The following is a 288,358-nucleotide window of genomic DNA, read 5'->3' on the forward strand; positions in this document are numbered from 1 at the left end:
AATCAGATAGACAGCTGGATCTAGGAAACCAAAGCTGCCCGTATAAGTAGTGGGAGAGGGGTGAAGGAAGAGTGGGAAAAGAGAATACAATTCCCGCGGAGCTGCTACAGTTGACATCAAAAAAATTCTGCTACCATGGCTAGGAAAGGAAAAATGATATGGAGCAAGGAGGAAGAGTCATGATGTAGACAAGGGCTGCCATTCATACCGAAGTAGATGCATAAGCCAGTCAAATGGGTCATTTTGGTTATGGTGAACTTATCAAAAAGTAAAGAAAGTCAATAGTAGAAAAGATGATTAAATTATGAATTTGAATCCTTAGGGACCAATAAGTAACCAAAACATATGATCGTGTCTTAAGTTGCACATATAATTATGATTTTAGTAAAAATATGTATTTATGAAAATTCATGGGGAAATCACTTTGTATTAAGATAAAGTAAATGATTGTGTCTTAAGTGAAATATAATTCAGCTGAGTTTCAAGCTGCTTAATAGAATTCAGAGTAAAAGTAATGTCACCAAAACAGATATTTTAAAGCATTTTATTTTTTTAAATATTTTATTTATTCATTTATCTGTTTATTTAAGAGAAAGCACACACAAGGGGAGCGGCGGAGGCAGAGGGAGAAGCAGGTTCCCTGCTGAGCAGGGAGCCCCATGCAGGGCTCCATCCCAGGACCCTGGGATCATGACCTGAATCAAAGGCAGACATTTAACTGACTGAGCCACCCAGGTGCCCCTTTAAAGCATTTTATAATTATGATATAAAAATATACAGTTTTGGTGAAATTATAGGTATAATATTTCCATGTTGATATCTTGGCTTTGGGACAACTATGGATAATGTAAACAAGGGGAAGTCTTTACCCAATATGGTCAATACATTTGAATTAATATCCAGTGATTTTTTTTCTTGGTTATCTTGTGCACTTATTCAAAGAATATTTATTGAGCATATTCTTATGTGACTTGGCTTTGAGAAAAGGATTTCCAGGAACTCTTAATTTTGCAACAAACTCACTGTCTAATGTCTCTTTACATTCACCACTCCAAATGCTCTCCCCAAATAGAGAGATTCTTGTGCTTGTATTTTTTTATTCAGTATTATTAATGTAACTAAAACTATATTACCACACTAATCCAGTCTACCTGCATTTAAAGCTCAAGAAGGCTACCTTACAGGTAGTATGAAATATGCCATTGGAGCTTAACTCTTTTTTTTTTTAAGATTTTATTTATTTATTTGACAGAGAGAGACAGGGAGAGAGGGAACACAAGCAGGGGGAGTGGGAGAGGGAGAAGCAGACTTCCACTGAGCAGGGAGCCCGATGCGGGGACTCCATCCCAGGACCCTGGGATCATGACCTGAGCCGAAGGCAGACACTTAAAGACTGAGCCACCAGGCCCCTGGAGCTTAACTCTTGATCTAATGCCCTGTGAATTAGTTTTTAAAAATGGAAGGGTTGTCCATTTTTATCATGAACCAACAAATCATTTAAAAGTTATTTTATGGCACTGATAGTTCAGATATTTTTCAGAAAAGTTTAAAACACCTTTCCATTTAAAATAATTTTGCATTTTAAGTAATTATTATCACAAGAAATAATCATTTTTTCAAATTTATTTCAAATTTAGCATCACCTCTGATATCAAAATAATCAAATTTATTTTCTAATGACACCTTTTTTACTAGGTGCCTAGCTTAATTTGTTTACAAACTATTGATAACTTTAGTCTCCTAATCTAAGAGGAAAATAGTGAGTCCAAATAGCTAAACATCTACACAGGAGTTTCTGGTTATGAACAGAAAACTAACCAAGACATAAACTGAGAAATTATGGATAGTGAATCTATCTGCAGGGTGTTATTACTGCATCCCTAAAGGTCTCATCTGTATGAATGCAAACATCTTCCTGAACCATAATGAGACTCAGCATAAATCTCTTCAGGGTCATGTTTAACAGTCTATGCCTATGGAAATCATAAGATTATCTGCAACACTGCTCAGTTTCTTTCTGTTTCTAGCTGAATTAATTCTGCTCTATTGCACAGTCGAGCATCTGAGTGATTTCTAAAACAATAAATAACAGGCTTTGAGAGGCTGACTTTAACTTTCCTGAAACTTCGAAAAATAGTGTGTATTAATCATAAGGGTAAAAATTCACTAGATATTTACTGAAATAAAAAAAGTAATGTATGGTGATTAACATAACATAGTAAAAAAAATAAAACAAAGAAAAACAAAAACAAAAAACCAGAAAAAAAAATACAGCTTAACATCTTTACAAATCCTACTATCTAGCCTGCTGACTCAGGGCCTGGGCTAGCAACATTCAATAAATATGAGGACAAAAAACTACCCATCTACAAAGCTTTACTGAGCCTTTGCTCTTGGGTATTATAATGCTAGTAAATGAGAATGTGGAAACTATGTTTATACTAATAACGAGGTAGTGAAAGTAAGTAAATAAAAGAGGAAACAGTTATACTTCCTTCTGGATATAAAATACAAAGAGTTGTGAAGATAGAGAAATATTGAAACAAGAAAGTTCTAAGTCTACTTTTACTTACTATAAGAAACATATTCAGGCAGCCATAGTGGATAGCATGTAGAGGGAACCAAACATTTTTTATTAAAAGTGATTAAGTGAGGGGCACCTGGGTGGCTCAGTCAGTTAAGCATCTGCCTTTGGCTCAGGTCATGATCTTGGGATCCTGGGATCCAGCCCTGCATCGGGCTTCCTGTTCAGCGGGGAGTCTGCTTGAGAGTCTCTCCCTCTTCCTCGGCCTCTGCCCTTCCTCCCGCCTTGTGCACGTGTGTGCGTGCATGCTCTCTCTCTCTCTCTCTCAAACAAATAAAATCTTTTTAGAAAAGTGCTTTAAGTGATAGAACATGCATCAGGAAAAATATATACACATACATATGCATACATATGTGTGGGTGTGTGTGTGTATTCCTTTTTTTCACACAGAGAGACTACATCAGTTTTAATAGATAAATGTAATTCCATGCTGTGCTAGTTTTTGAATGAGTAAAACTATCAATGGGACTACCATAGAAAAAGAAATATAATTCAAGTAGAGTGTCCCCCCCCCAAAAAAAGCACTTGGGGTCCCACTTTGGAGTCTAGCTGGCGGCTCCGAGTCCTGCCAGTGGCCCCGACTGGGCCTGACTTGGTGTCCTCTTTGAGAGGCCTGAATTCTGCACACAGCTTCATTACCACTGGGCTGGAAACAACCTTGGATTGAGTGTTTTGTTTGGCAGTTATTTTGCCAGGGCCTTTTGAACAGTAATGTCCCAATGAAGTACTAGATATTATTTATGATGAGCTTTCTTGTTTTTAAACAACAATATCCTTTCAGAAATTTCTAACTACTTTGTAACTGCATGGTTAACCTGGTGATAAAAGCAGTTATTAAAAGTCTACCTTTTCCAAAACAAACAAACAAACAAACAAAAAAAAAAAGAAAAGAAAAATATAGTTAGAATTAGTTTTACAGTCACTGATAAATTACTTAAATGAAAAATTACAAATAACAAAAATAACTTTCATGACAAGTGAGAAGAATTTTATTTGTATTTCATGTCATCTAATTAGATATATTATTCATGAAAGACTCCAGATGGATAGAAGTGAAGACTGAAGTAATTTACACAGAAACAAGGTGCAGTTCATGAGGTAGCACATTCTCATGGCTGTGACTCAGGTTAAAATCCTGCTTCTTCATGCAATGTATACTTCACTAATATATGTTTCCTCATGATGAGATTCAAAATAATACTGTCAACCTTATCCCAGCAGATGATCTAAGGTTAAACAGATGAACTAAATAACTAAATAACATTAACAGGTTAAATCTACAGTAATGTAATTGTCCTGTATAAACTCACAGCTACAGTCAAATTAGTAAAAACTAGTAGTTTTATTTATGGATTTATTGTTCACTTTTAACATAAGGTCTAAGTTCTTGCAGAGAACTATTTCAAAATATTTTAAGTTTCCATTGCTTACTTACCCAATTTTTTCTTCCAACCTAATAATATTTCTGGGCATGCTGAGTTTACAGAGAAAATGGTAGTGGTTAAAGACTTTGATTTGAAAGGTCAGAGCAATACAGAGGAGGAGGTCTGGACTTGGAGCCCACATTTCATATTCATACTCTGACATCATTTGTATTATTATAAGCAAGTTTTAAATCTGTCAGAATTCGTCTTTTTGTCTGCAAAATAGGAGTGACAATAGCTAGTTCATAGAGTTGCTGTGAAGGAACTTGTCCAGGTACTTAAAAAGCCCTTGGCTACATCAGAGAGAGTCATTGAATTTGAAGATAAGTCAACATAGTTCAGGTATTAGCCATTGTCAGTGAATTCAGCCAGGGGTTTGAATTTTCTGTCCTAAGGAGTAATGTGTTAATAGTATGTGGGCAACTTGGAAAACATCCCTCCTGGTCCTGTCCCTCTTCTCCATTGAATCTGTGATAAATGTTTAATTTTAAAAGTTTATGATAAATATAGTAAATAAAAATCAAAACGTAGATCCATGTCAACTCTTGTTTCAGAGAGTGCTTCACATTTATATTAAATGCTAATCTGGCAAAGAATCTAGTTTAGATAGCTATAACTCTCCAGTAACCAGGGGGAAATGAAGCATGAAAAGTGTGGTCCAGTAGCTTTTATGTTTTGAATCACTTTTCCTCAGCAGGAACTCTGGTCATTACTAGTCTCGAGTTAATTTGCAAACATTTTAATTCGTATTCAAATGTTGTCACTATGATAATTGAAATTATTAATTTCATGTGCAAAGTGTGAAAATCCTGGCACAGATTTTATCTGTGACTGTGTGTGTGTAAGAGTATGCATATTTTACCCCCACTCCTTTTCCATGAAAAAAAAACAAGTAGGAAGATATAGGTCAATTTATTTTTTATTTTGGAAAAAAAATGATCAATAGTGGAGAGTGACAGATAATGTCTTTAAAAGAGATCCTCTGCTCCAAGTCCAAATTCTCTCTTTTTTTTTTTAAAGATTTTATTTATTTATTTGAGAGAGAGAATGAGATAGAGAGAGAGCGCATGAGACGGGGGAGTGTCAGAGGGAGAAGCAGACTCCCCGCTGAGCAAGGGAGTCCGACGCGGGACTCGATCCGGGGACTCCAGGATCATGACCTGAGCCGAAGGCAGTCACTTAACCAACTGAGCCACCCAGGCGCCCATCCAAGTCCAAATTCTCTTAGCTGGACCATAACAGCCTCTTAAGCGATGTGTTTACTTACTATCTCCATGTGAGTATCCATTCCCCCAGGATCCACCACCCCAGGATCCACCACAGTATCCACACACATTGACTACAGGAAAACATACAAACTTGTACACAGAATAAATGCCCTTTGCAGCCACCACTTGGGCTGTGAGCCCTGCCAAGGCAAAAGCAAGGGTTTTTTTAGTCATTCTTTGTCTTATTCTAATGCTGACTGAAGGTTGAATTGAAGCGTCCCTAAATGTGTCATGTGTTCACATGCTTCTTGCTGTTCCCTCAGCCTGAAATAGCTTCAGTTTCTTTCCCAACTGGCAAACTCTTTGATGTCTCTTAAGGCCGACTTCTATACCCCCTCTTCCATGAAACTTACTCAAAACTCTTGCACACTTGTGGCAGACCTGATCCCTACTGACTTCTCTGTGCACACATTGTACTTTCTACTTATCCCCATTACTGTTTCTCTTTGTGTATGTAAATAATTATAAATTATTTCAGCACTTCTCATGAGCCAGTCTCTATGCTATGTACAATTGGTGAGATATGTAAAAGAAACACCCAATCAGAGTGTAAGTGGGCTATACGGGAAACTTTGTATAGCAGAGTCCTGAAATCAGAGTGAAAACAAAATCCACCTTAGGCTATACATTTCTTTCTCTATCTCTTCTCGATCTCTCTATCTGTGTATAAATATAAATATAGGTATGTTTATACACACACTTTTTTTGGTCTACTTGAACAGTGCAGGGCCTGAACAGTGCCTTCTAGAAACCGAAACCCCTTCTTTTGTGATTTGAGTTGTGTTAAATTATTTTAGCAAGCATAGCTCACCTTTCCTACATAGGAGTCTAATTTATTGATGTTAAACATTAGGGAGGATACATGGCTCCAGCAAATGTCCTTGATGCCAAGATAGGAGATGCGATTGAAGACTCTCCCAGTGGGAATGGGTAAGTTCTCTGTGATATACCAAAATACATCAAGAGTCCATACAAAGGCAAGATCACCAGATTAGGCCTTCAAACTGGATGCAATTTTTTCTACTTATAAGCTCATTTCTATTTCCAACCATAACATTCTAGTTTTTATGATGGAGTGTAGGTTGCCATGGCAGTAGAAGATTGATATGGAAATGGATTTTGGAAAATAGGTCATTGGAGAAGAAGTGTTTTAACCTATAAAATTCTTTGTCACAATTACTCATTTGGACTTTGCCTAAGACATCCTATTGCTTAACTCCATGCTGCTGGCAAACATTCTACAGACTCTAAAACATTCTAAGATTATCTACACCACGGACAACTCCAGGGGACAGAGTTCTAAAGGGTACTCATCTCCACAATCATTCCATTTAGTCTGTATCATATTATCTCCATTTTATAGATGGAAAAACCTGAGATAATAAGGGATTAGTACAGATTACTCAATTCATTGAGTTAGTAATAAAACAAAAATTTCAATAGTGTCTGTTCAGTTCAAAGCCTTCTTCTTTTTCAATTTTTGGTTATTCATTCAACAAATGTATATGTTGTTCTGCCATGTGTAAAACATGGGTAGACTCTGAGGATGCAATGGAGAACCTGAATTCACAGTTCCTACCCTTATGGAAAGTTTGTAATTTAGTGTGAGGTCTATATAATAAACAGGTAAAAAATGTAAATTAAAAATTGTGCTGTGAAGGGAAAACTTAAAACCAAATGCTAAGGTAGGAAATAACAGTGCAGATCCTAATTTACATGGACTATACAGGGAAGGCCTCTATAAGGTGTTATTTAAACTGAGACTTCAGAGGATAAAAAAGAGCTGGGCATGTGAAGGGGAGAGGGAGGATATGGCAGGCAGGGGAAACACTATATATATGATTACTCATATATATATATGTTTATATGTATATATATATGTTTATATATATTTCAGTCATGTATATTTAATGACAGAAAAGCAAGCAGACTGAATCTAATCTTTTCATTAAATTGCCTATATATATATATATATATATATATTGTCCTTGAGCAAGGAAAGAACTTGAAAGAACTTGACAGGTTGTAGGACCAGAGAAAGACCAGTTAGGCTGGGGCACAGTTACTACATGAGAAGCCATAAGAAAGGAGCCTGGAAAAGGGAGGAGGCAGATCACAGGTGGCTTTGTAGGCTGCAAATATCAGACACATTTAGAATCCCAGCTCACATCCTTGGGATCAGTGCTTCTCACATTTTTATATGCATTTTAAATCCCCTGGAGATCTTGTTAAAAAGTAAATTCTGGTTCACTATTTCTGGGGCAGGGCTAAGATTCTGCATTCTAACAAGTTCCTGAGTGACACAAATGCTGCAGGACTGTGGACCATCCATGGAGTAGCAAGGTTCTAGGGCCTGCCTACTTTTTTTACTCTACCATTGGAAATCATGGACCCATTCAGCCATTCTGATGCATGACTGAACCGGAAGTGTGAGGGCATGGACACTCCTTAAGACAACCCTTAACTGATGGGAACAAAAGCCAATGTATTAAATTCTCTCCTCTGCGAACTCTCAAGTGTGTTCTCTACCTGACTCCTCAGAGTATCCCAATGGGATGGAGCTTCACTTGGCCACAGTGGTGACCAGCTCAGTGGCATACCCTTATTTCACCCATCCCTACTTTGAATTATCTTGTTAGTTAGAAGTTTCAACATGGACTAATTCATTAGCTTGTAAATTGTTTAGTTAGTTTTGACCAGTCTACATTGTCTTATGTTAAACTGTGTTTATATAGTAAGTGAGGATAAGGGAGTGTTGGGGACCTGTGTAAATTCAGGTTTGAGATTGGAGATGCCCTTTACACTCAACCAGCTCTAGGAGTCAGGGGTAAAGTAGCTGCCTAACTCAGGATCAACAGAAGGATGACTAGATTAACCAACATTTATTACATGGGAGGTGAGCTCCTAGGAATTTGCTTTTTTTATTTCTGAGTTCTTTGTTAATTTTCATAATCAGATTCCCACTCTCAGAAGTACCATGATTGTCCTGTCCGAGTTGTGTGCATTTGTCAGCTCCTGAATATGTCACTCTTTAACTTAAATCATTAAAAATTCACACACCAGGGTATTAAATTCACATTATGCATAAAAATTAACATTTACACCATAAGGCACCTGGAGATTAATAGATAGAATTAAGATGTGAGAATAACATTCTGCTCAGAACTTTAAAATACTAATTGTTTTCAAGTGAAAAATTTACAGTAAATGAAAGAAATATGCCTTGATTATGACTTGTTTTTAAACTTTGTCTGCAGGTGAGTTTTCAGCTTGAAAATATAAAAGCATTTTACCTGTTTTACAAGGACACAGTGATATCAAGAACCTTGATAAGAATATCAGGTCTTCCTACTGGCCAGGCACATTCATGCCCTCTTATCAAGTGCAAGAATGATTTTATGTCTGGCATTTTAAACACCTTGTGGGCAGCGACAGAAAAAGAAGCAAGTAGTCATTCATCCCCTCAAAAAAAAAAAAGTCTTAGGAGGAGGCTCACTAAAATTTAATGACTGAAAAAAGCAAGCAGACTGAGTCTAATCTTTTCATTAAATTGCCTAGCTTCAATTACTCTAACTGGGTTCCAAGGGCCCTAAATATATTTGAATAGTGACTGCCAGTTTCTCACAATCCTCTTCTTTCAAGATGGCAGAGGTATTTCCAAGCCTCATCACTATGTGAGGGCTCTATCCTGGCTGAGCAGATGCGCAGGCAGGAGAACCGTGAAGAGGCTGCGCCCAGTTTTTCTGAACTAGCTGAAACCTTATTCTGAAGAAAGAGAAACAGTATTGAAAACAACGGCAACAGAGATGTGCCTAAAAAGAATTAATAAAAGAGTATGCTGGATGATGAAATTCACAAGTGCTCTGAAGGAACTGCACACAATTGTTTAGAGCTTGATATTCCTTATGAGATTTTCCTACTTTTTACAAAGCAATTGTTCTGTATCTACCTCGAAGTTGTAGTACGTGATCAGTTGATGGAATAAAGCACTCTGCTCTTCTTTGTGAAGAAGATTGTTTTTATCTATTAAAAAAATGGCTCTTGTATTTCTATGTAAAATAAGGCCATGCTCCGTCACCATAAACTTGAGTCACATGAGCTTTTCTATAGGTCTAAGTGTTCATAGTCAAGGAGCAAAACCTATTTGGTGGGAGGCACTGACATTTTGATTGTAGGAAGAAGAAAATGGCAATAATTTCTCAGAAGCTGGGCAGATTATAAAAGAGATACAGAAAATGTGACCCAGGCTGATACTGTAACACCTCTAAAACACAGATGGTTGGCAGCACTCTGATAAGATGTCCCCCCACTGAATAAAAGTACAAAGATTGAATAAATCAAATGCCCACCATTGTGAACCAGCAAGCACATGGAACCATTTTCCCCACATTCTATCCCTTGTTCTATATGGACGCAGATTACATAACCTCAGGCAAGATGAGGAAGCTGTGTGTGATAACCCCCCAAAACTTCCTAACCTTTTCAAATTCAGTAAGGTATTTTTTGATAACAGCTCTCCAGTTAGATATATACAAATTGCCTGCAGCACCGAATAATTGTTCTGACTAGCTGCACACTTGCTGTATCCTCACAACTGACTTTTGAAAAATGTAGGATCCTAGATAATAAGCACAACTACTAAATGTCCCCAAAGTCGTCATTGAAGGTGTCATCAAAGAAAGTCTACAGCATAGGCATAAAAATGATGGACATATTTATTCTTTCTTTAAAATAAGAGACCAGGATGCCTGGGTGGCTCAGTCAGTTAAGCATCTGACTCTTGGTTTTGGCTCAGGTCATGATCTCAGGGTCCTGGGATTGAGCCCTGAATGGAGCTCCATGCTCAGCAGGGAGTCTGCTTGGGGATTTCTCTCCCTCTTCCTCTGCCCCCATCATCTGCTTGTGCATGCTCTCCCTCTCTCTCAAATAAATAAATAAATCTTTAAAATAAATAAATAAATAAAATAAGACACCAAATAAATAATTATATGCTGAGGTTGTTTCAAGATAGTGATAGAATGGTGCCATCCATTGAAATATTCTGAAAAAAATCTGATTATATATTCTTCTAAATGTCTTCAGAATGCATTATTATTATCCTCACTTTGCCAAATACCAAAGAAAAAAGCAGCCAACATATCATAAAATACATTTTAAGAATATCATTAGCTGGTTGAAGTATATATAAACTATATCCCTTTTGTTACAAGTTACGTATGTTAAAATACCAGAAAATTTTCCCTACTAAAGTCAGAAGTGTGCAGTTAATTTTCAAAACCTAGTCTTAGTGAGGAAAAGAGGGAGCCTTTCTTTCAAGTAGGCCTGGTCTCTAGCCTACAGAAGCCACTAGAAAAATTTTAAAAGAATAATAAGGTAAAAATATTAGGCAATAAGCCTCTTACTCTATATTCCTTACTGCAGATAAATTATACTACAGTAGAATACACAATTCTATGGGTACAATGCGACCAGAACTCCTTACAGTACAAAATCAGGCAGCACTCCTGTTTCCAGGTACATGCTACCTCCTGCTTACCACACCCACGCCTCATGGCAAATGAGGTGGTATAATAAATAATTTGTCTGGTCTTTGTCATGAATCCTGGTAGGGAGCATCAGAAGCCCTTGAAATTCCTTAAATGGTGAGTGTCCATGTTATGCTAATGAGGTGTCTCACTGTAAACCGGGGGAGCATCAGCCAGGGGGCTGGTTACCAGAAAGACCAACAACCTGCTTAGAGGATCCAGACATTAAGCTGCCTGATCTCTGGGAAGTTGAGGGGAGCTGGAGATTGATTCAATCATCCTTACATAATAAAATCCCAAAAACTCTGGATGAGAAGGCTCAGTGGAGTTTCCTGGTTGGTGAACACATCAATGTGCAATAAGGGTGGGGAGAGTTGAGACATGCCCTGATTCCACAAGAAGAGGGCACAGAAACTCTGTGATGCTTTCCAGGCCTCACATTATGTTCATCCTTTATAACTAAACTGCAATCATAAATATAGCAATTTCCTGAGTTCTGTGAGCCACTCTGGCACATTATATAACCTGAAGAGGTCATGAGAATCCCCAAATTTGCAGCCAGTCATTCAGACGTCTGGGTAACACAGGGATACCCTGAGGGTTGTGGCTGGTGTCTGAAGCAAAAAAAAAAGGGTGGCGGACTTTGTCCTTAACCTATGGAGTCTGTGCTAACTCCAGGTAGTTAGTGCTAGAATTGAATTGCAGTATATGTAGTTGGTGTTAGACCAGTTGGGGGTGAAACAGAGTAAGTGGGAATATTTTAATAAGATTAAATTTCTAGAAAGTTCTAAAGAAAGATCATTTGAATAAAGAAAACTATGAAAATTTCTAAGTAATTGTGAAAGGAAAAAAAGAAGTTAGAAGTTCACATCACACTTATCCTTTCTGAAAACAAAAATTTGAACTTGAACTTGACACTGTTATCATGTGTGCCACATAGGATTTGTGCCATGTGAGATTAATAAAATAAGAATATGTTTCCTGTTCTAGGGTATAATCAAACACACATTTGGTATGCTATTTAGTAATATTTGTATAATCATAATATGATATGATAAATGCTGTTTATTGGTTTTCAGTCTCTAGACTAATCAATATATATACAGTACTTCATGTTGGCAGCACATTAAAATTGCTTAACTATCTTATGAAAAATAGTAATTCATAGGCTCAACACCAGAGATCCCTATTTAATTGGTCTGGGGTGAGGCTTGGCATCAATAATTTTTTTAACACCCACAGATGATTAACATGCAGCCAGCGTTAAGAACCATTGCAATAATAGCATGGGACACTTAATTATACAGAATAAAATGTAAAGGTTACAAACCTTGATGAGGTAAAAGAAAAGAATGGAGTAACTGACAGAGGTGTGGGAGCAGGGCAGAGAAAAATGATGGACAGAGGATAAGTTTAGCAGTGTACTCAAAAGGGCAAGAGCCGGTGATGTCTATTTAATATAAAGAAATAGAAGTTGAAGTATATTATTTACAGTTATGAAGATAACCACCAGAAGCATTTAAAAAACAGCAATGGGCTAATTAAGGAAGTCTCTGAGTGATAGGTTAGTAAAGGAGGTAGAAGATAGACAAAGAATCTAAAATTGATTAAGCAAGAAATAGAGGCGAGATATCTGTACCTCCATGTTTATTGCAGCATTATTTACAGTAGCCAAGACATGGAAACAAGTTAAGTGTCCATTAATGGCTGAACAGACAAAGAAAATGTGATGCACACACATATGCACATGCGCGCGCCACCCCCCCCACCACAATGTGGTATTATTCAGCCATGACAAAGAAGGAAATCTTGCCATTTTTAACAACATGAAAGGAACTTAGGGCATTATGCTAAGTGAAATAAGTCACACAGAGAAAGACAAATACTGTATGAGTTCACTTATATGTGGAAACTAAACAAACAAAAACAATGATCTCATAGATACAGAGAGTAAATTGGTGGTTTCCAGAGGCAGGGTTGGGGGATGGGTGAAATGTGTGAATGTGGTCAAAAGGCACAAACTTCCAGTTATAAGATAAATATGTTCTGGGGATATAATATACAGCATGGTGACTATAACTAACAATAATATGTTGTATATTGAAAGTTGTTAAGTGAGTAAATCTTAAAAGTTCTCATCACAAGAAAAAAAAATGTGTAACTCTGTGAGGTGATAGATGTGAACTAAACTTATTGTGGAAACTATTTCCCAATATATGCATATATCAAATCATTACATTGTACTGTACAAAACTAATATAATGATATATGTTAATTATATATCAATTAAAAAAAGAAATAGAGGCATAAACACTTTGGAAGAGCCAAATACATAATAAAAACATGGCCACCCCTGGAAAATGATCTTGGGAAGGGATGGAATGGAGGTAAATTTTTGCTTTTAATTTTGCACATTTGGTAAGGTGCAATTATTTTTAAACTAGGATCATGTGCTGCATTTAAAATTTTTTTTATTAAAATAGTATTTGTCAAAGCTGCTATCTAACTTTACAATTAAAGGTCACAAGGAACTTCTGTAATATAAAGTAGGGGAAAGGATGTGAAGTCAGGCACAATTTATATCAATCTTTTCTTTTGAAAGCAAAGGTCAGCGTTTAACCATCACACCCTTCTCTTTGTTAACTCACCAAGTCAATATGATTCTGTTATTCAACTTGAACCAAGAAATATATACTACAATTATTTTATAGTACTCGTTCCAACTTTTTCTAGATAAGCTTTTTAAATACTTTGTATATTCAGTAAATGAGACAGAAACACATTTTATCAAAGCCATCAGATTTTCATAAAGGATTTTAAAGAAATTAAAATTACTATTGCCTATTCATTGATACACAATTTCTATAACTCAAGTACAAATAAATTAACATTTTTTTCTAGATGAAAATATTGTCCATTGTTCATTCTTCCTCTTTCAGTCATTATGGTCTAAAAATATTACTTGTCTGTAGGGGAAAAATAACATTTTTTTGTGTGTTTGTGTGGCTGAGTTGGCAAGTACTTCAGAGTCTAAGGACATAGTAAATAGATGCTCAATTAATATAGATTGAAGTCCTTTCAAAATAACAATTCCTAAGGTTATACAGCTCACATTGAAATGACATAATTCCTAGTCTGATTTTTTTTAATGTATTTTACCCTTCCTGGTCATTATTTTTATTATTAATAATAGCAACCTATGGTTGCATAGTGTATTATAAAATGTTCACAAAGACTTTGAAATATATTATCTTGGCAATCCCACAAATACTACATAGAATTGATACTATATCCTCATTTTAAAAAATGATGAAGTTGAGACTTAGTGTAATAATTTTCTAGAAATCTACAGATTTTACTGACAAACAGGATTTTAAACAAGTTCTTCTGCCCCTCTTCCCCAGCTTATACTTCTTTTCTCACCTCATTGGGTTGAAAGAAATAACTTGTTTTGCAACTCTCGTGCTCTTATGAATAGACCATTGGGTAGTTTAACCAAAAGAAGTTTAAGACCATGTTATCTGTACTCATTAAACAATTACATTCTAGTAGAGAGTTATATCCTTGCAAATTTTCCATCTCAGAATGATGTGGAGAAGCAAAATGACAATCTAACTTCTTATTTTTGTAGGAATATTCAATTTTCTTAGATTAAATGTGAAGTAATTTGCCTTGCAGAATTTAGAAATATATTTAAATGCAACAAATATTAATTGTTAAGTACTGACAGTAAACAAAGCATTCAGCTAAAAATGTGTTTTATGGAAAATTGGTTAAGTTTTGCCCAGATGCTTCATAGGCCTCCACCCACTGAGGTTGAAGCATTTAGTGGCTGAATGACTACAATTTCAAACTTGAATTGCAAAATGAGCATTAAAAATTATTTCAGTTTCAATGGTTGTGAAAGCCAAAGCTTTTATTTCCATGAGCCAAATTTAAGAGAGATAAATTCCAGAAACTTCCCTTTAAATATCAAGAACCACAGGATGGCATCTCAATAGAACAATGATTTTCTAATATTATAAATTAAAGAAGTAAATTAAAGAAGGTGCTAGATACAAAGTACTTACAGATTCATCTGTCCCTTAAGAAGGTAAAATATCCTTTCTGGGATGGATTGGGAGCAAAACAAGTAAAAGAAGGTGGGTGGGGTGGAGAAAAAGAAGGTGATGGGAGAAAGAAGGAAGCAAGAGGGCTGCGATTCATGATGTGAATGTACGGCCTCATCCTATTCCTCCTTCTGGGATTTGAAACCCCAGGATGGTGGTGGGATGGAGAATGAAACATAAATCCCAGGAAAGAGGTGGCTTCTTTTCAACTGCTCCTCAACAAGAGCCAACGTGGAGGCCTGGTCAGCCTGCGGAGATAAACGGAGCTCCTTGGAGGAGGTAAGTGGCCACAAGTTAAACCAGTAGTGGTGACAACAGCACTGGATATGGGGAGGGCAGAGACAGCAGGTTAGCCTCATCTGCCCTTCGGGAAAAAGAAGAGAGGAAAGAAGGCTGGATTCAAATATTTAAACAAAAAGATTGAAGGCTGAAGTTTACGGTATTTTTAAAAATTTTATCATTTGGGCGCCTGGGTGGCTCAGTTGGTTAAGCGACTGCCTTCAGCTCAGGTCATGATCCTGGCGTCCCGGGATCGAGTCCCGCATTGGGCTCCCTGCTCGGCGGGGAGTCTACTTCTCCCTCTGACCCTCTGACCCTCTTCCCTCTCATGTGCTCTCTCTCTCTCTCTCTCTCTCTCAAATAAATAAATAAAATCTTTAAAAAAGTTTTATCTTTTGGCAGCTATCAAGAAAATAACAATAAATATAGAGTTATATTGAGTTATAGAAAAAAAGTTGCATTTCTACACATCTAAGAATGAAATACAACTACCCTACTTTGTAAATGGAAGTACAGTAAAATGGGGTGTGGCAAATAGTTAAGTTAAAAGACTATCTAGAGAGAATAATCAATATTACATTTTTGTTTTGATATGGTAGGAAATTGAATGTCAAATCCGGAATTTAATATGAAGAAGTCAAAAGTATCTATGTGTATAAACTAATGAAAGGCAATGTAATAAGTTTGGGGTTTCATCTCTTAACTCAACTTTTTGTTGGAATCTTAAAAAGGTTATATATTCTCATACCATTCCAAAATAAGCTTTATCATAACATTAGCTTGGTAATTCTGATTCTTAAAAAATGGTGCTCTAGTTTAACAGTGAAACTTTTAATTTTAAAACTGTTAATTCTCAGAATGTTCCTCTCTCCTTGAGAATTCAATAGCTATAAGATTGATGTGAGTCAAAACTTCGGAGAAAGTTTTGTATCACTAATCCTGTATCACTACGACTATCTCCCCATTCTTTCTCTTTAGCTTATTTGGCAACAGCCACACTTATCTTGAGATTCTTTAAAGAGACTCCTGCCTTAAAGCCTTTGTGCTATCTGTTCCTTTTGCCTGGAATGCTCTTCCCAAAGATACTGATGTAACTAACCTCCTGCACCTCCTGCAAGTCTTTGCTCAGATAGCACCTTGTTCATGAAGTGTACTCTCACCCCCTTTGAACAGAGCAAATGGGCCCACCACCTCCTACTGATGATCCCTCTCACCATGCTCTACTTTTCTGTTTTCAATACCAGCCATTACCTTCTAAATACTATGCAATTTACCTATCCATTACTTTATGCTCCCCACACTCAAACATGAGCTCCAGGTGGGCAGAGATCTTTGTCTTCTTTATTCATTGATAAATCCCAAGCACCTAGAACAGCACTCAGAGAAGGTGCTCAATAAATACACAATGAATGAAAGAATGTTAACATTTCACATCCAACCTCAAATACTTCTTATATATCCTTTATCTTCAGAATAAATCCTTTCATGTAAGAAGCAAGAGCTGTTCTCTCAAGTTCTGAAGATCAAAGGGGCCTGAAGGGTTCAGTGACTATCTTAATCTCTAGACTGTTTCTTTCACACACGCGCTGAGCCCTTATTTTGGAGCATTCATTCTAAGAGTCTGTACTTTCAATCTAATCCACCTTGTATTCTTCCTTAAGAAAGTGCTTTCCTTAAGAAAGCCTCGGTGGTGCTGTAGGTTAAGCATCGGATTCTTGGTTTCGGCTCAGATCACGATCTCAGGTTCATGGGATTGAGCCCCGTGATGGTTTCCACTCTCAGCACAGAATCTGCTTGAGTTTCTCTCTCCCTTTCTCTCTGTCCCTCCCCCTCTTATAAATAAATAAATCTTAAAAAAAAAGTGCTTTTGTGCCTAAGACCCCATCCTTCTAATGTATCATTTGCAGAGACTCTGAGCACCGATCAGAAATTAATGTAATGCCCCAAGATTCCTAAAACTCTTAGACTTTCTGCCTATTTTCATTTCACATCTTTTAAAACTCTTACGACCCTCACTTCTACCTTGGTCTCCTGATGGTCCAGCCTTCCCCAGTAATCTATCCCTTTTGATCTACACCTAGATGACAGGTTTGCCCCCTTCACCCAAGCATTTACCCTCCTCTGAGAGGCCCCTTCATCCTTTCTTTCATAAGGGAGTAGTTTGCAACATATATCTCTTTATTTCCAGGCCAATAAGGGTCATCTACAACCCCTCTTTGTCCTCAGGAACTCTAAAATCAATCAGCTTTCATGATCCCTACCACTGACGGCAAAAGAAAAAAAAAAGATACTTTCATGACTAAAGGAATTAATTTTGTTCATCTTACAACCATGAGGCAAGTTTCTAAAATAATTTAAACAAGGAAATTTTCTTCAAAATGTCATTAATTACATTTAAAATTTCAACGCTTTAAATCTTGACCTAGAGCAAAAATTTTATATCAGTCTAAGAACTCCATGCCCATTTTCCTTGTCTATAGCCAGTGAAGACTGTGAAATTTAAAAAACTCTGAATTCTAACTTTTCAGACACTCAAATATTGTCTCCATTCCAACTTCTCTTCTGTGCCCTCAATAATCTCACTTCTGGGACCTTTCCCCTTCAGTCTGGTTTTTCAGCTGTTTAATAATCCTTCTAACTTCCCTTGACCCTGCTCTACAGAGTTTCATCATGATCATTTCAATTTTGCAGCTACTCTTCAGCCACTTCTGCTGGCAGAAAAGTAATTTTTTTTTTTTACAAGAATGCAATATATCAGATATCTACATTAAGGTGTAGCACATATAAAAAGTTTTTTTTGTCTTTTTCTTTTTTTAAAAAGAAAGTGTCTAGGATGGCCTTGATGATAAGAACAGAAATGATATCAGGGCATCTCACTTTATAGAATCTTAAATATGAAGAGCATTAAATAAAATGAATCGAATCATACTCATATTACATATGTACTACATATACACACAAACACATACACATTCATGCACATACATTAAGAGGGAAGAAGGAAAGAAAAAAGAAGGGGAGCTAGATTACATTCCTCACTAAAACATAATATCCTCATGCTACCTATGGTGACTATTTTTTTTTTTTTTTAATGAACAAGTAGGATGAAGAAGAGCAGGGCTTTGGAGCTGTAATTTATTTCTGAGACAGAAGGATAATTGTGCTCTCTAACTCAGTAAATCTCAGTCTTAGTTGCGTTACAGGCAAGTACTGACAGGACAAACTGAATAGTTGAATTCAGGCAGTATAAATGATAAGAAAGACATTTGAATAAGAAACTATTAAGTTCAAAGATTTGAGAAAACTAACATGGCAGTGTGCTGGCTTAAACATACAATCAAACCCATGAGCTTCCACAAAACACAATTTCTTGGTTGTTACTTGACTATTTTTCATACTGATAGATGTTTTGCCCTTGGGGTGCACTGCTTTGCGCATAAAGAATGATTCTGCTTTGTTCCCATTAGTCTGAAAGACAAGACAGTGACACAGTGCAGAACAGAGTCCAGTATGAACACTGTATTCAGAACAAACCCACTTTCAAAAGCCCTATTCCAGTGATAAAGAAACAGATGATATTTTTTCGTGTCTGAATTTGTGATCCCTGCAGTATGAGGGAAAAGACATCGAATGTGTTCCCTGAATAGCAATGAAGTATTGGAAAGCAATGACATTCTAATCACTGCTTCAAATGTCAGTGCAAGGATGCTGTGGGTAGTAGCCCCAGTACATAAGTTAACGGCTTTACTGTAAAACCACGAGGGAGCAATTAATGGGAAGCTGTTACTAACCTTCATGCATTCCATTGCTCAAGTGTCTAGAGAAAAGGTCTAATTATAGTTCTAACCTTTCCCAATGGGCCATGAATGACTCTCCAAATATAGGATGTTGTGTGAGAAAAACTATGATGAAGACATACAATTGACATATAATTGAATTCCCTAACACAATGTACCAATAGTAGAACAACAAATCATGTTGGTAACTTGATTTTCACCAGTTTCTCATTAGAACAAAAATATTAAACTCTGTGAAAAGATATATGATTAAGAAAAATGGAGTAGTCAAACATATAAAACTGCATATAAAAGATATAGTAGACATAGGAGCAGAAATATCTAAAGCATAACTATTTAAAAGGCAAGTGTTTTATTTGCAGGAAGAACTAAGGCCAATATGGAATGTGAGACTTAGCAACCCATTAAGTAATGTGATTAAAAGGAGACTGGTTGGCAAAATATTTTTATCCCCCCCACCAAATTTCAATAATTAGAAACAACATGAAAAACATTTGCTTATAACAAAAAAAATTAAAAGTGCAGAAACACTTTTTGGTGGGCACATATTTCAAGATGATAGAACATTTGTTGTTGTAGGTAAGATACCTCTTAGAGTGTGGAAATTGACATTTCCATAAAATCAAGAGAACCTATTCACTTACAAAACATTCAGTGAGTTCTTCCTGCAAGGCAGCTACACTGAGAAGGATAACAAACGCACTACTTTCAAGAAATATACAATGTACGTAGAGATTGAAGAAAATACTGGATAAATATATAAAGCAAGGATGTAGTGGGAATGCTGTGAATGCCTGGCAAACCCAGTGGTACCTGATACCCAGAGGAAATACTGAGTCCAGAGGATTGGGGTGGTCAGAGAGGCTTCCTAAGGAAGTTGGGGCAGATGACCTTGCTGGGCATTCTCCAATCGGGGAGAGGCCATTCCCCAGGTTATCCTTACTTATTCCTCTCCTTGAATATAAGAGGGAAGATGAAATCTCCTTATATTTCATCAAAGAGAAAGCTACAGATCATCAACAGCCTGAAAAGTCCTACATGATCAACTCCTCCCTTCCTCCTTTCTCTTCCCACTCCTCCTCCCTTCCCCCCTACCCCCACTTCATTTTTTTACTATTTTCCCCTTTGCTGCAGCCAGACTGGCCTCACCCACAAACACTCCAGAAACTCAGGCATATACTGCCTCAGCCATATGCACAGCTCTTTGCCCTACCTGGACCATTTCACTCTGAACCGCGCACTCTTACACCAGACATAGGCATGGCCACTTCCTGCACCTTTTCAATACAATGTCCCATGACCTGCACTCCCAGCACTCCTCTATACACGTGTCACTTACCCTGTTCCAATTTCTTTCACAGCATTTATTATCTTCTAATACATATATGTGTGTGTATACATATACACACACACACACATATATATATATATACTTAGCTACACACACACACACACACACACACACTTTAATTATTGTTAATTTTCTCTCTTTCCTGCTAGAATATAAGCTTCCAATGGATAGGAATCTTTGTTTCCTTCACTGATGTATCTCAAATCCCTGGAACAATTCCAGGTACAAGATAGATGTCCCTCAATATTTGTTGAATTGAATCAAAAATTCCAAAATTTCCAGTAAGTAAATTTTTAATTATAGATCCATTTTGTGATAAACTGACAAATACTATTTTCCCAATTTATAAAACAGTATCTTTTTTTCTTCATGTGTATAATCTGGAGTCATAGTCATCTAATTTTAAATTGGTTTTCAAACACATTTAATTTCAATCTCTGCCTTTTTTTCTTGTAAAACATGTTAATATAATTGTGGTTATTTTAAAATTCATTATTTGGATAAAATCAACAGGAAATGGAAGATGGGTAAATACTTACAAATGCTTCCTTTGTTTTACTTTAAATTCCTCAAGTCACTTTTACAAATGTAAACTATGTCTAATAATTTGGAAATAAAAAGGTTTTAAGAATAATTTGAAAAATATGATAACATAGGTCTTTTCCAAATTCTCTTTAACAATGAAATTACATTTTAAAAGCAGTATTATATTGGTATCATTGATATAGCTTTAGCAAATTTTATTTACATTTTATTTATTTATTTATTATTTTTTTAAATATTTTATTTATTTATTTGACAGAGAGAGACATAGCGAGAGCAGAAACACAAGCAGGGGGAGTGGGAGAGGGAGAAGCAGGCTTCCCACGGAGCAGGGAGCCTGATGCGGGGCTCCATCCCAGGACCCTGGGATCATGACCTGAGCCTAAGGCAGACGCTTAAGGACTGAGCCACCCAGGTGCCCCTTTATTTACATTTTAATCACAGGTCTACAGTAACTTTAGTTTGTAAAATGTTTAGGCAGAAATAAACTTTTTAATTCTTTTTTTTCTCTTCTAAATTATACGTACATGCATATATGTACCTATACATACACTTATTTGTTTGTTGACTTCATGGATGTTTGTTCTGCTTAACCCCAGAGGGAACTCACATGATGAGTAATATAATAATCATGGGCATATATCTATTACGCCAAGTGGCATAATGTTTAAACACTAAGGAAACAAAATTTTTAATGTAAAATCAGTGATTGGACTGTTTCATCAATGTAAGACAACAATAAGAAGTATTGCAATGCTTTTTGCTCCAACTATTCAAACATAGTTGCTCAATAAATTCTTGTTAGATAAGAATGCCATTTAGTTTATATAGCTTTTTTAAAGAATATGGCTAGTTCATAGTGCCTTTTATATAAGAAAGTGGAAATAAACTATGCCAAAAAATTAGACTCAACTTTTATTATTCGTTTATTAATTTTACAAATATTTATTGATCACCTATTATGTTTTAGATGCTATGCTATTAACAAGATAAAAAGATAGAGATAAAATAGACAGCAAATATTAGAATACTGGAAAAGAGCTTGAACTTTATGGGACAAAATTTTTAATGGTGAAGCATGACATTGTGTGTAAATATAAAAACATAAAATAATATCCTATATCCTTCATGTTAGCACAACCCACTTAAGGACATAAAATTTATACACAAATAAATTGTGTATTTGTGCCTTGCACTATAGAGTGAGCTTTAATAGTTTGTGTCTTTCAATAATTTTGTCCATTATATATAAGGTGTCAAGTGTCTGGGCATAAGTTTTGTCATAATATTAATTTATTATCAGTTTTTAATATTTGTAGGATCTATAGTGATGACATTTCATCACTTTTGGGGGGGGTATTTATTTATTTGAGAGAGAGAGAGAGTGCAAGTGGGAGGAGGGAGAGGGACAAGCCAACTCCAAACTGAACATGGAGCCTGACAAGGGGCTCAATCTCAGGACCCTGAGATCATCAAAATCAAGAGTCAGATGATTAACCAACTGAGCCACCCAGGCACCCCTTTAATCATTCTTAATGTTAGTCATTTGTGTCTTCTTTAATTTATCCTAGTCTCCCTTCAAATAATATTATATCACTGTAAATAAGAACTCTACAACAATATCTTCCATTTTGATCCTTTCATCCTTTGTGCTCATACATTTCATTTAATTTAAATTCCACTATTTTTATTTTAGTTAGCCTTTTTAGTCTTTTAAATAGTTTTAAAAGAATTTAAAAACTTTCATTTTTCCATGTACTTTTACCATTTCAGATGCTCCTTATTTTTTTTATAGATCTACATTTTTTCTCTATCATTTTTTTCTACCTGAAGAAGTTCCTTTAACATATCTTGTAGTACATGTCTGCTGATAATGAATTCTCTCAACTTATTATTTTTTTTTAAATGTTTACTTTCATGTTTGAAACATTTTTGCTGAATACAGAATTCTGGAAAGATAGGGTTTTGTTTATTTGTTTAGTACTTTACAGATGTTGCACCATCATTTTCTGTCATGCAAAGATCTGGTGAGAAATCCACTTCATTCTTTTCTTCATTTCTTTTATGGGATGTATCTTGTTTCCACCAGCTGCCTTCAAGATTGTCTCTATTTTAGTTGCCAGCATTGTATTAGTTTGTTAGGGCTGCCACAGCAAAGAATCACAGAATGGGTGGCTTAAACAGCAGAAATTTATTGTCTCACAGTCCTGGAGACTTGAAGTACAAGATCAAAGTGTCAGCAGGGTTGGTTCCTTCTGAGGGCCTTGAGAGAAGGATCTTTTTCAGACTTTTCTTCTTGGCTTGTAGATGGCTATCTTCCTCCTGCGTCTTCACATTGATTTCCCTCTGTACATTCCTATCTCCAAATTTCCTCTTCTTAAAAAGACATGAGTCATATTGGATTACGGTCTACTCTAATATCTCATTTTAACCTAACTACCTCGGTAAAGACCCTATCTCCAAATAGGGTCACATTCCATGGTACTGAAGATTAGGACTTCAGGGCGCCTGGGTGGCTCAGTCGTTAAGCGTCTGTCTTCGGCTTGGGTCATGATCCCGGGGTCCTGGGTTAGAGCCCCACATCGGACTCCCTGCTCAGTGGGAGGCCTGCTTCTCCCTCTCTCACTCTCCCAGCTTGTGTTCCCTCTCTCGCTGTGTCTCTCTGTGACAAATAAATAAAATCTTTAAAAAAAAAAAAAGATTAGGACTTCAACATATAAATTTTTTTGTGGGGGTACATATTTAGCTCATGACAAGTATTTTGACTAGGATTTGCCTAGGAATGTCTTTTCTTTAAGTTTTTAGGATCTGTGATTTTTTTATTTATTTGACAGAGAGAGACACATCGAGAGAAGGAACACAAGCAGGGGGAGTGGGAGAGGGAGAAGCAGGCCCCCTGCTGAGCAGGGAACCCAATGCAGGGCTCCTTTCCAGGACCCTGGGATCATGACCTGAGCCGAAGGCAGATGCTTAACGACTGAGCCACCCAGGCACCCAGGATCTGTTATTCTTTGCTTTTATTAATTTGGGTGAATTTTTGGCTATTGTCTCTTTCTGATATTTCTTCGGTCTTGATTTCTCTCTTTTCTCCTTCTGTGACTCCAATTTCCTTTTTACTATATGATTTTGTGTTTTCCCACAGCTTTTGGAAGCTCTTTTCTTACTCTTTTTTTATCTTAAAATTTACTGATTATTCCCTTTCTTATATTCAGTCAGCTAAACCCTTGGAAAAAATTCTTCACCTCTGAGACTGCATTTTTCATTTCTAGCATTTCTACTTGACACTTAGAGTTTGCATCTATCTGCAAAATTTTCCCATCTCTTCATGCATGTAGTTTCCACTAATACTTTAAAATATTAATTATAACTATTTTAAAGTCCCTGTCTGAATATTATAATATCTGAGCTATCTTTGAGTCTGGTTCTATTGATTGCTTTATTTCTTGACAATGGCTTGATAATTCTTTTTTTTCCTTTTTCCTTTTCTATAATGCCACAAAATGTTTGATTGAATGCTGTGTAAAAGAACACTATAGACCACATTAAGTAATGTTTACATCCAGAAATGTGCATGCCTTTCTTCTGTCAGGTTGTAAATCTGGGGGTAGGGAGGTAGGGAGTGGGAAGGGGTAAGCTGTTGAATCAAACCAGTAAATAGTGGCATTAAGCTTGGATTTTGTTGTTGCCATAGTTACATTATTGCAACTCAGATGTCAAATTCCTCCATACATGGACGGTTGTGGCCTTGGAGTTAGACTAAGACAGAGAATCTCTTAGTGTTTCTCTACTTGCTGCAGTCTCTGCACCCCTGCACAACGAAGAAGGTGTCTCTTCATGTTCTCTCCTCTCTTCTAGCCATAGACTGCTTTTCCTCTTTTTTCAGTTCAAATGCCATGATGTGGGCAGAGGATGTTTTTCTGTGGGCAGAGGATGTTTTTCAATTCTACTGCTTCAGCTTCAGTCATAAGTATGTCCGGTACACCTGAGCTTCTGGGATAGACCTTTCTCAGAATTCTTGCCCCTCCTTTATGGCAAAATGCTTTTAGTAGATGAGGATCTTTGGCACGAGTAACTTTCCTTCTCCTCTCCCACAGGCAGTGGAACTATAATTTCTGTCTGTGTAAGACCCTGGGCATGAGTGGGTCTCCTTCCCCACCTTCAGTGGCAGATGCTTTTACTTTTATCTTTCCTGTGGCAGCACCCAGTCTTTTCTGTGTTACTGTGGACATAGAAGAGTTTCCTACCCTGCCCCCAGCAGCAGACAACTTTTGCCTCATAAAGGGAGAAAGGGCCAGGATACAGGTGGATTTCACACCTGTGCACCAGTGCTAGACAACCAGTAGGTAGTATGACCACATGCACCACCACAGGGTCCTCTCTGATGTCCTCTACTCTGCTCCCAACTTTTCTCATGGGTATCCAGTGAAGGCCCATGGAAAAGAATGGTAAAGAAGTACAGATTCTCCTATGTCTGGGGCTTCCACAGATTCAAGCTCTTATGCTACCACACACCCAAACTTTAAAAACTCATTTAAATTTCAGTTGTTTCCTCTGACCTTCACACTTGGATGGCTACCACTTCTTCCTCCTGTGGTCTGCCAAAGGCTAAAGTTTGAGTGTCCTACTTTCCTCCAAGGGTTTTTGTGGTTCTATACAAATTTTAGAATTGTTTGTTCTATTTCTGTGAAAAATGCTATTGGTATTTTGAAAGGGATTACATTAATTGTGTAGATTGCTTTGGTTAGTATAGACATTTTAACAATGGTTGTTCTTCCAATTCATGAGCTTGGCAGCATGTTTTTTCCACTTCTTTGTATCATCTTTAATTTCTTTTATGGTTCTAGGAGTACAGGTCTTTCACCACTTCCGTCAGTTTATTCCTAGGTATCTTACTATTTTTGGTGCAATTGTAAATGGGATTATTTTCTTATTTTCTCTTTCTGCTGTCTTCATTATTGGTGTAGAGAAATGCAACACATATCTGTACATAGATTTTATATCCTGCGACTTTAGTGAATCCATTTATAAGTTATAGCAGTTTTTTGGTGGAGTGTTTTGCATTTTATTTATACAGTATCATGTCATCTGCAAGTAGTGAAAGCTGTACTTCTTCCCTCCTAATTTGGGTGCCTTTTATTTCTTTTTGTTGTCTGATTGCTATGGCAAGGGCTTCCAATACTATGTTGAATGAAAGTATTGAGAGTGGGACATTCTTGTCTTGTTCCTGACCTGAGGGGAGAAGTTCTCAGTTTTTCCCCATTAAGGATGATGTGGGTTTTTCATATAGGCCCTTATTATGTTGTTATGTTCTCTCTAAACCTACTTTGTTGAGGGTTTTATCATGAATGGATGTTGTACTTTGTCAAATGCTTTTTCCGCATCCTATTGAAGTAATCAAACACAACTGATTTGATGTATCATGCTGATTGATTTCCTCCTCCAGGGGCTTTATGAAATTCCAGTTACCTGGTGGTCTTGCAACCTCAACTCTATGATGAGTTCAAAATGATAATTTTGCACATTATACAGCTTTTTCTCATTGTTGGAGAGAAAGTGGGATTCTCTGTGGCCTTCTACATCCTTAATAAAAGTCAAACTTGTACTCAGATTTTGGAGGAATACTAACAAAATGTAACTCATCCAGGTGAGGTGAAGGTAAAACAATAAACTTTCTTCTACTTCTCTGCAGTTCCACTGCAATCCTCAAGTCAAGCCATGAAAATGGCCCCCATATTGGTCTGCAATTCCCACTCTTACTCCTTAATCTAGTCTGCAAACAGGAGTCAGAATAATCTTTTCTAAAACATACATCAGATCATGCCCTTTCACTGCTTTAAATTCCTCAGTGGGGGCACCTGGGTGGCTCAGTCAGTTAAGCGTCTGCCTTCAGCTCAGGTCATGATCCCAGAGTTCTGGGATCGAGCCCCATGTTGGGCTCCCTGTTCAGTGGGGAGTCTGCTTACCCCTCTCTCACTGCCCCTCCCCCCTTCTTGTGTGTGCTCTCTCTCTCTCTCAAATAAATAAATAAAATCTTTAAATAAGTAAATAAAAATAAATCCCTTGGTGGTTTCCTATTAAACATTAGATAAAATGTGAAGTCCTTATGATGGTCTCTATAACCTTGCCTCATCTTTTCATGACCCACATCTTAAACTCCCCTCTTGTTACTTTTCTTCTACCATTTCCTTCTGTGTTTGAGTTCCTTTCCTATCTTAGACTCTCCACTGATGCTTTGCTTTTTCTCTGAAAAACTACAACCAACTACCTAAACATTAACCCTCAGTATACACACACACACATACACATACACACACCCACATGGGTTTCATATGTCTGGTTCCTTCTTATCTTGTTCTTCACTCTCAACTGAAAACCAGAGATTTTCTCTTTCTAATTTTCTCTTCACCAACATTATTCTCCATCTCTGTGTATTCTTTGTGACACTTACCAAAATGTACTTGTGTGGGACTTTGCTTATTTGCCTTTTCATTCATTTATGGTCTTTCCTTTCCACTGCAGTCTTCATGAGGACCATTTATGTCTTGTTGACCAGAGCCTATGCTGCACTTAAGACAATACTCAGCATACCACTCATTCAATAAATATTTTTAAGTGCATTTAGAAAGTAGGATACCTGATCATTATATATTATTATAGATTAAGTTTTATTGTATACCAAGTACATACAAATAAACTATTTTATTTTATATTAAATACTATAAGATAATTAGACTAATTTAACAATGTATATATGAGTGGAGAGAGGAATTCTAGACAAATGATGGAATTCAACCAAATGATGGAATAGAATCTAACAGTTAATCTCTTAGAATCTAGGTGGATTGGCACTCAAATTACCCTGAGTGAGTTTCCAGCCATTTCTTAAAAGCAGAAAATATTTATGTAAATAAATATGCAGGCGAATGTAATTTTCTTGGAAAACTATCCAAGGATATAAATGAAAGTCAGTTTGCAACCTCCTATTTCATAAGAGTCTGTTCTTCAGGGATTTTGCAACTTCACTTTGCAGAATCAAGTAGCTCAGTTATTTTGAGTAAGCATATGTACTTTTAAGTGGCTATTGAAACTGAATTGCCTGCGTCTTTTAGGGTTTAGTCTCCCTAAATGTTATATAGAACCAGGAAGAAATGGATAGTAAAATTGCAGGGACTCACCAAATTATTAACATTTTATTCTACTGTGAGCAAGGAAATAGCATCAAGTATATCTATATAAGGTAGAATGGTGTCTTATAATATATAAGTCATCCACATGCCTGACGTATGCTTAGGGATATATTGAAAACTTGGTTTAGTTTCTGTTGACATATCATAAAATAGAAGATTAAAATAATGTTTACTAATTCATCTAAACAAGGCTGTTCATTAAAAGTGACCCAGTGTTTTGATAGGTATTGCATTAAATGTGTAGATTGTTCTAGGTAGCATTGACATGTGCTATGGCGAGCACTGTGAATTGTGTAAGACTGATGAATCACAGACCTGTACCTCTGAAAAAATAATACATTATATGTTAAAAAAAAAAGATAGTAGGAAGGGAAAAATGAAGGGGGGAAAATCGGAGGGGGAGATGAACCATGAGAGACTATGGACCCTGAGAAACAAACTGAGGGCTCTGGGGGCGGGGGATGGGTTAGCCTGCTGATGGGTATTGAAGAGGGCATGTATTGAACGGAGCACTGGGTGTTATATGCAAACAATGAATCATGGAACACTACATCAAAAACTAATGATGTAATGTACGGTGATTAACATAACATAATAAAATAAAATTAAGGGGCACCTGGGTGGCTAAGTCGTTAAGCGTCTGTCTTCAGCTCAGTTCATGATCTCAGGGTCCTGGGACCGAGCCCCACATCGGGCTCCCTGCTCGGCGGGAAGCCTGCTTCTCCCTCTCCCACTCCCCCTGCTTGTGTTCCCTCTCTCGCTGTGTCTCTTTCTGTCAAATAAACAAATAAAATCTTTAAAATAAATAAATAAAGTTTAAAAAAAATAGTGACCCAGTGTCCTGAAGGATCTTGTGTCTGCAATTTATTCCTTGACATCATTTTAAAATCTTCCAAATAAATAGCAAAACAAAACAAAACAAAACAAACCTTTAAATCCACCCTCAAAACATTTCAGAACTTTATTTTTCATTAATACAATGAGTAAGCATGTGAAATTTTATCTCCAGAGGATTTATTTCTTTACAAAAAGCTGAGAGAGTGAAAATGGAACGGTTCAGAAGGCCTCTTTCTGAAAAGTCCTAACTTCTGGGACCAGATAATGTAATATGAGGCAAATCTCACTGATGGCCTAATTTTGACTTAGCTATTGAAAGCATATAAAAAATAAAATATATTTTAAAATTAGGTGGTATTGATCTGGAATATAACATTTTTGTAATCATTAGAACTTTTGAGACAACAGCATATAAAAGGCACTTTCATAATGAACTAATAATCATATACTGTCCTTTTAGCCTTAAAAATATATCAATAGCACAGTTCAACAACAACAACAAAATCCCAGCCCTATTTAAAAAATAGGCAGAGGACTTGAATACATATTTTCCTAAAGAAGATGTACAAATGGTCAATAAGCAGATGAAAAGATATTCAACATCACTAATTATGAAGCAAGTACAAACCCAAACCGCAATCAGATATCCTCTCACACTTATTAGTGTGGCTACTATTAAAAAAATAAGAAAACAAACAAAATAAAATAAAAAATGTTAGCACGGATATGGAGAAATTGGAATCCTTGTGCAAGGTTGGAAGGAATGTCAAATAGTGCTGCAGCTTATGTAAAAGAGTTTGTCAGTTTTTTAAAAATTAAAAGTAGAATAAGCATATGATTCATCATTCCTACTTCTAGGTATATACCCCAAAGTACTGAAAGCAGGGTGTGTAGGAGATATTTGCACATTAATGTTACTAGAAGAATAATGGACAACAGCTAAAAGGTGGCAGTGGAATATTATTCAACTTTAAGAAGTAAAGAAATTGTGGGGCGCCTGGGTGGCTCAGTTGTTAAGTGTCTGCCTTTGGCTCAGGTCATGAAACCAGGGTCCTGGGATCGAGCCCTGCATCGGGCTCCCTGCTCTGCGGGAAGCCTGCTTCTCCCTCTTCCACTTCCCCTGCTTGTGTTCCCTCTCTCGCTGTGTCTCTCTCTGTCAAATAAATGGATAAAATCTTAAAAAAAAAAAAAAAGTAAAGAAACTGTGACACATGCTACAACATGGATGAACCTTGAAGACATCTTGCTAAGCAAAATAAGCAAGTCACCAAAGGATAAATATTATGATTGCACTTATGTGACGTACCTAGAGTAGTCAAATTCATACAGACAAGAAGTAAAACAGTGGTTGCCAGTGGCTGGGGGGGGGGGGTGAGGGTGGTGGGGATTTATTGTTTAATGGGTACAGAGTTTGAATTTTGCAAGACGGAAAAGAATTCTGGGGATGGATGGTGGTGATGGTTGTACAACAATGTAAATGTATTTATTGTCACTCAACTGTACACTGAAAAATGGTTACAATGATAAATGTTATGTGTATTTTACAATTAAAAATAATCTTTCAATTAAAATTTTTAGAAGCACAAAAACATTTATATCAACATTATTTCTTGGTATAAACTCTTTAGGCTTCTCTAAACTTTAAGATTGTGTCCATTTTACTCATCACCTTTTCTCTGAGTTTCAGCACACATTAGGCAGTCAATAAATACTCATGATTTAATTTGATAACTGAATGGGTCTCCATATGACCCTCCTGAGACTTATATCATGTGCTATCATTGGTACTATCATCAAGTCCTTTCAGAAACACAGTAGTAGAAACTTCTGGTTCTTTATTGATGCTTCTCTATTTCAGGCAATTATGCACAAATAAAGAGAGGCAAGCAAAGACTAGAGTGATTCTGTGGTAACCCACATTTAGAACTATGACAGTGTCCATCATGTGAACTATTCCCAAGTGAACAATCAATAGATGGAACAGCTCTTTACGGTGTCACACATAAACCTGCCAGTTTAAGTTTGTCAGGACCTTCAGAAATCAAGCTACACATTAAAATGCTGTTGGTTGGAGTGGGGAGGGGTTGGGCAGTGAGAACAAAGGAGAGATGACAAAGGGAAGAGTAAGATAATTATAATGAGGAAGGAGAATATCAGCAAAGCAGAAAGGTATAAAACTCACATACAGAGAGCATCTAAATCCTGGGATTATGCTAGGTGTTTTTGTATATGTCACCTCTTTTAATTCTCACAAGAACCCTGCCAATTATAACCACCATTTTTACAGATGAGAAAAATCAAGATTTAGAGAAGAGAAAGGGCTATCCTTTAGGTGACAGATCCAGGAAATGAACACAAGTCTTAATTATGTAAACTAGTATTATTCCACAGCCATACGAGTAGCCCAAGTTCACAGACGGTGGTCAGAGAGGTGACAGGGCTTTGAAGACTTCAAGATCCTGTGGAAGAGGCATTTTAAATTATGCATTCAGTATTTCAGGGGCAGTAAGTGCCTTCCACATGAACCTGTGCCCAGTGATCATGATGATAAAAAATAATTGTACCAAATAAAAATGTCCACACATGTATATACATGAGGAAGAGCACCACGCGGACAGGAAGCTGTATTTTCTGTCTGTGTAAAATAGAAATTGTAGCACAGCCTTTATTGCAGAAACTGGGTTGTTATGGGGTAACTCAATTATTAAACATTGTATAGTGTTGTCCCCCAAATCTACAAGATTACACGATGACTCCTTTTGTGGTTAAGATTTCAGTTCTTGTCCCATCTTGCACTCATTCCAAGTTTACTTTTTCTCTCCTCTTTCTACTTTCCTTCCTACTCCATTCTCTGTACTTTTCTTTTACAGAAGAAACAATTTCTTCACCTTTACAGAACTCTAGCACTTTTCCCTCTGCAGAGATAGCAGCAGGCAACTTTACCACCAAGTGAGGTGGAAATTTTATATGTCAAACAGGCTGGTAGGAGAGGCCCCTGGAGCCAAAAGAAGATGAACGATGCCTCTCTGTGTGCATTGCCTTGCTTCACAGCAGCTCACGGAGTAAGCATTCATTTTCTTCAGGGGCGTTGCTACAAAGCACGCTTCTGGAACATTCTTAAGTGTTAAGTCAAACCTCAGTCTTCCAGCAAGTCTGTCTCAGGAGTGGAGAGATGAGTTTAGGCCATGACAAGCAGAAAACTGACTTTGAAGTATTTCTCACTTATGTTTGCTCCATGTCCTTGTTTGTCTTTTTTGAAGTGGAAAGTAAAAGGGAAGGGACAACAGTCTGATTGTTACACGAGAGCTTGGAGAAAGAACACATTTCACAGGGGAAACACTGCAGTTAGGCAAAGCAGAAAATGCGAGTCTCAGAGCCTGCAGACACCCGTTCCCCTTGCATCCTATCCAGCCCTCCGCAATGACCTGCAGCGAGATATACGGTCCTGACCCTGCCTCTCTTGCCCTTTCGGTGGAGAAGGATACGTGACTTTTCCAAAATACTTGGCAGAGTTGTCAGAATGATTAGTGAAATGATGTAATCTCAAAAAACACTATCTTCCTACCTCAGAAGACAGGAGGACATATGAGTCGGTATTCTGGGCTTCCATGAAAGCTTGTAGTTTAAAAATTTTTAAATTTTAATAATTTAGACTATAGGTGTGGTAGACTCAAACAGTAAATGGCTTTTAAAAGTAAATTGATATTTTTTTTTCCTCCACATCCAAAAAACATGAACATCATTTGTCCTGGTCAAAAAAGGTTGTCATTTTTCAGTTGTCATAGCATCTGAAACAAAATTCTTCGCAAACAATTATGTAATGGCAGCGCCCTACACTTTCATACATTTGCTTTGAAATCTTTTAAATTTTCTATCATATCTCAATATGTTATGTTAATTTCATGAAGACCTGATCTATGAAGCATATAATTTTGGAAGAAATTTATTAAATAAAATACCGGCATAGCACTTAATAAGACATTAACATGGAACATATTTTTTAAAGTTATTACCATGTAATAAGTTGTTTAGGCTACTTAGCGATAAATTACTATAGCAATTTAGATACATAGTATATATATTGCTTTTCCATAGTTCCTATAACAAATGGTCACAAATTTAGTGGCTTCAACAATGCAAATATTTTATTTTACAGTTCTGTACATTAGAAGTCCAAGACAGATCTCACCGGGCTAGGATCAAGGTGCTGGCAGAATTGTGTTCCTTTCTGGAGGCTCTAGGAAAGAATCTATTTTATTGCTTTTTCCAGCTTCGAGAATCCCTCTGTGTTCTTGGGCTCATGAAAGGTCATTTTGAAAGTCAACAAAGCAGGCCTAGTCCCTCTCACACGACCCTTTCTCTGGTTCTCTCTTTTCCACTTTTATTTTATTTTATTTTTCCTCTCTTTCCACTTTTAAGGGGTCATGGGATCAGATTGGGCCCACCCAGCTAACCCAAGATAATCTCCCCATATTAAGGTCAGCCGACTAGCACTTCAATTGAATCGGCAACCTAGTTCTCTTTTGCCATATAAAGTGACATTCACAGGTTCCAGAGATTAGGATGTGGACATGTTTGGGGGATCATTATTCTGCTGACCATGGTATGGAATTATTTCTAGCAGACTATGATACCTTATTATTATTATCCTTGGTCTATTATACTGTTTATGTATCTAAAATATGGGTTAAATAACACATAATGTATAGGATTATGTATTCCATGCTTTATGATATAATCTATATTAATTTGAATAATACAACATTGTATGTGAATTTCTTCTAGGAATCACAGCCAAAATAATTTTTCCCCATGCTATACTTAACAGTGGAATATAAACAAGGATAAGAGATAAACAAAAAAGGAGGAGCAGCAAATTATCAATTTCAAAGGGCCGAATGCTCCCTGACTAAAATCACTGCCGGGGATGGAACCAGCTGTCATGCAGTTTGGGATAAATCACATCTTTATAATACCAGCCAAATCTGAGCTCCATGACAATCTCACCAAAACCAACTGAGATCAAAGACTGGAATTGTCCCTAGAATTTTGCAGGAACCCAGACCCAAAATTTGTGTTTCGTGAGTCTGAGAGTCCCAGATCAGATTTGGCCTCCAGAATGTGGTGATGCTTCAGTGTCACTCTTTTACACTGAGCACTAAGGAGAGTGATAACCTTTGCCAAACAGCTACCATGGGTCAGGTACTTCACACAGGAGTAACATAGTCTATCACCATTTGTACAAATATTACTTTGTTTGTGTATTTTTGCTTGCATCAATTGTGTCCTCTTCACAGCACTCAAGATAGACATCTTTGTCCCCATTGTAGAAATGAGGAAACAGATTCACTGAGTTATGAAGTTGGGATTGGAATACTGGCCTTTTTGATCCCAAAGGTCATATTCCTATCTCTTATATCACAGCGTGTCTCCAATCCAAAATTATGACATCATTAAAAACAGGAAACTAAAGCAGAAATTACTTATAAATTTATATTGTACTGAAGATAAATTTTGAATAACAGTTAACCTTATGGGGCGCCTGGGCGGCTCAGTCAGTTAAGCGGCCGACTTTTGATTTCGGCTCAGGCCATGATCTCAGGATCCTGAAATGGAGCCACGCCTCAGGCTCCACGCTCAGTGGGGAGTCTGCTTTTCTCTCTCTAGCTCCTTCTGCCCCTCTCCTGCTCATTCTCTCTCTCTAAAATAAATAAATAAATCTTAAAAACAAAAACAAAAACAGTTAACTTCCAATAGTTCTCAGGTTCATGTAATTGGAAATTTCCAGAGTAATCTCAAGAGTTAATCTCATCTCTCTTCAGGCCTCTAAGAGGGTGGGTGTGGTAGGCTGAACAATGGCCTTCCCAAATATACATATATTAACCTCTGGAATCTGTAAATATGTTATGCTAGATGGCAAAGAAAAATTAAGATTGCAGATGGAATTATGTGTGCTAATCAGCGGGCCAGATAGCTATTTACTGAATTATCTGAGAGTGCACAATGTAATCACAAGTGGCCTTAGCCAGGAAGACCGAGGCAGAAATGTCAGAACCAGATAAAGACTAGACTGACCCTTGCTGGCTTTGAAAATGAAAGGGGTTCATGAAGCAAGGAATGTGAACAGTTAGAAGTTTAAAAAAAAGCAACAGAACAGATTCTCCCCTAGAGCCTCCAAAAATGAATGCAACCCTGTTGACACTTGGATTCCAGCCCAGGGAGACCCATGCTGGACTTTAAACCTCCAGATCTGTAAGGTAATAAATTCATGTTGTTTTAAGCCTTTAAAGGTTTGTGGTAATTTGTTACAGCAGCAATAGAACACCAATACAGTGAGTATTAATTAAAACCACTCAGGGACAAAAGAACCAGGCATTGTAAAGGGGCTATGAGACTTATTCACTATTTCCATGACCTAGAAGTTCATGTGAGAGAGTAGCATACAGTTGGTGGTTCTAGGCCTAACAGAAAAGAAGACAGGGGAAGTAGAAAGACATTAATTGGGCTTCTTAGGAGTTAAAAAGTACAGATTTTTCTTTTGGATATTATAATTCAATCATTTGCTTAGCCTTTTCTTATTCATATCATAATCTCAATATAAAGAAAATATCACTTTCTTTGCACTCTGCATAATCAAATAAGAGAGAAATATTTGAAAATTCCTAAAATAAAGCAATTTTTCAAGCTGGTTGTTTTGCACATAGCATCTCTAGTTCATCAGAAATAACTTGGACTAAAAAATAAATAACTTGGACTAGATATTAATAGTACAATGCCAGACTGTATTGCCCCAAAAAACATAAAAGCAAAAATCCCCCTCAGGGTCTTTCTCTGTATACTTCTCTATAAAGGTATATTTCCTCTCCTCAGGAATATCTTGAATGATTTTCCAAAAATTATCTTAAAGGGACATTGTTTCAGGAAAAAATAGTTCTTCCTCTAAATAGAAAAATAATAACTGAGCAATGCCTACATCAAAAATATTAGAAAAGTCAGAGACACTTGGGCTTTTATCTTAATACTACCATTAGTGGAATTAAGTAATTATAAGGCATCAAAGCCCAAATACTAAGGTTCAACAATTAAGATGGGGTTTGCTTTCTGGGAAATAATTGGTGAAAATAATTGAAGATGGAAAAGGGTGGGCAGTTTTGAAACAAAAGAAGAGTTAATAAAAATGGGGGTGGTTGTGGGGAAATAACCTCTCTGTGGAGATGTATCTGGCAGGGCTAACAAATACCTCCACAGGCCTAATTTCCCCTGTGGTGATCTCTGAGTGCTAGGGCTGGGCAGCAGACCTGAAATGGATGGCAATAATTAGATTCTGATGAGTGAAGGACCCACATGAGGGCCAATGTTTCTGGAGGAGTTAATGAAAGGAGAGGAAATCACCAGATTTCACAAAGATGTAAAATGGATGCAGAGCCTCCAAAATTTTTTTTAAATGACTGGCTTCTTCCCACTCACCTAACAGCACATTTAGAGGGGGAAATATCTTGCACACTGAAAACTGATCACAACTGGAGAATTTTAATATGTACACTCTTCCAGTTGTAAGATTCAGGGTCACCCAAGAGCTATTATTCAAAGTCAGAATCAGACCATTTAATTTTCTGCTTCAGTTCCTTTCTGCTTCTCCCCCTCCAACTCCAGCCTAATGGTCATACCTCATCTTCTCTTTTTGCTGTCCTTCTGCTATTTTTAAGCACTGTTTGTACTCTGAATGGAGTTTTATGACTGACGTCTCCAGGTACTGTATCTATTTTCCTTAATGAAACCCTAGTTGTAGCAGGTGCTAATAGCTCAACAAGCGTTTTATGGTCCTTATAAAGAAAATGTGTAGAGTGGACATGGATGTACTTAGCACGCAGCTTGGTAAATAGAAAATGGGACATAGGCAGTACAGTTATGGCCATGAATGATTTGTGATGACTTTCATGTCAGCTGGTTTTGTTTTGTTTTTTTTTTTTTCTCTTTTGTCCCTTACTGGAAGCCCCAGAATCCATTTTAAGTTAATTCCAAAAGCTAGCTCTGAAACAAATTGTCTAGTGACAGGTGAAAAATGTAAGGGGGAGAAACACTGCCAGGGGCTATAGTATGCTAATGTGTGAATCCACTTGGACAAAAGGCAGCGTAAGATGTCTGACAATACACCCATTTGCTTTTAACTGTCTGGCACTTTTCTGTTTGCTTCTCTTGATAATCATATCCTGATTCATTTGATATCACAATTGCTTTCTAAACTTCACCATTTCCTCTTACCCACATCCATTTCCAAGTTGAGAGACTTTATTTTTCCTTTAGTTTCTTTTGCTTTTCCACTGGTTCCGTTTCTGATTTAGCATTTGTGGCTAAGGATCAAACTTGTTGGGGTGTAGGTGAACAGACACAGGTATCTGCAGTACCTGAAGAAATAATACAACCAGCTGTTCCTGCCACTAGCCCAGCAGCTGTCTCCTGCTCAGTTCATCCTGGTGGGAAAATTAATAAACCTTACAAGTTATATTAAAAAAAAAAAAGTGGGGGGAAGAGGAGACTGAACATGCTTTTAGAGCTACTGTTCTGGGAAAAGACTGAATAGAGAATGGTTGAGTATCACAGAATCATGCGTTTATACTGTGAAATCTGGTAGCACTCCATTTCAAGGACAACGTGACACCTGAAGAGGAGCTGATTGTGTGCCCCTCAGATGCATAGACACTTTCAGAAATCTAAACTTTTGGGGAACTTTTCGGTCCTGTAAGCAGTTCATTAGCTTTTCAACTGCAAACAACTGAGTCATTTCAACACCTAAATCACGAAAGAATATGACTTTGAAGTAAGGAGCTAATCCCATGATATAGCTATCATTTCGTATCAAATAAAACTCCGCTAAGGACAGCATTCAAGTACAGGTGTCAATTAATAAAGGATGCATTGAGATTGTGAGTCCCATAGTCAAGATTACATTGAAACAATGACATTAATGGTAATTAAATTAAGACAGCTTAGGTTACCTGGATTTTTTTTCTTTTTGAGGAGATATTAAGATCATTCCTTAACTCTATAATATTTCCATAGCAACAGTAGAGTATTGTACACTTGGATCATAACAATTCTTTGTTGTGAGATGTATCATAATTATTTGAGTAATAATTACCTGAGTAATACCTACCAAGTGCTTAATAAGTACCTAATATTTTATTTAACCCTTATAAAAACCTAATAAAGCTGTTGTCCCTACCCTGATTTTACAAAAGAAGAAACTGTGGTTTAGAGAGCTGAAATACCTGGGATTCAGTAACAAAGAGAGTGAGTGGTAGGGCTGGGATTCCAACCTAATTCCATGAGATCCAAGAGCCCATGCTCCCTCCCTTCTGCTATTGCCTCTCCTAGTATAATACTGTTAGGGGTTGAATTGTGTCTCCCCAAAAAACATACATTGGAATACTAACTCTTGGTGCCTTCGAATGCAATCTTTTCTGAAGATGGAGTCTTTACAGAGGTAATAAAGTTAGGATGAAATCATTAGCATATGTCCTAATCCAGTATGATTGGTGTCCTCATAAAATGGAGAAATTTGAACATAGAGACATGCACACAAGGAGAACACCAGGTGAAGATGAAAGCAGAGATTGGAGTGATGTGTCTGTAAGCCAAAGAATCCCAAAGATTGCCAGGAAACCCCTGCAAGCAGAGAGAAATGGAAGAGATTTTCTCCATGGCTCTCAGAGGGAACCAACCCTACCAACACCATAATCTCAGACTTCTAGCCTCCGAAATGATAAGATAATAAAACTGCTATTTAAACCATCCAGTTTGTAGCACATTATTATGTCAACCCTAGGAAACTAATACATAAACAGACAAATAAATATGTAAAATATAAATACATATAATATATGAAATAATAAAATATAATGTCCTATGTTCTTTGTATTAGGTGTTTTTATTTATAAACACTTTTACAACATTTTCAACTATTTATTCTTTCAAGAAATTTTTGAGATAGTTTTAGAAATTAATTTGTAAGAAATCTAAAGAAAAGAATGAAAAAATCAGCAAATAAAACATGGAAACACATCAATTAGTTAGCTCTTCCCTATCTAGCTGCTCTAGGACATGAACCTCACTACCCTCTGTTGTCTGCCCCCCACAAAATGTATAATGTCACAAGCACAGCAGAAGTTGATTTTTTGCTCATGTAACAATATTGGTTAAGGGAACAGGTCAGTGGTGCAAGCCCACCCTCCATTTGGGGTTCCAGGCTGACAGAAGTTTTGCTCTCTTCGATTTGTGGCCTTCTAAGGTCATTCTGGGCCTTATCTCCATTCTGCTAGCTAGGGGAAAAGGCAACGGAGTGCTCATGGGAGGCCTGTTGAAGCTGGGCCTGCAAGTGGAACACATCACTTCCACTCACATTCCAGCCATCAGGTCACACTGAATTTTAAAGGAGTTTGGGAAATGTCATTTGTGTGACCTGGAAGAAGAGAACATGGATTTTGGTAAATAGATAGCTATTACTGATGCAAATTAGCAGGCCCTCAACGCTGCCTAGAAATCCTAAATCATTTCCCTAGCCCATTCCACCTCACTTCCTCCTAGATGACAAAAGTTCACTTCCTTCCTCAAACTCCAACACTTCCCTCTCAGGTCTTACTTTGTGCAGATAACCTTATTTCCAATCTCATAACCTCCCCTGTCATATCTGCCAACCAACCAGCCTTCGTACTCACACACTCAGTCTTCTCTCTTGTTATTGTGGGTGGTCTCCTCACAGCCCTGTCAAAGGCAAATGCTCTGGTTCCTCCTTCATGGTACAGCCTTCTTGCCTACTCAGAGTACATTTACTCCAACAATTCTCTTTTCACTCCAGATTCATCAATGTTCCTCTCTCTATGGGATCATTCTCATCATCAATCAAACATATAATAATCTCTCCCACTAAAAATATCCATTTCCTGTCTCATTTTTCTGTTTCACTTTATAGGAGCTTGCTCAAAAGAGTTGCTTATATTCTCCATCTCTAACAAAAGTAGCTCTTGTCAAGGTCAAAAATGAATTACCACTGCTATAACCAATAATCAATATTCCATTCTTATCTTATGCAACAGCACTTGACACACTTGATTACCATTGCCTTTTTGAAACACTTTCTTCACTTGGCTGCCAGCATGTTATGCTCCCTAGCTGCTCCTCCTTGTCTGCCCCCTAAATATTGGAAAGCCATGTTGAAATTTTCATTCTTTTATCTCTCCTTGATCAACTGGTCACTCAATAATCTGTTCTAGCCTCATGATTTTAAGTCCATCTATATGCTGGTATCTCAAATGTGTATGTCCAGCTCAGACCTCTCCTCTAGATTCCAAATCCATATATTTAATTGCTTACTTGACATTTCTAGCTGGAAATCTAACTGGAATCTCAAGCTAAACATATCCAAAAATGAATGCTTGATTCTTATCACCCACCCCCCAAACAAGTGTTTCCTCTTCCCTAATCTTCTCAGTAAATGGCAAGCCTCTTCTTCCAATTTCTCAGGCCAAGGAGGAGTGTGACATTCCTCATCTTTTGTTTATCAAATCTTACTGATCCTACTTTCAAAATGTATGCAGAGTATTTCTTACCAGTGCTACTTCCACCACCTTGATCTGAGCCATCATCATCTCTCACTCAGCAGGATTATTGAAATAGCTTCTTAATTGCTTTCCCTATTTCCATCCTTGCTCCCCAGCAATCCATTCTGAAGGAAGCAGGCAGAGCAACTCATTTAAAATATGAGTCAGATGGTGGCACTTCTCTGCTCATACTCACGGACCATGACAAAACATTAGTCATTACATAAGCCAACCAGACCATGCATGTTCTGGACATATGGCTCACCTTTTCTAACCTCATCCTCCACTCTTCCACTCAGTCCATTCCAGCTGTACACCCTGATTCCAAATCTGTGAACAAGAACACTCCAAATATGCACCTGCATCAAGGCATTTGCTCTTGTTAATCCCTGTGTTTAACTCTTTTCTCCGGATGCCTACATGGCTTGCCCCTTAATTTCTTTCAAGTTTCTGCTCAAACGTCACCTTGTCAGTGAGGCTTTTTTGACCTCCCTATACAAATACCAATCCTCAACCACACCAGCAAGCCCCATACCTTTTATTCTGCTTTCAATTTCACTGCAGCACTTATTTTTACCACCTGACATACCATGCCTGCTTTTATTTTTCCCTCAAGAAGCAAAGACCATGTCTTTTTTCCTTAATTTCTAGTTTTCATGTCAACTGTGTGACACAATGACAATAGCTATATTCTTAAAAAAAAATTGATGGAAGCTCTATGTATGAAATTCATAATTTATACCTTTTCATTTTAGACCACAGTTCTGAAAAGAGTGGATATTGGTAAGAGGAACCAAGAAATTGCAATAGTGGGTAGTAGCAGGCAGAGAACTTACCAGAAGACAGAATTAACAGATCAAAAATTAACCACAATATTGAAAATTCAGCTTCTAGAAATTGTGTTGACTATGTAAGAAATGTTCTCTCTTTTTTCATAATGAATTATATCAGCCAAATAAAATAATTTCAAATAGAATCTAATTTTCCCACACTTAGAGCTTCCTTCTGGACTAAATTACAATCAACAAAAACCTAAATTTGCTTTACAGATAAGTAAAAGTGTTCACTATTAATATTACAAAATACTTCATAAGTTTTCTTTCCTAGAATTAAAGAGTGTTCTCACTCACATTAAAATGATTTTATTTGTAAAAATATTTTAACACAGAAATATACCCGTTTATCATCAAAGAATATAATTCACGTTAATAAGATATGCACAGAAATTCAAGATGAAATCGTTCTTAAACAGATAAAATACTCTAAATCTGAATATCATATCTAACCTAAACCTGAAAACATAATTAAATAGAAATCTATCTGTTAATTAATGATTGCGAGATTCACTCTAGATTCTTCTATGTACTGTATTGTCTTCTAATATTCAGTCAACTATCAAGTCTTCCAGATTCTACTTGCTAAATGCCTCTTAAAGCAAAACAAAAAGCCTCGCAATTTTCTTATGACAAAATAGAATCTCTTCATTGTTAAAAAACTGAGTATACAGACTGACACTTTCTGTAGACAAACAACAACAAAACTAGAAAAGTCCAACCACCCAAAGAGAATTTTCTTTTTTTATTTTACTTTTTTAGGCATGTAAAAGCAGTGATTTTTGACTGGTTGTACCGCTTCTGATGATGCTCTTCTAAAACCTAAGTTGCACCCAGCCCATTCACCCCCATACACTTTTTTGGGCACCCACTGATAGACGCAAGGGCAAAAATTGCTAAAGGAAGAAGGTAGGCATATGGGGTAATTAGTGAAATTGTCTTTGCATTTTTAAGAGAAACAAAAAAGATAAAAACAAAAGAATTTTTTGCTCTTTTAGGAAGCACGCAGATCTAGTATGAGACATTTTACATTTAATTCTATTTAAATGAAGCATAGTCACAAGAAACTGATTTTGAGTTATTTAACAATCAGATGATATGCTCACTCACTCCACAGTCATTTATTGAGTGTTTCCTGTTTGTCAGGCACTTAGTGAGGATATGTGTGTACAACAATGGAGGACATTCAGGAACCCCTCGATTAGTGGATGCACTGGAGAACCAGCAAGGAGGTTCAATGCCATCTGATAAACATTATGACAGAGGTATTTGCAGACAGCTAGGGATGCAAATTGGATAATAGTTATCTCTAAGGTCTGTCATAGGTTCCTGTGATCTCTAAGTTCTGTAGGAGAGAGAAAGCAAAAGTGAGTAAAGGTTTCAGAGAGTAGAGAGAAATAGAGAAGACAATATCCAAATTTGGGATGTGCTTGGAAGAAGGAGGTAGAGTTTCAACAGGTAGCAATAGGATAGGATAGTTCTTGAAGAGGAGGAGTCGGAGTAAAGATTCAACGGCTTGGAGCAGCGGAGCCCAGCATTGGAGCAGTATGCGGTCTTCTCTGCAAGCAAATAGAACATGTTCCTAGGAACTGTGACACAGACTGTGTGAAAGGCCATTATGGATCCATATTCCAGATGGTCTTCAATCAGGCTGCCACTCAATTTCACGAGCAGTGGAGATTTATTAAAGAGAAGTAAATATTTAAAGATTTTCGTTAGAAAACAGAGTTTTAAACATGTGTCCAAGACACATATTTTTACTTTTATTTTCCCCGTAGAAATAATTAGTGAGTTTGCTTGCAAACCAAGCACTTACTATAAGAGAATAGTAGGAGAAATCCCTGACCTTGAGTAGCTTATAATTTAGTTATGGAACAATCTACAAATACATGATTGATTAAAGAACATGAGTTAAAAATACAAAGCATTTTTATATGGATACAGACCACTATATAACTGATTTGACAATCAATTGTTAAGAACATTAAATGTCCCTAAATATTTCTTTTTGGAGAAACATTCTAGAAGTCCTTTAAATAGTGAATAATCCCAATAATCTGTATATCTTAAATTATTCCAGGAATTTATTCATAATGAGAAATATAAGAAGATCACTTTAGAAAATTTAACTTCCATATTAATTTACCTTCCTGGGTAAATTGATCACAAACAAAGAAAAACTAATGTTTTTTATTTTCACATTTCTGCTGTCGGGAGTTTCATTTACGTTATTTAACTTAATCATCCTGACAACAAGGTTGTTGTACTCTACCCATTTTTCATTTCAGTTAAGGTTCAGAGAGGTTAAGTGATGTGTCACTGATGATACAGCTGGAAAGTATAAGGGAAAGGGTTCAAAACCAGGCCCAACTCCCAAGCCCTTCTGCTGATGTTACACTGGTCTCTGCAGTGGCAGATAAATGGAGATTTTATTTCTGCTGATACAACATAACCCTTCTAGAAACCTCAGCAACTTGGCTGTAAAGTCTCCTCTTTCATAGTAAATAATATTTACATGTGTACAATGCTAACTACATTTTCCAACCCTTAGGAAAAGCAAATATTGTAGTATTAAACAACTCACATTAGAAATAATTTAATTTATGGTGTATTAAAAATATAGTAAGGCCCACATTTGTTCTTCATATGTTGTAATTGCCACTTCTGGGGTTTAGATATCTGCCAAAGGATTTATTTTGAATTCCCAAATGTAATTTTACTGCAGTATTTCAACATTTGTGAGTTTCATATCTTTTAAAGTTGCTTAGTTTGATGCTATCTGTGGAATAGCCTCCCATTTTAAAACGTAACAATCTGTCTTCAGTTTATCATGTGGCTACTTATCAATGCTATTTTAAGAATGTTATTATTTAACTCCTTCTATGCATTTTATTCTAAACAGTGTCTCCCCACCCCAAGTTTTTCTTCGACTTGCCAATTTCCTCCTATTTAGGAAAAAAAATTCAAAATTTAATGAAAGTCAATATCCTTTTAGTAGGCTATATTCTTGCATATAAAAACTAAAGCGGGTGGGAATGGGGGACTGAGATTTAATTTTTTCACTTGTCATACATTTAAGATAAGTGAAATATAAATATCAGAATTTAATACGGAGGGGAAAATAAACTAGATTTTCTTTGAAGTTTGTTTCATATCCACAAAGCAACTCAGGTAGCTTGCTCTCTGACTTTCAGATAATTATAATAATGGCATTATGCTTCCAGAAGCAAAGGTAAAAACAATAAACATCCATTAAAATTGCTACTTTTCCAAAGTTTCCCTTTTTGGTAAAATCAATCGCACTATAAAAACAACAGTTCCACGAGGCCGAAAGAGACTAGAAACACCATTCTGAGGCTCTCTGGTTTCTTCGGCCTAAAAATCCTACTTTCTTCACCTAGAGATAAGAGCACTTAGGTTTCCAGGTTCCAGTGAGGATGAGAGATAATACCTGGAAAGCATCTGGCATGAAAGCTAGCGCATGGCAGCTGTTCATGTAACAGATGCTGTTACTCGTTCTTCTCATACTCTGTATAGTATTATGGAATGATAGGTCCTGCTGCACCCACTTGGGTCCACAATGAAGAGCCATTTTTTTTACTGATCAATTTTCTGATTCCTTGACTCGCCTATCCAGATCAGGGGGAAGGCCACTTTCCTGATGTCTTCACCCTCTGCAAGCACAAATGCAGGTGCACATACCACCACCATTACCCAGAAGCCCCCAGGGTTAGATAACTCGTCCAAATACTTGGCCCTGGATTATTCATCATCCAGAGGATGCTAGTTAGTCCTGCTAGTTTACGAGTAGGTGCATTTTCCCCCACGGCTGCTACTGCCAGCACATAGCGGTACCATGTTCCAGAATGACTAAACACCTGCATCAGCTGCCCTGGGGTGAAGGATGAGGGCGAGGCCAGGATGAGCCTTTCATCTGCATTTACTTTGGCCAAGGGGAATGCTAAGGTGAAAACAGTTGTTTGGGGTCTCAAAGGGCACATGCCATGAGATAAGTAGTGAAAGAGGGGCAATGTGGTCCCATCTCAAACACTGCCAAACCAAGGATAACCACATATTTGAGAAAATAAAAGCCAGTCACTTTATCTCCTTGTACTGCAGCTTATTAAAATAATAATGCTCAGAAAACAATATAGACTTGTTTATTAGTGTAGGTGGTGTAATGAGCAAGGACTCTGGAGTCAGCCCCAGTTGGAACCTAGCACAGGGCTTGGGCAAATAGCCTGACCTCTTTAAACCACATTCTGCTCATGTGCAAAATTGGCATAGTACATATTTTTATATATAATACATATAATGCCTGGCATATAGTAAATAGGCCATAAATAGTAACTCTTCTGATGTATAGTTACTCTTTTTAAGCAGCAACTTTTTCCTCTGAAAAATCAGTATAAAATCTGTATGAAGCTTATTATGACAATTAGAAATAACATTTATAAAGTATCCTGGTAAATAGGTGACGCTCAAAAAAAAATGGTAAAAAAAGAATCATACTTTGGAGATGGAGGAAGGAAGATTCTAAATAGTGCTTAAAAGAAATTGAATGCTCGGGCGCCTGGGTGGCTCAGTTGGTTAAGCGACTGCCTTCGGCTCAGGTCATGATCCTGGAGTCCCGGGATCGAGTCCCGCATCGGGCTCCCCGCTCAGCGGGGGGTCTGCTTCTCCCTCCGACCCTCTTCCCTCTCGTGCTCTCTCTCTCTGATTCTCTCTCTCTCAAATAAATAAATAAAAAATCTTAAAAAAAAAAAAAAAAGAAATTGAATGCTCCATCTGATTTCCTGTGGCTTCAGTCCTCTAAAATACAGAGCAGTGCTACCCAGCAGACATATAATGCAAGGCATGCATGTAATTTTAAGTTTTCTAGTGGCCACATCAAAAAAGAAACAGGTAAAATGTATTTACTTAACCCAATAAATCTAAAATACACATTTCAACATATAATTAATATAAAATATTATTAATGAGATACTTTGCATTTTTGTTCCCAAGATCACCAAATCTGGTGTGTATTTTGCATACCTCAAGCATACAGCACACCACAAATCAAACTAACTACGTTTCCCTCCATAATCCTCAAAGACACTGTGAAGGATATTAGGTTTCTCAAGATGGGCAAGCTGTGGGCTTGAATGTATTCTATTTAAATATTAAATACCCAGGTTCCTTGAGCAGATTGGAGACTCAGGCAAATGATCCCTTGGACATATGCAAACTGGTTGACTAACCATACTCCGGTTGACCATTAGCCATAGAAACTTAATAACTATTTGCAGAATAAATGGATCATGATCTGGACTAGCAATTGACTCCTAAACTTGGCTGCTCATCAGAATTACCTATAAAACTTATGAAAAATAGATTCACTGGCCTCAACCATGGAGATTCTGACAATTTAGTTGTGGATTGAAGTGCCAACATTTGTTCTTTTAACAAGAGTTCCAAAGTATTTCTGATTCGGTGGTTCCACTTGGGAACAGGTACAATTCAAGAATCTTCCATTCCTGAAATCTGTATCTCTGACCATAAATTAGATCACTGCAGGAAACACTGAGAGTCCTTAACGTAACCTCCAGTGCTCCAAAGACAGACTGGGAGAATCGGCCCGAGTCCATTCTCAGAGATCACTAAAGTATCTTCACTCAGTTGTTGGTATATCTAATCAGGAGAACCCAAGACTTTTCTCTAGCTGGCTCCTGGAGTAGAAGTCTAATGACATCCAAAGTCAACCTCCTATACAATGAGTAAAAAATACATTCTTATTTAATAAAATATTTCCATTGTCAATGTTGACTGATTGATAACAGAACAGCCCATTTTTATATATGTCTACATATTATAGAGCAAAAATATTAGGCGTTTCACACCCTCTTATGTTTTACTTTTCCCTGCTTCTTGAGAACAGTAAAAGCCAAATACAATAGGAAAAAAAAATTCTCAACTATTTTTACAACTTTGTGGAATGAGAGATGGAAAAATACATTTTTATTTATGTCTATTTATCCCTCTGAGCTTAAACTAATCCTGAAGGGTTTGAGCAAAGAGCCAGCAATGCTAATACACTGGACCAACAGGTGATTTTAATTTACTTGCTATAAATTGTTGAGGGGGACCTATGCTAAGTCCGTTCTCATTAATTCATCTACGGTCTCCTTTCCTGTAGTGAAATTTGTTGATCGCACAGATAGGATTCAGAATGAAAGGCTGAACTGAGCAGAATATGGAGTGGCAGCTTTTTGTTGACACTATTGGGATGTTCTCCCATTGGATTCAGTGCATCAAAAATCCTTCAGGCTACAGAAACCATAAAATAATGCTGGGGGAAATTAATGTGGTTTCCAACATTTTGTCCAACTAAAGAAATATAAAATGTATTAGTTCTTCTTTGAACATTTATAAAGAGCTAAACTTTATTCTGAAATCTCCAAGACTTAGAACATAAGGAAACTGCCTGACATCATAAAATAGGTGTCAACAACGCTATGTTCTTATCAAGATATCCCATCTCTATTAGCAGGAATTCATTCCATAAACAATTGCGTATTTCCTTTTATATCCAAGATACTGTATTATTTAATACTGGGAACAAGAATAAATATGATATGGTTCCTGTCAGGTTCAAGAATTCCAAAAGAGGTAATATTCTGAAGAACACCTATAGAAAATCCCAAGACTTTGAAGTATTCAGTCTGCACTTGATCTCCTATATGTGGTTTAATCTCTTTTCTCACTTATCTTCTATGGTTTCATATAGAGAGCAGCCATAGGTGTATTTGCTCCCTCAGTTAGGGGTATCTAACTGATCCTAAGAGACAACAGAACTGTAAGATGTAGAAAGAGGTGATGCTTCAGAGCTTTTTAGGAAAAACCCGAGTGCTCCTAAATGTAAGATCAAAATTAGCCACTGTACATCACTGGTAAAATGGCATGCATTGAAAATCATGCCAAATCCTGTCCCAAGTTCCCAACTCCAGCGTCTATCTCACCTAATGTTTGCCCCAGTTGAAGAGGCAGTGTCACAGAGTGGGTTATAAGCAAGGACTAGAGTGTTAGAGATACCAGGTTCAAATCGCAGCTTTGCTTCTTATTAGTTAAGTGATACTGGTCAAGAGCTTACCCTTGCTAAGCTTTAGTTCCTCACCTGGGAAATGGAGATAATAGCAACTACTCAAAAATTTGAGGATTAAAAAAATAATGACTCTAAGGCACCTGCATGACTCAGTTGATTGAGCTTCTGACTCTTGATTTCGTCTCAGGTTATGATCTCAGGGTCGTGAGACTGAGCCCTGCATCGGGCCTCGTGCTGGGTGTGGAGTCTGCTTGGGATTCTCTCTTTCCCTTTCCTTCTGCCCCCACCCCCTCCACCTTTTTTCTCTCTAAAAAAAATAATAATAATAAATAATAATAATAATAATAATAAAATAATGACTCTAAAGTATATTCACAGCCCTGGTACTCAATCAGTGGTTAATGCATGGTAGTTAGTCTTCTTAGTATAGGTGCCTCTGCTATGTTTATGCCAACCTATTCCTGCCAAGCTCCATGGTAAGTCATCAACTTCAATCAACATTTTATTTGTAGCCTTGAACCAGAAATTTTGTCCTCTATCCTTGCCCAGGTGGACATGATCTTAATCATTCCTCCAAAGATTTTCTGATCCCAATCCTTGTTATAAATCCACATCTTTTGTTCAAACTCTGCTGCAATAATAACCATCCTAGGCTGTCATGTCTAATCAAAGTAGTCTGTGCCCTCACGAAAATTATAGTTTAGAAGGAGATGAACGGTAGTTACAATCAGAAAAGAAATAGTTGGCAAGCTCAGCTAGGGTGGTCTGCTTGGAGGCAGTGGCATTTAAACTTGACTTTCACATGCTGAGTTAAAAGAAGTACGCATCCAGAATGCAGGTAGTAATATTATCAAAGGCACTAAAGCATAAACACATGAAACATTCTGAAGTAGTAGGTAGTACCATCACTTTTGTTCAGAAATAGTCTTTCCACTATTTCTTTTGAAAACACATCCCATAATACTTTATCAGAAACACTGAGGGTCAGATATGTTTTGGAATTCAGATTGTTTTCAGATTATAAAAGAGGACTGCAGTTCACATACTATATATTAAAACATGCCCTATAGGCTCTTGGCATCACCTAGTAATCAAACAAAGTAGTATTTCTACATCAAACATGCAAAGTGATATACATAAGATATAAATAGCCCCATGTCAGTTCAGATCAGGTTTTGCCACCCAATGAGTAATAGAACATCATACAGTGTTTCAAAATTTTAAAATTTCTGGATTGTGGATAAATTGTGGATTAGGGTCTGAAGAGGGAGACACAGCCTGAAAAGCTGGTTGGGAGGATATTAAAAGAGGGTTGTAATGTGTGGTGATTAACATAACAATAAAAATTTAAAAAAATTTTTTTTAAAAAGAGGGTTGAATGCCTAGGTGGGGAGTCAGCTTTCATGAGAAGCTGATGGGGCATCCTTACAAATAACTTCACACGTTCAATTTTTAGGCATTTTTAATGTCTTTTTTGAAAGTATAATTGTTGTTTCTACTATATCTTATTACGTGATTTTTTTTCCTTTTAGCTTTTATATTAATGTGCTAATCCATCAATCAAGTCCCTCTTCTTATTCTTCTATGACATGTAACAGAACTAGTCTAAACTGTCACTTAACTATAACTCTTTCTATTACTATTTCATAATTTGCATATAGTAAAACTGATTGCTTTTGGTTTACAAGTCTATGTGTTTTAGCACATGTAGAAATTGGAGCAACCATGATCACAACGAAGGTACAGATTATCGCCCCCCACATCTCCTCCCTGCAGTGATTATTTTTGGCCAAGCATCACCAGGAATCACCGCCTCGTTGCCTCCATCTGTCCCTCCGCAACGTAGGCATACTGGCTGCAGATTCCAACCAGAATCAATGACTGCTGTTGGCCAAGATGCATGTGATCACTACTCCTTTGTTGTAGGGGGTCCTGTTTTCTGGGGGTTGCTGTCCACTGGGCCATTAGTTTTTCAAAAGTTAATGTGAACTGAATTTTTTCAAAAAGTTACTTGAAGTATTGATCTCCACTGACTTTTGTGAAATACAAAGGCAATTCTATTCAAGTGGAACTTCTTGGGTGATTCTTCTAGCTTCCAGGTTTGTTTACACACACCTTCCCCCATCAGACCTCCCTAAGCATGTATCATTTGGCTTCAGAAACAGTCTCTGCATTGGAACAATTTATTTAGACTCAACCCATGCTATTTAAAAAAAAAAGTACCACGTTCCTTCAGAATGAATGGATGCTGAGTCTACACCTTAAGTTGTCAGGTAAGTCGGGTAAGTGGTATCTGTGTAACTATAGCTACAACACTGATGTGTGATTGCTCTGTGGTCTGTGGATACAAGAGAAAAACTCAGATGTGAAAATACTGAGCAGCTTGATGCTGAGCTTTAGTGGCTCAAGGTTCCATATTGCTAGAAACCAAAGAAAGACCCTTATTTGTGCCTCCCCAACTCATTGTGCTCCAGTCTCAGACATTTCAGTTCCAAATTGCTCTTTACCAGACTGGTCCGCCTTCACGGCTCTTTTCATCACCCAATATGGTGCACATCTTAGAAAGTTGCTTAAATACAAACTTTAGAAATGAAGGTGCCCAGCTCAACCTTGTGAAGTTTTGGGAAACAACACAAAGGAACCAAACAAAAATATAACTTAGAACCTCCAGTCAAAAAATAAAATCGTGTGAGATTTGGGGAAGATTAAACGCTTTTTTTCCTTTTAATAGATATGTTCAAGCTTCAGAGTATTCTTTTTTCTTTTCTGATGTAGTTAAAAATAACTCAAGGAAGAAAACATTCAGTGAATTTTTGAATTTTTGTGGGAGGATATGTGAAGGAGCCCTTTCAAGGAAGGACAGCCGAAAGGTAGGCACAGAGTTTGAATGAACTTATCTCCTGGTAAATTGACAAGGTTGTATTTCCCTAGAGCAGGACAAAGTGACACTAGAACTGTACTTTCTCCACCAGTAGAGTTCTTGTTATAGATTTTATATTAACAAAAAGAACACATATTTTATAGGCTGTGAAATTATCCAGTTTTACCTCTACAAGGCAACTGGGAGAGAAGTTTACAGGTGGAGAGGATATCATAAATGAACCCTGGACTGGAAACATCATAATTAATTCAATAATTGTTTTTTATGAAGTGCTTGCTGAAATGACTGCTAGATTAAATGAGCCCCAGTAGTGCAGTAGAGTTAGCAATGTCATCTCTAACAGGGAGAAGAATGTAAATCTTATAACAGTTTACAGATGTTTTTTTATGGAATCTCTCTAATCCAAAAGTTCTGACAAAATGAGGCCACCCTGGTATTGTACAATGACAGTCTCCACACGGCAAGGGTTCCGGACAAGTAGCAAATCCTCATTAATCCCTCTGGAATTCATTGTAATGACACTAATCATGTCAAACTCATTGGGCATTAATATAAATGTTGTATGTAACTCCATGGGAATCCAGAATCATACTCCTCAAATACCCTGCATCCATTCCCTTTAACAACAATGACAACAACAAACGGAGTGTGGCCTAGGTACCCAGTTATTGTGAATAAATATGTTGCTCATTATATCAAAGTGTGTGCCATATGTGAACAAGAAACAATTAGTAATTCAATGGTTTTCAGTAAGAGCTCATGGACTGAAGAAAACAAAATGATTCAACACTAATTCTAAGTCAAGTCCCTTGTTACTATGCCCTCATTTCTCAGGCACCAAGAATCATACTTCTGGCAATGATGAATAAGCAGCAAAGGTTCTTTCGGGGAAAATCTTGAGAGGGTGAAACAAGAGAGAGGCCTTGCTTCTTCGGGGATCAAACTTACCTTGGCTCCCATGTGTGTTACTGACTGGGCATGGCCTTCCGTGGCTGCTATAACAGTAGTGGCCTCACAACTCGAAAAATTGTGTTCTCTCCCCTGGGGACCCTGAGCTTCCCCAGCACGGTGGAGTTGGCTCAGGGCAACTTGGGATGGAAGTGCTCAAGAGATGAAGAAAAGCCACAGAGAGAAATACAGAGAAAGGAAGCAATTTTCACATGTGTGTGCTCGGGAGGAGCAGTATCTCAGAAAAGCCATAATCGGCTGACTCTCTTTTGAGACAGCTTGATTTTGAAAATTACAATCATGTTACGGTCTCCAATCATACTTGCATAGTGATTGCAATTAACAGTAACATTATCCCAGTCATCCTCTGTGGAAAAAAAGAAATTAAATGCCCACTACACTGCATTAAGGGGTATTAAGCTGGTGATAGTCAACACTGCTAAAGAGAATTCTACAAATTCTTTGATTTAACTTAAATAAACGTTGACTGGAGTGAGCCATCTATTCCACACTATGCATCTTGACTGATGCATGCTCAAATGTACGGATTTATCTATCTCCTCATGGAAGTAGAGAAGTGTTCTAGAAGAGCTCTGACAGAAAAGTGTGCACTAGAAGCGCCAGTCACAGAAAGACGGGCCGAAAGCACTCTATTAGATTGATAAAATGAGCTGAAATCTCTGGGTGGACACTTTTGCACTGCACCCACAATATTATTCTTGATTTGCTAGGAAGAAAGCAATTTATTCTGTCACTTTCTGGGGACTTAGAACTAATTGGCCTTTCATAGTTATGTGATTCTGCAAATGAGCATAAAAGTGAAAGCTGACAAAGATTCAAACAGGAAATCTGAATCTGCCTATTTTCATAAGTATCTTATAATGGTTTGTAGAAAGGGACGAGATTTTGATTAAAATAGCAAATTTCTTCATGCAAGGGGAAGTGCTCCAAATTACCCGTCACTGTAACAAACAGAAAGATTGCTCTTCATTCAGGCTCCTGGATGAAATAAAACAAGTGTTCCTTTCTGAATCCCACCCCCACCAGCTCCTCCAGACCATCCATTGCGGTCAATCAGCATTGTCATCAGTGGGCGTTGCTCAGCGTGACCTCTCAGAGCTAACCATCTCTTTCTTGCTCTTCCCACCCTAATCCCACTAGAAAGGGCATGCATAATACATCACATTATGGAGACCAGCGAGACAGTGTGTCTACAAATGCAGCAGCAGGAAAAGGAAATAGAAAGAAAAATAACTGAAACCTCCTACAACCTTAATAGAAATGAAGCTGGAAAAGATTAAGCTCAACACGTTAAAAAAAAAAAAAAAAAAAAAAAAAGTCTTCAAAGCCTGAAAAGAATGTGAAGGTATTTTCACAGGGTCTGGAACGGACGACAGAATGAACACTATGGAAGGGAAACCGAAGAGAAACAAACCAGGGCAAACATGAAGTGCCGTTTTTCAGGCACAAAATGTCCAGGGTGGCTTTGCTGAGGGAGGCAAACAGATCAGGGTCATTAATGGAATTTGAGTCCAACGTGGCCAGAAGTCAGTTTTAGACGGGTTTTTTTTTTGTTGTTTGGAGCAAATCTCTCCTCCCCTGCCCTCCCCACCGCTCTCCTTCCCTGCCCCGCCCTCCCCTCCTTTCCTCTCCTCTCTTTCCTAATGACCAACCAACCACCTCTTCTCTCCCTAGCTATCTATGTGACAAAACTTACAGGAAAAGCTGCATGTCAAGCAGACCAGTCTGGGATTTACCCTATGTGGTTGTGCATTTTGTAGAACTCTGCAGACACTGGGTAAAACTTATGTTTCAAAAAGGCAAATCTCCTGGCTACCATTCCTTTTGCCATACTGAGGCAATGAAGCTCCTTTCCTCCCCCTGAGCTTGAGCTTTCAAGGCTATTTTCCACTCTGATGATTACAGACAGGTTGACAGACAAAGAAAAAGGAGATTTAAAATAGGCAGTCACTACTAATACGTACTTTGCTCTTTCTGACCAGGAAAAAGAAGCCGAGGGGTCACTGCCATTTCTTAATCATCAATGTCGAAACAAAGCAAACCAAAACACACACACACACACACACACACACACACACACACACACACACACACATAAAACACAACCACCTTCGGGAAATGCAGGCATAAAAATGCATTTATACTAAAGAGATCAGAAGAAAAGAGACTAATCTTGCCCACAGTATCCTGTGATCCTACAGGAAAATGGGGACAAAAGAGAGGGCTTGTGACCATGAAATTTTGAATTTGTGGCAAGCATAATGGAAAAATAAAAATAAGAAACATGTTTAGAATAAGTTTGCTGTTATAGCGTCTATGTTCTGAGAACTGGTTCTACAATCAATGCCTTCCCTTGCAGGCCCTTCGGCCCCTGTCAATTCTTCCGTGTTCTAAGAAATCTACTTTCCCACTGGCTTCCAGGGTTATACTTCAAATTGCTGGTCTGTTAGTGCTGTCTCTTTCTTCCTTCACTTTACATCAGGGTTGTCATATTCAAACATCTAAACATTTCCAAACAAACAAAGGTAAAATGTATTCTATATTATTTTATTTCAGGATATTGCCAGAACTGTTGACCTAGGGCGAGGTGAAAAGCCAGAGGTATTAAAGTCCAGTGGCAAAAAGGAAAAAAAATATAGTTTACTGTGGTTTATATTTGGTGAACTACTTTCCTTATCACTCGTCTTTCCCAAAATTAGTTTATATAACTTTCAGATATGTAATTAAAAACATAATGTTTTTAAGTATGACTTTTAAGTACTAATAGCTACTATTTATTGAATGTCTGCTTTGTGCTAAACAGTATGCTGTGTGTGTGCTTTACAGAAATAATTTCTCTCTTTTTTTTTTAAAGATTTTATTTATTTATTTGAGAGAGAGAATGAGAGATAGAGAGCACGAGAGGGGGGAGGGTCAGAGGGAGAAGCAGACTCCCTGCTGAGCAGGGAGCCCGATGTGGGACTCGATCCCAGAACTCCGGGATCATGACCTGAGCCGAAGGCAGCCGCTTAACCAACTGAGCCACCCAGGCGCCCCCAGAAATAATTTCTCTTATGTGTAAGTGTTCTGCAGTCTTTGTATCTGTTGTCTGCTTACACAAAGGAGAAACTGAGGCTCACGGAGACCGAATCTTGGCTGAGGTCACCCCCTAGTGAATGCTGGCTGGCACTCAAACCCAAGCTTCTCTGGGTCCTAAACTGATGTTCTTTCCCCTCTATCATGTCATCCTCCCCACCACCAGTTAGCGTCTTAGGGAAACTATTCTGCAAACGGAGACATAGTTAATGAATTTATTTCTTACAGGATAAACCACAGGTTTCAGTGACTATACTAAGATGTCCCATAAAGTAGTCAGCAAAAAGAACCAGAAGGCAGGACAGACATGCCAGACCATGGTCTAGAAATAACCATAAAAGATTTGTTGAAGACCTACAACACTGGCTTCAGAGATGAAGGGGAGCACGAGATGAGTTACCTATCAACAAGGACCTTAAATTCTAGAAGGTAAAATTGGCCTAACATGGATATGAGAAAAATAGCACAGATCACAATAAGTGCCTAATATAGTTGGTCTTGTCAGAGAATAAGAAGATTCATATATTTATAAACTAACACATCTTTAAGCACCAAAAAACATCGTTTCCAATATTCAGTGTTTGATAGCATTCTAAACTCTATTACACACTTCCCTGACTTCATAAACATAGCTTATTGCACATAATTTTTCCTTTCCTTGATGACTTGGGATCGTAACTCTGCATTGCAACCACTGTACTGTGGTGTGGGAGCACAGTGTCTCCAGGAGTTACTGAGTCCTAGAAAGCCATCTGCCTGGACACCAAATGGTTCCAGGCTTTAGAACCTCTAAGGTTTTTCCACCTGCACATCCTTCCTTCCCATCAAATGTCATTTCTTGCTACTTTCACTGTGACTTTCTTAATTCGAATCTGCTGGTCCCGGGCATGGGACATGCAAGGCCTTTCATGAATATATCTCTGCCTGATTTATTCAGCCTTATCTCCTAGGGTTTCTTCCATCTTATTAATGCCATTCTCTATAATTATATTTTAGCAATCCGGAAGTCCATTTAGTTTCTAAACATAAATATATGCTGTTTCACACTTCTATGGTTGTGCCTTAAATGGCTTTTCCTTTACTTGTCCACTTAAAAAAATAAATAAACAATAGCAACAACAAATATCCTTATTATTCTTTGAGCCCAAACCTAGAAATAAGAATCTCCAGGGGCACTTCCTGGTACCATTTCCTGAGTCCAGAGTAATAAATCATCTGATTTATTTCTGGGCAACTCCAGCACTGGGTGTATTTTTTGCATTAAGTAGCAGGTAATTTCTTTATTTATAAATCTGTTCTCTCTACTAAACTGTAAGATCTTTGAAGTTCTTAGCCATGTTTGCATGCCTAGCCTTTAACTTATGGTGTGTTATATAGTAGGTGCTCAACAAATGTCTACACACCTAATGAATGCTGCCTTGATTTTTATACAAACACGTACCTCTCCTCTGGAATCCACCGAGTGCTGGGAGATTTGCCTTGGTGCTTCAAGGCAAACCTCTGGATGAAGAATACATGGTTATGTATAATTAATTGTGTGTTACAGAAAACAAATACATCACAGTAGACTTTCAGTCCAGGGAAAAGTCTCATGTAATGGAGCAGCCTCCAGGGAAGGCTTCGGGAAAGAAGCAAAACTTCTTTTTTTAAAATTTTATTATGTTATGTTAGTCACCTTATGAAACTTGAATTGCCCCCACCCCACTTCAGTTGATACACAGATATCTGGTGTGGCACTTGTGGCAAACGGCTTGTTTGTGAAGTTTATGTAAAGTAGCTCTGTATCTCTGTAAAGACATTATATTGCCTTGTTGGTCTATTAGAAAGCCTACCATCATGGGAAAGCTTTTTTATTTTAGCAGAGTCTTTCAGAGTTACTGAGAGGTAGGAGGAAGGCCACAAAGTTCACTCAGAGATAAACTGAAGCAGAAGAATAAAAATCCGATTCTTTTTTCCACACAGCTCTCCTGCCTCTTGCGGTAAGACTGGGAAACCAAGATAGGGTTCCTTTTGGCCACATTACTCCTAAAAAGTGTCTAATAGTTAATGTTGGACATGGTTCTCTGACCCTGGTCTTGACATCTTGCAATCTCTCATCTCTAGTCAATGTAAATTTCCTAGTAAATGGCATTATTTTTTTCGAAGTTGAAAATTTCCATTTACTTTTCTCAGTAAATTTTCCTTTGGCCCCAGATTTTGCAATGTTGCAAAATAAGCCAGTGCCCATTTAAACAGTGCCCCAAAGGTTTGAGAAATACGGGAAGAATAGAAAGATTCTGTTTTTTTTTTTTAATATAACCTCAACTCTAGTTGTCTTACTTGATGCAATTTTCTGTTATAATACGCAGTGTTTGAAGAAGCATTTCATGACACAGAAACCTCAAAAAAAAAAAAAAGTTACAAACTAAAAAGCCGTTCATCAAAAAGGACAGTCAAAGAGTCCACTGTAGCAGGTTATAAATGAATTTTCATCAGTACAGGCACAAACGTAGAAACCACTTATGTAAAACACAAACCCAAAGCAGGAGACCTTGGAATTGCATGTTACAATACTCAGAGCAATTTGTTTTATGTATGTATGCCAATGTGTCATACAGAATGAAGCCACAAACCATGCTTCTAAGTGATCCATTTTGTAAAGCCATACTATTTAGGATCTTAATGCCTTTTTCTTTTAATCTTTTTTATAAGATAATTTCCCCAGTATTGAACGGCAGGACTTGATCTAACATTTTGTTTACTTTATCCCATTTTAGTCATAACATTAGCACAGTGTTGTCAACTTGCAGGGGCTTTCATTTGGAACAAACTGCAGAATGTTCTTATTTTAAGGCTCTCACCTTCAAATTCCTTTTCTACATTTCCTTTGCTTTGCTTTTCTGAGGGAACAACTCTCCACGCCTTCGTGATCAAGACAGACAACCTAATGGCTGAGTGGGCTTTAATTTCTACGTTTCTGGCATTCAAACTTGATTTGCATTGTCATGTGGAATTATTTGGTATTCAGTATAAAACACTATTTCTTTCTCTCCTTTTTCCTCCTCTTTTCTTGACAACCAACTGCTGGGAAATTATTGTCAAAGTCTTAACATGATTTCCCAATGATTGCTTGTTAGTACAATACAATTTCTTTCTCAGGCCTGGTCCCTCTTCAGCTCTCTTCTGGGGCCCAGCGAATCCCCCTGCGTCTGCAGCACACACAGCAGACACACTCCAAATGTGTGGGTCTCTCTACTCCTCTCTGCAGTGGCACTTAGGGGTATCTCAGTGAATGAACGGGGGGTAAGGAGGCGGGTGTAAAAAGATAAAAGTAAACGAAGAAGGCTGTGAATTTCAAAAGAAAAGGAAGATGATTCTTTACAGATTTTTTAAGGGCTTGTTTACCGATAAGGATTAACCACAAACATTCAGTTCAACCTCTGTTGAGTGCCTACCCTGTGCAAGAACATACAATACTGGAGGATAGAAGAAAGCAAATGGCACCCTTGCCTTCAAGATGCTCAAAGCGCATCCCAGGGATGGATATGTGAGCAACCAGCTGTTATTCGAGGCAGACAGTTATGGGCTATACATAAAAATGGGCTAACATGAGCTCATTGGAATCACAGGCTGGTGGTAATTCTTTCTGATTAGAGGAGAAAGATGGAGGGGGGAATGTCAGTGCTTGTCCCATATCCATAGGTGGAAGAGTTCAGGAAGGGAAGGAGAAGGTGGACAGATCATAAAGAGAGAGGAGGAAATGATCTGGAGGTGAAAAGAGAAATGGGAATAGGAAAAAAAGAAGGAACAAAATGGCAAGATATAGGGCCAGATTTAATTTCCAGAGAATTAACCTGGGAAATACATATAACTCAGGAGGCTATGAATCTAAGGACTTTCTTTTGAATGCCAAAGGCATAAACTAATCTATTTAATTAGAAAAATATGCTTGTATTGCACTCTGAGTAATTTCCCAGAGGAAAACTTGTTTCTTTTACAGTTAAAGTTTTTGTTTAAAGCCTCCCCCCCACCTCCCATTCTCCTGGCTCTACCGCAGAGCCTACACCTCTTCCGCAGGTACTCACTCCTAAGCAATTATTGTCAACCGGGATGTGAATATGACCCTTCCAAGATCTCACATTTGTTTTTTGGGGTACTGAAATAGAAACACATTAACCTAGATATACCTGAGCCCTCCAGCAGGCACTTTATAATACGAAAGAAAAAAAAAACTCAAAATCTTCAATGACTCACCAAATCTTCACAATAGCAAATAATTCAATAGAATAATACAATAGATATTAATATCTTGCAAGGTAGTGAAAATATTCAAAATAAAGCAGAACATCCCCAGCCATTTCACCAACCTCTTTCAATAAGTTTGTAGACTCTAAGAATATTCTCTCCTATAGCAGTAAGGCAAGGTGCTTAGTCTTTCTTAAACCTGTATTAAGAGCAAACTAAGTTTGAGTGGCCTACAAATTGAAACAAGATAAGCTCCTTTTTATATACCACACAGTCAGGGATGCAACTGAAAATTTAAGTGCTTTATCACACTTTTGTTAAGTAAAGAAATTTGAACATAATAATTGAACCAATGCAACAATTTATTTAAATAAGATGAAAAGGTTCCACATACACTTCTTGCAATTTTGATGAAAAGATAAAAACGATACATGCTCAGTTCTAATCTATTCCCACCTACTTTTACGCTATTAACTCTTCCTACATTTACATACATGAAATAGTGTATGATAATAAACACCAAATTGAGGATGATAAACTCAAAATAAAAACCCATGGGGTGCCTAGGTGGCTCAGTTGGTTAAGCGTCCAACTCTTGATTTTGGCTCAGGTCACAATCTCAAGGTCCTGAGATTGAGCCCCGTTTTGGGCTCACGCTGGACAGGGAGCCTGCTTAGGATTCTCGCCCCCTCCTCCTTTGCCCCTCCCCCACCACACACATGCTCTCTTTCTCAAATAAATAAATAAATAAATAAATAAATAAATAAATACCCTTACATAAGAATGAAGCAAAAGCAAGCTGAAGATGTAATGGATGAAAAAGGAAAGGAGGGATACTGCTGAAACCTCGCAAATACTAACACTTTGTAGTTGAGAAAACATGTTTTTAAAATCTTTGTAGGGATACTAAGCAAAAACAATAAGTTTTAAAACCAGCTTAACTTGTATTTTCCCTTCCTTTAATTCTCAAAACAGAAATGGATAACTTGGGACACAGTGTAATGTGCTCTAAAATGTGATGTGCTTTGGGACCCAAGGAACTTTCTTACCTGGAGATTTTGTGTCCAGAGTCAACCCTGTAACATTATTAAACACTGTGATCAACAATTCATTTCAGGGAGTTTCCTCACATCCAAGTGACCAGAATTTGAACCTGTGTTTTGGTGGCTAAAGGCAATGTATCTCATTACAAATAAAGAGTGGGGTTTTAAATCTCAAGGAAAGCTTTCTTAATATCTATTTTTGCACTGAATACTAAATACACTTCAGCATACTTTTATGAAGACCTATGACATGGTTTCAGAAACATGTGTATGTAATCGTCCCGTTTTATAGGTTATTTGAATGCATTTGCCATAATTCTCTACACATTCTGTATACATACTATATGTGTAAGTAACTCAAAAACTCAATGAATGTATTTCTAAAGGTTAACAAAGGTGTGATGAAAGCTTTATTTTTATTTGACTTTACTATTATTTACTGCTTCACCCAAACCATAAAACCATTCTTGTAACTAACAACTAGATCTGTTGAAATGATCTTACCCTAGGAATTACACAAACACAACGTGCAAGTTATTTTTGTATCAAATCAACTCCAGTTTGACACGGTTTCCTCAATTACTAAAAGGCATGCTACGCTCACATAAAAGGATTGATATCCCACAAACGTGCTGCTGTGTGTTTTTTCCTGGAAAACTCAAAATAGGATCTGTCAGGTATATCCGCTAGCGTAACAAACATGTCACCCAGATTTGCATTGGGAATTAAAACATTCTGTAGCCTGACAAAAGGCTGTGTGTTTCTAGCACCCGTGACGAAAAGAAGGCATTGCGATACCTAGCTGTTGTGAGTTAAAAGTCCCTCATCAGACAGCTTGAAAAAGCACTCTAATCCCATGATGGAGCTTCCCTGAGTGGCAAGCCGAGCTACAGAGCCGCCACGGCGGCATCCCGAGGCCAGTCATCCAGGCAAGTCTAATTCCATCTCCTTCAAACCCGACGTTGTCTTTTATTCTTGCATTCACACGCCAGTTATATCGGACTCGTGAATGTAGGAAAATGTATGTGCAGAAGGTGAGAAATGCCATTGAGATTAAAAATGCAACCCACGTTTTCTCTAATGTCAAATGCGAAACAGTAACATAGTACTTATAAAATCATACTAGAATCACGGTGCAATAAGCAAACGATGATGTTAATAAGCCTACAGGACAATACCATAAAACTTATCCCCGTTATTTTAATAAAAAGAATCGCATTGCTAGTGTAAGTGAGGCACAGGGCTAGGAATGTCTCCATTTATATAACACGTTCTTCATAATCTGCCTTAAATAATTTCACTATATTACCCCATTTCTTAGTTTCAAAAGAATGCCCAGCAGATATTTCTGACAATATTTGTACACCTCAAAATAGATCTGCACATTTTTTAATCATAGATGTGTGATAACCGAAAGAAATTCTCTTCTGCATAAAATAGAAGAAATACTGTAATCAACACAGTTTTGTTTGAAATGCCACAGGCTACACTTGTTTTTCAGGTCGTTAATGGAAAACAGGCATCAACTTATTAGTTCCATAGGGCAGTATTTTAGAAATATTTCCTATCACTTAACTCTGTGTGTAATTCAGTTGTGTCATTATCCTGACAAGTAAGGCTTTTCTGTAAGAAAGATGTGACAGAAACCAAATAAAGTGCTCATCACAAATGGATAGAATTTAACTTGTACAAATAAAAAACAGATTGCCCGGCAAACGTTCTAATAACTTTATGTTTTAAAATGCAGTGTCCATTAAAGTTATTTATTAAAAGTGTTCCTTTTATTGCGTAAGTATAACTGACATGCTAGATTCAACTCTGATACATGAAATATAGCCCTACCTAAATATCTCTCCTTAGAGATGATGAAGGGCCATGAACCACACTCATCATCAAGAAATATTAATACTCACATTCTTCAGTTTCTACGAGACAAAAAAAAAAAAAACAATACAAATCAGGAAGCGATGTAGGCTACCACTCTTAAGCTGAAATTTAGCTCTGCTTTTTGGCCATCTTATCATACAATACTACTTTTTTCATATATTTTGATTGTGCTAACTGATACGCTCAGGACATAAGCACATCTTTAAAAATCAGAAGCAGGGTCTATTTAGATTCTACACCAACAAACAAAAACTGAATGCATTCTTCACACCAGAAGCTTACCTTCATGCATTTGATCCTCCTCTCCAACACTGGGGGTTGAACTTTATCATCCCATTTCCAGACAAGTAAAATGAGACCAGAGAAGTTAAGTAACGCATTCAAGTCACATAGCAAACAGTGTCACAGGCAGGATTTGGCCACAGATGTGACTGATGCCAAATTATATTGTTAAGGCCTGTTAGCAATGCTATAATGAATTCTGTTCATTATCTTTCTCCAAAATATAAGTAATGTGAAAGGTGGCTTTACAAATTAGCATTCTATGGTCTCCAATGAAAATGGTTTCTTCTGTTTTCTCCCTACTTAATATACAAAAGCCGACAATGTACTCAAAGACACCATGGCCTCGAGAGCACCCACTAAAGCACATGTAACTCAGTACTGCACCCTCTGTGGGGTGAAGGGAGTGGTCAAACATATCAGGGCCCCATCTTGCCTGAGGAAGCACCATTTTGCAATGAGCCTGACCAGAGGGGGCACCTTTTTGCAATACACACTAAGTCACCATTTGTAAAAGCCATTGCCCCAAATGCCATCAACACATTTTTATTATTTTCTAGAACGGGATGTAGGGATTTATCAAACATCTCCTTTTCTTTCTGATAAATCCGGCTTTCTTCCAGGCAGAATAGACATAAAATATAGGACATGGTGAAGTCCATTGCTAGACTAGTGTCTGGAGAGAGGTGATTCAGTTTAGTCAATTTAATTCAACACTCACTTATTGATGGGAGTTACTCAGCTGTTGATGGGTCTTTGAAGGAGGGGGAGTTCTCAGGATCTTTATGGAAAAAGATGACTGGAAAGATGAATAGTGAAAATTGTCATGCCAGAGCAGAGAACGAACTGAGAGGTGTTAAGAGCTGCTACACCTCGTCTTGGGATATAATTCTTTTCCTCTCAGGGAGACATGATGTGTAAGGAGGATGTCTGAGCAAGGTTTGAAGGAGGAGCGGAAAATGAAATATGCAGGAGCCCACTAACACTCCTCTTATCTTTTGCTTCTGTAATGATTTTTTTTAAGTATGAAAATGCGGTTGTTTCAAATATACATTCAGTATTCAATAATACAAATAGGAAATGAATTACAAAAGGCATACTCTGGCCTTTTCACAGTTTTACCTCAATCCTCTCACTTATAACTAGTAAATAGCTGTGCCAGTTTCATACAACCTCAGTCTGAAAGTCATTTTCTTAACTTTCTAGCTCTGTGAATTTGGTTCAGTAATTTACCCTCTTTGAGTTTTGATTTTTTGTTCACATCTCTTACATAGAAATCATACCTATAATAGGATTTCTGTAAGGATTAAACGAGGCAAAATATATAAAACACTTAGCCCAGGTCTGGTATTTTATGAGCTCTTAATAATTAGTGGACATGACTAACTGTTTTGCTTTATTGGCTGGTCTGCTTGTTCTATGGCAAACATAACATGTCTAAAATGCCTGCAAGAAATCTGACTATCCAATATTTTAAATCAGTAAACTTAGTTTGATTTCTAGTTTCCTCAAGTAAACTTTCTCGTCATTTACATGGCAATCTTATTTTTAATACATGCAAAGAGGAAGCTGCCACCTAAAGCTCTTAGAACTGATGAATGGAACAAAAAAAGAGTACATTTTCCTCATGGTAGTGCATAATTGCTCTTGCTTAAAATTGATCCCTTCAGTTTCAAACTTTGCCTGAGAAGCATCAAAGGCTATCAATTTAGGCCAAGATTATGTCTTAATCATGCATTCCATTCTTTAAAAAGCCCTACTATGAGAGAAAAAGCTGAAGGATTTTTAGAAAACAATCACAACAGATTTCCTTCTGCCTCCTTCCTCTCTCCGTGAAAATGAGAAACAGTATCATTAGAGAAAGACAAGAGGCAGAATTCATAGATAGACGGGCTCTGCAGAACAAAAGCGAGCTAACAGTTAGAGATAATGCAAACAGTGGGCTTTGATGTTCTTTTTTAGCTATCCTATTAAATACTTTTTCCTTCTGCACATTCCAATTGTACCAAATATGAAAAGCCCGTATACAAAAGAAACAATAAAATGCTTGTTAATCTAATAACAGAATGTCAAGAACAGAAAACCTCCCCTACACAAAGTGTAATTGAGATTGCCTACACCGCAGACAGTTTATGATCAGAAACCTTGAGGGAAAAAAAAAGCCATCAATAGAAATAATGTTTCTACTGTGAGCTCATGGTCACAGCAAGGCTACAAGACCAGGGACATAAAGCCCTATTAATTGTACTTCCCAGGGGTCACCAAACATCTCTGTTTGCCTGCAAGAGCCCTGATTTATACCTTTTATCCAGTGTAATTATTAATAGAGTACCTTTAACTCCAAAAGTGTCCCAGTTTGGACAATAAATTATATAGTTGTGCCAGGCTTACCCATACTCCCTTTCACTTCCTTCTCCTCCGCCCCGCCCCCCCCTCCCCCCCAGAAAACACCAAAAACTGAAAACTAAGGGCAAGCTATTTTAACTCCTCAGGTTATGTGAAAGGAAAGAAAAAAGTTACCTGTTTTCTAAGCTGAGCTATTCATTTGACTACCTTTCATTTTCTTACAGCAAGGAAGATTTCTAGTCTGCATTGAATTTGACACGGTCCCATTCACCCACATAATATTTTGGGCAGAATTACCCCTATCTTTCCCCACCACCCTCTCTCTCTTATGAATTCCTGCCTAACTCTTTGGCACAATGTTGAGTCTGCTTATTGAATTCTATTTGATATTTTCAAGGAATTATATCTCACATGAGGACTCCTTAATATAATTGCGGTTTCTTTAAAAAAAATTTTTTCAAATGTTCAACTTAGGTTATATAGCCAAGAATAGCAGTTCATATCAGCTGCAAGAAAGACTGAGCACCTTACAGCAAGAGCCCCTTAATCAAAAAGCAATCTTTTGGGATGAGTTAGTAGTACTTTGCCTCCAGCACTAACCAGATCCCCTACTTTCATTGTATATTTCCACTGGAGTCTAATGATGAAATATATTAGATCTTCTCACAGGTGAAGTAGAAACACACTTAAAGCATTGCTTTCTGAGGGTGGCATGGTGCTTCCAAAAACAGGGGCAGGGGAGGTCTGCAGCAATAACTGTATCCAAACCAACAATGTATTCTATAAGCAAAAGCCTTGACAAAGAAGAGAGGAAATTCCCCCTCTCATAGGAATATTCATAGGAAATTCGTTAGGTGTAATATTGCAAAAAGAGGAGAAACACAAAACAGTTTGGTTTTGTAATGGGTGGAGCTGGTGGGACAACTTTTCATTTAAAAATAAGAGGCTTGGGGTGGCTGGGTGATAGATATTGGGGAGGGTATGTGCTACGGTGAGCGCTGTGAATTGTGCAAAACTGTTGAATCACAGATCTGTACTTCTGAAACAAATAATGCAACATATTTTAAGAAAAAAGAAAAAGAAGAAGATAACAGGAGAGGAAGAAAAGGGGAGTATGTCAGAGGGGGAGACGAACCATGAGAGATGATGGACTCTGAAAAACAAACTGAGGGTTCTAGAGGGGAGGGGGGGTAGGGGGATGGGTTAGCCTGGTGATGGGTATTGAGGAGGGCACGTTCTGCATGGAGCACTGGGTGTTATGAACAAACAATGAATCATGGAACACTGCACCAAAAACTAATGATGTAATATATGGTGATTAACATAACAATAAAAAATTAAAAAAAAAAAAATTAATGCCACTCTACCTACAGTGGTTTAATCATGCATTTCCAAAATAAAACTTCTCCAAAACCTTCAAAAAAAAATAAAAATAAATAAATAAATAAAAAAAAAATAAAAATAAGAGGCTTACCTTTTAGTCATGAGGATGTCCCCAAACTTTATCCAGAAAAACTTCATAGCTGCAAAGAAAAAAAATAGAATCCATTTGAGGAAAAATATTCCGGTATTGGAGAATAAAGGTTTACATTTATCCATGGGCTTTATCTGCTCTAGATCTACAAAAACACAAGTGTCAGATAGTGGGTAAGAATATAGAAGGTTGTGGGTCTTCATCATTTGCACACAGAGGGCATGGATTGCATTTAATTGAATTATTTTGTTTATTTGTCTTTTATTTATTTTCACATATGTGTATAAATTTACATAGAATGCACACATACAAAAATGTTTGCTTTCTTTTAATATACAGCCTTACATACACACACATACACAAAAGTACCCTCACACACATCAAGGTTTTGTAGCACGTGTGGTAGCCACAGTAGCTCTCTTGCCCAAATCAGGGTCTTATGAATCACACGCCCCCCCCCCAAACATGGTAGGGCCCTAAGAACTGGACAGGACGTAATATCTTAAATTTTTGCTGTACCTTCAAAACAGCTGCAGCTTCCTTTCTGTTCTGCAAGTAGCCTGAAGTCAAACAGATAAAAACAAATCATGAATCAGGGTGAAAAGGCTATAAATATGCTATATTTGTTTTTTTGTTGCTGTTGTTGGTTTTGTACTGGTTTGTTTTGCTTTTAACCTTCACTGATTTGGGGGAAGTAATTAAGTGTTTTGGCATAAAAGATCTCCTGCTGGGTGACAGGCTACATGGGGAAGGGAAATTAGACAAAAGGTATTGAGTAATAACCACAAATGACTTTATAGCCCATTCTGTTTGAATGTCAAGAGAATTTGAAAGCAAGATTTGCGGAAGATAATCAGCGATGATTCCCCAAGTATAATCAGGAATTGACTATAATCAACCATTTGCAAACTCTTACCTACCACTATGATTTCTTATCTTACTGGGAAAAATGGCACATTGACCCAAAAGCTCAAAATTACGAATGGCAGAAATTCCCAAATATAAAAGGCATTCACTATCTTTCCAAAATTTATCAGCAGTGAATTAATTTGGCAGATTCTTAATGACTTTGCCAAATGATGAAGTATGCATCACATAACATTGTATGTATTATCGTAAGCTGAGTTGAAGTTTTAAGGCTTCAAAGGGTGAGAGGAAGGTGATAAAATAAGTAAATATAACTATACATTGTTCAAATAATGGCTGTATAAATAAACATGATATCATAAATAAATAAAGAATAAACAATAACTTGAAATACATCAAAAATATAGTCTCTCATGCTTACACTGCACAAGAAGATGAAAACTGGGTTTGGATTTGTTTTCTTAAAAGTGAAATATTCACTTAGGTGAACAAATTGAAAGAGAAGCTGATAAGAAACAATGATTGTTTTATACAATATTAATGCGGTTACAATGACTTTCACCCATATACCCAGGCTAATGAGCTTAATCAAACAAGGCACTGCGGAAAATGGACTAATGGTCTTAAAATTACAAAACTCTGCCTTCCAAATTTAGATATGGATTTCTTTAAAGGGTCTTATTTTTTTTATTCCAAATTATAATCCATAAGGAAAGATGTTACCATCTATCAGAAATCATATTTCTCAAGGGAGACTGACTATATATAATCAATGTGTCTAAATAACAGGTAAAAAAAATTCAGTCGGTGATGGATTTATTTCAAATGCAGTCACTTCACCCACATGATATTTACCACATTACAATTCCTGGTCATGCTGAGCATTAGGAAACCCTGAGTAAGCCATGTCGATGGTTATTGAGATACTATGCTAAAGAAAAATATTTCCCAACAGGAGGTATTAATAAGATAGCCAACAGCATACAAAAAGCATCAAAATGAGAAATAATAAAAAGACAGCAATTGTGTCCAAGCTGGAGGCTCCTATTTAGCAGCTAAAACATCACTGAGATACTATGATCTGTTTCTTCAATGTCCAAGGGTTTAAGCTGTTAACAGAGATAATTCCAAATTTTATTCAGTATAATCTGACAAATACCTATCGTGTATCTAAAACATGCCCGGTTATATTCAGAGGAATCTAAAAGAGGTAAGTTCTAAAATGAGAGGAGTCACCCAAGCCAGGGGTTCTAGATATTTGGAAATAGAAAACATGAGGAACAAAAACATATAAATCAATATTTTATTAAAAAGCAATCATTGATATTTAATTACAAGTCATCTTTTAGCATCAAATTAAAAACTCTTGATAAATATTGGAATTTTCTGAACACCACACTATTTCAAAGTTTCACTGGGGACCAGATCCTCCTAGCAAAAAATTAAACCTCCTGAGGAAAAATCCCCTTAGTAGCCATGCTTGTTTCGTATCACCCTGAAGGGTGCACGGTTTGCCAAATTTCATGTGCCCTTCTTTCTGTTTGTATGGTTAAAAGAAGCCTCACATCAGTCAGTTCCACGGTGACCCACGGGAGGAAATGGGTTTCCTCCAGACATTCCGCTGGGTATTCGTTCCCTTTGGGCAAAGAGTTGTCTAGAAGCTGAGTCAGGGAAACCCGAATGTTAGGGTCTATGAGGGGTAAGTTAGGTAGGGATGGTCCTGTTTCCCATGCCAACATTTTGTGCCCTGCGATCTTGCACTTTTTCGCTTTTTTTTTTTTTTTTTTTCCTACTGACACCTTCATTCTGAAGTGTGTTCTCTGGAAGATTCCCATGTGTCTGTGCAGATCTGGAGGACTGGCTCACAAAGCTGTTAGACTTCTATTTGTATGAAAGACTAAGACACAGCGTTGGGAATGAATTTATCCTTGGATAGGGAGCATCAAACCACACAAATGACGGCCAAAGACAATGCTTCAGAATCAGAAGTGAGGCTTTTTTTCCCCTGGGTTTTCCCCCTGACTTCAAGCGGGAGGAGATTCCGCTGGCCAGACACCACTAGATTCCAAAGAGAAAACAGCCGCTGGAAAACTTTGAGAGTCATCTTCCTTGGGGAGGAACACCAGCATGCAGCCTCTCTGATGGTGGCACAGGCAACGGATGGCAGCGTGAGCGGGAGGCAAAGTCGTCGTTCAGAATCAACGTTGCAGCAGCTTCAAGCACAGAGTCAAGTGGTAGGAATGGTGGGAAGAGCCATGCAGTCCAATCGAGCAGCCTTTATTCAAGGCCAAGGCTCACTCAGTTATCAGTGAGCTTCTAGAGCAGAGATGGTGGCTTCCGTTCGTCCCAGAGGCGAAAGCGCGAGCACTAGGAGGCATAGCCATAGTGACGGCTCCCTCTACCGGCGTGACAGTTCGGGGGCTTTGCTCCTCTAGGAGCAGGAGTGAGAGCCCGCACAGCACCAGGGAGAGCAGAGGGCAGAGCAGGAGAGGAGAGAAACAGCACATCTGAGACACCCGCTGGGAAGCCCCGGAGTGACGGGAGACAAGCAGTTAGAGTCCCTCACTCATACCGTGTGCCTTTCCCTCCGACAAGGAGCCTTGCCTACTCTCCTTCGTCTGGGTTAGATTTGCCTCCCATATCGTTTCGTAATGCCGAGCACATCTCTCATCATACTCTATCTTAATTGTTTAACATAGCCTTCGCTTGTTCAATTTAGGGCTGGTACGCGGAGGGATAGACACACCTGTGCTTAGCACAGCTGCTACTATAGAGTAGACAGATGTTTGTTGAGTGAATCGATGACTTAAAACCTCTACTTTTTCAGAAAATATCTCCACTTACACAGGAATGTAGGTCATCTAATTTGCTATCTTTACTGGCCATGAGCTTTAGGGCTTCTGGGTGGAGAGAGTGCAATTCGGGATGTGGGGACAGAGAAGAAGGTTGGGGGGGGAGCCTACATCGCATCTTCCCTGGACCTGATTTGCCCCTTTTGTTTTAATTAAGATTTTTATCTCCTTTGTCTAAGCCTGTAAAGAGGAGGGAAGAGAGCCTGCAGGATGTTAATATGGAGGTATCAGCAGAGATACAAGAAGGTGCATAAAAGGGCCAACTCTGATTAGCTGAGCCTCCCCAACAGCCCACAGCCCATGGTGTGATGTGGTTTTTTGGCTCATGAGAGAGACAGTTGCCTTAATGTTTGGAGAATTTTTTCTAGGTAAATATTTATTCTAGATTTGGAAAGCAGTTAAGCATCACCACATTCTCATGAACGTGTTTTCCCTTTTTTAAAAAATAAACATTCTCACACAAGGCTGTAGGATACCCCATCCTGCCGGGGCTGCAATCAGACTGACTTCAGTTTCCCCTCACAGACCACTAACCAAATATATGACCCATGCCATTTTTTAAAACTGCACCATGTTAAATTATTTGGCAGAATTACATCAGACATGAAATTTGTATCTCTGTCTCATTAGGAATGATAATAGTTATACATCTGCCCATCATGATAAATTATTACATCAAATGCAAAGGACAGGTCTGCCTAATACTATAGGAGACATTGGCTTTGCTAAACATTTTGATATTCAGAAACTTTAAACAACATGCATATCATTTAAGTTCTTGGGAGAGAAGAACATGAGGCCACAGGTAGAAAATCAGCCCAGTTTTTCACATTTTTGGGGTAAGGGTAGCAGAGAGTGTGTGGGGTACTAAGGTGAGGTTCTCAACAAAAGTCTGTAAATAACAGCAATCCATAGAAGACTGTGGCTTATACTGCTTAGTTTCTTTAACTGGGACTCACGTAGGGAGTTGAGTGCAATTTCATCAGCCTTAAAGATAATACAGTATGACCGGAAGAATGTCTGATTTAGAGGGACTGAAATCTCAGTCCCTGCCTAGACTTCCTGCCAGTTGACTCAGAGCAGGTCCCACCATGCCTTAACCGTCAGTCACTACACCTATAAAATGGAATTGATGTTAATACTGCACAGGGTAGTTAGGAAGTTTTAGTAAAATACAGCATGTGAACAAAAACCTGGAAATAGGAAGACCTCCACAAATGTCAGAGTTAATACATTTATGTCACTACCTTATTCTAGATAGATTTTCGTGTAGGTTTGAAGGCAGCTAAATCAGTAAATATAACATACTTGTCATTTAGAAGACAAAATATCTGAAAGTTGACTTCATTTTTCATGTTTCAGGTTCTATCCAGATGTTTTGGCACTTTGGAGCCAGCCTATTTTTTTTCTTCCCGATGCCTTTCATTTCTGCGAGGACTGCCAGGATTCCGGCTGACTCTAAGAAGTCACATTAATTCTTATCTTTTTCAGTTCAATTAATGTTGCCATTGACAAATCAAGATGCAATTATAATTTCTCTTTCAGGGAATTCTATCTGTGTGTGAGGTGGTGGTGATGATGGCGTGGGGGTGTTGATAGGGTGTTACTTCAGAGTAGCTTTCCTGGAAATAATGAAGGAATACATCAAGCATAGCAGAAAAAGCAAATAAATCAACTACAGATGGAAGGAGGTATATGTTAAAAATATAAAAATCTCGGGAGGACAGAGAAAAAGATTCGAGTCTATGTTCATCGCCAAATATGCATATAAAGTATAATTGTCCTTCATCCTAGAAGATTGATCTGCTAAGATCTCGTTTCTGTGGCTAAAAGCCCCATGTGCACACTTGAAAGCTATGCTTTGGTGGGTGGCTATGAGTTGCAGCTCACATTGCGCTGTCACTTGTGGCTCCGCCTTCTCCCCTCCACATGTGCTCACAGGGCAAACTCAGAAGCCAGGTCATCTGTTGGCAGCTGTTTTCCAGCCTTCTGTCGCTGTTCCACACTGCCTCTGGAATGCTGTGCTTCTGCAAATTCTCAAGATTTATTTCATCCATGGCCCCCATGACTTGTACTTTCCTCCATTTTAAGGATCCTCATGGACCCTCCACACGGTAAGGCGCTCACTGTCTATTTGCTAAACCAGTTAGTGAATAAGTGAGTGAAAGAGTTCTGCTGATACCAAAGCAAACTCAGCCGTTGTATTGCACTTAGTATGGTTCCTGAGTAGGAAGATCTCAATTCGTATCTATCCCCTCTTGCATTGAAATGGTAATATTTAACGTGCTTTAATACCTAAAAACAGCTTGATGTATTTAAAACTTAACAGCAGTTAGGCTTTTAGAAATGTCATCTCTTGGCCATTCTCTTCTTTGATCACCCAGCAGTGCCTAGAAGTATGTTGGTGGGGTCACAGCACTCATGCAGTGGGAGCCCTGCCCCCAGCCCAGCCCAACCCCCAGGAAAGGAAGACGCCTGACTTGAAATCTACTCTAGAATAGGGATATAGAGATTGGCTAACTACGGACCACAGGCCAAATCTAGCCCACACAGTCTATTTTTGTATGGCCCTCGACCTAAGAATCGTTTTTACCTTTGTAAATGGTGACATACGACAATTACATGAAATTTAAACTGCAGCGTAATTCAAGTTTTATTGGAACAAAGCCACACCCATTCCCTTCCATATTGTTTATGGTTGCTGCTATGACGACAGAGTTGCAGTTGTGATAGGCACCTGGTGGCCTGCAAATCCTCAAAGGTTTGATAAAAAAGAGTTTGTCAACCCCCATTCTAGAACCGTGGCTATAGTTCAATGTTGGCATTTCACACCATCAATGCAAATGTTTGTTTAGTAACTATGTGTACAGGCCAAGTCAGCTTCTGTCTACGTGAGGTTATTTCAGGAGCCTTAGTATTCAAATAACATCTATGATAACGGAAAGGCTGTAATGACATATTCTTTTCTTTTTTCTTTGGGAGAAATAATATACGTCCCAGCTCTAACTTATGAGACATTTTTGTGCAAATTAGCCACAGGCACCCTCTGTGGGCAATGAGTTATAGAAAGTAACCCATGCCTCCGGAAAAATCCAAACCTATCCAAGATGCAGGGCTGGGTAAACTGAGAGATGCCAGGATTTCATTCTCCAATCACCCCTTGGACTGATGTCTGGGGGCAGTACACCAAAAGTACAATGATAATTGGTGGCCTTGGGTATCACATAAAACCATATCAGACGGTCTTAATGTTTCTAATGTGACTAAGTTACCACTCTACTGTAAACTTGCTTGTTATGTACTTTCTTTAAAGGATTTTGATGGAGAATTTAAAGAGACAGCATGAGTATGGAAGGGACTTTCAGATTCCAGGATCAAGGCAGGTTTGTGGATGAAATTCAGGAGGAAAGCTTGTCACCCAAAAACTTGTCCATCATTTTGTCAAGGGCCAACCAATGCTGAATGTCCAGATATACTGAGTCCATCCTTAGGAACACCTTAGATTTTAGTGTATTTTTTGAGAACTAGGATCTTTCAGAAATCAACACTAGGGCAAGGTGTCATGAATATATGAATTGATCTTGCAGCTCAGCCAAATGGCTTATCAGGCAAATAACTGCTATCCAGACCTTTGCAGCAGAACCTGGTGAGAATTGTCATTTCAGTCTATTACAGGGGAGCAGGACTCACCCTCCCACTATTGAATGAAAACAAGAAAGTTGGCAGGTCAAAAGATTATCATAATATACAGCCTTTCAAATCACAGGGGAGATTACAGATCTGGCCACTTGCTTTCCACCCAATCAATAATAAACCAGTTCTCATTTTTCAAAATGGGATTGGTTTTCTGTGTTAGCCTCAAAACAAAAACATGCTGCTTAGCAGGATGTCCAAGACAGCACCTCACAGCCTGGCCCCGGACAACATGCTGTCACCGGGTTTGGTCAAGTTTTCATAAACTTGTCTATTTCATAAACAAACAGCTTATTGCAGTGAATGAAAAGAATGCCTGATCCAGGCAAAATGAAAGCAATTTCGGTTTTTCACATAACTTCTGGTTGCTGGGTTGCTGTTCATATCTCCTCTCTTCCCCGTAGTGCCAGAGAAACCTCTGTTGGTTACAACTGGCAAAGCACAGAAAAAAAAGTGGTTATAATACACAAGTGGTCAATGAGGCAGCCTTTAAGGAAAAACACTGCTGATAAGATAAACAGCTTGTGATGTCCTTAATTATAATATTTCATACTCATTTAGCCATCTCCACATCACAGAGCTAACAAAGTGGATTTCAAACAGGAAATAAGACTCCTTCCCACCAGCCCAGAGGCCTAATTATAAAATAGCAACCTACTTTTTCTGTAGTGAATATGGGGCTTTTTCTTTTTTTTTTTTTCCTCCTCCAACAGAATTTATTGAGCTCATTACTAGGCTGCTTATGAAGTGATTTGAAATGAGGCAACATTAAAGCATTCCACAAATCCCTTGTACTTAGTCATCCTGACACTTTATTTGAACTCAGAGCATTGATATGGAATAACTGCAGCAGCCCCACACTTCTGACTCTATTATCTGACAGGAGGTCCGGAATCCAAAAAAATGATATATCATCAAACTTTCTTAATCATCACAATAATTTGTCGGAAAGAACCAGGTATAATTCGGGCAATACCAGAGGGGCTTTGCTGCTAGAAACAAGGCGAGTGCAGCATGTGTCAGCCTTAGAAGAACAGAGCCACATTAATCAGGCAGCGAAAGGGCCGAAGGCAGCGTATGTACGTGTGTATTTTAAGAAAAATTGACAGATAGGCTTCAAAGCCAAAAGCACTGAACTCCCTGCATGCTATTGGTACAACTCTAACTTCTGTTCTCTGGTAATCCAAGAGGCAGTTGTGGACTGACCCTCACTGGGTTATCGCTGAGGCTAATACAGCGCAGTTAAAAACTGGATCTGCAAAAGTTTCAAAGAGGAAAAAAACATCTCTGAAGAAGGACACAAAAGTCTATGGCAGTTGACTATCCGCTATGTGAAAATATGGCTCATTTTTTGCCTTTTATTGCCTCTTTCCCTAACTTACTGAACCAGTAATGAATCAGAACCTACAGAAACGTCTCCTTTTAGAGAGGAATTATGTTTTAGATCTCAGTGGGTCCTATACGTATCCTGATGTGCAGTCTGCCTTCGAAAAATGTCAGTTTTTAAGGAGAAATTTCATCGAGGAGAAGGTATGTGGGTGCATGTGTGTATCTGAAGTGGGGTAACATCCAGCCTGTAAGAATAATGAATCTCAAATGCAGTTCTCCCCTTAGAGTGAGGCTGTATCTTCTCAGTGATACCTACTACTAATCCTTACTACATTTCCTACCACTGTTGAAAATCTAGTGACCATACTTATAGGTTAAATGCAGTTGTTTCATCAAGGAAACATTGGAAGAAACTTCAGAGCAATGGAAAGGACTTCTGGTTTTTCTAGCTCAGGCCTTGCTGTAGTGCTGCAGCATGATAATAAGTTCTAGGGGAGTCCCATTTGAATAGAATACCAGAACATATGGTGTCTATTGTTACCCATGAGATCTTCAACTTTGACAGTTAAAATTCCAAACCAATCCATTACATCTCAACTGAAAATATGTCCCTCAAGACTTCCCTTAGGAAAATTATTCATCAACATCCCTTGAGAAAATATGAATGAATGGAGGGTACCTGATATAATGTTTTCCTCAGAAGAAAGAGGAGCCTTCACTCTAGGCACAATCTCCATTATGTCTCCATATACTGAATGTTGACCACATGCAAGGTTTGGGACCAAGTTTTGTAGAATTTTTAAAAAAGGAAATCCCATGAATTCCCATCTAGAACTTCTTTTGGCTCACAGCTGTAGAATGGGAAGAAGCAAAACATGAGATTTAACATATTCCATAGTTAAACTCTAAGAGGAACAGACCCCATCATTGATATGTAATGTGCACATCACCAATAATTCTGAGACACCTTGCCTGGAAAAGAGGTCTCATTTCCCTAGATTTGATTCCTGAAGCTCTTCTCATTTACCCTTTGAACAACCTGGTCTCATAAGTCTTAAAATAATGTTAGTGACCTCCATTTCCACTCATTTGCACTCATCCACTAGTACAACATACCCTGGATCTCAGCATCACTCAGAACCATTGTTCCTCCTAGAACGTGGATTATCTACCACTGCTCCCACTCTGTCAGTCCCATCAGACTTACTATTCATCATGAAATGCTTTTGTTCTTTGCTCCCTTTCCCCCCAAATTATTAGCTCTTATTCTGATTTTTTTGTTAATGCCTTATCTAGGCTCAATCCCATAGGACTCATATCAAACATATAGTCATTTGAGACAGTGTTGCACAGATGATTAGGAACAGGGAATCTGAGTCTAAACTCAGACTCCACCACTAAATTAACTGGGTGTGATCTTGGGCAAATGACTTGATTTCTGTGTCTTAGTCTCTCCATCAGTAGAAAGGTAATAAATACTCCAGTGTGCCAGCCACCATGGTAGACACTAATGATTGAACATGGAAACTAGCAAAGAATATTAAGTAGACAAGTGATATGATCAGATATATACTAGCTTCTTCCATGACCAGCTATGTGACCTTCAGCCTAACAATAATCTCTAGATGCCTCAGTTTCCTCAACTTTAAAATGGTGATAAAAATAGTACCTCCCTAAGAAGGGAGGTACTTATTGCTAAAAAGATTAAGATACTAGTAAGCTACAAATAAATATTAGCTATTAGTAGTAACCTGTGTCCGTGATACAATCTTTTGTACCATTGCAACTATCTAAGAAAAGCTGTCTGTATTCTCTAATTTTTAAAATTTAAAATAAAATAAAAACTGTTTCTAGTTCACTTATTAAACTCTCCAAATCCTGTTTTCATCTTTCATTCATTCACAGAAATAGTTACTAAACCCCTCTACCAGGTGATGGTGATACAGTAAAGAAGATAAACACAATTTCTACCTTCCCACTCCTTGCCAAGTATCTCCTCAAAACTGGCATTCCTAACAATTATTCACAGTCCTCTAATAAAATATTTTAAAATTTTGGACAGCCTATTTTTATGAAGATAGCAACTTTCCCATTCATTGGCATCCATGTTGCCCTATTCTTTTGGTTCTTCTATTTTTCCAAACCTGCCATCTGCCTCTTTCTGGAGCCTCAATTTCTCACAGTCTTTTATTATGAGAATACACAGTCCTCTGTCCCTATAGTATCTTTCTCATCAAAGTTCCCCATTCTCAGGGCTCCTGTTACTACTTTTTTACAAATGACTCTTTACTTTCTGACCATTTTATCCTCTGACTGCTTTCCTGATTTCATTCAATGTTTCTTAGTGTGTTTTTGTCATCACCAACAGGGTACCCTGACAAGTCCTCTAAGGCAACATATGCTGAAATTAGTATTCCCTCTTTTACAAATACCCAGCCCCATCTCCTGAATTTCTTACCTTTTATCTCATATACCTGAGATTGAACCCTCAAAGCCATATGTTATTCTTTCTTTATTCAACCCACCCTCCTCATTCTTTAGCTGATTCCATGGATTCTATCTCTACATAATATTTTGTATTATTATTATTATTGCCATTACCCTGGTTCAGACTCCTCCTTACCTCTCAAGGACTGTTATACTAGTCTTCTACCTATCCCCACTCCACACCCTTCCCTCAGTCTTTTTATCTCTTGATTCATCACACAAGCTATTGCTGGATCCATGTTCCTCAGGCTCTACCTGGGCTTTGTATTGCCTTTTCTAAAAACTTTAAGGGTTCTCCATTGCCCAACAAAATAAGTCAACACTTGTAAGCCTAATATCTAAAGCCCTCTGTATTCTGGCTACACACTACCTTCAAAAATAAGGTCTTCCATCTATAAAATTCTTTGGAGTTTGAAAAGCACTTTTACACCTATTATCTTATATCTAACACTCATAAAATGCCTTATGATGTAGATATTATTATAACATAAAAGCCCTATGTTATTCATAAGTCATAAAAGTGCTACAGATGGGGATCAAAGAGATTTGAATTTTTCTTGTTGCGTAAGCATTTCTGAAGAAGGAGGCAGATTTGATGAGAGGATTTTGACCTAACAGTGCAATAAACACATCTTAATTTTACAAGTAATAATACCTCTCATTATTCTCCTTTGTGAAGCACAAAATAAGGAATATCAGAAATCATGGAAAGAAATTGGTGAAAGGAATTAAAAGTCAAAATCCTGTGTTTAAGTTTGGGCTTTTTATTAATTTCTAAGTCCATTAACAACACTATGCTTTATTATATTTTTCTGTAAGACAGCCTCATACTTCCTGAAACATATTTACTTCACAAAGAAATAATGAAGAGTAATGGAATTATATCCATTTTAAGTACTTAATTCTAAACTATGTAGCTATCTTCTTTTATATGAGACATCAAAGCTTTTTTTTATAATCATTAGGCATCTGTATTATCCCTACTTGTACAGATAGGCAAATGTAAAGTTAAATACCTTCTTTAAGTACCTTCACTGTCAGATGAAAACTCAGAACCCTCAGTCTACACACTCAGGTAACATTTTAATTTCGGAGTAATCTATCAGACATCTTTAGTTGAGAAAAAAAGAGAGTTCCATAGTATCAACTCACAGTTTATGTTTCTAAATAAAGCGCCCATATATTTTATATGGTAAAGAAGACACAGAGTTAACAGCTCAAAACATCAGAAATAATTTTAAGAGCAATTATAATAAATCTTTGGACTTTTTATTGAAATTAGATCTTTTAGCACCCAAATCTATATTTTTCACAATTTGCTGTTTTCAGAAAGGAAGAGAAGAAAAAAGAAAAAAGGAAAGAAGGAAAGGAAGGAAAAAGAAAAGAAAGTAAAAAAAGAAAGAAAGAAGGAAAGAAAGAAGGAAAGAAAGAAAGAAAGAAAGAAAGAAAGAAAGAAAGAAAGAAAGAAAGAAAGAAAGAAAGAAAGAAAGAAAGAAAGAAAGAAAGAAAAAGAAAGAAAGAAAGAAAGAAAGAAAGAAAGAAAGAAAGAAAGAAAGAAAGAAAGAAAGAAAAAGAAAGAAAGAAAAAGAAAGAAAAAAGAAAGAGGGAGGGAGGGAGGGAAGGAAGGAAGGAAGGAAGGAAGGAAGGAAGGAAGGAAGGGGAGGGAGGAAGGGGAAAAGAAAGGAGGGAAGGGAAGGAGGGAAAAAACGGCCTTAAGCACTGGATGGTGAATAATTGCCAGGGTAACACACAGTGTGCCATCATCACCTGCTCATCACTAGAATGGAGATGGGTTTGTGGTCAACAGAGCCAAACAAAGGAATTTTGAAGAAGCAATGAAAGGCACTACAGCTACTACATTCAGGATCAACTGATCAGGGTCTAGTTAAACACTCGATAAAATCTTTTTCAGCTTAGAAAAAGGGCTGAGGAAACTAACTCCCCAGCTGTTCTCTGCTGATAACTCAGGAGCAGTAGAAGAAAACTATACCTGGGTTCTCCAGGAATTCCTGATTACTAGCCCACACTGAATATGGAACTTAAAAAACCATTTTAAGTTCAAAAGTATTTTGAAAATGTTTTTCTTTGGGTATAAAGGAATATCCTTTATAAAGACTCAAATTGGCATGCTGTTAGTCACAATTAGAAAAAAACAAAACAGACCCAGAAGGGAAACCAAACTTAATGATAAATTTCACACAGAATTAATATAACAAAAACAAAACAAAACAAAAAAAGGTTTAGCAAGAGGGCTATAAGTGACTCCCTGAGATATGTGCTTGCATTTGGTTTATCACCAGTACATATGTATGTGTTTGATGACAACATATAGATCAATCTCCTGATACTTTACTTACTTTATTGGGAGAAAACATATTCATGACTTATAGACATCTCATGGTACTTAGTAAATACTTAACAATTCCAGGTTTTCTCCTTTTTATCTACCTTCTTCCAAAATTTAAAGTAGAAATCAGTTCATAATTCCAATTTTTGGTCTTTAGATCAAAGTTTAATCTAATAAATTCCTAGTCACCATCTATGGAGCTGGTGGCAGAATAAATAATTCTTTTTTTTAAAGATTTATTTATTTATTTGAGAGAGAGAGAGAGAGAGAGAGAGAAAGCATGAGTGGAAGTAGGGGCAGAGGGAGAGGGATTGAGAAACCCCAAGCAGACTCCCTGATGAGCGCAGAGCCTTGACATGCGGCTGGATCCCAGGACCCTGAGATCATACCTGAGCTAACATCAGAGTCAGACACATCTGACTGAGCCACCCAGCCACCCCCAGAATAAATAATTCTTATTTCCCACCTCCTCTCACATACTTTACATTTCACCTATTAGGTCGTCCATCATCAGTTTGAGCCAGATACCTGTCAAAGTATTTATTTTTCCTGGTTAATTGAAAAATAGGAATATTAACTAAACAACCAACCCAAACCATTAAAAGAACTCATGCTTCTCACTTTTTTTACTTGATCTAGAAACTAAAATAAATAAATTTTGCTTCTAAAGAATCCTATAATTCTTTTGTTGTAAAAACTAGTTCGTTGCTCAATTTGCGATTTGGGTCTGCCAACTCTTACAGTTAAAATGCATATTTTAAAAAATGAGACATGGTCTGATAGAAACATTAGTCCAGTATGACATAACAGCTAACAAGACTTCCGTCCAACTGTGACATTCTTTACCACAACTGAAAGAAAAGGTGTTTGCTTTCAAAATAGTCTCTTTGTTGTTCACAATTACAGCACAGACCCAGAATGCACTCCCTATTAGTATTATTTATTCTCCAAAGCTTTTTACTAAGAGAAGTCAGAGTCCTGTATAGAGACTTTGGCTTTTGGTACATGCGTTTCTTCTGTCTAGTAATGTAGAATCATACATAGGACATAAGCAACATCCATCAAACAGACATAGTTAGGAGTAAATGTTTCATAATGTCTGACAGTTACAGTGTACTGCTAAAGTATAATCTTATTTGATAAAGTATAAACTTGTTTCAGCAGTTAATCTGAGCTTTTCATGGGTCTAAACACCATGAACAGTTTATTAAATGCAATTACTTTTATCGTTTAATTAATGTGTTTCGATCTTGAAAGTTGTTAACATATATGTGAGTTTTCTTAATTTATAAAATTGTTATTAGGAAACTAGATATATTGGAAAATAAACTAAAGAATATTAGAATATTTTTTCTAGTTTTAGTACATCTTAAAGAATGTGAACTATGTTACTACGAGCTAGGAAATATGGAATTACATAATAGTTATCAATAGGGCCAATGGGTAGTTTAAAAAAAATGCAATGGATTAAAAATCCATCTGCACAGACAGGTCATCAGTGGGATTAATGTGGTGGAATGTGCTTCTGGCAAGGAATCAACAGCTGGGTGAACAAAGACAGGGTCCTTCGGTAGCTCAATGTCATTGCAAAGATGCTGAGATACACAGATATTGCTAGCATTATGGAATTGTGTGTTTTTCTATCCCAACTGCCATGTATATTCTCAACTTACTGGGGGTCAGCATTGAGGAAAATGCTTAGCCACTATAGTTTTTATGAAGCAAGAAGTAGGAAGTGTAAAACAGAGAATGTGAATTTAGCCAATGTAATAGAATAAGAAGGTAGAATGATAAATGCAAAGGCAATTTTTTATTTCTGACAGTGATAAATCACACATTGGGTAAGTTCTGTCCAGAATTACTGCCTTGCCTGAACTAGTGACCCATTCACTGTCTACCTATAGGGATAAAGATCACTTTCTATTGCTTCGTCTTCTTTTCTCAGGTTATCTTTCTGAAAGTTGTAAACTCTATACAACCACTCATGGGCTATTGAGTTCCATTATACTTTCCCAAGTCTAAGTCATTCCCCAGTCGGTCTGGGAAGTGGTTGGAAACATTGGCAGCACTCATTCAGACAGCCTTCTGATTACAGTTGGCCTAGGTCTCTGAAGGATGTGCTAAGCACAGTCTGCACTGAAAGCCCACAAGCCGAAGGTTCTCCATGAGCAGCCAGAGCTCTGGAGCAACCTCCTCCTCAATATACCACAAGCATTCCCCCTACCTACTGTCAAAAAGAGGAGGGGGATGTAAGAAGAAGCCAAGGCAAAGGAAAGACAGCTTTTCTCACATGTCGGTATATATACATATTCTATCTGTGACATCAAGCTCTTGAGCACTAGGAGTCAAAAACCTCGGGGTTTTGATGGAAACCACGATGACAGCATCACTACAGTAACAACATCGCCTAGGGCCCTGTCTGCCTTCCATTCTTGTTCACCACCCACCCCCAAGAACTCAATCACTATTTTGCCAAACTTACTTTTCCAGTTTTCAGAAGTAGAAAAAGAAAAAAAAAAATCTCTTATTGTGGGAGAAAGGGGAATTTAGAGTGCAGGACTCATTCTTACACTCATCTGGTAGAGGCCCCCTTTTATTAGCACACTGGGGGTGGAGGGGTACTTCTCAAGGAACACATACAGAGCTGGTCTTTTGTTCACCTACTGTCCAGAAACTTCAACACAACTTTAAATATGGCGGCGAAAAGAGCAAGTGGCATTTCAGAGGAGAGGCGCTAATGCAGAGTGGTTGGAAGGAGGCATTTTGAAGTCGGGCAAATTTGGTTTCCAATTCCACCTCCTGCGTGTAATGGCTCTGTGTGCTCTTGGGTATGTTACCTAACTTAATCGACAAAATTAAAAAATGGAATCAAACTCATTGAAGGATTTCACTAAATGAATATAAAGTTTTTCATCTTATTTCTGATAGCCATTATCAATCAAAGGAGATCAGGAAGAAAGGGCTATAGTGAAGGTTCAATAAAAGCATTTTCATCGGAAATGCATGTTGAGTGAGTTATTATTAATTAGCTAAGCACTTTCTTCCCTGAAATACGTATATCCTTGCTGAGTATGTGGAATATGGGCTTAGTCAAATCAGATCAGACCATGTAATTCAGGTCATCTGAATTTCACTGCCTGTCATTTCCAATCACGACTTCATGGTAGCTGCTGTGAGAATAGCCTCCTGCTCCGTGGGCTGCATACAACTCAGAATACTGAGCCGCCAACTCCCGCCACCTTGCTCAAGTAGCCTGACTGCCTTAGACACACATTACTTGATACTTATAGAGCTGTTGCCCCAGATGTAATGTTAATACAAAAGACAAGAACCTTTTTTCCTTCATCAACTAAATTTATGTGCTCTGTCCCTTGGCCTCATAATGTTTAAAAAAATAGGCGAGAATAGCTAAGAAAAGGAGATCAGACCAAATGTAAAGCCTAACGGTGGTCTCCATATCGTCTACTCCGGGATCTACTGTTAGCTTTCATTTTCCGTTTGTTCTCTGGTGCACGCATACAATTTTCCCCCTTTCTTTCCATCTCTGAAAGAATTATGGCAACAAAGACTCACTCACTTCTCTGTACTACGACTCTCTTCACATGTGGTCTGCGCAGTGCCCAGACTGCTGACAGCCTCTGTGTACAGACACTGGTATGTTTATTTTGCCATTTTCTCAAGGGCCAAGAGAAACAGCAGGGTGATTACTACATTTCTCCTTCCCCACTCTCCCACGCCCAAAAGTCAGCTCTGAAATTTTCACAATAACATCGACATCAGCTACAAGACAATTTTTTTAATGAGATTTTTTTTTTTCTACTTTCTTCCTGGCGTAATGCTCCTATTTTGAGATCTAGGATTTGTAGGATCCTCTCTTATCTTATCACTCTTCAAGAGCAGGAAGTGCCCCTACTAGCCCCCCTCCCCTCTCAACTTAGAACAAAAATCCATTGACTGTGCTGTATTTATTACTAGTCCTTAATGTGTTTTAAATGTTAATGAAATGGGAAATGCCCTCAGCCATCTCTAAATCTAGTATTTCAGACTAGTTTCTAAGAATTGGCAGAATTTGCAGCTTTGCAAGACAACATGGTCAAATTTGGAAAGTCCTAGGCCCTCTAATTATTGGTTCCTTCAACAGTGAATGTATGCAGTTCCCACTGCTGATAAATAAGCTTCAAATCAAGGCATTCTAAAAGGTGGGAGCCAGGAAATGCATGTGACTGAGTTGGAGATCAAAACACACAAAGCTAAATCCCTTGTCCAGAGTTTAACTCAATGACCATGGAGCTCTGATACTTTTACAGTACTGTGTTCACTGAGGATTTTTTTTAAATTTATTTGTTAATCTGTTTTAGCCAAAACAACCATTCACTGAGAATCTCGGCAATTAAAAGCAAAAGGTTTTTTGGGTGTTTTTCCCCTATTGTGAAGGACAGATCATAATTTCTCCTCACATGTCATTTCTTTATTCTTTAATCAACCTGTTTTATATATCTAAAGCAATAAAACTACCATTACTTTGGGAACAGCATTTTGCATTTTAATAAGCTTTCTTTTAACACATTAGTTAGGCAGCATTATAAATAGACCTCTTATTCCTGGGGGAGGTGGATCGACCATGATTGCCTGAAAAAAACAAAAAGAATACAGATAACATTGAAAAAGGAGGCTGTGGCAAAGTGTACATCGGTTTCTTCAACAAGTCTACATCATTTACAAGCAGGAGTAGGTCAACGGGACCAAAGGCAAGCTGGCAAGCACAAGATCACTGAAATGACATCTGTCATGATTCTCTGTCTGAAGACTGATATAATCTGAAGGAATTCTTTACCCTAATTGTCTTCTAAGCTGTAAAGTTTCCATTATACAGTGTATACTTACCGTCCCCATCCTCACATTCCTCGGTGGTAATGCAAGGAACAGCTTTTCCCTAAGTAAAATAGCATTCAAAGAACCTTCTGCAGATGATTCAAAGAAACTTGGGACTTCATGGAAGATAGCCTAATGACCACTAACTCTACATAATTTTCTCTCAGAAAGCACAAAACATAGGGCCCCGCTCAGACAAAGGCAACTGAAAGAAGGTAAGTTGCCAGTTATGGCCCTTAGTTCTTCAGAGGAGGATCAAAAATATGTAGGAATGAATATTTCAAGGCTCCAGGAGAGCCAAGCGAAGCTTAATTATTGACTGTAATAGAAATGCAAGATAATATCCTGCTAAAACAATTCAAAAGATCAGTGACAGCTTCAGTGAAAGAAGTGGCCAAACTTCATTGTATTTTTCTGTATCATTACATGCCAGAATCTCTTGCCATTGTAGAAAAGCTGACTTTCACAGGACAGAGTAGGAGTTGTGCTAAAAGAACTGAGGGCCTAGTGTACATAGACAACAAAGTTTGGCAAAATCCACTCCCAACCATTTGATCATGAGTACAAAGGTACTGGGTGGCAAAACAGGGAGCTCAAAAGTGATGGCTGGTACAAAAAAGAAAAGAGCTGCCCCTGACTAAATGTTGGAGGGTAGAACTATCAGAATACTCGAAACAATAAATTAAGGACCACATACCCTATAGACCAAATTCGGCAAACAAACTACAGCCCAAAGGCTGTTTTGTGAATACAGTTGCGCTGGAATACAACCGTGCCCCTTTGCTTCTGTGTTGTCCATGGATGCATTCACACTACAACAGCGGAGCTGGGTATTTGTTACCGACACTGATAGCCTGCAAAGGCTAAAATGTTTGCTATGTAAGCTTATAGAAAAAGGTGCTGGCCCCTGAACTAAATAGAAGAGGGATACATGGCTAAGGTTGCCAAAGAAAGTAATGAGTGACTCCATCTAGGGCCACAAAACAAAAAGAAAAAATACCATGTCTAATCAGTAGAATACACAGAGTGGACCCATCAGATAGTGAAGAAGATCCCCCCTAATAATCACTCCTAGATTACCAGGCTGCACGCTCAGAAGTTTGAATAAAAGACAGTTCAGGATGGGAAAGAAAAGGTTTTCCCCCCGGAAGTCATACAGTACAAACACATAGGTCATTTCAAAAACATTTGTTGAGCCCCTACTGTCTGCCAGGCCCTAGGCTGGGTAGGCATCAGGATCTGAATGACTGTAACAAATTTATGATCCCGCAGAGCTGGGGAATAGTTACATAGTAGATTAAAATGAAACATAAAGCTGGCCAGGCCACTTCCCCAAACTTCTAGAAATCAATGCAGAGAGTAACCCTTCTTCTTCTGACAAAAGTCTTTCTTCTTGCCACTGTCAGAAACACAGTCCTGGCTCAGCTAGGCTTCCATAATGAGAGGTATCACTCAAGCATGAAATCTAGATTTTCCTTTCTGGAAATTTATAGTCAGAAAGTGCCAAGAGATGATCCTACACAGAATGGGTTTTAAATGGATGCTTTTTTAATCAATTGACTTTTCAATTGAACTCAATAATTTTATTCCTGTCCTTACATTACAGCTCTCCAGACAATCTTTAGCTCTACGAGAAGTATCTGTTGTCTTGTGTTTTCTTAGCCCTCTAATATAGAGAGAAATAATGAAAGGTTGAAAGACATAGGATGGAGAGAGAAGGATAAGCCTTTGTGATATTTGTAAACTCATTGTTAGGCTGAAAATTGCTTTTTAAACAGTAGGTCACCCTTGATATTCCATGCACTAGAGCTACCTTATTGTTGCATTTTAAGGGCAATTCATCTATAACAAATAGAGGTTCTTTAATGGATCTTTGCTATTCTCTCACCCATGTGGGAAGGACCAACTCGTACTGCTACTAGCATAATTTTCCCCTCAAATTCATCTACCACCTTTCATTCACTGCCTCCCTGAAAACATATGATGGATCTGTCTGTGATGCCTATTAAGTTAAATTTCAAAACCTCAGCCTAACATGTTATAACCTGCACTAATTGGCCCCCTCCGTTCCACTGGTTCCATCTCACACACAGACCCCTGTGCTTTGCTCAAGCCAATGGCCAGCCATACCCTGGATAAAGAGGCTCAGCTCTGCCTCTTGACCTTTGCATTGTCCTACACACTTCCCAGCCTCTCTTCCAAGGACCATTCTGCACTCTTTCAGTACTTAACACTCACTTCAAGAACTTTGCCATAATCTGCAATTGTCCCTCTCAAAATGTATACACATATTCATATATACCCCCTCATTATCTTACTCTCCCAAAATAAATTCGAATGTCTAAAGGGCAAGAGCCCTAACATCCATGATCCCCCACCCCTGACAGTGGCACACAAATTGCAGCCTGACCGACAGACAGACAGCACAGGCCACGTTGTGTCATTTACCTTCCCACTTCTTCTTAGTATATTTTCTATCTGTTTCTCATGGTTTTATCTATTTAATGTTTTGTTATGCTCTCTTGAGGTCCTAACACACTGCTGAAAATGAAACATGGATATGAAATCATTATAATAGGGGCACTTAGGCATTTTGCTGCAGGATTTTTGATTTAAACAATTTTTTTTTTGTGCTGGTATGTGCTTTTTTGTCTCATCATCCATCATGTTTGATAGTAAGCCATTGCCTCTGCCTTTTACTGATTTGCACAAGAGCCTAGTAAGATATTCTCAGCCCGATAGAGATATTCAGGGTCTGGAAATAAATAGGTTCCATCAATATTGGTGATTGTGGACTAATTCCGATGTGTTTTCCTGCAAAATATAGTGGGCTTTGTTTGAACCTCATGTCAGATTATGCACGTTAGTGTTGCTCTGCAGCAGAGACAGGCACTGGCTTCTCAGAATATCTTTTACCTATTACCTATAAATGCTTGAAAGAATTCACAAATGCAGATACCTTGTTATGCATGCTGCTTCCCGAAACCGCCTCTGAGACCCCAGATGGCACAGCAAGGGCTGTACGAGTGACAGATGATAAAGTGTACCAAGCCACATAAATTAACCTCATCATGGCCATAGTATCAGATGCCACAGGGAGAAGCAGGAGGACTGAGGAGCAACGGCACTATATTACCCACAGGGATGAATTTACAATCCATCTGCAGTCTCTCATGTGAGGATGCAGAAACCCCAGATGGCCTGTGAATTTTGAACATTTGTGTATGCAGGGGTTGTTTAATCTTTCTGGAAATTAACTGACACTTCGGTCAGGAAGGATGCTTCCGCCAGCACCAAAGCCATGTCTCACTGGGCTCGGACAACTTCTGAATATCATTAGAGGAAATACCCCCAGGCTCACCATGCCAGTGCACCATGACGGCTTCCAGGCCAAAGAGTGAGGAAGGGGCCTGTTTCCTGGATGCGCTTCAACCCAGAGCTAATGAGGCCATACTGTGTGCGGTGTTACTAAGTTTCATAAAGACACTGAGGGACATCACAGGGGACAGAACAACTGCCCACCACTGAGTTACAAGGATCTTAAAGCATTCATAACCAAGTAGGACATACAGAAATAATCACAGAAGGGTAGATTAGTCCAGCTTGTAAACTGGGAGTTAGGTCTAACTGGTGCCACTACTACCGGAAGGTAAACGGCTTTCCGCCGCACAGTTCTAGAAAGAACAACTGCTGTAAAAACACACTTGAAGCAGGAGTATAGAACAGTTTTTGAAAAATGGATGGGCTGGATGGGGAAAAAAAAAGGAAAAACAGAGAAATTAAGGAAGTAGGACAAGTAAAATGTTAATAAAAGCCAGTGCGGATATGGGCTGGAAGGAACAGAGAGAGCGCATTATTATCGAATGAGTGATGTCCGAACAATCTGCATCTGGAAGGAGGTCAGGGGAAAGCAACGATTCAGGTCCTAGCTGCCTGGCATGAGGAAGGCTGGCATTAGTCTTTAGAAACTGAGGACCAGAATAATCCCTGGAACCACAGGGAGCCAGACCCAGCAGATTGCATTACCAGAGCGAGCAGAGTGGTAAGGAAACTGGGATTACATAAAACCATTGACGGTGGACGGAAGGAGGGAGCCTGAGACTATAGTTCCATGAACTGGTCACGCAGTAGGGCTACAGCCTGGGACTGAGGAAGGAGCCCAAAGAGCCAGAGGCCAGGACTTCTGAGGAAACTGTAACTTCAGGCTACAGTCGGTCCTGGGACCTTGGGCCAGGGCCAAGCTTACAAGTAGGAATTCAAGTCAGCTCCTCTGAAAAAGCCTCCTTTTCCACCTTCATTCACTTTGATTCTCCTGCTTCCATTCATAGAAATCGGTGCGTACCCTTACCCTGTCATTGTTAATTGTCTCTATCTTTGTCTTATTTCTCCAGCAACCGACACGCCTTGAAGGTAAGAGCTACTATTTGTATTCTAAGTGTCTGGCACATGGTAAACACTCAGGAAATAAACTGTTACCTCAACAAATGATCAAGGATTGATACATATACTCAAAACCAGGACCACACACCAGCAGGGCTACCTGTGAGGCCGGAGAACCCTGTGGAGCCATCCCCTATGACAGAGCTTAGCACAGTATGGCCACATCTGGCCTGCTGCCTGGTTTGTAAATAATTTTTATGGATACACAGCCACCCTCACTTGTTTACCTGTTTTGAGGAATCACCACAGAGTTGAGTAGCTGGCCCCCGGAGCCTAAAATATTTACTATGTGTCTCCTTAATGAAGAAGTTTGCTGACTCCTCACCTACAGAGCTTGTGAAAATACCACTGCCGGAGCCCACTCTGAGGTTCTGATTCAGGAGTGGGGTGCAGGCATGAGTGCGAGTGTCTGTGTTTGTGTGTATGTGCAGTGTTTTCGGGTAAGTGTATTTTTAGAAGCTCCACAAAAAATTTCTGATGGACAGAATTCACAGACAGGAAACACCCAATGTCAGCCTAGAACTACTCTGAGCAAAAGTTGGAGGTTTAAATAAAGTAGTACCATGCTAGGGACATTAAAGGGTCCTTCTACACTCACGTAAAGTCCTACTGACCTAGCCACCAGGGCTGATCTTCCAACAAGAATTATTCCATGTTGAAATGCAGATGTTTTATTTCCTGGGGATGTTGTATGTGAAATCGTTCATATTTAGTGAAAAATACCTTTTCAAAAAATAAACTTTAGTCACTCCATAGGGCCAAGGGAAACTTGTAAGATATAATGAGTGATTATAGGAAGTGGATTCAGAAAGAAATTGAGCATGAGGTGCTGCTGGAGGGCTCCTTAGCCCCTAGGAACTGTCCAGGGGTCCTGGTGGCAAAGGGAATAGAGAAAGGGAAGCGAATGGGAAGACAGAATTCTCCAACAGCACAGATTGCTCAGGGCCATCCTGGGATTTTAAGAAGTTGTTAGATCCCTTGTTACTATTTTGTAGCTGTTGCTATTCTAATCTATGAGAAGGTCCCTTTGCCTCTACCCCCAAAGTGTTATGTCCAATCTATTCTCTTCTCTCCACCTAGATTGCCACATCCCAACCTGTCACCTACCCTCTTCCAAGACATCATCTCTCTGATGGGTTTGAAGTGTTGCATTGCCCTGACAGACCTCCTCTTAGATACAGTAGCCTCCTATCTGCTTTCCCTGTCTCCACCCTTTCTACTTTCAGTCCACTGCCCAGCCTGCAGCCTGGGTGATTTTTCTAAATATGATCCATGTCATGTTTCTCTTCTGCTTAAATCTCCCCTTGACTTCCCAAATATGCTTAGAATAAAATCCAAACTCCTCATCCTAGTTCAATGAGGTTGGGTATGCCCGAGGTCACAAATTGAATTTGAGATGGAGCTCTATTTAGATATTAAGCAACCAGCTGCTATCTGGTATGGGACCAAGAGACTTTGCTCAGCTTGCCAGAAATTGATTGTTCCTGGAACCCATACGCACATCTCTTTCTGCCTTTGCCATGCCTGTCCCTGACCCAACACTGGCTCCTGCCTCAAGTCCTCTCCAATCTGATTGACCAACTAAAGTGAAATAGGCCATGCCTGGTTATGGTGTCAGAGACAAGGGGGAAGTAGGTTAAATGGAAAATATAACAAGAAATAAATATTCATGATAGTAAGAGCCAAAGTCAATAGTCAATGGTGCAGAGCTCCCAACAGAGAGTGATATAGGCATGATTTTTATTGAGATGTGAAAGACAAATCTTGGTATGTATATGTTATTTTATTTTTATTTACATATACAGATCCATGTAACAGCTAATCTTAAATATTCATCCGTGTCAACTAGATGGCCAAGATTTGGATGATGTGGCCATGCAAGTCTGGCCACAATGAATGAGCCTGTCCCAAAGCTTGACATGAGGGACTCCAGTGGTCTGTCACATGACCCAGTACAAGTACTCTAACTAGCCGGAGAAGTGTACAACAGACAAACCCTCTAATCAGATCTTGTCTTGGGAAGTTAGGATAGAAAGCAAATAGAGACATTCACATGAAGGAGGAAGACAAGAGCAGCAAGACTCTTGAAGAGAAGGTATGCATGAGCCATAAGAGAGTGAGAAGGGAGAGTCAGAGGGAGATATCGGACAGGCATAACAGCTCTGAGAGCTGCTAAGGGATTCAGAAGATTGTTCTAGTTCTCCAGAGGCACTTTTGTCACTTTGCATGTGTCCTTACCTCCCTTACAATACATAAATACTGCCTGGGCGACTGGAGATCATATGATGATATCTCTGTTCCCCAAAAGATCTCAACTGAGTTAGAATTTCCTAGCATCCCCCCACTCATTTCTTAGACATTTCACATGAATTTTCTGAAGGAGGTCTGACATGTGTCATGGGTACCTCCTCTCTGTTTCCTTGATGAGAAAAATGGGTCAGAAAATCACTATGTAAATTTTTAAGCATAAATAAATCATAAGGAAACAAAAACATCTGAGTCCACACCGATTATATTTTTCAGTGTCTCTGATGTTTACCAGAGTATTTCATCTATTTTAAGTTAAGGGGTCCTTTGTAGATTCTACTATTAATAAACACAAGTTACCAAAATGAAATGGGATAGATTAAGATTTCCAACTTAAAGTTAGGTTCCAGGTCACTTACTATATATTTTTTATGTCCCACCATCTAAAGAGCGAGTTGGGTCACTCCTTGCCATAATAAAATACCACAGACTAGGTGGCTTAAACAAGAGACATTTATTTTCTCAAACTCTGGAGAGTGAAAATTCAAGATTAAGGTGTCAGCAATGTTGGTGTCTGGTGAGAGCTCTCTCCTGGGGTTGCAGATGGCTACCTTCTCACTGTGTGCTCATGAGACCTTTTCTCTGTGCATGTGCAGAGAGAGAGAAAGAGAGAGCTCTAGTGTCTCTTCTAAGAACACTCATCCTATAGGATTCAGGGCCCCACCCTTATGACCTCATTTACCCTTAAATACCTCCTTAGAGTTCCCATCTCCAAATACAATGACATGGAAGTTAGGGCTTCCACATACAAATTTGGGGGAACACACATATGTGGTCCATTGTACCCACTGTGAAAACGGGAGGACAACACCTTTTTCTAAGATTCTTTATATCATACACCTTTTTGTAAAAACAAAAAGGTGTATAATATTTTTTTCTAAAAGACAGGATATTGGAGTGATTTTTCAGTGAGTGCTCCACTATTAGTATTTCAAAAGATAATTTATATAAACCAGAGTTCCACTGCTTTCAAAATACATTTCCACCCTGAGATCACCTTAGCATCAGTACAGTGAAGATTCTTCTCTCGGTGGTAACCTTGGGTTGGTATGACTGCTCTAAAAATAAGCGAATTGTAGGCTGTGCTTTTGTCAGACCTTTCTTGAGAACTCCTAAGCCTGCTGCCTTCACTCAGCTGGACATTTTGTTCAATGCCAAGCTTATGTCAGGAGTTTTTATGTAAATTCTGGAATTTTCATCACAGATTTTATGTGCTAAGCCCCATTTTGGTTAATGCCTATAGTTCTTCATGTTCATGAGAAAATCTTGGATGCCTATTCTCTCAGAGAAAGATAAAATGCTTTTCATTTCTTTCAGAATAGAACAGGATTGTTCCATTCATTTCCAAGAGTTTCTCCACTTTTCAGTTTGGCTAAGGCACACTTATTTCCTTGATACTTCTTATTTTCTTTTCAAGTTCAAAATACAGGCATATAAGAGCCATGGGAAATTTAGGTATTTTATTTGATGTAAAATCATAGTTTAAGTAACCTCCAACTTTTTCACAGGAGACAACTGGAAATAACCATTATGTGAATCTCTAGTAAAAAACCTTAACCCTGTCACCTGAACATAGGCCTTTACCATATACCTGTCCCATATACAATTTTCTGACAAACGATCCCATACCATAAATCAAATTTGACCTTTGTTTCTCATCTTCTCTCCATTTCTGATTTTAAGTTGGTTTGTCCACAAACCTTACTTCTTTTGTAAAATTGCAGTTTCCCAATAGGACCTCTTGTTATTTATCAGAAATGTATGGAACATTCTGGGGGATCTTGCCATAACTCTGAGATTATGAGAAACCCATCAGTCAGGCTTCTGTCAGTCATAACAAAGAACAACAGTTCTTTATGGTTTCAAAGGACTTTCGTGTTGATCAACATGTAAGTCTTACAACAACATAGGAAAACAAGAAACAAAATTGAGCCAGTTGACTTTTCCCAAGGATCACAGCCACTAAGAGTCAAAATTCAGGGGCGATCCAGTTTTCTTTACCAGAGCCAGGGCTCTTCTCATTAAATGATAGTTGTTACCATTTAAAATTCAAAAGAAAAAACAAAATCATTAATTTTCTTGGAAAGTTGGTAAAAGAACTATTCGACAATATGCTTAGACAATTAACAAACATTTATTCCCCCGCCACCCACTTTTAGGGACAAGTATCACAAATATGCCTCTTCCTCCAGGCAGGCCCTTTTGCTGACAAGTATCAGAGACAACCTCAAGTCACCTCCAGTGGCAGTAGTTTATTTCAGTTTATTTTCAGTAGTTCATATTTCAGGATAACATAACATAATAACAAAGCTGAACCTCAGGTCTCCAGAAAACTAAGAAAAATTATGTTTCTATGGCTCTAGGGACTGTAGCCCCAGGAGGCCATGAACCTTCACTGAAAGCCAGCCCTGCCTCCCCTTGACACAAATGCGCTCCCTCCTCTGTAGTCCTTGTGTGTCTTACATTTCATATGTTTGGCTAACTCATAATTTTGGCTTCCTTCTTAATTGTGTGTGCATATTACCAAGGGTAATAGGCTGCATAATGGCCCCCAGGATGCTTCTATCCTAATCCCAGGAACCTACCAAGGCTACTTTATATGGCAAAAGAGACTTCACAGATGTGATTAGGTTGAGGACTTGGCAATGGGTAGATTATCCTTGATTGCTCAAGTGGGCCCCATATAATCCTAGGGATCTTTATAAGAGGAGGGAGAAGATCAGAGAGATGGACAATGGAAGCAGAGATTTGGAGATGCATACAGTACTGGCTTCAAAGATGCCAATGAACCAAGGAATGCCAGGTATGCAGCTCTGGAATATGGAAAAGGCAAGGGAACAGATTCTCCCCCAGAACTTCCAAAAGCCACACAGTTCTGTGGACATTCTGATTTTAGCTCCAGTGAAACCCATTTTGATCTTCTGACCTCCAAACTGAGTGAGAATAGATTTGTGTTGTTTTAAGCCACTAAATGTGCTGTGATTTGTTATTAGCAACAGGGAACTAAGACTCTCAGCACAGCTTCGCCTTTCTACCTTAAAAGATAGTTTAGCCCCAGCCTTCATTGCTAGTGGGCTTTTTGCCTGGGTATTCCTTGGTTTAAATTCACAAGGGATTTTTTTACAAGTAATTTGGTTTATCGTGTACATGTGTACACCAGGTAACATCAGAAGTGGCTGTCCAGCCTAAGAATTGGCGGGGTTTGAGAGGAATGACCATGCATTATCTCAGCTCTGGCTGAGAGGCTGAGGCCATTGTGATACAAAAACACGGCAGCCTAACTAATTCCCTTTCATCGGGAGCTGGAGACGGAGCATGCCCATGTTCAAGGGGCTGAGGCAGGGCAGAGCATTTCCATTGTAACTCAATTCTCATTTAAAATAGCGACTTCTTAGCTTTGTGTCTCCAACATAGATATGTCTAATTGATCACCCTTCATTTAATTTGAAAAGAACAATGTTCACTGAGATATGACCCCAGGAAGAGACAGATTGGTGTCTAATCTATAGCCCCTTCCTTCCCTTGAACAAAGTCTGAAAGCCAAGGGTTCCAAAGAGCCCACATGTCCAGAATAAGCTTCCAGCTCACAGGTATAGTTGTAAGGCAGCCTCATCTCTGAGAGCAAGCTGGAGGTTTCATTGCCCAAATGGTTGGCTTGTTTCTCAAATAAAACTGAATGGAGCACTGGGTGTTATACGCAAACAATGAATCATGGAACACTACATCAAAAACGAATGATGTAATGTATGGTGATTAACATACATAATAAAATAAAATCAAAAAAAATAAAATTAATAAAATTAACCTTGAAGAATGCAAAAAATAAATAAAATTAAAATTAATTCAAATATTAAAAAAAAAAAAAACTGAAGTAGTAGTTCCTTTTCCAGTCTCAATGCCTTGAGGGAAGGAGCACTGAACACTGGAAGCACCTAAAACGCAGCCCCCTCCAGGGGAGTTAAACCACATGCGGGCTCAGTGATTCACTTCTCAAAGGAGAGAGTTGATTTATTTCATGAGTATGGAATTACTGTTTTTATTTTTAATTTATCAAAACAGAGCAGAAGAAAAATGTCCTTAAAAGGTCATAGAGGAGACATTCATCTAAACCTATAAGCCAGGCTGTCAGTTTCTTTCCTGCTTCTCCTTTTTCATCCAAGTTTACACTAAAAATTCCCTTGTGTGGAAATATTTAACATCATACAATTGGTCAATCTCTATAGTGAGAAATTAGAATGTGTTGATTATAGAGGTCTGTATATCTAATCTTTTAAAACAATTATTCCTTCTATTATTTCCATTTGAATAACAAAGTTGGTACCACCAAATGATCACCATTTGCTCGTTTATTAGTCATTATATTCTTTATAAGACAGCTCCCTAAAGGATAGGATAGCAAATAACTTCATGCAAAAGATGTATTCCTGCTAAACTCTTTCACAGTGATTTTAAAGAAATGTATCTTAAAATTACATCTACATAAATTTCCAGTGGGATAATCACATGAACACAAAATCAGATAATTTAGAAACACATATTTCTGGAAAATGCCAAATCAAGCCAAAACGTCAGGAATATATTTACATATATTTTGTATAAAATGTATCTAAATATACATGGTTGGTATATTATATGTGTTGTGTTGTATTTTATATTTCTGTATAAATTACACAGCTGACCCCTGAACAGTGGGGGTGCAAGGGACACCAACACACTGTGCAGTCAAAATACAACATACAATTTTTGACTCCTCCAAAATTAACTTCTAATAACTTCTGTTGATTGGAAAACTTACCAATAACATAAACAGTCAACACATTTTGTATGTTATATGTATTATATACTATGTTATAATAAAGTAAGCTAAAGAAAGAAAATGTTATTAAGAAAATCATAAGGAACAGAAAATACATTTACAGTACTGTACTCTATCAAAAAAAAAAATCCACATGTAAATGAACCCACGCAGCTCAAACCCATGTTGTTCAAGGGCCAATTATATTTCTGTACAGTAGTATCTGTAAAATAATCTTTCATTTAGATTTAAGTCAACTGAATTTTTGGCATATTATGGTAATACAGTAGGGTGGTGAACAGAATTCAAAGATAATTCACAAATGGAAACTTTTTAATTCATTTCAAATTTTTCCCTCAAGAGTTATTTTATTTTCTTGTTTTTTGTTTTGTTTACCATAGCTTCTTACTAATAACCATTTAAGTTTCAGATCTCATCACCTCTCCCTATGACCTCAGATCAGTGCTGGCTAATGAAGCTTAGAAGTGTAAAAACCCTAAATGAGGGCTCTTGGAAGGAAAAGATGCAATGGGCTGTTATAGTCAATTCTTGGATAAAAAAGAGGATAAAGAGAGAGCTACTAACATTGGATTGCAGTATTCTCTGATATTTTGGAAAAGTAATATGAGTACAAAAATTGAAATAATGTTTTCTTTTTTACTTTTAAGTGAGGAAATGATTCTTTTTTCTGGCTTCTTAAAGATTTATCTTCCTACTCTGCTCTTCTTGGAAATCTTGATTTATATTCTCTGAATACACAGTAGCTAGCATGAGATGACCCAGGAATATGATGTCAGCCAAGAGAAACCAAAAATATGCATATTGAGAATTAATTGTCCCCATAGTCAAGAATAGATAGGACAGCCTAACTCATTTGGACCATATTTCAGTTTCCCCAATGGTATGCCTACAGATACATATTTACAAATCCACCCTATTTATAGCAGTTATGAAGATAACAATTTATTGTCATAAAATAACAATATGTATCTCACATAAGCCATTACCTCCATTTCAGCTAATAATTGACTTCTTGCCTCCAAACCAGTTGCTTTTTCTTTTTTAGCTATATTCTCGCCAGTGCTTTCTACCTTATTTTTGAATATCTTTACCTGATAAAATTTTATTTAACATTGTTTTTATAATTTACATTATGAAGAAAATAGAGTAGGTATACTGAAAGTGTTTTTTTCAAAATACACAACCTACTCGATTTACATGTACACACGTGTGTTCATGCATGTGCGCACACACACACACAGATTCTCCCCCACACTATACCCCAGGGACCAAAGTCCATCCATTTGGTGAATCATCATTTAAAGGGTGGCTGCTAACAGACACATGAAAAAATGCTCCACATCACTTGCCATCAGGGAAATACAAATCAAAACCATAATGAGATACCACCAGACACCAGTTAGAAAGGCCAAAATTAACAAGACAGGGAACAACAAATGTTGGCGAGGATGTGGAGAAAGGGGAACCCTCTTACACTGTTGGTGGGAATGCAAGCTGGTGCAGTCATTCTGGAAAAAAGTATGGAGAGTCCTCAGGACGTTAAAAATAGAGCTACCCTACAACCCAGCAATTGCACTACTGGGTATTTACCCCAAAGATACAGATGTAGTGAAAAGAAAGGGTACATGCACCCCAGTGTTCATAGCAGCAATGTCCACAGTAGCCAAACTGTGGAAAGAGCCAAGATGTCCTTCAACAGATGAATGGATAAAGAAGATGTGGTTCATATATACAATGGAATATTACTCAGCCATCAGAGAGGATGAATATCTACCATTTACATCAACATGGATGAAATTGGAGGGTATTATGCTAAGTGAAATAAGCCAATCAGAGAAACACAATTATCATATGGTTTCACTCATATGTGGAACATAAGGAATAGTGTAGAGGACAATAGAAGTGGGGGGCTACTGAATGGGAAGAAATCAGAGTGGGAGACAAACCATATGAGACTCTTGACTCCGGGAAACAAACTGAGGGTTGCAGTGGGTGGGGGGATGGGGTAACTGGGTGATGGGCATTAAGGAGGGCATGTGATGTGATGAGCACTGGGTATTATACTGAACTGATGAATCATTGAACATTATATGAAAAACCAATGATGTACTCTACCTTGGCTAATTGAATTTAAATTTAAAAAAAGGTGGCTGCTATTAATGAACCAAAAGTTGCTGACATCTGAATAAGATTTTATATTATGCACAGACAATCTTGAAGGAAAGCTGCGGTGGCCTTGGGATGCATAAAATACCATTCAATGACTTCAAAATTAAGAAAAGATATTTAATAGAAGAATGTCTAGTTCACAAAAGCCATAACATAAAATATGAAGAACGATTATGGAGGTGATGAATTGGAAATACGCATCCTGGGGAAGGAGGTTTCTAAACCATCAGTAGAATGGCTACCAAGTAGTGCTAATTGGTTAAAGAAAGAAGAATACAGAATACCTGGTATTCTAGTATTTTTACTTAAAAATTATGTTAAAGGGTGCCTGGGTGGCTCAGTTCATTAAGCGTATGCTTTCAGCTCAGGTCATGATCCCAGGGTGCTGGGATTGAGCCCCACATCGGGCTCCTTGCTCAATGGGGAGCTTGTTTCTCCCTCTCTGCTCCCCCTGCTTGTGCCCTCTCACTCTCTCTGTCAAATAAGTACATAAAATTTTTTAAAAATAAAAATGAAGTCGACGTGTCTTAAAAAACTGAATAAACCAAATTAATACATATCAGCATTGGCTCTGTGGCTATGGGAATGGCGGGGGGGGAAGTAAATGATATCTTCAAGAGCAAAGGTTAATAAATAAATGAGTTTTTAATAAAGTATCTTAGAGTTTATAAATTACAATAATAGACAAAAATACATTCCTTACATGTTTCTTGGTGTCCTATCTCTCTGATCTCTCAAAATTCAAAGGCTACTACCCCAAGTTCACTTAATATCATTTCACTTAACTATCCTTTATATTTCCTCATTTCTAGAATGTCTCCTCTAGCTATTAAAAATATTGACTTTCCACCACCAAAAAAATTTCTATGAGAAAAAAGGTGTGGAAATGTCCTTGCATGACATTCCATTTTATCTCCCACAAAGTACAAATTATTTTCACTCAGTAAATGACCAAAGAAAGGCACATTTATCCCAGCTTTTGCATACTGATAATGTGGTCATCATTAGAAAATGTTACTACAACAAAAGACAATCCTAGAGATACAGCAAAGTAGACTATCATCTATATATCATTTAGATAAATATTTAAATCTCATTATTTTATATAAATAAGAAGACCAGAGCTTTTATTTCGGCCTCACAATTTATAGCACTTAACAGTTTGTCTTCGGCTTAGAGAACAGAAGATCCTTTTCTTGAAACATGAAGTAGTTCAAGGAAAGAATCTTAATTTGGTGAAAATCACTGAAGTGTCTCAATCTGAGTACTCAGTGAAGAATGGAGAACAGATTTCTCCACTAGTCCCTAGGAGGAGAACACAGTCTGCTGACTATTTTATCTCCCTAGTCTGTTAAATGTCAGTCAGGATTGGACTTCCTCAATATCAAATATTTGGAATACCAGGGATTTGGGGATTTTTTTTTCCCCAAGGAAGATGTGAGAGGCAGAGAACTCTGCCTTAGAATTCTCTGCTCTGAGGGGACAGTACAATCCTTGGGAGGAACACTCAATTCTCTGGGTGGAGCTCAGATGTGAGCAAATGATATTCTATAGAAACGATGCTGAAACCTGGACAGATAAGATGAACACAAGTAAAAACTGTGAGCTCAACCTGGAGAAAATGGACTGTTTCATGCAAATCTAATTTAACATGTTACTCAGTTGTGACTGTCCCATCTGACACGATGGTTCACAGATGGGCTCCAGAGAGAATATCATCGAGCTTTTGGATGGATGGTGGCTATCACCATGATACATCAGAGATATTGAGAATGTAAACCAGTTCAAGAGCAGAGTGTCACCAGACTTCAGTTGTGCAGGCATGATTATCAAGAAAAAAGTAAGATAACTTAAAGTTCCTAATACTTTAAATAATTGTGGCCTCAGGGTTCATCCTTCCACTATGTAATAATAAGACACTTAAAGTTTTACGAATATAACAATGAACAGTGGATTCTCCCTGAATGGCTCCCAGACTATTTGAGTTTTAGTTTCCTAAATATCTTTCTTCTTTCCTGATTATTTTCAACTTTTGAAAAATCATTCACTAGGGATTTAGCTACATTTTTCCCCCTCTGTCAACCAATTAGTATTGGGAAAATAGGGAATTAAAAAATATACATCAAGAAAGCCCTAGAGGTTAAGCATATGTAATATATACATATGGAAGAGCTAAGTGCTAAACAGCAATCCTTCAGCAGTCGGAATGAGTTTCAATTATGAGGTAGTTGGATAATTAAATGCTAACAGATAGTGGGAGTAAATTGGCAGGCTTATAAAAGAGCCAAAACAGCACATGGCTAGACAATGAAGGAAGACCCTTTAACATACAGAAGATAAAAGGGAAAAATCCCATGGGAAGAACTTTTCCCAAAGGAAACCAAAAGAGAAAAGAAGACATGTTAAGGAATGTGCATTATCTTTTGCCTGTCTCCCATTTCCCTGATTATGAAATACTTTCTCTCTGTAAAGAGTACAAGAAAGACCCTGTGAAAACCGATGTTGGAAAATTTTACTCTGTAACAAAAAAAGAAAAGGGAGAACATTTCACTACATCTTATGAAATTGAAATCTTGATGATGGAGAGAATGTTTTCTTTCTGTTGGTTTGAGTTGATTCAAGTTCTCCTTTATTAATTCTCCTTTATTAATATTCTCTTAGTTTAGATTTAGTTCAGTTATAGAGGCATATTTGAAACAGAATCAAGAAAAAAAAAGGCTATTTCCTTCCATAATGAAATTGCTTAAATTCATAGCTATGGGTGGACCTCTTAAGGCTAAACAAAGTATGATGGAACTGTTCAGGTGTAACATTTCAAAGGGCCTCACCAGCATGTTTACTAATACCACTGAAGCAGCCTCTTTGGGCCACTAAGTATAACCAAAGCAGACTATCTGAATTAAGTACAGGACAATTATTGCTGTTGTCATTCATTGACTGCTCCCCCAAGCCCCACCTTTACTTTCAAACATGTATATACATGTCCTCTTTTTCTCTTTCACACACACACACACACACACACACACACACACACACACACACACACACACACAGCATCTTTATGTCCTGGACCTGACTTCTAGCTAACAAGTTAATATGTTGACTAATAAATAATAGCAGAGCCGACTTACATATCTTAGTAACCCAAATCAGTCTCGTCAATAATAACTACACCTAGAAAGAGAAGCAAACCCTCTGATACCTATTTTCTCACAGTTCCACAACAGAAAGGAAAATTTCTAATATTTCTCAGAAGACCAATAATCAACAAATTTATCCTTGTTTTCTCCCTACAGTTTGGTTTAAGAAGAGCATTGAACAGTTACACAGCAAAGATCTGTGGAACAATCCACTGGGATCACAGAATGAAGAAATAAAATCTGGAGTTCTCATCCAGCCAGAGAAATACCTGAGATAATGAGAAGAAGCCATCTATGTATAAGCAGAGTAATATCTTGGTATGTTTAGCAGAAAATGTGTGAAATAAAAATTTTAAAAAGAGAGAGTATACAAACTACAAAGAATGCAAGAAGGGAGCATATGGAAACTATAATATTGGTTGGGAAGGAATTCAGTAAAAAGCTAACCTCAAAGAGAATAAGTCAGTTTTCCGTATATGTTAAGCTTTCCGTTCGGTTGGCTATTTTGGAAATTAGTGTGGATGACTCATGGGCAAAACACTTCCTCCAGAGTTTTTTTTTTTTTTTTTTTTTTTTTGTAGTAAATAAATAGTGGCATGAGAGTTTCTATTGTGAGGACTAAGTAACCGCCATAAAGTTGATGTGGGAACCAAGATTCCTATGCCTCCCACAGACCTTGAAACAAGTCCAAAAGGACACATGAATATGGAAAAACCCAGAACAAAAGCATGAGGCCTGTGTCATTAGCCTTCCCTTTATCGTTCTTGAGGAAGAAAGTAAATAAAAGGAAATATTTATGACAGACACACAATTCTTCTTAAGCAATGGGACGGTTACTCAGTAAAACAATAGTTAAATTTTTTGAGCCCTTTCAATGTGCCCAGCACTGTTGAACCCTTGTCACAGACAATTGTCTTAATGCTCACAATAACCCTACGAGGAAGTCACATCAGTCAGGGTCTAATCAGGAGACAGAAACTATGGCATATGTTTTAACCAAGAGAATATAATAAGAATTGCTAACTAGGGATTGAAGAACTGGAAAGACAGAAAGGAAACAGGGAAGTCATATGTACCCAAATCGGCTAATACCACACAGGCTAGAGGAACTGATGGATGAGTTTACAATTATTTAAATTTAGAAGGTTGAAAGGGGGACCTTGTGGAGCTAAAACTGAGACTTCTGAGGAGGACGACACTGCTTGGCCAGTGCTAGTATTTCTGATGAAACTCAACGGGGCTTATGCTGGAAAAATTATATATAGAGAATGAACTGCTGGGATGAACTGCTGCTTAGGGTGAAGAGTATTGCTGGTGTGAAGTTAATAAAAATAGAAAGTCAAACAGGCAAGTGTCCCTTCTTTTATTTCTAGTCCCTCAGATTCTCTCTAGTGGCCCCTACCTACTGACCCTAACAAGGGGGCAGACAGCAATGGAGACATATGCCAGCCTGGACATTTCAAAGCAGAGTAGAGGAGGATAAGCAGGAGGCCAGCTGACCATAGCTAGATCACCAGCACAGGAGGGGTAGTGAACTACTCTTACTTGAGGGATGAGGTAGTTGAGGTAACAGAGCAGTAAAATGTCTTGCACAGGTTCCCCCGGCATGGAAATGGGAGAGCTAGGACACGCAGGCCGTCCGACTCTAGAGTTCCTGCCCTCGTGGCCGGAGGGATGGCCATTGTTTCGATCTTACCAGCATGTTGCCCTGAAAAGACCTGTCCACAGGAGCCAGTTTCTATAACCAGCTAAGCCACAACGTGTGTGAATTTCAGCAAGTCTTTTCACTCTCCAGACCTCAGAAATACCCATTATGGAAACAAAACAACCGAATTAGGTAATACTTAAGATTCCTTTGAGTTTAATAATCCCTAAAGATAAAATAAGAACCAGCCTGTGAAAAAATCTAATCCTCAAAGTGCTTACAAATAACTCGTGACATGGGTTGTAGTAACTCTTGCTTATCAATATTACACAGAACAACTGCACGTGGAAATAATTTCCCTTTTTCATTTGCTGATAGTGCTCAGATTCTTCCCCCATTTAGTTCAGGAGCATAGAGAATATTAAGTTAATTAATATTAATGTGAATTAATATTAATTATTTAATTTATTTAATTAATTAATAATATAATAATAAGAATATTAAGGACAAGCAAGGGATAGAAATTTTGTATATTCAAACATAATATATTCCTACCACATGCCATATTATGCTAGATGCTAAAGATAGAAAGACATGGTTCCTTCTTTCAGTGACCTTATACTCTGATGTCTACGGAAGCAAACCAGTGAACAGACATTTGTGATATGATATGATATGAAGAGGAAGCTGTGGACCACTGGGGCACCTGACAGTTTTTTCTTAAGCTCATACGGGGGGTTGTGGGGATAGCTATATGTCAGGGAGCTTTCTCAGAGCAGGTGGCTTCTGAGTTTTTTGAAAAAAAAAAATAAGTCAAGTAAAGAAATGTGGTGCAAGATGATTAGGGTTGAGCAGATGCAGCATAAGGTGTTCAAAGCAGATAGAGCATTATTATTTATATATTACTATCATTACAAAATCATATTACAAAAGGCAATTGAAAAGGAGAAAGTACACTTGGAAGCTGCAAGTGGTTCAGTATTGTTACAGTAAAATGTCAGGGGCAGGTGGGAAGATAGCAGTAGAAAGAGTTAGATATGTAGGTAGCAGCCAGGTTATTAAAGGTTCTTATGCTGAGCTTAAAGAGTTTGGGCTGGACTACTAGACAGCAATGAACAGGGACAACCACTGAAATATGCCACAATATGAATGAATGTCAAAAAAATTAAACTCAGATGGTGCCTTGGTGGCTCAGTTGGTTAAGCATCTGACTTTGGCTCAGGTCATGATCCCAGGGTTCTGGGCTCGAGCCCTGCATCACCTGCTTCTCCCCCTGCTTGTTCTCTCTCTCTCTCTCTCTCTCTCAAATAAATAAATAAAATCTTAAAAAAAAATTACACTCAGTGAGAGAGTCCAGAATATTCCATGATTTCATTTTTATGACATTTCAAGAAAAGACAAATCCTGAGCAACAGGGAACAGATCATTGTTTGTCTGGGGTTAGGGTTTACAGTGAGACTGATGGGAAATAGCACTAGAGATGGAAGATAAACTATGGGCTTTGGGTCTAAGGTCAGATAAATTCGGATGCACAACATAAAACCAAAGTGTGAGTCAAATGGAATAGGTCCAGTAGCTGACATGTCTTTATGCAAACCCAATCTGGCTTCCTAAATGCCTCCAGACCTCAGGCAGGATCCTGGGAGAAAGTACAGTAACAAATAGTGTTGCCAAAACCAGCTTTACTCTCTCTGGTGCTTTTGAACATCAGCCAGCTTTGAGAAACACCTAGATATAAGGAAAAGAATACTCCAGACTTAGGTTCAACTTCTGGCATGACCACATCCTAGCTCCTTTTAAAAAGTTACTCAACCTCTCTGAGCCCCAGTTATTAATTTATAAAAACGGCAATACTGTTCTTACCCTACTCAGGACATAGTTAGGAGAAAATGATAACATGGGTAACTCTCCAGCCAAGTGTATATCCTATTTTAAGTTGTGTGTTAAATTTCTGTGTCAATATTATTAACCTTACCTCTAAGACCAGGCCTCAGATTTCTCATCTATAAAATGATCCCAGTGACATAGGGACCACAGGAGTTCCTTTCCAGCTCTAACATTCTAGACCACTGTGTCCGTCATCAGCAAAATGTTAGGTTTCTCATAAATGGTTTATTTGTGCTAGGCTTGCCACAGAAACGATTGCCCAAAAAGGCTTTAAGAGAATTGCTCTTTCATTCAACACATGCTTATCTAGAGCCTACATTCAGGTTATTCTGTATTTGTGGAGTAGGTATAGATCCAGCCTAGAAAAGAGAGACCACAAGGGGAGTGCTCTGACATGAACACTCCAGGTACGTAGAGAAGACAGAAGGTAGGGGCCTCCTGCAATGTGAGCAGCTCAAATGTGTTCTGAATGACATGCCCCCTAGTTCAGGGTCAGGTACATACGTACATAACCAAAATCTATTCAGGTGAGCGTTGGATCTTCTTAAAATAACTCAGATATAGCTCAACTTAATGATTTTTCTGACTTTCTCCACTGATCTTGCCTTTGTTAACTAGCTCCATTAACACAAGTCACTTCCCACTCTACACCAGGAAGGTGAAAGGGGAGAGTTTGAATAGAACTGGATAATTCTTTACTTAATCATGCACTATCTTTCCAACTGACCTTTTCCTATTCTCATTACTCCAATTCCTTTTACGAATGAACACCTTCTATGGAATAATTAGCCTTCTTTGTCTTTTTTACATTTAAGTGACTCAGTTTTATAACAACTCTGTAAGAAAAATGTTCCTCCCCATTCTTTGGTAAACTGAAGACAAGAAAGTGGATTAAATTTCTGAATACAGAATGGTCCCAGCACAAATTACAGCTGCCCAAACCATTCTCTGTTCCCGGACACACATGCAGAGCTTCTGCAGCGTTTCTTGAGTCTTCAAGGGGATACCAAGCCAGTTCTGAGGCAACCATTATTCTCTGATGAAAAACTCCTGTGACCTCCACCTCAGGCATTAGAAAACTTATCTATTTCCCACCTCCTTCTTCAAAAGAGTGAGCTAGCTTTGGAACCTAGCAGGTAAGAAGTTAAAATGCACTCCATTTTAAAAAATAGTTTTTGTGGCAGAAATTGCCTCTCCCTTTTGAACTGACCCACCTTATTGGAATGGGAACACATCAGAGGCATGGATGTGAAGACCAGCCATTTAAATCCGGGAGAAAATTAAGGAATGTGGAAAGTGTGGCCTTGGAGGTATAAGTCTAAAACAAATCTGCATAAATGCTGCATAATTGATAATGAACCACTTACTGGTCTTGCAAAAAGTGCTAAGGAAATGGCTGCTTTCTGCTGCATTGGCTATTCAGCTATTGTTAAAACGTGAGCAATTTAACTTTTAAACTTTACTCACCAATAGCACCTAATTATTTTTTGGAGTTGGTAAAAGCACCTTGGAGCGCCAGGGGCTAGCCTGTGCAAAATAATGAGGTTGGCAGTTAGTCAATCTCTAGGACCTCCAAAACCCTGTGTTTGATGGCTGGGTTTTTTTAAGTCCCTCCCCATTCTCCTTCATGTACCAGGATCTTCCTGTTCTTTCCCTCTCCATCAAAATCTGCTTTCAGGAATAGACCAAAGTCAATTTAACTAAGATGCTGCATATTAGTAATAGTTTCAAAGTCCTACCTTTCCAAAGGTATTTATGTTTAAACAAGAACTTGAATCCCAGGCTACAATGGTAGCTGTTAAAATGGAGTGAATATCAGAATCATTGTGAATATCCTAGAGCTCTGTCAAAGCATACTCAGAGCCTCCTGCTCAGAAATTCTGATTCCAGAGGTTTGACTGTGGCCTAGGGAACTTGTGTGTGTGTGCGTGTGTGTGTGTGTGTGTGTGTGTGTGTGTGTGTGTGTGTGAGAGAGGGAGAGAGAATGATAATAGTACTCATCATTATGCTTTCTTCCACATTTTCTCTACTTAAAACTGAAGAGAGATATAATTGCTCACATTCTATAAATTATAGAACTACACAGGTGAGTTGAAAAATTGAATTAGGATCCTAGTTCTACCAGTAGAGGCAGCAATGATGGCTGCCCTATCTCAGCACCCATCTAGAATGTACACCGCAGTAACAATGGCTCTTGAAAAGCCAGCCTTCCTCTCACTTGGCTGCATCTTATTAAGCGGAACTATTGATAAGAGTATGCAGACTCATCTCTTCTCCCTAGTGGCCTGCTGGTTTCTCAACTCACTTAGAAGCTAGTTTTTCATTTCTCATGTGCTTTTTATATTACTAAAAAGTCATTAATGCCAGGCAATGAAGTAGAGATCTAGCCCAAAAAAAAAAAAAAAAAAAGAATTTAAAGAATAAGCTAGCAAGGGAATGGAATCACTTCAGAGACTCCACCTACTTCCCCCGGTACACAGTGCAGTACCTACATTTCAGTTCATTGTGTTGGTCAGGACAGGAGTAAATGCTTTCTTACATTCTGCCTAGCTCTCTAATATGTTCAAGAGAACATTACCTCCTTTAGAGTCACTGATTCCCAGAAGGTCAAAAAACAAATAGCATCATATCAATCCTTACCCCTGCGTTTACCTTTATGTTTTGTAACCATAAGATCACATAGTTGGCATAGTATATTGATGATTAAAATAATATAAATTCATAATTATGGAGATAATGGAAAGCATATATTCTATTCTAATTATCTTGAATTTTTTTTCAGAACTGTATCTATAACTGATGAACAGCTTTCTTGCATTTAATTTTTCGAAGCAAATGTGCACATTTAGAAGAACTGTAAATAGTACAGAATGAAATCTGGTTTAGATTATCATCCTACTGTATCTCATTCTTCACTTGAAGAAACCTGAATGTTTTACTTTGAAATTTAATTCATTCATTCGTTAAATATTAATTAATTGATCTTCAAAAGAATGGGTCTGGTGATAAAACAATAAGTGAAAACATCTCTCCCTCAAGAATCTTACAATCTAAATGAGGGTCAGGGAAGATGTGATCAATACACAATGATAAGAGCACCAAAGAAAAATAAATCAGAGTAAGGGGCTAGTGCCTGAGACAGGATAACAAGGGGAGGTTTTTGAGGTGGTGATGCTTGAGCAAAGCTGAGTGATGTGAAGGAGTGAGCCATGTAAATATCTGTACAAGGCAAAGGGTACAGTAAGAGCAAAGACCCTAAGGAGGGCCCAAGCTGATTAAAGGGAATGTGGAAGCCATTGGGAAGTTTAAGAGCAGAGGAATGATTTGATCTAATCCATGTGTTCAGAGAAGCATCATTACCTACTGGCAGCAACTAATCCTTTAGGAATCAGGAGGGGAGTAGAGCAAAAGGAATTTCTACAAATACCCACATACCCTTCTTTGTAGTTGAAGTTACCACTGTTCATGCTAGCACTAGCCACATTGACAAATCTGACTACAAATACAGTGTGTGCTTGGTTGACTTGAGTTTCTTATAGTTCTATTTCAATAATTCTCTCACTCATCTATTTGTACACTATTTGCATAGCATAATACCCTAAACAGTATGATATTACAAAGAAATAGATGTGTGGTTCTCAATATCTCCTCAGATACCTGATATTTCTCACAACTAAGTGCACCCGACCATAATTACCACCTGCCAGTCCAAACTTTTTTGGTCTATTTTGTCACTCACTACTCTCTTACACCTTAGATTCTCTCGAATGCCATCCATGTTTGACAAACATAGAGCTCTGAGGAGTTAATGTTCAGTCAAGTTTAAGATTGTCTAGAATTAATATCTAAAAATATCTTCATTCTACTTCACAGTTAAATAATTTTGCTGGGTGTACTGGTTATTTATTGCTATGAAACAGTATTACCACCAATTCAACAACTTAAAACAACACACAGCTTCTGTAGGTCAGAAGTCTGGGCACAAACTAGCTGGGTCCTCCTAAGGCTGCAATCCAAGTATCAACTGGGGCTGCAATTAGGGAAGGATTGGCTTCCAAGCTCACAAAGTTATTGGTAGCATTTGGTTTCTTACAATTATAAGACTGACAGCTTCTGTACCTTGCTGGCTATAACCAGAAACCACCCTTAGCCCCAAGAACTTCTTTGTAATGTGGGATTTCCACACATGGCAGCTTGGTTTCTCAAAACTAGCAAAAGAGAAAGAGACTCCAATAATATGGTCTTTACAGTTGTGTATTACATAATCAGGAAATCATGTACATCCCGTCACCTTCACCTTATTTTGTCGGTTAGAAGCAGGTCTCAGGCCCTACTCATTCCTCATACGAGGATGGGGAGTCAAGGGGATAATTATGGTCACACTAAATATCTGTATACTATACTAGGTATAGAATTCTAGGTTAAAAATAATTTTTACTTAAAACTTTTTAGGCATTGCTCCACTCTTAATTGCTCCACTCTATTGCAATTCTGATTTCCATTTTCACGTATATGTACTGTTTCAAGATTACCCACCCCCCCTTGGGAAGGTCCTAGGATCATCTTTTCAACCCTGCTATTCTGAAATGCTATGATGTTTCTAGATTGGGTTTTTGTTTACTTATTTTTTTTTAATTTCTTATTTGCTATGCATTTGGTGAGCTCCTTCAATCCAAAGTCTCATGTCCTGTCTCTGTCATCTAGAATATATTAATGTTCTGTTTCTTTGATAATTTCCATGAAACTTTTTCTATTTTTTAATTGTCCTTCTTGTTTCATGGATACATTATCTTCTCTTTGAGATTAATGCTATTTTTGAAGTTTGGGCTTTTTTTCTGATCTCTATTATTTTTCTTTCTTCTGTGCTCAATTCTTTTGTTAGTTTTGGTCTCTAAATTTTATGTTGGAGCCTTTTCTCAAATGTATTTTTGTCCATCTGTTCATAATCAAAAGTAGCCCACTAAAAACCAGACTGAAAGCTCTGCTTGAACAAACAGAACATGTTGACTTTAGAATTTTGGGTAGGGTCATTGGCAGGACACTCCATTATGCCTGGTGTCATTGAGTCCAGAAACCCAACACAGGATGAAGATCAGAAAGTCTAACTGCTTTCTGTCAGTCTATCATGAGGTAGACTCAAGCACCTGCCTTATATAGTACCAGAGATCAAGTCCTGTGCTTTTCTAGAGTTCTGCAGGACTCTTCACCTTATTTCTCATCCTCACCACCTTCCACACTTATGGTTTAGGCACTTATGGTTTAGTTTCTTCTGCTAAGTCAGTTATCAACTCCTCTATTTATTACCTTCCAAAATTGTGTATTCTCTCTTACCTACTGTTTCTTCATTTTTTTGTCCTTGTGGATTGTATCTTGGTTTCAGTCTCTGTCATTTTAGGAATGGAACAGAGATAAACGCATATGTTCAGTTAACTGTGTCTTTGCTGCCTCACTTGGGAAATTATAGTAGAGAATTATATAGTCAATTCAAGCTCTCACTATGATATTGTTGAACAATTATGTGCTCCTGAGTGTGCACTAGAATACTCAGATTTGTGTTTGCTTTCTTGCAAACACTAGCATATAAAATAGTTACCAAAAAACTATAACACCCTATTTGTCACCTAGATCTGAATGATGCTCAGATTATTATAACACTCCCTGGTTCTGAGTACTGGACAAATCATCATCTAATATGCTCAAATTTGGAACATATTGGAGCCATATATGATAGGACTTCTCCACTGTCTTTTCCTATTTCAGGACCCCTTACTTAAATACCACGCTCTATCTGGCTTGCTAAATAGGTTAACTATTAGCCACCCACCTCATTACTAAGTATAAGTGGTAGAAAGTTGCAAGGGAACACATTTTTAATTTAATATTTGGGAAAAAAAAATAATACTTGTTTTACACTTGGTACAGTAGACAGAATAATGACCCCCAAGGATGCCCACATCCTAATCCCCAGGACCTGTGAGAATGTTATCTTATATGACAAAGGGAATTAAGGTTGCTTATCAGCTGACTTTAAAATAAGGATTATCTGGATTATCTGAGTGGGCCCAATGTAATCACAAGTTTCCTTAAATGGCGGCAGAAGAAGCAGAGCCAGAAAGATGAGAAAGATTTAACTAGCCATTGCTGGATTTGAAAAGGAAAGAGGACCAATGAGCCAAAGAATGCAGACAGCCTCTAGAACGTGGACGGAGGGGGGGGTCTCTGCAAAGCCTCCAGATGGGAACATTGCCCTGTTGACACATTAACTTCAGCCCAATGAGACCTATTTCAGACTTCTGATCTTTAGAACTGTAAGATAATCAATTTTTATTATTTTAAGCCACTAAGCGTGTGGTATTTTAATGCAGCAGCAATAGAAAACTAATATACTTGATAAATGGGCAGGGAGCTTAAATATAAATAACATGAGGATACGAGGAAGGACAACTATTCTATAATAACAACACTATCACAATTCCCCTTTTTTCCACTTCAGGGTCTCACTATTTTGCTTCTGTGAGTCCCTCAGCAACTGTTGCTCTATTGTTTGCTGATTATTTCTCTTTGTGTCTAATATTTACACACACTAAGAAAAGAGATTCCCATTAGATTGACCATATACCACCTCAGCTTAGATTTGTCATCTCATCCTATAGGTTATTAACAAAGGCTAGTTATACACCTTTACAGTGTTCCTGCTGGGTACTCATTCAGTGTAAGTCTGAACACCACTGCCTCCTAAGGGCACACAGCCATTCTTGAACAATTCTGACTACAGGAAAATATCTCTTTTTGCGGCATCAAAAAATGTATAACCTAGTTATGTCTATATATTAGATCAAGTTTTACCTGTTGTGACACATATGTAATCACTCTTCTAAAAGTCATTTTTCAAATGTTCAAAGACAGTAGTCATTTTTAAGTAATCTTCTTGTATTCCAGTTAAATGCTTCCAATTCCTTCCATATTTTTCATATTAGAAGGCTTTGAATGTCCTTCATGATGTTTTTTCTATGAACTTATTCTTTTGACATAAATCTCTTAAAAGCCATTCCTCAGGACATATATAATTTTGTAGTTGTCTGAGTAGCATGGAGTATATTCCCTCTATACTTCAAATATTTCTGGGTGAGTCCACCTTAACATTTTACTTAATCAGTCTTAGGAAGTAACGCTAGCAGATTCTCTGTGACTCCACTCTGTAATTTTATCAAGGACAAAATTGAGAAGGTCAAATATTTAGAAAAAAGGAAGAAATTCTAATAAGCCAATAATTTGAGGATTTATATCTATAATATTGTATGTGTAATAGCATATTCTTGGGAAAGAAACAATCCAGAAAGGTAAACACACACAATTCCATTAACAAAATTTAGGAAAAAATGGATATTGTATTTAATTTTTTGGAAATTCACAAAGTTTATTGCATATTAAGTGCTTAGAGCAAACCTGTTTAACTCATTTAAGGGGACCCCTAGGTGGCTCAGTTGGTTAAGTGCCCAACTCGATTTCGGCCCAGGTCACAATCTCGGGGTCGTGGGATAGAGCCACACATCGGACTCTGTGCTCAGTGGGGAGTCTGCTTCGGATTCCCTCTCTCTCCCTCGCCCTCTGCTCCTCCTCCTGCTCATTCTCTCCCTCTCTCTCTCTATCTAAGAAATAAAAATCTTTTAAAAATAAAATAAAACTCATTTAATAGATCCTTTAGAGGTATTTAAAACCAACTAATATCTCAGAAATACTGTTTCACGGAAAACTCTGCCCAACACTGGGTCACTAAATACCTGCATAATATACACTGAGTAAATAGATATTCTAAACTTTGTGCCTACCCGTTTGTTGCCTCTGTTAAAATCATACCACCCAAGAAGACACATGTCCACAGATCACCAAAAACTGTTTAATCCAGATTTTCCTTACTTGTCAGGAGGATATCTTCTACAGCACAGTTTAGAAAGAGTACCAGAGACTTTTTTATAGCATCTAGTATTTCCTTCCTTACTCATTCACAGGAGAAAACTGACATTTTCTAACCTAAATTCTGACCTTTATATATCTATTGTATATTATCACTGTATGTTGTGTGGGACTGTTAAATGAATGGGGGAAATCATGATTTTATAAACTAATTTTAAAGGCCTGTTCTCATATTTTCTGACAAAGAAAAGAAAAACAGATAGGGAAGTTAACTTTTGTTTCAAATGGATGAATTTGAATTCCTTTTAAATCAAATATGTCACAACAGAAAGGAAAAACTAATTCACAGACTCCTGGAGGATTACACATAAATATTGAATGGAAGCCCACTTCCTACACCTCTGAAATCTGAAAGTTTATTACATTCCCGTCACATTCCTTTCACATATAGAAAGTATATGTTTCCTTACCTCTTTCATCCTGAGAGCCACGATAATCTATGCACACAATATCCCTGTTTATTTATGATACTGAATGGGTTAGGATGAAAAACACTGCACCCTTTACACTGTGGATGGCTGATCTTTGATCTTTACCCCCTAAGAGAGTTCTTCTACAAATTCCTCTGAACGTATTTCCATGACCTGCTGAGCTCCCATATCACTCTATTTTTAAACACTTTGCTAAACTCCTTCATTTTTAATAAAATGTCACTGTTTCCACTTTGGACGATTGAAGGGCCAAAAGTTCTTCCCAGGTTCTCCCTGTTCTCACAACTGATTTCACATAAAAGTAAGACAAGTTAATGGATGAGAGCAGTAAAATTCCATGGTACTCAGAGGAATAATGCCTCAGGCAAATTGAACTCAGAAGACAGGGTTGGACATACGGGGTTTGCTAATAGGAATTGTTTGGGTCAAGTCATGGGGTTGTAGACCTAAGGATAAGACTCTACATTTGTAAAGAAAGGAGCCTCATTTCTCTCATTCTTTTATCTCCATCACCTCATCTCTAGTCTTGAGCAGAACAGACACTTGGTAAATGTTTGTGGAACAGAACTGCCTGTGTCGTAAAAGTAATTACAGTGCTGAATGACAGAAACGTGCCAAGCATATGACTGAGGAATGTCAGGGATGCCTTCAGTTGAAAATCACAAAAGATACTGGATCTCTTTCTTGAAATAATAGTCATATCATCATACTAAAAATAGATTTATCACTTCTTTAACAGTGTTTTAAAAGCGTCTTATACAGAGTTCTAAAAATGTTTTACACATAGTTCACATTGAATCCTCACAAGGACTCTAAAAGGTAAGTAGTATCGTTCTCATTATCAGTTGAAAATGGTGAAATTCAGATTAACTACATTGCCCACAGTTACAATCCTAGACTCCTGGAGTCACGATGAAGCAGAGTCCTGACTGACACCCAAGCCAAGAACCTTCCCACAGCCCTGTGTCAATTCAGTGTTTTCTTGGGTCATCACATGGCTTTTCTCTTATCTGGAATTCAGCCTGTTTCCAAAAGGGCAGCAATTTTCAAACCATACTTTATATCTTTCCACCTAACTGTACAAATGAATGCATTAAAAATGCTGGGATGGTTGTTCTGAGTTACTGCCATGGAGAACTTCAGCTATTTAATAGAACTGAATACTCAGAAATGGTTCAGCAGCCACCATGTGAAAAACAAGGTGGGGAGTTGCCTAGAAAGGAGGAAATATGCAATTTCTAGCTCAGAAAGTGCCTGTTTATCCTGTGAGAATGCATGTCCTTTGCCTTCCTCACTATGTAGGTGTTGGTTGGGATGAGAATTCCTTCCTCCAGTCTAGGCATTTCTATTAAGATACTGACATGCCTTTTTTTTTTCTAAGTAAACTATTTTATTTCATAAACCAACTCCATATATCAGTTCCATTTAATGCCTCCATGATTCTTTAAGAACAACAAGAAAGGGAGCTATTTATTTGTAAACATGTATATATTTTGTTCTAAAAGTAATCACCATATTTACATATTCATTAGAATTGCCATTCTAAATGAAATGGGGACAATAGCTAATGGCATAATTTTAACTTTGTGGATGACCAGTTTTGCATAAACAAAATGAGATTATTAACATTGAGTCTGTATAGCAAATCTAAGGAAGAAAAAAAAAACAGGCGCATTTCCTTAAAAAGTTTCTTTAAGAAAACAAACTGATGAGTAATGTCAAAAAGTAAATGTTCAAAAAATGTAAATCAAAGTGAATATTCTAATTTGAATATTTAAAAAATAACAGCTCATTCTTCAGGAGAAAAAAGAAAATAGGCAAATTTCTAGAAAAATCTAATTAATAAAAGAACAGAAATAACAAATTACTAAAGGGCTACAGTGTATAGAGAGAATTATAAATCATAAGAGACTATGTCCAAAAGTTTAAAAATTGGATTATACTTAAATGTCTAGGAAAATAGATGTAACCAATGATTCAGGAAAAGGGAGAAACTCTGAAGGGACAGAAAAAAAATTAAGACTTCAGTTTTTAGAGGCGTTTTAGGTTTACAAAATTGAGAAGAAGGTACAAAGACTCCCCATACACCCTCATGCCCCCACACAAGTATAGCCTCCCTCATTGTCACTATTCCTCACCACTGTTACCAAGGATGAACCTACACTGACAAATCATAATCACTCGTCTATAGCTTAGCTTAGGGTTCAGTCTTGCTATTGTACATTCTGTGGGCTTCAACAAAAGTAGAATTCATTTTTATTGGACTATCATAGAGTATTTTCACTGACCTAAAAATCCTCTGTGTTCTGCCTATTCATATCCTACCTTACTATCCTTGGAAACCACTAATCTTTTTATTGTCTCCATAGTTTTGTCTTTTCCAGAACGTCATATAGTTGAAATCATAACTTTTCAGACTGGCTTCCTTTATTCAGTAATATAAATTTTAATGGTCCTCCCTGTGTTTTTTTCATGGCTTGATAGCTCATTTCTTTTTAGAATTGAGTAATATTTTACCGTCTTGATGTACCACAGTTTATTTATGCATTCACCTACTGAAGGACATATTGGTTGCTTCCAAGTTTTGGCAATTATGAATGAAGCTGCCACATATATCCATGTATAAATTTTTGTGGGGACATATGTTTTCAGCTCATCAGGGTAAATATCAAGGACCACGATTACTAGATTGTATGGTAAGAGTGTTTTTGGTTTTTTTAAGAACGCTTCAAACTGTCTTCTAAAATGGCTGTACCACTTTGCATTCCCACCAGCAATGTATGAGAATTCTTGTTGTTCCACATCCTTGCCAGCATTTGATGTTGTCAGTGTTCTGGATTTGGGGCCATTCTAATAGGTGTGTAGTAGTATCTCATTGTTGTTTTAATTTGCATTTCTCTGAGAGGATATAATGTGAAGTATCATTCCATGTGCTTATTTTCCATCTGTATATATTCTTTGGTCAGGTGTCTATTAAGATCTTTAGCGCATTTTTTTAACTGTGTTGTGTGTTTTCTTATAATTGAGTTTTAAGAATTCTTTATATATTTTGGATAATAACCCATTATCAGATGTATCTTTTGCAAATATTTTCTCCCAGTCTGTAGCTTGTCTTCTAATTTCTTGATATTGTATTTCACAGAGAAGAAGTTTTTAATTTGAATGAAGTACAGCCTACCAAGTATTTCTTTCATGGATCATGTCTTTGGTATTGTAGATAAAAGAGCATCACCATACCCAAGATCATGTAGGTTTTCTCCTGTTATCTTCTAGGACTTTTATAGTTTTGCCTTTTAAATTTAGATCTATGATCTATTTTAAGTTAATTTTTGTGAAGGGCATAAAATCTGTATCAAGATTCACTTTTTTCCATGTAGATGTCCAGTTATTTCAGCACTTTTTAAGACACTATCTTTTGTCCATTGTATTGCCTTTTCTCCTTTGTCAAAGATCAGTTGACTATATTTATTGGGATCTACTTTTGGTCTCTCTATTCTGTTCAATTGATCTATTTGTCTATTGTTTCACCAATACCACACTGTCCTGCTTTATAGTAAGTCTTGAAGTTGGGTAGTATCAGTCCTCCAATTTTGTATTTCCACTCAATACAGTGTTGGCTATTCTAGGTTTTCTGCCTCTCCATATAAACTTTAGAATTATTTGTCATTTTCCATAAAATAACTTGCTGGGGATTTTGATTGGGTTTCCATTGAATCTATAGATTAACTTGGAAAGAACTGACATCTTGACAATATTACATATTCCTATCCATGAACATGGAATATTTCTTTGTTATTTAGTTCTTTAATTTCATTTATCAGAGTTTTATAGTCTTCCTCATATAGATCATGAATCTACTTTGTTAGATTTATACCTAAGTATTTCTTTTTTGGGGTGCTAATGTAAATGGTATTGTGTTTTTAAGTTCAAATTCCACTTGTTCCTTTTTGGTATATAGAAAACAATTGACCTTTATATACTAACCTTGTATCCTTCAAATTTGCAATAATTGTTTATTAGTTCTAGGACTTTTGAGGTGATTCTTCTGGATTTTCTACATTAACGATAACATCATCTGTGAACAAAGACCGTTTTATGTCTTCATTCCCAATCTATATAACTTTTATTTCCTTTTCTTGACTTGTTGCACTGGCAAGGACTTCAAGTACAGTGTTGAAAAGAAGTGTTGAGAAGGGACAATCTTTGCTTTGTACCTGATCTTTGAGTTTCTCCCCACTAACTATAATGTTAGCTCTAGATTTTTTGTAGATATATTTTATCAAATTGAGAAAGTTCCCCTCTATTGTTAGTTTACTGAGTTTTTATACCTAGTTTTTTTTTTTATCATGAATGGGTGCTGGATTTTGTCAAATGCTTTTTCTGTATCTATTGATATGATCATGTGATTCTTCTTTTTTAGCCTGTTGACCTGATGGATTACATTAATTGATTTTCAAATGTTTCATCAGCCTCCCATACCTGGGATAAATCCTACTTTGTTGTAGTGTATAATTCTTTCTATGCTCTTTGGAATTTGATTTGCTAATATTTTGTTGAGGATTTTTACATCTATGTTCATGACAGACACTGGTTTTTATGCTCTACAGTTTTCTTGTAATGTTTTTGTCTAGTTTTGGTATTAGGCTAATGTTGGCCTCATAGAATGAATTAGGAAATATTCTCTCTACTTCTGTCATCTGAAAGAAATTGTAGAGCACTCGTGTAATTTCTTTCTTAGGTATCTGATAGAATTCACCAGTGAACTCATTTGGATTGGTTGCTTTTTGTTTGGGAAGGTTACCGATCCAATTTCTTTAATAGATACAGGCCTATTCAGATTGTTTATTTCTTCTTGTGTGAGTTTTGGCAGATTGTGTCTTTTAAGGAATTGGTTCATTTTATCTAGGCTATCAAATTTCCATTTTTTCTCCTTTTCTGGCATATCAGTTATATTTTCTTTTTACATTTTTAATGATTGCCCTAGAAATTCCAATATACATTTACAATTAATGAAACCTCATTTCACATAACACTATGCCACCTCATATGTAGTATGAGTACTTTATAACAAAATAATCCTAATTCCTTCCCCTTACCCCTTGTATCATTGCTGTCAATTATTTCACTTATATACAAGCATACATAAGCAAATATATATTCTGCTTGTGTGTATGTGTATATGTATATATACACATATATACATAAATACACTTAAGCATATATATCTGAATACATTGTTCCTATTATTTTGAACAAATTGTTATCTGTTACATCAATTAAGATTAAGAAAAATATAAGCTTTTATTTTACCTTCACTTATCCCCTCTCTGATGTTCTTCCTTTCTCTGTGTAAATCTGAGTCTCTGACCTATATCCTTTTCCTTCTCTCTAAAGAATTTGTTAACATTTTTTGCAAGTCACATCTGCTGGCAACAAGCAACAAGTTTCCTCAAATATTTTTGTGTATGTATCTGAGAAAATCTTTACTTTTCCTTCACTTTTGAAGCATCATTTCACAGGGTACAGACTTCTAGGTTGGCAGGGGGTTTTCTCTCAACACTTTAAATATTTCACTCCACTATCTTTTTGCTTGCATGATTTCTGAGAGAAGTTGGATGTGATTCTTACCTTTGTTCTTCTATGGGTAAGGTGGCTTTTCTTCTGGCTTCTAGCAGGCTTTTTTCTTTCTATTTGAAAATGATATACTAGGTGTAGTTTTGGGGGGCATACATCCTGCTTGGCATTGTCTTTGCTTCCCAAATCTGTAGTTTGGTGTTTGACATTAATTTGGGAAAATTTTCAGTCATTATTGTTTCAAATATATCATCTTCTCCTTTCTCTTTTTTCTCTTTTTAGTATTCCCATTACATGAATGGGATACCTTTTATAATTATCACACAATCCTTGGATATTTTTTTCAGTCTTTGTTCTGTTTTTCTGCTTTTGAAGATTTTGCTGATATATGTTCTAGCTCAGAGATTCTTTCCTCAGCTATGTCCAGTCTACTAATAAACCCATCGAAAGCATTATTCATTTCTGTTACAGTGTTTTTGACCTCCAGTATTTCTTTTTGGTTTTTCTAAGGCTTTCCATCTCTCTGCTTACATTGCCCATCTGCTCTTCATGAGGTCTACTTTGTCCATTAGAGCCCTTAGAATATTAATCATAGCTGTTTTAAATTTCTGGTCTGATATTCCAACATCTCTGGTTCTTCTGGTTCTGATGCTTACACTGTCTCTTCTAATTGTGTTTTTGCCTTTTGGTATGCCTTGTAATTTTTTTTTTCTTGATAGCTGGACAAGAAACAGTTGTAAGTAGTCCTTTAGTAATGTGGTGGTGGGGTATGGGATGGGGGGCAGCATTCTATTGTCCTATGACTAGGTCTCTGTCTTTTAGTGGGCATATGGTTCTAGACTGTAAACTTCGCAATTGTTTCTTGTTTTTTTCTCCTTCGTCAGGTGAGACAGGATGGCTACTGTAGGCTGGAGTTGGCTATTTCTCCTTCTCCAAAATGGAAGGTTAGAATGGACTAGAGTTGAATATCTCCTTTCCCTAGGTCAGTCAGGCTCTGGCAGTACCCCAGTGGGTTAAGCTCTGGTTAACTAGTTTACAATGAAGGCAAGCCTTGTTAAGAAGAACAGAGTACTCTGGCATATATCAAATGGTTCTTTTTTCCCCTCCCCCTGCCAGAAACCTGAGGGGATTTCTCCAATATCTACTGTATCTGATTGAGCTCCTGGAGGTAAATAAAGCTCACGATATGGTGGGGGCACCCCTATGATGGGGTCCCTCTGGAGTTTTTAACTCTCAGAATTTTCTGCACTGACTTTTCAGCAATTTGTCAATTACAGTTCAGGTGTTTCTTCCTTGGCCCGGCTCCTGCAACAGTTTCTGCTATGTGTCTTTGCTCTGGTAAGCCACAACTCCCTGTATTCCTCTATCAGTATCTCCAGGCTTGGGGGCAATAGTTTGCCCTGGACACAGGGCAAAGAGTTGTTGTATAAAGCCAAAGAGTTGTATAAAGCCAAAGAGTTGTTGATTTTTTTAGTCTGTTCAGCTTTTTACTTGTTCTTAGGACAGAGTGATAACTTCCAAGCTCCTTATGTGCAAAACTAGAAACTGGAAGTCAAAATTTTTTTCCTTAAAAGAGACTAATCATAAAATTTAATCTTACCGGTAAGTTCCCTCAAAGTTTAAACTAATATCTAATTTCATCACCATACAAAATTTGGCAGAGTGTAAGAAAAAAATGGAAAGCTACCAAGTTCATTTTCTAAAGCCAGCACAATGTTGTAACAACCTAACAGTAATATTACAAAAAAAGATAATTATAGACCCATCTTGTATGTGGAAATAGATCTGAAAACTCTAAATAAATACTAGCCGTAAAATTTAAGCATATGTTGATGGAACATCAAGCTCTAAAAAAAAAAAAAAAAGACTTTATCTTATAAGACTGTAAGGATTATTTAGTATTAGGAAAATCTATTACTATTACATTCAGATCAATCAGCCAAATAAGAAAACTCTTATCACCCCAATAATAAGGAAAAAAAACAATGGATCATATGCAAAATTCATTCCTCTATTTTTTAAAAAGACTCTTTAAAATTAAAATCTATGACTAGAAGAAGAGCTTCTAGTTATTTTCTAATTATAACAGCTTCACTACAAAATTTAAGCAATGCAGAAATCTACATATTAATAAGTTCCCATCCCTAACCACACCTACATCTCTCATTTGTCACCTCTCAAGAGATGAGGCTCCCTGCTCGTTGGGTGGCCTGCTTCTCCCTCTCCCACTCCCTCTGTTTGTGTTCCCTTTCTCACTGTGTCTCTCTCTGTTGGGTAAATAAATAAAATCTTAAATATATATATATTAAGAGATGAGCACTAGCAACAGGTTGGTGTGTATCCTTTCAGAACTCTTCAAAGAAATAAATGGGCTAATGTGTAGATACACATATATATGTCTATATTATGATTCCTTTTTGTAGATAAAACTTAATATACAGAGTTACAGAGAGACAGAAAATTATCAAATCACACACAAAATACATTATAAATAATGCCACAGTCTAGAAATGTCCTTGTGCACTAATAAGAATAATGAGAATTGGTAACTTGAAGGGTAAACATACTTGAGATATTAAATGTCTCTAACTATTACCAAATCTCCTAATGAAAAGTTTTGTCAATTTAAATTCCCGTGGGCAGTATATGAGAAATTCCTTTGTCGCCCAAATTCACTGTTCCTGGTTAGCCTCAGTAAGGAGCAGGAAATTATGGTATTTCAAGTACAGCTATATAGAGACTGCCTGGATTGGCATCCAGTCTCCACTACTTTTGAGCTGTGTGAACTTGAACAAGTCACTTAACCTATCTGTGCCCCAGTTCCTAATCTGTTATGATTAATAATTAATAAGAGATCATTCACAAAAGGTCATAAAAGTCCTTGTCATTGTGCTTTAAATATAATTACTTTGTGGGAGAGTTTCATATGTATAGGATGTTAACACTTTGCCCTCTATGTATGCTCCTTTTTTTTTTTAAAGATTTTTATTTACTTATTTATTTGAGAGAGAGAGAGAATGAGAGATAGAGAGCACGAGAGGGAAGAGGGTCAGAGGGAGAAGCAGACTCCCTACTGAGCAGGGAGCCTGATGTGGGACTCGATCCCAGGACTCCAGGATCATGACCTGAGCCGAAGGCAGTTGCTTAACCAACTGAGCCACCCAGGCGCCCTGTATGCTCCTTTTTAAAATCCCTATCTGTAATTTGCCATATATCTTTATAGTTTAGGTCATTTACCTGGGGCAATTTTAACATTTTTTATAAAGCTTTGTTTTTCCTACATTGCTTCTGGATTTCATGTCTTTCTTCAGAAAACTTTAGCCTATCCTACATTATATGTATATATAAAGCACTCATGTTTATTCTAATTCTTTTATATTTTAGTTTGTTTAGTTCTTAAATCCATTTTGTATTGTATGTGTGTGATATGAGATAGAAGTGCCTATTTTGAGATAAATTTATAGTCAATTATTTCAATCTTGTTTATTTATTTGGTAGTCTATATTTTCCCATTGATTTGGAAAGCCAACATATATGTGGATGTGTGTGTGTATATATATGTATATATATGAATTTTTATAAACACACACATATATTTCTAGACTTTTTTTCAGTAACGTTAATATATTTGCCCTCTTGCACCACTGTACACTTTCAAAATTATTATAGTTTTATATACACTGGATCTTCATAAGACGAGCACCCCTGTGAAGTGTCTCAACTCTAAAGTATGGTGAAACACTTAGTCTGACAAATGCAGAATCAGCTTATCAGTTTACATGAAAGTCCTCTGGGATTTTTATTTGTAATGCATTGAATTTATATATTAAGTTATGAGGAACTGATTATCTTTGCAACTTTGAGTTCTTTCAACTAGGAATTAGTATGTCTTACCACTAATTTGAGCTTTTTTAAATGGCCTGCACTAAAGTTTTGTGATCCTATTCATAAATATCATGCATGTTTCTTTGTAAGTTTATTTCTAGTTAATATATTTCTTTGCTGTCATTAATGGGATCTATTTTCCATTTTCTAGTTGGTCACTATTGGAAAATTTTAAAACCACTGATGTATGTATGCAGATAAATACTAACCCATATCTATCTCAAATCAGTGAATATCTATCTCAATTCAGCATACTCAATAGCCAAGTACTAGATGCAGTCTTAATAATATTAAAGAAACAACTAGCTAACTGCTATCACCATTACTATTAAATTTTGTTCAGATGTCCATGAACATCTGAGCAATAAAACATGGAATGGGAGGAAAAAAAGCAAAATTCAAATGAAGCGTTCTGGGTGAGACCCCCTCCTACACGTGAATAGGTTGCTCCCTATCTAGGGCTCCAAGATGGAGGTAAAGAGTGGCTGAAATATAGCCATTGTTCTGCTCAATGCACTGCATCCTCTGGGGTGGGGTTGCATATGTCCTGAAGAAGAAGCAATACTTTTCATAGAGGCTCTATCCGTACACTAAACCAGACACCTATGTAGAGATGTCAGCCCTTTTTATTCTATTTTTGCACAAAGGTTACTTACAGACTCGCACAGTCCTGGAAATGAGAAAACAAACTGTCACTGTTTTCAGATGATATAGAGTACCTAGAAAATCCAAGTGAATTAATTGAAAAATCATTTCCATTAATAAAGTAAGTCTAAAAGTCATTGGATACAAGATATATAGCTATTTACATTTATAGAGAGATCTATATTATAGTCAGCAAAATGTTCAAATATATTATTTAAAAAAATAATCCACAGTAGCAACCCAAAGCACAGAATTTCCAGGAATATATTTAATACAGAACATGAGGAACTTAAGTAAATTAAATTGTATAAGGCTACTGAAAATATGAAAGAGGATGTGAGTTAATTAAAAAATAGCTTTCCTACATTTCTGAAAAAATATTTGAAAAATTTAATGGGAATGAGAACAAAAGTAAAACAAACACAAAGGGCATCTTTGAGAGTCCAAGGTCAAATGCTGCTTTGCAGACAACTATCCATCTTCTTCTGTCCTTCTCTCCCAGTGTCTCCTGACACCCACAGTTACAAATTGGAGCTGAGGAGGGGCAGGAGTTTCAAGTTTGAGCAGGGCCAGGCGAAGAAAAATGTTGATGAAGATAACGGTTTCTCAGCTGGCCCCTTGAACTCAATTTGAACTCCTACATTTCGAGAAATGAGAACCAAAACTATTTTTTATGACCAACTTCATGAACATCTGAGCAATAAATGATGGTCAGAAGTTAATCACTTTGAGACTCTGGCACAAACACAGCTGCCTATGGATCATGATGACCATGTGCAGAGCTCAGAGGTGGTGAGGAGGCACTTCTCTCTTTGCACAAGTGCCTGCTCAGCACCGGGCATCTGGAAATGCTGAGAAGAATGGAGATGGCACCCTTGACAAGACCCACTATTTCTATATTGAGTAGCTCCAGCAAAGCAAGACACTTCATAACCAGAAGAACATGACCCAGAAGAGCATGAAAGGAAAAATATAGATCAGGGTTTCTGACCTCAGCATCATTGACATTTTGGGTTAGATAATTCTTTGTTGGTGGGGTAGGGGAGCAGCAGGGACTGTCTGGTGCACTGTCAAAAAGTTAACAATATCCCTGGCCTCTACACATAAGATGCCAGTAGCACACCCACCCTCCACCCCAGCAGTACAGCCAAAAATGTCTCCAGACATTGTCAAATGTCCCCAGGTGAGTGAGGGTGGGGGTGGACAGAACCAATCCAGCTAAGAACCACTGATGGAGACGGATTGATTAGGAATCAGACTGAAACACTGGGATGGGTGTGTACCCCTTTGGAGATTCTCAGAAATAAATGATGGTGGGGGGGCTTGTTAAATACTAATTTTGATATATACACATTTATGCATAGATCCACAGGCAAGCATATGAGCCTTCCAAGAACGTTAATGATGTTGTTTGGTGGGTTAGGATAAATGGATGACTTTTACTATCTCATACATTCCTTTATATTATTTTTATACATTTCTACATTTTTCAGTTTTCAAAAATGAACATGCACTGCATATATTCACTTAACCATGTTTTTTAGTGCCTCCTATGTGCCAAGTAGACTAATGAGGGTAGAGATTGGGGACGGGAATTCCAGGCAGACGGTGAAGCGGTAGATAGACCATAAACAATAAGCACAGTAAATAATTATATAAGTTAGAAAGTGGTAAATTTGGGGCACCTGGGTGGCTCAGTCAATTAAGCGTCTGCCTTCGGCTCAGGTCATGATCCCAGGGTCCTGGGATCCAGCCCCGCGTCGGGCTTCCTGCTCAGCCAGGAGCCTGCTTCTCCCTCTGCCTACAGCTTACTCTGCTTGTGCTCTCTCTCTCTCTGTCTCAAATAAATAAAATCTTTAAAAAAAAAGTGGTAAATTCCATTTTAAAAAATGAGTAGAGATGTGATGTCATTAAATAAAAGCCATTCTTAAAAATATAGAGTGCAGGATTGATGTGGAAGCATTCTGCCCTCTTTCACAACCACTCCACCTTCTATTCTCCATTCCTGAGTGTCACTGACCTTTCAAACAAAATAACTTTTCTGTGGATTCAGGCAGTTGTGTTTCTTGCTGAGCCCCTGAAGGCATCATGAGTTGAGCGGGGCTTCTCATTCTATGATAACAATCGGTCTCAAACAGCTTTATCAATAACCCTTCCAGTCATTAGACTAGACGCTGACATCTATTTTCCGAAACTCTTATAGTTCTCAAGCCATTTCATTACCTGAGGCACAGATATTTGCTTGAAACTCCTGCCATGATAGCTGGAGCAGAGCTGTGTCATGCCCTTCCAGAAGTTCTGGAACGCGGGGTCCAATCCTGGCTGGAATGGTTAACAACCCTGTGAGTTGTGGCTGCCAGCTGGTTGCAACGTAACTTGCTGTGAATAGGGGTTATTAAATGACTCATTTATACCTGAGCCAAATACCAAATAAGTGGATAATGTACTCACATGGTCTGGAGGAGAGCAATGGACGATATGCTTGTTTCTATCTCGGTAATTAGGTAGATCAGGTCTTAGGTAAATAAGAGCTCAGCAGGTGTGTGGGCTTGAGGAAGCAACTCGCCTTTTCAGTGCAAATAAGAGAAAAGGCTGTAATGCTCCATTTAACTCAAGCCCATCACACAGGATTTGATCGTCTTTTTCCAAGACAGCAGCAAAATACGGAGGTTTAGGAGAACTTGGGTTAAACAAATTGTTTCATGGTCATACTTTTACTGAGAACTGACAGAAGGTCCTCTTCAGGATCTGCCCAAAGAACATCCAACGGAAAATATTTTTAAGCATTTTCTATTGGTGCCAAATGAAAACCTAAAAAAATAAAATGAAATAAAATAAAATTGAGGCTTAACTTCATTGTTGTTCTTGCTGAGACCATTTTTTTTCAAGTGGTTTCAAGTGCATTTATAAACCTTGGAGGGGCCAAGTCCAGGCTGTCAGTCTTTGAAAGTTTTGCAGTAAACTGCAAAGTCCTCATAAGCATGAAGATGTCTTGTTTCTGGTAAACTCTATTTTGAAAAAAAAAAAAAAGCCCACTGACTTTACTTTGAAGACTTTGCATCAGTCTCTGGAGGCAAACAGGGCAGCAGTCCAGAATTTCCTTGGCCGTCAGCACAAAGGAGACTGCACATCAGTAACAAGGAGAAACGGCAAACTTCAGCAAAAACAAAGACCTGTCCTGGTTTTAAAAGAAAGGAAAACAGGACATATGATCACCTTAGTCAGCTGCCAAGTATATGAAGTGGCTCCAAAAGGAGTGTAATGTTCCCTTATAAATGAGAAACTATAATTACACCTAGAAAATTTGGAGAGAGAAATTCCATGGAGCCGCCGATAGCTAACTGTGGATGGGCGGTGGGGTAAAGGCCTTGAGTGAAGACAGGCCTGGAGTTACAGCCAATGGGCGGTCCTGTCATTGTCCTTCTTGAGACCAAACCATCTTTTTGTGAGCTCTGTAAGATGGGATACCATACAGTACTGAAATGAAACCCAGGGCTTCTCAGAAGCAGGAAAGCAGGAAGAGAGCCTTTGTGACAGTCCGATGTCTCTGAAGGGGATTATTCAGTTTGATTTTCCTCTAATGACTGGTGTTGGCTTTAAAGGAAGATCGAATGGCTGCTCCCAGGTTGCACAGGCACCTATCACAATAGGGCAGGAAGCCTACCCACGGGGAGAACTGCTCTTGAAACTTGTTCTCAGAAGTGGAAAATCCATACGTTCTGGACCAGTATCAGGTTATACGTAAACTTCCTAAACATCTTATCCAGTCTGACAACTAGGCAATGAAAAGTCACTCTGTATTTCACATTTTTGTTGCATTTACATTCCTTCTATCTTCTTGCCCTTGTTCTCAACAATGAAATTAATTTCAGTGGGGGGTAGGGTTGGGAACCGGTGGCTTACCTCAGGACATGCCTGTTGGTTCTGCTGTAAAGAAATAGGTTGCCAAGCACGGTGGGAAGGATGTCATTATCATCACAACTTTGGGTAAGATGACACTTCTGAGAGCCATCTTTACAAACTTTGTTTATTCTTATAGTCCAAATATTTCTATAAATATATAAGTCAAAGGCATGTTTCCCTCTTTGTTCACAAAAGATCATTCGTGTCACTGGATAGTGGATATACCCTTTAGCCTCATCTTGATTTATTCTGTGGAAAATGCTAAAAAGTGAACCCTACCATGAGATCTATTTCTCTTTTTTGCACTTATGCAACAAGAAAACTTACCTCTAGTGTTCTGATTATTATTACTATCACATATTATGGGAGTATAATGGGAGTTAGGCAATTTTCCTAATGGAACCAAGCTTTTTAGATTTATTTAAACCTAAGCATCCCCATCTTATCCTATACAAAACAATCTCAAAGGAGAACTTGGCCATCTCTGAGCACTGAAATGAAAGTATCTGAAATACGGAGTCATGACTCAGAAAAGTAAACCAGGTCAGGTCATTCTTTGAAATGGGCAAGTCTAAGCCGTCCTGGAAATAACTGATCATCTCCTGTCTGATGATTTAAAGAATCATTGGTAGAACTGTTGGTGCAATTAAGAATGAGCATGACTAAATCACAGGAGCCCAGGGCTCTGCCACAGACAGACCTGTGGGGGGCTCTCAACAGAGAATCTCCTGTCACTTCCAGTCTCAAGAAGGTTGCTTCGTATACAAAGTTAAAGCCATTCAAAACAATAAGGGATTGGCAGAGATACTGCCATTCCTCTACTCAAAAACCTTGTTGTAAATGGAACATGATATAGCAAAGAAGGAAAAGGAGAGTGAAAATCAGTACAAATCTATCATTTACTGTTGCCTTTTCATAATTACAATTCTTAAATTGCCCAACATAAGGTATAGTTGGTCAGTAAAAAGACGGCTATTTTCATCCTGTACATACTTTGTAAACACCATTTGCATCTCTGCTCAGAGCAGTCTGTGTTCACATCAACACCTACACACTGAAGTGACTGTGCACTGGGGCCATGCTAGAAATCAGTATCCTTTCTTGGGCATCTCACAGAGAAGTGTGCAGGTTCCTCCTAGTGGTCTGGGACACAGGGCTTTCAGAGCATATCTACCTTAGCTTTTAAGTTTTCAGTTGGGCACCTGGTAGCTAGGGTTATCCTTAACTACAACAGGGACTAGAAGAGAAGTAGCACATTTGAGAGAGGAGAAATGATTGATTTGGTGTTGCCAGTGAGACATCCATGGGGAGATGTCCAGCAGGCAGTCGGAACTGCAAAAGGTTGAGCCATCCTGATTCCCCTCGTATCACCACAATTTCTCCTTCTGAGGCCCCCTCTCTAGCTCTTCACCCATGACCCACCCCAGAAATGTACAAATTTTATAGAATTAATTTTGAGCATTCCATGTACCCTATACTTCAAGTGAGACCGCTTAAAACATAGCCTGTAATTGCTGAAAATCCATCCTGCTTTTTTTCATATGATTCAACTTAAACATTATCTACATTATATCACTGCAAAGTTAGTCTTTTAAAAAGATTCTTCATGTGATATATTTATCAATCACTGGAAAAACCAACAGTTAAATCATGAATTACCAGCAGAAAGATTCTATTGTATTCAAAATGACAATTTTGTTTAAGATACATACATTAGAGGATCTCAGTTCTCTCTCTCTGTCTCTCTCTTCTTTAGCTCCCTTTCTCTCTCACCTATGTATCCATATATTTATCTATAGATAACTGATGACATCCAAATTTATTTTCACAAATACTATTATTCTATGAAATCCATCCTGTGTCTTATGTTTTATTTACTAAATTGTTAAAATACTAAGTTGGGAAGACAGATAATAGTTTCTTTTAAAGTGGACCTTCTTAAAATGACAAGTCAATTTAGATAGAAGCACTAGGAAATTGAAGGCAGCAAATTTGTATTGGGGTTGAATTGAACTTTTTTTAGTTAAAACAATTTTCATTATATAACTAAATTTCTTATTGGGTTCCATGAATGACTTGTAATTTCACTTCCTTGATGAAAATAGTTCAACTTTTAAAATTAACATACAAAATATGCAGCACAAAGCACTCTCTCTATATAATATAAGCAAATTTGAACTGTAACAAAGGCTTCATTATGTAGGCTGATTTTAGAGGATTTTTAGCTCCAGGAGACATTAGAGATTTTGAGTACATTTAAGCTATGTGGCATCACTGTCCTCAAATTTATTTTACCACGAATCATAGACCTAAAGGAATTCATTAATTCACTTTTTCTAATTAGAGTTGGACTCTACTCCTTTGTTGTAGACATTTATATTTAATCATATGAATAGGTGATAAATACACCATTTCAAAACACTGCAGAATGAATCATTTGCTTCTTGCTTGCTCTCCCAGAATCTTACCTAATCATAGTATCATTTTCCAAACATATGATCTCCTTTTAGTGTGTGTCACTATGATATTCCCCAGCTTGCAAAGGCCCCTCTACCAAACCACACACATGCATATTTTTCATTGTGTCTTAGGAGACTGCAGTGTGGTTGTACACAACAGAGAAACAAGATAAAAACCTGAAAGCTCTGTTAGTACATACCTTCGAGGTACAAGATTCCCTTACCACTTCTTCATGACTGGGTCCAGACCCTTTGTAAATTGTCCGGCCATTGAAACTTGCATCTGTTCCCTTGGGTCTCTACCTCTGGCTCTGTTACGTAGTTTAACACACTTTACTCTTCAAAAATTTCCCCTGACATTCAGCCCAAATGTTCTTAAGTCTCACTCACACAATTAATACTCCCCAGGACTGACCTTTGTTGGAAGTACAATAAACCATCCCTTTTTCTCCTGAGTGCTAACACTCTTTACACCCTGTGATCCCTCCCCTAACTCTTAGATGTCAGTGAAAATATTAAAGTGGACTCAAGATACACATTTCAGTGCAGCTCAGCTCTTTGATGATAACTGTTCTTAACCTTCAGAAACCAATTTGATCATTGATCCATTTGTTCAACAAATATTTTTTGAGCACCTACTGTGTACTCAGCATTGTGCTAAGCACTGAACCTAAGGGACATAGGCCTGTCGTCTATCCTCATTTACACTATTCAAAATCCATTATTGTCTGCCACATCACTCATAGTAATGGGCTCAGCACGAATATAATTTTTTTCCTTTGCTGAAAACTTGATAATGTCTTCATATAAGAAGTATTATATCTCAAATTGAATATCTCAATGAAAACCGGACAATTTTCACTTATTTGGTGCAAGACTAAGACATTTTGAATATTTTATTCCAGAGGTCAGAGATGCCTTTTGTTCTCTTGTCCAACTATAAACTGCTGCATTCTTTACTCTTAACGTATAAAGACTGGGGGTGCCTGGGTGGCTCAGATGGTTAAACATCTGCTTTTGGCCCAGGTCATGATCCCAGGGGCCTGGGATCGAGCCCTGCATCAGGCTCCCTGCTCAGTGCAGAGCCTGCTTCTCCCTCTCCCTCTGCCATTCCCTCTGCTTGTGCTCTCTGGCTCTAACTCTCTGTCAAATAAATAAATAAAATCTTAAAAAAAATAAAATAAAAAGACTAATTATTGAGTATAGTTTTCATTATGAGAAAACAGAACGTCAGTGGAATTCCTTGTAAATCATCATTCTAATTTCTCTGCTTTTTTCTTTAAATTTTCTTAAAAGATTTTATTTATTTATCTGACAGGGAGGGACACAGCGAGAGAGGGAACACAAGCAGGGGGAGTGGGAGAGGGAGAAGCAGGCTTCCCGCGGAGCTGGGAGCCCGTTGTGGGGCTCAATCCCAGGACCCTGGGATCATGACCTGAGCCGAAGGCAGATGCTTAATGACTGAGCCACCCAGGCACCCCTCTCTGATTGCTTTTATAATAGATGTAATTAAAGCCTTTAAAATGTATTCTTTAAACTCAGTTTCTCAGAAGTGATAAAAAAAAATGGACCCCAAAATACAGAAAGTGAATCAGAATAAGAGTACACAGTCCAGGCACCCTTATCAATGTATTATTTCAATGTATTATTTTCTCTGCTACTTCCAGATCCTTCATTTCATTAGCTGTAAATTCACCTTAGAAAAAGAGATTTTGATAACTCACATCTGAATGCAAGAAGACCCCAGCCTATTTTCTTCCAAAATGAACTCCTTCAGTTTTTCTCTTGATCCCAAAGTTCTTTGTCTTCTGTGATCCTGACCATAATTCTCTTTTCCTGTAGTTCTAGCATCACTAAAAAGGTTAGAACTCATCAATTTTACTGAAACCGATCTTATTATCCCCTGCTTTCCTAAACTGTTGCCCCATTATGGTCCCTTTGATGGTGGCAGTCCCCACCCACCAGCTACCCCACTTAAAGCTTCTGCATTATCTTTACCCATTTCCTTTCCTTATTTCACCATCATCAAGTTTTATAGATTTAATGGTCACATTTCTCTTAATTAGGGTCACCATTCAAGTTTAAGATGTAATTATACAGGTGTGGTCAAATATCAGGAAGGCTCATATACAAGCAAGGAGTCTGAACTATCATGTGAACAAGGGAGGCACAGAAGAGTTTTAAGCATGGAAGTAAAATTACTGCAGCTTACATTTACTAAATTCAATGCTGAGTATACACTCAGTATAGGCCGGGTCTCTCATAACTTGGTTCCAATTAGTCCTCCAAACATTAATAACTCTTCCTTGATGAAAGTGTTTCATGATCAAATAAACTAGGAAATGCTAGGTTAAAAACAGATTTCTTTCTTTTTTTCTTTTTCTTATTGTGGTAAAATAGACATAACATAAAATTTACCGTCTTGATGACTTCAAGTTACAGTTCAGTGGCACTAAGTACATTCCCACTGTTGTCAAATCTCATTACTAACCATCTCCAGAACTTTTTCATCTTCTCATACTGAAACTCTGTACCCTTAAGCAGTAACTCCCATTCTCCTTCCCCAGTCTTTGGTAGCCACCATTTTACTTTCTGTGTCTATGAATCTGACAATTCTAGGTACCTCACATGAGCAGAATTGTATGGTATTTGTTCTTTTGTGACTGGCTTATTTAAGGTCTTTAAGTTTCATTCATTTTATGGCATATATCAGGATTTCCTTCCCTTTTAAGGCTAAATAATATTCCATTGTATGTATATGCCACATTTTACTTATCCATTCATCTGTTGATGGACACTCAGGTTGGCTACTGTAAATAAGACTGCTGTAAAAATTGGTGTATAAGTATCTGCTTGAGTCTTTACTTTTAGGTTTTTGTTTTTGTTTTTGTTTTTGTTTTTGTTTTGGTATGTACCCAGAAGTGGAATTGTTGGATTGTGTGATAATTCTGTTTAATTTGTTGAGGTACCACCATACTACAAACAGGTTTTTTGATTGTAGGATCTTTTAATAAGCAAGAATATATTATGATCGGGGGCGGAGCAAGAGGGCAGAGAAGTAGGAGACCTGGACTTCGTCTGGTCTCAGGAATTCAGCTGAATAGGGATCAAACCATTCTGAACACCTACGAACTCAACAGGAGATCGAAGAAGAGAGTAGCAACAACTCTCTGAACAGAGAAGCGACCACTTACTGGAAGGACGTGCGGAGAAGTGAATCCGAGGCGATATTCGGGAGGATAGATGGAGGGCGAGGGGGCCTCTGTCAGCCGCTTCTGGCAAGTGATAGAGCTGCAGAGCACAAAATCGGAACATTTAGAAGTCGGCTCCGCTGAGGGACGTCGCTCCAGTGGCTAAGCGGGGGGTGGAACCCTCGCGGGACAGTGTGGTCTCAGAACCCTCAGGGTCACAGAAAGACCGGGGGTGCCTGAGTGCAGCAGAGCTCCCAGGTATCAGAGCGAGGAAGCCGGCTGCAGAGACGGAGCCAAGGCACGGGCTCTCAGCTCGGGGTGGCCATAAACTGTGATCCGCGGCCCAGTCGGGCCACTGCTCCTCCAGCAGGGACGCAACAAGCGACAGAGCTGGGGAGACTCCCCTTCCTCCCCAGGAGGAGCGGCGCAGGAGTGCACCACAGGGATCTGCTGGGTTTGGAGACTCCACACGGGGTCGGGTGCCAGACATAGAAATGCTCGGTCACAGGCCAGGTGAGCACGGAGTGCGGCCAGAGACCAGGGAGACGGGAGTGACTGCTTTTCTCTGGGGGCGCACTGAGGAGCGGGGACCGAGTTCTCAGCTCCTCCGGGTGGAGATTGGGAGGCCACCATTTTCACCCTGGTCCTCCAAAGCTGTCCCGAGAGCTTGCAGGGAACAAAAGCTCCCGAGAGCAAACCTGAGCAGCTTGTTTAGACCAGACCGACAAGGGTGGGGCAATCATGCCTCCGGCAAAGACATTTGGAAACCACGGCAACAGGCCCCTCCCCCAGAAGATCAGTACGAACAGCCAGCAGGCCAAGACCAAGTTTACCGATCAAGGAGAACGGGAGATCTCCAGTGCTAGGGGAATACTGCACATAGAATTCATGGCTTTTTTTACTATGACTCATTAGTTTTTCAAAGTTAATTTTTTGACTGTTTTTTTTTTAATTTTTCTTTTTCCCTTTTTCAACCAACATCTTATCAATCCCTTCTTTAAAAAAATATTTTTTATTTTTCACTTTTAGAGTCATATTTTATCCCTTCATAGTAGTTACCCTTATTTTTGGCATATATATATATAAGTTGTTCTCTCTTTAAAATTTTAAGATACAGTTTCTTCTAACAGATCAAAATATACCCTAAATCACTAGTGTATGGCTTTGTTCTAGTCTCCTGCCTGATCACATTCTCTCCCTTTTTTTTCTTTTTTCTTTTTTAAATCTTCTTTCTTTTTTCAAACAAATTCTTATCAATTCCTTTTATAAAATCTTTTATAATTTTTATCTTTACAGTCATCTTCCATCCCTTCATTGTATCAACCCTTATTTTGTACATATATGTCTTTCTTCCTTTAAAATTTTAGGAGGCACTTTTTTCTAACAGACCAAAATACGCCCAAAATCTAGTGTGTGGCACTGATCTATGCACTAGCCTGATCATATTTGATCATATTCTGTTTTGTTTTGTATTGTTCTGTTTTTGTTTTTGTCTTTTTCTTTTTGTGTTTTTTTTTCTCTTTTTTTTTCTTTCTTTCCCTTTCTTTTCCCCTGGTTTCAGGTCTTTTCTGATTTGTATAGAGTATATTTGCTGGGGACATTGTTAACCTGTTAGCAGTTTGTTCTCTCATTCATCTATTCTCCTCTGGACAAAATGACAAGACGAAAAAACTCATCTCAGCAAAAAGAACAAGAGGTAGTACCGTCAGCCAGGGACCTACTCAATACGGACATTAGTACGATGTCAGACCTAGAGTTCAGAATCATGACTTTAAAGATACTACCCGGGCTTGAAAAAAGCGTGGAAGTTACTAGAGAAACCCTTTCTAGAGAAATAAAAGAACTAAAATCTAACCAAGTCGAAATCAAAAAAGGCTCTTAACAAGGTGCAATCAAAAATGGGGGCACTAACTGCTAGGATAAATGAGGCAGAAGAGAGAATCAGTGATATAGAAGACCAAATGATGGAAAATAAAGAGGCTGAGAAAAAGAGAGAGAAACAACTACAGGATCACAAGGGCAGAATTCGAGAGATAAGCAATACGATAAGACGAAACAACATTAGAATAATTGGGATCCCAGAAGAAGAAGAAAGAGAGAGAGGGGCAGAAGGTATATTGGAGCAAATTATAGCAGAGAACTAGAGAACTTCCCTAATGTGAGGAAGGAAACAGGCATCAAAATCCAGGAGGCACAGAGAACCCCTCTCAAAATCAATAAAAATAGGTCAACACCCCGACATCTAATAGTAAAACTTACGAGTCTCAGAGACAAAGAGGAAATCCTGAAAGCAGCTCGGGAGAAGAGATATGTAACCTACAATGGTAGAAACATTAGATTGGCAACAGACTTATCCACAGAGACCTGGCAGGCCAGAAAGGACTGGCATGAGATCTTCAGAGCACTAAACGAGAAAAATATGCAGCCAAGAATATTATATCCAGCTAGGCTCTCATTGAAAATTGAAGGAGAGATAAAAAGCTTCCAGGACAAACAAAAACTAAAGGAATTTGCAAACACGAAACCAGCCCTCCAAGAAATATTGAAAGGGGTCCTCTAAGCAAAAAGAGAGCCTAAAAGCAGCATAGATCAGAAAGGAACACAGACAATATACAGTCACAGTCACCTACAGGCAATACAATGGCACTAAATTCATACCTTTCAATAGTCACCCTGAATGTAAATGGGCTAAATGTCCCAATCAAAAGACACAGGCTATCAGATTGGATTAAAAAACAAGACCCATCAATATGCTCTCTGCAAGAGACTCATTTTAGACCCAAAGATACCCCCAGATTGAAAGTGAGGGGGTGGAAAACCATTTACCATGCTAATGGACACCAAAAGAAAGCTGGGGTGGCAATCCTTATATCAGACAAATTAGATTTTAAACCAAAGACTGTAATAAGAGATGAGGAACGACACTATGTCCTACTTAAAGGGTCTATCCAACAAGAAGATCTAACAATAGTAACTATCTATGCCCCTAACATGGGAGCAGCCAATTATATAAGGCAATTGATAACAAAAGCAAAGAAACACATTGACAACAATACAATAATAGTGGGGGACTTTAACACCCCCGTGACTGAAATGGACAGATCATCTAAGCAAAAGATCAACGAGGAAATAAAGACTTTAAATGACACAAATGGACTTCACAGACATATTCAGAACATTCCATCCCAAAGCAACGGAATACACATTCTCCTCTAGTGCCCATGGAACATTCTCCAGAATTGATCACATCCTAGGTCACAATTCAGGTCTCAACTGGTACCAAAAGATTGGGATCATTCCCTGCATATTTTCAGACCACAATGCTTTGAAACTAGAACTCAATCACAAGAGGAAAGTTGGAAAGAACTCAAATACATGGAGGCTAAAGAGCATCCTACTAAAGAATGAATGGGTCAACCAGGAAATTAAAGAAGAATTAAAAAAATTCATGGAAACCAATGAAAATGAAAACACAACTGTTCAAAATCTGTGGGATACAGCAAAGGCAGTCCTGAGAGGAAAGTATAGAGCAATACAAGCCTTCCTCAAGAAGCAAGAAAGGTCTCAAATACACAACCTAACCCTACACCTAAAGGAGCTGGAGAAAGAACAGCAAATAAAGCCTAAACCCAGCAGGAGAAGAGAAATAATAAAGATCAGAGCAAAAATCAATGAAATAGAAACCAAAAGAACAGTAGAACAGATCAACGAAACTAGGAGCTGGTTCTTTGAAAGAATTAACAAGATTGATTAACCCCTGGCCAGACTTAACAAAAAGAAAAGAGAAATGACCCAAATCAACAAACTCATGAATGAAAGAGGAGATCACAACTAACACCAAAGAAATACAAACAATTATAAGAACATATTATGAGCAACTCTATGCCAGCAAATTAGATAACCTGGAAGAAATGGGTGCATTCCTAGAGATGTATCAACTACCAAATTGAACCAGGAAGAAAGAAAACCTGAACAGACCTATAACCACTAAGGAAATTGAAGCAGTCATCAAAAATCTCCCAACAAACAAAAGCCCAGGGCCAGATGGCTTCCCAGGGGAATTCTACCAAACATTTAAAGAAGAATTAATACCTATCCTCCTGAAACTGTTCCAAAAAATAGAAATGGAAGGAAAACTTCCAAACTCATTTTATGAGGCCACCATTATCTTGATCCCAAAACCAGACAAAGACCTCATCAAAAATGAGAATTACAGACCAATATCCTTGATGAACATGGATGCAAAAATTCTCACCAAAATACTAGCCAATAGGATCCAACAGTACATTAAAAGGATTATTCACCATGACCAAGTGGGATTTATCCCTGGGCTGCAAGGTTGGTTCAACATCTGCAAATCAATCAACGTGATACAATACATTAACAAAAGAAAGAACAAGAATCATATGATCCTCTCAATAGATGAAGAAAAAGCATTTGACAAAGTACAGCATCCTTTCTTGATCAAAACTCTTCAGAGTATAGGGATAGAGGGTACCTACCTCAATATCATAAAAGCCATCTATGAAAAACCTACAGCGAATATCATTCTCAATGGGGAAACGCTGAGAGCTTTTCCCCTAAGGTCAGGAACGCGGCAGGGATGTCCACTCTCACCACTGCTATTCAACATAGTATTGGAAGTCCTAGCCACAGCAATCAGACAACAAAAAGAAATCAAAGGCATCCAAATCAGCAAAGAAGAAGTCAAACTCTCACTCTTTGCAGATGATATGATACTGTATGTGGAAAACCCAAAAGACTTCACCCCAAAACTGCTAGAACTCATACAAGAATTCAGTCAAGTGGCAGGATATAAAATCAATGCGCAGAAATCAGTGGCATTCCTATACACCAACAAGACAGAAGAGAGACAAATCAAGGAGTCGATCCCATTTACAATTGCACCCAAAACCATAAGATACCTAGGAATAAATTTAACCAAAGAGGCAAAGGATCTGTACTCAGAAAACTATAAAATACTCATGAAAGAAATTGAAGAAGACACAAAGAAATGGAAAAGCATTCCATGCTCATGGATTGGAAGAACAAACATTGTGAAGATGTCAATGCTACCTAGAGCAATCTACACATTCAATGCAATCCCCATCCACTTTTTTCAAAGAAATGGAACAAATAATCCTAAAATTTGTATGGAACCAGAAGAGACCCCGAATAGCCAGAGGAATCTTGAAAAAGAAAAGCAAATCAGGCGGCATCAGATTTCCGGACTTCCAGCTCTATTACAAAGCTGTCATCATCAAGACAGTATGGTACTGGCACAAAAACAGACACATCGATCAATGGAACAGAATAGAGAGCCCAGAAATGGACCCTCAACTCTATGGTCAACTAATCTTTGACAAAGCAGGAAAGAATGTCCAATGGAAAAAAGACAGTCTCTTCAACAAATGGTGTTGGGAAAATTGGACAGCCACATGCAGAAGAATGAAACTGGACCATTTCCTTACACCACACACAAAAATAGACTCCAAATGGTTGAAAGATCTAAACGTGAGACAGGAGTCCATCAAAATCATAAAGGAGAACACAGGTAGCAACTTCTTCAACCTCAGCCACAGCAACTTCTTCCTAGAAACATCGCCAAAGGCAAGGGAAGCGAGGGCAAAAATGAACTATTGGGATTTCATCAAGATAAAAAGCTTTTACACAGCAAAAGAAACAGTCCACAAAACCAAAAGACAACCGACAGAATGGGAGAAAATATTTGCCAATGACATATCAGATAAAGGGTTAGTATCTAAAATCTATAAAGAACTTATCAAACTCAACACCCAAAGAACAAATAATCCAATCAAGAAATGGGCAGAAGACATGAACAGACATTTTTCCAAAGAAGACATCCAAATGGCCAACAGACACATGAAAAAGTGCTCAACATTGCTCGGCATCAGGGAAATCCAAATGAAAACCTCAATGAGATACCACCTCACACCGGTCAGAATGGCTAAAATTAACAAGTCAGGAAACGACAGATGTTGGCGGGGATGCGGAGAAAGGGGAACCCTCCTACACTGTTGGTGGGAATGCAAGCTGGTGCAACCCCTCTGGAAAACAGTATGGAGGTTCCTCAAACAGTTGAAAATAGAGCTACCATACAATCCAGCAATTGCACTACTGGGTATTTACCCCAAAGATACAAATGTAGGGATCCGAAGGGGTACGTGCACCCCAATGTTTATAGCAGCAATGTCCACAATAGCCAAACTGTGGAAAGAGCCAAGATGTCCATCGACAGATGAATGGATAAAGAAGAAGTGGTATATATACACAATGGAATATTATGCAGCCATCAAAAGGAATGAGATCTTGCCATTTGCAACGACGTGGATGGAACTGGAGGGTGTTATGCTGAGTGAAATAAGTCAATCAGAGAAAGACATGTATCATATGACCTCACTGATATGAGGAATTCTTAATCTCAGGAAACAAACTGAGTGTTGCTGGAGTGGTGGGGGGTGGGAGGGATGGGGTGGCTGGGTGATAGACAGTGGGTAGGGTATGTGCTATGGTGAGCACTGTGAACTGTGCAAGACTGTTGAATCACAGATCTGTACTTCTGAAACAAATAATGCAACATATGTTAAGAAAAAAGAAAAAGAAGAAGATAGCAGGAGGGGAAGAATGAAGGGGAATAAGTCAGAGGGGGAGAGGAACCATGAGAGACGATGGACTCTGAAAAACAAACTGAGGGTTCTAGAGAGGAGGAGTGTGGGGGGGATGGGTTAGCCTGGTGATGGGTATTAAAGAGGGCACGTTCTGCGGGGAACACTGGGTGTTATGAACAAACAATGAATCATGGAACACTACATCAAAAACTAATGATGTAATGTATGGTGATTAACATAACAATAAAAAAGAATATATTATGATCTTCTAAGAGGAAAGCTTACTAGGAGCACTGCTTAGCCAGCTTTATTTGACTATGAAGTCTTTTCAACTTGCAGTAAAAGTGCATAGAGGAGTTCAGTTTGAAAAAGGGACCAAAAAAAACACCAATCTTACTAAAACATAAAGTATGTGCAGATAATAGTGAATATCTTGCCATCCCGATACCCCACAGAACTTCCTACCATCCTTATACAGAGATGCCTTTTCATTGTTTGAAGCTTATAAGCACCCTAGAGAAATCTGTGTGCTATTTGAATTTACCTAATGATGAGAGAAAGGTTTTTGTTCAGAATTTGGTAATATGTAAATGCGGTTGAACAGAGAGATAAAAAAAGACAAAAGGACACATAAGAGAAAGGAGAAGAAAAGGAAAAGAGTAAATATTTGTAAAGTACTTAGAATGTTCTAGTCACATAGTAAGTACTATATTCATGTTTATTAAATAAGTAAAGGAAAGAAAAACTGAGTAAAAGTATTTTTATTTTTTTAGATTTATTTTTATTTGTTTTAGAGAGAGAAAGAGCAGGGGAAGGGGCAGAGGAAGAGGGAGAGAGAATCCTCAGGTAGACTCCCCACTGGAGTCTGATGTGGGGCTTGATCCCAGGACCCTGAGATCATGACCTGAACTAAAATTAACAGTTGAGGTTAAACTGACTGAGCCACCCAAGAGCCCCGAGTAAAAGTATTTTTTAAACAACAGAAAAGGGAAAACACATATTTTGGGTTCCAGAATTTCAGGGCAGGGCAGAGCTAGTTGCTTTCCATTCCTCAAAAGGCAGAAGAATGAATGGAGTTGAAGACCATTCTTTGCACCTCTCCCTACTCAGTAGCATTGAAGCTGTTTTTGATAAATATCCACAGTGTATGGAAAGCTAAAATATTTCGTTCATGGTTCTGTAGATTTTTGCTAGTCTGCAAGAAGATTAAAATGGGGGAAGGAAATGTTGGAATTTTAATTAGGTACTTCATCCCCCTCAATATGGAAAGAATTAATGTTGCATCAGTAACAAGATTATGTATTTCTATTATAACTTGTACTGACCTAAAAGCAACCATCTGAGTTATAATTCCTTCTGTCTTCCGTACACAAATTCACTTGTTTTGGTTCATTAATCAAAACCACCTGGTAATATAAAACAAATTGGACAATTAAAAAAATGCTACAAACTCATATGCATTAAGACCAGAGCACATGCTACCTAAAGATGGTCCATCCCCTCTGCCTGTGTGTTGGGGGAATCTGCCAGTGAGAATTAAATGCCATGTTCCTTATTAGTGTCCATCATGATAACACTTACTCATACAAGTAGTATTTAATTTCTAGGGCAAGGTAAAAGAAATGATGCCCAGTATCAACCTCGGAAACTGGTGTATCCTAACAAAAGTGACTGTTAACATTATTTGCATTTTTCTATATACATATGCATTTACCAATTTCAGAACACATGTATGTCTCTGATGACTAATTATCAATAAAAAAGTCACTCCTTTAGAAGTCACACTTGGCTATTCACAATTGAGACACACAGAAGATTCATAAAATATTATGTATAACTTCCTACATATGTTATCAATTATTTGAAATATACTTAACAGGAAACATACCACAAGTAAAATATCATGAAAGCAAACATGTTTTCTGAATAACTACATTTGTTTTTACAAATCATGAATCCCCTTAAAATTTGGCCAAAGGATGCTAAATTATCAAATGGACTGAATGGGAAGACTGACATTGTTTTCACAAAAGCAATATTCTAGGAGAGAGCAAATGAATTCTGTAAATTGAGTTGGTATAAATCCAAGTGCAGTAGCAGGAAGGCAGGCAAAGCCTGGGATCAGAGGAATCAAGGTGGCTAGATCTGGGACATAAATGAGAAATTGATATCGTCTCTCTAATGTTAAATCTTATTTTTCATAAGAACCATGACATTAGGTTGTTGACTCTTAGGCTGCCATACCAACTGAGGTTACTTTTGTTTCAAGCGTCCATATCAAGATTCTTGTCCTTTGAGAAAGAACAGAAGAACTTGTAAGTTTCTGTAAGGGTCTCTTAGTTTCTATCTACAGAGATAGAATCTTCCATTTCAAATCAGAGACCTACCTAGCCATACATGGAATATATTACAAGTTCCTCCATTGAAATGGGCAAAATCATCAAATTTTCTGGCTCTTTAAAACATAGTGTAATCAAAGGTGAAGACTCCCACATGATCCCAGGGTCCTGGGATGGAGACCCAGCACCAGGCTCCCTGCTCAACAGGGAGTCCGCTTCTCCTCCCTCTGCCTGCCACTGCCCCTTCTTGTGCCCTCTCTCTCTCTCTCTCTCGGTCAAATAAATAAATAAAATCTTTTTTAAAAACCCCAAAGGTTAAGACTCCCTTATTGTGCTAGTAACTCTAACCTATCTTTAATAATATATTGAAAACTATTTATTTCATTTATTTATTCGTGAAATATTTATGAAGCACTTACTATGTGCCAGACACTAGTCTAGGTGCTGAGGTTACAGCATTGGGGAAAAAAAAAGAAAAATCACTATACTCATAGACTTTGGGAGAGTTGGGGGAGACATCAGACAATATACAAGACAAACTGCATGGATAATATGTGAAATGGGGACAATAATGAAATAATGAAACTAAATGGGAAAGGCAAAAAATGTGGGGAAAGTTGCAATATTAAATAAGATGGCCAGGGAAACAGCGAGTGTATAGTCCCTGAGGTCAGAGTATGTTGGTGTGTTGAGATACCCACCAGAAGGCCCCAAGTGGCTGGAGCTGATTGAGGAGAGGAGCAGGTGAAGAAGTCAGAAATGACGGTGTGGGGGCTGGTGGGGGGAGGGCAGAGGCAAATCTTGTGAAGACTTCTGTAGAAGTCTCTACATCATCACTCCAGCCTTCTGCAGATTTGTGCTTCCCAGGACACCACTCATATGCAATTCAACATGAATCATGACCCTGGACTTTAGAAATCTGTGGTTCTTCCAGACATTGTGAGGACTTCACGTTTGTGCATTTTCCAGTTGTTGCAAATGAAGTTATTGTGCTTCTGTATGACTGTAGAAGCACACTGAAGAGTGTAAAATGTAAATAAAATATCACTTCTTAATCAGAAAGGGTCACAGTTTACATCCTAGCCTGAAATTGCCCTTATCAAGCACAGTACCTCATCCCTAGGTCATATAAAGGCCACCTTGAAGTAGCAGTTTTAATCATCTGTGCTTTCATTTAAGTCTTAATGTGATTATCAAAGTTAAATCCTTTCATTGTTATTTTACCTACACATCAATACAATCAGTTTAAATTCCCGAGTATCTTCTCTTGAAATTGGAAAATGACTATTTCATGTGGAACACCATCAACAGGTGATTAGACTGGCCAATTTGGTCAATGGAGATAAGCAATTGAAGTTGAGACTTTCATCTAGCACAGCTGTGGAAATATCCTGTGTAAACAAGGTCACACAAGACCCACACTCTTCTGCCAATACATGGCCACAGGAAATTGGTCTAAGAGCCCTCTCACTCTGGTCCTTTTCCAACTCAGTGATGAATCCGTTTATCAAAATCACTGGCAGGTAAATGTTGTAAGACCTTGACCAGGGTATTCCTTAAACTTTAAGAGATGGAACACTTTGTAATGTATTTTCAAATTGAAAGTCACTTATCCTCTTAGCACCCCAAGAAGGCTTATGAACCAAATGCATGCTAAGAAATGTTTTGAAAAGAACCAGTTAGGGCTTAGATCGAAAGCTTCAGTGTAGTGGATTGTGGTATATTCCCAATTTTATCTAAAATAGGTTTTCAGAATTAAAAGTTTAGGGTCCTATTTACTCAGGGAAAAAGAAAAGTGAAGTTAAAGTACTGGAAGTGAGATGCAGTAAAACTCCAGGATTTCATCCAACTATTGCTTGGAAATGAAAATTCCCTAATGGGAATAGGCCTTTGAAATGGGACATCTGGGTTTTACTAAGTGGGTAATTAAAAGTTTGAAATCTTGCCTGGAAAATGGGACAAAAGCTCAAATTACCAAGATAGGTGAGACATTCCCCACTGCCTTTATCATAGGAATGGCAGGGGTCCAGGCTCTAACAAAGCAAGGCAGAGAATGTGTGGAGCGTTAAACCACCCAAGGATAAAGGGAACTTTGGAATCTGATTTCTAGGGGATATTTGTCAGAAAACATGCTATACTTCCTGCAGCTAATGAAATAACCTATGTTCCAAGTCCAGCATGGAATGATTCATGCTCAGCCAGGTAAATCGTCATCCTGAAACACTTTCCTGACTCATGATCAAGACTACTCTTTCCTGAATCATGAGCAAGATTTGGGCTTTCCAGGGGAATGGCCATGCACCAGCTCAGAATGAATGTCATCATCTAGTAGTCCATCTGGGTCACCAACTAAAGCAAGATGAACCGTGGGGACTCAAATTCAAGTAGAAACAGTCTTGTTGTGCTTTATTCTGATGATAAATAAGATTATCGGGTAGAATACTGAAACTAGATGAAAATTCAATTAAACATAGACTTTGGGTTGTCTTCCCAAACCAGCTTATATAAAACTTCTCCTCATATTATACATAAGGTTCTTAATTTTTCTGTGACATTTTTGTTTAAAGAACATTGCATAGGGCATCTAGCTGGGTTGAAAGATTAGAAATAATAGACATAAAGGAATGTTCAGGAAATATTGTTACTGTAGCGCCATGTTTTAGGATGTGCCTCATAATAATGACATTCTACACAGCAGGATATGCCATCCATTGGGACAGCTTACAATATCATCTGACAGTTAACATTAGTATCTTTAGGGTCTCTGCATCACAATCCTCCAGGAGGCCATGAAGAATCATGGTTCAAAGCTTAAAATATTTCACTCCACACACAATTTTCTAAAAGAGTAGGAAAAGTGTAATTTTATAAAATAGTAGGAAAAGTATAATATTATGGTAGCAATGTGAGCATTGTGCCATGCTAAGAAAATGTTTAGTTAGTTAGTAAGTGTAAATTAGTTTTAATTTGGCACCCAAAGTAAGAATTTCCCGAGGCTAAGCACTAATGCACAACATTAGTGCTTCACAATTAGAATTCAGAAATATTTAGCATTTGTCCTAATGTTGCAAATCTTCCAGGAAAAAAATATTTTAGACAATCAAGTCTATTTCAATCTTATAGTATATTCTGACAACAGCTTATCCTTTTTGCCATATACTAAAAGGGATGTATGCAGTCTAAAAGAATAGATTAGAAAACAAAGAAGAGAGATTTTTAAGTTTGATGTGTACTGTTTGTGATATTGAGCAACACGGTGAAGCTCTCTGGGTTCCAATTCTTCTTTGTACAGGAATTATAGTGTGGCTCTTTTGTTTCAGTAATCCTTATTAGAAGTTGTTTAATATTTTACAAAAAGCAATTAAATGAACAAATCAGGGACACCTGGGTGGCTCAGTCTGTTAAGCATCGGCCTTTGGCTCACATCATGATCCCAGGGTCCGGCGATGGAGTCCCACGTCAGGCTCCCTGCTCAGCGGGGAAGTCTGCTTCTCCCTCTGCCTACCATTCTCTCTCTCTCTCTCTCTCTCTGACAAATAAATAAAATCTTTAAAAAAACAAAAATAGAGTAAAATAAAATAAACAAACAAAGGCCACAATAACCTCTTCAACCATCTGCCTATCTTTGCTTGATGGCCTAATCCCATTTTTCAGGCCAGGAGATCCTGGAGATAGTTAAGTAAGACCAAACATCTCTTTCCTTGCTTTCAGATCTATTAGAATACTCCAAACATCTCACCAGCCAGGATATGTCCGTTGAGTTGGCACCTCATTGAACCATCTTTGAACTTAGGTCCTGACCAGGAGGATTTCAATGGAGGACAGAACAATAGAAAGGTGCCCTACCCCATCTGCTTTCCAAATACCCATGCCAGCTGTGCGTATGCATACCTGAGGAAAAATATCTGGAGCCTGCTGGGCCCCACACTCTCACAGAGGATGCTATTATAAACTACCACCTCGTCAGTAATCCCAGGCATTGTATGCCCAGGCTCGATGTCCATTATCCCACTCCTATCACCACCAGACACTAATCCCATCATTACAGATCATTCTAGTCCTCTCTTTTAAAGAGAGATTACTGGGGCACCTGGGTGACTCAGTCATTAAGCGTCTGCCTTCGGCTCAGGTCATGATCCCAGGGTCCTGAGATCGAGCCACGCATCGGGCTCCCCGCTCTGCGGGAAGCCTGCTTCCCCCCTCACACACCCCGCCCCCGCTTGTGTTCCTGCTCTCACTGTCTCCCCGACAAACAAACAAACAAATGAAGAGAGATTACTATTTACTATTACAAGTGTTAGCTGGCCCAAGATGATATTCGTTTTGTGTGCTCTCAGCACTAATTTTCATTCAGTTACACCTATGCCCACACTTGCCTTAAACATAACAGAGAACAGAAAATGAGGGAACAGAGAGCAGAAAATGAGAACCTATACGTTCGAGTTGAAGTATTTTGGTGTCATACCCTAGCCACCACTTCAGATAGATATTAAGGGTCAAATCTTATTGGGAACCTAGAATGAATACTGTGAACCATCCAAGAAATCCATTCCTTTGCTTACTCTGACTTTTTGCTTGAATAAGTCAACATGTGGTATTTGTAGCCAGTTACACAACTCTTGCATAATCTCTCAGGTTCTGGATTTCTTCAAAATCCTTATTTTTAAAATGATGAATTTTGTAATAGAATAAAAATGATGCTACTTTTTCACCCCATTGAAGGTATCAAAGATTTAAAAAAAGAGTTTTTAAGAAAAGTAGTTGAAACATAACTTCTTAACAGATGCTAAAACTTAATCTAACTAGACTCTGAACATGACATCTTGAAATAAATAAAGCACTGCGATACATAAAAAACTTACAAAAACTCAGTAGACATAAAAGTAATTTGCCCCATAAAGCTCAATGCTGAGGTCTGGACATCTTTTTGTGGTTTAAAAGACTCCAGAATTGAATCAAGGTATAAAATGCAAAGCAAGTACAAATAAACTTTTTAAGTGTTTTGTTTTGTTTCAAATATGAGTGATACAATGACTAAATGAAACAATCATGAAATGTCAAAGCATGAAACACAGTTCCAGCATGCTTAAATAATCCAAATGAAGGTAGGATCTCTGAGATCCCCACGATCTCACTATGGAAATCTTGGCTATAATCAACCCCTCATCCCAATTCTGAACACAACAGTATAAAGGCCGAAGTCTTGTGTGTGGTGCTTCCTAAGTTTACCTCATGATTTAAACTCCTTGAAGAAATTCAAAAGGAAGGCTAGAACCCCATTCTTCTAACTCACAAATGGGTGGCTTTTGCTTTTCCTCCGCGTTTAATCAGAAGAAATTGCAGAGACATGGGCGGCAGTGTGAAGGAAGAAAACTGGATGCCTGTGAGAGACCCCTGGGGAGTACTCTCCCAGAGTTTGCCTAAGGTCACAAATTCTCTCTTGTATTTCTATAAATACCAGGAAGAGGTAAACATAAAGAAAGAAAGAAAAAAAAAAATCACTAGCATAGTAAAAGGATGGTAATGAGGAAAAATAGACTGGAATTAGGAAGAGAGAAGTTTTAGTCTAAATATCAAGGGGGGGAAACAAAGAACTTACTGATAATAAACCCACTGGATTAGAGTACTGAATGATTTTAAAAGACATAATAATCTCAAAACCATTCAGAATTGACTATTTATGAAAAAGTATAGATACTTTTAAAAGGGCCAAGTCTCCAGTAGCTCCCAGAGGAGAATGTAGTTATTGATTATATACATTGTTTTATGATTTAGCATTTTCTGGGATAGTCTCTGACACTGAAAATCCCTAATATTTGTACAGTTCTTATAATTTGCCAGTCATCGCTCTAAGCACTTGAGATACATTAACTTATATTATCCTCACAATAACCCTACGAAGGAATTACTATTATTTTGTTCATTTTTACAGATAAGAAACTGAGGCACCAAGGAGCTAAGTAACTTGCCCAAAGTCACACCAGCAACTGAGCAGTGGAAAGATTCAAACTAGAATATGGCATGAGTACTCTTGTGTGGAGATGAGCAGAATAAGTATCTTGGCTTAAAATATCAAGTTATTATATAGCTAACTTCATCCTTCAGCAATTGTTATCCTTATGCATGGCCAAAGGAGGCAAAATTATGAAACATGTAAAATTTGTCTACTTTGTACCTTTCTCCGTCCATCTTTTGAGACCAGTCCCTCCTTAGAAAGCTCCTCCCACAGCCCTTGGCAACTAAAGTCTTCATTTTTTTTAACCATTCTTCATAACAAAACCTGCTGTCAAGTGTAAAACTGATTTAATAAACATGTTTCTAATGAAGGAAAAGTGACCATGGCCGCCTAGTATATAGTTGGTGTTTAATGATGGTAGGCAATAATGGTAAGGCATTTCCTCTTCCCAAAATATCTTATTGACCTTCTAGCATTAAAAATTCTGGAATTCAGCAGAGATGGGCTTAAAACCGTCACATTGGATGGCGTGTCCGAGTGCTCAGTGGGTTAAGCTCCGAACTCTCGATTTCAGCTCAGGTCATGATCTCTGGGTCGTGAGATTGAGCCCCACATCAGGCTCTGCCCTCAGCATGGAGTCCACTTAGGTTTCTCGCTCCCTCTGCTCCTCCATCCCACATAAATAAATAAATAAAATCTTTAAAAAAATTCTTTTACATTGGTCCTTGCATAACTGAAAAGATAACTTCACAGTTATGTAGTACGGTTTGCAAAGCTAATTTCACTTGCCTGTGCTCAAGTTAGTTGTAAAGAGAGGTAGATGGGAAAAGGACATGGATAGTATTGCAGAAGATTAATACAGAAGTTGATGTACTGTTTGAATGGGAGCGGGGAAGTAGAGGCAGTTTCTGGGACAGGGGGTGGAAAGAGTGGGGAAAGACAATCCTACACAATGGAATTTCAACACCACAGCCTTCCACAAAAACCAAGAGCCAGCTCAGCAGGGAACATCTGCCAGTTGCTTCCAAATGAAGGAGAATCATTCTTCCAATGAGAAAATAGTGATGAAGGATCATCTTGGACTGGGAATAAGATTGAATTTTTGCAGGGCCAACATCAGGCTTATTTTTAAAACATTCCCTCAACATTTGTATGTGCGGTGAAAGAAAGAGAGCAGGAAGGCAGTTCCTCAGAATTAAAAGCATATTGCAAAAATAATTCCATTGAGCATCTAACTTAAAATACAGAAGTTTTATTAGGCTGGGCCATAAATACTGCCATTTTTGTAAACCAAAAAATGGTCAAATAAAGGCAATTTCACATGGTTCAACCTAAAAGAATGTCATACTAGTCAATATATAGCTATAAATCACATTACCTAATATTTGTAAGTTGTGTTTGTTATAAAGTGACTTTCCTCTGGTCACACAACTGGCAAATGGAAGTTTTCTGACTGGTAAAGTCTCCTTTTAATAGACCACAAGTGCCTTCCCTACAGCATTTATTCATTCGGCAAAGATACAATATTGGAACATACACCATGTTACATGCATGGTGCTGAAGGTCATTGTTTCATGTGGAAGAATCACTTGCTATTTGTCACCCAACTGCTGGCCCCCAAGAACAATCAACTGGAAAGACTTGAGTTTGTCCAGTGGGAGTCGGAGCAAACTCGTAGGGGGACGAATGGTGATAATAAATGACAAAGAGGAGGTGCAGACCTCATAATGAGATTGGTCTGTGTTTTCGAGAAAACACGTGTGCATTTTAGATACCATGACGAGCTGAGAAAGGGAGGCCAGTCTGGGCAGGCACAGCTTTAAAGAAGACCACCCAGTCCTGTCTTGTAGTCATCACCTAAGCGGCCTGAAAAAGACCTGCCGTGGAGTGGGACAGTAAAGCTGGAGAGCGAAACAATCCTTCCTAGGGCAGTGGGATGTGGGCTTTGGACCAGCAGCGTTAGCATCACCCGGGCGTTCGTTAGAAATGCACCTTCTCAGGCCCCACCCCAGACCTGCTGACTCAGAAAGTCTGGGGGTACGGCCCAGCAATCTGAGTTTTACAAGCCCTGCAAGAGATATGCTGGCGCAGCAGGTTGAGGAACACCATTTTTGGGAAAACGAGAGATCCTCGGCGGTGGTGGGGGGGGTTAAGAAGGTAAAGGGAGTACAGGAACGCAAAGGGGAGCAAAAGAATGCTCCAGTCAGAAATACAAATCCTACTAAATTCCCCATTTTTTATAGGAAAACATGAGGTTCTCAGCCAGTGGGCCCTGAGTGAAGGAAAAACAGAAAAACATATAATAAGAAGAACACTTACCGAGTGCTTACTATGTCCCCAGTTAGTGGCTAAGTCCTCCTATAGGTTCATTTACTCCACAAGACCACCTTAGAGAGCAACTATTTAGCAGATAAAGCAACTGGTGAGAAGTGAAATAACTGATAAGTTAAATAACTTCCCATTTTCCATGCCTCGAACAAGTCATGGAACTAATGCAAAGTGAGGCAGTCTGACTTCACTCGGCTGTCTTGCGGTATGTAGTTCACAAGACACCCTAACGCCTCAGAGCTCTCTTTCCCAGTATGAAAACATGCCCATTCTCCAGACACTGTACAGTGAAAAGACTGTAGCTCCCACAATAAGGTGAGAGAGAAAGTATGTATACTCTCTTTGCTGAGCTCCCACACAAACCAAATACTTTTTCCATTTAATTTAGGGAAAAGCATCCGTCAGAGAACAAAGGATGTAGCCCCACCTAGTGGATAAATGTCCCCATTTATTTAGAAAGGCCTTTCAGTTGTGCCAGGAGCACGGTAATGAAAACAGAAGCTACACCAGACAAATCACTACAAAGCTAGCAAACCCAGCTAGGAGCGGAGAGTGGGTTCAAGAACGAACTCTGCTGTATTCCTCTTCAATCATGACCCTGTTCTGTGAGCTGCCTGTGCAACAGCCCATTTTGGAGGGACACAAGAAAGGACACGCCCAGCAAGGAATCCTGTTATCCCCCCAAACTCTCTGTGCACTGCTTTCGGAATCTGTAAGTGCAGACAATGCCATCTGACTTCTGAGGGTCTTACTGTGGGGAAGGTAAAGAAGGATTATGCGTATAAATAGAAAATGCTAATTCTGCTTAACCACAAGAAATCCCAGTTATGCTTCATTGAATAAGACACCCTTCATTCTCTGCACACTCTTCTAAGAAAAGAAGTGTAAGGATGCAGATAAAGAAATGGAACACAGGACAGTGAAGCAATTTGCCTTAGTCTGTTTAGTGACAGGAAGATCAAAATGACAGATTTTATCAGGTTTAATCTGACTGTAGATCCAGATCCACCAAGAAAGGGGGCCATTGCTTCTGGCGGATGCTCCAGAAGTCGTTCGGATTCTTCACGTAAAACTGCAGCTTCCTGTTACTCCATGATCTGCCCCAAGCTGATAAAATTCCAATCTGCTTTTCCAAGCCACCCACAGCAGCAGCATTTTCCAAAGTATAGAAAATATCTGCTATATGGTAATGGGGCTCTATGTTGCTTCAAGCTTAGGAGACACACTGGATTTAAAAAAAAAAAAAAAAAAAAAAAAGCCTGTTGACTGAATCCAGAGCCATCTAGCCATTTAGATGATGAATCTCCAAAGCAAGGGTCTGGTCCACTCTATTCATTTGCTCAGGTATTTGGCAAAGCATCATTTCTTTCTTTTTTGGCAGAGTACCTAGTAGAACTGGCAATCGGTGGAACACACAAGGAAACCCTAACTGGTGTGAGTGGTGTGCTTCTCACAAACTCTTCTCTCTTAATTCACATCCTAAAATAATGCAGCCGAGCAGGCTGTTCGGGTCAGTGTGGTGACTTCAGTCACCAGTATTTAAGATACCCAAAATAACATGTCTCTGAGGAAAGCTAAATATCCATTGTAATTTTCCAATATAATTACAGGCAATTCCTTCTTATTAGCTAGTTCCACCAGTCCAGGGAAAGGAGATCTCTTTTAGGTCTTTATAGACAAAAAAGAACAATCTTTTTCCATCTCCTCCTTGGCACACATCTCTGAGTGTTGCCCTCTACCCTTCTAGAGTTCTAGAGGTCCCCTCCTCTCTCTGAGGTCTGATTCTTCCCTTCAGCCATTAATGATACATTTGGTGGCCCGGCAGACAGAGGCTCTGGGAATTCAAGGAGGCCAAAGACAGTGTCTCTGCTCCCGAGGAGCCTAAATTCTTATCTCTGGGATTGCTCTTATCTGCTCAGCTGCTGGCTTTGTCATCTGACACTGAGAACTGAGGATCATGAGTGGGGGTCTTCTGCCCCCTCGGCAGCACCCAAGGGGCCCTACAGCAGCTCTGCCCAGGATTTTCCCCTGGTTTCCCAGCACACCCACAACTGTCACCTCTGCCCTTGCTTTTTTGCTGAGCTGGGCTGGGGCCACTGTTGGAGCTTCACTTGTGATTTTTTTTTTCAAGATTTTATTTATTTATTTGAGAGAGAGAGAGAGGGAGAGAGAACATGAGCGGGGGGAGAGGGAGAGGGAAGAGCAGACTCCCCACCGAGCAGGGAGCCCGATGCGGGGCTCGATCCCAGGACCCCGGGATCATGACCTGAGCCGAAGGCGGACGCTTAACCAAGTGAGCCACGTGGGTGCCCCTCACTTGTGAATTTGCTTGTGTTTGCCACTGCATCCCCATGGCTTGGCTGCTCTCTCCTTGATAATGGGAAAGCCTGCTTCTGTGTTTCTATTTTGCAGAAACAGGCACCAGAGGGAGAGAGAGAGAGACAGAGAGGTAGAGGGCCCAGTCACCTGCAAGTACTGGTTTTCTCTTCCGTTCTGGGAAGCCAGGAAGCTAAGGAGCTGTTGCCCAGTCCTCCTCTTCCACGGGGGGGCTCTGCCCAGACCTGGAGAGCAGCGGCAGTGCCATCCTGACTGCAGCGGGGGCAGTGCCCTCACAGCCCTTCCGGAACCCACAGCAGCCCACAGCCAGCTGACGTGGAGGCCCTACTTTGGAGACCCTTTTCACAGAGGCTCTGTTTATCCTTGCAGCTCCCCTCCCCACCCAGACAGGATTGTCTTGTAGCACTCTAATTTGACAAAAATGTGCCTCTTTCAAAGTTCTACCTGGGAAGGAGAGAGGGAAGGGAATTTTATTCTTCCTTTTCTCCCCTGTGAGCTGCACAGTGTGTTTCCCCTGGGCTCAGAAGACCAGGTTGTTAATGCAATTGTGGGCTTGCCCAGGAACAGAACTGCCATTTATTTTTTTTTTTTAAGAATTACTTATTTATTTTAGAGAGAGAGAGAATCTCAAGCCACCCCCCACCCCTGCTGGTTGTGGAGCCTGACCTGGGGCTCGACCCCATGACCCTGAGATCATGACCTGAGCAGAAATCAAGAGTCAGATGCTGAGCCGCTGGAGCCGCCCTGGCACCCCCAGCATTGCCATTTATAACCTCACTTCTGGGAGAAATGGCAATGCCTGGAGCACTGATTCAGGCACTGGGGGGAAGTACATCTATTCGGTGATTGAAGGGATACGTGTAAGGGTCACCCTACCTTCTGATGTATAAACTTTTGAAATGAAAGTGTATGAGTTGGGGACATTTTTTATTTAGGCATTGACTGAATGATCCTCTAAACCCACTGAAAATAAAAGATTAAGGATGGTATTTGTTATAGAGGACTGCACACGTGAGATGGGCGGAGAGGCAAACTGTAGTTCCCAGGCCATAGGCGGCAGACAGCCCCATACCAGAGGCACAGAAGTTGACCTCTGACATCCCAAGCAACTATAATCTTGCCCCTTATAAGGCTTGGTCCTTCCTCTGTACGTCAGGATAATAGCAATTGCCACCTTCATGCCTTGCTTTGTAAGGATGCTGACTCCTGCCTTAGATCACCAGGGAGGAAAAAGCTCCAGTCTAACTTCCAAAAGAAAATTAGATACTTAAACCTCATTTTTTTTCTCTCTTACCGTAGAACGTATTATGTGGACAAAGATAAAATACCCCTCAATGAGTTTCAAAAGTTCCTTGTTCTTAGGACTAAACACCAAATTCTCTAATATGGTCTTCAGGACCCTGCATGACCCTATACTTCCCATTGGCCTCCCAAGCCTTGTGTCATGTCCTCTTTGAGATCCTCCCGGGCACCATGCTACTTCTTGCCTCAGGGTCTTTGCACAGCTGCTCCCTCTGCCTAGAATTCACTTACTCTTCCACAACTGTCCACACCTTCCTTTCACCCAGTGAAGGGCTATGCACTCATCAGGGCTAAGCTCAAGTCCTCAAGGACTCCTTCTCGAACCCCTGACATCGATTGGACCCCGACCCCCTGCCATATATTTTCATAGCCCCCATTTGCTTCCTAGTGCTTTTCATAAGGAGAAGTCAGTAATTAATTAGATAACTGGCCAACTTGTGCCTGTTTCCCCCCACCACACAAGCAGAAAGAATTGCAAATGAAGGCAGCCAAATTCCGAAATGAAAGAAGAAAGAAACAGTGGAGCCTTAAGACAAATTTGAAAGAAACCTCCCTCAGGTCACACCCTCTACAGAGAGAGGATACTTCATAGGATTGAGGACACAAACTCCGGAGTCAGACCACCTGGACTGTCATCTCGGCTCTGCCACTTAGCAACTGTGTGATTTGGGGACATTTGCCCAACCTCTTTTTTTCAGATTCCTTCTTGGAGAAATGAACTATTTGCACCATGTAACCTCTACGCTCTATTTATTTTTGATTTTTTTTTTTTTTTGAACTTTCAACCAGATGGTAGGCTACCTGAAGACATGGTCTGCTTAGAATAAATACCCTTGTATCTCCCGCTGATCTGGAGAGAGTCCTCTGTCCATGGTTTGGAGTTGTGGAGTTTATTTCAGTCCTTTAAAATGAATGTAGGTAAGCACTATGCTTTCAGTGACCATTCAATGCTCTGTATGAAGTGGGTATCAATGGACAGATCTTTGAAGCTATTCTGACACATAACTATGATTTTAACTTTCAAAGCAGTGACCACAATATGATCTAGATACTGTGGAGATAATGGATTTATTTTTGAAAAAATTGTTATTTTGGAGTTGTCACATCTACCTTTGCCTTCCTTAATGTTCCTTTTCTCCCCAAACTCAGGAGCAGGAATATAGATCGTCATTCTTCATAGGATACTTTCCAAAGTGTTCATGTGGCATGAGATAGATACAGGTATGCATACACAGGTATAGAGAGAGAGATGATATACAGATATGTATATACATAAACACACACACACAAACGCACACACACACAGAAATACCTATACCTGAAAACACACACAAACGCACACACACATAAGTACACATGTACACATATATGTATGATCGCACCTTATTTTGCCGTGATAACTTTATTTACCAGAAAGCACCATCAATCTGTTGAGAGCACCGCTCAACATAATTACAATCAGAAGGATCCAAATTCTGACACTGCAATCACTCAAACTTTGGATTTCTTCCTAAATCCTAATACTCAAGTGTCTTCATGACCAGCCACATCTACCCAAAATACACAACATGAAGTGAAAGAAGACAGACAGTGTGAGAGAAGCTCGTATCATTCTATTTTCTAATTGGCAGTTCCCTGAACAATCTGGTATAGGAGAGCAGCTCCTCAATGCTGAATGTCATTCCCACCACATATTATCGGTCTTTCCTACTCTTATAAAACATATGGATATGCATAAATATTTAGAATGAAATGCAACAGCCTACATAATTAGATCACTAGAAAAGCAGGGAAACAGAATTGAGGTTGTCTCTGAGTACCAGGCCCAGCTGTTTCAAATCGGTCACCATAGGACCAGTTAGGGAATGACACCATCTGATCTTCCCCATGGCTGCGAGGAATAAATTGGCCACATGACAATCCAGGATAACCCAGGGTCTCAAATATCCTCAGTCCATAAAGTCTACTAGCCTGCTTGTCTCCACACTCGATGCACATCTCTCTAGCTGCTTATGGTAGTTCAAATACAAAGGCAGGAACAAAGACTGGGTATAGATTCGCTAATAAAAATCTACTCAAGTCCAAGTTTGACACCTGACTCGTTTGTCCCCTCCAATGAATAATTCCACCTGATATTACTGCAACGTAACATTTGCTTTTGTTTCTATTTATCTACCATAGATTTTAAATGATTTTGCTTACATTTTATGCCCAAGTTCATGAGATAATTTATTACCTGATATCTACAAAGTGACTCCATTTACTATTATTATAACCATGTCATTCTTCCAAAGCTTCACCCTGGAATATTATGACAAAATAGCAAGAACATAATTTTAACACACATAAAAATTATTGCCATGCAGCTGTGCAAGTATTTCTTTCCTGTCCTGAGGTCCACAATCAATTCTATTTGTGCATGCTACACAAAGAGAGTAATAATTTAACACCCCTTGATTTTTTTCTCTTTCCTGAAATCTATTCAGGAGGTAGTAAAAGGCCTCAAAAACCTAAGCTTTGTGCCAAGTATCTGCAATAGTCTTTCTGCAAAAACTCAAATGAAATAATTAAGAAGCTGCTTAAGCAACCATTTGCCACAAACCAGATTGAGGGATTTGAAATATGTACAAATATTTTTAAATAACCCCCCAAAGGGGAAATTCGTACTAGTAAGTGAGGACTGCAGCAGCTCCTGCTACTGCTCTGCATCCTGGGAGTACATACGAGTAAATACAAACACATTCCAACATTTTTCTTCTTCCCGAAGGTATCTGAAAGAAATACTCTGATTTTAACTGCTACAAATCTGGGGCAGAGCCTTTTCTAGTAAGATTTCATAATCTTCACAGCACAATACTCTCTATGTTCGAGCAATCCCACGACTCATAATTCCCCAGCAGTTAGTGTGCTAGGGCGAACTTCTGAGTCTCAGATAACAGTACGGCTGTGGTTTATGCCCTGATTGATAACATAGTCAATGGAGGCAACCTGTCCCAGAGAAAGGATCCAAAAAGCTTTGCATAGTGTTTACGATACAGATAACCTCCTGGCTGACATCTGTGGAGGAAAACCTTTGATGGATGAAAGAGGCTATAAGATCCTGTGCACCCAGATAACTCTGGTGAATTTCTCGTATATCACTCTTTAGACAATTATAGCACTTTCGTCATTTTATTTGGTCACAAAGGCTTAACTGATTTTTATAGCAATATGTTTTGCAGGGAGTATTTGATAAATATAATGAAATCATTTTATGCTAGATCCCAGGGGACAGGCCGAGGAAATGCTGTTAAAAAACAATATTTCTCTGTTATATATCATATTAGGCCCTGTACTGTTACTGGAGCCTAAGTCTAACTGGAATGTCTAAGAGTCTCCCTCACCAATATATCCTTTAATTCCTCGCTCCTCCAAGTGTGGACCCTGAGGCTTGCATCAGCGTCACCAGGGAACTTGTTAGAAATGCAGAATCTCGGGTTCTACCCAGATTTACTGGAGCAGAATCTGAATGTTAACCAGACCCCTGGATGTTCCTACACACACTAAAGCTTGAGAAGCACTCCTCTATTCCATCTTAGTGCAATGGCAGCCACACACTGAAGCCACTAAGCACCAGGAGGGACAGGGATGTGGCCACAGAGTAACTAAGTTCCTCTACATCTCTTCCTTGGGGGATCCTTTCCACGGTAGTTTGATATCGGCTGGCAGACTCAGACCCAGAACTGAAATGGTTCAAGTGGGTCACAAATAATTTGTGAGCCAGTAAACCCACAGTGGAGTCATGCAAAAAAAGGAAGAGAAGGCACTTCCAGAGAACCTGGTAAAAGGATATTATGCCGAAAATCCTTAAATTGGCCCAGAGCAGCTTCGTGAGGGTGGCGTATGCAGAGCAGAACTCTACATACTCCAGAGTCTCTCAGCCTCTCTGGTGCACCTTTAAGACTCGCAACTTTAATCTACCATGATTCAGTTCATTCCTAAAAGGTTTCTCTACTCTGTTAGAAAATAGCCCGACTGAAAGAATGAAAGAATGAGTTTTTACATACAAAAGGCTAATATGATATATTTTAAGCAAAGAGAAACCCCCCCAAAAGAAAAGAAGAAGAAGAAATAAAATATTATTTAGACTCTGACTTCTGATGCACTTAGGAAGTTTCTGGTCATAGAGAATGCAAAATCAGTTAGCATGTGCGTCCTCTTTAGAGACTAATTATGACTTTGAAAACCTCTTAACTGATCGAATTGAACATGAAGTTCCTGAGCTACCAAAGAGACTTCTTCAGACAATTTTAAAAGATCAACAACCAGTGAACATAGCATGCTGCCTATCAGCCTCCCCTAAAAACCAAGTTGAGGGTCAGGTGTGGAATGCTGGAGATCAAATTGGTCAGCACCATGCAGGGGGTTGTTTCTGGAAAGCCCCCCAAAAGAGAGAACACTTTACTGAAGAAGTCTTTAATCTCTAAGTGGCAGGTTTCTGGAACAGAAACTACTGGATTGTTCTATCATTCATAAAGGGACTACTTAACTTGACGGTTTCCTTACAATAGCAAGAAAGCCCAAAACTTACCAGCTTTCATGTTTTGCAGGAAATTAAAAATAACAGAACTGAATTATTTTATTTTATTTTATTTTACTTTATTTTATTGTTGAAGTCCTAGGGTCAATCCAGAACAGCTCTAGGGTCCTATCACTATTTCGTATTCTATCAGGCCAATTGGCAGCCAAGCTGGATACAGCACAGTGCTTCTGTAAGTGGATGGAAATGTCTAACATGAATGATAGGGCCCAAATCTTTTCAAAGCTATTATATTAACATACAAAAGATCCTTCAGCCAAACTATCATAGGGCCACAACCAAAGATCAAAAAAAAAAAAATGTTTATTGTTGTTTCTGTCTTTTCCTCTACCATTATTGTACTTGATGAAATTGAATAACAACATCTAAGATATAACTTTATGGTGTTGACACTTTATAAAACATTGTCACATACTATTTTACTTAATGCTCAGAGTATCTCTGTGAGAAATGTATTAACATCCCTGTGTTATAGATGAAGAAACTCAATTCCCAGAGCTCTGCCCAAGTAGAAGAGTTACTGTGTTTCCTTCATAGAGGGAGGTCAATGCTATACTTAATTAAGGAGATATGTGAACAGTCTCTCCCTAATCCCACCAGAAGAAATTCAAATTTTGCAGGAAAATGTACAGAGGTGAATGGTAAATAAAGAATTCAAGCCTTCATGCGGTGTCATTTCCCAGAGTAATATCACCGTGAAGAGTTTTATTCCCTAACCTTAAAATGCACCTCTTATTCATCACTCAGAATCCAAGGTAAGTCCCTCTTCCTCCTTTAAGCCTTCTTTGCACACCAGTCAGAAGTGAATATTCTTTCCCTCAAACTTAGATGACAAGAATATCGACCAGACCTGATCATTATATCATGTCTTATGTGACTGTTAGTCATGTCATCCGGGGTGCTTGCCTGCCTATTTTGAGTGTAAGCTTTGAAGTGCAAGAGCTGTATTCTATGGGTGGAATAATGTAGCCTCATGTGGAAATCATGGATTCTGAAGTCCACCATATCTAGGTTCAAATCCCAGTGACTCCCCTTCACAGCCATGGAAACTTCCTTGCACTTCTCTGACACTGCTTAATATCATAATGTCTATAATTTTCATTAAAGACCTCAGGTTATCAGGATGATAAATGCCAAATAATTTAAATCCTAATTCAAAACATGGGCAGCTAACTTGCTCTCAAAAATGTATAGTACACGTGTGGTCCGTTTCCATTCTGACCCAAAGGGCCACATTCTAGAAGTAGCTCCTGCATGTCCTTCTTTTATTGATATCTTTATCCATGACGGGTTTTTTGCTGGTTTACATACTAATTTTGCGCCATTATCCACCAAAATAACCTAAGTATTCAGCATACACATATAGGCTTAGGTCAGTTTGCCACATTTTCTTATCTTTAAACAATGATAAACATATTTGTCTTTCAGAGACACTGTGTGGCTACAACTGAGATAATAAGTTTAAACAGTTCGTCACTCATTCAGTAGAGTTCACTCTCTTCCTACTAGATGACTACGTTATACCTTCCCATCTATCCCCCAATCTCCAACATCTCTCTCTCTCTCCTCACTCTTAGCAGATGAACTTGCTTCCCTGTCCACTAAGAAAGTATGAGTAGCACAAACCAACTTCTGCCCACAAAACCACCACATCTACTGCCCCAGTTGCATCTGAACACCTAGTGCCTGGCTACCATCTTGTTACTTTGGTGACGGGTCAATGCTCCGATCTAATGCCAGCCCCTCCACATAATCTCCAGACCCCAGTCACCTCTCATCTACACAAGCACAACACTGCAATCACCACCCTCCTCCTTAATCATCAGTTTCTTCCCTCCTTACAGGATCATTCCCATCAATTACATAAATATGCCAAAATTTTCCATGCTGTAGCTTCAATTCCAGTAAATTAATAATAATAATAATAATAATAATAATAATAAACCCTCATTGGGTTTCTACATCCAGCTCCCTTTTTCTGCTCTCATTTACAAGAAAAATACTCAAAAGAATTATCTATATTCCTGCCTCTATTTACCTCCTCATCTTAAAGCCATGTGTCAGGCTTTTTATCCCTAGAACTCTGACAAATGGCTCTCTTCAAGGTCTTCTCTGGTGTCCTCAATGCTAAACAGTTAATTCTCAATCTAATTATCAGGTTAGAATTATCAAGAACACTTGATATAGTTGATCACTTGCCATTTCTTTTTTTCCGCCTAGCTTCACTGAGGTATAATTGACAAGTAAAATTTGTATATACTGAAGGGATACAATGTGATGTTTTCATGTGCATATACTTTGTGAAATTATTACCAAAATCAAGCTAATCTATGTGTCTATCATTTCACATAGTTACCTTTTTTGATGAGAACAATTAAGATCTACTTTCAGCATATGTCTAGTATACAATTCAGTATTAATAAGAACAGTCACCATGCTATACAGAGGATATCCAGAACTTACTCATCCTACAGAGCTGAAACTTTGTATGCTTTAAACAACATTTCCCCACTTCCCACATGCCCCCATTCTTGGTAAACACCATCTTACTTCTCCGTCCCACATGCCTCCATTCCTGGTAAACACCATCTTACTCAACTTTCACTTGTCCTTTCTTGAGATGCTTTATCCACTTGGATTCAGGGTCACCACACATTTAGGACCGTCCTTTTACCTCACTGGCCACTTGTTCTCCAGATCCTCGGCTGATTTTTCCTCTTTTTCCTGTGTGTCACATGTTAGGGCAGCAGGATTCAGGCCTCATAGCTCCCCCCACATCTTCACTCACTATTCAGGTGATCTCATCATCGCGCATCAACTCTCTTCCAAATAGACATTGAAATCTTGCCATTTGCAATGACGTGGATGGAACTGGAGGGTATTAAGCTGAGCGAAATAAGTCAATCAGAGGAAGACATGTATCATATGACCTCACCGATATGAGGAATTCTTAATCTCAGGAAACAAACTGAGGGTTGCTGGAGGGGTGGGGGGGATGGGGTGGCTGGGTGATAGACATTGGGGAGGGTATGTGATATGGTGAGTGCTGTGAATTGTGCAAGACTGTTGAATCACAGACCTGTATCTCTGAAACAAATAATACATTATATGTTAAAAAAAAAAAAGAAGAAGAAGAAGAAGAAGAAGAAGATAGCAGGAAGGGAAAAATGAAGAGGGGGAAAACAGAGGGGGAGACAAATCGTGAGAGACTATGGACTCTGAGAAACAAACTGAGGGTTCTAGAAGGGAGGGGGGTGGAGCGATGGGTTAGCCTGGTGATGGGTATTAAAGAGGGCATGTACTGAATGGAGCACTGGGTGTATAACACCCAGTGTATAACATTGCAAACAATGAATCATGGAATACTACATCAAAAACTAATGATGTGATGTATGGTGATTAACATAACATAATAAAAAAATAAAATTAAAAAAATAGACATTGATATGTTGATAAACCTTCCTAATTTACATCTCCAGCCAGAACTACTCCCTTGAATAAGGCTCATTTCTTCCATCTGCTTTGAGGTCTTCTCTTGGATGCCTAGTAAGTATCTCAAATTTAACATGCATAAAAGTCAAACTTCTCATCATCTTTGCTACCCTTATGTCAGTACACAGCAACTCCATCTCTCCAGCTGCACAGGCCAAAAGACCTTGGAGTCATCCTTGACATTTCTCTTTCTCCCACACCCCATATCCAATTTATCAGCAAGTCCTGTTGGCTTTTACTTCAGAATCATGCTTCTCTTGAGCTTAATCTCTCTCATCCTATCATCAACTCTATCTTACGTGTTGTAAAGCCTTCTGACTGGTTTCTCTGCTTTTCCCTGGCCTCCATAGAATCATTCCTCTACACAGGAAGCAGAGTGATCCTATTAAAAGCTAAATCTGACCTTGTCAAAGCTCTGTTCAGAAAGCCAAATTCCTATCAGTGATCCATGAGGCCCTATAATCTGACCCCACAACCCCTTCACCCAGTTTCTCCAACTTCATGTCCCCTTATTCACCTCTCTCCAATTGCACTGGCCCTCCTGCCCTTCTGACAAGCCCAGCACATTCTTCCCTCAGCCCCTTTCTGCTCACTCTGCCTGAAAAGATCTTCTCCCAAATATCTTCATGGTTTTCTTCACTTTATCAACAATGGCTATTTTATTTACCTCATGACCAGGGAGGTATTTGCTAATTCTCCCATATGAAAAACACGCTTCCATGTTCTGCATCACCCTTTCCCTGTTTCCCCAAGCCTTTATCATTATCTGGCATAGGATATACTTAACACACTTATGGTTTCTGTTTCTCATTAAAATGTTTATTGAATGAATGAATGAATAGCAACTACTCCGTAACTTTCACTGTTGCCATCAGCATCACCCTTGTCCCTCAAAGACACACCCCAGGGCCTTCCCTAGGAGAAGTATATGGTGGTTCATTGCTGATGGCATACATGTCATGAATGCATGGTGATAAACATAAATTTCTGCGTCCTTCTAAACCCCATGGTTTATACAGAAGTGAGTCAGGAATAAATCTGCTAGCAATAAAAGCCCTCCCACCCATTTAACAGTTATGGAGCAGGAGGATGATTATGATGATTTTTTAAGGCAAATAGAGTACAGTACTACACACTGAATAGCACATGGAAGAAATGTTTTTTGGGTTTTTTTGTTTTTGTTTTTTTTTTCTCTTCCTTTAGGTAATCTATAGTAGTTACTCTGGCCTAAAAATGGTGAAACTAAACATTTGGTTCTAATATAATTGTCTAATATGATGGCATCTTTTTTATATGGTCTTTGACAAAAATTCCAGTGCAAATAAAAAAATTAATATCCTCTCTGTTCTGCCTCTCATCTGACTGCTTCCTGCCATACAAACCCAATGTGGGAGATAATGCAAACCTTTTACCATCAATCAACAATTATTTTATTCAGGATTTATTGGACCACAACCCTTTTCTAGCTGTATTATGTCATCCTTCACATTTGTTTCATTTTCATAAAGCCCTATTAGTAAATTCTTCATGATCCCAAATAACCATAACGATTAAGCACGTAATAATTGTAAATTGAAAATCTATGTATGGGATTAGCTCAATTACTCATTTCGTGAATAATTCAAGTCCCCAAAGAAACTTACATTCCATTGCTGTGTTATTTATTCTGGAATTGTAAATATAGCAACACTTTATTTATGTGGGCTCCACCAAATTGGAATTTGAAGAAATGCAGACAAGGTAAAGGCTGAAGGTTATTTTTGATCATGATGCTCTTCTTAACTGGCTGAATAATTTTGTAACCAAATATAAAAGAAAAGAAAATACTTGAGAATAAACAATTTTGCAGAACTCTCAGAAATATTAGGAATAAGATTTTTGTTTTGTTTTTAAGGCAAAGAGTACTTAAATGTCTATTAAGTTGTTTTAGTATCATTTAATAAAGTATCCAACCCAAGAGCAGGATCCTTTCAACTCTGATTCAAGGGTTACCTCAACTCTGGGCCCCTGGGTGGCTCAGTCGTTGAGCGTCTGCCTTCGGCTCAGGTCATGATCCCAGGGTCTTGGGATCGAGCCCCACATCGGGCTCCCTGCTCTGCGGGAAGCCTGCTTCTCCCTCTCCCACTCCCCCTGCTTGTGTTCCCTCTCTGGCTGTCTCTTTCTCTGTCAAATAAATAAAATCTAAAATAAAAAAAAAATCAACTCTGATTTTATGATTTTAGTCTATAAGTACTTCCATTAGGCACTAACACTGTAGCCTATGCTACATTGTAGTTTAGAAGTAATTAACTGGGGGCGACTGGGTGTCTCAGTCAGTTAAGCAACCGATTCTTGATTTTGGCTCTGGTCATGATCTCAGAGTCGTGAACTCAGGCCCCTCCTCAGGCTCTGTGGTGGGAATGGAGCCTATTTAAGATTCTCTCTCTACCTTTCCCTCTGCCCCCCTTTCCCCCCACCTACACCCCTCATGCACTCTCTTTCTCAAAAAACAAAACAAACAAACAAAAAAAGAGAAGTAATTAACTGAATTTCCATTAAAATAAATCCCATAATTCAACATGCTTAATATTTTAGACTAACTTTTCCCCTTCTAGTCTGAGTAATGTTTTAGTACATAAGAATGCTGGTGGGGGGTGGGAGGGAGGGGTGGCTGGGTGATAGACATTGGGGAGGGTGTGTGCTATGGTGAGCGCTGTGATTGTGTAAGACTGTTGAATCACAGGCCTGTACCTTTGAAACAAATAATACATTATATATTTTAAAAAAATTTAGATAGTAGGAAGGGAAAAATGAAGGGGGGTAAATCGGAGGGGGAGATGAACCATGAGAGACTATGGACTCTGAGAAACAAACTGAGGGCTCTAGAGGGGAGGGGGTGGGGGGATGGGTTAGCCTGGTGATGGGTATTAAAGAGGGCACGTACTGCGTGGAGCACTGGGTGTTATACGCAAACAATGAATCATGGAACACTACATCAAAAACTAATGATGTAATGTATGGTGATTAACATAACAATAAAATTTTTAAAAAAAAGAATGCTGTATGTGCACAGGAAACATTTTAAGGATCACTAACATGTTTGAATAAGACACTCATTTGCATTTACCTTTGACGAAATTTTGTTTTCAATTTAAAGTAAGCATATTTTAGTGAATTTGCTTTGTTTTGTTTGAGACATCAAATTGTTTGCCCAGTTAATTTTGTCAATACAAAATTAATAATATTCTATTCTATATATTCTATTGTAAATAGTCTATATTTCACTGCAAGAATATTAGCATTACATATAATGTCAATACTTAGTGTGAGTTCAATGAGGACAGACTTTCAAAACTAACTTGGAAGACATTGCTTTAACCTTCCTATGTTAAAAAAATACAAAATATTTCTCCTTATTGACACTGAATATTTATTAATTCACTATTTATTGGCTGTTTTGTTCTTTTCATTACTTGAAATGCCTCAAGGAGCCATCAGACCCACAGATCAAATAATTTAGGCACAAATCATATGAATTAAAACTATCTCAGCAGACACAGTGTTGGTATGTAAGAAAAAATTATATTTTGCACCTGATGGTCAACAAACTAGCAGTTTGCTTTTCCAGAAGGGAAGGGAATTTCAGTGACAAGGGTCTTCTGAAAACTTCTGTGTCTGCTTCCCTGAGATTCAGAACTGGCCTTGTATGTTCTCTCAGAGCTTCAAGGCTTGAAAGTCATCCAAAAGCCAGGGACCAATCTAAAGTAGATTGGCTTATACCCAAATTTAATGAAACTTCCTTAGAGGAAACTATTTCCCTCATTATCCTTTATGTAGATAATATGTGGAATTAATTCTCCTTCACTAAGTTATCATTACATCAACAGACAAACAGATATAATGTTATTAAAAGTAATGGAACGAGTTCATCCACTGTTAACTTTAATGGTTTGTATCCTCTCAGGTGTCCCAGAGAAATGCTTCTGTCTCACCACTTTAGCAGATTTAAGGTCAGGGCTAAGGTTACCAAATTTCATGCTCACTAGAGAAGGCTCTGCTTTCTTTCAGGCCTTACTCCCTTGAAGCTCTGAATGAAGCTGGGAGGAGCAGACGTAACTATTCTAAAGACTTCTTTCCAACTGTGATGGTAACAGATACAGGTCTGTGTTTCTTCATATTTATTTTGCAAAGTAATTGCAAAATATTTTTAGAAAGAAATTATAAAGAGACATATGTGAGATATTTAACTTTAACATTTGTTATAGATTTTTCCTTTCTGGGCCTTGGAAATAGTATTTCTTTTTAAATATTCAGCAATCATACTTACATCCTTATTAATATTCAGAGTGAGAAAAGGCTAGGCAGGTAACACCTTTATATTTTAAGCATCAATCTTATTGTTCATTTTGCTGAAGTAAAACCTAATCAACCTTACTTTGCTGCAAAAAAGCTTTTACTAAGCATCTCTTGGCAGTATAAAAAAAGAGAATTACAGAACTATAAGTGCAATGCAAATGATATACACATGCACACTGATATATATTCATACATACACACTTGCATATATAGAATAAAAAATACATATATTGTATTCATACACAAATATGTAACAGACCACAACAGAAACATGCACTTACCTCTATTTTAGTTTTATTCATTCAATAAGCATTTATGGAACCGCTACTATGTATTAGGCACTATATTGGCAAACAATAAAGATATTGTGCCCTTAAGAAATTAATGATTGACAAGGGAAGTATATAACTATAGTAACTCTAATTTATATGGGAACTGCTCTACACAAAAATTGTTGGCCTCAAAAAAATTAAGGAGAAAAACAAGATTTCTTGACAAAATGTAGTAACAGGGACCAAACTTACCCTCCTTTTTGAAAGAACAAAATACCAGACAAAATATGTAAAACCATGGTTTTCAGCTCCTTGGAAGTGAAGGTAAGTGATCTCCAAGAAACATGAAACAAATGAGGGGAGCCCTATCGCTGCCCCAACTAACTTGCTGGAGAAAATTCCTAGGAGGTGTCACAGCAGAAATCCAGGCTGAGCCCAGTGAACATCCTGAGTGGAGAAGACACAGCTAGTTCAGGGAAGCCAAGATACCTGGTGTTTATGGGGCAGAATACTGAAGAGGAAGAGAGATTCACAGAAAGAGAACTCCAAAGATCTGCAGATGGTCTGTACTTACTGAGTATTCAGTTAAGTATCAAGAAGTGCATTCCTGTGGGGAAATTACCTGAGGCCAGGGAAAGAACTGCCTAAAGGATTAAAGGTGACAGTACCCAGGGATCGTACAGAGCCAGGACTGATGCCTATCCCCAAAAATCAAAATGGAAAATCTCATAAGTGAAGTAACTAAAGAGTGGGAACAAATAAATACTGCTCTTGTCCCACATAACCAAGCTTAAAGGATGACTGAAAGGATTAAACTATTACTAAGTACTTCAACCACATTTAAGTATAAAGCTCAAGAATGTTTTTTTAGAAATACAACATCCAGCAATCACAATGCCTGGCATCCATAAAAAATTACCAACTATGCAAAAAAGAAGGAAAATATAATCTATACTGAGAAGAAAAAATGTCAACCAATCAAAACTAACCCAGATACGACATAGATGACATTAAAAAAGTTATTATAACTGAATTCTGTGTATTCAAGAGGCTAGAGGAATGATTGAACATTTAAATAGAAGATATAAAAAAAGACTAATTTGAATTTCTAGAAGTGAAAATTACAATGTCTGCTTTGTAAAATACACAGGCTGGAAATATGAGAGATGACATTTTCAGGAGAAAAGATAGTAAACTTGAAGACATAGTAATCAAAACTGCAGAGTGAAACACACAGAGAAAAAAAATGAACAGAAACTCAGTGAAATATAAGACAATTTTAAATGACCAAGTACCTGAGCAATTGGAGTTCCTGAAAGAAAAGGGACAGAAAAAATATTTTAAAAAAATAGTAGCTGAAAATTCGCCAAATTTGATGAAAACTGTGAACACACATATCAAAGAAGCTTAACAAAGCTTAAGCACAAAATATATATAAAGAAAACTCTACTATGACACATATAAGCCAATTACTTAAAACCAATGATAAGAAGGAAATGTTAGAAGCTGCTAGAAAAAAAAAATTATATGCAAAACCACAACTATATGAACGACAGCAGATTTGTTGGAAGCAATGAAAGCAAGGGGACAATAGAGCAACATCTTTAAAGTATAAAAAAAACCTAAAATTCTCTATCCTACAAAAATATTTTTCAAAAATGAAGGTAAATTAAGGACCTTTTTGAAAATTAAGACTTTATTTTTTAGAGCAGTCTTACATTTACAGTATCAAAATTTGTGCTAAAATAGTACTCAGAAGGGAATTTGTAGAACTTAACTCTATCTTAAGGTTCTATCTTCAGAAATCAGAAAATAAAATAAGAGAAATTATATTCAAAGTAAGGGGAATAAAATAAATAATAAAGATAAGAATAGAAATCAATGAAATGGGGCGCCTGGGTGGCTCAGTTGGTTGGGCGACTGCCTTCAGCTCGGGTCGTGATCCTGGAGTCCCGGGATCGAGTCCCACATCGGGCTCCCTGCTCGGCAGGGAGTCTGCTTCTCCCTCTGACCCTCTTCCCTCTCGTGCTCTCTATCTCTCATTCTCTCTCTCTCAAATAAATAAATAAAATCTTTTATAAAAAAAAAAAAAGAAAAAAGAAATCAATGAAATGGAAAAGAGAAAAACAACAGAAAAAATGAATAAAACAAAATCTTGCTTTTATGAGATCAATAAAATTTGTAAACTTCTAGGAATACTGATAAAAAAGAAGAGGACATAATTTACCCATATCAGAAATGAGAAAAGTAAAATTAATACTGATTCTACAGTTATTGAAAATATAATAAGGGAATGTTATAAACAACTTTATGACAACAAATGTGACCTATTAGATAAAATAAATGTACTCCTTGAAAAACACAACTACCAAAGCTCACTCGAGGAAATAGATAAGGTGAATAGCCCAACAGCTATTAAATAAATTGAAATTTTCATTAAAAATATTCCCACAGAGAAAACTCCAAGTGCACATGTCGTCACTGGTGAATTATGCCAAACACTTAAGAAAAAAAAATACCAATTACACAAACTCCTACAAAAAACTGAAGAGGAGGAAATATTCCAACTCATTCTATCTTACATTAATCTGATACCAAAACCAGACAAAGATAATCCAAGAAAAGAAAACTGCATATTTCTATAGATAGATGAAAAAATTCTTTATAAAATTTAAGCAAATCAGTCCAAGAATATATAGAGAATAATATAAAATGGCCATGTGGGTTTATCCCAGAAATGCAAGTTTGGTTTCTCTTGAAAATTGATAAATGTCATTCACTGTGTTGACAAACTAAAAAAGGAGAAAAAGATATGATCATCTCTATAGATCAGGAAAAGGTTTTGACAAGATCCAAAATCCAACATCTATTCCTGATGTTAAATAAAGATGATATCTCCCATAAAATTGAGAATATAAAGAAACTTCCTCAGACTGATAAAAGGTATTTGTGAAAAACCTACAGCTAATTGTATTCGTAATTGTGAAAGACTGAATGCTTTCCCTTTAAGATCGGGAATAAGACAAGAATGTCTTTTATCAGCATTTCTAATCAACATTGTAAGGAAGAGCAAATCAACAGGCAAGAAAAAGAAAATATAAGCCTTCCACATTGGAAAGAAAGAGTAAAACTGCCTTTATTCACAGATGACATGACATTTACTAGGAAAATCTTACGGAATCTACAAAAAAAGCAAGAGAATTAAAAAGTGACTAACAGGTTGCAGAATATGAGACCAACATACAAATATCAACTGTCTTTCTATATTATTGCTAACAACAAATGGGAGATGATATTAAAAAGACAACACCATTTATAATAGCAAAAAAAAAAAAAAAATTGAAACACTGACAGACAGACCTGACAAAGGATATACAACATGTGTACACTGAAAACGATAAAGTGTTGCTGAGATAAATTAAAGAAGACTTAAACAAATGGAGCGATACACAATATCCATAACAGACAAAATGATCTAAGTTCATATGGAAATGTGAAGGACCTAGAATAGCCAAACCAATGTGGGAAAGAAGAAGAACATAGCTGGAGGACTGCACTAGCTGACTTTAAGACATTACAAAGACAGAGCAATCAAGATAGCACAGTACTGGCATTAAGATAGACAAATAGGTCAATGGAACAGAAACAGAGACTACAGAAATAGATCCACACATACACCATCAATTGATTTTCATTAAAGGGGCAAAGACAATTCAGAGGGAGAAGGACAAACTAGTCAACAAATGATACCGGAACAATCAGATATCCATCTGTGAAAGGTGAACTTTGATCCATAATCTACACTATACACCTTAGTTTAAAATTTAAAACACACACACAAATTTACAACAAAACTTCTTAAAGAAAGCACAGAAGAAAATTTTGTGACCTTGAGTTAGATGAAGATTTTTTTTAGGTAAAATACAAAAAGCACCTTGCACTAAAAAACAAGAATGATAAATTGTACTTTATTAAAATAAGAAACTTTTGCTTTTCAAAAAAATGATAAGGGAATGAAAAAGAAGTCACAGCAGACTGGAAATAATATTTATAAATCATATATCTGACAAAAGACTTATATCCAGAATACACACACCCTCAAAACTCAATAACAACAAAACAAACAGCCCATTAAAAAGTGTCTGCAAAAACATTTTTAAAAACACTTCACCAAAGAGGATATATGGATGACAAACACATGAAAAGTGTTAAAAAGAATGTAAAGCAACTGGAACTCTCATACACTGCCAGTGGGAATATAAAATTGTACCGCCACAGCGGAAAATGATTTGGTAGTCTCCTGAAGAGTTATACATACACTTATCACACAACTCAGCCATTTCACTTCTCAGTATCTACCAAAAGAAAAAAAAAAAAAAAAAGGAATAAAAACAAATGTCCCCATAAAGGCTTGTATGCAACTGTTTACAGCTGCTTTACTTGTAATTGCCAAAAATTGAAAACAATCCAAATGTCTATTAACAGGTAAATATGTTTTTAAAAATTGTGATATATCCATAAAATGGAATACTACTCAAACATAAAGGAAGTGAACTATTAACACACACAACAATATGAACCAATCTCAAAATAATTAAGCTGAGTAAGAGAAGCCAGACCAAAAAAAGAATATGTAACTGTATATGTATGAATTTATATAGCATTCCAGAAAACGCAATGTAGCCTATAGTGACATATTGCCTAAGGAAGATGGGTCAGGGGAAAAGGTGGAAGGGGGTAAGAAAATTTCTGGGGACTAATATGTTCGTTATCTAATTGTGGTCATAGTTTCACAAAGTCTATAAATGGTCAAACAACAAATTGTACACTTAAAGCATGTGTAGTTTATTGTATATCAATTATACCTCAATACACCTATTTATAAAAAGAGAAAAGGGCTTTGTAAGTTCAAAAAGTTAGGGTAAAATATAGATCAGAAAAGAATCCAAAAGTTAGACAAGGAGAAATCAGTTTCTGACCTTCTCCAGGACACCAAAAGAAAAGAGATATTCAAGAAGGAAGTGGTTTTCAAAATAATGAAAGAATGGATGCGATAGTACATCCAGAATATACTATCAGAGCACTTTGATAAAGGCTGAAAGGAATGAGATTCGGGAACAGGGAGTCCAGGACGTTAAGGGGGAATGGAGCCCCAAGAAGTGTCCTCTGGGATACTCCAGTACGTTTGAGGCTGAGAAGGAGCCTGTGGAGAGGCAAACTGGAACCCTTAACAAAAGAAGGAAGGAGCAGATGAAGCAGAGTTCTAAGCTGACAGGTTTTATGGAATTAAGAGTAAAAGTGGATCAGGACACTTCAGGACAAAGGAAACACTTGTCTTCCATTGAGAAGAGAAAGAAGAAAGATCGATAGAAATCTTGGGTAAGTGTGTTGGAGAAGAATTTGTAAAGATGCATGTCCATATAATGATAGTTCCTATCTTCTTAGTGAAAAAGAAGGTCAAGGTAATTAGCTAAGTTGTATTATGAGCTTTAGAGGAGGCCTAGAAATTTGGAATAGTTGCTATAGAATCACCTAGGGACAATATGTTGGCAGATAATACTGAAGGCTCAAGCAAGTTTAAAAACCACAAATTACTATAGAGTCAATAAACAAAGAGAGATGATTTTCTTTATTCAGAGAAAACAAATGGTTAGTTTGACCAAGATTTGGAGGTTAGCCAGTGAGTGCAGCCAAAGGTCAAGGGAAACAGGATGTGGTTGCTTCTTCAAGTGTATTTGAGATGGTTTCCTCAGTTCTGACATATCCATCCATTCACTGAAAAAAAAAAAAAATATCTACTTAGGATCTGGTAGACCTGTGTTGTGGAGCATGCAAGAACAATTATCTTCAATGAAGGTTAACAGTATATAATCAGTAGGAGAATAAATACATTTATTGATTCCTATTCTTTGCTGTGGACATTAGCCTGCAATTGGAATCACAACATCTTAAAGCCAGAAGAGATTTTAAGGGTTATAAAGTTCAACACTATCACTTTATTGATGAGGAAACAGACATAGAAAAGTCTGGGGATTTTTTCCAAAGGTGGTAGAAGACAGAACAAAATCTTATGGTTTCCATTAAGTATTATAGCTACTCACCAAGCTTCTTTTTCAAATTTGCTAATGAACATAAAGGCAATATATTACACATTATACCTGGAAACACCAAACACATGCATTGTTTTGGGGAATAATTTGGGTTATGGGAACTCTGCTCTAACCATGAGTTTTAAAAAAACTAGCTCTGGGGGCTCCTGGGTGGCTCAGTGGGTTGAGTGTCTGCCTTCAGCTCAGGTCATGATTCACTGGGGTCCTGGGATGGAGCTCCACGTCGGGCTCCCTGCTGAGTACCCTCTGGGGTACTCCTTCTCCCTTTGACTACTGCTTCCCTTGCTTGTGCTCTCTCTGTGGCAAATAAATAAATAAAATCTTAAAAAAATACAGTAGCACTGGCCATATCACCTATTATCTCCAGGGAACTTGAATTAAGTAAATGTTAGACTTGAGATAACATATTAGACATTATTTATCTTAGCATACTTATTCCAGCTCTAATACTGTTCTTTTACATTTACAACTGAAAATTCATAACTATTTTAAATAATGCTATTTTATTACTTAGGTTTTTCCAATTTCTAACTAATTTCTGATTGTAAGGTAAACGCTGTAGCAGGAGTTGGTTTGGTCTAGACATTCAGGGATTGCAGCAACAGAAGAGCAGAAAGTTATTCCTAAATGCGAAAGAGATTATATATTCCTTGAAATCAAGGACGGTGCCTGTTTTGTATTACTTAGCACTTAGAACATTATCAACCATACAATAAGTACTCAAAAATATTTACTGAATGAACTCACAATGTGATACAGATGGATACAGTTTACCCTACTGGGAGATGTGCATGGTGTTCAAAATAAAGGCAAGCTCAAGCTTGATTCATCTAGGCATTGAGGCCTGCAGTTAGGTCTAATCTAGCAGATATAAATACAGGCAAAAAGAAACTTCACTATTTGGTACAGTAAACAGAGCCAAAAAGTCCAAGAGCTGGAGAGCTAAGAGTTTGTTCTATAACTCAGTGGCTTTATAAGGTTGTGAGAACTCATCCACGGCATACAGAATATCCTATGTGTGACACAAGCAGCAAGGATGAACTAAGGGGAAAAAAAACTAGAACAGCAGGAAAAGTACTGGATTTGGAGTTAGAGGCACTGGGTTTGAATTATAACCCTGTTATTAACCAACAGTGTGGACTAAGCAATTTCCTTGACCCACTACTATTTTATAACCATCTCCTTACTAATGTCACCAGTAACCCCCTAACTACCAAAAGTAGTGAACACTTTTCACACTTCGTATAGCTCACACTCTGTTCTTTTGCCATTTGTACACTTGCTCCTCTAAGCTCTCTGGTGCTGCTCTGTTACCATTTCCTCCCTGGACTCTCTTTTTTAGTTTTGGGGGATGGTGGGGGGTTCTTCTCCAAACATTGGCATCCCTAAGGATTCTGTCCTCAACTCTCTTTCTTCCCCATTCTGTAAAATTTCCCCAGTCTCAACTACCACATTGCTTTACATACTTTATCTCTAACTTTAGCTTAGATATCTCCCTTAAACTCAGACCCATATATCCAACTTCCTATTAAATATCTCCATATACATATCTCTCAGGCACTTGAATCTGAGAAAGAATAGAGCCAGAACCAAATTTATTATCTTTTGTTTTTGCTGCCTCCCCACTTGTCTTAGTCCTTTCAAAACTGTAACAAACATACCATGGTTGGGTGGCTTAAACAACAAACATTTATTTCTCATAGTTCTGGAAGCTGGGAATCCCAAGATCAAGGCTCTGACAGATTCAGTTTCCAGTGAGAGTTCACTTCCTGGTTCATAGTCACCTTCTTACTGTGTCTTCACATGACAAACGAGGAGAGGCAGTTAGTTCTCTGAGAAGAACTCTGAGGAGAACAAACGAGGAGAGGGAGTCTCTTGTAAGGACCCTAATGCTATTCATAAGGGCTCCATCCTCATGACCTAAACACTTCCAAAGACCCCAACTCCAAATGCCATCACATTAGGGATTCTGTTTCAACATGTGGCTGTCTATGACATCACTCCAATTTCCAATTCCTTCTCCTCTCTTTTCCATGCCATCTAACAGCACTATCTAGTTACCCAAACCAGGATTGGTCCTAGATGCCTCCATCTCCCTCACCTTTACACATTCAAGCTATTGTTTCATCTTTTGTTTTCCATCTGTTAAATATTGTTCACATCTTCTCTTCTTTCTCCTATGTGCACTGCTACCCAGGTTAGACCAACCTCTTATTCTAGTGCTTTCTCTAAGTAAGACTTCCACCCATTCTCTACTCAGCTTCCAGGGTGATCTTTTTCAAACGCAAGTCTAATTTCAACATGTTCCCGATTAAAATTATTTTATTCCTTACAGCTAACTGACTATATGTTACAGTAGTCCTGGTATAATTGTTAATAATGCCTCCTTTTACTATGTATAATATATATGTATATATAAAATGTAAAATATAAGTGTATAGATATAATATGCTATATGTTACATGTATAATACATAACCATTCTACCCTTACCTTAAAGGATAAGGTCCAAGCCCATTATCATAATATGCAAGAAGACTTTCACAACGTGAACCCCTTTACCCCTTCAGATTCATATCTAGTCATCTTCCCTCTGTCCCAGTCATCTTGAATTACTTGCCGATTCTGCATATGCTCACATTTTTTGTGTTTTTGTGGAGAAAATCATCTCCCCTGGAGTCACTGTATAATCTCCATTTATCCTTTAAGACTCAGATATTAGATTTCTGTGATACCTTACCTGAGCTCCATGACATCTCTAGGAAGAGCAGACCACTTCTTTTGTGCATTTGTTTCTTTTATAACTTAGTATCTTTCTTTCTTTCTTTCAACTATATCAGTCTTTATGAAATTGTGATCCCCAAGAGGTCAGGAGCTAGGTCTTATTTACCTTTAGCTTCTCAACACATAGCACAGTGCCTGGCACATAGAAAGTGCTTAATAAATGTTGAAAGAACAGATGATTGAATTAATGAACATGTCAGAAAATTTTTGTGGATAAGAGAATGGAAATGAGCAGAATTTTAAGGTCAAGGCAGTGAGTCAATGGTAACCTATGTAGGTTTATTCCACCCCCTGTGTCTAAGCTTTAATCTCCCAATTCAAATTCCATTATGTATGGAAGTCTTTGGCTTTGAAATATTACCACCAGTAAAGCTGCCCTCTGTCACTACCGGATCCCACAACAGGAGAACAGGGAACCAGTTGCCCGTAGGATTTTTTTTTTTTCAAATTCAATTTTCAAATAAAACAGTAGGAAATTTCCATTTAAGTAATTTTTGCTTTGTTAGAAGCCTGAAATCTGGAATCAGTCAATCTCAAAAACAAATAAATACCATCAATAATTTGAATTAGGAAGCTTTACTCCCACTCACATAAGGCTGCTTATTTCTCTAAGAGTTCATGGATTCCTTTCCCAGTGGTTTACTTCACTATTTCAAAGTTCTTTGGGCCTTATTCCAAGAAGATCTTTGACACCTTAAATACACATCAGAGAATCTTGAGAGCTAGGCTGGTCTTTCGAGATCCCTAGACCTACCCCTTCATTTTTACAGATGAAGAAACTGAAATCTAGAGAATGGAAGTACCCAAAATCACACTTACTGTGAAGCCAGGCCTTTACTTCTTAGCTAGTTTCCTTCAACACCCCCATCGTTTTCAGAGTCAAATAAAACCAATTCAAATGAGGTAGTATAAATGTCAAATCCTTAACATGACCTAACTCCACCATTGTTGGAAATCTTGCATTACCAGAAACACTCTCAATGTTCCACCAGTCATTTTTCAAGAAGCTAGTTTGAGAAAAAGTCACGTCCTTTACCGTGTGTATTTCTGTCGTGCATCTTTGTCCCCCTCCTCCATGCAATCCTCTCTAAAAAGAAGAGCAATTTCTGTTTCATTTCCATTTACAAACAGAACTGACATCCAAGAAATGACTCCAAGAACCTTACAATCCTTTGGCCTGTAAGGCACTGTGCTTTATATGAAATAATCATCATCATTCTTTTAACTTCAGCACTCTGGAATCTACCATCCTTCTCCCTCTTTAAGGTGATAATTATAGTAATGACCTCACCATCAGGTATTTCTTGGGAATTAATGATCAACGGAGGTTAATGGCCCACAGACTAGCCATGGTCCATCAACTCCACCCAGCCTGTCATTAATCCCCAGGAAATGTCCTGCTTCCCAATTGTTATTGCTTAATTTAGACTCTTTTCATTCTCATCAAGCTTTTCAATATTGCTACATCTACCAAGAAGCTTTGTGTTTTATTTTATTAGTCTGTGTCCTAATGGTTCAGCAAGAGTGGTTTCCCTAACTGATGATCAAATAAAACTAGAATGTACCTTATTAAAAGTTACCTTAAAAGCCATTAAATATCTCCAGACATTTTAATATTTATACATTTTACATACAACTTTTAAATCAACAGAAGGGATAGAGTTCTGTGTCCTTAAGAGTACAATCCCAACTCTCTCTCCACTTTCCCCTTAGCCCTCTCTTTCCTTCACCTCACAGAATAAATCCAATCACTTTATTTACTTTTACAAGTTACTCTCCCTGGTTGAAAGCAGTTTTAAACTCTAAATGGTGTCATAAGTTGTCTACAACGCTAAATGTTACATATCCCTTACAAGCAGTTCCCAGACATTATACAGCCCACAGCACTGCCACGTCTTTTCCTTGCTATACCTGCAATGCTTCATTTCATTCAGAGATGCACAAAGCTTCACTGGTCTTCTTTTTTGGTTCATTTCCTTCTTCAGTTTGATGAATGGAGCTAAGGGAGGTAGGAGTATAAGGTATGGAGAGAGGTCTAGGGATAGCCTGTAACAAACCAGAGCTTTCTCAGTACCAAAAACAATTTTAAAAATCCAACCAGATCCCTACTGTGAGAAAAAATATATTGTCAACAAATAGTATTTAATAAAAATGATATGTATATTGTCACATTTTCCTATGAGTACAAAGCATAATAAGGAAAAGCTGTAGGGGGAGGAGGGAATCAATGATTTTTGTGAATTCTATAATAATTCTTTTAGTGCAAGTAGAACACAATAACAAATATTAAGGATTCAAAAACAAGTATAGTAAGACATACTTGTTTTCAAGAACACCCAGGAACTATGAGATTTAGTCTTAGGTCTGCTAGTCATTAGTTATATGACCTTTTACAAGTTATTTCTTTTTCTGGATCTCAGCTTCCTCATCTAGAAAGCAAGATATTCAACTAGATAACTTCATTAGTTTTCAACAATAACATTTTATGATTCTTTGAATCCATAATCAACTGTTAGAATAATCAACTTTCATAATAGAATTAAATTATATATGACCTGGATCTTTTTCAAAATGATTATTTTCTTCTACTCCAAGTTCATACATTTATTTATATATTTACTCATTTATCAAATATTAGAACACATATTGTGAGGTAAGCAGTGTATGATAGAGAAGGAATACAGTGGCATAAAACAAACAAACAAAAAAGGTACATGGAAGTCAGTATGTGATCCCTGCTTCTATACCAAATGACTTACAATTTACTAAGGGAAGTAGAAAGTGATACTAACAATGACAGATGGAGGTAAGCAGTAAATGAAGAGGGTTAAAAAAAAAAAAAGAATAAAATGGACTTGGAGCAGGAGGTGTTACGGAACCTGGACTGGATCTCCAGATGGAAAAACCAAGCAGCCCTTGGAGATCTTGGAGGATAGGAGGTTTATTTAATGCCGGCGGGCTCAGAGGAGAATGATCTCCAAAGGTCTGAGCCCCGAGCACAAATAAAGGGGGTAATTTATACACTTCTCCTTCCGCATACTGGCCACTCTTGGTGAGTGCGTGAAGCGGGGCAGGGAGAGGAACCCGAATTGGTACGCGCGAGAAGCAGAACAGAGAGAAGAACCTGGAAGAGCCCCCGGGGTAAGGGCTGGGACTCCTCGGAGGGCTCAGTCGGCCATCTTAGGACACAGATTTTTTCCTTATCAGAGGTAGATGATAAGATGAGCCTAGAAGAAGAAACTCGTCATGTATTTAAGCTTAGGTTAGCCAGAGTCACTGAGAGGAAGAGGTGAGATTGGAAAGGCCAGCAAGGCTATCTCAAGTTGGACCTCAGAGTTCATAGTAAGGAGTTTAAGTCTTATTTGAAATGGAATGGGGAGCTATTCGAGACTTTTAATAAATGATTGTTAATGAGAAAATTAATTTTTGGCCTTCCCAAGAATATAAAAATAGTTTCATTCATAGGGATAGAAAGTATTTCAATTTACTGAAGTTTGAACACAACATTTTAAAACTACACATTTAAACCTACCTGTGTTAGGTAAAGGGCAATGATAATTAGTTGAATTAGATCTTCTATGTCAAATTTATACTTATACAAAGAAACCTAAATGTTCTTACTCCTAAAGGGTGAAATAACTTTCACTATGATATATTTCACAATTATTTGGAAAGGGTTTAGAATTCAGTATAAGTATAATAGGTTTACTAAGGAAGAAGGGACTTAATCTGTACAAATATGCAGCCAACAGAATGTTCAAAGACAAGACCCAAGAGTCATTGAGGACATTACTGAAAAAAGGTGGGGAACGGTGTTTGGGCAGCCAAAAATCACTAGTGACAGCAATAAACGAGCTTACCCTGGGTTTTAGAACTGTTTGGTATGTTCCAATCTACCATGTGAGATATAATCTTCAAAGAGAATTGATAAAAGCCTCAGCATTGGGGACTTTTAAACTCAGACCAGAGAACATATTAGGAAGGATTTTCAAGAAATCAGTTCTGCACTGGGAAGAAACTGAACTCCATGACATATTTCATCCTTATACTTTTCTACTGTTCAATAAAACTTTAAAGAATGGGGGAGGGATGTTATTCATAATTCTTTTTATCTTCTCATATATGGGAGTTTTTTCTCTCTCTCTCAAGAATAACTATACTAGTACAACTAATAAAAGTGAAAATATAACTTGTATTATAGCATTGGAATTTTAGATGTTCAGTGGGTAAGACAACATCAAAGAAATAGGTACAACTTTCAATTGACTGGATCTTAAGGACTCATGAGTTTTTACCAAGACTGGAGGCAAATTATTTAGCTTTTATATGGCTCAGATATTTCAACTGTAAAAATGGGACTTCTAGGGGAAATCTATACAGCATGTTTACACATTAGTCAATCTCTGATCTATAGTTATAACATATTTATAAACATATAACATGGTTATAACATAAATAAGTGATAAATGCATGCATTAATAAATAAATACATGCACACTTTGCAGTCAAAACTCTTTACCTAGGAAACTGGAACTGGTTGAAGTGAAAAAGGGAATGTATTAGCTCTTGTAATTGAAAAATCTAGAGGCTCAATTCAGGCACAGTTGGATCCAGGAGCTCAAATGATGTTTCCTTAAGAAAACTCTGTGCATGGGTAGAGGGGCTGGGGTGGAGTGGGGTAGTGCTGACAAAGGGGGAAGACATAAATACATACTGGCCAAGAAAGAACAACCAAATGGACTGCCCGTTTAAACATAAGTGTTTTAATATGGATTAAGTTCAGCTGCTAGTAACAGGGATCCAAATAAGATAAGAAAAACTGATTCTCTTTTTCTAAGCAATACAAATGTAGGCAATCCTGATCTGTCTCGGAAGCTCCTCCATCATCTGGGAGCCACGATACTTCTGGATTTCTACTCTGCCATCGCTATAGTGCGGCTTTTGTCTTCATTTTTCAGGATGGAATCCTAGCCAGTTACCCAAATTCCAAGTAGCAGGAAGGTGGAAGGAAGAATGGTGGCAATGGGACTCAACAGCTGTCTTTGACAGAAATTTCTTGGAAGCAGCCACCCTAAACTAGACTTCCACTTACTCTCTGGGCCATACTCAACTGCAAGGCATGCTGGAGCTTATAGTTCTTATTCTAGGAAGCTATGTATCACCTAAATGTTGGGGGTCCTAAGAGGAAAAGTAGGTATATGGGAGTAAGAAACTAAATCTTTGATATAACATTGGCATATAACACCCACAGTAAAACATAAACGTCATGAGATCAGGAATTTTTGTCTGTGTTGTTCACTTAAATCCAGATTGTGAAATAATTCTTGAAATAGAGTAAGCACTCAATAAATATTTGTTGAAAGAATGGATCAGCGTGCCTGGGTGGCTCAGTCAGTTAAGCATCCGCCTTTGGTTCAGGTCATAATCCTAGGGTCCTGGGATTGAGTCCCGCATCGGGCTCCCTGCTCAGTGGGGAGTCTGCTTCTCCTTCCACCCCTGCCCCCTGCTCATGATCTCTCTCTCTGTCTCTCTCACACACACTTTCTCTCTCTCAAATAAATAAATAAAATCTTGAAAAAAAAATGAATGAATCAGTGAATGCATACGTACGTAGAAAAACATGTAAAATGTGTTAATGGTAGCACAAGTTCACCAAAACTCCTTTATAGATTGCAACAGCATAAAAACAGCTTAAAAGCAGTGTCTTCATCTTCTTCCAACAATGATATGAATGAATGAAGAAAAAAAAAAGAACCATGAGCTATAACATCATACAGATTTGGATTGATATCACAGCTCCACCTCTTACTAACTTTGTGGCCTTGGGGGATTGAGCTGATCTTGCTAACTTTTAAGATGTAAAATTGGGTATAATCTAGACTTGCAAGAGAATTTAATCCAGTTAAAATTTGAGAAAACACAGATTATGGTATCTGACACCTAATAAATTCTCAGTAATGGTCACTCCTTTCCTGTTTTCAATTAAATTCTGCATTGCCATAGAAAATTTGGCCAATTACCCAGTTCTCTCCAAGATAACCTTCAAAAGAATCCATGCTTCTGAATGTTATCCTTGGATAGGGTTGTTTGGTACTCACAAAATGTAAAAGTAGGTACCAGAAATCTGAGGTCTACAACTTTTTAGCCCATCTTGCTTTGGTAGATTGTTCTGTACAAATGTACTCATATTAAAGCCCTCAAAAGGAGCCCGAGTAATGAACAAAGAAAGCCCTTAAATGGAATGTTAAGTAATGGAACATGTCTCTCTCAATCATGGGCATATTTTTGTTTTTACGTATATATAGACATGTAAAATAAAACATTTTTTTAAAGATTTTATTTATTTATTTGACAGAGAGAGACAGTGAGAGCAGGAACACAAGCAGGGGGAGTGGGAGAGGGAGAAGCAGGCTTCCCGCTGAGCAGGGAGCCTGATGCGGGGCTCGATGCGGGGCTCGATGTGGGACTCGATCCCAGGATCCTGGGATCATGACCTGAGCCGAAGGCAGACGCTTAACGACTGAGCCACCCAGGCGCCCTAAAATAAAACATTTTTTGATTATGTTTTCCAACTTGTCATAGTTTGGTAGTCTAGTACAAAAATCTAAACTGGAGAAATGAAAACAACAGAGCTATGGAAAGAAATATAATGTAACCTGCTTCCTTAAAAATACAAACACAGAATAAAACATGAACAAAAAGGTTGGCCTAATTTTTAAAAATCATTACATTGTTGTTTGCTTTAATTGATATAATTCTAAAAAGAAAAAAAAGGATAACTGAGAAAAGTAAATGAATCCTAGTGAAGTTACACTTCATCTTTCAGGAATTGTCTGAAGAACGACTCATGGCTAAAGATAATCATGAAAGGTTGAATTTACTGAAAAAAAATGAATTTTGAATTAGGTCAAGCATTCCTTCAAAGCAGTAGATACACTTAAAAACATCCAACCTGTCAACTGAAAATCAAGTAACAGTGTTTTCACTGCCACTATGAAGTGAACTAAAAAGAACCAAGAAAATAGAGCCATGAAAACTAAAAATTTCTTTTAGGATTTATATTTCCCCATTCTTCTAAAAGCAGCATTTAATAAAATAATCTGGTTCTTACTCCAATTCAATCATAATAAAACAGAGATTCCCCGACCCAATTTTCTATCATTTCTTCACTGAGTTGTAAGCACCTTTCATCCTTAGAACCAGGGTCTTATTACCAGAAAAGATATTTACACAGAAGCCCAATAAGTGTTATGAATTTTGAGGGAAAGCAGTAATGACTTCCCTCTTCAGCCACTTGTGTGGACAGCACATAAAATGTTATCATTCCCTGGGAATTCGCTTCTTCAGAATTTGTAAACCTTTTGTTGCGGTTTTGTTTCTGGATCAAGGAGAGCAGAGAGGGAGCTGGGTCTTGCTGAGTGCTTACTCTGTGCTATACACTTCACAAACATCACATTTTATCCTCAAGCAACCCAAGCCAACTGATGTTATTGTTCCCATTTTACATTTGGGAAGTTGATATTCCAAAGGCAATGGGACTTGTTAAAGATAATCCATCTAGGAGTGGCAGAACCTGATCAGGCAGAGCTCAGGTCTGTGGGCGCCCCAACCCCGTCTTTCCGATGAAGCAATGAAACAACGCAACTTCCCCACTGTAGAAAGCTAAGGACAGTTAGGAAAAAGATACACTCTGCCAGGAAGAAGGGAAAGGCCCTCTTGTCGGATAGGTTATCATTTTGGCAAGTAGCTCAAAGTAGTGAGTGGGCCTAAGCAAAGGATTTGTAAGAAGTTTAGTTAAGAGAGGCAAATTTTCCATCTGTCACAAAATTCTCTTTATCTGCCCTCTCATGTATCCACACCCAGATCTAAACTTGTGATTCCAGGGATATTTCATTGATCAGATATTTACAAACATTTTACTTCAAATGTGCCACCAAAGCATTAACAAGCATTGGATTTCATTTGGACAGCTCCCTTCTTTCTGCAGTCATAATCGTAGTAAACACAGTGCTAAGAGTACTATCTTCCTCTTGTTGAGAGCTTACTAGGCATTATGCTAAGGGCATTTTCAACATTATATTAATTAATCTTCAACAAACTTTTCAGGTAAGAAGTGTTATTTCTCCCTCTAAAAGGCACAGGCAATATACGGTCTAAGAGTTTAAACAAACCAGTAGAGTTCCCACAGCTGGTGACTGGCAGTGTGGAGACTGGAAATCGGTCTGTCAGACACCCAAATTCTCTGTGTCTCCAGCACATCTGGATCCCCTCTGTCCCCTACCCTCACCTCTTCCCAAGGATGGGCTTAGTCAGGCTTCAGAGTGGGCACCACAGAACTTTGGCCAAGAAACTTTCTCTAATTTATACATTAAATTATTTTATTTAAGTTATACCAAAAGAATTTTTTCTTCTTTCAGTATTCCCTTTTATTGAAACCAGTTTTTCTCCTTTTACCACCTTTCTGGGCCCTACATAATCTAAAAAATATTCTTGATATTTTAAAAGGTCTGTTAAACCCCACAGTAAGATGGAAGCTTCATTCCCAGTCTCTCTTAAGCAATCTGTTTCAGAAACAAAAAAGACCACTCACGAGAGAGACAAAAATCTTTTCCCATTCATTTTCTTCATTTATTTCCTTTGGAATATTTTCTAATTCTTTTGTTAGAGGAGTGTCTTAGTATCTTTCCCCTTTTATTACATTAGCAGTTTCTCATTTATTTTCAACCTTCTCTTGTTATCGGCATTTTTTTCCTATCTTAAAAGCAGAGTTATGAATTTTCTGTCCCTTTAGACTTTTTATGAGATAGTAAAAATCTAACTCCATGGAGACTTTCACCTTATTCAATTTTTTACTCAGCTTGCATGTCTGAATCAAATCATTCCAGTGTTAATTGATTGGAAATACTGGTTTACTAGTTCACAACTAGAAATAAAATGTGGTGGATTCAACTTTGTCCCTCAGGACACATATCACCAAATCCTTGTTGGGAACTCTATTTTTTAGAGAAGGTAAAAAAAGAAGCAGCTAGATGAATTGTGTTGGTTTGTCACGTCAATGGATGGGTATCAGAAATGTGGAATACATTTATCTTTTCTCACAGAAGCTCTGGACACTGTTGTCCTGAGATATGAATCTCTAAAGTAATGAAAGAAGCTGGCTTTTACATGTTTCACTTGACAATCTCCTTCTCACTTTCATAATGTCTCTATTTATACATTAAAGGGAGTATCTACTAATGTCCCACAACATTTTAAAATCAGAATATTGTGTGACTTTGAAAATCAACTGACACATTTTAAAGCACATAGTTGGGTGAAGAAAATATAACCTCTCTTATTGATGGAAAATTTTCCTGCTTCTCCTGCCAGTCATCCTGATGACTTGAATCACTCACAGGAAGACTTCCTTTTAACTGCTGAGAATATCCTAATTTGGGTTTAAAGGGGTTTCTAAATTACTTGTATTTCCTATTCACATGTGGAGAGTAAATACTCTATAGAAACTTGAGACTTGCTTGTAAAATTCAAATGAAGCGAGCAATGTTTCAATGGTACGACATCCTTAATTATTTTCTTTTAACCAAGTGAAATAGAAGTTCATCGGTTATATCTCAGGCACTCCCGTGAGATTAAAAACACTTAGCAGCCAAAGTAAAAAACTGTCTTAGGTGGGAGGTTTCCAGTCACATCTTTGAGATAAATCAACCGGAAAGCCTCAAGAAACAAGACTAGGGTATTAGCTTATTGGTTTGGAATCACCTGACCACAGGCCCTAATATACAGCTTCTAGAAAGTCAAATATGGACAGCAGGTAGTTTCATTTGTGGCAGATCCCAGCTGGAAAAGAGGGAAACTTCTGTTGTTGTTATGGATAAGCTGATATTTCTGTCACCCTTGCCAGCTTCAAAATCCATGTTAAATCATTGCTATATAGAACATTCCTGTGTGTAGGATTACTGTGGGAAGATCAGAGCCCTAAATATTCACTAAGTGGATTCCAATAGATGATCTGATATTAGGACTTCAGAGTGCCAAAACAGAGGGGGGAAAAATCGAATCTATCTGCCCTTTTCTCTGCTGAAGATCCTCCATTTTTCAGGACCTGAGACAGTAATAAGAGGAGTAACAAATGCTTTTCTTTTTTCTTTTAATAAAAGGGCAATTAGCACACCTTAAAAGCTCATTTACAGGGCTCTGGGGGATTTTTGGCCTTAGTCCATGTGTACCATGTTCTCTAGTCTTTAAGGATTACATTTTCCCCAAATGTGTTCCATATTCCCAAGTAATTATTTGAAACCCCATCCTGCGTGACTTCAAAGTCAAATATTTTTGCCAAATCCTCCTCTCCATTGAGGTTCCTCTTATATGTCAATAAATAATTAGTGAAATAGAAAGGCATAGTGTTCTGTATATAGTAATGGATACAACAAACACTTTCGCAAAAAATAAAAGCAGAGTTTAAAGGCTATGTCATTCTCACTGTGATGCTTAAATTGCCCTCCACGCCTGAAGTGGAATGACTTGCTCCTCTCTGCTCCCAGAAGGCAATGTCCATTTCTCTATTATATACAGTACTTACACAGTTAAGTATGGAGGTTTGGGTTTATGTCTTTCTCTCTTCCTACAAGACCCTACAAAACACACACAAAGCTTCATAGACTTGACACCTAGCACAATTCCTGGCATATCAACAAAGCTCAATAAAATTTACTGATTATTTATTTATTATAAATTCATTTTTCATATATTTTATGTTTGAGGAGAAGTCCTAAGAGAGTTAGAAGTTTAACTTCTAGCGACTGTAAAGTCTTTATTTGTGATAGACAAGTTATCTCAAATTTGATTTGCTGATAGACTAAAATATCATAAATTTCTCCCTCTTACTAGATTCTTAGAGGGCAAGTTTGCCTCAGTGACTCTGGTGTTTCACATTCATGGGGGAGTCAGAATCACTTATCGATCGATCACTTACTATGTGCTAGGTGAGAAAGAACAAGAGAGAGAAAGAAAGGAAGAAAGATATTCATTTAAGCCATTTATCAACAGTGCAAGGTAAATGTTAAATATGAGAGAAAATATACTGGAAAAAAATAAAAGGGTTTACTGTACAAATTACAAATTTTCATTTAATTGAGATTCTTAGCAATATATTTTTTAAAACAAGAACTGTCACATTATTTTTGTTATTTATTTCTATCTCATATCAAAACATGCTTCAGGTCTATTTCCTTATGCATATATTTTACAATCTGCATTTTAGATTTTTTTAAGAGAGAAACAAAATATTTATGCACAAAATTACATTAAATAGTCTCGCCTCATGTTGTACATGGTCACAAATTAGTTCACTCGCAGTCCCTCTCTATCTGAACGTAAATCCTCTAGGTCACTGTTTTTCAAATGTTTTACATAGCCTCAAAACCTTTACCTCAGGCCAAATCTTACCATAATCATTAAAAACAAAAAATTGCCCACATGTCTCCACTTCCCCAGGCTGCTGCTAGGGCTCATTGTGGAGTTGAGAGCTGTTGTCCTCAAGACCAAATTGATTCCTAACAAGAAATGAGGCTTTCAGAAAATCTCCCAGTAAGTAAACATCAAGCCCAGTATCATAGACATTTATACCTAAAACAAACAACCAGAAAAAGTTTATTCACTCTAATTAGTTTATTTAAATAACTCCTATATTTCCATGATGATGAAAATATACATCGGTTCCCTTGAGTCTATAAAAGGTACAAATGAGAAAATTAAGCAGTGATTGAAAATTAATGTGTTCAATTATTCTTCTAATTTTGACTCTTCTAATTTTGTTTGGTTCCCTGGGATTGTCACTGTGATACAGTCTCACTGTGCTACAAATACACAAAACCTCAATGATAGGATACATAAATAGCAACTCTGTGGCAAATAATGTGCAATTTGTATTTCAGTTTATAGTTTACAAATTTCTTTCACATGATATTTAATCCTTACCAATCCTTAGCAGCAAGCATCCCTATTTTGCAGATAAAGAAACTAAGGCTCTTCACTGTGACTGACAAAACAGCCAGTGACAGGAGACTCAGGATTAAATTTTTGATTCCTAGAAAGGCAAGTGCTTTTCTACTATGTATTTTAAAGAATAATTTTCAAAAGGGTAAAATCACGGGCACCTGGATGGCTCAGTTGGTTAAGCGTCTTCCTTTGGCTCAGGTCATGATCCCAGGGGGTCCTGGGATCAAGTCCCACACCAGGCTCCCTGCTCAGCAGGGAGTCTACTTCTTCCTCTCCCTATACCCCTCCCCCCTGCTCATGCTCTCTTTCGCTCTCTCTCTCTCAAATAAATAAAATAAAATCTTAGAAAATAAAAGGGGTAAAATCATGACCCTCAGGCAAATAGAAAATAAACAGATGTCAAATGTTTAATATAATTCATGAAGTAAGATGATAAAACCAGTCTAAAGATCATTTAAGAAGCTAGGTGTAAATAGGCAATTTAACAGATGTCCAAGTTAGATACAAAACTGGTTAATGTCTGACATGGCCAAAATTCAAAACTTTTGGGGTTATCCTTTTCATCACACCAAAGACATTTACATCTCTACCAGACAAAACTCTACAAGTTAACTATTGCTGAAACATGCTTTTAAAATAGCCCCCCAAATAAAAGGTCAAGCTCAGCTCTGTTCAGAGAGAACACCCTGTATTTATTTTTGCTTATTCTATCTTTCAGATAACTTTTCTGACATTATATTATAGCTGCTTTACTGTAGACAGAAGAAAACTTAAAGATACATTGCTGTGAATTTTCAAATAATGGGAAATTGGCTATGAAATGTTGAGAAATTATAGTACAGAGCAAACTTGGCCTGAAGGCATTAGGAATAGTAGCTATTAATTTTCAGTGAGGGAATCAAGAGTGTCTGCCTAAAAGGAAGAATTGCAAATAATGCTAGGCTTGGAAAATAACAGCTACAGCCATAAACCAAAAGTTTGTCTTTATGAATCCATTTTCATTTACTATTTCACAGGTTTCCTGCTTTGTGCTGAGCAAAGAGAGTGCTCAGATAAAAAAAAGACAAAGTTCTTGCCTGCCCCCAGGTGCTCCCTATACAGACGGGAAGCTAGTAATTCAGCAATCACCTAGTTTAAAGAGGGAAGCTCCTGTGGAAACACAGGGGAGGGGCTCCAGTTGGGAAAAGAGGTGAAGGGATTAGGAAAGGCTTCTGGGAGGAAGCAACCAGCCCTTAAGCAGTGGTTTGAAGGAAACACAAAAGTTATCCAGGAGAAGGGAGGGGAGGAGATGGATGGGCTTTCAGACTGTCCTGTGTTAGGGAGCAAGAAGTGAGGGTGAAGTTAGCAATGAGAAATGAAGTTAGGGAGCTATGAGGAGGCCGACAAGTTAGGGGTTTCTCTGTTCTGCTGAGAAGATTCCTTCATTTTGTAGGCAGCGGAGGCTAGTGTAGGATTTTAAGCTGAAAATATAATGGTTTACCTGAGTCTCGGGGGTAGGATGAAGAATGGATTTAAAGGGGAAGGGAACAGAGACAGGGAGACCAGTTAGGAGACTAATGTGGTTATAAGATGAGGAGGTGATAAGGGAGGTAAGAAAAGTAATCCAAGACTGTGATAACAGGTTGGGGGAAGATGTTTCCTGAGGACGCTCCCCTGACCAGCTCCCTTTCGGCTCAGTTTCCCTCTTTGACAACAGAGGAAATGGTTTTCTGCTGCATGGGTGGCTTAGCTCGAGGAGCACCATCACCAAGCCCCCCTGGGAGCCACGGGAAGGAAGCAGCAGGCCTCCCTCAGCTCCCAGTGCAGCCTCTACTGTCCCCACCAGGAAGCCAGCACCGAGCGCTGTCACTGGCCCCTCCTGTCCCTCTCCCGGACCTGAAGCCATGTACATCTATTTCTTTTCTTCATTTCCTAGTTTTCACACTCTGGGTTCTATCAAGGACTTCAGAAAGGAAGCACTTGTTCATAAAGAGCCACCTATTTCCATGCCGAAGACAAAGAAACATAAGCAGCTTTATTCAGCAATTTCCTCACAATTAGCCATTTCTTTCTCAGGGTCAAAAACGTTTAATTGGCTTTGAAACCCAAATGACACTCCCAGGAACTTGCTAGGTACTTCATTTTTAAAGTGAGGGAGGCGGGGAGAAACACACTGCTTTAGACTCCTAAGAAAAGAAATGGAAATCTCTTTTCTCCACCCAAGTCCATCAGCTCTCTCCGCCTTAGTTCTTCCCCGAAAATTTTCTGTCTTGACAGCCCCAAAATAAAGGGAAAAAAATGTTAGCTTGATTGTTGTTTGTTCTTTGGTTTTCTTTTCTTTTTTCTTTTTTTTTTTTTTTGTCTTTTCAAGGTACTTACCCAACTCAATAATAGTACTCATGCATCTCTTGACACTTTGAGTTGAGGTGTGCGGGAATAAAAGCACACAGACCCACTTGAAATATAGAAACATCCCATGGGTGCTGAGAACCTCAAAGATGCTTTCTAATTTTGTATCCTTCAAGTGTTGAGACCTTTAATTAAGAAAGGATATAAATATAACAAATGTAGAAGAATTCCCTGAAGTTTAAGATAGGGACCCCAAGATTATGCCAGGGATAAAATCTGTGCCTTGAAAATCTTTGATTGACTCCACTAATGAGAGCCTGAGATTTCTTCCTCATAACCCCGTGCTTGTCTCCCGATTAATTTCCTTCCAGTACTTAATCTTCAGTGCATGACACTTTAACCACTAAGCTTATTATTCTAAAAATAGTATTCTAGCTACACCATCTTAGCAAATATATACGTGAAGATCACATTTCTACAAGATTTCCTTAGGTGTTTAATCAGACTTGTACAAAACGCAATAAACAACCACACTAACAGCGACAAGTAGTTTTTCATCCAGCTAACTCCTATATGCGAAAGGACGTTCACATATTTTCCTACTCTGGACCTTCACCGGAACTGATAGATGTTCTTTTATGGGAACAAAGAGGAGAGTCACTGTTTCCATCTGAGAGCAATAGTGTATCTCTATCTATACAAACATCAAGGTAGCTTATTCTACACCACCTTGGGCTGTGCCTTGTCAGTGAATTTTTATGACAACTTCTAAGATAAAAATAAATTATGGAGGATTTTACTGAGACTCTAGGTTAAGAAATTCATTTTGCCAGGGGAACAAGGCAAGAGCCAGGCATAGAAACAAAACCAGAAGGAACAATTTAGATTTGGTAATAAGATGAGGTTTATGTTTCAATCTTTTGCTCTCTGTTGGTAGTGTTAGGTGAATGGATACAGAGGAAGACATTTCAGTTCACATAAAACCTTTACTAGGAGAATGAGACATCATAACTCCTCACCGTAGTCTATGGAAAGCACAGTACTTGTCGTGGAAAGCACAGTACTTGTCGTGGTGAATGTGGTTGCCTCAGTGCATCAGATTTTCCTAAAGTTACGTGATGCCTGCTATTACCACCTGCTGGAAATACTGCCCTGCTTCCCCAGGCACACTGCTCCCTCCTTCACAAGCAGAAGATACAAGTAGCTGGAATTTAAAATGAGATTGGCTCCTTGCCAGAATGCCCAGGCACATGTAATCAATAGGAAAAACACACCGACCTTGGATGTTTCCTTCAGCAGTCTCCTAAGTGGAGGTTCTTACCTCACTCTCTGCCCCCTAAAACCCCACCAGTTACACATAAAATTTTTGAGGCAGCATTATTAAATAAATTTCTCAAAAAATCAGATCTCAGTGTCTTGTTACAAGATACCCTGAAACTTTTTCTCTTTCTTAATACTGTCACTTTTTAACCCCGGTGGTTCATGTATGAAACAGAAATCATTTCATAGTCACTTCACAAGTCTGGGAAAGCACAAACACAGGTGAGTAATACTGTGCTGTCAATATTTTTAAATGCCGATTCTAAATATGTTCCAGAGTAAGCTATTTACACTTTCTTGTGTATTGTGCAAGGACCCTTGAAATTGCAATACTTAATTATGTGACAACTATTTTAAGACGGTCAGAAAATATCACAGTCCTCTGCCTTTAGCCTCTTACCAAATACAATAAAATAGAGCAAAAAGATGGAACGTGTGTAAATTGAAAACTCTCTTGGTTGTATATTGCCTAACACAACGCATTTGCAAAAACTCATCCGTGTCATCTCTAGACCTCTAGGTCGTTCTTTCTCCATTCAAGTTTCTCTCCCCAACTCTGGGTTTTATTCTCTATCTCCAAGTCCAGCATTATCCTACAAGCTAGATGCAATATGCGCATGATGGCTCACCTTGGTTTTTTGCTTCCTTGTCATCTCAGTCTCCAGGGACTTTCTCTTTCACTTGCAAGCAGCCATCCACTTTAAGCCCATATTATAGAAACTGACTCCTCCACTTCTGGAATGATAATTTTAGACATCCCGTTCTCTTACCACAACTTTGCAACTTGCCAGCATTCTTAAGCATCAGTACAAAAAAACTGTTCTTCAGGGTCTCCAAACTGCAGGCCACTCTTCCCTCTGTCTTTATTAATCCCCTAAAGGTTTCATTTTCCTATTCAGGTTACTTCGCCACCCCCAAAAGACTGTTGACCATATCATCAATTTCTTTTTCCTATTGCCTTTCTGTGTACCCACCTGGCAAAACCAGAAAACCCAGCATCTGCCAAACTATGCAGATTGTTGCCAACATTGAATAATAGTCACTAATCTCAATTGGGAACTCAACATGGTCCAGATATTATGCTATATTTCTCTGGTTAGCATCTCTCCAATTCTCTACTGTAGCTATTTCAAACATTCTGAAACAGAGCAGACAGTACTTGCCTGAGATACAGATGTTGGGGTGATTGGCATATAGATGGTAAGTGAAGCCACGGGAGGGGATGCAACTGCCAGAGAGAATGTGAGGAATGAGAAAGGAAATGGGCCTAGAAAAGAATCCTGAGTAACTAACACTACTAATGTAGCAGATATTCCATAAAAGGGAAAGGTGATTTTCAAAAGAAACTAACAACGAATGGCCAAAAATGGAGGCGGAAACCAAAGAAAATATGGTGCCAGAAAAATAAAGTGAAGAGATTATTTCTAAGAAGGAGGGGTCAGTAAAAATGTCCAACATTACTGATTGACCAAATAAATACTAAGGACTTGCCCTCCAGGTTTAAAGGCAGAGATGTCACTGATGACCGTGGAGAAGGAAGGCTCAGTGGGTGCAGAAGGAAAGTGGGTGCAGATGCCAGATCTCATCAGGTTTAAGTGTAAAAAGGAGGTGAGGAATTAGGGAGGAGTGTAATCATTTCTGACAAGAAGTTTGGCCAGGAAGGGAGTGGGTGGGAAGCATGGGCTTGGGACACACCCTGGATAGTACCAAAAATCTACTTTTTAAGTATTTCAGAGTGACAGGAAAGTCTACAATAACTGTCTGAGATTTCATCCAAAGACAGAGAAAGAAATAGTCCACACAGCTGAATTGAAAAGTGCAGTGGTGAGAGAGATGTAATTGTTTTCCGTGTGTGTCAGTCAAGTTCTGCTTGTTCCAAAGGCTTTACACTTTCAATCCTTTGGTCATTTATTTTTCTGTTGGCCTATGCTCAAACTCTTTAACGTGGATTTAAGCCCCTTGTGAACGTGGTGCCTTCCTGGCTCTCCCTTAGGAAGTCACCCCTCTTCCCCCGACTCCTTGCTCTAGCCACACAGAACACCTGGTAGTTCTCTGAATGTTTGTCCTGCTGTCTCTCACCCCCATGGCTTTGTTGAGATACAAAGTTCCATCTGCCAGGAACTATATCTCCACTATTTCCTGGGCAACACATAAACTGTCTCTCATTTTACAATTGCTTCCTCAAAAGAAGCCTTTCCTGTTCCGGCCAACAAGATCCAGGGTCCGGCCTCCACACTCCCAGAGCATCCTGCACTTCTTTTTTTTTTTTTTTTTAAAGAATTTATTTATTTATTTGACAGATAGAGACATAGCGAGAGAGGGAACACAAGCAGGGGGAGTGGGAGAGGGAGAAGCAGGCTTCCCGCAGAGCAGGGAGCCCGATGCGGGGCTCGATCCCAGGACCCTGGGATCATGACCTGAGCCAAAGGCAGACGCTTAACGACTGAGCCACCCAGGCACCCCGGATCCTACACTTCTTTATCAAACTTCTTTCATATAATATTCTACAGCTATGTCTGCCTGCCTCTTTCACGATACATTTAAACTCCATGAGAACAGAGATCCTATCTGTTTTATTACCCTTCTATCTCCAGAACCTAGTATATTGCTTGACATGTAGTTGCTCAATAAAACCATGTTCCAAAATAACAAATTGTCATTTTAAGGAAAAGCCCAATGAAAACATTCATTTAATCACATAAGAATTTTATTCAATATTAATTGAGATTCTTGAAGAGTATTTTACCTATTGCTACTAAGGTTTAAAACATTTTCAATGACTTCTAATACTTCTTACCTTACATTAATCTTTTTTTATAATACATTTCATATTCTAAAATATACATAATTTATTTGTTCATCATGCTTACTACCACAATTCCCTCTCTAGAATGCAAGCCCTATGAGGGCAAAGACCCTTTTCTGTTTATTCCTTGATACATTCCCATGTAACTATGTCCAGGAACATGAATAAATAAAGGAGTGAATGAAGTATATGGGTAGTGTTTCTATATGTTCTTTTCAGTAATTAGGAATTTTATAATACATTATTTTTACCTCATACACATCTGAAAAGTATGTAAAATAACTGAAAGATTCAAGCATAGTTCAACCTAATTCAAATAAATTGAGTCCACCCAAAAGTAGCAGAGCTAATTCCTCCAGTAATTACATTTGAGATTACAATTTTTGGACAATAGATTCAGCATTAAGTTTATCAGTAGATAAAGTAAAGTGGGACACCAGTGTATTACATTGTTTTTATTTCCCTAACAACAAAAAGGATAAAACTTTCAGCCGCAGAGTCAAAACCGCTCTTGCAACTGTCCTCATGTAGGAATTTATGGCAACACTCCTTAAAGTACATGGAGTCTTAAAATGGATAATATCAAAGCATTACATTTTTTTAACCAACAGCATAAATAAAATGGGCAAGAGGACAGGTCTCACATCAACAGAAGGCATACCATTTTATCACAACTCAGCAAAGGCATTTTTGTAAATGTCTGATAAAATAGAGTCCAAACACTCTGCCTTTGATAGTCTAACAATGCAGAGAAAGATGATCTCTGTTGATTAAAATAAGAAGAGAGGCAAATTAACTTCTATTGTAGAAGTTTAAGAGACAAATTTAAACACATAGATGGCTTATACTTTTTAAAAATAATTTTATCATATTGAAAAAGCAGAACTTCTTTATTGTTCAAAATTTGGGAAATAAAATAACGTACACATACAAATCTCCTGCCACTCCAAGAGAACTTCTTTTGGTAATACATTTCCATTTCAACCCAACACACACACACACACACACACACACAGACACACACAGACACACACACAGACACACACACACACACACACACACACACACATAGAGTCAGCTACACGTAAAGTGAAATCATAGCTCTCCCTTAAGATTATGATTTACCATATATATATATACTTCATTACATGTATTATACATTTTAACTAAAATAAGATGATAACATGTACAGTGTCTTATCATCTGCTTTTTTCCCTAATTATAAACATACCATGACCACCGTCCACTTCAGGCCAGGGAACATGTGCTTTTAGGCAAACAATATATATATATATATATTCAGGCAGATATATATATGTATGTATATATATATATATATAGTTTCTCACACTTCCTTACTAGTGATTCATTGTGACCTCAAAATTCGACACGATACATCATAGAACAATATAATCTGAGCCTGAAAATGTTTTAGATTCATTTAATCCAACCATCCCCTCCCTTCAAAGGAGTAAAGGAACATCAGTGAGTCTTTGCTATTACTTTGCCTTTTCAGCACAGCACTAGGCCACTTCAGCCACTAGGCCATCCAAAATATTTTACCTGCAATATATACCACCGAATAACTAAATAAGTTAATCTGTTGACTAATATGGCCTAACTTTAAAAAATAAAATATGTCCTCAGAGAATACTAATCTTAGGGAATTCCCTTGAGATAACTATGCAGTTTTACCTACCCAATATCCTTTATATATTCAATTTCTTTTTGTTCCTGTACCATCAAAGTATGGTGGAAATTTTGAAACCATATCTCTAACTGGGTACAAAAACATTATGTGTTTATATTCGTTTTTAAATTTCAAAATCATTATCCAAGAGCACATAGTAAGTAGACCCAGTTCTCTGTATTGTTTATCCCATTATCTCAAAAAAAGTTCTTAAAAGCATAGCAGTAAGATGCTGCCTGATTGATATAATTTGGAATTATATCTTGTGAGACCATTTCTGACTGTTTTGATTTTAGCAGCAGTATTTGGGGACATATTTAGAAATACACATATACCATATAAATAATTAATATATAATAAACTATGTATAGAGAAATATATATATTATACAAATATAACACTAAAATTTTGAAGTTCTAACCTGTTCTGACCACACAGATGACTTTTGTGTGTCTTATCAATGGCTAATGATTTGATGCTCACTGAAACATCCTTAAACTATTCTGATAATTTCATCAGTAAAATGGTTCAGGGAACATTTGTGATCAATATAACCGTGTCTGAATCTAAATCATTTTTTATATAAAAGATTATTTTGAGAAACTCAGCCCTGCAATTTAGGCTATTGAGGAAAAAGGGTAGCATATATTCCTAAACAATGTTTAATAAAATGATTAGTCTATCCATCTGAGATAATAAAGTATCTTAGTTTTATAAATGGGATCAAGTATAATTTATATGAATTTTGAAGAAATTAACTTGAGTCAATGGGTTAACAAGGGAAAGAGATCAGTGTTTATGTTAGCTTTGGTGGCTATCATAATCAAATAGCATAGATTGGGTGGCTTAAACAACAGAAATTTCTTTTCTCACAGTTTTGGAAGCTGAAGTCCAAGATCAGGGTGCCAGGCTCGTCAGGTTCTGGTGTGACTCTCTTCCTGGCCTACAGAAGGTTGCCTTCTTGGTGTGTCCCCACACGCTTTTCCTTAGTGCATTCAATTTTTCTTAAGGTAGAAACTGTGTTGAGAAAAGACCTTGATAAACTTCTGGAATAGAAGGTGAATACTGAGCATATAGATATCATCAGAGGCCAAGGCAATGTGAGGGAACACAGCTTATTGCTTGAGAACAGGAGCAAATTTGTTTACCTCCAAAGAAAGGAGAAAAGAAAGAGGGAATGGCAGGAATGGCTGGAGACTGGAGGGTGAGAATCAGAGAAAAATCCTCATGAGTTAGGAGAGTGGATATGGCAGGCAGAATAAGGTGTGTGCCACCCATTCGACCACTGAGATATAGAGATATCCATTCCTCCACACCTTCGAATTTGGATTGGCCAGCAGGTCTCTGATGGATGATGGATAGGCCATGACCAAAGTGACACCACAACAGTCATAGCCTTAGGTTTTAGGAAAGATTGGCAGATTCCACCTAGTTCTACTGGAGTCTTCTCTCTTGGAAGACTCTTTCTCAGAACCTAGTCACCAATGCTGTGAAAAGCGCAAGTCACATGCCAGCCACTTATAAATGTTCCAGTTGACAACCCCAGCTAAACTCCCAGCCAACAGCCTGCATTAACTGTCTGCCATGTGAGTGAGCCACCTTGGAGATCCAGTCCACATAAGACTTCAGAGAACTGCACCTTAGCCGACTCTACTTGCAACTGCATGCGAGTAGACCAAGCAAGACTTTCCTAGCTGACCCCGGTCAATCCATGGAACTGAGAAATAACAATAAATCTTGTCATCCGCTAAGTTTTGAGATGGTCAATAGGAAGAGATGCTTTGTGTTCACTTTTTTTTTTTAAAGATTTATTTATTTATTTTAGAAAGAGGAAAACGAGAGAGTGTGAGCAAGGGGAGGGACAGAGGGAAAGAATCTTAAGCAGACTTCCCACTGAGCCGGGAGCCAGACACAGGGCTTGATCCCAGGACCCTGAGATCATGCAGTCAAGAGTTGGTTGCTTAACCTACCAAGCCACTCATGTGCCCTGATTAGTGTTCACTTTAAGACTGTTTATATTGTTACAGTGAAAGTCTCATATGGTTCCCCACAAATAAACGTTTAGAAATATCTACTATCCGTATGTGTGCGTTTGGTATGAGGAGGATGGTTAATGGAAATATGGAGATCGTGGAAGGGGCTGAATTTCACATCCAGTATAAAAGGAAACATAAGAACATATGTGGAAACAGAGAGTAGTGGTAACCATGAAAACACCAACTCACTGGGGAATTTTCTGAAAACATGTAGAGTTATTTAACTTCTGCAGGATGTGGTATTGGGGGCCTCAACCGTTTTAAACAGCAGGGAGACATCAGCTGACATAAGATTTAGCCATTTCTTTAGATAAGGGGCAATCAAAGCTAAATTTCATATATCTACAATGCTGCCTTACCTACATATCTTCAGGGCCAAAGCAACGCCTAGCACATGATAGGTGCTCATAAATGTTTATTGGTTTTTTGGCACAGAGTTAAGAAAGAAGATAACACAAATGACTTCATTCCTTATGTCTCAGTAGACTGACAATAAAATTTGAGGTACTCCCACTCAATCTTTTCCTTCGTATCCCAAAACATTACTTCTTCAAGAATGAGACTATATGATAGAATAACAGTAAGTATGAGTGGGAAATGTGATTTACTAACAATCCGTTAGTAAAGATAAAGAATATGGAGACCGATGATTAGATAGCCAATATTTGCACCACAGTTCAAAGTATTCACCTATATTTATTTTCTTCTAAACTTATTCATGAATCCATCATTTGTCTTAAAAGAATGCAATGATAAAGCAATTTCAGAGGGTTGAAACACATACCCTACAGAAATAGTACATTCAGATTAATTTTAGATTAGGAATTAACAGAATCATACTGATTTTCAAAGTTCCCAGAATTAGCAGCATAGAAGCTAATTGTTATTTCTTTGGATACACACACACACGCACACATACACCTTACTTATCCTTTTCTCTGTCCAAAACAGACTTGAGACATTGACATCATTTCATCAATAATAAAATATGGAACCAAAAAAATAGGAAGAACCAAATAAATTACCCATCAAATAATGAACAAACATTGGGCCTTAACCTCAAATTTGCTTCAGTTTCCTAACCTAACACTCAAGAGATGATATAGATCTCATTATCAGAAAGGGCTTTGAGGATACACTCAAAGTCTTTCAAATTGATTCCAAATCCCTAAGGGATTGTTGCATAATGTATTTGATGCAAGCTATATATTATGGATTTGTAAGAAGGTGAATTGATATTGAAATGAATAGTTTCAGGTGAATGGTTCATTCAACACAGAGACTTCAGTGTAGGCTGAAGATAAAGAGACATGAGAAATGCTCTTCATATGGCAAATCTGAATTAGCAAAACATTTGACACAGAGATATGTGTTAGGAATGTTGGCACACTGATGAGTCTAATTGCATAATGAAAGGCTCTGTACTCAATTCTATTCTGTTGAACAAGTTTTGTTAAGGATACTGATAATCTGCTTATAAAATTTGAAAATCATATATAATCAGAATATCAGTTACTATGTTAGATAAAATAATCAGGACTGACAAGAAAAAATATTTCAGCATATTGTGCTAATGGCCTATTTTTGTCTGAGGGACTTACTAATGGCCATGTAAGTGTACTCTACTCAAATGCAGAGGCCAAGAGAAGGATAAGGAGAATTGGGATCTACATGGAACCGTCTGCCCCTCCATCCAACATAAAGTAAGAGTTCACTGGGTCCCAAGAAGGTATCTGAGTCAACCAGCATAGCCACATGCATCTGGACAGAGGAAAGAAAAGATGGAGAGGAAGAGTCTATGTGGATTAAAAAAAAAAAAAAAAAACAGTTCAAGAAAGAAGCTAAAATCTGGGTTTGAGCTTTTTATAGCACAAAGAGTGTATCTACTAATAACCATAGGCTAAATAATATCTTACTGCTGAACAAGCAGAACAAAAATTACCCCCTCCAATGAAAGAAGACCTAAAGAGGGTGATCATAGGTGGTCCTCGAAGAGGGAAAAGGGCACTCTTCTTTCTATAGTATCTCTCCATTTTCTCTCTTGGCCCCTTAACATGGTAAATAAATCTATGATTTAAAAAAATATATAGCTAATCATTTCCAGGGAGGACCCCATAAGTGTGTCTGGGGACACTGGATCCTACTTACTCAACACCTACATTGCTCTCTTGTCCTCCTGTGGATGGCAAAATGGGTAGTCTGGCTGTGGTGATGGATCAAATATCAAAAGAGAAAGTTTTTAAAGTGTTAACATAAATCCAAGACAGAATGAACAGAGCACTGAAAGGTCACAAGCACATTTTACCTGAACGATATTTGAGGCAACTAGAGATGTTAAGCCTATGGAAAAGAAGCTACACAGAGACCAAAAAAATCCTATAATAAATGGTGAATTGTCAGGTGAAAGGCAGAATAAATGTGTTCTCTAAGTTTCCAGACGGTCAAACTAGGTCTTTCAGATAAAGCTTATATGAAAATAAATTTTGACTTTGTATAATTTAACAGTGTTGTAGTGATTTAATCATTCACTTAAAAGATGGACCATACTGTCAGGCATTTATAGGAACTGCTGGAACACAATACTGAAGACAAAATTCCTGCCCTAACATTCTGATGGGAGAAACAAACAAATTTATAAACAAATATAAGTAGTTGTTATGGTTGTAAAGAATGTGATCAAGGGGTGCCTGGGTGGCACAGTTGGTTAAGCGCCCAACTCTTGATTTTGGCTCAGGTCGTGATCTCAGTGTCATGAGATCAAGCCCTGCATTGGGTTCCACGCTCAACTTGGAGTCTGCCTGAGATTCTCCTCCCTCTCCCTCTGCCCCTCCCGTTTGTGCTCTCTCTCTCTCTCTAAAATAAATAAATAAATCTTAAAAAAATAAAAAGAATGTGATCAAGGAGGTGTGTGAATTTGTTATGTCTGTAATGAAAGAGGCCTTTCTTCTTTAGGAGGGCCAGGGAAGTTTTCAGTAAGAAGAGGATAGACTCAGTCAGCCATGTAGAGAGTTAAGGAAGGATTGAACAGAAACAATGACAGGCCAGAAGCATAAATAACTTGGCTTGTCCAAGGCACAGAGAGAAGGCCCTTGTAGCTCAAGTGGAGTACACTGGGTAAGAATGGTACAAGATACAGTCAGAGAGGAAGGCAGGAGCCAGATCCTGCAGAGCCTTGTGGGCTATGATGAGGAGTTTGGATTTTATCCCAAGAGCAATGGGATGGCTCTGATGAGTTTCAAGCAGAGAAGTGAAATAATCAGAATGTGTATTAGGAAAAGAATAACAGAAGACCAGCAGGAGAATGGGAGAACATAAATAACTATAAATGACTTTCTTGTCTAGACATAAAATGAAAAGAATGAATGAAGATAACAGAGTCAGTAGGAAACAGTAGAGAAATATGGCAGCCATCCTCAAAAATAATTGAGCTAATTCCCACCTGGTGGAATTAACATGGGCTCTGTGACATGGAGACAAAAGAAAGAACCAAGGAAAGCAATGCGTGATAACTGCAGGGCACATGAAAGGGGGTCAAGAAACTGGAAATTTCTGGGGCAAATAAGAAGATGTTTTCATTCAGTTCTATCACTGAGGTATACTGGTGTGAGAGGCTCAGCTCTGTGGCCTGGGAAGGGATAGCTGTCCATATGTTTAGCAATGCTCTGGAAACATTGGGAGCCCGAGCAGTGAACCAGAATATCCCAATGGTTCATGCCTGTCCGGAAAAGAAATAAAACATTGAATGCTGCTGCCTCTGAGGCCGAGTTGATTGTAGGAGATGGGAATGGCATGTTACGGACTTAATGTTTATGTTTCCCCTAAATCCACATGTTAAAGCCCTAAGCCCCAAAGTGATGGCATTTTGAGATGGGGACTTTGGGAGGGAATTAAGGTTAGAGAAGGTCTTGAGGGTAGGGCCCTCATGATGAGGTTAGTGCCCTTATAAGAAGAGACACCAGAGAGCTTGCTCTCTTGCTCTCTCCCTCCAGGTTCACACCAAGAAGCTCTGTGAATCATGTGAAAAGGCAGCCATTTGCAACCCAAGAGCAGAGCTCTCACCAGAAACCAACCCTGCCAACATCCAAATATCAGACTATCAGCCTCCAGAGTGTGGGAAAATAAATTTCTGTTGTTTAAACCATTCAGTTCATGGTATTTTGTTATGGCCACTCAAACAGATTAATAGAGGGTATTTGTTCCAGAACAAGGATTGCAATGCATTAAAACCTGTCTTTCATGGCAGAGTACATGAAAATGGGGTGCCCAATTACAGTCAACTTCTAAAAGAAAATCCTAAAGCAAAATAAACAAGCTAATGATAAGTTGATTATGTTGTTTTCCAAAATATTAGTTTCCTCTTCCTGCAGAAGGATTATGCTTTCTCACCTATTTGATGTCAGACTTGGCCTTGTGACAAATTCTGGCAAATAAAAAATGATCAAAAATTATATGTGTCATTTTTAGGTAGAAATTTTAAGATTGTGGGCATGGCTTACCATCGTCCATCTTTCAATTTCTGCCATAAGACCAGCAGAGTTCCAGATAGCTGTAGACAACCTACAATGGACATGCAGTTTGAACAGGAAATAAACCTTTGCTAAAGTCAAGTCACTGAGGTTTGGGATCATTTATTACCACAGCATAAATTAGAATACTCTGACTTATACACCATTCACACAGGTAATACATCTGAAAAGGTGAGAAAGATACTTATACATAAGGCATCATTGCTTCTCTCAGGACCATCATTTGGGTGTCACAGTCTTTGATTTCTTTGTGCAGTTGATGGATAATTGTAACTCATTTTGGAGGCAGAATGTAATTTCTGAAGCATATTATTTTACCAGAGGTCTCAATATTGATGTTGGTCACAGTGTTGATAAAAGTTGATAGGAATAAATATTTCTGCTTCCTACACAGAGTAATCTAGGCTAGCAGAGTGGAGATAAAATGAACTGGATGGAATCTGTTGCAGTAAAAACATCAATGAAAAGGCATAAAGGCTGCCAGCTAGACTCAGAAAACCATAGGGTTCACATATCTATAACATCAAAGAATTCCAAGAAATACTCCTTAAATTTCTAATATGGGAAAAGGGTGATAAGAGGAGAGCCCAAAATACTTTGTATTCATGTGTCTTCCCCTAGAACTTATCCAAATGAGCAAAATTCTTGTATAACTCTTGATGATCCAGAAGGTAGCCTAAGAGTCGATCTGAGCGGCCTGAAACTTCCCCACTACCGATGATGTTAGAATATCAACATACCAGAGTAAGTATGAGAAGTAGAAACTGCTAACTATGATATTCTACCTGGAAACTTAGAGTGAATTTTTACATATACATTATTTTGTAGCAAGATAGAGGAATGGATCATGTTAGCAGCAGTGCCTCTCAGCTCTCTGGTTGATGTGCTTGTTTAGGCATCAGTCTGTGGGTGATGGGCTGAGGTGGGGTGATGTAACGTAAGGATCTGGAAAGTTTCCTCCCCTCCAGGTGAGAATTCCAATTGCCTCAGTATTCCATGCTCCATTCTAAACAAGTATATTAACACTGCAATAGCTCTCTGAGGTAGGTTGAGTTATTATCCCCATTTTACAGATGAGGAGACTAATAACATCTTGAGTTTATCTTCTGCCTTGGGCTAGCTGCCTCTGGGCTGTCACAACTTTTAAAGAGATTCTCAGGAGTGAAACTCTCTCCTGCAACTTGTGGCACTCTGGATGCTGACAGAAGGCATCTGCCTGACACTTTGGGAACACCTGACAGTGATAAGTCCTAGAAAACCAGAGTTCCAAAGAATGATACCCAATGGCCCTTCAAGAAAAGCAAGCACCTAGGCTGCTACACTTAAGCTGGGCTGTGGCAATGGAACAAGATAGGAAAAGACTTCCTTGCTAGCTGTTGATAAATAAAACCAAGGAAGATGATCCAGGAGGTAGTAACCATGGACAATTTTTTTAAAAGGGAGGGGCAAAGATTTTACTTGGTAAAACAAATGTCAGAGGAAAATCACCTTTATGCCCCTCTCTAAGTAAACTCCTGCTGGAAATTCTAAACTTTGGCTTTTGTCTTTCCTCAGAATCAGGTTTTTGGGGGGGTGAGGGTGGGGGGAGTTCATCCTTCAACAACATACTGAAATGATCTCTTAGGGAAGGTGAAACCCAGTGGCAACTTCCTGTGTAAAAATTTGCTACAAGATTTTTGCAGTGCTGTCTTTCACTATGACTTTCCTAAGGGCTGTATTCCATAAAAACCATAGCTTTGTTTTGTTTTGTTTTGCTTTGTTGTATCTTTCTAAACTTTATCTACTAATAAATATTTGTCAAATTAAAATTAATTCACCAAAGTTGAAGAGTGAGATTATTCAGTGAAGGAGCAGACTATTTTCTTTATTTTCAGGGTGAGAGAGAAGACCTAGATTACTTTATGCAGGTCTCTTGGAAAGACAGGTGTATACATGAGTTTTTATTTCCTCAGTAACATACCACATCATATCTTGCCCTGGGTAATACATCAAAGGATTGTCAGCAAGCTTCTCAAAATCCCTCCCCTACAGACACATACACTTGGAGATTCACTCTTATCAGCCATTTCTCCCTACTCTTAGCATCATGATCTCAAGGTTTTTTGGGGGGAAATTAAAGTATCTATTGCTTCTATAAGTTCCTTTCAAAATGCTTAGGGACCAGTGACAGAAGAAAACATCCCTGTTAATAGTTCCCTTGGAACTTCTTTCTGATCTAAGCTGCCCTCTTAAGAGAGAGCATACCACTGATAAGTATCTGCATCTCGTATCTTCCACCTTTAAGATAGTCTATGGAGGCCCATCAACCACCCTAGATAGCAGGTTAGGTCCAGATGGAGTCTCCAGAGAGCCACCTGGAAAGAAAAATAAATCCAGCCTGCCCTGTGTGGGACTAAAAAATTACTGAACACAATGAAATTTGTTAAGACATGTGACACAATACTCTGGGGTATATACATCTTTAGAAAACCATGTAAACAATAAAATGAACTAAGTATTATATTATTAATAGCTACTGTAAAATAATAAATTAAGGGACTGGAAACCCAGTATCTCAAATTAATTAACAGGAATGTGCCAGTAAGGGTATACTAGGAAAACACACAAAATGTAGACAATACTGTTTTATGTGAATGAATCATAAAGCAAAGAGCACCACTGAGCTTTCTAGTTTACTTATATTAATTTCAGATATTAGCAATTACAACTTGTGCTTTCAAATTCCATAAAAATGCAAAGCTACCATGAAATAGAATTAACAGGGAGCTTTAGAAATTCATTAAACTGAACTTCAGTAGCAGCATCATTTTTTTGGCTAATACAGGAATATATGTCTGTGCATACACTATTTATGATACCATTTGAGACTTACATAAAATATAAGTTGAGAGAATGTGTTGCCTTCAATAATTTACAAAGGTAGAAAATAACAGCAAGGGGAATTGAGAACAAAACTCGCCTTTCCTAGCACTGTAATATACAGATATTGCATCTGTGGCTTCCAATTCAGATTCTTAATTTGAACCCAGACATGCCTTGCACTGTGAAGATATTAAAAGGATATCTGTGAGAAGTATAGATGCCGTTTCTGTTTTGCAATCATGTTTGCAAACACATTAATCAAATCTGGGTGCTTGCTAACTTGATAATTAAATTTACAAATGATTGGAAATATTTGCTACAGAAAGATTTAAAGTCATTCTTGAAATCCTAATGACAGCTCTAGCAATATGTGTATGCCTCTTGAGGGCCCACTGAGGATAGACAGTATTAAAAATATAATTGGTTTTAAAGCACATTAGATTAAAATTTTTTCCTATGATTCATTCTCCCTTCTTTGTATTCACCTTTCAGGTCATTTCCTGCTTTCTGAATAAGGTATCCATAATTCAAATGAACTACCATATGAATTTGCTTATTTTCATTAAATCCAGCTAGTTCTAAAATGTCCCATTTCCATTTAAAATGTTGTGTTTTAAAATGAAAAGATTAAACTTTCAAATTAAGTAATACTTAGAAAAAGCCGTCAACAGTATTTGAAGTCTGACAAAAGGCACATTGTTAAAAAAAACCAGAATAGAAAGCAATTGGGAAGTTAGTTGAGGTCACTATAAACTTTAAAAAAAGAGAAAAAGAAAGAAAAGAAAAGAAAGAAAAAAAAAGGAAGAAAAACTTAATTTAATAGGTCCACTTTTAGCTCTCCCATGCAGTTTCATACCAGATCTGACATATTACATTTACATGACGAATAAAAGCATCCTGGTTGAATCAGAATTTTTTAAAATGATACATGAACTTTAAGCTGCATTAAATGAGTTTCTAAGAGAATTTCCAGCCCCCTGTTCTTGGGAAAAAAATGCCAACTTCCCAATTTTTGGTGGCTGCAACTAGCAACGCCACATGGAGTGTTCTTCTGAATGCACACATTAAAATGGGGTCAAGGGTCTTAGGAATAAATTGGTTGGCAAACAATATCAATGGTGCCCTGGTCTGACTTTGTATAAAATTGTTTGCATAACAGAGCTGAAGAACAGCAACATGGTTAATCTGTGCGTGTTTATTTCTAGCCATCCAGGGACCTTAAGGGTCAATATGATTTACTAACATTCACTAAAGGTTATTAAAATTGTTGTACAAAGTTGATGGAAGGATGCTATTGCTTTTGTAATAAAAAATGACTTTCATGGAACAGTTTACACATAATTTTCTATTAGATTTTACTTCCCGTTCTCCTCCTCACCCCTTCAGAGTTTCACCGTTGATAACAGTTGATTATTTGTGCTGTCTAGTGTCATTCTTTATTTTTTATTTGTATAGTACCATGGATGTGGATAGTATTTTCCAGGGCTTAAATTATAAATGAGGTAGCTCTCTGCCCCGGATAGCTCCAAGGCTCCTGCCTTCACAAAGGATACTAGGAGGAAAGCAGTTGATTTGCCCTCACAATAACATGATCACGGTAACTTTCCAAATTAAGAGATTTGAATGATGCTGGAACTTTCATAGTCCTCCAGATTACTCCAGGCAGGCAAAAAGATGCTGTTTGAAAATGCATCAACTGAATCACTAACCTTTCTCCCCCCTGAAAACAGAACCATTGCTTTAGAAAACTTCCACTGCCACCAGCAGACCTAGATAGAACAGCAAAAGTGAGCAGCACAGAAGTCTAGCAAAGACTACATGTAGTTCTAAAGAGAGGAAAAAAAAAATGCAAGAGAAAGGACAGAAGGCAACAGATTATCACTATCACAAAATATTGAACACAGTGTCAGACAAAGTACAACATAGATATGGTTCTTGCCTCCTGGGAATTAAACATCCAAGATGTCACTTGAGGGAAAACCCAGGTAAAAACAGAAAAAGAGTTATCCAAGAGCAAACTTATAAAGACAAAAAGGCATGTGGAGAAAACACAAAAGTAGCAACTAGCAGAAAAGATGTTTTTTTTTTTTAAGTTAGCTCAATTATAACACTATTATGAAATAGAACTATAAAGTTATGATCATATGTATCTGATATATTCAATATAATGCAATCTCATTACTACAGCATGTTTTATTATCCACTGCTTCATACTAAAGCATGAGCTAAAAAACGTATACAATTTAAACTGTGTTTGGTCTTTAGGGAAAATAACAGGGTCACATGATTCTGTTTCAACACTTAGCAAGTATTAGTAAGAGTGCAATACATATTTTTTTAAATAAATGAAAGACTCCCAAATTAATATTTTTTATGACTTAGTGTATGGAGCTCTAGATTATTTTTCACTTCAGGTACATTTTAGTAGTTTACATTCTCTCTCAGTCAATGCATAATATTTCAGATACAAAGAAATAATCCATCATGTTTCTATAAGTAGAATTCAGTGCAAAATCTCAAAATACATAGCTTGTTAGAAAGTAATTTTAAATTTTAATTTATATTCCAGTTTCTTCTTCTTTAGGTTCAAGAACAAGAAACTATAATAAGATTTATATTAGGCTAACATTTATTGAAACTAAATATGTGCCATATACTTATAAGTGCTTCCATAGTAAAATCAAAACCTATGGAATTTTTAATTTGTCACCATGACAGGAGGCCAAGAGAACTATGATTATGTATCAGAAAGAAGAAAAAGCTAAGAGAACAACAATATCAAGGATTTCTAATGCCCACTTAAGGAAAAACTAAAGAAAATCTCCCTATATCTGGGAAATATTAATAAGAAAATAAGCAAAAAATTTAAGTAGGATTATAATTTAAAAATAAGGGCATCAAGTTAGCGTCCTTCCATTCTTCTCTGGGAACTCATTTAAAGCAGCAAGGGGAAGAAGAGAGGAGAAGAGAAAACACTGTCTCCAATGAAACTGAGATGCTTGCAACTCTGGATCACAAAAGAGAAGGCTCTTACAAAAGCAATGACATTCAAAGAAAAGTGTGGGAAAATCAGGAGAAAGGATGTTTGTGGCTACAGATACCAGAAAAACACTAGCCAAGTACAAACCTTCTAAGAGAGCGGTATACCCTAAAGTTTAAAATAATACCAAAGGTCACGTACTGAATGGAGCACTGGGTGTTATACACAAACAATGAATCATGGAACACTACGTCAAAAACTAATGATGTAATGTATGGTGATTAACATAAAATAAAAAAAGAAAAAAGAAATTAAAAATATGACTTTGGGAAAAAAAACAACTTATTTACAATAATGGACCAGATTTTGGGGACTAGAGGCAGTGCTTCACTTGATCCCATATGGCACAAAGTCTTGAGAAAGTGAAGAGTGGGGTTAGCTCAGCCTGTGGGGCTACGTCTGGGGGATAGGGGGTAATAGTTGTAGAAGAGGAAAGATTTGGCAATGGGAACAGACCTGGAGTGAATATCAAATCACTCTTCTCTCTCCCTCCCTCTCTTTCTCTTTCTTTCCTTCTCTCTCCTATTATGTACTCTTTCTTTCCACACACATGCATAGAATCACAGGCAGAATTTCCTGCTAGCCCCAGCCTCTCCCCAACATGAACTTCCTATAAGAGACGGTCAAATGAAAACTTAAATAAGGAATTGAAAAGGAACCAGCGAAGGACCTACGCAATAATGCCACAAAGAAAAAATTAGGGGAGCACTAAGGATACAAATGAAAAATGAAAAATGCCCACAAACACAAAAACAAAACAAAACACAGTAACAAGAAAATGAAACATATATTACCCTGAATTTTCAAAGCTTAATGAAACAGACTGCTTTATAAAAGAGCACAAAGAAGAAAATAAGTAATCAGAGAAAAAAATTTAATACCATAGTAGATGAAGCCTGTTGGGAGGTGGGAGCAGGGCAGTGTGAACAATTATAACAATGGATATCTGATGGGAGGCAACACAAGGGAAACACAGAATTGGTGGAAACACTGTAAGGAAAATAAGAGGACATGACTGAGATAGCAAACAAAGTGAAGTGAAAACAAAGAGTCCAAGAGGATCTGGAACAAAAATTATAGATACAGAAGATGGGCAAAGAGCACTAAGACACAAGTAATAGGACTTGGTAAATAAGAGAACCAAAATAGCAGAATAACTATTTAAAGATATAATTCAAGAAACTTTTCAGAAATAAAAAGGATTAAAATCTATAAAGTGTAAGGGCATATTGTACCCCAAGAAAAGAAAAACTGATACAGATAATTGAAAGACACATCTTAATAAAGTTACTGGATTTCAAAGATGAGAAAATTCCTTTGTCAGAAAAAAAGTCATGTATAAAGAACAAAAAATAAATAAATAAAATAAAACCACAAAAACAAAAAATCTGACTTGTAACAGATGTCTCCATATTAATACCGAGAGTGGGTAAATCCTGCAAAATACTAAAAAAAAAATCCTGCAAAATACTCAAAGAAAGTTTAGGTTATAATTATATTTCTAGCAAATAGTCTTTTCAAGTAAAATAAAAAGACGCAAGCATTTACAAACTTGCTTTTGAAAAGAGAATTAAATAGAAAATAGATTTCAGCCAAGTGATGAATGGAAAAATTATGTCAAAATGTCTGACAGTGAGCATTGAGTCATTTAAGAGTAAGACTAGATCAAACAAATGTGAGGATTATGGTTCAAGAAGAGATTAACATATAATATACGCTGACAGAACAGAAATGGGAATGGGAAGGTGAAAGTAGGATTTCAGAACTAGGGGAAGTCAAGATATTTCAGTTGATAAATCAAATAATAGAGCTTAAGTTTATTTGAAGTTATGAAGGTAAACATAGAAAAAGGAAGAAAAGAACAGAAGGGAGTTCTGTCATTATTCAGAAAGCATAACATAAAATATGGCAACAAATCTAAGGCAGGACATATAAACTTCATGTCCTGAGACAGGACATATATACTTCAAAATGCAAATGAGGTAAAGTTACTTATTAAAATAGACTCTCAGATCAGACGAGAAAGCAAATCTCAATTACGTGCTACATTTGAGGGAAACACCCAAAACAAAGTGACTCAAAAAATGATAAAACTAATAAATTCCAGAACTGACTGTAAACACACACACACACACACACACACACACACACACACAGAATAAATTAACACATCACTACCTATCTACTCAAGAAAATAAGTGAGGAAACACAAACAAAAAAATGGGGAAAATTATAAAAATAACCGCAGAACTAAGAAATTAAAAGAATCTTACAATATCTAGGTGCTTAGTAGTTATAAATAAATTTAAGAACCAGAGTAAACTAGATCATTTACTAAAAAATATAAATTAGGAAAACACCACAAAACAGAAGGTATCTGCTAGAAATAGAAAATATTACTGAAGCTCAAAATATCTTCAGTGTACTGGGTTCAGATAAATTCACAAAAAAAAAAAAAAGAAACAGATAACTGTAATTTGATTTAAAATGATCCAGGGCATAGAAAAACAATGGAAACTTCTAAAACCATTTTAGAAAAAATAATTAAAGAATATTTCAAATCAATCTCACTTCTGAGTGTGATAGCAAAAATGCTAAATAAAATGTTAACAAATAAAACAACAGGAGATAAAAAATAATTTTCCATGACAAGATATGGTTTATTTTATTTATTTTTTTTAATTTTTATTTAAATTCTAGTTAGTTAACATACAGCACAATATTGGCTTCAGGAGTAGAATTCAGTGATTCATCACTTACATACAATACCCAGTGCTCATCACAACAGGTGCACTCCTTAATATCCATCACCCATCTATCTAACCCATTCCCCACCCACCTCCCTCCATCACCCTGTTTGTTCTCTATTGTTAAGAGCCTCTTATGGTGTGTTTCCCTCTCTCTTTTTTTTTTTTTTCTTTTCCCCCTTTCCCATCTGTTCATCTGTTTTGTTTTTAAGTTCTACATATGAGTGAAATTATATGGTATTTGTCTTTGACTGACTGACTTCACTAAGCATAATACACTCTAGCTCCATCCATGTTGTTGCAAATGGCAAGATTTCATTCTTTTTGATGGCTGAGTAATATTCCATTGTGTATATATACCACCTCTTCTTTATCCATTCATCACTTGATGGATATTTGGGCTCTCTCCATAGTTTGGCTATTGTTGATAATGTTGCTATAAACATCGGGGTGCATGTTTATAGCAAAATACATCTGTATTTTTTTATCAGTTGGGTAATTACCTAGTAGTGTAACTGTTGGATTATAGGACAATTCTATTTTTAACTTTTTGAGGAACCCCCATACAGTTCTCCATACAGTTCTCCATAGTCTACATTCCCACCAACAGTGCAAGAGGGTTCCCCTTTTTTAGAAATACAAGGAAGTTCAGTGTTAAATTTATTTTCCATAATAACAGATATAAAGTGAAAACTTGTACTATTATCTTCATGAAAGCCTCAGAGTCAACCAGTAAAATTAAACATTTAATCTTGATAAGAACAAAAGTCTTAATAATTTAGTGATAACTATATTTTTCCTAATATTCCAATACATATCTTACTATTATAATGTGTATATCAGATGTGACCTAAAAGCAAATATCATGTTTTATAAGGAAATACTGAAAGCTTTTCCATTAAAGTCAGAAACACTGTAAGAACATCTTTTATTTCTATTATTTAATATTGGTCTGGAGTTACTAGCCAAAACAATTAGGTAATATAAACATATAAGAAGGATAAGAATTATAAAAGGCTATAATAAATTATAGTTCTAAAAATTATAATTATTTATATTAATAATTATTTAAAATTATTATTATAATTAAAGATAGTTTAAATCTAAATAAGTCAGGAAAATCAACTCTTTGTAAAATATAAAATAATTCAACGAGGAAGTGGCTTGGCAAAATAAATAGTAATTGGCAGAATATTATCTCAATATTTAAAACAACAATCATTTAGAATATATAATAGAAGAAAAGAACTTGGTTTAATAGCAGCTAAAAAGATGAAATTTACAAAGGCTACTAATTGCACTCCCCCTTATTCGTTCTCCCCCTCTACTTTGAATGAAAGAACTCCTGAATTTTAGTTGTATACATGCTTGCCCACTAGGGCACTCTACGCCCAACCCTTTTCTGTAGCTAGGTATGCCATATGCCTATTTGGGAGAGCCAATAAATTGGACAAAATAATATGGGCAAATTCCTGATCACCTCCTTAAATATATTAGCACTTTCTTTCCCCTTCTGGTAGTCTGGAAGTTGGAGTAATGCCAGTAAGTGACATTTGCCACAAGAACAAAAGTAACACCCTATAGGATAGTGGAGCAAGAAAGAGAGAAGAAATCTGGGTCTCTGAATGACTGACTGAGCACAGAACTTACCTCTGAAATGTTACATAAAAATAAACCTATCTTATTATGACTACTAGTTGTTTTGTTTGTTTGTTTGAGCAGCTGAGTCCATACCGGAATTAACACCCAAAAAAAGGTAAAAGTTGTACTTGCTCCATATGGAGAAACTTTTAAAATATCCTTGAATATGAGTTTGAATTGTGTGGGTCAAACTATACACAGATTTTTTTCAATACAATAGAGTACTGTAAACGTATTTTCTCTTGTGATTTTCTTAGTAAAATTTTATTTCCTATAGCTTAGTTTACTGTAAGAATACAGTATATAAAACACATACAAAATATGCATTGACTGTTCATGCTATCAGTAAAACTTCTAGTCAACAGTAGGCTATTAAGTTTTGGGGAGCCAAAAGTTATATATGCATTTTTGGCTGCATGGGGGTTGGAGCACCTAACCCCTACATTATTCAAAGGTCAACTGTACTATTAAGTGACAGAGAAAGCTTCAATAATTGGGGAGTGGAAAGGCACACTATGTTTTAGATAAGAAGACACCACCACAAAGATGTCAATTCTTCTCAGATTAATCTGTAAATTTAACATAATCTCAATAAAAATGCCAACACATTTCCTTTAATAATATGAATAGTGAAATGGAAAATTAATACACAAAATTATCCATGAAAATTCTACAAAATAATATAGAAAGGAATCCAGACCTATTAGATAATAAAACATAATCTACTACTGCTACACGAATAGGACAAATCAGTGGGCCAGCAAAGAAATTCCATAACAAATTTCAGCAATAAATTTGATATTTCAATTCAGTGAGGAAAAGATAAATTAAATATAAATGATGTAGATATAACTTTTAGCCATATGAAAAATAAATCAAATTTGATCTATATTTCACGGTTTAAACAAAGATAAAGTTCAGATGATCAAAGATTATTAAAAAATTAATAGCCTCAAAAATATTTAGAAAAAACTTTCTTTTAATAATCCAGAATTGGGAAAGGATTTTTTTTTAAAGATTTTATTTATTTGAGAGAGAGAGAGAATGAGAGATAGAGAAAGCACATGAGGGGGGAGGGTCAGAGGGAGAAGCAGACTCCCCGCCGAGCAGGGAGCCCGATGCGGGACTCGATCCAGAGACTCCAGGATCATGACCTGAGCCGAAGGCAGTCGCTTAACCAACTGAGCCACCCAGGCGCCCTGGGAAAGGATTTTTTAAGTAAGACCTAAAACCAAATGTGATAAAAGAAAAATTGGTAAAATTCACTGCATTCAAAAAATCAAAGTTATAAAAACACCATGAATATCCAAATGACAAACAGCAAATATAACACTGGTAATTCATATCATAGACAAAGGCTAATTTTCTACTAAAATATTAATTCCTATAAATCATTTAGAAAAAGATCAACAACCCTTTAGGGAAAACATAAATATTCCATTTAGAAGAAGAGAAAATACAAATGACTCTTAAATCTATGAAAATGTGCTATCCTTCTCAACAATAAAAATAAAACAAAAATTGCAATGAATAATAGCTGATTCCAATTCTGAGGCAAAAAATATCTAAGATGTATTTGGGACATCTGGTTGTGCCAGAAAGCAATATAACTATCAAGGACTAAATGGGCCATGTCAGAGGGGCATAGGAGCCAATATGAAGGGACTACCTTTCAATGTGACCTTGAAAGAGAGTAATGAATGCAAATAATGAAAGCACATGAAATATATAAACTCAAGAGTTATTATTGACAGCCCCTTCAGTGAAAGAAAGGGAAAAAGAAAAACTAAAATTTAACAAAACTAATAGAACAGCACTGGAAATAACTAGAGCCCCAAATTTTTACTCTGGAAAATAGGCAGTTAAAAAGGAAATAATTCATTCTCCCTTTCTTCTATGAAGTAAACTTGAGGGAAATTAGTTGGCCCTAATTGGTGGGGAAAAGTTATTCTTTATTGAAAAATTCCAACTAAAACTTGTGAAAAAAGAGGTAGATTTTTTTGAAATCACCTTTCTGCAATCCATCATAAAATTAATGATTCAAGCAATGATCACATTGATGAAGACATTTGATAAAATGAAAATGGGAACTTTAAAATGAAGGGATCAGGTTGTGACCACCTGAATCTAATGTTCATCAGTCTGATCATCACAGAAAGTGGCAAAAGCAGGTATTGAATGCCTCCTGTTTGGATGCAATATGAAAACTATAATACATATATAGTATTCCCAACATGTTGAGTTCAAATCTAATCAAGTATCAGATGTCCATTTTTCTCTATAGGGACTAGATAAGCAAGTTAACTTACACCACAAGGAAGCAAACACACAAATCCAAAATGTAGGACTCTGCAAAGGACAATTGATGTGGTTTCTTTTTCTTTTTTTAAAGATTTTATTTATTTATTTGACAGAGAGAGACAGCAAGGGAGGGAACACAAGCAGGGGGAGTGGGAGAGGGAGAAGCAGGCTTCCCACAGAGCAGGGAGCCCGATGCTGGGCTCGATCCCAGGACTCTGGGATCATGACCTGAGCCCAAGGCAGATGCTTAACGACTGAGCCACCCAGGCGCCCCAAGACAATTGATGTGGTTTCTATCCATCAATGGCAGTGGGTCAAAAGGAAAGATACTGTTCTAATTTGAAGGAAGGTTAGCAGGCATAAAAACCAAATGTAATGAGTGGACCTTGTATAGGTCTTGATTCAAACAAACCAATTATAAAAGAACAATCTTTTCTTGCATTTGGAGAAATTTCCTTATGACTTTTTATTAGATGATATGGAGCAGTACATAGTCATTATGATTATGGCATTGTGGTTATACAATAAAATGTTCACATGTTTTAGAGATACTTGTTCAAGTATAAGGATGAAATAAAATGATGTCTGGATCTTTTTAAAATGCTTCAGAAATAAAAAAGAAAAAACAAAAAATAGCAGGAAGATCACAGAAACAAATGGGACAAAATCCTGATAATTGTAGAATTTGACTGATGGTTACATGAAGGCTCATTCTTTCTATATTTGTGTATCATGAGATCCATTTTTTAATCTTTCAGTTTGAATTTGAACCTATATAAGAAAAAAGTTGCTCTGATAAAATGCTAGAAGGAGGGTAAACTGAAAAATCCTAGGTGGAGAATATGACAATATTTATCAAAATTTAAAATGCACATACCCAGCATTTATACTCTGTGTATTTTATAGATATATTCTTATATAGACAAATATGAATTGAAGCATTGTTTGTAATAACAAGTGATTAAAAACTAGAAGTCCATAACTAAAGACGAATCAAAGTACCATTCAGGCAAACAACAAAAGGTTCTGCAGCCACTGAAGAAGAAGAGAACCAGGTCAAGCAAAATAACAGACAGGATAATCTAAATATTTTTAAAGTTATTAAACTAGTTTTGAAGTCATTACATGGATGAACTTTCCAGAAAGTAAGGAAATCCCCAAGGCTAGAAAAAGAAGAGTCCAGGGAAGGAAGTTGAAGCCATTGGCTGCCCTGTGGCACCTACCAAACCTGTTTGACCTAGAACATGGTTTCTCAGCTTCTGATTAGTGACTAGTAATATTATGAGCCAAATAATTCTTTGTTGGAAGTGTCCTGGTCTCTACTCGCTAGATGCCACTGGCAACTTCCCCTAGTTCTAATAACCAAAAACATCTCCAGACTTTGCCAAATGTCCCGTGTAGAGGCAAAATCACTCCTGGCTGAGAACTACTGATCTGGAGTATCAGTACTGAAGGGGCCATGGAAGAGAAAAGTAAGAAAATAAACCTGGAAGCCATGGAAAGGAGGAATAAATATAAACTCTAACCAGCAGAGAAAAATATCAAGGAAAATTATTCATATTCATATTCATTCTTTTTATAAGGTCCAAAAGAAATGAAGTTCAAGTTAATATTATAATTAAAAGCAGACATATTTTGGTACTAGCAACTAACAAGTAAAAACACCCTCAAAAAGTAACAAAAATGGAGTTTCAAATAATTTCCACAGAGAAAGTTCCATTAAACAGAAGCTCTCTGAAAATAACCAAATACATAATTACATGAGACAAGAGAAGCAACAATCCATAAAACCAAGTACAAAAGATATATAAATATAACAATTATCAAATATAAACCATAAAATAAGTATGTCAATATATTTTAAAAACTAAGACAGAATTGAAAACATAATTATATGATAATTATCAAAAAATTACAAGATTTCTTGAACAACTAAATAAAACTTCTAAAAATTAGAAAGTTATTGAAATTAGAAACTTATTAGATAAGAGGATAGGAGATGACACTGAAATGAACAGTTATAGTGCACTGGAAGCTAGAGCACATTAAATTATATTCAATGCAGCACAGTGAGATTGAGTTGGAAAACATGAAATACAGCTTAACACTCATAAAAGATAAAATGAGAATGTCTAATATACATCCATCAAAATTTTAGAGGGAAGCAATAGAAAAAATGAAAGCAAAGTAATATTTGAAGAGATAATGGCTGAAAATTTTCCATAATGAACAGAAGACACCAATCCTCAGATCCATGAACTATAACAAATTTCAAGCAAGTATAGTTGCAAGGATAGATATTTTGAGATGTCATAATAACAATAACAATAATAATAATAGCTACCGTATTGAATGCTTAACTCAGTACTAGATATTATACTAATCATACTTAATGGATTACCTTAATAAATAACTTTTTAAAAAGAGGAAGGCAGATGGAACTGCCTTATAGCTTAGATTATAAACTGAAAAACATTTAGGAGAAGACTGAAATCAAATTTGCGCAGATAATGTTTGGTACCTAATTCAAGCAAACCAGCTATCATTACCATATTATTTAATCTTTTTATGTGGCAAGATTTAAACCCAAACCTAACTAACTATACATACTTTGCCCCAGAATCATGCGATATTTAAACCATGTAAATATCTAAAAGTTTGCTATTGTTCCGTACTTTCTTTTCTTAAAGTAATTTGATTTAAAAAAGTTCTTCACAGGGTCACCTGGGTGGCTCGGTCAAGCATCTGCCTTCAGCCCAGGTAATGATCCTAGGGTCCTGGGATCCAGCCCCACCATCAGGCTCCCTGCTCATTGGGGAGCCTGCTTCTCCCTCTCTCTCTGCCTTCTGCTCCCCCTGCTTGTGTGCTCTCTCTGTGTCAAATAAATAAATCAAATCTTAAAAAAAAGAAAAAAGGTTCTTCACAAGCACCAATTCAAAAAGATATATGCACCCCTATGTTTATGTTTATTGCAGCAATATTTGCAATAACAAAGGTATGGAAGCAACTCAAGTGTCCAATGGACACACACAGACACACACACACACACACACACACACACAATGGAATTATTACTCAGCCATAAAAACAATGAGATTTTTGCCATTTGTGACAACATGGATGGACCTAGAGAGTATTATACTAAATGAAATAAGTCAGACAAAGAAAGACAAACACCATATGATTTTACTTATATGTGGAGTCTAAAAAACAAATGAAGAAACAAAAAGTAGAAATAGACCCATAAATACAGAGAACAAACTGATGGCTGCCAGAGGGAAGGAGATGGGGGATGGATAAAATGGGTGAAGGGGCCTGGGAGATATAGGCTTCCAATTATGGAATGAACAAGTCATGGGGATAAAAGGTCCAGAGAATACAGTGAATGGTATTATAATATTGTTGTATGGTGACAGATGGTAGCTACAATGGTGGAGAGCATAGTGTAAGGTACAGAGTTGTCAAATCAGTATGTTGTATGCTGGAAACTAATGTAACATTGTATGTCACCTACACTTCAATAAAAGATAAAAGTTCTTTGTAGCTCCTACTGGAAAAAAAAGGGAAAAAGAGTATAATGATAACAAGGATCCAATTAAGGATGCTATAAACAAAACAAAAAGAAATATGATAAAATATTGTCCAAAAACAATCAAACTAATGATAGCAGACATAGTAGATCATTTCAAATATGCAAGTAGTTACCTCATAAAATGTAGTGTACTTTGTGGTTCTATCAGAGGTTTTTGTAGCAAAGTTACAAATGTGTTTTGCAAGTTATCACTTAAAACTAGGAATTTAAGCAATATGCATAAAGAGACCAAATGTCTCCCTAACTCACTGGTACACCACATTAATTCCTAATTTATAAATGACATTCTGTAAAGAAGAAATTTTTGTAGCTTTTTTAAAAAAATTTATTTATTTATTGGACAGAGAAAGAGAACACAAGCAGGTGGAGCTCAGTCTCAGGACCCTAGGATCATGACCTGAGCCAAAGACAGACATGTAACTGACTGAGCCACCCAAGCGCCCTAAAGAAGAAATTTTTACATGCTTTACAGCTTTGCTACATAGAGAGATAGAACAAATCTCTTTCTGAATCACCTGTCGAGGTCTCATTCTTGAATCAGAATTAAAATAAATCCCTGGGAAAGTCTTTATGCCCAGGGATGCTGGGGGGCAGGCAAGGAAGTAGAGAAGGACCAGGCCTATCATCAATGGACATTGAAGGCAAGTCTTTCATACAAGGTGGGGCTAGGGTAAGAACAGCTGTGGGGAATAAGGATGTTCCAAAGTGGTAATAATTAGATGCAATGAGCAAATCTATGAATTTGGTTCTGAACTAAGAAAGACAGTATCTCTCTCATATGACTTTTGTACTGGGCATTAAGTAGGTTGCCCTAAAATATTCTAAGTTGGACCGACCTAAATACCACTCCCATCCCCCATGAAGTTTGCTTCCCTAATAATCATTTCCTGCGCTGAATCCCTAAAGTCTTATTATACTTGGGCTAAATCTCTTGATACCAAAGTTAAAAGGGAAAAAAAAGATTCTAATAAATCTCACTTCTTTACAAACTTCTTTTGGATAAATAAAGAGCCAAACTAGATGTTTTATTTGGAGTACATCTGGCTAATGCAAAGTAACTGAGCCACAATAATTCCATTTGCTAAATTTTTGTTCCTTTTTCCTCAAGCGAAAATGTTCCACCTGCATAACTTTTAAAGATGAAACCTCTTTATCTTTCTATTCAACAACCTAGATAGATATAAATGCATTGAAAAATATTCAGACTGAATTACGCTAGAGGGAAATCTGGTAGAAGAAGTTCAGGTTTGAAAGAGGTGAAAGAGGTCTTGCTATGAAGGCAGACAACTTGGTGAATTTCCTTCATATAAGCGTGTGTTTGCACTCGGAAAAGGAGAGTCAGGACAGAGGGGCAGTGAGTAGGATTTTCTTTATTAAAAGAAAGCCAAGAACAAAAGGCATGGATGTTGTTAATATTCCCCATTTTGTAGACACATACAAGGGGACAGGCGAGCATAACTCCACCTTCCAATATAGACCAGAAAACTAAATGCGCTCTTTGTTGCTGGAAGATACAAAAACTACTAGAGATCAGGAAGGCAAAAGAGAACCCTGCTAGAGGCCAAGGAACTGGAATCAGCAATTGATTTGTAACAGATTCCAGGAGAACTAGAAAGAAGCATTTTACTCAGTAATGAGGGGAAAATAAGATTAGGTTAAGTTGTCATTTCTAGAAGAAAAGGATTAGATAGAAAGTAGGTTTTAAATCTTATTTATTTTCAATATGACAGCCTCCTGGTTTATGCTTTAGCATCCTTATAGTCATCTTTTAAAATTAAGGACAATTAAATATAAAAGCATATTCATTATCTATGGAAACTCTTAGTATTCTAAATAAAATTATTATGATTTAGCAAATGTCATCTTGCACTCAGAAGAGCAGGGAAGCAGGAGGAAAGGAAATGATGTGCAGTGCTGCTTACCTTCTGCATATTGTGCGAGGTACCAGCGCACATGATGGTTCATTCATATAACCATCATGACAGCCCCAGGTGCCAAATGTCCTATCACCTCTTTTGAAGAAGCTGAGAGAAAGAGGTTGACGGATTGACTTGAGATCATTTTCCAGCAAGCAGCTGAAATGTAATTCAAACCCAGATTATCTTTAGATATTTTTCCATGATTGACTATTTTGTAATTTGCCTTTAACAAATAAACTTGATGAAAATGAATGGCAGAGCCACAAACATGGGGAAAGTCAATCAATAAGAAATGGTTTGGTGGTATCGATTTCAAGTTAGTTAGTTAGATAGTTTTCTCTCTGGCTAAAATGGTAAGTCAACTTTGACTGCTACTCCATTCACAGCCCCAAGTTTACATAAATTGTTTCTTATCATAGAGAGAAAATGATCCTTCTTGAAAATTACTCATTCATTTAGTCAACAAATATTGACTGAGCACCTACTACATGATTGTGCATTGGCACAACAACTATGAATTAAGACAGACATGATCATGTATATCTACACAAACCAATAGTGTTTTCCTCTCCATTTACTAGAATAGTACTATAACTTCCCAGAGGTACAAAGGGAACTGAATGAAAGAAAATCAAATATTGTGATTTTTCAGTATAGGCAGGTACTTTACCATCAAGAGATTGTCTAACACAAATAACAGTGAGTAACAAAATTAAGTTTGATTATAAGAAAGCTTCCTCACATTTTTCAAATTGGTTATATTATCAATAAGATGTGTCTTCTGAAGCAATTAGCAGTGCTTCTTAACTTTGAATTTGGGATATTCTGTGTTTCAAAATTTCAGTATTAACAAATGACTATTTTATTGACTCATGTAAGAGAATTGTCACTGAACTTATATTATCCATCTTATTTGCACACACACACACAAAGAGATTTTGGCAAGTACTGATACAACTGTGTAGGAGGGAGATTAATGCAGAGCAAATTGGAGAGTAATTAATCAAGCTGCATAAGAAAGTAAAAAGAAGAAACAAAGATGCAAGATTTGACAGGAAAATTCTAAGCTCTTTGTATTTGACACCAGTCAAAAAAAAAAAAAAAAAGAGGCATAATAGGGCTGAAAAGTTCATGAATATGCTCCAATTAATCTGTATGTGCACTGAAATGCTTTTTAGTGTGGTTCATTTAAATCTGAAATTCCCTTCCCCATTGATGTCAGCTAGTTAGCCAAGATGGTGCATTACTGTTATGATCACTGCAGCGCACATAATTTAGATTTATCTCTTTGGGGACTCGGCTCCACCCCCTGCTAGCTAATATGCTCACCATGTTTAATGATGCAAAAAATTTCCCTGAGTACAGGTTATTTATCTTTATCAGGGGCTGCGTTTGGCTGGCTGTCTGTTACCAGCCAGAATATTTGTTCCTAAATGGTCGGTTCTCATCCATATTCCAGGGCAATCCTGAGGCCCATATTATCACTCAGATTTGCAATAAAAGTGTTTAGTGTTCTTCAGATACACCTTAGTAATACTGATTTATGAGTTTGAAACAGCTGAAATTATGATTCAGTCTATGAACCCTGAAATCACTGTCATGAAATACAAAATCAATCTAAAATCTGAGAAAGGATTTTCTTTGGGGAGTTTGGGGAATATGTAACAAACAACACAGGAATACAAATATGTGATAAGGAAAATAGTTATAAGTAGTAATGATGTTGCCAAAAGAAAAACTGAGGGATAGACAAGCAGGTCCAAAGAAATAGAAGAGTCAATAACCAGGGACCATCATCACCATCCCTCCAAATTTAAATGAAGAAAATGAAATCAAGGGTCCTTGACAAGATAATGAATAAACATAAGCAGCTGTCACCCTCCCTTGTACCCAAACCTAAAGATGCACAAAATCAAGGGGGGTATTGGTAGTTCTGGGAACATAATATTTTAAAATGGCAGGAAAACTCTAGGAAGATAGAAGATTTTGAAGTATAAGAGCATTAAAAGGCTTTAGGGAATGATTGTGAGGGGTGATTTTTTTAGTTGAATTCCTTTTTCTTTTCAGATTACTTGGGTGGATCCGTGCCCACCATTTCCCATGCAAAATAGACACACAGCAATGTCAGCAGCCTCGCCCAGGCTAGGTGGTATGGCAATATCAGGGTGGGACTCTAGCTGGCTAAGGTAAGAGGTAGGTAACATTCGCAGGAAGAAGGAAGACATTCAGCACTCACTCCCTTTATACTATCATGACTTCTAGGTCATGTAAGTAAATAACAGTGTCCATAGGAATGTTCAAGGAAATTCCCTGAGGCCCAGAGAGGTCTATTGGGGTGTGGCAAAGGGAGGGTGATCTAGATCTACTTTAGAAGCAGAGGCTCCTTTTCTAAGACAGGTCCCATCTACCCCCTGTTCTTAGACTCACAAGTAGAAGAGCATGCCAAGGAAGATTCTTTAGCATTCCTCATCCCTATCTGCAAAGGAAAATACATATAGTCAGCCAAAGTTACTACTCATCTCTAGAGACGATGAAATTTTGAAGAAAATAATAACCACTGAAATAGCCCAATCACACACACACACACACACACACACACACACTTAACTGACAAACTGTATTAGATGAAGCTGAATTAATAATCTAACATAAAAATAAATGTCAAATTAATAGATGTTTTCACTCTCTCTGTCAAATAAATGAATAAAATCTTTAAAAAAGGGGGGGCACATGGATGGCTCAGTCAGGTAATAGAGGTTTTCAAAAAGATAAGGGATAATAGTAATTACATGAAGAATGAAAAGCAATTGTAAAGAAAAGCCAGTAGGAAACACTAGAAGTAAAAACCATAACTGATAGACAGAACTTACTAAGTAGGTTGAAGAGCAAGAAAGTTACATGCAAAGAATGAAGAGATAGCAATAAGACAGATCAAACAACACTCAAAGAAGCCATCAGAAAGGAAGTAAATATAAAAAATAAATTTAAAAAAATTGAGAAGTATAAAAGATAGAGGAGAAAGTATCAACATACATATAACAGCAGTGTTTTAAAGAAAAGAAATACGTGGAGGAAAGGAAATATTTGAAGAAATAACAATTGACAATTCTCCATAATTAAAAGAAAATGAAAGATCTCAAATGAATGACTCAGGGTAGCAATCAAAATAGAAAAGTAAAGAAATATTCTGACCACAATACAGTAAAATTTAATAATTTCAAAAATGGGAAAAAATTACAAAAACTTCCTGAAAGAGCAGAGACCTTAAAAGAAAAAGAATCTGAAATGTTTTGCTTCTAACAAGGAATACTGAATACAAAAAACAATCAAATAATGTTTTCCTAATTGAAGGAACAGAACTTTGAACCTAAAATTTAATGTTTTGCTAAGCTTTTATTTAAAATTGAAAATGAAAGATATTTTCAGTCATATAAGGCCTCAGAACATTTGCCCTTAAAATGTCTTTGAAAATTTTCTTGATAGAAGTACTTGGTCAAAAAATGAAATAAATGCAATAATAGCACAAGAGATGTAGGAGGTAAGGATGAGTAGATATCATAGCAATTTTTCTTATTATTTCAATAAGGATAATATCTCCCTCCAAAGGAATTAAAATGCTAATCAAAGATCTTCAAAATCTCCAAGCTCAGATGGCTGTTCTTCCATAATATCAATAATCACTGTGTTATACCAGTTGTTCCAGACAAAAGACAGAAAGCTTTGAAAAGGTTAATATAAGCTTAATTTCAAAATTGTGTAGACAATAAAATAAAATAATAGCCTTATATAAAGAAAAATTCTGAATTGACTATTAGCTAACTTTGTCAAAAATATGTATTAAAATTATACATCATGATCAGGCATGGCCTATTCTAAGAATTCAAGGATGGTTTGATATCAACAGACATAAAAATACAATTTCTCACATGGACAAACTAAAAGATGAAAAAAATTCACATGATTATGTCACTAAATTAAGAATAAGTACCAAACTATATCAAAACATATTTATGATACACTAGGAATAGAAAGGAACTTATTTAACTTGAAAAAAAAATACTACCTGCCAAAATTTACATAAACATTATATAAGATGGAAATTTTAATTTCCCCTTTTACATTAAAACAAGATAAATATTTTATTTATTTTCATTAGTTTATTTATTTCAGAGAGAGAGAGATTGAGCACAAGTGGGGGGGAGGAGCAGAAGGAAAGGGAGAAGCAGACTCCCCGCTGAGCAGGGAGCCCGATGTGGGGCTCCATCCCAGGACCCTGGAGTCATGACCTGAGCTGAAGGCAAATGCTTAACTGACTGAGCCACTTGGGAGCCTCAAAACAAGATAAATATTTTAAAATCAATTTTTTTCAATCTTCAAATGTGGTTAAAGAGACAAAATTATTATTTTTGGTAATTTGATCATCTACTTAGAAGAATTATATAGAAGCAATACTTGCCAGATAAAATTCAGTAAAATTCAACTATCATTCCTCTAAATCAACAATAACCAAATAGAAAAAGTAGACATCATTCACAATGTAAACAAAACTATTAAATATCTAAGCATTATCCTAATAGAAATGTCCATGACCTTTAGAATGAAACTTTTAAAACTTAAAAGACCTAAAGAAAAATAGAAATATTACATTCTGAGTGGAATGAAAATTCTACCTGAATTAGCCTATAAATATAATATTAATTAAACTGCATAGAGAATTTCTAAGAAAACCAACATATTATTAAAATCTATATGGAAAAATAAAGATTCATGAATAGCTGAGTGAGTTCTGGAAAAATAAGAGAAAAGATGAAGAGGTCATCTAACAAGAGATCAAATATTTCTGCAGAATTCTAGGAATAGTTTTTAAAATAATAACAATGTAATACTAAGGCAAGTTCACCCAAAGAGAAGAAGTTAAACACACTTGAAAGTTTGAAAAAAAAATCCATCTAAGTATGGAAACTAAAAGGTAGCACCACAAATCAGGGGGTGATTTAGTAGAGAGCAGTGAAAAAAAACCTGACTCAATATGCAAAAAATAAGCTGGACTCCTCTCTCACTTCACATATAATGAAACACCTGATAGATTAAATAAATAAATAAGGTGAAGGGTAAAACACTAAAGAAGAATAAAAGTAACTTCTAAAAGCAAAAAGATAGGACACTTGTTCAGTGACCTTCTTTATTTAACAAGACCCCCAAATTACAAAGCATAAGGTGAAAAATCAAAAGATTTGACAACATCAAAATTAAAGATTTTTCTTTAGCAAAACATCACAAAGTTAAAAATGTGATATAATGGGAGAATATATTTTTAAATCCTTAGAAAAACAAAAGATTGATATCTAAAATATACAATGAACTCCTGTAAATTAGCAAAAGAAAGATAGAAAAGATGGAAAGAAGATGGGCAAAGATATAAATGAAAACATCTAGAAGGAGAAACTAAAATATCTAAAACATATATAAAGAGATGTTCAACCTCACTAATAATCAGGTATACAATTAACACAGCAGTCATAAAACACTTTACATAAAAAATGAAAAATATTTAGTAAGTGTTTGGAGAAACTGACATCCTGACTGACTGTTGGTGCCAACATTCTCAGAAGCTTAGCAGTAGCTCTTAAAAATGGGTAACGTACCTTATAACTCAAATATATCTCAGAGAAAGAGATTGTCCATTACCAAGTTATTTATTGGAACAGGGAGTTGGAGTCAACCAACGTGACCATCATAAGCGGAAAAGATGAGGAATGTATGGTAGTTACCTAAGATGGAATATGAGATGAACACTTTCACAAGGTTTCTGATATCTCAGCTCATTTAATACCTTTCCTATATTTGAAGGATTCTCACCATCTGAGTCCCATCTCCCCAAGTTAGAAGTCAGAAATTTTTTTCAGCATCCTTTTCAGCTAGATTCAGGTGTGTGACCTAGTCCCTAGGAAGGAGCTGCACATGCATAAGACTATGATTCAGAGGAGAGTGAAATGAAGAAAAGGGTATTCAGAATCAATCCTTATAAGGATGGTAGAGTGTCATGGAGATACATGCAAATTTCAGAAGCAATACTGACAGAGACTCAAAAGGCAGGAGCATATCATGCCCACAGCAGGGAGGTGCACTACCCATGTGAGTTGCACTACCCATGTGAGTTGCAGGGTAATCCTTCTACAAGCCAAGAAATGCCAATGATTGCCAGCAAACCACCAGAAGCTGAGATTGATATTTCCTCACAGGCTTCAGAAGGAACCAACCTTGTCAACAACTTGATCTTAGACTTCTAGCTTCCAGAACTGTGAGAGAATAAATTTATGTTGTTTATACCAACCAGTCTGTGGTACTTTGTTACAGCAGCTCTGGTGGAGAAATACATAAAGAGAATAAAACTCCACCCCAGCCATGCTGTACTTTCACCACCCTACAAGGTGGCACTTCCCTACTCTATGGTTAGTTACTAGGTCACTCCCACCCTCTTTATTATTCAATACATGGGAAAGCCAGTTGGTTTAAATCTCTTATGAACAAGATCCTGTCAACCTTACCTGTTTCCACCCAACTCCAAAGTCTGGTATTGCAGAATTCTAAGAAATTCCTGAGACATTTATGCCTTATAGCCTAAGTTCAGTGTTTACAAGGAAGTATGATCTTTGGGTGTCTTTCAGGAGGAGTAAAGGGGATGATAATATTGGTACATCATGGGAATGATGAAGGGCAAATCTGTATGTGCCTTTGAGCATTTTTGCCTATTTATCAAAAGGCACTATTGGTACAATTGGGCTGAGGAGACTAGGTAATTTCAGCAAATCTTGGAATAGTTTTATAGCCTTTTTGGATTTTTTGAATTTTGTTAATTATTCAGACTTTCAACTTTTTAGACTAATTTTTGTCATTTATGCCTTTTCAAATTATTTGGCAACATTTTAGTAATATTAAAATTTTGCTTCTGTCACTAAATGAAATGTTCAGAAACAAATTGCTCACAAATGAATGTTTCCAATCACTAAATAAACATTTTTGAATACTAAGCTAATTTTCTTCCCCCCAATTTATTAGTTTTTAGCAATGTTACATACCAAGATTTATTTTTCAACCAATCATTACTTCTTCAACTGTTTAGCCACGCCTCCACATCTTTAAATTTCAACAGCTACCAGAAACTTTCTTCATTTAAAAATATACCAGGAGGATGAAGAAAGGGTTAAAGTTTATTGGTGAAGACAGCGTTAAGCTTTTAAGTGTTATTTTAACATTGGAATGTGAACAAATAGTGAGCCATAATTGTCAAGATCATCTTTGTTAATCACAGGCATTACTCTAACATTCATCCTAAACATCCAATTCAGATTTGGAAAGTGCTTTCTGCTTATTTCAACTAACCACTTTACAAAGGTCAGGCATGGCTCAGTGGTTGATTATTGTCCATGTAAAAACAATGATAGAGAGATTCTTGCTGTTTGATCTTTGACCGAGTAAGCTAAACATCACTACCAACCAAGTTTTTCAGTTACCAAATAGTGATTAGAAATATTTTGTTTTTATCTGATCCTCACATATGCAATTTAATAAGCTAATAAACTGCTTCCAAACGTATTGGCACCTGGATGTAGGGCTGAGCCATGGGAGTGCAAAATAAGGAATGAATATGTGCCATATTCAGTTTGAATACACCAGTTTTTCAAATCAGCCTAAATGGCTCCGGGTGAAACCTAAGTAATAGTTTCCCCAAATTTGACAAGTCTAATATGACAAAATGAAACCTGAAAGTCAGTATAAAATTCTGTGCCTCTTAGTTAAGTGAATGACATGCAAATTATAACTAAACCCTGGGTATCCTGAATCTATTATTATATAGTCAAAATTTCAGACATAGTAGTCTTGTGGGCCTGGAAGTAGAGCAAGGATTCAATGATTCAGTGAGCCTGAAGATAAAAAGATAATCACCTTAAAGTGACTCTTGGATGCTTCCCTGGGAAATGAACAACTGGAGCATCATCTACAATGATTAGAAAAGTTAAAAGAGAGGAACACTTGAAAGACAAAAAAGTTTATTCGAGTTTCTGGCCTCTTAAGAAATTTGTAATGTATTCAGGTGAACACATTCATTAGTAGAATATGGACATAGATCAACAAAAAAATTTAGAAATCTGAAAGTAAAAATGGCCATTTTCCATACAGAGATACTGGAGGAAAATAAGGACACTTCAAAGATCACTTCTTATAACAGGTCCTATACATTCTAAAAGATGTGAGTGATGATGATGGGACGATGGCTGTCACCTTAGGCTACCATTAAGGACCCCCAAAGAACACCATGAGAGTCTAGCAACACTAGCAAATGAGAACTCTCACACAACACTTACTTTGAAAGAAACTTCTATCTATTTGGGGAAAAATAATATACAGCAGCATTTTCAAAATGTTCAGAGGTGGAAAAATAAAAAGTTCAGCTAAAATGTTTAGACCATTGTGGGAACAGGCTCACTTTAATATGCTTTTCAATTCGGAACACATTGGCAGTGCTCAAAACACATTACAAAAGTAATAACATGATAATGGAGTTGGGAATCCTGTAAAGGTTACATAGAATTCAATTTATAAATCAAAATGCCTAAAAATCAAACTTGGGCCAACTGCCTAAGGTATTGAATTTTCACTACATTGAATAAGACAAGGATCTCATAACCATGAAAATAAACTGACCAATATGCCCAGGGCCTAATTTTAAACTATTTAGACTCTCTTAGTTATTTGTCATTTCTTAAAAAAAAAAATCCTGTAATATTCATTGAAATCTAAGCTTGAAGCCTAGAGAATCTGAGTAGTTAATAATAATCAAATTATTTCTGAATGTGGGGATCCAGAAAACAGGATTGCCTATATAGAGAGGGATGGCCCTTGTCAAAGTACATAATCCCAATACAATTATCATCAGTGCAATTAAATAAAAACAAAAATAAACTAAGAAAAATTCCTGAACATTTTAGTTTTAAAACCAATCGAATTATTTTAATTTATTTATTTTAAATCTCTCAAATATTAGTCTTGTAGAGAGAGATTTGTTGCCTTTAACAGCATTTAATTTAGGAGGTCGTAAGGGCCAAATCTGGGCGTTGAAGCTGGTAGACAAAAAAGCAACATGTAATACGAAGACTCTGAAGTGAAACATTCTCCAAGTGAAATGAAAAGGGGAGCTGAAAATAACTTCTAATTAAGGACAGGGAAAATATTGGTCTCACTCCTAGGGAAGGACTGTTCCACTTTGTGAATAAGAGCTCTCTTTTCTCCCTCTTTCAATGGATAGGAAGACAGGGAAACTGAGGCAGAGGAGAAAGGAAGATAGCCCTCTACACTCTGCTGGGGAGTAAGAAAAGGAAAAGGTATACAAATTCAAGGTTTAAGACAAGTTGCTAGAAAAACTTAACCTAGATTTTTGTAGTGACCCAGGGATGTGTGCACGCAAAAGATTTCTCAAATAGAAGGAAATTCGAGGAGAGATATAAACAATGTTTCTGGAATGTGTTCAGTTTTTAGAATACTTGTTCATGGCAGAAAATCATGCATCCATTTAATCTAATTATGTTCAGCTAAGGCACTTTTATTGCCAAGTTTATAAAATGTGAGTAATATGGAATAAACTTTACAGGCACAATTGTCAATAGAAATAAACAAAATGTTGAGCTAAAATGCATGGCTATTTCATAATTCCCATTGTATTCATTTGATAAGAGCTTGTAAATTGTGTTGTCTCTTAAGATGATCAGGTGAGTGAAAGCAGTTATCAAAAGTTGAAGAAAAGATGTACATATTTTGAGCATCCATACCAGGCACTATACTCAGCACTTGGCACCTAGTAACTCGTTTAATCCTCTCGATAGGTCTAGGAGTTAGACCCTAGTATTATCCTCATTTTATAGATGAGGTAACAAAGGAAAGAAATATAAATTCAGAAAATTATATTCATTAAAGTAATATTTTCAGAAAAATAGAAAAGATGACTGTCATTTAGTTAAGCAATAGAACATCTACAGTTCAGTTTGTGGAATAAGAATGCATAATTTAAGAATTACTGGTATAAACAACAAGTGATCACATTTACACAGAAAGCTATCAAATAGGTAGTTGTCACATTTAATAATTTTTTTATTTTGAAAGTTTTCTACTTTATTTGAAAAGAGAGCTTTAACTTTTACATTTAAAAAGACACTAACCACCAAAGCCATTGCTTTTTATCTCACAATCAGTCTTAGGGTTTGTCATTCAAGCTGAGGATTCACTCCAGTCCTCATGGCTCACCTTGTCCTCAGTGAAGCCAAAGTCTCTCAGAAGAAATAAATAGCCTTTAGAATATGTGTCAGACTAAAAAGTTTCAAAATATTATAACAAGTCAGATTTTAAAATACATTTATTCTCAAGAGAGCTCAGTTAGGTAAATTTCATGTTCATAGGATGCTAATAAGATATATAGCAAAGTCCATGGAAAATAGCAAGTCAAGACATTTTGAAAGTAAAATGCAGAGAGAAAACGTTGTCCAGGATATCCAGATTATATCTGGCATAGTGCTTTGTACATTTGAATCACTTAAATATTTATTGCATTAATGAGAGAATGAGAATAAAGGAGAATGAGAACCAAGTCCCCTTTTCTAGGAGAGAAAAGTACAAGTAAAAGTCACTCTTAGAAACTACTCTTCCTCACCAAAATATCTTTATAATGTCTGGAGAGCAGGATGCCTAATGTCAACAACAACCAAAATCACAACAACAAAAATTACCAAAAGATCTGCTCATCTGGGAACCAGGTTCAGATAGTGCATGTAGAAAGAACGATCCAGAGTTCTAGTTGACGCTGTTGGAGGTATGTACATCTAGTACAGAAGACTAATTGCTTCAATTACTGGTCAACATGGTACTGATTATTTTTCTAGGATTAAATAAGAAAATCATCTCTTTTCATTGCAAGCTTATGCACCATCCCGTAAGTAATATTTCTAAGATGTCTTGTAAACTAGGATGCTAACCTAGTCGAATAGCAGAAGCCTTCACTTTCTAAAAGTACATTCTAACAAAAACTAAAAAAGTGTTATGACAGCTCATTCAATTCTCCAAAGAAATAATCATAGGTAGTTTTAGAAATTTTTCATCTTCATGTGGCATATCCTGGGCATGTACAATTATAGTAGATTTTTTATGATATTATGATTTTGAAAGAACACTGTGTATGAGTAAATTGGATGGTGAAACATGAAGATTATGCCATTTACTGGTCCTCTTACATATTTTGTATTCTTCAAATGTTCTTTATTGACTATATTTAAATTTCACAATAAAACACAAATATATAAACTGGATGTATATCTAGATAGGTACATTGATAGACAGATCTCAGAAGGAAAGAAATCTTTAATGTCTGGCATCTGTCCCAGAAGAGTTTTTAGCTTCTCTACACAGCACTACCCGTATAAATCTTTCGATCATGTACTCACAATTTGTTTATAGTCTTTATTTAAATTGTTATATTTGGACTACTCTTACCATAAATATTATAAAACTTACTTTCCACATAAATTAGAAAAAAATGACACAAAAATAATTAGTGGAAATTCAAATGCTTTCTTCCTTCACCCTAACACATTCACTATCTTGCCCACCACAGGGTGGCACATACTCCATTTTGAGTTCCCCTGCATAGACTGTAACGTCAAAAAAAGAAAAGCAAGAAAGAAGGATTATAAAAGGAAGGGTATGATATGGTCCTCTTAGAATGTTTAACACAAAATTCATAATAATTGGAACGTAAGCTAAACTATATATAGACTGTATACATATATATACATAGAGCATATATATGAAGTAAATAAATAAAATATCATATATACACTTTAAAAATTTTATTTACTTATTTTATTTGAGAGAGAGAGAGAGCAAGCAGGGTGAATGGTGGGGGGAGAGGAAAAAAATCTCAAGCAGACTCTGTGCTGAGCATGGAGCCTGATGCAGGGCTTGATCTCACAACCCTGAGATCATGACCTGAGCCAAAACCCAGTCAGTTGCTTAACCACTAAGTCATCCAGGTGCCTATACACACACACACACACACACACACACACACACACACACACACACACACACACACACACACTTTAGAACTGACCTAGATTTGAAAATATTGCCCTAGTCTGTAAATGTGTTATTAAGTTCCAAGAAAAGAAACTGAGATGGCATTAGCTTTATTGAAAATATGAGGTATAGTATTTCTTTTCACAAATTCAGATTGCTTGCCTACTGCCTGGATTTTGAAATCTATGCTATTTGCCCTTTTAATTTTATTGTTTCCATTTTATATTTCTCAAGTATCTGTTTTTACTTGCCTTTAATCTGATATTTTGAGGTTTTGATTTAGATGCCAACAATTACAACTCATGAAGTGAACTTGGAGATCCTTTGTCACACCCCATACCTAGGGAAGTTAATTTGCTTAAGGTCATCTAGCTAACGAATAGTAAATATAGGAATAAAACTCGGGTTTTCTACCTGTAAACACCTTTAGAATACTACAGGATTAAGTTTCCTCATATCATTTTGAATTCTTCTAGAATATACGCACACATGTATATACAAAATGTATGACATTAACTCAGTGTTTGAAAGTGGTCTCTGAAGATATTATTTTATAAGCACTGTTATGTTTTCATTCATATAAAGCCAGCACTTTTTTTTTTATTAAAGCCGGTGATTTTTAAAGTAAATCTTAATACCAAGCTTCCCGGGACTAGTTTTTCCTTTATACTCTGAGGCTGAACTGTGGAACATATTGAAGGGTCACATTTTGGTAAACTATTCACTCTGCTTTCTTCCTCCTATGACTATTTCTGGTTTATTTAATTTAAGGATAGAGGTTATATTCTGAGAGGTCATGTATATATCCACCCCAAAACAAGGTTTAAATCTCTTGTCTTTAGTCAGGGTCAAAGCATAAAGCTTTAAAGTGACAGAAATCTTATTAAATGATGATTAATTTGAAATTACTTATTTTAAATCAGGAAGTGTTTTAGAGAGAGAATATTAATGGCCATTAGTGTAATGCATTTAAATGCTTTTATATGAGTTAAAATTTCACTAACCATAGCTTTACTGTTTTTGTGACTAAGAGATTGGAGTTAAAACCAATTATTTGACAAGCATAAAGGAAAGTTCAGTGGGGTGTTTAGAAGAAATACACTATAAACACAAAACAATTCTGTTACAAAATTTTATGAGTGTCATTAGTTAAGTCATTTAACAAATATTGTTGGTAGTGTTTTGTCTTCCTACTTACCACTAAGAACTGGGCTGGTCTCATAGTAGCAGTCAAATATGTACAAACAGAGCTGCAAGAAAATATATGCAGAAACAGAAGTGTGGAAAAGACAGTGCTGTGTTCTTTATGTCTTGATAAATGAGTTGGCATATGTAGTCCAGGAAAAGGACACTCCAGGTCCAAAAGGGGCATATACAGTGCCCCAAAGGAGTGAAGCAACGTTGGGGGTTTCCAATTTAAGGAGAATTTCAGAACATCTGGAGTGCAGGAATTGAGAATGGCCGTGTTAGGAGATGAGAATAGAGAACTCCTTTATGGCCCATAAAGGAGTGTGACTTCCATACTACAGGCAAAAGGGATTCTGTGGAGGTGTGCATATGCTAAATTGTAGTTGGGTCTAAATTTATTCAGATTCGCTCAGATCTGCGGTGAGGGGAAGGACAAGGAAACAGCTTTTTCATTTCCTATGAATCTTCATTCTAGCTGATGACAAAAGAATAAAAATGTGTCAGTTAAGAATAATAGGCGTCTGGGTGCCTGGGTGGCTCAGTTGGTTAAGCAACTGCTTTCGGCTCAGGTCATGATCCTGGAGTCCCGGGATCGAGTCCCACATTGGGCTCCTGCTCAGCAGGCAGTCTGCTTCTCCCTCTGACCGTCCCCCCTCTCATGCTCTCTCTCTCTCTCTCTCTCTCTCATTCTCTCTCTCAAATAAATAAATAAAAATCTTAAAAAAAGAGAATAATTTGGTTTCTTCTGGCTTAAAAATGCCACACATTTGAACCAATTCAAAGTTTAAACTCCCTATCAAAGCTGATTCTTCTGCTTGGAGCAGTCTCTTCTCTGCCTCCTCAGTTCTGGGTTTGCTCTGGTAGCAGGACATTGGAGCTTTTCAAGGAGACAGGAAGACAGGTCTCCAGTAAGCATGCTTTCTTCTGAGAACTTGCCAACCTTCATCGAGATGATTGTACTGATGTGCATTGAAGTGTGGCAGTTTTGGGGATCTTTTGGGGTACCATGTCACTGACTACCTTGTCCCAACCCACACTGCACCTAATTTACCTGTGCCCTCCAAGCTTTCACATACTCCCACTGAGGCAGATAGGAACTTCTTGGTCTCTTGCAACCACATTCTGATCATGGGTAACTGGGAAGACTATCCTGGTACATTGGTCTAGATACTTTCCTCCATCTCCCTGCTGGTAGCAGGCCGATGCTGGATGGGGATCTTCTTCAAGAGACTTGCAGTCTCTCCAAGCATACTCAGGAAGGCAGGGCACTGGTTCGAGCTTTCCATGATTCCTCAAAATCTATGTGGGTTGTTCTAGAATTTTCACATCCCAATAGTTGCAACCTGGACATTCACATCTCAGGTCCTGCCCCTCTCTTCTTCTCTCCAGGTGACTCTCCCAACAGTGTGATATGAAATGTAGAGTCAATATGCCATTGTCAGAAGTTGGTTCATCTTCTTTTTCTCAGTAAAACAGAATGGATAGTCATTCATTTAAGTGAATTATGAGGTCTAACTAACAGTAAAACAGCAATCTATGCCTACAGGCAGGTAAAATTCTATGATGCTATTTGGTCTGGCTGGACCAAAAAGTGTGTAAAGGCCAAATCTATAAAGAGATATTTGTGAGTCTAGAAAATCCTTTCATCTCTCAACAAAGCAAAGCTTTCAAATAAAAAAAAAAAGTCTCATTGAAGATGACAGGTCCAGTGATTTAAGAGCTCATACTCTACTAATTACAGGAAAATACTAGTAAGTAGTTAGCTAGGAAGGGAGTGGTAGCATTAGATGTGAGTTGTTAATAAAGCATCAGAGATGATGGGCCCAAACTAAGATATGCACAGCAGAGTTGAGGAGAAAGGAAAAATCTGGGTGATACTTAGAAGGAACTGACAGGAATTGGTGACCAACCAGATGTGGAAATGCGGGGCAAAAAGAAATACTGAGGATTAGCTAAAGGTTTCTATTTTGAACAATCTTATGAGTAACAATACCACCAGTCTTAACAAGGGATACAGAACTGGTGGATGGACTGGGGATAAAGAAGTAAAATAGTTGAGAGTGGTTATAGTTGGAGTGCTGACACTTAAAGTTGACCAATAAACATACATTGCATGAATGAACCAGTGTATCACAGAGATGCGCAACACATAGTCAACATACCAGTGTGGAAGCTGGCTTCTCTTTCTTCTCCAAGTAAAACAGAATGCACACTCTTCATTTAAGTGAATTATGGGGCTACTCTAAAGTAAAACAGCAATCTATGTCAACAAAAAAGCGACAAAAAAATTATGTTATGCAGATATTTCCAAAAGCTAGAACATGGACTATTAAATGCAAATTACTTTTCTATTGCATCCTAAAATTTACTTAAGAATTGCTTCATAGAGAGTTATCAAAAATAAAACTAAATAATAAGCTTTCTTTTCCTGTCATTAACATTAATAATTCACCCAAAAGGCCTAAAAACCCAAATCATTATAATTTAAAGCAATTTATTATAATCTGCCAACAAACTTAGAATAAGAGCCTAAAACCTAACAATGAAAGTGGCAATGAGTTAACATTAAGTAGGAAACCAAAATAAATTAACAGTAAGCCTCCATTTAGTCCTTTTTTGAAAATATAGGGCTAATATGACAGGGACCCGAAGCAAGAGAGTTAAGATGAAAACAGCAATATCACACAGGGAAAAAAAATCCACAGTATTTCTCTCCTGCCCGAGAGTTTAGTCCCATCATTCATTTCATATCCCCAGGACTCATTAATGAATGAAATGGAGATACCCAAAGGATTCAGTGAAATTCTTCAGCAGAAATTAAATAGAGAAAAGGACACGTTATGGAGCCCACATTCTTTTAAGTAGTATGTTAGGGTTCCTGGAGCTACACTGGATGCCGCTGGCCTTGTAATTTCAGAAAATGCTTTAAGAAAGTCATAGGTTAAAAACCTAAAAATAGGTTAAAAATTGTTTTATTCCTCTCCATTACCAGAAATAAGGAAGGGTTAAGTATGTCTGATATATTTGCACAAAATTATGAATGAAGAAATTAGACAGGAGAAGCCTGAATTTGGACTATAATTCTATCACACCTTAAAAGAATGTAGCTCTTTTCAAAGGTAGCTAGTTTGTAGTTTGTGTTGAGGACAGCCTTAGGAGAGGGAAATTAGAATCAAGGGAGTCTCAGGAACAACACTGGCCTGCTCTCCTGAAGGCAGAGCTCAGAGGGGCTACTCCGGTTGTTGCCTGGCAAGCCAGGAAGACACTGTAATAGTTTCCTAGAGCTGTCATAACCAATTACCACAAATTGGGTGGCTTAAAACAATAAAAACATATTCCATTTCAGCTCTGGAGGCCAGAAGTCTGAAATCAAGATGTCAGGAGGGTTGCTTCCCTTTGAAGGCTCTAAGGGAATATCCCTTCCATGTTTCACCCCTCTAGCTTCCAGTGGCTGTCAGCTATCTCTGTTGTTCTTTGGCTTGTAAATACATCACTCCAATCTCTAGTCCTTTTTCACACCGTCTTCTCTGTATTCCTGTTCTGTCTCTTACAAGGACACTCTCATTGAATTTAGGGTCCACTCTAATCCAGTATGATCTCATCTCAATTCTTACCTTAATCATAACTGCAAAGATACTATTTCTGAAATTCTGGATGAATGAACATTTTAGGGGGGCACTATTCAAGCCACAACTGACGCTTACCAGAAAGAAAAGAAAAAGCCAAGAGAAGAAACATAAAGGACTGATAAAGACACCATGAACTATTTAGAGTCGGCAAAGTATCATCACCAAAATATGTAAACACCAGGACTTCCACATCAAACCCCTTCTACAAGTAGAAGTAGGAGTAGAAGTAGAAGTAGAGGTAAAGGTAGAGGCAGAGGCAAAGTGGAAGTAGAGGTAGAAATAATAGAAATAGGAAAAGCATACATTAAATAGACCACTGGAACTTAGATAACTTAAATCCTGATGAAATGATGCAGAGACAAAAATTTGAAGGGAAAAATATCAGAACCAGTTCAAATTGAGTGAGTGCACATATTAGGAAAAAGAGGATTTTCTTTTTCAAATTTCTCTTGTATGCTTTGGTCTATTTCTTTTTGCAAATAAGCAAATTAATTGATATTGAAATTATAATGTTTCATTATTAAATAAACATACACACACTGTTTTCCCAGGTATTATGAGTTTTTTCATTGCTAAAACTTTCCATACCTAAATCACTCTGTGTGGTATCATCGGGTTCTACAAATTAATAGGTATAAGCTGCTATCCATAAAGGAAAAGTTCAGAAAGGAAACTTCCCCGATCCAGATGGAATTTTACTAAACTACAATTGTACCATCCTCAACACATATCTTCCATCTTTTGGTGTGAGGTGACAGGTCTGGTTATCACTACTTCCCAGGCAAAAAGAAGTGAAAAAAAGGAGGGGGGGTGGAAAGAAACCAAAATAACACAGAAATAGAACAAATCTCTCTCAATCGCTTCCTATCCAAAAAGTAGTCATATGATCAACATCAAGGTGCAAGAGGCTTGGAAATGTAATTTCTTGCTAGATGGATTTCTGCCAGGATCAGATGGCTATTGGAGGGCGTTAGCAGTTTCTGACACAAATTAGGAAAAGAAAATTTGTAAAAGAGGTTATAGCCATGACTAGAGGTAGAGATATAGGGGGGCTGTCCCTAAAGCACTATCCCAGCTCCTAACCAATGGCTTGTCCACCCAAGAGATAGGGATGATGAGAATGAGAACACTAGTCAGTAATGACCACCAAATGCAGCTAAAATGGATCACTGAGACATTGATGGGATGGTCAGTTACCCACAGTGAAGTGGGAGCTAAGGCCTATTCCTATTTTGGAAGGAATCCCCAGCCCAAGAGTAGAACTCAGCAGAGCTGTGTTTCTAAGCACCCAATACGTGGTTAATAACCATGTGGTTAATAACCACAGAGACTAACTCTGGTTATTATTTTTGTTAATTGCTGTGCCCTCTAGACTGAGGAGAATGTTCTTGGGAATATCACTGATATCAATTAAAATTTCCATAACTGTACAGGTATACAAATACCCCTCTTTATGTGAATATAGTCAGTTCCTGAGTATAGATTACTAGTGCTTGTGTATTGGTTTCAGATAGAGAGAGATGCTAAATAAGTGAAATCTATTTGTTACTAAGTTTTACAATAGGGAGACATCAGATAACAAGGGATATCAACAATTGCATTATTAGATATCATATTACAAGTTCTGCTTTCATATTTGTTAGTTTTTCATCACATAAGTTTCTTTACTGGCATAATTTTATTATATTTTTCATTTTATATTTCTAGTAACTTTCTCTAGTTAGTTCCCATTGCTCCAAGTAAAATTACCTATTTCCCATTAATCCATTGCTGTAAACTGTCAAGAAAGTATTTGTTTCTCTGAAAATTCTTGTGCCTGGACACATGACTTACAAATTGCCTAACAATGATCAAGACAATATTTTTTATTTATAATTGTTATCAAGCATTTATAAAGCAACCAATTTATATTATATATCTATACACATTTTGTGAACCTGTGACATATTCCTGGAAAAATGTATCTTCCCCTAAGTCATTTGATTGGTAGAAGAGATTCAAAATGACATATAGCCAACAGCTGCTCTTCCCACCTCAGCACCCTAAGGACTGGTCCCAGAAGGAGGCAATTCAGGAGAGGTGAGTGGATAGGGACCAGTTCATAACTAATTTTGTTCAAGTTATACATAATTATTCCTGGGATCTGAGAGTGGTCTTATACATGCTTAGGTAGGAATTTAATCTAATTTAATATTAAAACACTAAAAAATTGAAATGGCTCTCTATATTAGCTACCAAGGTATGACCATGACCCTAGTGATTGAGATAAGGAGATGCAGAAGGAGGAAGCTCTATCACTGGCCAGGCTGGCCAGTCTCTCTTTTCCTCATCCTGTACTTTCTTTCTCCAACTTCCTCATGTATTTCCCTATCAGATAAAGTAGAACTTTCTCATACGCTGATTCAGTCTGCTTTCCCTATCAGATAAAGTGGAACTTTCTCGTACCCTGATTCAGTCTTGACTAAGGTAACCTATACCTAAGTTACTATCTAAACCATTCTATACACATTTAAAACTCTGTACCCCATGTTTATTCCTTTAAAAATGTACAGTGAGCCCCCACTGTCCACCAAGCTCTTTTCGAGGCACTGGAGAGACAGCAATGAAAAGGCAGAGAAGGTGCATTCTCTGAGCGAATTTCCATTTTAGTGGTTTTGCTCTCTGAATTATCTTTACTAAAGCCTTAATGTGAAGTGCTAACCCTTGGATTCCCACATTGATTCCCAAATGTCAGTTGATATTTTTCCACTCCAGCACAGGAACTCATTTTGATAACGGGATCTATATGTTTGAGTTCCCAAGTCAAGTCCCATACTTCACAGGATAATCCCCTAGCATTCATCTCCACTCTAAGGTTGTACTCTAATAAATCTATTTTCCCATTCTTTCCTACAGCTTGAACCCTACCTAACTCTTGCTAGCTTCCTGAGTTAAAACCCAGAAACATTTTATTAACTCCAAATAGTCCAAAGTTTGGTACTAGTATCCATCAATATTTCACCAATCTAGTCTTTGAATATCACATTACTGGGTCCCTACTTTTAATTTAAATCACCCCTTGGGACCCACTGATACCTCATATGGGATTTGTGAATGCTGACTATTTTCCTGACCATCCCCAGAGATTGTTAAGTCCTCAAGGACTCTATGATTTGACTATTTGGTTAAACATCCTCCTTCATTTCCCTGTATTGGGGCAAACATCTCTGTCCCCACCCTAGTGTCTGTGGTTAATTCATACATATCTGTGTTATCAAAAAGAAAATTGTGGACAAAACTATAGCCACAAAAACCTCTGTACCTGTCTCCCAATCCCTTCAAGGACACAGACTATGCACTATTTGTAAATTGTCAACCCAGGTTTGTCACCTCACAATGTAAATCTTCTCAACTGTGACTGATTTAAACACTGTTAAGTTTTTCTGGACCTTAGTTCTGTTGTAATGGCAATCATTCTGGATATACAATACTCAGAATGAATGTGCTGCTACATTGGTCTAAAGGCCAATAAAAGCAGTATTTGGTCATGAGCTAGCATTTCATTCAAATCCAACATTTTAGAAAACACACATCAAAAAAATTAACCTTAAAGCAAAATATTTTCATTTAAATTATATTATCCGTTGCTCTGTGTTTTCATCTATAAGTGCATTGCTAACTGATGTTATAACTTATTTCAGCTCTTTCCTTAGTAAAGTGTAACATATCCATCATGCCGAAACACTTAAGTTACAGGCAGTTTACTCACATTAGATCTCATTAGCAATTACACTAGTGTTCAAAATACATTACCTCATTTGTCTCATAGCCCATATAGTTTTTTACATAATGAATTAGACCAATTAGTTGCACATGACAGAAGGAAATCTTAAATAACACTGTCCTTACTTTAAGACAAGCTTGACCGAAGTGCAATGAAAAAAACTATAAAATTAATTTGTTTTGCAAAATGGATAGCAAAAAGAATTAGATAACCAAACTTCAAGCTAAATGTCTGTGGTAAGGGTTAGGCAACAGAGAGGGGAAAAAAAGGTAGTAAAAGAAAAAACAATGCCTCACTCTGTTTTTTGCAAGACATAAATTCATTATTTGCATAGCTAAGAGCCATGTTTAAATGTCCAAAGTAACTTGCTTATAGACTTTTCAACTGAAACCATTATTGTCCTTTGGAAAAACCTTGCTGATTGTAATCAGCCAAGAAATTTACAGCTATTGCACTGATCAATAGCTAGAGATTTCTGGAAGCACAAAGTTAGCTTTCTATCCACGTGTTCATTTTACCAATAAGAGCTGTTTCTTAGTGTCCCTGATATTTCCTTCAAATGACTCTCTTCAACATCAAATCCAATTTCCTATCCATCGTTAGGATCTCTTTCTTCAAACTTCAGACAGAATCATAAAACATACAGATTTGATAGGTGTTACCTAACCAAGGGTGCATTTTAACCTGAGGATGCAAATCCTAAAGACACTCCCAGCATGCCATCTATATATTCCATGACCCTATAAGGAGACTGTGCCTTGTTACTCATCAGTATGGTAATTATCTGTCTTCTTTGTAGGTCATAATTACTTTCCCTATTGTTCGATCAAGGACTGTCATGCAATGAAATGACTGTGGACTGGTTAACTAGTTGGAAGAGCCCCCAGTCTTCCATTTATGGACATAATAAATTGTATCACCCAAGGAGTCAACAGAAGATACAAATCTGGTAGCAAATCAGTTTCTAAAAATATGCCCAGGAACCTAGAGGCAAAATTTGACCCAGTCATTCCTCTTTAATCAAGGTGACTCTTAATATAGTATGTCTTTTTTAATGTCATAGTAGTTAAAGATAATTTAGAACTGAAAGGGGAAATGAAATAAGGATTCTGGGCCAATAGGGAAAGAAGTTTTCGGAGAACTCTCACATTATAGGAATGAATTTTCCTTCTTCTTCTAAACCAAGTATCCTTTTCAAAGGATGTGTACATTAGAGAAAATAAATTACCAAGACAGTAGAATTAGAGTCTTTGGAACATGTCTGATTGGAAAGCTCATTTTCCTCTTCCTACCATTTCTCCTGCTTTTACAAAAATATTTCACACACAAAACATTATCTATCAGACTTCACTAATGCATGTGCTTTATGTTCAAATTACATCTTTTAAACTGGCACAGTTTTTTAAAAAATTAGGTTTTTGAAAATGCTTATCACTGGCAGTTTGGAAAATATTGACTCCAGTATTTGTCATTCAAAGTTGAACTCAGAGAGTCAAGAACTTTCCAAGTTAAATTTTCTTTTTCTCAACTCCCACAATTCCACAAATGTTCTCATTATACCTGGTGGGCAACTCAGGGAATCTTGTGCAGCGGGGTTAGGGCAAAATAGAAATGCTAATTCAGAATTTGCATCCTTAAGAGACCTTCAATATTGCCTTAAAAGCTCAAAAATGACCCAGTGTTACCAAAAGAAAAATACAGTATGTCCTCTACACAGTTGGTTGGAAACTCATTTCAAATTTGTCTTTATTAATGAACTCCTGATATTTAGCTCTTTGCTAGTCACATTTGGAAATCCTTAGAACTACATGAAATAGACCTTTTCTCGAAGACTTTGCAGTCTATATAGGGAAGGAATTTATGCACGCAAAACAAATTAAAAAATTACATCAGAAATTATAACCTAAAGTGACAACTGACACTATTAGGGAAAGATTAAATCGAGATCAAGAAGATGGGAAAAATGGCACTGGGTATCCTTAATGTGGGAAATGTGGAGAAGGATTTGGCTATTTGGATATGGTTCAGGGATCCCATATGTTCTCTCAAGAGAATTTTTAACATTGCCTAATTGATCTCCAAGCAGAACTCAGTCCTTCTTATGTTTAAGAGGCTCCCTGGCACACAGGGGCCTGTGGCTCCCATCTGCTTTCAATAAGCAACTTACACTATGTGACCCAGAGTCTTCACATAATGAGGCTCTCCTGAGGAAGCAGACAGGGGATGCATTCTGCCAGCCAGAATCCAATGGTCATTAAAAACAGTGAATCAGAATTACTACTCTCAAACTTTTTCTAATATATATCCCATTAATTCTTTAAGTTATAAAGTTCCATTGGCTTCCTTGCTTTCTCTGATGACAATCAAAAGCAAAATAATGCAGACAAGTCCCTGATGATTGCTCAAATATGTGGCATCCATAAGCAGTATCTTAGCATTACCCTGTATGCTTGGACAGGATAGGCCAGAAAATTAATTTAAAGTTCTGTGACATATTAAGATGTTGACAGTGTAAGTACCCTCTCCTTTCACTTTCAAGACCAATGGATTTGCAGTGATAGATTTATGTTATTTGGGCTTCATTATCATGAATCTGGGTCTCCACAAAGACACCTTCTTCAAGGTCTTTACCAGAACTTAATCATTCGATTCTCTAGGCCCATGTGTAGCTCATACCCAGAGGGAGCCTCTATCTCCAACCTAATCTAGACAAGAATAACAGCAATAATAATAAGACATTTATTGCATAATTATTATGTGCTAATCTCTGCACCATGAAATTTATATGTATATGTATATGTATAGCTCATTTAATCTTCAAAATCATGCTGCCAACTCACTCTTCTACCTCTATTTTATGGATAGGAACCAAGGCTCATAGAGTTGAAATGACTTACCCAAGGCCACTTAAGTAAGGTAGATGCACCAGAGATTTCTAATTCATTTCTGGTGCTGGGACTGGCATCACTGTTTTACATTGTTTGAGGATGAAAACCAAGTCTTTCTTGTTTTTTCTGTCACAGAACAGTGCCTGCCCACATTCTGTCTGTCAGACAGTTCCATAAGACACTTTAAGGGAGAATATTGCTTCTTCTCCATATACTTTGAAGACTATGGAAAGGTCTCCTTCAAAATCATAAAATGCTAAATACCTTAAAGATTAACTAGTTAGGTTGGGCTAGTTAAAGATTAACTAGCCCAAAATTCATAGTTTTTAAAGCTGTCCTTAGCATCAAGCAGTTTCTTACCAGCAGAGCAGAATTAGAAGCTATAACCTAATTTCAAATCTAGGTGGTTAGTCTTTTCCTGTTAGCCTCACATAGCTGCCATGTGACTTTAAACAATTTTCTTCCTGAATTACTTATCTCAGTAAAGATATTACAAAGATGTTGTAACAAATAAATTCCCAAATTGCATAGGCTCAACATATCCATCATTCATGTCAATCCCGTGTGGGCATTTCTGAATAGCAAGTGGCTTTTCTCCATAGGGTGACTGAGGAACCAAGGCTCTTTGGATCTCATGGTTTCACCTTCCTCTGAGATCTCAGCTTCCTCTGCTTCTAGCCAGTGGAAGAGGAAATGAGATGAACAAGACATACTAGCACATTCAAGTAGAAGTGACATCTATTTTTGCTCACATTCCGCTGGTGAAAACTAGAAACATGGCCGCACCTGGATGGAAAAGTTTCTGGGCAATGTATTCCCTGTTGGGTATCTGCTTCCATGCCAAAACACCACTCCCTGGAAGGGAGATCATACATTTTTGGTGGACAGTTCACCATCTCTGCCACATGCTTCCTAAATAACACATTCCAGGTTCAAACAGCCACTGGTGGGTTGGAATTAGAAGACTATCCCTAAACTTCAAAACTTGAGTATCCATAGGTTATATTATTTTTCCCAATGCTTTGCTCCCTACCTTAAAAGAATCATACACTCGTGACTTTTGTCATGAGTCCATATGAATTGTTTCACATTATGGGCAAAGAATACATCCCTATCCATTTAAGTTGGGCATAATGAGATGATTTGCTTTGGCCAGTGAATACGTGAAATGATAGGTGCCAGTTCTGTAGTAAGGCCTTAAGAAAATTTATTATCTGTTCATCCTCTTGTTTCTCTGCCATCCCATGTGAGAACATGCCACAAGTTGTCACTCTTCCCAGAACAAGGAGTTATGCAGAGCAGACCTGAATCCAACCTGCAATCTAAAACCAAGCCCAGCTAGTTTCAGCCAAACCCTACAAAATCTGGAGAAAAAAAAAATAGTGTTTGCTTTGTAAGCCAAGAAGTTTCAGTTGACTAATACAATGAGATCTGATCATTCTATGAGTATAAGTAAATAACCATCAGTCTTCTATGAAGGACTCTGTGGGCAAAGTGACCAGCTTGGATTTTAAGGAAACCAAAGATTTTACCCAAAAAAATGTTTTCCATTGATGTGCCTTGGAGCCTTTCATTCTTTTTAAGAGTTCCAGAAAAAATACTTTATTATCTTTTACTCTTGGGGAGAGCCATGCATACATAAGCTATAACAATATAAAATTTTTGCTTTCACTTTTCATAGAAACATTTTCACATACATAAAGATTAGATCTGTAGCCATGAGTTTACCTAATCCAACTGATTCAAAGAATAATAAAACTTATTTTGTCTCCCCCAAAGCCAAATGGTTACATCCCAGGATAAGCTCTAAGTTACAGCTAAAGACGACAGGAGGACTGGAGAATTATCTTCTCAGGTATTTATGTGTCAAAAGAGATGAAGGCCAGAACTTGACAACTTTAGGTTGTAGATATGTGGGGCTACCTGGCTCCTGGAGAGATTTTATTAGCATACCAAAATGCTGGAGTTAGGACTCAGGCCCATTACATGTCCAGGGACATCCTTCTAGGAGGAAAGGAGACAGTTGCCTCTTTAACCTTCAATCCTCACTTATCGAGGGTCTGGTTACTCACATAAGGCATTTGACCTGGTTTTCATCATTATGCCTCAGGGATAAGGCCTGATAGAGAGAGGCTGATACACTTATTATTTACTGGGAAGTAATTCAGAAGAAATCTGTCTCTGATCCTCAGAATTTTATATGCACATTCAGGATAAAATTAATAAAGATGAATATTAAAAATCAAACAACTAAAGAAAGTGATAAATGTTTTTTGCCAATTTTATAAATTTTAATTACTTTAAAGCCTTCTAATTTTAGCCTTATTTTCAGGGCTAGGTACCTGCCCTATCTTTGTCTGAAGAGTCCTGACTAGGATACAAGTGTAGACTGGATGTGAACTGAATCTCATATCACAACAGCCAGCAAGGAACTAAAGCATCCTGCCAGCAACTACTGCATGAGCTTGTAAGCAGATCCTTCAGCCCCTGTCAAGCCATCAGATGACTGCCCACCCCCCAACAGGCTAACTGTAATCTTATGAAAGCTCCTGAGCCAGAACTACCTAGCTAAGCCATTCTAGGACTCCTAACCCTCTTGTGTGAAGTAATGCACACTTACTGGTTTTAACTGCTAAGTTTAGGGGTAATATCTAGTTTTGCAGACTAAAAAACTAGTACACACATGTAAAATATTTTTGTAGAGTATGTAGCATGGGTCAGACCTCAATAAATGTTAGTTTTCTACTAGTCAATAAGACTGTGCTACTTATCTCCTAATCAGGATGCTTTTTCACCTGTACACTCCCCCTCCACCCCATCCCTAACATACCATCTCAGAAGTCCCTGAAAGCAAAGAGAGAGTGTATCAGAGGCAATATTTCCAAGGGTAATGACTCAGAATATTCCAAACTAACAAAAGAGACCACACCATAGATCCAAGGAGCCCAAGAAATTCCAAGCAGGCTAAGTAAAAGTGGTATTTATAACTATACATATCATAGCAAGACTACAGAAGGCTGAAGCCAAATAGAAAGTCTCAAAAGCATCCAGAGAATAAAAAAATCTTCTAAAATGTGATTATTTAACTGCTGACTTGTTCTGAAGCAACAATAGAAACCATAAGAGAATGGATTGATGTTTCTATTCTGTCTACCCAGAATTCTACATCAATTGAAAATATCTTTCAAGAAGGCAAGCAAAATAAAGACATTTTCAGACAAGGAAAATACTGAGAGAGCAAAATACCAGCACATTTAAACTAAAGGAAATTCCAGCGGGTATGCTTCAGGTACAAAGAAATTGAGCTTAGATGTAGGTTCTGAGAAACAAGAAGGAATGAAAAGAAAAAAAAAAGTTGTACTATTTAAGAAACTTATAAAAAAATAACTGTAAGTAAGTATCTTCTGTGGATAAAAGAAAATTAAATACACAACAGTTATATATAAGTTGGGAGGGAGCAGATGAAATTAAATTAGTCTAGGTTGCTTTGTTTTATCCACAATTGAATTTAGACATTGGGAAGTTAGTTAAGAAGGGATATCATAATTTTCAGAGTAGTCACTAAAAAAAAGAAACTGCATAAATTTTGAAATATTATGGGTAGAAATGGAAATATAAAGAATCAGTTCAAAAGAAGGCAAGAAAGCAGACAAAACATTCAACAAGTATGATAAATGGAGAGCACAAAATAAAATGTTGGATTTAAACCCTCTATATAAGCAATTTATATGAAATACAAATGCATTCACTGTTCTAGTTAAAAGACTGGTGTTCAGACTGGGGAAAAATACTGCAATCCAACTATATGCTCTTTATAATAGACAAATCTAAGACATAAAATCCAGAAAACTTGAAAATAAAAATATGGAAAAAATAATACACCATAAACACCACTCAAAAATAAAACTTGTATAGCTACATAAATATTTTACAATAGACATCAAGGTAAAAGACTTTGTTAGAGATAGAAGGCCCCAATGTATATGGATAAAAAAATTATATTAATTTTGAAGATATAACAATTTCTACTTTGTGTGCACCTAATAACATATTTACCAAAATGCATAAAGTAAAATAAAGAATTTCAATGAAAAATAGACAAATCCACAGTCATGATGGCAAATTTTAACATTCCTCTCAGAAATTTATAAGATAGAAAAAAAAAACAATCTAATGGGTGTATTTAGAACATTGCACCTAACCACTGCATTATGCACATCCTTTTTAAGCATACATAGAACATTACAAAACTTGAGCATAAACTGGGTCATAGGGTTAAGTCCCAACAGCTTTCAAAGGATTGTAATAATACATAGTATATTCTCTGGTCAAAGTGGAATTACTCTAGAATAAAAGACAAAGACCTATATATGTGAAAATACATTGAAATAATAAACTTCTAACTATCCCATAAGCCAAAGAAGAAATCATGAAAGAATTTAGGAAGTATTTTAAACTGAATGGTTATATATTACATATCAAATTTGTGGTGAAGCAGTTAAAGCAGTACTTAGAAGAAAAATTATTGATTACATGTGTTTATTAATTTTTAAAATGTTTCAAAATTAATATAGTAAATGTCCATATAAAAAAATGAAAAGAAATCCAACAAAAGTAGAATGAAGGAGATAAAGAAATGAAGATAAGATGAAAACTAATAAAACAGACAGACATATAATAGATAAGATAAAAAAATCTAAAAGTTGGTTCTTTGAAAAACATTAAAGAAAGCACAAATAACCATTACCATGAATGAAAAAAGACACACCACTTCATATCCTGTAAATTTCTTTTTAAAAGAAGTTATTATAAACAGTTTTATGTCAATAGATTTGAAAATCAAGGTGAATGGGTTAATTATATAGAAAAAATACTTTTGCAAAATAGACATAAGAAAAAATAGAAAATATTAATAGTTATATAATTATTAAAAACATTGAATTAGTACTCAAAAATCTTTCCAAAAAGACAACTTTTTTTTAAAAGATTTTATTTATTTATTTGACAGAGATACAGCGAGAGAGGGAACACAAGCAATGGGAGTGTGAGAGGGAGAAGCAGGCTTCCTGCTGAGCAGGGAGCCTGATGCAGAGCTCAATCCCAGGGTCCTGGGATCATGACCTGAGCCAAAGGTAGACGCTTAATGACTGAGCCACCCAGGTGCCCCCACAAAGACAACTTTAAGCCATGGTTACCTCTCTGGCAATTTCTACCAGATATTCAAACAGCAATAATTTCAATACTGCCCAAATACATCCAGAAAATAGGGGGTGAGAAATGAAACCCTTTCCCAATTCTTTAATGAGGCTAGCATAATCTTGATAACAAAGGCCACATGGACAGTACAAGAAAAAAATTTATAAACCAAACTCACTCATGAACATAGATCCAAACATCCTAAATACAATAGTAGCAAACAAAATCCAACCTATATAACATAGATAAAATAGATAATGCACTGTGACTGAGCCAGATTTATTCAAATAATTTGTTTGGTTTAATATTTTAAAACCAAAGTAATTCACCACATTAACAGATGAACAGAAAAAAATCATAATATGATCATCTCAATAGATGCAGAAAAAATTGATAAAATAAAATTTTAAAATATTTGCAGTTAGATTTTTAAAAATGAAGTAACTAGGAATCAATCTTTGAGGAAAAAAATAGATACAAGCTTATTGAGAGATATTAAAGAAGATCTAAAATGTATAGGGAAATAAATCATCTTTAGAGGTTGCAAAAAAATCAGTATTATAAAAATGATCATTGTCCCCAAACTGATCTTTAGATTCAGTGTGATCCCAATTAAAATTTCAGCCATTTAAAAAATATATTTGAATATAGTTGGCGCACAGTGTTACATTAGTTTCAAGTGTAAAACATAGTGATTCCACTTCTCTGTGCACTATGCTATGCTCACCACAAGTGTTCCTATCATCCATCACCATATAACACTACTGCAACATCATTGAAATTTCACTTTTCTTTGCCAGGAAGGATAAATGACCATTAAAATTGATATCCCAAAAAGAGTCAAGAAAAGTCAAGACAATTGAATAAGAAAAACAAATTTGGAAAATTTACCCAACTACATATCAAAATTCATTATAAGGACAGTATAACATTGGTGCAAATCAAGAAAAACAGATAAATGAAACAAGATAAAAAGCCCAGAAGCACATGTACGTACATTTGCTTTATAAGAGGAATATTAGTGGTAAGGAGTGTGGGTAGAACAGACTTTTAAGCAAATAGCATTGGAACAATTTGATGTCCATATGAGAAAAAATTAAATTAGGCCATGAAGTCAGGCCATACACATAAATTAATTCCAGGTGGATTAATAAGGTTCTAAACATTAAAATATTATTAAGATTTTATATGATAATAGAGGAGAATATCTGCATGACTTTAGGGTAGGGAAAAATTACCTAAGCAAGTCACAAAAAGCACTACCAGAAAGGACAAGACTGGCAAATTTACTACATTAAACTAAGAACTTCTTTTCATCAGAAGACATCACAAAGAGAGTGAACAGGTAATACAGAGCGGAAGAAAACACTTACAATAGGACGCATATTCTAAATGCACACACACACACATACATACAATTTTGAAATGGGCAAAAAACTAAAAAGCAATAAAAACTAAAAAAAGAGAGAGAGAGATCCAAATGGCCGATAAACATATAAAAAGGAGCTTGACCACACTGGTAGCCTAGGAAACACAAGCTAAAACAACCACAATGAACTAATACCCTATGCTCACAGACTCCTAGGTATTTATTCCAGAGAAACTCCGGCTCATGTCCAAAAATGTTCATAGGAACATTATTCTCAGGAGCCCCAAATTTAAAACACCTATATATGCACTAGTCATAGAATGGATAAATAATTAGGGCAAACTGGAATGCAGTATTAGGAACTACTTGAAAGCAGTAAAAATGAATAAACTAGGGCTACATACAACATGGATAGATATAAATAAATATGGATAGATATACATAAATATAAAATTGACTAAAAGAGGAAGACACAGTATGATTCAGATTCAGTTATTTAATATAATAAAGTTCAAAAATACATAAAATTAAATACAGCTTAAACTATATTTACTTTTATGCATGCATAAATACTTTCACTTACACATACATATGTGATAAAAACATGAACAAAAACACAGAAATGGTTATCATACAATTCAAAGTGAGTAGTCATTACCTTTAGGGGGAAAAAAAAGAGTTCTTAATAATAATGAAGAAATGCATAGGGGACATTTTTGGTCTTGGTAGTGTTCTGTTTCTTCTTGACCTTGGCCACAGAAACATGCATGTTCAATTTCTATCATTTATTAAACCATTAATTTATGGTTTACATATTTCTCTGTATACTTACTACACAAGAAAATGCTTTTAAAACTTAGATTAAAAAACTGTTCTGTGCTTGTTTTTTTTCCCCAGTGTATAAATCCTAAAAGCTATTCTATTATTTTTTTTAAATTTCCATATGGGATAGCATATATGTAATATATAACACAACAGTAGATTTCTTACAGAGACAAGAAAGGAGATTGTATCAACAGATTCATCCAGGCACTAAAAATGTATTTGGAAAACCCCATATACTCTTTGGATAAGTAATCATGATTTTGCAGCATTTTAAGTTTCCTCTGAGGTAATTCAGTGATGTGGAACTGAATCATTAGCCAGTTCTTCAATGTGTAACTTCTCTTACCTGTGAAGAGAGGCAGAAAATGAAGTGTTTGGAGTAGAACAGAAAATTCTCGTTAGCTAAATGCTGAGAGAATGACACAAGTGGCTATTTCTGAGATTCAAATATCTCTTAAAGAAGTCTCGAGGGATGTGGCAGCTCCTACTTCTCGCAAGGTTGATGACTATTACCTGGAGATCTTTAATAAGCACAGCTGGTGAGCAATGGGACATAGAAGTGTAAAGAGGCACAGAGATAATTACAAGAACAGATATGCTTAGGGACATTCCTCTCCCGCCCCTGTTTAAAGCCATCTTTTCATCACACTTCTAACTACCTTTTCTGTTAACACATATTGACCTCTCACTAAATGCTGACCTTTCTTTCACCTGTCCTTTTAGCAGTCAAGATGATGATGAAGAACTGAGGAAGAGAGGGATGTCAAATGGCATCAACCAAAGATTTCTGATTCCAGCAAATATACAGTAATAGGGACCACATTTACCCTGTTAAACAACTAGAAAATAGGACAAAATTTGTGGAACAATGGTTTCACAGCAGTCTAGAGGGAGTATGGGACTGTGACCCCTGAGAGAGATGAAACCAATAAGGTGAGTCCTGACATGTCCCCAGCTTACTGACTAAAAATTGTCCAGGCCACAGTGCAGGGAGGAGGGATACAGAGTTCAGTTGTCACATTGAATTGTGGAGACAGAGATTACAGTTTGGAAAGACCAACAGCTAGCATGTGCAGGGCAAAGCAGCAGGGAGGAGGAGGCTGGACAGAGACAAAGTTCTGCAAATCTACAGAAGAGTTACTCCAAGACTTTGGCCAAACACTGCTCTGTACATGTACGAGAAAACCTACCTGAGGCCAGGGAAGGATACACCAAAAAAGAGTACCTAAAACAATATGTAGAACTTGCACAAGTTTAGGAATACTTTTTGTTCTCACCTACCAGAGTGATAAGACATGTGGCATTGGGTAGAATGCTTAGAAAGTATTAGTAATGGAGTTAAATCAGCACAGGACCAAAGACCGCTCAGGATCTGCCCTATAACACCTTAAAAGGAAGCCTCAGAATGATCCAACTGAGTCCATGTGACTTACCTGCACACCAGAACAAACACCATCACTATTTAGAGGAATTAATAAAATCCAACAACCAATAGTATAAAATCCACAATGTATGTCATCCAATCAGAATTCACATAGTCTGGTATTCGAAGAATAGTAGTACCCTTTGCATATTACCATACATGCAAAGTAGCATGAAAAATATGATCCATTACCAGAAAAGAAATCAATCAATAAAAACTAGCACAGAAATCACAGAGATGATAAAACTAGCAGACATCGATATCAAAACTACTGTTATAAATACACTCGAAATGTTAGAGAGAGAAAAACATAAATATGATGAGGAGAGAAATAAAAGATATTTTTAAAGGACACAAGTGAAATTTCTAAAGATGTAAAATGCAGTATCTGACATAAAAAATACACTGGATAGAGCTGGTGGCAGATCAGATACTGCAATAGAAAAGATCAATGAACTTGAAAGCTTAGCAATGGAAATGCTTCCAAAATGAAGCTATAAAAAGGAAAAAAATGCTTAAGAAATGAACACAGCATCGGGGACCTTTGGGACAAATATCAAGCAGTCTAAAGTGTGAAATGGAAGTCACAGGAGGCAGAAAATATTTGAAAAAATAATAGCTGAAAATTTCTCAAATTTGATGAAATCTCTAAATCCATTGATCTAAGAACCTTCAAAAACCACAAGCAGAGTCAATCTAAGGATTTAAATGGAAATCAAATAAAGAAAGCTGAACATTTATTTAATACAGGGACTAAGAAATAAATTTTTAAGAAATATGCAAAGTCAGGGACATGAAAGGAAAAAATCAGATTTGCCTCAGTGTATAACAAAACAATATAGCAATATCTACATAGTAAAATATTACCCCCAAAAATGAGATTAATAAACTGCAGAAAATAGTTCTAATTATTATAACAGAGAGAAAATATCCTTAATGAATAAAGTGTTTGTCTTCACTTGTGTTCTATAGAATCAGATCCTGAGACAAAAATTTGTGGGAAAGTAATTTGTGAGGGAGAGTGTCCAGGAGAAAAAGTGGCAGAAGGGTGAGGCAGAGGGACAGGGAAGCCAGGCAAAGGTAAAATATCCATCAAATAACCTGTAGAGGGTAACCTTGTCTCATTCATGCAGGGGGATTCTGGCCACAGCGCAGGTCACACTTCAGGGTTTTCCCCGACAGGGATCAAGGAAGCTGCACTATTTACGTCCACACATTTGTGAGTCAGCCATTGGTTAAGGATACCACCTCCCACTCCCTCACACACACCCAAGCCTCCTAGCACACAAGCAAAACTATTTCTGGAATCCTGGATGCAGTCCATCTGCAAAGACAAACACATACTTTGCTTGTCAAGAGTAAAAGCATACTCAAAGCCAGTGTCCACAAAAATGGGAAAGAAATCTAAGGGTATGCTGGTGAGGCACCAGCGTTTTCAGCTACAGTGTTCTTTAAGTTAAATGAAAATGACAGGATTCTTTTAGGAAAACAAGCAATTCACAAAACAAGTGGAAATAATCAATGAGCCTAACAAAATATATTGATCCTCACAAGTAATCAAATAACTACAATTTAAAAAATAAAGAAATACCATGTTACACTGATCCCAACTGGCAAATTTTAAAAGACTGATAATATTCTTATTGAATGGGGGAAGATATATTCTTATTGAATGCTAGTAAGAATACAGGTTGAGGTAAACTCAGAGCAGGTAATCTAGAAACACACCTTAAATGATATACACCATTAATCCAGCAATCCGACTTCTGAGATCTTGTCCGAAGGAACTAATTGTACATGTGGATAAAGATGTGTGCTGGAAAAATATTGTTTATAATAGGAAAGAGATAAGAAGAAACTGAATTTCTCAATTTAGAGAGGTGTTTTTAAAGAATTAAAATGAATCTATATAGGGGCACCTGGGTGGCTCAGTCAGTTAAGCATCCAACTCTTGATTTTGGCTCAGATCATAATCTCAAGGTCGTGAGATCGAGCTCTGCATTGGGCCTACAATCAACAGGGAGTCTGCTGGAGATTCTCCCTCTCCCTCTCCCTCTACTCACACAGGCACACACTATCTCTCTTTCTCTCTCTGTCCATTATATATATATATACATATATGTCTTTTAAAATGCATCTATATCATAAAATTAATACAGCTGTTAAAGTGATGGTACCAATTTGGATGTTTTTTTAAAAATGACATTAACAAATTCTATCTTACACAAATACACAAATACACATACACACACATTCATTCTGAATTGCTTCTAGAATTGTTTCTGGCTTAACAACACTGTGTCTAGTCCATAACCATATTCTTAGTCATTCCTCAAGTGACTCTGCATCTCTGAAGGAAATTATTTAATTATAAGACAATTTGAAAATCATCCAGAATGTTGTGATACAGAAATGTGCTTATAATTAAATTAATTAAAATTGTTATTGTGTTAAGAAATTTAGAACATCCTAGAGTAAATAGTGATTCAGCAAAAATATTTCTTGGTAATCCCAAAATTTCTTCTGCTCCATTTGAAGTCAAAGTTCTTCAGCATTTCTCTCATTTTTCTCCTGATTTTGATTGATTCTTTGGGCCCACAGCCACTGAACAGACATCACACAACAGCAGAAAACAAACTGCCTCTGCTAGAAGACAAGCTCACAGCTTGCTGAGACAGTCTGGGACCTCCTTCCAATCCTGTGGACTGGGACATTATGAAAAAAAAACCAACAGAAGCACACATTACATTTGTTCTTCCCTAAAATGATCATCTGTCAGCTGTTTCAATCACAGCTCTTATGACCTCCTCACTATCAGCACCTGAAATCTTTAGTTTAGCAAAGCCCCTTCTAAAATGAAATACAGGCTATACTGAGCATGCCCAGACATAATTGGTGTCTGACTCTCCCTGACCTACAATACACTCCAAAGTTTATGAATTCTTAGAAAGAGTGTCCCTGTTGATTTGTTTTGGATTTGTGTATTTTATAAACTACTATCAAGTCAAACATAGCCACATACTTCATGAAACTGACTTAAAGACATTTATCTCCTATTACATTTCTTTTTTCCTTAGTCTATCAATATCACTCTAATTCTCAATTCTATAGTCCAATATATTCACTATTCAGCTATTTGTAATCATAAATTTCATAAATAAGCACTCTTTGTTTTCCTCTTAGTATGTATAGCGTAATATAGTATAGTACAGTATAGTATAGTATGGTATGGTATGGTATGGTATGGTATAGTATGGTACGGTACGGTACGGTACGGTACAGTATACTATAGTATAGTATGGTACGGTACAGTATAGTATAGTATAGTATAGTATAGTATAGTATAGTATAGTATAGAAAGGTGTGGTGTGGTGTGGTATATTAAATATTGAGACAGGAAAAATTCAGGGACAGATTTCAGTGGCAAAAATATTGAAAAAAGAGAGATCAGGCAGAGAAACAAAGGAAGATAGAGGTTTTGAAATGCTAGTAGAGAGGAGGGATTCCAAGTTTCACTTTTGGTCTTTGGAGCCCTTGTCACGGGCTCTTAAACGCATATGCATTGTTTAGTGGCTCTAAAAGCAATGACTCCTCCTCCTTCCAAAAAAAAAAAGGCTTACCTGAAATTATTCAGCATTTACAACTAAAGCAAAATTCTGCCTAAAGCTAAATTTCAACCATAATTTATTTTTTCAATTTCTAGTACATTTAGAAAATAATAATGGGTGGCACCACCTACATATTTATAGAATTAGTACATTTCAATAAAATATGTTGTGCAGCATCTCCTGAGACAAGAAATAATTATGGTTCTTTGCATGAGTACCAGTGGTAAGACTTCTGCTGTGGAGTCAGTTTTCAGTTTATTATCTAGCTCTGATATTTACCATGTAACTTCAAGCAAGTTATTTAACCCCCTGTGCCTCAGTACCTCAGTTGATCCATCTGTAAGAATGCTGACCTATCTATAAAAGTAAATCAGAGCTAACATTAAGTATTTTTATGTGCCAGAAACTGTTCTTACAGCTTTAGATATTTTGATTCATTTAGTCATCACAATAAGTAAATACCCATTTCACAGATAAGAAATATGAGACCAAGAGGTTAAATAATTTGCCCAAGTTCACACATGTATGAGTAATGAATGGCCCCAGATTTAAACCCAGGCTGGTGCTTTTATTCACTACATTTTCCTGCTTCTCTAGAGGGTAAAAATGGTGCATACCTCAAAGGATTGCTACGAGAATTACAAAAGACATTATAAGGAAAACAGTTGGAAAAATAAGAATTCAAATATGTACCTACAGTTATTGTTTTAAAACCAGACATCTTTCTGCCTCTAATAGCACATTCCCCACACACCTTGCAAGGCATTTTCAATGCAGCTCAGGACAGCTTATCATTTTAAAATACTATATCAATTTGAACAGTTTCAAAATGATCATTCATTTCAAATATGTTTTAAGTCTAGTTGTCCCTTGTAACTTGCAGCAGGCACATGTAATAATCCATATAACACACATCAACTGAGTATCTAAATAGAATTTTCACAAATAGAATTAATTTGAAACGCATTTGGAGAGTTTAACATTTAAAGAAATCCCAAGATAAATGCTTTTTCAGAAAATAGTTCTTTTGAAACAAGAATAATTTACCTCACCTGCCCACGTAAATATATGCCTAGTAGTCTTAAGGCAGAGCCAAACAAGATGATGTCAAAAGACAAAAGTAGACAGATCCTGAGCTATCAGCTACCTAAGGCCACAGAGCCACAAACGTGCTCATTAAGCAAGCAGCCAGCCACCTCGTCTGTGGAAGAGCCTAAAAGAAAAGAAAAAAATGCCATCTGGCTAGTACACCAAAGCCATGTGCTTCCACAAAATGTGAAAATGGAGAGGAAGAGAAGTTAAGAGAGGAAACACATCCCCTGGTTTTGTCATTGTGTCATGTCATTGTGTCTTCTGCTGGCAAGTGTGAGGATTTCTTTGCTAAGGAGCTGTCTGGTCCTGGGAGATACTCAAAGGCATAAGAAGTGTAACACTGTCTCCTTCACAAAGGAGAGGATTGAAACACTGACCAGCATAACCAATAGGATTAGTGAGCCAAAGTACAGCATGGACAAGGAGCCAGAGAAAAGAAGCCAAGAAGGAAGTTTATGAGTCCCTGAACAAGACCAATAAATCCTTCAGCACGTGGGTGTCAAGGCCTCAGTCTGTGCACCAGATGCAGCCTGATGGATGGGTTTATCTGTCCCAAAAGGCAAATAGAGATTGTTCTGCCTTTGGCCCCACACATAGGTGAGACAGAGCTCTAGTGTCCCCCCCCCTGCCTTCTTCAAATGTATTACATGCGTCCCAATCAGTATTTCCATTTCTTTGCTTCTTAGTTTTAGCCCTGAAAAAGCAACCTTAGATCATCACTGTATAAGGAGTATGTTGACTGTTCTGAGACTGCCAAGACATCCTACTCTTGAACTAATAAAAAATGTATATAATATCTCCTTTAATTCAACTCACTTGAAAGAGTGATATCTTCTCCTTGCTTTTGACAGTATTCAGGATCAATTCAGACACTTTGGACCTTCCTCCAATGTTCTTCACAACCACTTATAAAAGATAGCATTCACCAACTCAGACCCATGGAATATTAGAGTGTGGCTTAGGCACACTCTGTTTGTTCATTCCTAGATACAAATCAGGGTTGAATGCTGGCCAAGAGGTCCCAGAAACAAATTATTCATTTTACCATAGGAGAATGTCAGCCCACAAAGATGTATCTTTATGAACTAGAAAGAGGACTGAATTTATCTCTGCCTCCAAAGACGTGAAAGAGGGTAGAATATGTGGTCTGAATGGATAGAATTAGGGTAGAAGATACACGGAGGTGTGCAAAGAGTGCACTGCCTTGAGAAGCACTGAGCTCCTAGCCTTGTGTAGTGTAAGTGCCTGACATTAAGCTTTTGATTGCCAAGGCATATATTTCAAAAATATCCATCTTGGATAAACATAGTTCCAGCTACTAGCAAACTCACTAGATAAGAAAACAGGTGGCCCCTACCCATGAATATCCCCTTTTAGAAAGCCCTGGGTAGCTTAGATAACTGCCGTTTGAATGACCCTGCTTCTTCCTTCCCACTCCCTAATTCCTGCTTTTGTTTTAAATTCACCAATAGAGTGAACCTATGAAACAGACATCCTACCCTTGGATACTAAAAAAGACAGAGCCCCAGGTCCTACTCCCTCCCTCTCTCTATATCTGGACCTTGCTGTGACTTGGGCATGCAGTGTACCCTCTAGGGTTTGTGAGTAATAAATCTTGTTCCTCAAAATGTCCAGATGGTTGTTGCTGAGGTGTGTCCTGCAATCATAAGGACCACAATGGCAAATCCAGCCACAGCTTGGCTTTGGTGGGGGAAATGTCTGTGGGGATTGCCATAAGTAATACAAGCCCAGGTGAGTCCTCAGGCATTCCTAGCCAAAAGCATCTCTATTGAGAGGCTGAGACCAACACAACACCTGGATAATCTGTTGCCAGAAATGTACCAGATGAAGTAGTGTCCTCATCAGACCATGCTATTCAGTCATCTTGCAGATAGACCCAACACCTTGCTGAACTTTGTACTTGTTGGTCCCTATTCCTGAAATCCTCTTCTCTAAGACATTTACGTATTTTTTCTCCCTCTCTTCATCTGTAATCCTGTTATATTTATCTCAAGAATGCAAAGATGGTTCATATAAAAAATAATTAATGAAATACGCTACGTTGAGAAGTTACAGTAGAAAAAACTAAATGATTGGCTCAACAGACACAAGATTTTTTTCACAAAATTCATGATTTCAGATGGAATTATTATAAAAATATAGTGCTATTCTAGTAGAAGGAAATTTCCTTAGCCTGCTCAGTGGCATCAATCAAAAATGTGCAGCAATCAGCAATCTGTGACCAAATTAATATTGAGATCAGACAAAAAACAAGAGAGCCGTCTATTCCAGTTTCTATTCAACATTGTAGTAAATATACTGATGATGCAATAAGACAAGGACAAGTAATAAAAAGCATAAAAATTGGGAAGAAAAATAAAAATAATTGCCTACATAGAAAATTGAAGAGGACTTACCAATAAACTATTAGAGCTTTTAAAGAATAGATGATTCTTATAATAAGTATAAACAAATTAAAGTTTTAAATGGAAAAAAGAGCCCTTCCATTTACAATAGCAATCGAAACTTTGCTACTTCATAATAAACCTAAGAAATGAGATTTAAGAACTTACGGAAAAATTATAAAAATATGAGGAAAATATGAGTGAGGCACATAAAACACAATGTGAATAAATAGAGCACTATCACATGGTAATGGCTTAGAAAACGATATTATAAAGATATCAGCTCTTCCCAAATTAACCTATACAGTCAATGTAGTCAATTTAATATGCCTACAGAATTCCTCATGGAACTTGACACATAAAAGGGCAAAATGTCAAGAATAGATAAGATCATTTTTTTAAAGAAACAACGTGGGAAAACTATTTCTTACAGGTATCAAGATATATTTTGAAGCTATTTTGCAATATGATATTGGTGCAAATATATTCACAGTGATTAATAAAACAGAATGAAGCCCTGGTGTATATGGCTATTTTTCATATGACCGAATTGGCATTATACATTTATGAAAAAGTAAAACACCCTGCTCAAAAAATTTTGCTGAGATAATTGGTTATCTATATGGGAAAAGAGAGAAACACACTTTATACCATAAACAATAACAAATCCCAACTGAACTTAAGATCTATATATAAAAATCAACACTTTGATATTTTTCAAAGAAAATGTAGGCATATGCCTTTACCAAATTGCATTACAGCAGAATTTCCCAGCCAAGGTGCCAAAATGCCTAATCCATAAAGGAAACAACTGATACACGAACCTAATTATAAAATTCAAAAATTTTTTCACAAAAGACAACATAATCAAAGTTAAAAGATAAGTTACAAACTTGGAACAGATATTTGCCATCTATAAAACCAATAGATAATAACTACGTAACAAGATTTAAAGAACTCTTTCAAATCAATAAGGAAAAGAAAACTCAGTAGAAAAATGGGCAAAGGATAGGAACAGAAGAGGAATCACAAATGGCCAATAAACATATAAAAAATTGGTAATAAAATGTAAACAATCAGATGCCACTCACTCCCATTTCACACCCACCAGATTGGTAAAAATGTTAGAGTTGGCAAGGATGTGGAGCAATGGAAATTCTCACACACTGACATTAGGAGCATGAATTGGCCCAACTGCTTGGAGAGCAATTTGGCAATATCAAGTAAATCTGTTGGTGTGCATACCCTATAAGCCAGGAATTCTTCTGAGTATTCATCTTGAGATATTTTTGTATATTGTATTCAGGGCAATGAGTGCAAAAGTGTTCATTTTCTTATTGTTTGTACTTGTCATTGGAAGAAGCAATTATCCATCAACAAGGGAACAGAATAAATATATTATGGCATATGTAGACAATAGTATATGTTACAGCAGTTAAAATGAGCAATGATATAGCATTTAAAATAATCTGGCATATATAAACCTCAAAAATGTGTTCACAATAAGAGCAAATACACAGTATTTTCAAAGTGCCTTGTGTTGTTCTAAGTGTCTTACATATATCACTTAATTTATACGGTTAATTCTCTTTACATTTATATTTGATATTCACCACAAGCCTAAGAGATGGGTACTATTATAGTCCCATTTAATGGATGAGGGAACTGAGGCATAGGAAGTTAAAGTGACTTACCCAAGACCATACAGCTCGTTGGTCATGAAGGAGTATTCCAATCCAGTCTAGCCCTCAACTTTAGTCCTATATTACTTCTGGTTTTTCTTTAAAGTGTATAATGTAATACCATTTACATTCATTTTAAAAACTGCAAAAAATCATAGAATGTTCAAAGATACACAGATATGGTATGGAATTATAAAAACATCAAGGCTATTTATATTTGCAATCTGATTTACAATAATAGCAACATTTTATACTACAATGTTTTACTCTGTCTTTTACCCCTGATTCAAATCTCTCCCACGTAAAGAAACATGAGGTCATCGGCTGCAACTGAAGCCCTCATGATGTACTTCCCGCTTCAGTTCACTCCCTAAGGCAGTGAGCAGCTGTGGTCGGGTAAAGCAGTCACTTCCAGCCTCAGTGTCACCGCAGCCATAGTCGAGCAGTCTTTGATATGTCTGCGACTATAGCAGGAGTGTTTGAAGAGACTAAGAGTGGAGAGAGGTGGGGGTCAAGAAAGGGAAGCGAACACCACCCCTTCTCATATCCCGCTTCAATTCCACCTGTCCCAGCTTTAAATGGGTTTGTGCAGTCAAAACCACCAGTTTGGGCTTCACCACAGGTTCAGCCTACAATGTGGACACTTCAAAGACTTCAAAGGTAGGGGACACAGTACTGTATCTGGAGTGAAACCAAAAATGTGGGATTTAGCAAAGCTTTCGGAGGGTGGTTCAAGGGCTTCAAGTGATTTCCACTTAAATACACTGTAAGTGAGTGAACAAAAAAAGAATAAAAAAATAATGGGCCCGAGGAAGGAAAGAATCTCATTTTTCTTTTTTGTTAATGCTATAGAAATATCAATCCTGAGGGCTTGGTGAGATTTTTTTTAAAGCCTGATCCATGAAGCTGAGCCTGACTTTCAGCAGCAAAATTCAGGAGGCTCTACTTTTATGCTTTTCTACCCAATTCCATTTTTAAATAATTGATAGGTATAAGAAAGGAAAATTTAATAGGAGATGACTCTATGCCAAGTTGTATGCTAGCTGCTTTCGTCTGTGCTTTTTATCTCCTACTCGTAACAATCCTATGAGGTAGTATAATTGTTTCCCATTTACAAATGAGTAAACTGAGGCTCTGAGTCACTAAAGCAACTTGCTCCAGTAAGGCACAGAATTGAATTTGGTCCAACATTTTTGCAGCTGCGAAGTTCACGCCTTACTACCATGCCATGCAGCTTTATGATAATTGAATATGAAAATGACCTGACCTAAATAAGCCAAAATACAGCAATTACTCCTAGTTAAAACACTCATCTTCAAATTTTTATACAAACTAAAAATGCTTGTTGGATCCCCTGAAAAATTCACTAGGGGTGGATATTGTTTGATTTTGGTTTCCTGTTATATGCTTAGTGGTTTCATAAGGTTTTAACTAGTGCCCATCAGTAGTAATGATGTGTGTTGCAATGGGGGCTCAGGGGCTCTGAGTCCATCCTCTGAAGGTTTTCTGGCTTCCAGTGTTTGGGTTCTAAACAATTAGGAAAGCTGGACATGGCTACAGTAAGAGCTTTTCTAATTGAAAAATATAGGGTTTTTAAAACCAATTTCTCTACAAACTGCCCTGAAAAAATGAATATTGTTTAATTTTCATTTTGAATTAAAGACTTGGAAACCTGAGTAATACAGAAGCTAATGATAAACTGAGCTGAGCAGAGGTTCCTCTGAGAGCCATAGCGATGTATTAAAACAAGAATTATTTTGTACACTGCGCTGTACTTCAACATTGGCTCCTCAGCAGACTGCAAAATCACTTCCTAGATAATGAAATTATAAGAGAATTTTAATTTCATGTTAGAACTTGTATTACAAATTATTAGGAAAAGAAACCGGGGAGAACATAATTTTCAAGCAAATTCCTCCTGTGGATCGCCAAAGTGGATGGACATTTTGCTGAGAAGATTTGTGAAAAGTGTTATCAGAGGCTGCAGAAATACTTTAAATTTTCAAAACGCAAATTCTGTTTAAGGGCAATGTGAATATATTTAAATGTCAAGGACATTTAAGGGCTATGATTCAATAGCACTGAAAGGGATCACTTTCAAAATTAGGCTAGATGAACATCACATGATTTTGGGTACCATAGATGCCTTACTAAAAAGGGTGATTTGATGAAGGATAAGGCAGTCTTCCCTCAGATTGAGCACACAGACCTAAACAACCCTAAAGTAACATTCATGCATCTGTGGGGGCTGATACTGAACAACCACATTCACATGGACGTTCTGAACTATCCCATTTCCCTCAGAGCAGCTTCCCAAACTGTGGCTGATTCCCCTGTACAAACTTGAGATTTGGTTTATGTGAAATAACTTAAAACATACTCAGTTTCGTGAGGCAAATGGAATTTCCTCAAAAGCCTAAGCCAATACAGGCCAACTCTACAGAAAAAGGGTGTTTGGCAGTTGCTTTCTAATGGCTAGAATTTTCCCCATCCTTAGGGATTGGAATTCCTTTTGCCCCCACTTCTCAATACCATTGAGGACAGTAGGTGTTCTCCTAGTGGTTTCCTCACACCAGAATGAGGCATGAAACACCCTTCTATAGGCAGTCAGGATTTCTGGTAGGCAGTCAGGATTTCTGGTAGGCAGCCAGGATTTCTGCTGGCTATAGACAGAAATGCCTGCCAAAATCCCAAGCTGATTCCAGAATGTCATAGATGTCCTCTCCCACAACAGGACAAGGGACCACATTCAGGTTGTCAAATATATTTCATCAAAATGTTCTTAACACTCATTAAATTAAAACAATGTGGGTTACAAATAAACATAACTGCTAAGTAATATATTATTGAAACATGCCAAATGTTTTGGCTGAGGAGAAAGCACAACTATATACCCATATACGTATATGTGTTCATTCACATGTATGTATATTAAATTCAGCATAATTTGAAAGCTTTGTAATGTATTTGCGGTGGCAAAGCACTAGATAGTAAATGAACTTTCATGGACATAGGTAGATTTAAGCTACAGTTTATCCTTCCAATCATTAGCCTAAAGAGAAACATTCAACAAAATTATGCATAGAATTCTCCCTAGAAAACAAATTGGCAACTGAATCATCTCATTCTAAAACTGACTTTAAATGTGTTACATAACTCTGCTCAAAGCTAAAACCTGCCCTAGACTGGGGGAAAAAGTAGAAACATGACAATAAAACAAGAGTAATATTCTTGGTTTCATATTGGGAACTGCATCCATTTTAGAACCCATGTTTAGTTAAACAACAGCAATATAATCAGATCTTTTAAATCTGATATTTTATTCTAAATTCAATTTCAGATTCTAACCACCCTTAATGTATACACATGTGATGAGCAACGCACCAGAAATTTGCACCTGAAGTGCTTTGGTGGTAAGGAAAAGAACCAGCATGCAAGTTTTCTTCCAGTGGCTCTGCAGCTGACAGAGGGCAGTGTATCTTAGTGAAAAGCCTCACAGCTCCCAAAGAAGGAAGAGTGATTTCTATGAGAGAGGCAAAAAATAAGCAAAGGGTTAAAAGCGGGGCTCTGGAGACAGAGCAGTTTCAAGTAGGACCTACAGGACCTCAGGCAAGTTACTTAATCTTATTTTCGGCTACAATTTCCTTATTCTAAAGTAGGGACAATAGTGCCCACCTCATGGGGCAATGGAAAGAAAATGAGATGCAAATACTTGTGAATTGTTCAGCTTCACAGTGGCCTGGCATATAGTGAACATGCAAATGATGAGTTCTCTTCTTGCTAATGTTTTATTATTTTAATTATTATTATATACATATCTATTGAAACATACAGGCACTCATAGCACCCCGTTTACTAGATGGGGGGAGTGCATATACGGTAGGGTAATCTTTGAGACCTTGTGTTTCATTTTCAGTGTATTTTTCCTTTTCCTGGTCACAGAATGCCTTTGTGTGTCTTGTGTTGTAGGGCTGAGAGCAAAAGTTAGCTAAAAGCATCTCTTGACCACTCCTTGGCTTTTGGTTTGAAAGCTTCAACTCAGAGAGAAATTTCTTAAAGGTTTTCCAAGATCAGGCAAGAAACTGAAAATAGTAGAATCGGTGTCCTTCTCCCCCAAGTGCCCCAGGAAAGTCTCAGCACTTGAGACCAATAGTTTCAGGGCATCCCAAGGAAAGTTGGGTCACGTTTTCCAGGCTCAGCAAAGATTCCCAGAACCAATACTGGCCTAGAATGAGCTGAACCACCATACTGAGAACTATGAAGATATCAGGTTAAACAATGTGAACTGAAAACTAATGGGCTCTCCTTGAATGTGTTGTTACATATAGAATTCTGGGCTCTCTTATCAACCTACTCAGGAAGGGAGCCCCAGTAATGAATGGGACTGAATTCCCCACCACCTTGGTGTGGTGGACACTCAGGGTAACATTTTCTCAGTTTTTAGAAAATTAATATGACATTTCTTACACAGTTGAGTGTAAGTATACGTGTGTGTATGATATATGTGTGTTATGAACACAAATATACATATATAAGTATAAATGTCAAGATAAAGAGAAAAATGTTTCTGCACTTTGATACATCTAGGAGATGACTCAATTCTTAGGTATTGAAGTGAAGAGATGATAGTGATAACGGCTTATCTATTCTCCACAGTATCCATACATGCCAGAATTAAAGTGATCTAACTTCCAATAAGTTTTTCCCCTTCACATTACTGTTTTTGAAAATATCATATCTCAGAAGGCTCAGTAAGTCGATTGCTTATTGACTTTCCAGTGGGTCCATATAGTGTAATTAGTCTTTATATCTCTATTTTTAAATTGCTTATTGGATTTTCAAGATTAAACAAAACATATGAGAAAAATTACAATGTTGGAAATTGGGAGAGTTGGTCAAATGAGTATATTATTATCCTATCAAAACTATATTTAAACTTTCCAGAATGAATATTAAACACTACAAAGGTTGCCTTTAAAAAGGTTCTTACAAAAAGCAGTTCTTTACAAATTGGCTATCTTTTTAAAATTTTAGTTACTACAATATGAACTTATATCCTCATATAAAAGTCTGATGGTCTTCTCTAGATTAGGTAATAAAGTCAGTTCCCAACTTGAATGAATTTGTGTTATTATATGAGTCATAATGAGACCTTCCCTAAAAATGTAAAAATTGTAGGGAAAAAATGAGAACTTTTGGCTATGATACAGTGTAATCAGAATATTATTGTAGAGGCAAAACTGATAATGACACCCCTCTATTTAAAATACTTCTAAGTTTTCTTGTTATTCTTAGGCTAGAGACCAGTATTTTGAACAGAGCCTATAAGTTCAGCATGGTCTTACCTCTGCTTACCACACTAGCCTCTCCCACTTGCTTTTCATCTCAACAAGCTTTGTTTTCTTAGCTGGGACACCCATTTTTGTCACCTGCCTCGTTCACCTAGCTAACCCTTTCCCATTCTTTCTCTTATCCTCTAGATTCTTCTATAGGGCCCTGTACACCTCCATCACACTCATTCTTCAATTTGTTCCATGTTTGACTTCCCCTAAGAGGTCTATTTATTCACCATTGTATTGAGCCCTAACCAATGATTCAGAATCATATCTGTTGAAAGAGACTTCAGATGACACCTGAGCCCAGCTTCCCCACTCCAACAGCAATAAAACCCTCTTCCACCACCATAGAGACAATGTGAAGAAAGTTCCCTTCTTGCAATGACATAAAGGGAGTCTCATTCCTTACCGTGTGTTCTTAAGAGAGGTAATTAAGGTAAAATGAGATCACATGAGCTCGTCCTAACCGAAAATAGCTGGTGTCATTATAAGAAAAAGAGATTAGAACACAGACAGGAGCACACAGCAAGATGACCACGTGAAGACACAGCAAGAGGGTTGCCATCTGGAAGCCATGGAGAGACCTCAGAAAAAAACAAACCTGCTGATGCCTCAATTTCAGACTTCTGGTCTCCAGAATGGTGAAAAATAAATTTCTGTTGTTTAAAAGAACAAGGCAAAAGCAAATAAACAAACCAAAAAACCCCTATTAAGATTTAAGCATTTTCTTCCATCCTTTACATCATTTTCTTGATAAAAATTCCCCTTGGAAACAATAGTACTGAAGGGTAAAAAAGCTTCACGTGGAAGACAGAGAGCAGAGCATAAAGAATATGATGAAAAGCTGTATAGTACCCTAGTATAAAACCTATTTTTGGGGTAACCAAATGACCTTTATAGATTTTTTAGAATCAAGGAATCTACATTTGCCAGAACAAATGGCCCAGAACTTGAATGAACTACATAAATCAGAAGGTAATCAGTTTTCACTCTACCTGTTTATTGCTTCTGATGAAATTTTCTTACCTCATCCTACTAAATTTGCCATTATCTACCATACCTGAAATAAAAATGATTTTTAAAATTCCCTCAATAATATTTGAAATGCATTTTAAATATAGGATCTATTTGGCTAGTGTTCTATATTCCATTTCATGTATTTATTTTCATAGCTTTCTTTACTTATTTGGCACAGTTTAGTTCAAGTCGTACTTGTAAAACCTAAGATAGACAAATGTTTAGGTCACTTTTACTCTGGTCTTTTAAACCATTCTGTTGTAACTATACAATGAAACTAAAAGAGATGTGGTTTGAGTAGTTGTGAGGATTTCTATTCATTTTTGCCAAGTTTCACATTATACTTATCTCCTTGCTATCACCCAAATACAGGCTCAATTCATTCAAAAATGGTCTTTGTGCTACCTCTACGAGTCCATTCTTCTGGCCATATAAAATTAACTCCAACTTACCCTTGCCTTTGTCTCAAAGTTTTGTTTTGTTTTGTTTCTTTGATTCTTTACTTGTATTTCTTCTATTGCTCAATGAGTGGGGAAAAAACATAAGAATTCAGTTTGTAAATTCTGAGTCTCAGATCCTCAGGGAGCCTATCTCTGCCTCAGGTTCCTTAGACGATGCAATAAAAATTCTCCATGAAGTGGATGTTTTTAGACTGTGTGAAAGGGCCTCTTTTCTCTTAGCCTTAAATTAGAGGATTGTAAGAGTCAGGTTAATTTTCATTCAACCTTATCTGTTTGGAGTGGAACAGTTCAAATTTAAAACCATTTTTCTTTTCATAAGCCTCAAATGAATTATATTTCAATGTGTTCGAATAGACTAAGTCCAAGAAAAGTAACAGTTGATTGTGTCATCTAACCAGAAGATAGCAGAAATATACCCGCTCGGGTTGAGGTCCAAGATTAGGTCGTATAATATGATGACCCAAACTATCATGAGAACCAGAAACGCCAGTTTCCTAAATCAGGACAACCACGCCTGAGGGGAACAGTACCCATCCACATAAGATGGCTTCCCCAGCTTCTCTGGTAGAGCTATTTTCCTGACGCAGCACGCAGGATCTCTAGTGAAGAGACTTCCCCATTTCTAACTACTCATGTCAGTAAAGGACGATGCCACAATGGGGGGAAATGCAAAGATGCATTTTCTTAAGTGGGATATAATTATGTTAAATAGATATTTAAAATAGCACAAAATGAACATATTCTTGCTTGTGTTCCTTCTCTCGCTGTGTCTCTCTCTGTCAAATAAATAAATAAAATCTTTAAAAAAAATAAGTTGCCTAACTTAAAAATAAGATGAAAAAAGGAGTTAGGGACTTAGGACTCCAGAGGATGATTAAGCTAATTGAAATAAGTATATTTAGAAGCTAGCATGTCAAAAAGCATGCAAAGGTTCTTTCGGTTTCTTCCTGCCCCTGGTGTTATTTCCATGCTCGATTATGTTTGCTTCATGGATAGGATTTCATTAGTTATAAGCCATACTTAACGAAAATCTGAGAGAATGAGAAGCCTAATTCTAGACCTTGACTGCCCTGGGTCAGACTTCTTAAAGTGGCACAACATCACCATCTAGTGTCCAAAACCTAAAACTTAAGTCAAATGTCACTGACCTATAAAATCAGACAGGTGCCTAAGGGAGAGACAATTATTGATCCCAACCCAATTCAGTGACAAGTGCACATAGCAGTCATTTAGCATTCATATGTTCTCAGTAATATACTGCAATGTGCTAAAGGAAACAGCCACAAAAGGGGGGAAATCCTCTTTGATACTAGTCTACACCTCTAATCAACAGATCTGCCCTCAAGTTAAAATATTTAGGTGACAAATGGAGTGTTATCAAAAGTGGACAACCAGTTAAAAGGGACTTAAATAAATACAGATGTAATTAAATAAGCACCCAACTCGTCCTGGGCCAGAGTAAAACAATAAGGGCATTAGGTAAGGCCAAGTTATTTCCCAAAAGGCTTTTGGTTAGTAGCCTACAAGATTCAGCATGTCAATATCAAAGGACATGTGTTACCTTACTCACATTTAAATATGTTGTTTACAAGTAAAAATAAAATTTTTGAATATCTGTTTATCTTCAGCTGTTTTATTTCATCAAAACTTCAAAAAATAGATCATAATAAGAATTAAAAGCAATGGCTATGGTTCTTCCATTAATAACTTTGATTATACTGTTGATTTCCTTCTTTAAAAGTCTTATTTTAGCCCCTCATTTGTCTAATTTGCAGACACCCTAGCCCTATTATCTATGAACCCATATTTAGTAGTGTAGCTTCTTGTCAGTGACCTCAGGAGACTATGGCTGAGGGTGAGGAAAAGGTGAGAAAGCACCTGGAGGGGGTTCTCTTTTCCATCTCATTCATAGATCCAGTGTCGGGTAGATTAACTGTAAATCTCCATCTCTGCTTACACCAAAGACCTTCAACCTCCTTCCTTCTGGCTTCCGCTGGGTTATCAACACCCAGTGTTCAGTACAAATGGTGGAGGCAGCTAACAGTGCTAGTTATGCTGATGGTGGCTGCTATACTTTTGATTATCCATGCCTTAGCTGACCACTTACGACAAAAGCCCCTGCCATCAGAGCGCTAAGCTTAGCTGGAGTCCTGTCAGGGCCTCTCTTGCCCTTCCTGCCCCAATTCCATGTTTGCCTGAGGGTTACAACGTTTTAATCAAAGGCATAAAGCCAGGATTCTCAAGAAGGGGTAGGGAGCTTATCAGAATCACCTAGGGAGATTTTCCTAATTATAGCCCCCCACACACCTCATCTTCTCCTTACAGAGGGAGTGTTTCATAACCCCCAGGTATGTTGGGAAGGGAAAAAAGAAGTTGAAACCCATTGGCTTCAAGCAATGAGAGTGGTGAGGTTAATCTTCTTTTGATTCGGATGGAAAATACTTCAAAAGAGGGAAATGAAACCTTGTCTCCTAAGGATGAAACTATAATAAAACCTTAATTAATTTGGACCCCATTAATTCAAAACGTTTGATAATTAGAAAAATGGTTAGGTTAAAGTTTACCTTTCCTCTAGCTGGGGGAAAAGTGGTTGAAGATTACTTTCCTGTACCTAGGAAAAATGAATTTGCTAAGCAAATTAATATTTCCAAAGAGAAAAACATTTCACTGATTGAGCAAATAGTTTTCAGACAATTTAGGTACATTTAACAGATAAACAGGTGCTACTGTAATTATAAATCATCTCTTTCTAGTCATCAGAATAGACTCCCCCAAGGACCCAAGGACCATTTCTAGGCATCACTCAAGGAATAAAAGTTATCTATTGGAGGTAATGAAATTAAATTTCTTTTCCAACTTTCCACAAATCTGACTGACCTTTCCTCCGGTTAGGCCAAATTTCTATGGTTTTACTGAATCCCACCTACTGATTAAACTCAGAAAGCAACCCTAGCATCTTTTACTGCTTGTATGTTTCAGCAGTTAAATGGTATCTAGATATGTTCATGTCCTTATTTCAGGAAAGAGCAAATAGACAATACTTATGAAAAAGTAAGAGTTAAAGGTGGGAGGAGATTGGCTTTGCAATAATGTATATATACAACTGGTTCAGTATCAGTATTGGTTTAAAAATATGTGTATCCTTGTTTCCTCACATGTTTTTAGCTCCGTATCTTGTGAAAAGGTGTTATTTAGGGGTAGAAATTAGGGAGGAGGAATAGGGAAAGAAGACCTGTGACAAGAACATTTTGGGAAATGACAATTTAAACAGAGTCAAGAAGGTTGCTTCACTGAAGGACTTCTAAGAGCCTCTCTTAAGCAAATGGGCAATGTCTATCTCCAAGAGAATGGTACCATGCAATACTTTCTAAAGTTACTTTCAGAGGGAATGCTTTCTTCACTGAACAACCTGGAACATGATCCCAATGCCCCATGAACACTCCTTGGGAAACACTAAACAGTTGTGTAGCAATTAATGAGTATCCTCAGAATTCCAACAGTTAACTAAAGATTTTCTGTTGCCTAATTATTTCAATACGGCAAGCAGAAATAATAACAAAAACCTATACCCTGTATTATTATATTCATCGGCCCTATTCCATTTGAGTTTCTTACAATTGCTGGCTGTACCCTGAGGCTTTATGAACTGAAGTTCCTGTGGTTTGATTTAAAATATTTTAATTAAGTGAAGCTTTCTGCCCTAAGGCTTTCTAAAGCAATTTTCAAAATCTCAGAAACAAACAAACATTATACCAACGGCGCCACCATCGACAAACCACAACCACTTTTAGGCCCTCATTTCTTGCTTTGTTTTACTATGCATAGAATTATTTTACTAGAAATGACAATAAGTCACAGAGTTAGGCAATGTAGTACCAAAGTTATGTGCCTGGGCAGGGTGGGAACTATAAAGTTCACTCAAAACACTTCCAGCCACTGGAGAAGTCATCTACTATGGGGGTTGTTGTGCCAGTATCTAACTTAGCCTAGGATCATCAAAACTCTCCTGGTGGAGAATTATTTTTGATTTCCCTCCAAAGTGTTATGTTTTCATTTTAGGAATGTACATATGCATTTTTATGTGGTTTTTGGAAGAACTCAAAAAGGATTTGAGGAGATACTACAGCAGAGTTTCTCAAAGTGTTGTCCCAGGACTAGCAACTTCAGCATCACAGAAAACTTAGAAAGGCAAATTCTAAAGCATAAGCTTTGAAGTCATAAATAACTCAATTTGATGTTACTTAATCTTACTTAGTTATCTTACTTAGTTTCTTTTTTAAAAAATTTTTATTTATTTATTTGACAGAGAGAGAGACACAGCGAGAGAGGAAACACAAGCAGGGGGAATGGGAGAGGGAGAAGCAGGCTCTCCGCTGAGCAGGGAGCCCGATGTGGGACTCGATCCCAGGACCCCGGGATCATGACCTGAGCCTAAGGCAGACGCCCAACGACTGAGCCACCCAGGCACCCCTACTTACTTAGTTTCTAAATCATAAAATGATTTTTTACAAATAATATTACCTATCCCAAAGGGTTGCTTGGGAAAAAGGAAAAATGAGATGATATATGTAAATCACTTTCTATAGTATGTGGCAATATTAAGCAGTTTATCAGCCCACTCTTTAGGGGAGAGGGATAGATCTGCTTTAGGGGGAAAACAAACCTATCTTTTCCCTACGAAGCTCATTCTTGAATGGCTAGCTCAAGGCACCCTAGTGTACTGTGAACCCTTCTCACCTGTGCCCCCAAATTTTGTTCAATATATGAAATTGGTATTTGCTACCCCTGTAGATACATTTTTACTACAATGACTATCAGACAGGAGATCTGGTGAGCTGGTTGTGTGGTCCGGTAAGAGCAGAACTATAACTCGCTGTGACTAAAGTAAGAGACAGCACGCCTTTGCCCAAGAAAGATCTCGCGTTGACTGGAAGCAGGTGAGAAGCTGGGTCTCTGGAATGCAAGAGAATGCCATCAGGAGGGCTGAGGAGCAAGGGGAAAGGCTGATAATGTGCATTTACAAGAGCCAGGAGCTGTGACCTCTCCACGGGTTGTTTCAGTTAATCTTTCCAACACCCCTAGGAGGGAGGTCCTACTCTTCTCCCGCATTTTACAGATGCAGGACCTGATGATTAGAGTCATTAAGTATTGGGCCCAAGGTCATGGAGCCAGTATCCATCCTGTCTGCCCTCCCTCTGGCTCCTCACCACATGACCCACTAGCTCTCAATCCCTGGGGTGCTATTATGGACACTCTGCCGTTATCGCTACACTACAGCAGTGATTGTGTTGGAATTATTGCTGAATTGCTTAGTTTTGTTTTGAGCTTTTCAATTCCTTCAAGTACCCTACTAAAATTTCTAATATCCCAAAGTGTGCCAAGAACACAGAAAGGATGATAAGCACCGGGCTAGGTTTTAATGATAAGTTTCTACTCAGGTATTCTGCCCCCGTGCCTTGCCTTTAGAAACCACATCGCAAAGTTCTGGCCTCCTTTGATCCTGTCTCCTACTAAAAGGAGTTTCTCTAGAGCAGGTTTAAAGCTCATATTTGTATTCTACCTTGAATGCCTACAGTGACCCAGAGTCTCATTTCCCGTCTTCCCCTTTGGAATTCTCCCTGTGGCTTCTGTTTCCTGCTTCCTCAGTCTGAATTCTTAATTGGCCTTATCTCCCGCCACCCCCCACCCCATCACCTCTGGCCCTGCTGGTAACCAGTCCCTCAGGAACAGCCTCATTGTAATAACGCAGGGAGTGCTCTCTTTCCATTTGCTGGCATAACCTGAGGACTGCAAGCCTGCGCGCCAGGAATCAATTGAACCCATACAGCTTAGCACTTTTGCAGCTTTTCGACCCCCCACCTGCTTTTCCAATATCATCTTATCAGTTCCCTTCTGATCCAATCCATTACATGAAACTGAAGTATACTTCATTTATTAGCTGCTCTTTTAAAATTCTGTTAAGACTTGGGGAACGGAAAAAGGCGAAATGATAAACGCTCAAAAATGGAAATTTTGGTCATTTTGGGAAAGGGGTGTTGAAGTCTAGGTACTTGAGGGGTTTCATTATATACTTCAAAGTAAAATTAACACTATTTCTGGGTTTTATTCATGCCTTTTGAAATACATATCCATGCTGGCAGCATCCCGTCTCTTACTCTTAGTAAACTCGTATTTAAGACTGATTGATCCTCTTATCTTTCACTAAGATTTCTTGGCCTTTGAAGAGCATTTCCTGTGTCATTAAGATTTTCATTTCCAGTTCTTGAAATAGACAACAAACACCACTTTTCTAGTTTTATGGGACAGTTGGGCCCTTGTCATTAGCAAACACTTCAGGTTTCTGAACTGACATTTTGTTCAAGAGGATAGCAGAGGAGCTAATTATGCTGCATCTTTTTGCCGTAGAGCTGTTGGCCTTGGTAGAGCAGCTCCTGTATTCAGAACTTTGCAAGTTGGGTTAGGTTGTTCTCAGGCCAAAGCAATCCTTATGATACCGTGTCAAGAGTCTATGGTATTGCTGCCTCGGCATCCATTTTGTGTGGCCAAGTGACCTCCGGGGGCCTTAAACTGACACTAGCCGCCCTCGTGCAAGCTCTAGATAACAGCCCCCAGAGTCAGAAGTAAAAATTCCTCATGTGACTTCCCCAATAGCACTTGTGGTCAGCAGTCTCCCCCTCCACCTCTCAGGGACTTTCCTTATGTGCTCCTTAGATAAGACCCCCATTGGGTTTACCAAAACCCTGTTCTTTTTGGCTTAAATTGACCACTCAAGCCTTAGCCCAGAAACCCCAAAGCATTCCACCCATGGACTTTAATAAAGGCATATGCCCCAGGCCCTGCCTCTCTCTGTCTCTGCCTATGCTCTGCCTTGACTTCCCCGTGTGGCTCCTCAAGGCGTACCATGTACTTCCTCCAGGTCCTGTAAGTAATAAACTTCTCTATTTCAATTTCTCTTTTGATCTTTTGTTGAACCATGGCTCACCATCCAGCACCTTATGCTCCACTTCATAATTGTTAATTTAACAAAGTCATAACATACAGTGACAGAACAACCAAGGTCTATGGGACACTTCTGTGTCTTTATCAAAAATGACCCCAGAATTTATCTGCATAGACAATATGAAGAGAGATACAGACAAGGTAAAATGTGTGGGATTTTTTCAGGTATCTCCCTATTAACTTCAATAAAATGTGGAAAAGAACAAATTACATTCTCAGAAGAAATGTTTTGTTTTGTTTTTCTCGTGCACCTAATTATTTGGTTTTCAAAAAACGACATGCATTGTCAGTTCTAGGAACTTTCTCTGAAGCAACAGAACGGGGGCACTTTGTTTTAGGAGATTATTTGTCTTAATTGTGAAATCCACCTTGCACATCATCGCTGGGGATTTAGAGAATGCTAAGCGCCTCCAATTCTTGACCCAGAAGACATACAACACTTCTTTATGCTGTAGTTAATGTCATAACCTATGTGTTGAAAGCATTTCTGACACTTCTTCTAAAAGTTGATCACAAAAATCCTAGTTCCTCTAGCAAAGCATTAACTGAGACCTCAAACATTTGGCGATTAGGCACCAGCTGCATTTCTGATGTGCCCTCCTGCTGAACCTCCTCCATATATCTTAAAGAGGAAGTCTCCAGCATCTTAAGCCTAATGTCATGTCACCATTCAAAAGATTACAAGGTCCAGATTTTCTTTATAATCTTCAAACACAAAAGTGGGTATTTTCTACCTAAGCTGGAGATAGGGAGAGAAAGACAAAGCTCTCCCTCTGTTCACAGCTCAGGCTAATCAAGGTTTCAATCATCCTCAGGCAACTTCCTGGACAAAACCAACCAGATCTTTCATTTCTTTATCTAACATGACCTCGAGATGGCACAAACCAGAGTGCCATGGATTGTTTTCCTTATGATTCATGGAGTCTTTCCTCTTCATCTTACGTTCACAGTATTCTCTTGTTAACTGAATGGCAGCCCCTACTAGATAAGTAGGTGACAGCATTCCTAAAAGAAAGAATAAGAAAAACCTCTGGTCTGAAAAACAAAAACAACAGATATTTTTTTAATGTTAAATTCCTCTGCTAGAACAAACATACAAAGCTCACTTGAGGTATTTTCCTTTTTCTCCCAGGACTTCTATCTCTGATGGGTTATGTTTTTCAATTGTGATTATTATTTTCATTTTCAGTAAATGTTACCTTAGCCCACCAGAAAAAGGTAAAACCCAGGTAATTCCCAAATGGGAACTCGTTGCAGATTCGCTTTTCATTATGTTTTTAAATTGATACGTGGTAGGTATATTTATGGCACAGGTGATTTCTGTAAAGACAGCAGCCATATAACTGACCTAAGAATGTAAAAGAAGGAGAAAGTAATCTGTAATTAAATTCACATTCCATAACTTTCCAGCCAGCCACAGGCTAAGAGAAAAAGTGGCTTTCAGTTGTGGTGAAGGAAGTCCAGAGACATGAGGCAGGCCAGGGCAGGCACTTTTATGTGCTTAAAGTTAGGTCAGAATTTAACAGTAAGCTATCTGGCGACACCAACAGATCTATGAACAACCATTTTCCCCAACTGCTTCCATTGATACTCACAATTGGCCATGTATCCTTCCTGTAGATGCAGTAATTTCCTTTAGAATTTTAGTTAAGTGTGTCCCGCTAAGGATTTTTAAGAGTTATTTTGGAAACTCATTACAACGCTGGGGCTCATTCAGGGGCCACCAGCTCCTCGTTTCCACTTGTATTAGTTTTTCTTCCTCGACCAAGGAGAGCACAGTGAAGTTCACCCATCAGTTAACGTGGCACATTTGGGTTGTGTGCCAGTGAATTTGCACCTATTTAATTGTGATACATATACAACATGCCACATCCTGTTGACATCATCTTTTTTGCTTTTGACAAAAAAAAAAAACAGAAAAAGCCAAAGTATCTATAATTCTTGGCATTTTAAATGTTTGTTCTCATTGACAATTCTTTCACAAAGCAAGTGGTATTGTTTTAAAAGAAAGCTTTATTTATTAGCATATATCCAGTTGTCTTTGCAGAACAGGATCTTGCTACCATTCAGTAACTGTTCTGGGACAATGGTTTTTCATGAGCTCCAGGAAAAAGATAACACTGTTTTCCTTTTCTCTTATTATTTCAAGATTTACATGGAATATTTTACTTGAACATTTTTTCCCCATAAGATTCCTTTCTCAGTTGTGCCTTCATTACTTAGGAATTCTCTATCTTAAACATTGCAAGGAAGCATTTGCCAGATTTTCATGGTTAGCATTCAGATATTCTGATCATAAAACAGCACAGTAAGTCCTATTTCATATTAAACCATTTGGATTTATATTTGGTAATATTATTCCTACTCATCATTTATTTCTTTAGTCCTGTGCATATAATATCCATTCAAAATCATTTACAGATCAATTAATGGATGGATGAATCCATGCGAGCCCATGATCTATCAAAAGTTATTCTGACTTTTTTTTATAAAATATGAACATCCTAGGCTGTCACTATTTCTTTTCCTTTCATTTCCTCAGAGATATATATACTAACAGATCTTTATACTAATGTCATCAAAGAAAATACAAACTTTGGATTTAAATTCTAGCTTATCCACTTGTTGGCTGTATGATACTGGAAGTAAAAAATAGGAATAATAATATTTACGTAGTAAGGGTATTCTCAGAGTCAGAAATAATTTGCTTTAAATGTCTGCCACACAGCAGGCATTCTATATGTTGAATTTAGTATTGTTTTTGCAATAAAAAAATCTAAGAAACCTTAGCACTTACTACACTCACCAAATAAGTTTATTGCTATCCTTTCTAGATGCCTAAATCAAGGTTTTTGAATCAAGGCAGCAGTCCAAGGGCTGGTCAGCAGCCTGTGCCATTACCGAGAGTGAGAAATAGCAAGACAATAATAAATAGTGATAACCAAACCATCCTATCAGATCTTCTCAGGAAGTTTGAATGTAAGACACCCAGAGATCAGATGAGGAGTGGAGCAAATGTAAATGAATATGTGAAGAGAAGGTAGTAAGCAAAAGCCCTGAAAAAGCCAAAACAAGAGGAGAAGTCAGGAATGGGATAGAAGCAGATCCTTTCAGTAGAAGAGGCAGAAAGAAGCTGACTCTTGGCAATGACGGAGCAGTGGAAAAACCCATTCCAAGAGGGGTTCATGGAGGTGCTAATTCTCTAGAACATGTTTGGTCTCCTAGATGTTCAGCTGTGAACAGCGCCTCGTCAGTGCTTCTTTATTTCCCGTAATATTTATCCCTTGTAAAAAAAATTTCCTCCGCAGGGTTTGTCTCTGTGCCTTGTGAACAATCTGAGCATCACTCATGTGATAATGGAGAGTGAAAGTTGGGAGAAGCCAGGGGGTACAGGTGGACACATGGTAGAGCACCTCATTTCTTTTTCAGCTCTTTTTTCTTTCCCTTTTCGTCTCCATTCTTTCACCTCCATCACTCGATTGATCTTTGTGTTGAAAAGGACCTTAAAGGTCGCATAAGCTAATTATCCACAGTGACATTTGCTGTTCAATTCCTACCATTAATCCTCCTTCCTCATTATACCTCAATTTTCCCCTTTGAAAACTCTCCCTCTCCTCCTCTGAGAAGGATGGTGATTCCAATGCCCTCAAGATCCTCTCAAGATGTTGAAGGAATCTCTAGAAAGTCTTCCTACCAGCTTGTGCCTGTTCTCTTCCTTATTCAGCCAAGAAATGAGCACAAATTTTAAGTTCACTTAATATGATTCTCTCTCCAGAGACCTTTATATCTTAAGGGGAGAGACTAAAGTCAGAGGAGTAATTGACATTCTTTCATTTTACCACTTCCTTCCCCTCCATTCACTTTGTTTTAACCACACTCCCTCCTTCTACACAATTGGCAGTTGCTTTTCCAACTCTCTGCTATACTTTTGCCCCAAGGCATCACATGGCTCCTTCCATCCAGGTTTCTAGTACCTTCCTCATTATTGTCTTCCCTTACCGTGTTTCCTTTCAGAACCTGTTTTGTTATCTTAGTTATTATCACTACTTAGTGTTATCACTACTTAGTAGTTATCACTACTCCATGAGTTGTATATTTATTTATTAGTTTAGTATCTGTTTCCTCCACCAAAATATAAGCTCCACAAGACAGGGCCTTTGTTCATTCTCTATAGTATCCCAGTGCCTGGCTCTTATGGATACTTAATAAATATTCAAATAAAGCAAGCATTTATTCATTTCTGTGATGGTGTCTGGCCTCCATTGTGGAGTGCTTATGCTAACTAAACCTTTTGACTGGACTTTGTCTGTTTCAAATTGTCCATCAGACTCTCTTAGCAATCCCTAGCTCCCACAAAAATTTCCCTCTTGCATAAGTTACCTAAGATGTTTATTTGGTTTTAACAAATGAACTCCAGTGTACACACTTCTTCATTAATGTTTGAGTTTCTTGTAGCATATTCTTCCCTGAGTAGACACCAAAAGAAACTGGAAACTCACCATCCTACAACTTTCCATATTAGAAAATCCTTCCCTTCTATTATAGATCCTAGTTCTGCCCTCTGGAGCAAAAGTAAACCAACTTTATGCCTCTTCAACTAATAAAAGGAAATAAGATTAAAGTAATCAACAAGGAGATGTATGAATGGTCAATATTATTAACCCGTGAGTACTTATTTGCATCTCAAACAAGAAACTTGTTAATCCAAAAGAATTTAGAGTTTCTGAATAAACACTGGATGAGAGGACAAGTTATTTGGCATAGGTTCTTGTTCTGCTTCTGCCCTATTCTATCAGCTGATCTTTTCCCAACATTTTGTATACCATCTTCTCTCTATTAGAACAACAAAAAGAAAGAAAAGAGGGGGAAAAAAGGAGGAAAAAAGAAAGACATGCCAGAGCAATGCAAACATTGTCTAGCAATTTCCATCCACACACTCCTCTCCACCTATTCCTCATCATGGGTCTGAATACGCACTATTGTGATAGATTATATACAGCACCTTATCTATAATGTGACTGGCTAGGTGTGATCTTAGACATCTGAAACACACTTATTGAATAAATAAAATATCTTCTACTTCCTAGAAGACTCAAAACTTTGAAATTTTTAAATTAGAAGAGAATCAAGGTTTTTAGCTGAGAGAAACATGCTAGATAAATAGAAAAATAACCTGATTTCTGAGTCAATAAAATGAGGCAGTATACTAAGGAATTTAGAACAGAAAAACATAGTCATAGACAGATCACTGAGAAGAATCTCCAAAGTGAAATAGGATTAGGTTTTGCATCCTAAAACTGCATTTACCTATTCCTTATGTAGTTTGCACCTAGATTAGCTTTACACCTCTAATAAGATGGTTTTGACAGCCCATGAGCATGTCACTGCTGTGACAATTTATTAAAGGTCAAGGAAAACAAAAAATTCTACATTCCTAAGGCCAAAGCCATGAAAGAGAACTTTAACCTGGCATGAGCAGTAAATTGTCATCACAACTCCTTTTCTTTTCAGAACCAAGCTTCACATTGTTTCACATACCCATAGCCTTGGGTATCTCTTATTTAAATTGTGCCCTACTACCCTGCTTTCTAGCAAGCATAAATAATTCTTGCTCCCACTATCTCCAGTCCTCTTATTTCCTTCAACAAAACTATATTAATATGAATTCTCCTATTCAACTGATTCTTAAAACCAATGGTATAGATTTATTAGCCAGCCCACTTAGTGACATACTTTACTATTTTGCTAACAAAAGAATATGGAAAGTAGCAATATGCAGCTAAAGCATTGGACAAAACTTGTAAAAAAAAAAACAAACTTGCTTTCACATGAATATTTTTCTCTCATATCTGTACTCTTTCTCTACTTCTATAGCTATGGTCTGGTTCTGGCTTTCATCACCTCTAAATTAGACAACTGCCAACTCTAACTTAGCCTCCTAAGTGCCTCTTACTTATAACATCAAAGCCTTCAATTCACCTCTTACAACATTAGGCAGTCTTTCTAAAATGCAAGTGGAGAATACAAACTCTATTCCAGGTACATAGATATATAAAATACCACATTTAAAAACATCTGAAAGCTGCTGAATAAGAATTCCCATACTTTAGGATTTAGAGAAAGACACATCAAAACAAGTAAATTTTTAAAAATCAATTTAGAAGTCTTGCTGTGGTTCATAGTAGACATAAATAAACAAATAAAACGGCATTATGCTAATGCCTTTACAGCTATTATAAGATAGCACGGTGTCTTGTATTCTACAGTCTTTGCTTCCAATATTCATATTTTCCACATTGCTATCCTACTTATGTTCACATATGATACACTGAATTCTTAGAAAGTTCAGGTCAAAAATCACTTTTTTTCCTTCAAAACTCAACTCAGTAGCTAGAAAATGGGAATAAAATGTAAATTTTTATTTTAATTTTGTATTTTCATTTTGGAGCCTAAATTGTTTTTGGAGCAGAAGTAGCAAAACTCCCCCTATCCACTGTCTGTAAACAGGATTTAAGGCAGGAGCTTGTAGTGGTCATCTTTTCCACCACATAATAGAAACCCCATCTGAAAATAAAGCCTTCAGCAAGGAAAGCAGGGCCTAGAGAGGGACAGAAACAGATTCTTGCTTAGATTATCAGAGTAGCAAAGTCTAGCTGTGCTTGGAACCAACATATTGTCTAAATATGTTGGAAAAATCATGCAATGCCATGTCTTTTAGCAATATGAGTTCAGTTTATAGCACTGCAACCCGAACACTTAGGACTAATACAGCAATCTATTCTTTATGAAACATCAAGGTGAGAAAGGAAATCTAGAAAAGGAGTGAGTGGTCTTCCTCCTATGGAAGATATACTCACTAACATTGAGGATTTGCCAGGCTTTCTTTGTGGAAATTGTTAGAGATTCCAGTCATTTCTTCTTCTAATCCCTGTACCCTACTCCAATCCCTCTTCTAATAGAACTTTCCAGAGCCTGCTTCCATACCTTGATGAATGAGCAGTTTTGGGGCCTCCTCCCAGTCACAGCTGATTATACCAGGAGTAGGCACCATATTCAAATTGACCAATCCAGTTCTCTTTCCTAAAAAATTTGAAATTGTCTAATCTCTGGTAACACTTAGACTGAAAGGACATAATTTGGCGTGCACATTTTTACACATGCTCATTAAAAAGTAAATCAAATAAACAAGGAAAAAATGTGTGGCAGTGATAGTAAAGGATGAAGCTAAATATCCAATATGCACCAAAAGACACAGAAAGACAATAACTCCCTTGGTCTCAGACTTGTTATCATTCCATATGCTAGCTATAGTGCTCCTAATGTCTGTCTACATTCAATATATTCTCCTCTTGCAACTTGAGCTAGTTTGAATGGGTTTCAACTACCTGCAGCCCAACAATCTCTGAAAATGACCCATCCAGTGTATGTGAATTATTTTGAGATCCTTTAAATAAAAGTTAATTCAATTTAAAACATGAATAAATGCGTTCCCAACTTTTTCAGTCAACTCATGCTTTTGGTGACCTCATCTTTAAGACCAATTCCACAAAGGCAAATTCTCTTGCCTATATACACTGTTTGTGGGTTGTCCATTTCGAGTCCTTAGCTTTAGCTGTATGGACATTGATGGAAACCATCAAATGATTCAATACATAGAGGGAAAATGAAAAACAGGTATAGGAACTATATTTGTAAAGCATGATCTCAGATGTACTTATGGGTACTTGTCACCAGACTGATCCTTGTAAAGCCCTAAATTGATCAAGCCATTCCTGCTTCAAGTCCTCTTACAGTGTTCCATTTCCTTTAATATAAAATTCAAACTTATAAATGCATAGTGTCTCCCTACCTCTCCAATTCCATGTCTCCTCCCCAATTCTTCATGTACAGCTTCTTAGCACTCCTCAAGGTTTTTCAACACAGTATACCAGATGCTGGAATAAAATCAACACATCCTTCTGGAGTTTAAGGGCATTGCCAAAAGCTGCTCTTGCAATCACAAAATGTATATGAAATATTCATGTTGATTGCATAAATCTGTATATTCTATTCAATAATATATACATAGTTGTTTTGAGATATATTTCCCCAGAACTGACAATCCATGGTGAGTTTTAAGACTGTCTCATTTGTTTCTCTATCCCTAAAGTCTGTTAGCATGCCCAGCACAGATTAGGTATTCAATAAATATTTGTCAAATAAGTAAATAATAAACTTTTATTAGATGAATAAAATCGTATCTATTCTGTGGCCTTATATACCCTGCACAGAACTCTGTATGACAGCTGAGGAGTAGGGCTCTGGTCATTCTAAAGTGCTTGTCATCTCCTGACTCACCAACACACTCTTCAAGATACAATTGTCATCTACTTGGAAGCTTTCCTCCACTACTCAAGGAAAGGTATCTCTGTGCTCTATAAGCACCTCTATTATGAAATTTAGTAGCCTGTATTATAGTTATTTGTCTGCTCAAATGTCCTCCCTACAAGACTGGAAACTCCTAGAAGGGGTGATTCATGTTTTACTCCCTCGGCAGCACCAGCACCTGGCCCACAGTAGCCTTTAATGAACATTATATTGAATGAATAAATGAGTGAATGATCCAGATAACCTGGAATAGATACATGACCACCATCATTAGAGGTCTTTTCAGGTTACCACTAAATGCAAAAGTCAGCATAGTGAGGAACTGTAAAACCTAGGATATGCCTCTTGCCAAAACATTATCTGTTACCTCTCCCTTAGAAAAACCAAGAAAATGATGAAGTTATGACGACAAACAATTTAAATGCAGAGACATTTCTTAATCACACAAAGAACTACTATACACTACTATTTCTTCCACCTCAATGGACCTTACAACTAAATAGTTATGAACTAAAAGAACAAAAACATCCTTCTTCCCAGATCCTTTCCTTCAGCCACATGTCCTATTACTCACAGAGGCCCAGTTAACCCCTGCCAGAATCTACACCTGATTATGAAGGAATTTCAAACTATTCTTAACACAACTAAGCATTTAAATGTGTTAGAAAATTAAACACTAATGAATTTGTCTGATAACCCAAATATTTATCTTTTGCTTTAGAAATACCAAGGGGAGAAAATAGAAGTTTATGCAGTGTGGGTCATGGGCACATAGAATAAACAGCCAATCTCCAGTGCAGTTTGTACCCTACTCAATGTTAGGAAACCCTTCCAACATTACTGTGTCCTTTATAATCTATAACACTTTGGGGAATCTGAAAATTGTTTTGCTGCCAAAGCATAGAGGGGGAAAGAGAGGCAACATGCCAGCTCCTCTTAAAAGCAAGCACAAAAGTGCCATTCTCTCATCCAGCAAAACAATAAGATTAGCTCTTTTATCACTAATTTTTCACTCTCCTTGCCTACTTGGTAAACACGCATGGATGACTTTGCTCCTTATCAGCTGCAAACTGAATCTGCCTTTGTTGAAGCACAGTCAATCAGCAGGCGTTCTGTGCATACACTCAGTGATATACCCAGCTGAAAAAAGACAGACTTTCATTTTCCCCAGCAATATCAGAAAAAAAAAAAAGAATGAAAAACAAAAAGGACTCTTCTGTACAGTATAACCTAGAGTTCATTTACTCTGCCAGACAGAATGAGATTAAAAACCAATGAAGGTCAAAGCTATTAACATTTGGATCAGAGGGCACTTTGCCTGTTAGGATCTAGTTAGACTGGGCCTTTGTAATTGCCCAGTTTGTTTCCAACATGTCATGTAAACACTAACATTAGCTAAAGCCTGGGTGGTCTCAGGCTCCACACAGGCAGCTCAAAGGCCAGCTTTATCTTTGATTAGCAGCAAAAACATGCAACTCTTTATATACCAATTTGAATAGTCAATGAACCTCTTCATTTATGCTGGTGCCACTTGGTTGTGACATTTCCAAATGGACCATAATTTGATTTCCCTTTAGAGCCCTTCTGCTGTATACTTTTTTTAAGTATGTGATTGACAGCTTCCTTGCACACTAGGCAACTTTAAGGGCCAACACATTAGACTTAACAAAGAATGCCCTTGATCATCAGGAGAGACTAAGGAAATTTGAGTGCTAGTCCAGAAGTTAACCTTTATTATTAAATTACTGTCAACACACCATGAAACAGTTTCTTCCTTAAGCTCTGGCAGTAACACCTTTCCTTTGCTCTTATGTTTCCCCAAAATTGTAGCTGAACTCTGAGAGCATTTTCTAGACTAAATCTATTACTCTCTACACTTACTGCCCTTTGCTATTCCAAGCAAATAAGGCATGGAAAAGCTATATGTAACTTTGAATGCATGCCCAAGCCCTTCAAAAATAGCTGAGCAATATTTACATTTTTATTAATATTGGTACATGTAAAGGAAGCTCTTCCACCTTCAATACCTTCGTTTTCTTCTCTACCCACACACAACTCAGTCCTCAAATCCCAAATCCCTCTGAAGCCTTCCCTAACTACAGTGACTAGCTCCTGTCAGGAGTCCTCCAATGTTACATGAGTGTTTATGTATGAACTGGTATGGTTTGCTATTGTTTCTTGTGTACTTATATCAGAGTCTTAAATTGTAGTTATTTGTTAATTCCCATTTCTCCTGCTAGACTCTGAGCTTATGAAGGACAAACTCTGTGGTCCATCTTTTTATAACCAACATCCAATGCTTGGGACTAACTTACTGAATGAATGAATCTTGAGAAGATACCATTTCAAAAAGAATACTCCTGCTTTACTCCCAATGGCACTGATGTTATTTAAATTAAGCATACATGGATGTATGTATTGACTATAAGAATGGTGTAACTATTCTTAATAAAATCTTATATATGCTAACTCATTTTGGACTTACAAAAATTCCACATGGTCTACTTACCCTCTTAGGTTATTTTTTTTTAATTAGACAAATATTATTTGTTCATTGTTCTTACTACCTTTCTTTGGGTAGACTGTTTAATTACAATGAGACAAACCCCCGGTGAAGCTAGCTTTAAAAATCGGGACCCTCAAAAAAAATAGCCCACACTGAGGAAAACTGCAGTCAGGCATCTACCCTTCTGTTCCTGTCTTCATTTTTGCTTCTCAAGTAACTATTCCATTTTCTACTCCACTTTTACGTAGTATATCACTGCCACCTCAACATGGTAGCTTCAGCCCTTGAGTCTATATAATATTTCAGATCCAGAACCCAGAGAAGTCTGAATTGTTCTATTCATGTCTTGATCCAATTTTGGTAATGGAAAAACTAGTTGGCCCTCTTTGATTTATGTTTCTACTTCTAGTCCAATCATTTATGGCCAAAGTCACAGGAAACATACACTACCCCTATCAAGGCTATGGCTGGCATATGTTCTCTGAAAAGGGAACGGAAGAAAGCAAAAAAATAAAAGTAATCTCCATTACACATATTTCTGAACATTTCTACCTTGCACAAGAAAATCTGAATTCATTGTTTTATTATGTGTTAATCCAACCAATTTTTATTGAGCATTGATGGTTCAAGATTCTAAGATAGATTTCCAAATACCAAAGGGACTTGCAGACTCAGTGTCGAAGAAATACACATTTCAATGGGAAATCGGGCATAGAAAGACTATAAAAGATTTAGACAAAAACATAGGAGAAAATCTTCATGACCTTGAGCTAGGCAAAGAGGTCTTATATAAAACACCAAAAGCATGATCCTAAAAGAAAAAACATGATAAATTGAACTTTTGCTCTGCAGAAGATACTCCTAAGGAAATGAAAATATAAGTTATAGACCTGGGAATAAATATTGCAAATTACACATGTGATAAAGGACTTATATCCAGAATACAGAAAGAACCCTCAAAACTTGATAGTAAAAATAAATAAATTCAGTTTTTAAAAAGGTAAGGGCATAAGACTTAACTAGACACTTCATTTAAGAGAATATATGGAGACAAATAAACACATGAAAATATGTTTGTTTAACATTAGATAATCCATTAATATAAAGATAAAAGACAAATTATTGTCTCAACCGGTGAAATTAATTATTAGGTAATTTAATTCAATATTTCTTCACAACAGAAAATCATACTAAACCAGGATTAAAAGGACAATCTGGGAGAGTGAGGCCAGCATCATGATAGGTGTATTATGGTGAGTCATTCCTTTGTTCTCTCCCCTTCGATTTACAACTGATCAGATCCATAACCAAAAAAAAAAAAAAAAAGGCACCTCAACACAATATACCAGGACACGAGAGATCAAGCCATCTGTGCCCTGGGTAAATGGGACCATGGAGGAGATGGGGCAGAGTTAGTGGTCACAAAGAAGGCAAGAGCAGGTCCAGCAACAGAACAGAAACTTTGTAGCAAAGGAGGTGAAGGGTGAAGGTGTGAGTGGGGGGTCTGCCTGGCTATATGTTCTAAAAACATGCTAGAGGGACCTGTAGCTCTCTCTGAGGAGAAACTGCACTGAGTAGAGGGAAGAAAAGGAAAGGGAAATAGGCAGACAGAGAATTAAAGGAAAGTGTCTCCTGCTGTATTCCAGGGATTCTAGCAAGAGGATTGCTCATGGACATTCAGAATCTGTACCCCCCACCAACC

Source organism: Zalophus californianus, chromosome 7 (genome assembly GCF_009762305.2).
Source record: "Zalophus californianus isolate mZalCal1 chromosome 7, mZalCal1.pri.v2, whole genome shotgun sequence".
NCBI lineage: Eukaryota > Metazoa > Chordata > Mammalia > Carnivora > Otariidae > Zalophus > Zalophus californianus.